We start from the raw sequence: 288,358 nt of genomic DNA, 5'->3' as shown, positions 1-288,358 counted from the left end.
ACAGTTCACTGCAGAGACATGTCCTGCTTTTCCACGACGTGAAACACTGTAGGTAATTGTTACAATCTTGATCATTTCTGGACTTAATGTACACTATATGATCTTTAAATACCCTCTAACGTGAAACGCGCTCTTATTGGCTTTGATTTGATTTTCTCCCCCTGCAGCCGCGAAGACAAATGCAGACGTCCCCTTGAATCATCTCTTGCGCGGCTGTGGCACAACAGAGACTCTGAGATTACCTCAACTACCCCCCCCCCCCCCCCCACCACCACCACCACCACCATCTGTCCCTTTCTTCCATTTCACGTGCCCAGGCAATATCCGTAGCCCTCTCATAGCAACAGCGCGCCGCTGCCCCCACCGTCTTGCTGTGAATGTTCCTTCCCCTGGATGTTCGCCTCGCACCATGCAGACGGTCCCTTGGCCCAGCCTGACGGTTCAGCGTTACCCCTCCCCCACCGCCGTGCTCCGTTTCACTCAAAGATGGCGTCGGCTCGAGAGCCTCTGGTCTCTGGCTGCATTTTTAGGCTTGTTGTTGTCTCCGTTTTGCGCGGTTTTGGCACCCTTCCCCCGTCGGATCGACACGGAATTCCGGTGAGTAATAGTAAAAGCGGGACGGAGGTGCTCCTTGCTCTTTTGTAAACAGCGTATCTCGATCGGAGCTTCGCCCCCCTCTCGCCACCCCCACCCCCCGCAAACCAGAACCGGAGCTCGGGCTTTTCTGGGGGACCTCAAGAGGAAGAAGGAGAGAGGGCTACAGAGAGCTGCTAAGCACTGAGAAGTGTAGTTGGGGGGGAGGAACAGAGAGTGGAGCCGAGGCCTAGCCGCTCGGCTCCAGCGGCCTTGTCTTCACCGCACCACAGGCTGGCGGAGTGTTACGTGGGAGGGAGGCTGGCGGCGGAGGGTGGACGTCACCGAGGTGGGTATCGCTCGGAGGGACTCGACTCGTCGAAGCGGTCAGTGGATCTTGTCCCGCGGCCAAGCTTGAGAACCGCGAGTGCCTCCACGTTGAATGGCGCACGATGTTTGGCTATGATACCTTAATTCCTGCACTTGCCCGCTAGCTGATATGGCCGTCAGCAAGTTGCATTGTGCCCAATACAAGGCCGCGATCTTTCGTTAATCAGAAAATGACATTCAAATTGAGACTATCGGCCGTGGTTGTTGCGATGCTGTTGTTGTGGCTGGAAATATAGGAGATGGTTTGTTTGAGGCAGGCGTTCTTGCTTGCCTCGTGTTTGTCACTGTTTACGTTTTGGCTTGACGACTAACGTTAGGAACACCGTCGTAACGTTAGCGCACGCTAGCAGTTCACATTAGCTTGCTAAACAAGAGCATTTAGCGGGAAGCCGTGTTGTCACACACTTGGCTGCTTATTGCAGCAGTGAGAGTAAACAAAACAACGGGAGACACTCGAGCAACGCGGGCCAACTGACCAAGCTTTGATTTTGAGTTTAGTCTCTCGGCTAATGTTTGCTAACAGAGTGTGTGTGTGTTTGACTGCATTGTATTTACGTTCCCCAACAAACCTGGGGCATTGTCATCTTTACACTGTACATTAAATGAGTAAATACTCTAACTTTTTATTCCTTGCCCCTAGAAGTTAAAAGAACGTGCATGTATTTGGTGTTTATCAATTGTTATTGAATGTGTTGGTTTTGTTAAATTTGGGAACATTTTGAATCATTGATGAAGGGTTTTTAGTGTTCTGAACCATCATCTGGGATTGGCCATGTTCCTCAAACAATAATGTCAGCAGTGCAAGCAAGCCTTTGTTCATATACCTGGTGCATTACTGTTGGTTTCGTTATTTTCATTCTGTGGGTTACCTGTAAATGTCATCTTAACTGATGCTCCATTGAGATGGATTTTTAACTGCACAATTTGTCTTTTTGGTTCTTTCATACAGGGTGGTGCTGCTTAAGTACAATAGACATGAGGATGATCAGCCCCATCTACTCCGTCCTGGTGTTGAGGATCACAGACTGTTGGAGTTGAAAAAGACGGTACAAGAAAAGAAAGGATAAGTGACGGCGTGGGACCGCGGAGGCATGGAAATTTAAAGATCGAGAATACATCTCAAACACCCATACAGACCTTCGTCACTCCTTTCTTGGAGAACATGGCCACCTTTTCCAACTCACATTGAGAATGTGCTTACTTTACCGGTGACTGTAAAGTGACTTGTTTGTTGTCTACACATCTTTATTATATTATTATTTTTCTAGTGTGACAGTTTATGTTGAAGAAAACGGTTCCTACATCAATACCAGCGTCTGCCCTGTGACTGAAGTGGGTGGGCCTGATTTTGCTGGGTGGAGCACTTGGTTTTGGGGGTTGTGCTATGGTCAGCTGCTTACTCCCGTGTTGTTCATACTCGGCTTCAGAAGGAATCTCTGTGCGGCCCCGAGACAAGGGATAGTAAGCGGAGGAGAAAATAGTACAACAAGAAGCAAAGGGGGGTGGCGGCGCTTCGGCGCAGGCCAGGTGTCTGTCCGTGGTCTGTAGTTCATAATTTTCTTTTGTTTGGTGATTGTGGGAAGGCCCCAGGGCCACCGCGCCCTGAGAGACTGCAGTTATGGTGAAATTGGCCAACCCCACATACACCCAGTGGCTCCTAGAAGCCATCAAGAAGGTCAAGAAACAGAAGCAGCGACCGTCTGAGGAGCGTATTTGCAATGCTGTCTCTATGTCACATGGCCTGGACCGCAAGACTATTCTGGAACAGTTAGAACTCAGCGTCAAAGATGGGACCATCCTTAAGGTTACCAACAAAGGTCTCAACTCTTACAAGGATCCTGACAACCCCGGGCGCTTGGCTCTTCCCAAGCCCAAAGGGAGCAGCAACTCTGGAGGCGGAGGCGGCAGCAGTGGTGGCAGCAGCAGCAGCAGTAGCGCTAGCTTCCAAAGCCATTTGGGGAAGAAACCTGGACTTGACTGGAACAAGTTGATCAAGCGGGCACTGGAGGGCCTCCACGAGCCAGGTGGCTCCTGCTTGAAAAACATTGAGCGCTTTCTTAAGTGTCAGGCCGACGTGGCAGCCTATCTGTCGGGCAGCGGCTCCATGGGGCCTGGCATCTTCCACCAGCAGCTACGGGTGGCCCTCAAAAGGGCGGTGGCCCATGGACGTGTGGCAAAGCAGGGTCCACTTTTTCAGTTCATCAGCCGCAGCAGCTCCCACCATGACGGCACTGGGATGGTATCCCTGGAATCACTGCCCCCTGTCCGCCTGCTGCCTCATGAGAAGGACAAGGTAAGAATGCAACTGTTGTGTACACCTGAAGCACACACTTAGAAAACAAAAACACTGTGACATTCATTGTACATATTACCTCCTCAGTACTGGGTACAGGGTTAAACACAATAAATCTGCATTTCTTCTTATGTTTGGCACTGCACTTTGTTACCTGGCAGTTGTTGCTGCAGTTCATTGAAACAATATCAATGCCAGCTAAATAAGCATGCGGTTTGTCATCTTGTTGGTTATGGTCCATGCACACGATTGAGGCATGCTGCTACTTTGTTAGACGTCTGGTGGGTCAGTTGTGAGCAGAGGTCAACAGGGGAAGGAAGTCACATGGCTCCCAGCCACTGTGGACCGTCTGCAGCTCTGTTCTCCCTCTGGACATGGAAGGAGCAAAGAGAACTGGAGGAACACAGTTGAGCAAACGAGAACAGAGGATTGCATAGTGGTGCCATATGAATCCGGATGATGCAAACCACAAAGCTCCGAAAGAGAGAGAGGGGCAGAGACATGGAGTGAGAAGAAAGCGAGAGAGGCAGAACGAGCTGTAGAGCGCGGGAGAGGCAGACATGCAGGCGACAGAGGAGAGCGGGAACACACCCACATTTGTAACCTGATCAGAGAGACAGAGGGAGCAGCCAGTTACTAACCTCTGCTTCCAAGGGCCAGAGGACATGTACACACATATGTCCGGACTAAGAAATACAAACTGTTAGAGCCTTCTGATATATGCGCTTAAACAAACTTTGGCAGAGTTTACACACTTCTTTTTTTCCAACTAAGTTTGTGGCCTGTCACCTGTTAACAAATTCAGACAGCAGATCTTGGATGACTTGGTCTGCTACTGTTTTGACCGGCTCCCGTCTTGATCTTTGTGGGTGTGTACATGCTTTTGCAAGTGCCCAGCTTCCTTGAAGGCTCCATGCAGGTGCAAGAAAAGATTAGCCAGGAAAGTAGGATGCGCTCACATGGGATCTGTATGACAGTAACCTGCTTATCTGTGAATGGTGCACCAATGAAGATGACCAGAGATCAACTTTCTTCTCTGACTCAGCTACTGAGTGCAATTGTGCCCCACTTAGTACCATTACAAAAACAAAACAAAAAACAACAACCTACTAAATCAACCTCTTCATGGCTTGAAAAAAATCCCATTGTTTATTCAGATATTGAGGTGTAGATGGTAATATCTGTGATCATCATGACACATGTTGGCAGGAATTGGGGATTCTTTTATGTTGTCTGGCTTTTTAAGTTTCTCTCTTCTCCCTATTCGTCTTGTTTTAAAGTTGCGCTGTTATTGATGCGTGATTGTGTGATGTATATGACGTTAGATTTGTTTGAACCTATTATGTTAGGCAGCATTAGCTGACTATGCTTTAGAGCAGTGTGTGCAACAGCCACAGGCCACTGCATGATCGCCCTCCAGTTTTCATAGCCTTCCAGTGGCGCATCATTGCCTCGCATGATCGCCTTCGCTTATGATTTCTCAAGGAGAAGAGGGGAGAGAGCCGCTCAGTGAAGTCGGGGCAGGGAGGAAAAAAATCAAAACAAATTGCTAAGAACCAGCTCTGACCCCATTTGTGAGATTTGCGTACTCAATTCTCTTATGTTTGTGTCAGAGTGCACCATTCAACGAGATCCCATACCCGTCTGTCTGCCCCACCCCCCCATCCTAATAGGGTGCCATTGCCAGGTCATGAAGGGGGGTTGAACGGGGATCGAAGTCAACCAGGGGTCATGGAAAAATAGACTCCAAACCTCATTGCCTCCCTGAGCACCCGTTAGCAGTATGAAGCTTTGGCCATTAGGTGGGATGGGCTTTGACGTGGAGCCTTTGTGCGTGGGGCTGTGTGATTACATAGTTGTGTGCATGATGTTCATCCCGTCATAATAGGCAAGAGCGATCTCCCTGCCCTGCGATTGCCCTCTTCCTAACAGCTGGAGTGGGGTGAACCAGAGTTCTCGATGTCGACGTGCAGTGTCACGGTGAGGACGTGTGAAAAAGCCACTTGCGCACACACACATGCAGTGACTTCCCTCCAAAATGTGCCACTGACCATGTAACCGGATTGTCGGTTTCATTGGCTCTGCAGCTTTTGCTTGCTTTTGGTTGTTGGTGGTGAGAAAGAAGCTTAAATGAGGCCACATTGTTAATGATGAACACTAATTGATAAATTGCATAATCAATTCTACTTATTAGACCCCCCCCCCCCCCCCATCTGTCTATCTGATGCCATGCATGCATGACACCCGCTTGCTGAAGGTTAAGACACCATTTGCCATGTTTGACTGAATGCACAGCACCCCTCAGACATTGATTATATGCCTTAAATGCCTACCGCCTCTTGGTTGTTTTTCTTCTCTCCTTTACTCATCCCAGCTACACAATGGCATTAGTCACTTGAGAGTAGTTAATGCATTTGCTGGGAGGACGGAACCATTTACCTGGTTGAATTCACAACACAGGATTGTTGGGAAGATGGCTTAGTTAGGTGCCCAGAAAATACCTTCATCAAGTGTATTATTGTTGTTTTTCTGTTAACCGTGCACTGGAGTAAATTAATTTTCCCAGGAGAAACTGAACCCGTGTGACAGTATTTTTGTCCAACTCCCATCATGCCAGACAGTGTTTTGGGAAACTGTTCTCATTTTGCACAAGATCAAATTGATTACCATAAAAGATGCTTTTTGGTGTTTGTTTACATCTTAGAGGCTGAAACTTAAACATTGCAAAACCGGCACGCATACACATAAAACAGTAATTTTTCTTTTTTTTTTTTTTTCATACAGATAACGGTGTTGTTAAATACCCCAATTAATACAGAGCTCCAAGAACACGACAAATAATTTGTCTACCATGTCAAAACAATTATACCCATACTCTCTTTCCTCAGATGTATACTTTTCAGTTGAGGTCAGAAATTTGCCACTTTTTGAACATACCTTTCACTTTTGGTTTGGTTCAAAGTTGGATGCAATTCCTCAACTTAGTGCTTTGGTTGATCAAGTTTGGTCGAGGTAACATCTGAACCCGGTGCACACCAAACAAGTACCGTATTTTCACGACCATTCGACGCACCGTATGGTTGGGCGCAGTCTCATTAATGGGTGCTATTTCTGTATTTTACACATAGACAAAACGCACTGTATTATTGGGCGCAATTTTAAAGTGGTAAAACATACGCCAGCTTAAACATACGGCATGCATGCGCGCACGCTAAAAACACGTTAGCTTGTAGCATACGGTAGCATGCCAAGACATACAGATACAAGCTAAAAACACGTTTTTAAAAAGGCAACGGAAAACTGAGTTCCGTTGTATTTTATTTAGCCATCGTACAATGTGCTCACGTTTTTCGATCAATCATCACCCAGAAATCCATCAAAGTCCTCATCCTCTGTGTCAGAATTGAACAATTGTGCAAGTACCGGTAATCCATCAAAAACGCCGTGTTCCCTCTCGTTGTCAGTCACTCTCATTGCCATGTGGCTCCACAGAAATGATGCCGGCTTTGCCAAAAAACTCGAACAACAGTGCAAGCAGACACGTTCGTCCAAGCAGCCACAATCCATTCGCAAATTGTGGCGTAACTCGCCACAATTTAAAGTTTAAAGTTGTGTTTGCCATCGATCATTCATTGTTCCCATGCCGTTCGCAACTTTACTTTGAACGCCCGGTTGATGCCGATGTCCAGCGGTTGGAGTTCTTTAGTCAAGCCTCCGGGAATAACGGCAAGCTCAGAGTTCATTTGCTTGACTTGGTTTTTCACCGCTGCTGTGAGATGGGCACGCATGCCAAAAGCATAACCGACGGCTTGAAGTTTGAACTGAGCTTCGTAGGCGTGTCTCTTTGTAGAATTTATTTTCGGGGGTTCTTAGAAACCAAAACCGAAGTTGTTTTGCAACAATGCACATAGCCACACTCTATACAGGTGTTGGTACCTGCTTGGGGCGTACCTTTAGCGTCCACTTACACGCCCACCCTTCACTCATTGGCGGACTTCTTCCCCGCATGCCTATCCTCACTCACATCTGCCTTTTCTCTCTCTCGCTCTCCATATGTGTATATATATACACGCCCACCCTTCACTGATTGGCCGACTTCTTTGCCGCATGCCTGTCCACAGTCACTTCCGCCTTTTCTCTATATAAACAGCGTGTCGGCTGTCAGTCAGGTTTTGGAACTCGGCGCATAGACAAGACGCTCCGCATCATAAGGCGTCCTGTCCATTTTGGAGAAAATTTTAGACTTTTAATGGCGCCTTATAGTCGTGAAAATACGGTACACAGATAATGCTGACCTCAGCAGGTGAATTGTATGCGAATATTGAACAAATTTTTGCGTTGATTGTTTTTCTTTTTTTTTTTATTAAACATTTTCATGGTTCCCATCAATTTACATTTCACTATATTCATCCATACATTTGCAAATGACAGTGTTGTCACAACACCAAAAATGTTGACTTTGATACGAAACCTGCATGAAGTCCCTTGATACCACCACTGAAACAATAACATGGCAAAAACATAAAACAATGCATAAGAATATTTGTAATTGCACATATACCCATGGTTGAAATAGATAAGCGGGCAGTCTTCTTCATCAAATGCACTTGAGCGGGTAAGTAGCGCGCTGTGCGTCAGTGAGAGCCGTTTTGACAAATGATCAATCAGTAATAGTCATTGTTTAATTTAAAATGGTCCCAATCCCCAGATTTCAACCTCGTAAAAGTAGACGTTTTCTGATTTCTGACATCAGATATTTGGGGGGATAGGGCCCAAAGCAGCAGCTTCCATCAAGAATGTTATCCCATTGGTCTTGTGTGATCTACTTCCTATTTTGCTCAATACATTGCTGGATCTGTAGAAATGTATGAAAATCATCCTTCTCCAATCTGAATTGTCCCCTTTAGATTTTGACAACTTTTCACTGACCTTTTTCTCAATGCAGAATGCTGGCAAGTTGTCAACACATGAAGTAACCGTCCTTTAAACCTGCATTGATGTTCTCAACATGAAATTTAGATGCTCCTCTCAGCTGTGGTGTATAAAAGAAAACATTCTAATAATCAGATAGCATTTGTCTATGTTGTCACACGCTAGTCGAAGCAGGTTCTTACTACATACAATAGTCACAAAATGTTAGGGATAATTAGTTTTTAGTTAGAAAATTCTGGAGTGGCGGCCCAGTGGTCGACAGGTTAGCGCGTTGTCACAGTGCAGAGGTGCAGGGCTACATTCCAGCTCCGGCCTTCCTGTGTGGAGTTTGCATGTTCTCCCTGTGCCCGCGTGGGGTTTCTCCGGGTATTCTGGTTTCCCCCACATTCTAAAAACATACAGTTCATGGCGGGTTAATGGAACACTCTAAATTGTCCCTAGGTGTGAGTATGCACGCGGATGGTTGTTTGTCTATATGTGTTCTGCTATTGGCTGGCAACCGGCTCAAGGTGTACGCAGCATACTGCTTAAAGATGGTTGAATAGGCTCCAACACGCCCTACGACTCTTGTGAGGATAAGTGGATCAGAAAATGGATGGATGACATTTCTGGAGGAACTTCAAATGCACAGTAGACGCTACAAGTGAACTCAATTTGACCTTTTCTAAACGAAGACAAAAATGACCATGTCCAACTGTTCAACATTTTTATTTTATTTTATTTTTTGCACAACTAGCTTTTCGCTGATGAGGAGCTGAATGATGACATTGACAGAAGGCATTTGATACATGAATGGACCAATAAATTTCCTGGTTCAATGAGAATTAGTATTTCAACCGTCCTCTTCATGTTGCTGTAAGGACTTTTCGCTTGTATGGTAAATGGGCGTTCACTTGTAGAGCACTTTCCTACCTTAGGTACTCAAAGCACTTTGAAAGTTTCCTTATTTACCTAATGATGATGCAGGATGAGTATCTATCTCAGGGTTCAGTATCTTGCTCAAGTACACTTTGAAGATCGAACCCACAATCTTTGAGACCAAGACGGCACGGAACAATTGATCAATAGATCCTTGCCATGTCAACCAGGATGTTCTGAGAGCCAAGTGGGCACTGAGCTTAGTGTCAGAGTGTCATTAGCGGGTTGCAGCAAAGATACAGTCACATAAAGGCCTGAATGTAGTGGGAAATGTATTGGTCCATTCGTGGAGCAAACAACTGTTGTGAATTTTGCCATTCAGCTCCTAGTTAGAGAACAGCAAGTTGTGCAAAAGGTTTTAACAGCTGGAGAGTTAAGTTTCTTCCTCACAAGGGTTGCGGAGCATGCTGGAGCATATCCCAGCTGTCTTCGGGCAGTAGGCGGGGGACACCCTGAACCAGTTGCCAGCCAATCGCAGGGCACACAGAGACAAACAACTATCTGCGTTTCACACTGGAACCAATGCAAACTTTGCTTTCATCGGAGAACATGACTATGGACCCCTCAGCAGCAATCCAGTCCTTTTTGTCTTCAGCCCAGGATTCTGACGCTGTTTGTTGTTCAAGAGTGGCTTGACACAAGAAAGAGACGAGGCACGGAGATTGTTGACATTGGTCCACAGCACCTTAGCCAATCAGGATGCAGAACACAATGCACTGTGAAAAAAAACCTGCACAAAAAAAAAAATCTGAAACAGCGAAGTCGTGAAAGGTCAACCGCATGATAGCAAGGGTTCACTGTACAGCGATTATATCTTGACAGGTGGTGCCAAAATCTTTTTGTGGCGGCCCGTCACACACCAAAAGTGTGTGTGGGAAACATTGTAGCTGTTACGTCTTTATGTACAGATCCAAACAATAACATGATTGAACGTTTCAGTGAATTAAGACAGTAAAGCCAATCACAAAATATGCATAAAATGCTAAGTATCGGCTGATCCGGTGTGTCCTTTCAGATCTGTGTTACAGTCGCACGCTCGCACCGTAATGTTAAGAAAATAGCATCCATTGATGTATCGAAAAAATTCAGCGAACTATTTGATGAACACCACGGGCCGTGTATAAACCACGTGAAAATAGCACAGTGTCAATGTGCCAACGGTGAATTCTATGACATTGATGATATGCATATGTCTGTGTTTCAAGTTTAAAATACTTGACCTGACCTAAGATCGATTAGATTTAGATGTATAGAAAAAACACAAGAAACAGTGGCAAAAACCGAAAGTGTAGACGTATTCGATGTCATGATGAAAGCAGTACGTTCAGAAAAGGAGAAAAACAAAGAATTTCAAAAGAGAACTCCAAGGTAGGTGGGTCTACAACGTGTAACTCGACAGGTTTTGAGTTCTGAAACAGTCCGAATGTTTGATGGTTTGTGTTTAATTTTTTGATGAAAAAAAATAAAAAGATTAAAAAAACCAAAAAACAAAACTTTGTCCTACCTACCGACCCTATGCTTAAATTTCATGTTAGCTGAAACACAAAATCTTTTTTGTTAAAAAAAAAAAAGCCTTGCGAAACCGTGAAGTGACAAACGTGCAGCCAAGTTTAACTATACTTGGCTGCCTTGGCGATCCTGTCAGACCTCACAGACAAAAGAACCAGAACCAGAGGCAGATGGCTTGAAGTCTAATGAACCAACATTATTTTGCGCCCAGGGGGAGCAGTTATCTCTCGCTCTATGACAAGTGTGACATGAATGACATTTGGCATGAGAAAGGCAACTCTGTGAGGCCTTTCATATGGGACTACTTCACTACCCCCCCAAAATGGAGTCAATGTGGTACACAGCTGTGGAAGTGATGCTGGAGAGTAGCCAGCCCGTTCCATTTAATGTGGTTATTTAGCTCTGTGTCTGCCTGGATTTTTGAGGAAATGAGTAGGGCTGGCAGTATCAATTGATTTTTTTAAAATTGATTACTCCATCGATTAATAGAATAATTAGATACCATTTTATTTTGATTTGAAACGTATTATAAACCCACGTTTTTGGCCAGATACTGTTTATTTACTAATTATTTTTATTTGGGAATGATTACTTCAGTGACTCCGAAGTGCAAATCAAAAAATGTATTTCAAAGCCGAAAAAAAAAAGAAAAAGAAAAAGATAAACCATAAAAAAGATCATACAAACACAAATCAATAACACAAAAACAAATCAGCAGCAAATCAAAAATCACAAGCCAATATGCCATATGAACAAAAAGGGTAATCGTAAACACAAATCAAAAAGACCCCAAAACAAAAAATGAAACGACGACTAATTTCCAAATTACAAAAACAAAGAACTAAGTTATTGGAAATTAAAAAAAAAAAAACAAAGACAAGAAGCAACAGAAAAATCACAAATACAACAAACTTTTTTCCCCCCTTTGCTGTTGTTTTTTTTGGTTTTTGGATGTTTTATTTATGATTGCAATGACGACTTTATTTGTTCTGTTATTTGTGTTTGTGATTCGCACTTCAGGGCCGTCGTAGCTTAGTGATTAAAAAGGCAACAACTCCTCAACAATTAAGCAATATGACACAAGAGGGATCGATGTGGTACATAACACCCTTTTTTGAAACCGATTCAGTTGATGCTTTGGTTATTGTTTTCCAAACTAATAAGCAATAACTATGCCCACACATGCTCAGAGCCTCTCACCATGTGCAGCTCCAGAGCGGATAAAGAGTGTAACCCCCTCTTGAGAGGACTGGTACCAGAGCCCAAGCCGTGCATCGGGGCAGCCCGACTTTTTCAAGTCTGTACCTCTCGACCTTGGCCTTCAGCTCGGGCTCCTTTCCGACCAGAGAGGCGACATTCCACATCCTTAGAAGCCAGCTTATGTAGCCGGGGATCGAATTGTCCCGCCTTCGTCTGCTCCCCAGCTCACCCTGCACCCGACGCCTATGGACCTTCCCACAGGTGTTGAGCCCATGTGAAGGGTATTCCACGTTGCCTTTTCGGGCTTTGCCCAGCCGGGTCCAATTGGGGCAAGTCCGGCCATCAGGCGTTTGCCATCGAGTGCCATCTCCACGCTTGGCTCCATGGGGGGCCCCGGTGACCCGATAAGGGCAAAGGAAAAGGTTGTCTATTATTTTTATTCATCATAAAGGATCTTTGAGCCATGCGTTGTCTGTTCCCCTAATCTGTCAGTTTATTGGTAAGAAATGTATTTGAAATTGATGGATTTTACGGTATCAAGGTCGCATATCATGAACCGGAAGGAGTCGGTATTCACAGTTTGAAATGCATTCAGACACAAAAGAAACCTCAGCAAGGTTGTTTTTTTTAAATTTCTGTGTGATATATGCAGTATTGGAAACAGTCAAATTTGGTGACTGTTTTTAAAGGGGAAAACATTTTGACTATCAAACTGGGTCACCATCTATAGCCTAGAGCGGACCACCGTTTCTAAGAACACCCCATACATATGTTTATATGTGAAGGTGTATGTTTTATAAATACAACGTACACATATATGTATGTGTATATGTATAATTGCTGACGGTTCTCTGCTCCACATTTCAGCCCATTTATCAGTTAAATGGTGAAAATTTCAGGTGCCAGTGTGCTCCTAGTAAAAAAGTTAGTCTGGAGCCTTCTTTTGGAAAAAGTATGGCACAAAAGCCAAAGAAGATGCAAAACACACACCCAGGGTTATGATGCATGAGATTCTTCCACCATATGAAGAGGTGTGGCATGATGCTTTGCATAAGGGTGGTTCAAACTCACCTCTTAATTCGACTGTAGAGGCAGATTTTTTTGGGTCATATTTCAAATTGTTTTTGACCTCAAATGCCATTCCAACCATTTGTATGGCAAAGGTTGTCTCACTTAAACCAACCATTCAACCATCAACTACAATTTTGAGCTATATTTGTCGTTTCTCCTTGCACATTGTGTCCGGTAACAGTGATCAATGAGCTTGTGTTCGGGATGCAGGCAGGAGAGAGGTGTGTGTTGGGGGGGGGGTTGCTGAGATTTGGTTCCCATTTTAATGAGATCCTTGACTTGAGACAAGACAAGGACAACAGCACTGCTTTCCTCTTGTTCTTGTTTGCCTCCATTGTTTCCACTCTTTCCTGTCTCAGTAGACTGCCCTCTCATTGGATAACAACCGCCAGTTGCATAAAAAGAAAACCAGGCCACCCCTGTTTTGTATTCTCTGCACATACAGACAGTATGACAATGTGAAGTGGAGCCTCAAGAAGCTATTGGTGAGCACTTGAAAGTATGTAGGTGATCCTAAACCAAGTGTTGGCAACTTAGCTTGGCCCTGGGCCAAATTTTTTCCTAACAATCCAATTATGGGCCTAAAGTACATTTTCATCGGGCAATCCCAGCTTTTCCATTGAATGTTTTTTTTCCATCAATAGGGAAATAACTAGGGCTGCCACAAACCTTTTTTTGGGGTGGAGGAGGGGGGACGCGAATCGACTAATCACCAGCAGTAGTTGCCATTTGTCGACTAATCGGATGTTATGTAAATCGCGGCATATCACACCAAGAAGCAGCTGCTCTTAGATAACTGATTAATTTACAGCTTAAATTATTTTAGGTTTGTACAAATTAATTTAAAAAACTATCACGGACAAATTAATTATATATTAAAAAAAACGATAACGGTTATAGTACATTCAACATGATTGAACATTGATTAAACATTGCTGCTTGTACCAGCATCTCTGACATGTTTATAAATGATGGAGCAACCTAATTTAGGGGCGATACTGTGGCCTTAATTTTATTTTATTTTTTTAACTCTAAATGTCTATTTTATTTAAAAATGAAACCAAAAACTAAACACTATACAGAGTTGCACTATCACCATGTAACTATAGGCCAGATATCACTGGCGGACAATTGCCGACCATTGTCTTAAAACAGCGGTGCCCAAACCTTTTGGATCGAAGATCTACTTTTCGATCAACTAACCTCCCGGGATCTACCCTTACCGGCACGAGCGCGCGCACCCACACACACACACGCACACGTACGCCATGATGAGAAACAGCCTGAAACTGAGGCATGCGACGCACTTTTGCAGCCTGTTAACTATCGTAGCTCACACGTACCCTTTTAAAGTGCTTCCCTGGGCCCTCCTAGATTCCTATTCTTTGCCCGTGCCCTCGGTGAATTGTACACGAAGCAAACTCTGAATGATAATAATGATGATAAAAGATAGAGCGCAACAGTTCTGATCACAAGCTGCAATTGCAGACTGCTGAGAGCTAACAACTTCCGGTGACGTAATCACGCGCCACCGTAAATTCAAGATTTACCTGCTTTATTTTATTTTTTAAATATTTTTTTGGGTGAAAATTAGACTCATAAGATGATTAGGGTGCAGTGTACATTAACACAAAAAATATCTTACTAACATGTACAAAGACACACAAATGGTTGTTTGTTTTTTTTCTCCTCGACACTCCTCGGATCTACTTGGGACCTGTCTTAGATCTACTGGTAGATCAGGATCGACCTAATGGGCACCCCTGTCTTAAAAGCTTGCATTGCTGGCTGCACAGACCCGATTGCCTGTTTGTGTTACTACATATGTGCTATACAGTACCTGCGGCAACACTGAGGTCGCATTTCAAGTCCAAGTCCACCATTTAAGATAACTCACTAACTGGTAACAGCTGTGAGGAGTACTTTTTTTGGGGGGGGGGGGGCGGGGGGTGTCACAGTTTGTTACTGTATATTGCTGAAATTGAATAAAGGACCACAGTGCCTCACACAAATTGACAGCTTAGAATAGACATGGAATGTGAAATGGCATCCAGGACATGATTCCAGTGGTCTGTTGTTTGTAGAAATGTGAAAGCAGGGCTATGTTGACTTATTAAATGCCGAACCAGAGAGCAAAATTGTTCCCAGGAGGAACTGAAGATTGCGTTTTCAATGATTCAAAATCCCTGTCACCGTGAGGGGATTAGCGTGTTTTTTTTTTTTTTTTTGGATCTGCTTGTGCTATACTTACACTTGCAACTGGTAGCTGAAAACAAGATGCAATGTGCTTCTCCACACAAAATGTCCGGAAAACTGTGTTGCTGGCTCAGTTTGTTTACTTCTGTGCAGTCGGCCCACTCAAAGGGTGAAATGTCAGGAATGACTGAGGCGTGGATCTCTCTTGCCACTTCCTTCCATGCTGAATGTATGATCCTTTTGTCTCATTCCGCCGTTTCCCATTGGACGCACATTGAAATTTGTTTAACGACTTTGATAAGCATCTGTCAGACTTTCTTTTTATGATAGCAAAATGACACTAATTTGTTTGCAAATGTATTTTTCATGCTGTCCAGTACTTGATCCACTCTGTTGTTTTCAACACATCTGTGTGAAACATCAATAAAAATGGAATACGATAATTTGCAGATCATGTTCAGCCTATATTTAATTGAATACACCACAATGTTCAAACATGACCCATCTTTTTTGCGATTTGTGACAAGCCATGAAATTCAAAGTCACAAATTAAAATGTTGCTCACAACAATAGTGTATCCGTTTCATCATTAATTAGCTTGTCTTTGTCATGCATTCAATTAAATATAAGTTTAACATGATTTGCAGGTCATTGTATTCTGTTTTTATTTATGATTAACACTTTGTCCCAACTTCATTGGAATTGGGTTTGTGCAGTACAGACATCGTATTATCACCTTGCGTGCCCAATTTCACCCCTCTTTTCGTTGCCTATTATTTACAACCCTCTTTTAATTGTTGACCTCGTTTTACGGACACCCACACGCAATGCCTCTTTCACCATGTGCTGGGGTGGCTGTGTTAGTAGAGGGTGAGGTTGGTGGAGGCAGCCAGAAGGTGGCTGAGTCTGAAGAAAATGAATCCAATAAATCAAGCTCCTGCATCTTGTCTCCTCCCTGCCAGGACCTGCCCGCTGCCCCTTGCTCTACTGCCATGCAAGTGCAGACATTTGTAAAGCAGCATTGGAAGAGCCAAACGTGTTTTCATCTTCATTTCAACCCTGAAAGTGTTATTTCGAATTGATGAGTTCATTATTTTGAATTCAAAATCCACATTTTATCTTCTCGTAACACATTTGTCAAGATTAGGGATGCTCCACTAGGCCTTTTTTTCAACCGCGTATCAGTACTTGAGCACTCGCTGATACAGAGTACTGATAATGTCCTTATGTTTTGCAATTGAAAATGGGTTGAATCAAGTATATTCCCCCCAAAACAAACCTTTCTTGAAAATAGTATAGTTTGCTCAAATATTACACTTTTTATAGCGTGTCCTTATTAGATGAACGTGCAATGATTAATCGATTATCAATTAATTGATAATCTTGTTAATTGAGAATTGATTCATCATTTCATTAAATACCTTTTTTTTTTTTTTGAAATGGCCCAAATCCTCAGAATTTCAGCTTTTCATCACTAAATCAGCTTCTCATCACAGATTTTTGTCATTCTCCATGAGACTCTCAACAAGTCGTGGGGAAGAGGAAGGACCTTTTGAAAGTTATTTATTTACTGATTTCTCCTAAACAAATTGATAACACTGAAAATGCAAGCTGAAACATTACTGATTTAAAAAATTTAAAAACACAAATTGCGCTTGTTAGTGAAAAATGGGCCATCATGGCCTGATGATCCCTTTAATATCTTAACTGCTTATATCAAGATACCTATGTGAGAACGATATACCACCCAGCCTCATATTAATCCCAATTGATCTCTTGGCATTTCCTTAAAAGGTACATTTTAATGTACAGTGGACCCCCGCGGACAGCCGGCTTGCGAATCGGGATGGTCTGCACATAATTGATGCACATTGAAGTGTTTTGGGGGAATGAATATATATATATATATATATATACACACACACACACACACACATATATATATATAGACACACACACACACACACCGTCAGCATGTTAGTGTAGAAGTTGTGGGCTTGAATCTGCCTCGGCCTTCCTGGGTCGACTTTTTGCATGTCCTCTCCATGTCCGCATGGGTTTTCTCCGGGTATTCCTGTTTCCTCCCACTTTCCAAAAACATGTATGATATATTGATTGATTGCTATCTATATCTATATTCTCCCTAGGTGTGACTTTAAGTGTGAGTGGTTGGTTGTCTCTGTGTGCCCTGCGATTGGCTGGCAACCAGTTCAGGGTGTGCCCCGCCTACTACCCAAAGGCAGATGGGCTCCAGCATGCCTCCTTAGGATAGGTAGATCAGATGATGGCTGGATGGACTACTTTTCAAAAATAGTTTAAATAATACGCTCAGCTGTTCACACAATCAGAATATATGAACGCTGTTCCATTGTGAATCACTTTAAAGGCATCATCATGTTATGTATCGGTCTATGGACGGGTGGATGGACGGATGGATAACTTCAAACTATCCGTTCTGGTATGTTTGACAGCAAGTGTATGACACATTGTTCTAAAAGTCACTAATGGCTGTCAGCTTGTAATCAAAACAACAAAGCTGCAGTTTTTGTTTCTGAAAGACCTTGACCCACTGTTGGATTGATTATTTTTAGTCATCATACATTCGCTTATGCCTGACATGATAAATTGATTATGCTTGCAAAGAAGAACGCTTATGCTTGCAATCATTAATTGACTATGCCTGCAATGAAGAATGCTTCTGCTTTTAATAGAGATACATTCTTTATTATGTACTCACATTTTATCCATTATATACTCACTTTTATAATCAAGAATGCTTGGTGCACTGTGTGGAAGTTTAGGGACGCAACCACCTTTCCGAGGACGTGGTTGGGAAGAGATAAGTGTTAAGACTAAACAGTGAGCAAGGGTGAACAGTGAATGGAGCCATCAACACCAGCTGCGGCGTGATGTTTTTGTGACAATTGCACACATGTACGTAATTTGCACTCACATACACACACATAGTCAAACAAGTTCAGTGTGTGTTCAACAGCCCCCACCCTTTAGGTTGGACACACCTATGTAGTAGCTTTCCCAATAAATGAGGAGGTGAAGGGGGAGATCGTTAGGGTTACGTGCCGAGAACTGAAACCGAATGCTTCTCCTCGTTCCCTCCTGGTACCAGAATCGAGTCTCCTGTCTCCTCCTTTTGTTTATTCCCGAGTGTCAAATTGGACAAACCTGACACCCACACTTGCAGCTTTTATCACATGGTTTTGTGTATATGCGAGTGGTGTGAAAGTTTGGAATAATAATCTGCGCATACAACATAAACAATGCAAAAATATTCACAGATTTAAAGTGTGAACAATTGGTCTGGTTATAATCTATTGACAAGGGGTTTTAAGATGGCAGTGCTGTCTGTCAAGTGTAAATGTGTGCATGTTTGTTGGTTATCATTGTTGGTACATTGTATCTTACCATTTTTTACCATATGCTGTCTTGACTATTGCTGGCAACATTTACCTCCCTCTATTGTATATTATTGTGATAAGTAATACTTCTGTGTTTCTTATGGCAACCCCACCATGCTTAGTCCATCATATTTTCTTTGCGATAATGTATTGTTCATTGCTCCCTGGGTACTTACTTGTCATCGAGCCTTAAGGTTGGAGTAGCAGAGTGTTTTGTATGTATAATTTGAATGGGAGATTTGGGTGGGATTAATTAAATGTTCTTCTTCACAACTCGCTTTCAGGCAAAATTGACCTTTGTTACCGATGTGCTCTTTTGCTTTTTGTTGGACTATGACACTGTTGCTTTTGCTGTGGCCCGAAACAAGAATAAAATTAAATAAAATGGGGCAGGGGTGTGGTGACAGGTCTTACAATACTTGGCAATCCGATTCAGATTGTTGACGTCATGATTATAATCCAAATCGATTTTTGATCCGAAATGATTTTCGAGCAAAAATTCTGGATCCCCGCTTTTTTTAATTCAATTTTAATTCCAAGTATTAATAAATAACTGCACGTCTCTGTGGGCAGACTAAGTCGAGGTCTTATCTCCTTCAGAATGTCCTCTTTCACTTGTGTACAAGGCTGAAATGGGTGTTCGGGTAAAGTTCTTTTTTGAAAATTTGTACTCTCTCAAAAGGTTTGCTGCATTTATTAAAATGGATGTTTCTCAACAGCGTTGAATTGATGCATCTCTTCGGTTATAAAGCAAGTAATGCTCACTGTCAGCAAATGGACTGCCCGACATGCCGTGTCTTTTTTTGTTGTTAGCAGCTGAAGCAAATGGGCGGGTTGGTCGAGTTTCAAATGGATTTATAGGTTTAGGTTCCTCGTGTTGCAGTGACTGGTTGATGTGAGCAGCCCGTTCCGCTTTCATCTGCCTTGAATCCAAAATGTTCCCACTGTGGCATTAGACGTGGAACTAATTATTTTTATGCCCCCCAACTTTCTGTAATTGCAAAACTACAGCTGCCGGAAAACTTTTTCTTCACATACGCCAATTCTTTCTTTCTCTCTGCATTGACACTGTTCATGCAGTCTGTGTGCGTGTGCGTGTGTGTGTGTGCGCGTGCGTGTGTGTGTGTGTGTGGGTGGGAGCATGTGCGTGTGTGTGTGTGTGTCCCTCCTCCCACAGCGGCAAGCTAGTTGAGAACAGTGGGAACGAATTAAGTGCAACTGAATGTTGATGACGTATGACAACAAACACACATGTAAATGACAATTTATCCAGTCCAGAAAAAAACTGTCCTATCCCATTGATTGATTGAGCGGTAAATTGATATAATAATTTTTGTGACTGGCTTTCAAACAAGCTCACATTCATTTTAGCAGTCACTGATGTTCCCAAACACATTCAGCCAACCCTCATCCATATAGGGCACACAAGATCCCTTTGTGACCCCATATTGACCCTGTAACATTGACCTCCTGTTTTTACTTTCTCCATCTTTCCTTCTAGCCGGTGGCAGAGCCCATCCCTATTTGTAGCTTCTGTTTGGGGACCAAGGAGCAGAATCGCGATAAGAAGCCTGAGGAGCTCATCTCCTGTGCAGACTGTGGCAACAGTGGTGAGTGTCCGTTTAAAAAGTGTGTATGTGTATGTGTGTGTGTGTGTGCGCGCGTGTGTATGTATGTATAAAATATGCCTTTGTTGCGCATAGAGCTGAACCAATGAGGGCTGGGCGATAATTCATTCTCAGTATGTATCGTGATAGACACGTGTTTGATATCAATAGAAAAGGCCTTTGATAAAATGCTCGATAGAAAACAATCTGAAAGCAAATGCCGACCGCTACATTGTGTGTGTTGTCGGCAGCGCGCAGCCGTGTCGAAACACAAAGTAGTAGTTAAACCGACGAAGAAGCTGCTAAAACAGCAAAGCAGCCTGCAAAGCAACATAGAAGCACCAGCTAAACTAATGACAAAAGTCCGTGCGCGCGTGCGAGTGTGTGCAGCATACTCACGCAGAATGAGAGTGGCGTAACTTCGTTGAAACAAGAGCTCAGTCAACTCTTGCAATAAGATTATATTGTATACATAGTGTACAAGTAAAGGAGTTTCCTGTATCGCACTCTCGGGCATGTTTGGAAATACTCTCTGGGGGCGCACATTCACTCCGAATGTTAGTTAACTCAAGCGCTGCTCAAAAATCTCTCTCTCTCACCCTCACCCCCCCCCCTCTCTCTCTCTCTCTCTCTTTCTCTCTCTCTTTCTCTCTCTCTCTCTCGATAAATTTATAGAGAGATAGACTGACTGATGTGACTGACTGTCGTATAGAGCAATAGGAAAGAAGGCCAGGTGGTAGTGAAAACTGAAGACGAAAAAACAAATTTGCTTTTCAATTTTAATGCTGTTTTATTTTTTTCTAATACTTACCACACAAAAAAGGAGCTGACTTAACAGCTTTCAAAACATTGATGTGGCTGTCTTTGAAAGGCATGATTGACATTCATTTCCTACCGTATTCGTGATGAAAGTGTTTAAAGATGAAGAGGCACAACATCCACAGATGACATTTCTCTGACAATTTCACTTCTTCCACGGTGTAACCAATGTGTAATCTGTCTGTGACTATTGTTGCTAAATGAGGTATTGTTAAATTGATGCAGGGAGATAGTGTACCTCCTTTCATCTGCAGCAGGTTTGTCACTGGCTGCTCATCAAGCAAAACCAAAGCAGACCTTTGTCTGACAGCATGTCATTTGTTTGACTATTTCGCGGGCACATTGGATTTAGTGAGCATTTGTGGAATGTTTCAACTCCCAAATGCTTTTCCCTCACTCCTTCGACAATGATTTAAGCGGGTCACCACTGTCAGTCAGCAACCACAAAACATTGACGTACGTGTTTGTGCATGCGTTTGTACCTGTCTGCAGGCCACCCGTCCTGTCTCAAGTTTTCCCCAGAACTCACGGTGAGAGTCAAGGCACTGTGGTGGCAGTGCATCGAATGCAAAACCTGCAGTAGCTGTCAGGATCAAGGAAAGAATGCGGTGAGTGGATGAGCGAAGATGGCAAAGTGACACATGAACAGTGCCAGTGTAGGCTCTGTTCTTTGCTTAGGAGCCAGATCGAGATGATGGTCGAAATACTATCTGTAGTTCTGAGATTGTGCTATTTTTGTCCGCTTGCCTTCATTGTTATTCAGATGTATGAAGTGAGATATCACTGCAATTCAAAGACACAACTAAATGCTTATTAGTTAAGGGGGGGGGGTTGTTTGTTTTTAATATCACACAATGTTTGATACATTAAGAAAAAAATGAAACATTTTAATGAGTAAATGACCTGAAACTGTCATATTTCAAATCAAAATATCCAGCGCAATTAAATAATGGACCGGGGTTGTTTCTATTTCCACTTATTTAATTTGTCTATCCTTGACATCATTACACCATGTATAATTAAAAGTATTCAGGTTGATTTCGGAGCTGAAAAATTTAAGGACAGTCTCACAAAAATCTTACAGTGGGAGGAAAAAGTATGTGAACCACTTGGTATTACTTAATTTTTTTGCATAGTCATTAGATGTAATCTTATCATCATCTAAATCAGTGGTCCCCAACCCCCGAGCAGCGGACCGGCACCGGTCCGTAGGTCATTTGATACCGGGCCGCACCGAAAGGATAAGTAACTTACCTTACTTCCGTTTTATTTATTTCGGAACCTGAAAGATGTTTAATTTTGAAAAATTACCAGATCCTCTGTTACATACGTCTGCAGCAGGGGTCGAGAACCTATGGCTCGTGAGCCATATGTGGCTCTTTTGATAATTGCATCTGGCTCGCAGATAAAACTAAATATACTCGCTTGTTTTAATCCATCCATCGATTTTTCACTGCTCACGTTCTGTTGCTGCAGTTGGCGGCAGGAGCAATTTTAATTGGATGATACTGGCCTACGTAGGCCATTGCTGGGGAAACAGGGAAACATCCCCTTTTGAATCAGCCCGCTCGGTCATTAGCTAAAAGCTAATCCTTCGATGAATAAGATGGCGACAAGAAAAAAGATGACGAGTATGGTATGGACTGAAGGATTCACCTTTGTGGAGAGAACAGGTTCTGCGGTGTGTCTAATTTGCAATGACAAAATACCATCGATGAAACAGTCGAATGTAAAGCGGCACTTTGACACGCACCCTGTTCCGTTCGCATCAAAATACGCTGCGGGAGACAGTAGTAAAGAAGCGTGCGAGCTACTGAGCAGGGTGCAAGCTTGCCAGCAGCAACTCCACATGTGGACCCGGCAAGCTGACTATAATTCCGGTAGTTTTGCTGGATCTTTAGCAATCGTGAGGAATGGAAAATAAATAACCTCACCCAATTTGTTTCTGGTGTTTACAAAACTGATACGCTTCATCAAAGTTCTTAGGATGTCCGGTGTGAATATCTCTCTCAAGGTCATGCCACAGCATTTCACTTGCATTGAGATTTGGACTTTATATATACATAGGGATGGGTATTGTTACGATTTTAAAGATAGTACTACACTTTGCGATACTGCCTATCGATCTGATGCCTTAACGTTATTCTTATTGGTACTTCTTTTTTTGTTTAGAAAAACACCAAAACAAAAATATTCCATCAAACACAACTTTTTTTTGGGTTTGTTTTCTTGATTAATGCACGTGTCTTGCATCTACAGTGACATTGATGTAGTCGTGGGCGATATGATGATCTTAGATCGTTCAGGACTTTAACAGGTTGATGATCTCATAAAGCTGAAACATCATTGAATAGTCTAGAGGGCACATTCTGTCCAGTTTAGCTTTATTGGGGCTCAGAGCCGCTGACGTGCAGCAACCAATCACATCATGCACAGGCCGCAGGGCAGTGGATGTCCTTCCTCCTAGTTTGTTGGTATATAGCGGGAAGCCATGGCTGTAAGCCAAAGCAAAACAGATTTGGTCCTGAACAAAAAAAACTCCACCTATATAGTGTGGGGAGGAAAAGGTGCAAGCCAAAGTTATATATAAAGTTTACAGAGACTCTGTCCTGACATCGGATGGCAACACGCTGAACCTATTTAATCACTTGTGGAGATCGCACACATGGCAGCCAGAGGCAGCCGCAAGATCCAAGCAAATACAGCCCACAGTAACACAGTCATTTAACAAGGGCACTCCACATGAAAAGAAACAAGCAAGCGTTGGAAAGACGTAACTGGGGCAGTGACCTATCTCGTTAAAGACATGATTGCCATCAAAAAGTTGAAAACAAGAAATTTAAAAGACTGCTCAAAGTAGTAGACCGGCGTAATAAATTGCCCGGCCGTAAGTATTTCTCCAGCACTGCCATTCCACGTCTCTACTCTGAATGCCGTGATAAGATCGAACGCCAAATTCAGACCGTTCCAGTTTTTCATGTAATGCTCGATAAATATATGAAAACATATCACTGTTTGTGTACTATTACTTTAAGTTGACTCTGTTTGACCTTGTGATCAGAAATTTGACATACTTTTTCCACCCACTGTAAATACTCAAATAATGATGATGTCATATTACCGTGAAATCTGGGCCTGAGGAGTTGAACACAAAGCTTCTTTTATTCTCTCGTATGAATGGAAACAGGTGGATGGTTTAATTGTTTTGCCTGGCACCTACTATGCATAGATAGACAAAGATAGATTCTATTGTTTAAAAAAAAAAATCAACATCTAAGTGAAATTTGATCATTTCTGACATAACGCTAATGTCCCATGGTTAGGAACCCCCCAAGTCCCATGGAAGAACCCCCCCCCCCCCCTCCACCCCCGAAAACTAATTTAATGTTGTTGATTTAATCAGACTCTTGCTTCCTCAATCAGATGTGCATTTGAATCCTCAATACGTGTTTGTGTCTCCGTGCTTAGGACAATATGTTATTTTGTGATTCATGTGACCGGGGCTTCCACATGGAGTGCTGTGATCCTCCCCTCATGCGGATGCCAAAAGGTAAATAAACAGAACTGCCTCTTTAACTTTGTACCTGTGGCTTTATTGCATCTTTACAGCCTCCCATAAAGTCAATCATTCATCTAATCTGCCTCAAAGAGTAGGTGAGACTTGCATTTCTAGATTACATACACATTAAATCTAGAACACAACAATAATGTTTTATGTGTTTCTCTGCATCATTCTGTTTCTCAATCCAAGTGTAAAAGTCAAATATATCTGCTTTCTTGTTTTTGACCCAGGCATGTGGATCTGTCAAATCTGCCAACCGAGGAAAAAGGGAAAGAATCTTTTACATGAGAAGGCAGCACAAATCAAACGGCGCTATAATGCACCACTTGGACGGCCCAGGAACAGGTACAGAATTACCTCAACTTTTGGAGAGCTAGCATGCCATCAGAGCAACATTTTTCTGTTACACCGTTTCATTCGCTGTATATACAGTCGAGCCCGAAATTATTCATACCCAAGGGTATGAATAGCATTGGGTGTGAATGTATCTCATCAATTTGCAATCGGGATGGATGAAAATGGGGTATGAATAATTTTGGACCTGATTGTCTCTCGTGTTTTTGGTTAAAACACAGACATTGGCCCTCATTGACTAACAAATGCGCAGTAATATTCGTACTCTGCGCACAAGTTGAGCATATGTGCAAAATTACAGCCAGATTCACGACACATGCGTACTGCACCATTTTCAAAGCACTTGTGTGCATTTATTGATGAATCTGCATTCATCCTAAATGACAGCGCCTGTTCGCATAAACCGCACCCATATTTCCCCCAAAAGGTATCCGTTTGACACATCTTATTTGTTTGCTTGTTTCTTTAGTTTTGTTTATTGAACATAGAAACAGGTAACAGAAATTTAATAGGAAATTAAACAGAAGTAAAAAAATAAAAATAAAAGCACAGTTTAGATGTTCAAAGAAAGTAGAAGTGAAAAACGTATTCAGCCCTACCTCTTGTCCTTTGTGTATTTTAACTTGTTTAATATTAATATAATAATAGGTCGTTCATGGAATATATCCCAAAACGGAAAGAAAAGGGAAAACGTAAACATATAGAGCTACTCAAGTATACAACTTATGCTACAACATATGCGTACTGTACATATGTCTATAACATGCGGTATGTACAGGCACAATGTAAGCACACACTCTGTCATGTTTATATATCACTATACTCTCATACTCACAATATATTCCATTATACTCAATCGAACACATTCCAAAAATTACGGCCATCTCAGCCAATGCGTACAAGGTTATTAAAGTTGCAAGATTAAAAAAAAAAAAAAGAACTGTTGCAGGAGAATGCTCTAACGCAGGGGTGTCAAACATATGGCCCGTGGGCCGGAACCGGCCCACAAGGAGGTTCAATCAGGCCCGCAGGATAATTTAAAAGTGAAAAAATGCATAAAAGACACAGAATTAATATTTTTAATAAGGTGCAATTCATTGAGTATCTGCTTGATCAGAGATGAAGACAACAGCAGCCTCAGTCCGTCACTGAGACAGACCCATGACAGCAGACGCTATCAATCGCACGATCACATTTAATAGCACTCTCCTTAGTTTGTAAGGTGTAGGCAGGGATTACATTTAGATTTTATATGCACGTGTAAATGGTTTAAAACGTCCTTTCTTTATAAATCTCCTTTAATCTTAAAGTGCATTACTATATTTTTCAAGACCAATTACTTGTTAAAGTTTGTACCATCAGTGGGATCAGTTGCAATGCATATATGTGAATGATAAAAGTAAATTGCACATTTGTCGAAGGAAATGTAAGGTGCTTCATGAAATGTTTTGTAAAAGAAATGTTCATTAAATTTCCAAATTTTCCTAATGTTCTTGTGCTTCTTTATACAAAAACAAAGGAAAGACATATTGTTTTGGTTATTTATAGCAAAGTATGGTATCATTTTAATGGTCCGGCCCATTTGACATCTACCGAGGCCGTATGTGGCCCACCATGTGAAATGAGTTTGACACCCCTGCTCCAAAGCGTTCATAATGTTCTCAGTCTTTATCCTTTTTTTTCCAAAAGTTTGTATCATTGGAAAGTTTGCTGAAACACAGAACCTGCACAACAAACTGAAGTACGAAAATATTGATGATTCACACATTGTTGGTTCCATCTCACTCACCTTGTGCCCACAAATTGGTGCAGACGCACAGTTACAGAAAGTAATTGTCGGTTCGTACACACAGTTAGTAAATGAAGGCCATTGATAGCGAATTTCACAGACAGGATCTTCTGACTACATGACAAAAATTGTAACTAGACCCAATCAATGTCTACCCAGGCCAGGGCGACCCTTCAAGAAACTGGGTGGCCGAGCTCGGCGGAAGCGCTCGGCCTCGGCCAATTCCTCGTCCAGCTCCTCTTGCGAAGGTTACCCTGGTGATGACCGACTACTTTTCTCGATGCGGGACGATGACGACCTGACACAAAGCAGCCTTCGCTTCAACAACAAGACCAAGGGATTAATCGATGCACTAACAAAATTTTTTACACCATCGCCTGAGGGTCGCAAGGCACGCCAGGAAGTGGTGGACTACTCGGAACAGTGTCGCATCAGAAAGAAAGCCAATCGGAAGGGAGATGGAGACGACAGGGCGGGTACGTTGAATATTTTCATCTTCAGCAATCTGTAATCTGTGTAATGTCTTCCATACATGATGTTTTCTTGAGTCTTAAAGGAAACCTCAAAGGTTTGTTAATGTGTCTCATATAGAGTTTTTAATTTTCCATATGGTTTTACTTTTTCCCTCCCCACCGTCAGACAATCAAGAAGGCAGCGACTGGCGCGATGAGGACGACAGACTACCTGGCCACGAAAATCTAACAGAAAAAGACATTGAGCTGTTCAGACACATTCAGGAGCTTGCGTTACAGGTATCCAATTGATGAGCTAATATATCAACTGTAGAATGATTGCCAGAGATGGGATAAGTGGAGACGAGATAAAGCATATGACGGGACCACCAGTAGAAGAACAGACTCATGTACAGTATATTCTGAAGTTACACCTGCTGTTAAGAGATACCTTAGGGTCGGGGCAGTTGGTGGGAAAAATAATCACAACTATTTTGATTGATATTGAAATCATGATTAATCATCACAATATTTCTTAGATTTAAATTTTTTTAAACTTAAAATGATCAAACAGAAAATAAATGAGTGACAAGATAAATTAAGAATATATTAATATAATCGCAATAAATATAAAAATATTTTGAATTTTATATATATATATATATATATATATATATATATATATATATATATATATATATATATATATATATATATATATATATATATATATGTATACACACACACACACACGCGGCGCTAAATAGGAAAGACAAACGTCATCATGATTGAACTTTATTAAGTTAGAAATGTCATGCAATGCCCTGTGATTGGCTGGCAACTGGTTCAGGGTGTCCCCCGCCTACTGCCCGAAGACGGCTGGGATAGGCTCCAGCACCCCCCGCGACCCTAGTGAGGATTAAGCGGTTCGGAAAATGGATGGATGGATGTCATGCAATGGCTTACATGCTGCACTCGGCCACACACACTAGCTGTTGGTTAAAACTGATCGAATAGCATGACAATCATAATGAAACACATAATGCGAACAAGTAGCGGCGACTCCTGGAAAAAAAAGTGGCTACCAGCCAAAATTAACCATTGTTTCAGGGATTGCAGGGTCACTCGACTTCCTGCTCTACTCAGACGGGCGCTTGATCAAGCGCTTCGCATGTTTTTTTTTTCGACCCTAGTTTTTGTAATTCGTACTTGTTGTATTAAATCAAGTATCAAGTACAACTTTATTGTCAAATAAAGTTTTTTTTTTTTTTTTAACTTAAATACTCAAAGACAAGTTCAGTGAATCACAATTTTATTTGGGGACAAGACCACCAACAAACAAAGAGAACCAAGAAGAAGGAATTACATGAGAATTTTTCCTTACGAGGTCACGGGGCAGATTCTGGGCCTTCCTTTACAAATATAACTTCTTGACAGATTAGGAAGAATATGCCTTTGAGTATTGTATTACTGATGAGTATGTGTTACCGCATCGTTTGTGTGTGAATATTCATTATTTGAAGGCATATCACATCTGGAAGTCAATGCTAATTTTCTGTCCATCAATAGGATTTAGCATCGGCCACTAGTGTTTTAGCACTAATAATGTTTGTAAAACAGAGTATTTCTTATATTCAAATATACAATGTGTGTAATAATTTTTGTTGCGTGTTTAGTGTTACATTTCACGCTAGCTGGGATTTCATTCAACAACTGTAAGCACACTCAGGGAGGGAAGAATAACATTCGTGACATGCTCAACATGGTGCCTTCAGAATGCTTTCACAAGATAGGAGTTTGTAAACATACCCTGTGTTGTTCGGCATATTATTCGTTTTTTTTCTTCCAATTTTAATGATTTTATGATAATGAAAATCCCAAATTGACATCATGATTACGTTACAATTCATTGCCCAGACCTAATTTGGGTTAGGGCTGGGTATGGACTGGTGGAGCAGATTTGTTTTTTTTGGGGGTGGGAGGCGGGGGGTGAAAAAATACAAAAAGGCACTGTCATCAGCAGCCAGCATACAGGGAATATGAAAAAATATATGCTGTAGATGTAGTAGTGTTGTTGGCATTGCCAAGATAAGTACTTAATACAGTTTGATGAGAGTCAGTCTTGTGTCCGGCACTGATAAAGGAATGTCTTCTCATTGGCTTCACATTCAGTTGCCAGGCTGTTCATTATTGCCCCCGTTTAATCTTTTTTCTATTTTGTGCACACACAGTATTGTGTTCATGCTACCTGCAGTGCAGGATGTAACCTTTGCCTTTTGTTCTCTTCTTTCCTTACCCTTGGTCACCCTTTATAGAAAGTTGGGGTTACAGGTCCACCAGATCCTCAGATGCGATGTCCATCAGTCATTGAATTTGGAAAGTTTGACATCCAGACGTGGTACTCTTCTCCCTACCCGCAGGAGTACAGCAGGTACGGAAAAGATACAAATGTATTTGCAATACCCATATTTAAGTCCCTTCTTTTTACACAGTGTTGTTCATATTGGTGTCCCTAGTTTTGTTTGAATGCTGAGCCATGAACTATGATTTCTTGGAATATGAGTATATTCTGCAAACTAACATGACTAAACACCGAAGCTCTGCCATTTTTTAATGCAGTATTTTTTTCAGTAGATTGCCAAAAAATGCTCATGTGATACTTGTAAAATATTGTGAGAATTAAAAAAAATACATTGACCCTTTTGATCATATTACACCTTAAATTTCTTTTTTAGACTACCCAAACTGTACTTGTGCGAATTCTGCTTGCGCTACATGAAGAGCCGTAGCATCCTCTACCAGCACTTGAAGAAATGCAACTGGTTCCATCCTCCAGCTAATGAGATTTACAGGAAAGATGACGTCTCTGTATTTGAGGTACACACTAATACTTGACAGTCAGCATTGCGAAGGATGACCCTGCTATAGACAGATGCACCGCTGTCATCGCTACTAGGTCTATTTCTTTTCTCTCCCTTCACATAATTAATTGTCTGCCAATGTCGATTGTAAATGACCAGCAATTAACTCTTGACCGATTAATCAATCTTTAGAACATTCCAGCTATATCACTTGCACCATGACAAAGGATTTCGTGCAACGGAAAATGTCATGGCTGTATTCATGGTTATGCAATTACAGTAATTTCCGGACTGCAAAACACACCTGATTAAAAGCCACAGCAGCTATTAGAAAGGCAAGGTCAATTCCTTTGTTTTTGTTGTGTACTGAAGACATGTGGGTTTCAGATGGAATGATGAATATGAATATGAAGACAAAAGTTCAGAAGAGCAGGCTTTTTTTCATGGTATCTACATTTTGATGTTGTAACGACTCAGGACAAAGGTTTGTTTGAAGCCATCCTCTTTTCAAGTGAGCAAAAGTACTGGGACATAATTATTAAATGAACTTGAAGTGAATAACATTTAACTCATTCAGTACCAGCCAATTCTGAACCAAGTCTGAAAAGACGTTTAAAAACGTCTTTGGGAGTGAATGAGTTAATATTTGGTGGCATAACCTTTGCTTGCAATAACTGCATCAAGCCTGCAACCCATTGACTCCACCAGACTGTTGCTTTTTTCTTTTGAAATGCTTTTCCAGGGTTTACTGAATCCTCTTACAGTTCTTGTTTATTCCTGGGGGTTTCTCCCTTCACTTTCATCTCCAGGAGATAAAACACTTGCTCTAACGGATTAAGGTCCACTGATAAACTTGGTCAGTCTAAGATCTGAACAGTGGATTGTGATACCTTCACTCCTACCCTGTTGAGGTTGGCAGTGATGTCACTGACTGTTATCTTTGGATCTTTCCTCACAGCTCTCACAAGGTTTCTGACATCAACTGCTGTTGATATCGTTGGCCAATCTGTTCAATGTCTGTTGCTCAGTACAGATGTGGTTTCTTTCTTTTTCAGGACAGTCCAAATTGTTATATTGGCTATGCCCAATGTTTGTGCAATATCCCTGATTGATTTTCCCTGTTCATCTCAACTTCAAAATGGTTTGCTTTTCTCCCATAGAGAGCGGTTTGGTCGTCATGATTGCTTAACAGCAAATACCGTTTTCACAAGTGTAACCCCAAGGCAAAAACAAGCCCTATCTAATGTTTAAGCAATCAATCTAAAAGGGAGGCACATATAACAATACTTTTGCTCAAACAAAAGGTGCTCTGTCCTGAGTCGTTTAACATATCTAAATGTAAATACCATGAAATAAAAGATGGGATTCTGAACTTTTGTCTGATGTTGATCTTTTGATTTGAAACCCAAATGAATTCAATACACAATCAAAAGGAAGGAAGTGACCTGGCCCTTCAAGTAATTTTGGAGGGGCTATGAATATATGTATGTAAGAGTATGTATATAACATAGAATTTATGATATACATTTACACCTATCAGTTTTAATTTTTTCATATTATGTTATGCTGTTTCCAAAAACCTTCTCTTTAGTTTCATTCACACGGAAGGATAAAACTTAAGTCACCCTGATCTGACAGCTTTTTTGTCATTCCTCCATCCCTTTGTATCGCACAATCTCTTCTGAGACTCAGTTGAGGTCATTTCCTGACCCTTCACTTGTTCCATACTATTGAAAACAGCACGTGACTTTTCCCTAGAATAGTGTTCAGTGGGTGAACAGGCATCATGAGGGAAATCTTCTGTTTTCTAACACTCACAACTGTTCTCTCGTTAATCCTTTTGAAAGGTCGATGGAAATGTGAGCACAATCTACTGCCAGAACCTGTGCCTGCTGGCCAAACTTTTCCTCGACCACAAGACCCTCTACTACGACGTGGAGCCCTTCCTTTTCTATGTCCTCACACAGAATGACAGTAAAGGTTGCCACCTTGTCGGCTATTTTTCTAAGGTAAAACTATCATTTCAAATAGGGGTGCACCGATTAAGATCGATATCGGTGCCAATTTCCCTCATGTTGTGGCACCGGTGATTGGCCGATCCCTGAAAATAAAACCGATCTTCTCCACCGATCTCATCTCCCTGCGGCTGTGAGATGACAAATAAGCTTTTCATTTTTATTTGAGAGAAGTAATTCATTCGCAGTTAAAATAACCCGTTTGTTTCATTTCACAGGTAAAGATCAATGTCTTACAATAAGACAAGATTAAAACATTGAAGCTGTATGCCCGTTAATTATGGGGGGAAAAAATTGGATCTGCAAAAATCGGTATCGGCAGCTCAGGCATTGTAAAGATTGGTGATCGGCCAGAAAATCGGGATCAGTGCACCCCTACTTTCAATACAACTTTTTTACATTGTTGTCATACAACTACCATATCTTATAACATACCAGTGATGCAAGTGTCCACCGTGGAGGCACAAATTTAATAATGCATGCATAATGTGTTCATTTCATACCAAACTCCCCAGGTGCTTGCGACTTGTTCCTTGCAAGTGCATCAATTAAAATGCCAGTATGCAATCAAAACAGAGCATTTAGTGATTTAACACGTGAACATTTTACACATTAACATCAAACTTAGCGGTCCCCACTGAGGCCTACTAACAAGTGACCGTTTTTTATTATCGTTCTCTAATGGTGGAATATGTCTGTGTCTTTCCAGGAGAAACACTGCCAGCAGAAATACAACGTATCATGCATCATGATTCTTCCTCAGTACCAGCGAAAGGGCTATGGGCGCTTTCTTATTGATTTCAGTAATAATCTCTCCTTGTTGCACATAAACACAAAGCAACTGTGATTGGCTATCTTGACACAAACATGTGACAGAGAAGCTGCTAGTTCCTCTATCTGAATTATGAAAGCAATACTTTTCTTTGAATTCACCATGTATTTTGCCATGTGCCTCCTTGCAGGCTACTTGCTATCTAAACGTGAGGGCCAGCCTGGATCACCAGAGAAGCCTCTCTCAGACCTCGGCCGGCTATCCTACATGGCCTATTGGCGCAGTGAGGTCCTCGAGTGCCTCCATAGGGTCCATGACCGGCAGATCACAATAAGACAGCTCAGCAAATTGACCGGGATTTGCCCCCAGGATATCACCACAACCCTGCACAGCCTCAACATGCTTGAGCAACGAGGAGACAGGTTAGAGCACGGAATCTTCAAACATACTGTACATCGGCACAATGTATGTGTTAGCTTCATGTCAGATATTGTCCTTAAAATTGTCAGGCAGTCTCAATTTCTTACGGTTCGCCCGTAAGAAATTGTTAATTGTAATAAACCTTGATATGTTATCATAAGATCATACATTGCCCTTTGACATGGCCCTAAAATGTCCCAGAAATAGTTGTTACTTACATGGGGATATTGCTCACAATGTAATTCACGAAGTTGCAGAAAGAGAATACAACACAATTTTCAGAATAATGAAACAGCGGGAAAAAGGTTGTGGGTTTACTACAGAGATTGCTTTGGAAGGTAATGAAGTGGAGGAGTATTGTACTGTCATTAACATGACAATGAATAAGAATGCAGGATTGTAATGACGTTTTCCTTGTCAGGACTGTCCTGGTGCGACGAGAGAAGCTGATAGATAACCATATAGCTCGTCTCAAGACCCGACCACGACAGCTAGAAGTTGACCCAGAGTGTCTCCGCTGGACTCCTGTGATTGTAACCAACACCGTGGTTTCGGATGCTGATGAGGATGAAGATGAAGAGGATGATCAAGAACAAACTGTGGATGACCGCAAAGAGGTAAGCACATGACAAGTTATTACACAATTACCATGCACTCTCAGAGAACCAGCCGTGACATCTGTTGCTTCTTGTTTTTAAATAGATCAAACCAAGTCACAAGCTACCATCAATGTCTTGGCACATTCGTCAAGCAAAGAAAAGGGAGGTAGAAGAAGAAGAAGATGAGGAGGAGGAGGAGGATGATGATGAGGAGGAAGAAGAAGAAGAGAGAAAAGGCTTCCTCGGTTTTCCTGTCAGCCAAAGTTCTCTAACATCCCCTCCACTTTGTTGTCCACCTGCCCCACAGCCACAACGTCCACCTCTGGCAGCAAATGGCGAACGCAGGCCCCGCGGTCGCCCACCCAAAAACTGGCCTTGGGGTAAAGCAGTTAAGGATAGCCAGCGAGTTGGGCGGCCACCTAAGGTGCGGCCAATGGAAGAAGAGGGTGAGGATGATGAAAGGACAGATGAAGGAAAAATTGGCTCCGCAACCAGCCCGCTCTCCCTATTCTCACCAGAGAGAAAAGTAGAGTCAACAAGCTTTCACACAGTAGACATGGCTCGGCACCCCACCATAACTCCCACCCGAAGAGGGCGTCCTCCGAGGAAAAAGAGAGGCCCCAAACCCAGACAGATGGAGGAACCGAGTGAGGGGCTGGCACAGCTTCCTGGGGTTTCCAGGCTGAATGATTCTCCTCTCATCAGGAAGAGTGGCTTCAGTGATAGTAGCGAAGAAGAAGAAGAAGACGACGACGAGGAGGATGACGATGATGAGGAAAGCAGGGCAAGCTCTCCACCCATACTCACAAAGCCAGCTATGGGGCTCAAGTGCAAGGTACAAAGAAAGTGCTCATATTTATTCTCAGTGACAAGTTTACAATAATAGAAATTTAGTTCGGAATATTTGAAGTAAAACTATAAATGAAGCATAAACTTGTAAACTCAATTTCCTTTCTGCTTTGCCCAGAAGCCGTTGAGAAAGCGTCGTTTTCGCAAGCGTAGCCACCCACACAGCAGCGTGGTGACAGAGACTATTTCTGAGACCACAGAGGTTTTGGACGAACCCTTTGTCGACTCTGACACAGAGAGGCCCATGCCTAGGCTGGAGGAGGAGACAAACCTGGGTCACCCCTTGCGCCGCTACCCACCTGCTCACTCAGTACTTAGGTTGTCAGACCCTGCTCCCAAAAGGGGTCGACACTGCAACCTCTCCGATTCAGAGGAAGATGGTGGGTTCTGGGGACCTTGTTGATTCTCTGATCATTTTGTATTTATACATGGATGTCTCTCATGCTGTATTTCACACCTGTTTATTTTTTGTCATTTTAGATCTTACTGCTATGCTGAACCCTAGGGCTGCATTGCCATCAGGTCCCTCGGCAAATCAAGCCGCCAATCCTGAGGTCCCAGTCAAGAAGAAGAAAGGCTGGCCTAAGGGAAAGAGCCGTAAACCACTGCACTGGAAGAAACGGGGACCTGGAAGACCACCTGGAAGTGGAGCCAACCAGCGAGCTGCTGCAGAAAGTCAAGCAAGTGGTGCTCCTATACCTCCCAAAATCAAGATGAAGCCTGGCCGGAAACCTCGGAGCTGGTATCTCCAGCGTGCCCAAGAGGAAGCAGAGAGGCAAGAGCAGGAGAGGCAAAGACTGCTGGAGCAGCAGTTAGACAAAGATCCTCAGCCGCTTTCAACAGATCGAAACAGCAAGCGTGTTTCAAGAGCCATCTTAGATAACAAAGAAAAATATTCTGACGAAGACGATTATCTCCCGATTCCTGTCGAGCAGAACTTACCAAAAAGGAGAGGAAGGCCACCCAGGAACCCTACCCTCCGTCAACCACCCCCACCTGCTCCAAGGCCACCTCTCAACTCTGAACCAGACGACGCAGAAGAGGATGATGATGAGGAGGAGGAGGATGATGATGATGATGATGAGGAGGAGGAGGAGGAAGCAGAGAGAAATTGGGAGGAGAACAAATCTATCCGTCCACTCTCCCGCCCCATTTTGGCCACTTCCTCCTCCTCATCCAACCTAGGGCCTAGGGCCCAACATTTCCGCCCTCAGGATGTTGATACTGGCGAAAGAGAAGAAATTGATGAGGAAGACGAAAGGGAAGAAGAGGAATTTGAGAGCCAGGGCCATGGTAATCTTGATTTGTCGAGGCGAGCAGCAGCTACCCCAGGTTCAGGAAGCCGGCGTAGTGAGGACCATGATGCAGATGATGAAGGCGATGGACACTTAGAGGAGAAAAGCAACAACAGTAAAAAACGTAAAAGTCAGGAGTCTGATGAGGAGGAGGATGAAGATGAGGAGGAAGAGCCTGCTTCCCATGCGAGCTCCCCTCCAGTGAAAGAAGAACCACAAGGCGGAGAGGCTTTTTTAGGCATGGAGAACAGCATGGCCCGGGACTATGTCAGCAAACAGGAGGAGGAAGAGGAGGAGGAGGAGGACCCTGAAGAGCAGGTGCAGGAGTCAACGTGTCGGTCCTCCTCCGCTGATCCACAGCAGGAGGACAGGCGGCGTAGAGAGCAGGAGGAGTCTGCTGCGGCTGCCGCGGCTGTGGAAACTGTTACGGCCATGTCTGTTCCGTCAGAGCCCATGGAGCTGCAGCCTTTGCAGACGGAGGACAAAAATGTAGCACTGTTGATTGAACCCCAACACACTCAATCCCACTCTCATCAGCACTCTGACTTCAAAGAGGAGCTGAGTCACCATCACTCACAACATCCACATCACCACTCCAATGAACTCGACTTGGAGACAGTCCAGGCAGTGCAGTCTCTGACACAAGGGGAAGCCCAAGATGAAGAGACTGAGCCTCACCATGGGGCTTACCAGGACTGTGAAGAGACACTTGCTGCCTGCCGGACACTACAGAGTTACAGCCACACGGGGGATGCCGAGGAGGAGACCCTGGCATTAGTGGAGGACTGTGGGGCCTCCCAACATAGCAGCCCCTTGCCTAATCCTGCAATGCCCCCACTGCCCAGTCAGTCAGTGCGTTCCGTGAACAGTCCCGGGTTGTCCTCGGCCATCATGGACACAACAGCAGTGGGCCAAAGGGGTGGGACTCCTGGCCCCACTGGAGCAGGTGGTGGAACCGGTGGTGGGTACACACAGATCACCCCAGAACATCCCAGTACTCTGTCTGCACCTTCCCAGCAAAACATGGAGACATCTCCTATGATGGATGTCCCATCTGTGTCAGACCACTCGCAGCAGGTGGTTGACAGTGGTTTCAGTGACTTGGGTAGTATCGAAAGCACTACAGAGAACTATGATAACCCCAGCAGCTATGACTCGACAATGGGTGGAGGTAGCAATGGAACGGGTAATGGGGGTAATGGAGGTGGAATGTCTGTGGCAGGTGCTTCTTCAGCTTCGTCATCTGCTACCTCTTCTTCTAGCTCGGCCACTCCATCCTCCTCGCAGTCCAACAGCTGCTCCTTCGTGCCAACCGCTAGTCTAGCATCTTCCACGGGGAATGGAGGAAATCAGCACGGATTAGGAAGCTGTGGCCTCATCCAGCAAACTGGACCGGGTCCCAACAGTGGTCCCGGAGCCAGTAATGTTGGCAATTCTGTCCCCCAACCCCCACCTCCTCCTCATCCATCTAACACCCCTAGCTGTGGCATTAAGTCTCCCCAGAGCTGTGGTGTCATTGAGAGGCCTCCCAGCACGAATCAGCAACAGCCACAGTCATCCCAAAAGAAGGTTCCGCAGCAGCCGCCTCAGCAGCAGCAAACCCCCAACTCTCAGCCTCCACCCTCAGCCCCACCTCCTCAGCAGCAACAACAGCAGTCCCTGTCCCAATGTAGCATGGGAAATGGCTTTGGCTCCACTCCCATGATTATGGAGATTCCTGAGAGTGGGGTCGGGGGAAGTGGTCGTACCTTGTATGAACGTATGGGTCAGGACTTTGGCACAGGGGTGTACCCCCAACCGTCTGCAACCTTCAGCCTGGCCAAACTCCAGCAGCTTACAAACACCATCATGGATCCACATGCCATGCCGTACTCTCACTCAGCCTCTGTCACCTCTTATGCCACCAGTGTTTCACTATCTAATCCTGGGCTGGCACCCTCTGCCCACGCGCCCCTCTCCCAGGGACAGCCCACAATGACCCCACCCCCTAACCTTAGCTCTGGTTCCATGAACTTGGGCTCCCTGCAGCTGCAATGCAACATGCCCACCACCAACATCAGTCTGGGCCCACCACCCCACACACAACGACTGCAGGGGCAAATGGCCACTGTCAAAGGCCATATATCCATTCGGTCCAAAGCCCCGCAGCAGTTGGCCCCAGCCCCGCACCAGCAGCAGCTCTATGGACGCAGTTCGGGGGCTGTGGCCATGCAAGGCACACCTCGCACCTTGGCTGTTCAACGAGGCATGATGCCAAACCTCATGCCAACGCCGGCACCATACAATTCCATGAACATGACACCACTCAATCCCATGTCAGCTGGATACCGAATGCCCCAACCAATGATGAACAGTGGTTACCATGGTAATCCTCCTTACATGAATCAGACAGCTCAGTATCCCATGCAAATGCAAATGGGAATGATGGGAGGGCAGGGTTACCCCCAGCAGCCTATGCAGCCAAACCACCATGGCAATATGATGTATACAGGCCCCTCCCATCATAGCTATGCCGGTGTCCCAAAACAGTCACCCTACATGAGCAGATGAAGACATAGGTCCAAGGCTGATTCTCGCCGTACTTTAAATGTGCATCAGTCGTGTTCACACTCTACAGTGCTGCGGAAGGCACCAAGAGTGCAAGTGAATGGAAATCGGGGGCCTCCTGTTTTTCTCTGTAATCATTTTGCCCATTTCTCATAAGATAGGCAAGGTGTGTACGTGGACCGCGCCAGGCCCACGCAGACCAGGAGAACTGGCCCAAATGTCTACTCTTCCTCTTTGAAGAGGGGAAAAGAGGATGGCGCGAGGAAGTTACACAGAAAAGGACAATACGGGATTGATTCTGATCTTGCTTTGAGGGATTGCAAATGCAAAAGACAGTTATCTGAATATATTCAACCATGCACACAATCTTTTGACATAGGAAGCCTTACCTTAAAAAAAAGAGACATAGTTGGTGGATTCTTGTTTTGTTAAACAATGTTGAACTTTATTTTTGTTGTTTTGTTTTGGAATATCTGTGTGCAGTCTGGCCTCTTATATGCTTCAGTCTTTATATTTGTGGCATTTTGAAATGGTGGCACACCCTCTTGGGTCCTCACAAAGACCCCAACATCTCCATGGCCAGCCTGGCCAGCGGGGCCCTCCTGTCTTCAAGGTGTTTCTTCATATTTCTTTCTTCCTGGATGGATGACATCATACCAAAAACACTGCATAGACACAGAGGAGACAACAATGTCTTTTTGTAATCCAATAGTAGCATTATGTTCCAGTTTTCTGCCACTTTGACAAGTTAAGATGTAAATATTGTGGCATCTCCCATTATCAAGCAACACAGGCATAGACACATACTGGCTAGCTCTTGCATAAGATGGCTAGCCCAGGAATGTACAACTTTCAGCTATTCTTGTCCACACTCCACTGACAGTTGGTGTGCAATGTCAATTTTTTTTTTTTTTTGTGGTTAAAGAATTCAGAACAAACAGTGAGATTTCCATTGAGCTGTTTTAAGGTGATTTGATTAACAATTAGCTGACTTTCCCTCAAGTGTTAAAGACCCAAAGAGGTTGAGGTATCTGCTTTTGAAATGTGTATTCTGTTAAACTTGTATTTTTTTATATATGCATTTTATTTTCTCTCAACTTCTGTGTTTGCTAGAGATACTGCGGTAGACAGTTAGCCCTTATAAAGGGTGTACGTATACCTAAAGGCCTGGTGTAGTGCATGGCTTGGCCCACACATAGAGGCACACTCGTATGAAAGCAGGGTCAGATCTTTGTTGGTTATGGTGTTTAAATGGCGCGGGTGGAACGGTTCACCTTGTTGCTCCATGTACCAGTATTCAAAGTCAAAAGAGGCGTTTTCGTTTTCTTAAAGACCTGACATTGCATACTTTTTGTGTCTATTGTTCTGTTCTGAACTTTGTTTTCTTTCTGAATTTTATCAGACTGGGCAGCTTTCTATTATGACCTAAGCTGACTCTTTTTCTATAATATAAAAAGAAATTCTGACATTGTTATTGGTACTGTCATTTTTTCTCTCTTCTGTTTCAGGACAAAAACACTGCATATTTTTAGCTCACCTCTTGGGTAATAATTAATATGAAATTCAAAATGATAAAAAAAAATCTACTCACTTTTAGTGACTATAAGATGCCTTTAACCTTTCCATTCCATCTCACCTCTAGAGTTTTTCTATCTTTGTGTAGTATATTGATGCTATTTTAAACAAAAGGACTACAAATATCTAAAGGTCACTTGGCATTTTTTTTTTACTTATGTGTGTATAGGATGACTTCCTTACATTAAAGAGGCATGTAAAAATAAGCTCCGTATATTTCTGTCTGTTTATATCGCTTCCCTTTTTGTATCCTTTGGAATTGTACATGTTTCGTTGTATGCTAAGAGAGTGCAAAATAAATAGAGTGTTTGGCTGAGTGCTGTGCTGTGCTCAGCGGTCTCAACTCTCTAATCTGTCCCTGTATGTATTTACATTTATCCACTCCCACCCCCTTTTCTTAGCAAGTACTTTCAAACAACTCTGTACATTTTAACATAAAATGAAAATAAATTATGTTGAGCCATTCATGTTTCTGTTGAAATTTTTTAGGTGATTTTGTTTATATTTATTTATTCTAATTACTCATAATTCTGAGTCCCGGGCTACTACTTTTAGAATCGCTACTAAGGGATGTTTGTTTCACACCATGCTGTCCTAAATTGTTTTATACTTATACTAATCAACCGCAGGGGCGTCTTGATACAGTACCTACAGTATATCCTCCTGACTACCAGGAAAAAAAATGTTGTCCAATCACATTTATTTTGATATTCCCCAATCTATGCGAAGTAATTGGACTACTCCAAAAGAATTTTTTTTAAATCCCACTACATTTTTTAAACAGGCTCAAATACACTTAAAACAACTCAAACAACACTTTAACGTGTTCATAAGAGTCTTATAATTAAAATGCCAACAGCATTTCAAGACAAAATGTGCTTGATAAAAAGTATTACTTTTCCTCTTCCCATAAAGTGCTTGCACTGAGGGAAGCCATTTTCTTACTTTTTCTAACCCCTACAAATTTGGTATCATTGGAAAGAATGTCCTCCTTAGAGTAACAAAAGGAGTTAATGCGATTGGAGGCACTGGGTGGGAGATATTTAGGTTCACAAATGTCCTCTACAGAGGACAAATTTGAACTACTGGTAGTCAGGAGGATATACTATATAAAGTGTAACACCAAATTTCAATCGTTGCCTAAAAATACACAGCCGCATACATGAAATGCATAAGGATAGAGACGTGTGAGGGATACAATTTGGGTAAGGGGAAAAGAAAACGTCATACACCACTTATTAAAGTTGTCTTTGCTGGTATTTCTTTTTACAACGTTCTTGGACATTTTTTCCTGGTGGTTGAATGAACGCCACAAAATGAAAACACAAGAAACAAAATGTCAGCCCTGCTTTAATTTGGGCCAATCCTCAAGCGTATTTACTGAAGCGCCGGTGACGCTGGTGCCCAATCACCACAGAGTGCCCGGAACACAATTTCCGTACTCTTGGCCAATGACTGCGGAGAAAAGGCGGGATTCGGGTAATTTGCTCAGGTTGTGGTTGGCTGTTTTTCTCAGCTTCCTGTCACCAGAGGATGATCCTTCTAACGGAAGCTTCATATTTCAATGAGAAAATAGTGAAATTCGAGACCGAGACGGAACATTTACTTTTGGTAAGTGTTTTGTGAATCTACAGCATGTCATCGATCTCCTACTTGCGGGGAAATTATGTTTTAATATATTTTTATTCTCGTTATGGGTGACGTTTTCCTAGTCATGAGACACTGACTAAGGAGGAGAAGGCGGGTTGAGTGATGACTAATAACAAAAAGCTGTCGGCATTTAAAGTATCTTACCGCTTTCATATTTGAAATCGGCATGTTTGTCGTAATTTCGTTTAACAATGAACCCCGTTTAATTATGCTTTTGAGTGGTTCGTTTTTTCTCCCGAGTTGTCGTCCTGCTCGAGATCCATAGCTCGTCCGCATGATGTGCATTCAATTCGGTTTCTATCGTCATCTTCACCGTGCTGATGTGCTGCCAGAGTAAAGTACCAATAGTTTTGCAGCCGAATATCCATTGCTATGAGCACACCTCTTGAACAAGAGTATCTTCTTTTGTAGCTCATTTTAATGTATGATGTGTAACTGGTGTTGGGGGTGTTGAATTCAAACCAGAAATTGAAATGAAAATTTCTCATGCGGTGAATATTGAGAACATGTTCTCTCCCCAAGATAAAGTGGGAAAGAAAAAAAACGGATGCCGCTTAATACATCACAGGATATAATGTCACATTTAATCTCCAGATAACATGGCAATATGACCTCCCACACCCGTGGTGACAAGTATAAGGCATGTGAGCTCAAAACCTTTACCAACTTTCTGCATATGTACACACAATTATGGATTTGTGGGACAATTCTCATCTCTGCCAACACAAATAGCAAGCTTGATTCCGTTTTTAGTAGATGGTCAAAATTGCTGAGCACTTTCTGCCACTTCTCGATTGTGGTGACACCCTAAAAACGGGTGTAGTGAACAACAAATGCCCTGCATTCTTTTAGTGAAGACTTTGTGGGTCCACAAAAGCAGGAATACAATAAAATGCGATGCATCTTTACTTTCACTCCAGCTGCAGCTCTCACAATGCTCTTTCCAGAAAATTGAACATAAAATACCAATAATACAATGGAACACATAGCATAAAAGATTGAGATTTGTGCAATCATAAACTGCCTTTATCCGCAAAGAATGTCATGTGAGTTGGTGGTTGGTGGGTGGAGGTTTATTTGTGGAAACTAGGAATGATCAGTATGTTAGTGAGGGTTTTTTTTTTTTTGTCTGTAGTGTCATTATTTTCATGATTTTCCCAAGTAGCTGGTGATGCAGAGTTGGCTGAATGTGGTGTTTTGTGTCACATGAAGGGTTTAGGACAAAACAATCATGATTCTTTTGTTCCGTCACTTCTTTCACATCCTTTTTCTAAGTAATTATACCTTCATATCATAATATTTTATGTTTGTGATCCTAACCAGTATGTTGTGGGACATCAGGGTAAAGGATCTTTTGTCCCAGTGCCTTCGGAGGCATGGGCACCTATTCAGCACATTACCGGTACTCATACATTCTTTTACTGATTTACTCACCCATCATGACAGAACAGTTTTCACAACTATTGTGTTGAAAGTATAAGCCCCCCTTAAACCTGTTGACCTTGCCACACTTCAGGTTTCAAACATATTTTTTTTGGGGTGGGGGGATAAGAATTCGGACCAAGTGAGACACAGTAATGAAGTGAAATGAATTTTATTAGACTTTTTTTTTTTTTTACAAACAAAAACCTGAAATGTAGGATATGGGAAATGATTCACCTCCTTTTATCTCCAAATTGACTCCAGAGGTTCCCTTATGATTTCTGAATGAACCAATGTTGACCTAAAAGAATGATGATGATAAATCAAGTCACAGTAATCCAGTCACAGTATAAAAGCACCTGCTCTGTGATGGTCTCACAGGTCTGTTAAAAAATATATTAGGGGATAGAAAGCATCACAAAGTCCAAGAAATACACGAGGCAGGTGCAGAATAAAGTTGTGGAGAAGTTTAAAGTAGGATTAGGATGCACATTTTTTGCAATCTCAGGGAACACAATTCAATCAATCATATTGAAATGGAGTGAGTATCACACCCAAAGTGCAAACCTACCAAGACCTGGCGTGCCACGGCCTAAAGCTAAACCTTTAACACCGATCAGAGATGCAGCCAAGGGTTCCATGACCACTCTGAGTGAACTGCAAAGGTCCACAGCTCAGGTGGGGGGAATGAAAAGTATATTTGGGGGTTTGAGGGGAAAAAAAAATCATGGGGTTCTCTTTTTTTTTTTCAATAAAGGTACACAAGTATCAAACTGCACATGCATTGCATAATTTTGAGGGTTCATCAGTCATCACCTTGATGTCATTATGTCAATTTTCATTTTCGTGTACATGTGTAAACACGCAAATTGATATGACAACACTTTCTCGTTTAACCTTCGCGATTTTTTTATCTTATATTTTGTAGCATTCAGTCAAGATGATCCACAGTCTCTTCCTGGTCAACTCCTCAGGAGACATTTTCCTGGAGAAGCACTGGAAGAGTGTGGTGAGCCGTTCTGTGTGCGACTACTTCTTTGAGGCCCAGGAACGTGCCAGTGAGCCAGAGAATGTCCCGCCTGTGATCCCCACTCCTCACCACTACCTTATCAATGTTCTAAGACATCGCATATATTTTGTGGCGGTCATACAGAGTGAGGTGCCGCCACTCTTTGTGATTGAGTTTCTGCACAGAGTCGTCGACACATTTCAGGTTCTCGTTGTGTCTTCTCTTTGCCTTTGATGAATTTCTCGTACTGAAGTTCTGTTGTTGTGTTTGACACTGCAAACGTTGTAACCATTAATGTGTGTTGTTTTTAACAGGACTACTTTGGTGTCTGCACAGAGGCTGCCATCAAGGACAATGTGGTCGTGGTCTATGAACTACTAGAGGAGATGTTGGACAACGGCTTTCCCCTGGCCACAGAGTCTAACATCCTCAAAGAGCTTATCAAGCCTCCCACCATTCTCCGCACAATGGTCAACACTATCACAGGTACAATGTGTAGGATTATCTCCAACAATTTTGGTTGGGTGCGGGTTTGGGGTATCTTGGGGAGAAAAGCTTAGTCGGAATTACAGTACTGTGCTTAAATCATTTTCAGTGTCATATTTGTGTCAAAGATGCTCTAAATCAACAGCAATGGTAACACCATCATGTTTTATGTTTTTGTAATAGTTAACACACACAAAGTTTCAAGGTCCCTCTTAAGTGACTCAAATTCATAGGATGAGAGTCCTTTCCTATTGAAGTTATAACATTTTGTAAGCTCACTGCAAGTTATAAAGTAGTCATGGTGCTCATAGATTTGCTCAACAATGTAGGTTTCATTTTGTTTCATTGTTTTTTAAGTTTTTAATGTCCATTCTGGAGCTGAAGAACTTTCCACTGGTCAATATTGTTTTGTGTAACCTGGTCCACTTTGATACAGGGCTCCAAACATTTATTTTTATTATTTTTATTTTTTTAACTGGGAACACAGTGACTGCTAACCTGAAACTTTAGGGGCGCGAGAAGCAAGTTTAGGCGTTCACGCTGATGAATGGACAGGAGCCTGGATGAGAATTTGGTCAACAGCAAAAAATACTGAAGTGAATTATAAGGGGAAAAAAATGAAATCTGCAAATTTCCTGGTTAGGCAGATGCGGGTCGATGAAAAATGTACATGTGCCGCCTCAAATTTTAGGAGCAAAAGGGCACCATTTTGGGGCAGTCTGGAGCCCTGATTTGATCAAATTAGTGTACGTAATTTCATTCATCAACAAATAATGCACATCAACGATCAACAATGACCCTTTATACATCGGTCTGAGTAACAAACTAATCTTGTTTGACCAATTCCCAGGCAGCACCAATGTGGGTGAACAGCTCCCTACTGGCCAGTTGTCAGTGGTACCATGGCGACGCACTGGCGTCAAATACACCAACAATGAAGCCTATTTCGATGTGGTGGAGGAGATAGACGCCATCATTGATAAATCAGGTAATGCTCTGAGGTCGCTCATGGCTCCTCTACGCAACCTGTTTGTCATGAAATATAATTGTTTTTCCCCCCCATCAGGTTCCACAATAACGGCGGAAATCCAGGGAGTCATCGATGCCTGCGTCAAACTGACTGGCATGCCTGACCTCACACTGTCATTTATGGTAAGTGGTGTAAAACTGACTCAATAAGTGAAATGGCTTGAGACAGATTTGATGGAAACATATACTAGCAGAATATAACGGTGCTATGTATACATTTAAGTTGGTGGTTTCCGATGATAATAATAATAATAATAATAATAATACATTACTGGCTTACAAGGTTCCAAACCGCACACAATTAACTAATTTGTGCACCGGCATAAAAAAATATGTTGTTAGGTCGCACAAGAGGGCACGCCTAGTTGCCGTCGTACAGTTTTACATTTATGGCGCAGTGTTAAGTGTTTTTATACAAAATTTTACTGTAATGATGACTTCATTACTAGAGATACACGACGGGGTGTTTAACTTGCGTACCTATTTGGCTTATTTTGCGGCCACAGGAACAGAACTATGTCATAAATACCGCGGAACTTCACTATATACAGAATACAAGTGGAGGAAGTACTGTAAATAACTTGAACCGGGTTGGAAACATGCTAGCCAGGTACAGCATTGTCTGACCTCTCCTCACAATGTCCACTTTAATATGAAAAATCCGCCTTGGAAATGAATTTTTTCTCATGTCCGACTAAAAAAAAAATTTTCAGGACAATATTTCTTGCCAGAAACTAGTATCGATAGTATAGTTAGTTTTTTTTTTTTAATGCCGCTGATGAATTAAAAATGTTCGGGCATCCGTTTTAAGAACAATTATCTGTCAGTTGTCAGGAGTATTGAACATTTGCATTCACACCCACATCCACACCGTCACTGAGCCAATCCCACGCTGCGGCGCAAACAAGTCAGGCGAGTGTACAAAGACACCATTAGCGACTCACTTTATTTAATGTATTTTATTTAATTAATTTACTTGGGATGTAAAAATAATTCATTTGGGATTTTCTGAAATTACTTCACACTTGACCTTCAAGTCGTAAATGTAGGTCATTGCTCGGCCTTCAAATAGGGTTTTACGGGCCCTGATGGCAGGCCACTGGGTTTATACGGGTCATGAGTCATATTAATGGCAAAACAAGTTTTGCAACAATCTTACTATCTATCTGAACAGAGTAGCCAATCAAATATGGTCTAAATATGCTTCATTAGAGGAATGTCAGTCATTGCATATGGTGACCAGCGGAGTCTTGTGGAGGTTTCCCTTATTTAAATCAATGGGAGTGAAGACTCAGCCCAAATCAGGCCAACTAATAATATTTAATATTAGTATTCTTTTGTACTTGTTTCCTTCTGTGCCACTTCCTTTTGGGGTTATTTGCATACATTCTGGGCATCTGCACATGGTTTCATGTGTTCTGTGAATCTAAACATAGCCTTCTGTATCACTTGAAATAAGATAAGATAAGAAAACCTTTATTAGTCTCACAATGGAGAAATTCCCGATTCACAGCAGCAAAGTTATGAAAGAAGTAGAACAACAAAATATAGGAGCTGCTGGAAAGGCAGCCACTCACGCGGCGCCATTTTGAAGTCAAAATAACAAAAATAACACAACACAATACATAGGACACAGACAGTCGTGCAATCTTCACCACTTTTCTGCAAATGTATATGGAAACAGATGGATGGATTGGATATTGGCATTAAATCCGAATTGGGCACTTGGACTTGCAGGCTATTAATCGCGCCTCAAAAGGGAGACGAGTGGAAGGAAACGTTTTCGACCGATGAGCTCGATGTTAGTTATTAGGTCTAAAAAGCCTCCAATAGACCATATCCCACTGAGAAGCGAACATTTGGGATTGCGAAGGTGGCAGATAGAATCTTTTGTAACGGTTTATTCACGTTCGCCAGCAGTTTTTCTTACGACAAGAAAAAAACATGAAAACGTTCCTTTCTTCTATGTTGTCTCAGAATCCTCGGCTGCTGGATGATGTCAGTTTTCATCCATGTGTTCGGTTCAAGCGCTGGGAGGCTGAGCGGATCCTCTCCTTCATCCCTCCCGATGGAAACTTCCGGCTACTTTCCTATCATGTCAGCTCTCAGAAGTTGGTGTTTTGATACTCTCTGTTCATATCACAAAGTAGTTGCGAGACCTCAAGTACGGTGGTCCTTGATTTATGGTCTTCCCATCATATAGCGTTTCACGGTTACGAATGGCACGTAGTGAACACGTTTGCCAGTGGAGTAAATAATAATAATAATAATAATAGATTTTGTTTATAAGCGCCTTTCAAGACACCCAAGGACACTTTACAATAACAAAAAACACAAAACAATACGGGTTGAGCAGCGGCAGCCAAAACGCGCCAGCGTTCACTCAACCCGAAAGTCAGAAAGAAACAAGGGAGGGAGAGGGGGAGAAAAAAAACCCCACGCTCAAACTACCGGTACCCTCAAATGTATGTTGTCACGGGGCACATGATGACATACTCAGTTACTGCCGTGCTTACTGGTTTTTATTTGGTTGTCTTATGTTTACGGCCTCAAAGAGTTTTCCAATCAAGTATTTCCTGTAATTATGACTTTGCGATTGCATTATGCTCCTTTCACATACAAATGTGGGTTACATACCAAACACATCAAATGAGTGGCTTCATGTTTTTGCCTTTTTAGCCTGGTGGCAATTCCAGTGTACGTCAAGCACAACATTACTTTCCGTGAAGGAAGCTCGCAGGGGCGATTCGACTTGACACTTGGCCCCAAGCAGACCATGGGCAAGGCTGTGGAGTCGGTCCTAGTCAGCAGTCAGCTTCCTCGGGGAGTTCTCAACGCCAATCTTAACCCCTCCCAGGGAACATACACCTTTGACCCAGTCACAAAGGTATGAACCGTAACTATCACTATGTAGTGTACTCTTGTATGGAAAGGGATAGCTGAGACCGTATATCAATGCTTACCATTCGTGTTGCTACATGGACATTCGGGTGTGTGTTTTGGTCAGTTGTTGACCTGGGATGTTGGCAAGATCAACCCCCAGAAGCTTCCCAGCTTGAAAGGGACCATGAGTCTGCAGGCGGGGGCCTCCAAGCCTGATGAGAACCCTACCATCAACATCCAGTTCAAAATCCAACAGATGGCCATCTCAGGTTCACTCACACAAACACACACATACAAATGCACACGCATGCCACACAACATGGACATATTCCCTCGGTGTGCAATGAACACAATTTCAGTTTACGCCTCCACTTAAGAATGCGGCCTTTTTGTCACAAAGCTTCCTCAGCTGACACCCTCCTGATTCGAAATGTTTGGACTGCTGCATAGCATCCACTGGGTGGCGCTAAAATAATTATTCATTTTAAATGATTTGTACATCATTACATCCATTTTAATACAAACGATTGCTCTGCAAACCCTGTTTATTAGATTTTATGTGTATTTAAACCTGACTGAAACTCATTAACATATTTTGTTTCGGTTTCTCCATTTGTAACTGCCATGAAAATGAGCCAGTTGACCACAGTGCCATGAAAAAGCATATATTGGTCGACAGCAATTTTTTTTACTTACTCTTAATTTTTCTCTAACACATCAGGTATCTGAGAGAATTTTCTTTATTTGTTTTTAAGTTTGACCTGCAATAGCTTGCGCAACCCAGATTTTTACCATGCGTTGTAATTTATAGCCATGACGTTTCCGAAAAATAATCCACCTATTGCGGAACCTAAGCCTTAATTCATAAATACAACAATATATAGTTTTTATTTATGTCATATGTTGTTGTTATTATTATTAAAAACCTCATTTGCTGGAGAAAAAAAATGGGGGCAGATTCAGGTTTAGAGCAAAAAAATGTCATCTGTCATTAAAATAAATAGTAAGTTTGACTCCTTCCCAAGTTCTTTCTTTTTTTCCCCTTTTTTCTTCTTTATTTCCCTCACAGTTTCCCCACTTTAAAGATGAACATCATCCAACAAATGTAAATATCACACAGAGAACCCGAGTAAAAATAAGATGCCGTTTTTAAATGGGGATTGTATTCATTAAATGGAAAAAAAACATTCAAAGCTACCTATGATCAAATAGTCCCCCACCCTTTTTAAATCATGAATTAATGAGTTCATTTTCACTGAGCACACCCAAGTCTGTCTACCGTCAAACAAGAAATCACTCAAATCAAACCTGTCTGCCATAATGAAGTTGGCCAAAGGTTCTCATAAATCTGTAACACAATGCCATGAGGCAGAGATATTCAACAACAGATGAAAATAAAGTACCGTATTGGCCCGAATATAAGACGATGTTTTTTTGCATTGAAATAAGACTGAAAAAGTGCGTCCCTCTGTCTTGGAACGACGCCCATTTTTGGGACTGGGACGGAAAGGGCAAGAATTTTTCTTTTAAAAAGGACGGACGAAGCAAGGACGGAAGTGGGTTTTTGTCTGTACTTTAATCGCCGCTAACTGGGTTAAGTGTGTGGTGTAGCGAGGCAAAATAGCAAGGCCAGAGTGTGACCAAATACTGTATTTTATTAATAGGTTATTAACAGCACAACCTTTTCCATCTCAACTGTATTTCTATCGCAACACTGCCACCTAGTGTACACTCAGAATTTAATTAAGTACCTACGGTCACCCATATCACTAACAATCAATCCAGCCGGTGAAAAAAGCTGGCTGTGTTACATGTCAATCACAGCAGCTCTTCAACCGAGTGTGGCGTGGTCAAAATCCGCACCTGAACCCAATTGAAATGCTGAGACGTGACTTAAAACGGATATTCATGCATGAAAACCCTCCAGTGTTACTGAATTTCAACAAATCTGCTGAGATGAGTCGGAATTTCTCGACAGAGGTGTGAAAGACTCATTGCCAATTATAGAAAATGCAGGCATTACTGCTGAGAGTGGCCCAACGAGTTATTTAATTTCAGCAGCAATTGTCTTTTTTTTTCTCTCTCTCACTCCCCCCCCCACACACACACACAAACAAATCACTATTTAAAACCTGCATTTCATGTTTACTGGAGTTATCTTTTGTCTGATTTTTCTGCTTATGGGAAGCCAAAAACGATGGACAGATTTTTGATGCTCCTATTTGTTTGATAATCTTGAATATTAAAGTGAGGAAACTGCAAAAATTAAAAAAAAGAATTTGAGAATGGGACGGTTACTGTCTCATGGCACTGTATGTCTTGCTAAGATTTTTGTACTATATCGACACGTCATGTTCATGAAAGTATATGCTTCTGTTTGAACAGGGCTGAAGGTGAACCGCTTGGACATGTACGGGGAGAAGTATAAACCTTTCAAAGGCATCAAGTACATGACCAAGGCTGGCAAATTCCAGGTCCGGACATAAGAACACCACTTCTGCTCTAAATGGACCAAACATCCTTGGAATGTGAGGAGGGTTATGATGTGATTTTTTTTTTTTTTTTTTTGTGGGGGGGGGGGGGGGTTCTTTTTGTGTGTGGAGGTGCACGTTTACGTACATTACAGGATTTAACCCCAAAATTTGAGGACTCATTGTAGCAACAATTTACCAAGAAGTCATCAAATGCTTGAACCCAGTGGAAACAACCTAAGCTTTTGTAAATATCCAAGCTGATCCAAATACTAATAATGTACTCCTATAACCGAATATTTCTTGATCATTTCAGTCATTCCAAGCTACCAGAGCAATGGTGGTTTAGGTGCTGTTAAATCCAGATGAAAGTAACTCAAATTTTATGATCCCTTACAATTTATAAATAATTACTGAATGCATCGTTTTATTTGTTTCCCTGGAATCCTGGCTGCTACTGTCTTGCTATACCGTTTTGTTTCCTGTATTTATATATCATCCTCCCCCGTTCAGCTTATGTGCTTTGCTTTGTAATTTTTATTTGTTTTCGCTAGAATATACACTGGCATAAGAGTATACAATAAGCTGTTCACAGTCAAGCACTTTCACTTCTGCTGGAGCAAAATTGAATGAAGTTGGTGCGATGTCACCGTCTCCTGTCTAGAACACTCTTTCCACCGTGGTGTTTCTGCAATATTATAAAGTATACATTCGCTTTTTTTATTCTCAGGTCCTGCAGAGATGCATGAGGGCACGTGCACACTGTTTCAATGTATCACTTTTAAATAATTTAAGTTAACCGGACGGTAGATACAATTGTTTGGTCATCTGTACAATATTTTCCTCCTCTCAAAAAAGAACAGGATGATTCAATAATTGACTTATTAAATATGTACTCGGTCCCCCTGAATATGCGCTCAAACACATTAGTTTAACAATTTGTGTTGTAGTACCTACCCATATTTATTTGTAATCTTCCTGAGAACAACACAGTGCTCAATATAAATGAGTCAATCCACATATTTGTTGAGTTTCTTGAGAAAATGTGTTTTCAGTGGCATGCGTTCTACAAAATACTCCCTCAAACTTGGGCTTATTTGTATATTAAAAAACGAAAAAGAGAGACAAAAAAGTCAGGGGGAGGGAGGTCACGGGTAAAAGTTCCCTATTGACAGGATTGTAAAAATGGGAACTAGTTGGAGATGCTCGTGTGCTTACTGGCCATCCAGAACCCCAGGTGAAGTGCAGCAGAACCATTTGCGTGCCTCTCACTCTATCATCTCTTTTTGCATGCCTCTATGTGTGTGATCTGCTTCTTTGTGTGGTTTGCATCACACAGTAACATTGGAATGCATGTTTATTTTCCCCGAGCAAAAATGTTTACTTACTGATTAAAGTTCAGAAAAGCGAAATGTTACATTTAAAAATATTATTCACAAAAATTAAACCGTAGGCGAGTCTAATCGTCTTCAGCATTGTATAAATTGTTCTTGGATTCAATTATAAATGGACACAAAATGGATTTTGAAAAGGGCCCGTTCATTTATATCGAGCACTGTCATCGCGCCTCATTGTCACCATGGTAACTGAGACGAAACCGGTTCACCATCAGTGATGGCGCTATACCGGCGCTAGGGGGTGCTGTACCCCGTCAGAAATCTGCGTGGCCCTAATTAAGTCCTTCAAGCATTTGATTTGATCGTCTAAAATAGACGCATTTTCGAAATTCTTTTCTCAGCCCCGTTATGTATTGGTCAAGCACCCCTTCAGCCCCGGGAGAGAAAAAATCCTGGAGCCGTGCCTGTCGACCATCATATTATGTTTCAGTGCTCGAAGCAGCTTGTGATTGCTGTTTGAATTGTGGAAAAAAAACAAAAGAAAAACGACCGGTATTCTGTGGTGGGTTGGACTACAAGAACAAATAGAAGGCTCACGTTTTTTGCCTGCCTTTTGTTTGTGTTCCAAAGTTGTGGTATTAAAGATTTGATCTGCAACTTTCCCTCTGGTATTTCTCGTCGTAAACTTTTGGAATCACTATGTCTGTCTCTCAAACCCCAAAACACATGGCTTTTAATAGTTTATGTAATTTAATGACATCAGTGGGCATGCACGTTACTTTTGAAAAATCACACATTTACTACACTTTTTTTCCACAAATAATACCATCATGAAACGACCATATTTTTTAAAGCCCTCTTTTCTATTTTAAGGGATGGCTAATTATCCTGACTCTCTTTTGTTTTTTAATAGATTGCAGTCGGGCTGCCTGAAATTTGTCAAACGCAGGAGCCGCTACTTCACCTCCGCTAGCAGCAGCAATAGTCCCGCAGAAATAACACTAATGGCGCAACAGGCAAAGTACAAATCAAAACTAAGTGGCATTCATGTGCAATCTCCTAACTTGATAATGTTACAGTGGCTTACAATTTTATGAATGTTTCATAATAGTGTACCTCTTAGGAATAAAACTAACATCTCATTTTTTTGAGAACACTTCACCCTATTACACTTCTGTATTTTAATGTTGGCCATTAAGATTTTACTTGGAGAGGTAAGCATTTTTGAGGGGTCTTTGCTTTATAAATGTTTGTGCACCTTGATAAATATAACACAAGCCAGTTACATATTGATTAATCTCATAATTACCTGAAGATTAAAAAAAGGCCGTTTTATAATCGGGAATATATTATATGGTTTAGCAGGGTCACGTTGAGAGGTTCCCCAATATTCCACCCCCCAACCTCCCTAAAAAAGCCAATCCTCTTACATATTTAAATATATATATACACTGCTGACTGACATGACAGCGATCACATCTCGTCCTCCCTCATCTGGATGAACTCCAGCCCATAATTTACTGATGACTTCAAGCCTGCTAAAGATGACCCCTCTCCCTCCCTGGACGTCCCCCCACGCCCTCCCAGTGGTTCACTTGGCGACTTATTTTTTTCCCCCTCGTTTGTCACCTCGGTGTCGACTATTTCCAAGTTTTTGACGAGCGTTTACACGCACGTTTTGACCCCGAAACCTACTTTAACTTCTCCTTGACTTACTTTTTTTGCTCGAGTTCTTGTATTTTTTCCTCATTCCGGAAAGCTGCAAGTGAAATTTCTACAAACACAATTACGCTGTTCTTCACGCCAGGTAATTATTATTTCATTTATGTAGTAAATGTGCTGTTGAGCATGTTTTTTATCCTCGGGCTACATCCACGTGAGTGACACGTGATATGGTATTTACGTTTTTTGTCATTTCCCATCCACAGAAATGTTGAAGGTTGTAAAGTAATGTTTAATCCTCTGTTTTTAAATTTACGTTATGACGAGTAATACGATGCAATGTCGAAGAATACCCTTAATTGATTTGGCCCATTTACCTTGGGCACGTGCGCGTTTTAGTATCTCAATGTGTGCGAATTCACACCCGCTGAAAGTGCCCATTTTGTCACAAAGAGCAATTAGCCCACACGTAACACTAATGGGTGTGTATTGCGAATGCTAATGCGAGGAGATAACAGGGACTATCTTAATGTAACTCGAAGGGCACTGTTATTGATATCTGATTGCTTTGATAGGGCACGTGTCACCCGGGGGTAAATTCTGCCACGTGAACACGACCTTGCTCCAAATTAATGTTTGGACACCTAACTGGCTGACTGGTGGTGCAGCGCCTTAAATTGAGTTTTAGGGTCTTTTTGTACTTGTTGGTTTAATATAACAAATGTTACCAGAATGGATGATGTTTCATCCTCCATCTCGAGCTGTCTTCACTAAGTCCCTATTTTCTTCATGTTGTTACATACTGTAGCTCCCATCTCACTTTTTTTTTTTTTTTTTTTTTTGTGAAAAAGGGTTTTGTTAAGTCAAAAAGAAAGTTTACGAGCTCATTCTCTAATGATGCCATATTACAGCATTGTTACTTTTCTGCCACAAACTACCTTCTCGGCTGGCTATGTCTGCAGAACCCCCCCCCCCCCCCCCCCGTGTTAAACGGGGGGTTTAACACGGGGGAATCATCGGTCCTGTTTTCACTCGCTCGCACACTTCTCCAAATAAGACCCAAAGTGTGCTTGCTTCAAGCTTCTTTTGCTCACTCTCACCTCAGGCTTGGTACAAAACCGACACATGAAACAAAACCATTTGTTTTGTCTCACTAAAATCTGCTACCTTATGGCCATCATATAATGCAAAAAACCCCAAACAAACCCCAAAACACTTTCGCCAGCTAGCAGCAATATAGCATACGTCACTGTAATTATGTACCTGTCATCAACTGCGACTGTAACACACATATGGAGCAGCAACACAGACAGACAGAGCATTAACCTACATTTTACAGCACATTGTGTTACTACACTGATGGCGCGCAACTCCAAATTAACACTTGCCAATATACTGTAAAAATAAAATATGTAAAATAAAATATGATATTTTTCCATAGGTGGTCATTAGGATGGGTTGCTGGAAAGATGCCACTTGGCTTCCCGTCCACTTAAATGTACCATTGAGCATGGCATCAACCACCCAATCACCAACTGCTTAAGTCAAAACAACAAGCAGCCCTCTTTGTAACTTAACGTTAAATATTAGTTACGTTGCATTCATGTAGCGTTTTAAAGAGCAAACAAGATAAAGACATCAATGGATCCCACTTAGCGCCAGTTTAGCCAGGCAAGACCTGAGCCAAGATTTGAACCCCAAACTTTGAAACTATGAGGGAAAAGTGCTATTCAGTTGGGGTTTGCATGTTCTCCCCGGGCTGGCGTGGGTTTTCTCCGGGTACTCCGGTTTCCTCCCACATTCCAAAAACATGCATGGCAGGCTGATTGAACACTCTAAATTGTCCCTAGGTGTGAGTGCGAGTGTTGATGGTTGTCCGTTTGTGTGTGCCCTGCGATTGGCTGGCAACCAGTTCAGGGTGTCCCCCGCCTACTGCCCGAAGACGTTTGGGATAGGCTCCAGCACCCTTATGTGGATAAAGCGGATTGGAAAATTGATGGATGCGGGGGATAGTTTTAGGTTTAAATTTTACATGTTAATTTTATATGTAAATTACAACGCTATCTGGGTCAGTATGTGAAAAATAGGCCCCAAATAGTTGAATAAACCTTTACCAGACACTTCATTAAATACATCTTGATAGTATGAGCTTGAGCCTCCTTGGACAACTTTGAACTGTCCTTGAGTCATATTGCACACGAGAATCATCAAATCAAAGATTTTGGTTCATATTGATACAAATGTGCCCTATGATTTGGATGGCAACCAGTCCAAATTGTACTCCGCTTCTCACTTGTCAGCTGGGATAGGCTCCAGCTCACCCGTGAGCCCCCAAGAATCGCCTGTTGCAATTGTATATATGCAGTCGGTGCGGATTTGAAGGCTGCATATCGATGATGCAAACATCTGGTTCCACATGGCCATTCAAGTAGATTGAACACTTCCTTAAATAAGTTGAAGGTGATCCGAGCTTGACCGCTTGTGCATTATCCTGCGTCATAAAGGGACGGACAAGGTCATCAATACAAATTTGAGGTTTTTACCTTCTACTCTAAATACTGGAACGTGTGACCGTGAGACAAAGAGGAGAGTGTGCAGCATCGGCACATCATCCCCCCCCCCTCCATTCTTTCAAGTGGGGGACTTAGGCTATTGTCCATGAGGGGTTTGTGGTTAAACATAGCAGCTTCCCAAAGAATATATGTAGAACCTCTAGAACAATTGGGCTAAGAAAGCAGTATGTCTGAATACACACTTTAAGGTAAGTTGTCTTTATTGTCATTTAATGTTGTAACTCGCTTGTGCTGTACTGAAGGAGATCGTTTCAGATATGCCCGAACTAGCTTGTCTTCCACTGAGTTCCACGTTGGTAGAAACTGATTATATTCGTGCAGTTATCCAGATTTATCAAAGTGTCGCTGAGTAACGCCAAGTGTTTGTGAAATGTCCGGTGTGCAAAAAAAGTGCAAAATAGTATTCTACAGCAATTTTTTAAAGTTTTCTTCACTGTTGTTTCCCTTATATCTTTTTCTAGGCTGGTCCAGGCATAAGCATGCATCCACAAGTTTTTCTGCCCAAACTCTGGTGGACCACCAACCATTCCTCCGGGTAGCAAGAAAACATTCCACAGGTTCATCTGGATGACCTGTAACCTTTATATGACAAACACACATATTTTAAAATGAAACCACGTGGAGCATTTTGAAATTGGCTGTTTTTGATCCATTTTTTTCCAAAGCGAAGCAGTGTTAAAATCCTACAAAATCCTGACACAGTGTCAGAAATAATGCCAAAGCCGAGGGCAGCATCCGATAGTCCACCTTCTCAGGATGTCAACGCTTTTTTCAGCAACGAAGTTCCTAACCATCCTGCTAATAGAAAATCATTAGCCAAGACGTCCCCGCTGAGCATCTACATCGAGAGTGAGCATCACCAAGCGGGCCTCTTCTCCCTGTCTCCCACTGACACCCAATTGGATGCCACTTTCGACCCCCAAAAGAAGAGGAGGAAGAAATGTGGCACCTGCGCTCCGTGCCTTCGCAAAGAGAACTGCGGTACCTGTGTTAACTGCCTGAACCGCAAGACGGGCAAGCAGATCTGCAAGCTGCGCAAATGTGAAGAGCTGAAAAAAAGACGGGACACTTGGGAGGTGAGTAGGCACCTAAAACACCGTTTCTTTTCCAAATAGCAGAACAGATTGGATGTTTGGTGCATTTGATGTTATGGCATGATTTATGAGTGTCAAAAGATGGGAGAATGGAGTGTTGAGGGATCCCTTCCGGATTCTCAGGCTACGTTCACCCTGCACAGCATGATGCTCATTTTGGATTGTTTGCTATATCCGATCTTTTAATTTTGTTCGCATCGTGGCTTCTTATATGAACAGAATGTGTCTGTGAAGTGACATTACAGTCACATGGCGGGACTATGGAAGTCAATATGGCCCCCCGCGTGGAGGTCTCAATGCCGGGGCACTTTGTGTTTGAATTGACCTGCGATTATGATCAACATCACAACTGAACATAGCCCCGCTACTCTTAATTACAAATGTCTTATTATGTCATCCTTTGAAAATCGGTGGCTCGCTACCCACACTTCCTTTTCCAGTACATATTATATTAGGCAGCTCCTTTCTGTCCGTCTAATTCACTCAACTGCGGGTTTAACTTTTCCATTCAATGCAAATCCACATGTCACTTCAAAAACTAGATCTAAAAAGTGTTTCTACCAATTTTAACTTCGATATGTGATTAAAAACCTGGGTTGACAGTATGTTTTCACAATGTATGTTATGCTGTAATAGTTCTAGCCACCTATTCTGAGTCCATTTTCTTAACAGCTCCAATTACCAGGGTCCTGTGAATAGAGAGTGTGTGTGTGTGTGTGTGTGTGTGTGTGTGTGTGTGTGTGTGTGTGTGTGTGTGTGTGTGTGTGTGTGTGTGTGTGTGTGTGTGTGTGTGCATGGTTGAGGAGCTGTGCAGGCAACCGCACAGGAGAATTCCTGTATTTGCCTCTGCTTTGTCCTTTGACCTCCTAGGCTTCAACTGAGGGTGGGGGTTAACCTTAGGCTATTTTGTGTTTGTATGTGTGTGTGTACGTGTGTGTGTGTGTGGGTGGGTGAAGAAAGAGTGCACATTTACAAGTGTGCAGTGCGCGCGCGTGGCTAAATGTGTTTGTATGTGCATCGGGGTTTGAAACGGCGGGGGATGGGTTTCCAAGTCAAGAGGGAGGAAGATGCAACCAACAGTCAGCAGTTGGGGAGAACAGGAAAAACTTGACCAGGCCACTCAACTCATGATATAAAAACGGATGCTGACAGCCAAACAAATGAGTCATATTTTTAATCAGTTTACATTGCAAGATCATCATAAGCTGTGATGAAACATTGAGAATGTTTTATTATTTACATTGCAATAAATAGAAGTTAAAGGTTGAGAGGTTGTGTGTCTAAAATACACGCATGAAGAATTGAGATCAATATTCAACACAAATTGATGTGGCAAGTTCATCTGGAAAAGTTTACTTCTCTGATTGAAAAAAAAAGAAGAAAAAAAAGCAAGATCACTATTTGCTGAAATAGTCATCAACATAATTAATTTGATCATCGATTAGTTGTCGATTAATCGTCGCAACTCTACAGAGTTTCACGACCCAGTTAAATGAATACTTGTGTGCATGCAATATTTTATGATGTAAAATGGATAATGATCAGAGACTGTTAATAGAGGTCATCGAGGCAGGGCGAACTTGTCATGGTTGAGGATCACTTCACGTTTCAAAGACAGGACGCGTGGTTTGTTGTGCCACAAACAGGAAATAAGGGATCTCATCAGCGCTGCTCAGACCTGCCCTGTCTTGTTTTGCTGCCTGGGTGTTTCACGCAACCCCCCCCCTCAAGGGTTTCCTGCAAAATGGTTGTTTGTTCACCGAAATTTGCTCGTCATACTTTCACCTTCCGAATATTAAATGTGAGAGGACTGAGTGGTTCTCAAAATGTGAGCATTTGTCCTGAGTCGCTCGGCCCTGGAGCACGAGAAGTAAAAAGGCATATTGAAAGGAGTGCTCCACATTGTGACCATTGTCTTTCCTGAGGTTCTCTTGTCGTTGGGTAATAGAAGTTTACTGCCTCCACATTTCTGAACCCCTGACCTCGAAAAGAACTTTAGCCCATTCCGGTTAGACATTTCTCACTCTTGATATTGCATCAGCCACTGATTCCTGCTGTGTGTACTCACTGTCAATAAGTGAATGAAAGCTCAATTAAGATTGTACGCATTACACATGCAGAAGATATCATCACCTTTCGACTCTTGACAAGTTTTTTTTTTTTAACATAACATTCATGACGTTCTCGCAACATTCGGCCATGCAATGGGTGCGTTTCTCTTGTTGTTGCGCGAATGATCTTGATCTATCAATACGAGTCCCCCACAGTCCCGCCCTCTCTTCCTTCTGACCTCCATATGGATGCAGTAAGCAAGCACTTATCGCCTAGCAACCACATCGTGCATCTGCTGCAGCTTTCCTCTCCAAACATCATTTGCATTGAACGTGCTAAACTGTGGCGCAGGTTACCACTCTCCCCCAGCATGTCGTCATTCCCTCTCATGGGTGCAAACCAATGAAATCATTTGAATAATTGAACCGGGGAGCTTTGTTTCAAGCAGCAGCGTCCTTTTTTCTCCCCCATTAAAGGCTGCATGTGGTAATACTGAAGGATACGGGGTCCATATTTTTCACCTCATGTTTATTGAACACCTTACAGCCAGTATAGGCCAAGATATACGACGCAGTTCAACAAATTATAGTCACAGAAATGAACAACCTCCACCTCCATTTTTTTTGTAATGCGGCAAATCAAAACATATTTGTTTCTGAACTTCTTCTTAGTGCGTCCCGCTTTCTTTACAATTTGGTTCCAAATCGGGGCGTGGTTAATTTTACATTTAGATTAAGATGAGGCCCACAGCAACAACAAAAAAGAGCTGCTCCCAAAGACCAGACGTATATATTGCATCGGTCAACCAAGTGGAATTAAAAAATGGTACTTTATATCCATCCATCCATCCATCCATTTTCCGAACCGCTTGATCCTCACTAGGGTCGCGGGGGGTGCTGGAGCCTATCCCAGCCGTCTCCGGGCAGTAGGCGGGGGACACCCTGAATCAGTTGCCAGCCAATCACAGGGCACACAGAGACGAACAACCATCCACGCCCACACTCACACCTAGGGACAATTTAGAGCATCCAATCAGCCTGCCACGCATGTTTTCGGAATGTGGGAGGAAACCGGAGCACCCGGAGAAAACCCACGCAGGCCCGGGGAGAACATGCAAACTCCACACAGGGAGGCCGGAGCTGGAATCGAACCCGGTACCTCTGCACTGTGAAGCCGACGTGCTAACCACTGGACTACCGGGCCGCCCTGGTACTTTATAATATACAATAATTGGTTGAGTTTGCTGTGTGGAATGAAACGTCGGTGCCGCAAGTCAAGTCACTTGTGCAACGAAATTCAATGATGTGCTACAGGTCTCAATGATGAAACCTGAACATAATGTCAGCACAATTATGGAAGACCCATAAAAGCAGAATTTTCCCTCAACTTTGGCATTGTTGTACTGATTCCGCAGCTACAATCCATCCTTAAAATATGTTTGCTACTCGGAGAACACCTTCGATTAGCTGACACATTTTAGCTCAAAACGGGCGGCCCGGTAGTCCAGTGGTTAGCACGTTGGCTTCACAGTGCAGAGGTACCGGGTTCGATTCCAGCTCCGGCCTCCCTGTGTGGAGTTTGCATGTTCTCCCCGGGCCAGCATGGGTTTTCTCCGGGTGCTCCGGTTTCCTCCCACATTCCAAAAACATGCATGTCAGGCTGATTGGACGCTCTAAATTGTCCCTAGGTGTGAGTGTGGGCGTGGATGGTTGTTCGTCTCTGTGTGCCCTGCGATTGGCTGGCAACTGATTCAGGGTGTCCCCCGCCTACTGCCCGGAGATGGCTGGGATAGGCTCCAGCACCCCCCGCGACCCTAGTGAGGATCAAGCGGTTCGGAAAATGGATGGATGGATTTTAGCTCAAAACATCCACAAATAAGTTTTGACAGGCCAAAATTACACGGTGTCCTCCAAGTGGACTACTTCAAAAAAATAAAATAAAATAAATCTCGACTTAAATCATGCAAATGATATCTTATTCATAAGAGCAGCGTAGGCAATACAATAGTAGTCATGTACTTTCGTCAGCAATTTGCAGCTTGAAGTGCAAATTGGGAGTATTCTGCTTTCGAGTGAAATTTCAGGATGAACCTACAGTGCACTATCACCGCTTAGGTAAACTTCATTTTGAATGCACATGTCCAATTGTTGTACTGGTAGTTGCTGTTCTCTAACAAGGAGCTGAAAAGCAGGAGTTTGTCCTGGTTCAATTCGAAGTGGAATTTAAACTGTCCTCTACAACATGCCGTTCATATTTTGACATCATGTAACCAAAAAAAAAAAAAAACAAAACTGCGCGGTCTCGAAAGGGTAGTGGCCACTTAGAGTGTCATCAGTAGGCTGCATCACGTGTGCAGACTGGAGACTGGAGGAGTCACAGAAAGACATCAAAGTGCACGTCCTTTGAAGTGTTTTGGTCCAATCACCCGTTGTCAATTTTGCCGTTAAGCTCCTTTTTTGAGAACAGAAACTTGGGCAAAAAGTATTGACAAACTGAACATTTGCACATGTGCACTTAAAAGTGAAGAGACGGTCAGATGAAGTTCACCTGCGAGGGTGCTGGTGCAATTTTGGTTCATCCAGAAATTTCACTCGAAAGTCCAATATCCCAAACTTTTTTGTGAGTAGTGTATGACTTTGTGTTGGATAAATGAAAAATCCTCATGGAAACGTTTCCGCATTTCTCACATTTGGTTTGCTTTAATATGAATTGCACATCTTAAGAGTTACAAATAGTTGAGTCCAGTAATTCTTGTTTCAATGGGAAGTTAGAACCAAGGTCAACCTGCAAGCGTATTTTCTGCCATAGCGGCGCTCTTGGACCGCTCTCCCCGACCGGCTCCGCTTCCCGCCAGCACGCCGCCGCACCCACGTAAACACACGCAGAATTGCACCCATTCCCGCACGTGACCCTTGTGACGTCGGCAGAGGGGATTTCCCGTAGCTTTCGAGCGCGTCAGACAGCCACTACAAATGCTGTGTCATTGTGGGGCTGCCTCACTTCACCTCGCCTCGCCGCTGTTCACATCCCGCTCTCTTTTTTCGCTCGTCTCCTCGCTCTTACCTCTCAATCGCTGTCTGTTGCACTTCCTTCCGATGTGTCGTCGCCGCTCGGACACTGACTTCATCTCACGGCGACATCCGCTGAAGCATTTGCATGTAAATGCCGCTCGACATGACGGAACGGTTCTGCAGCGATTTTAACCTGCATTCCCGTTTCAACAAAGTAGTCGAGGCACAATTTCGAGAGAAAAAGCCATCCAGTTTACCCGGTGACAGCAAAGCATTGTCTCATCGTGCGAAGGTCTTCGAGGAATACGCGACTTTACTTGAGTCTGGTTCGGGAAGTATCACCCAATGAGGTCGCAGGTTATGTAAATGCACAGTTGTACAACTGCCGACTTATCTTTTCTTTGCTCGTCTTCACTTGCTTTGAGTCAGCATGGAGGTCTTTGCTGAGTAACGTGCTTTTGGGCAGTTCGTGTTGTTGTTTGCATTCGTGTATTTGTCCGCGTTTGTGCGTGCGCGCGCACTGTGCAGTCCAGTCCAGTTATTGCAGGCAGCCCTGACACAGATGGTGCTTGATACCACATACCAGAGGTATTGTTTAGAGAAGGCAAGCTTGAAGAGATAATTGACAAGAGACATAGAGATAAACCCAACACACACACACACACACACACACCGCACCGCACCGCCCCCTCCCCCATTTCTCCCCACCCAAACGCACGTTCACGCTCAAACACATCCCGTCCACCTTTACTCCATGTCTTTCCGCCAGCCTCTCTTTTACGGTGTTGAATAACGCTCACCCAATGACCCTTTCCCGATTTTATTTTAATCTCATCTTTTTTCTTCTTTTTTTTTTTTTTTTGTTTAACTAGCGTCCATTCCTCCCTCTAGCTGCACTCCCTTGCGCTCCTTCAAATTCACCCTAGCAGCAGAGCCTAGACTGGCTTCTGATTGGTGGACAGGCTGCTTTTGTGCACTACGTCTAATGTGACATCATGTGTGTGTGTGTGTGTGTGTGTTGGGTGCATACATGTGTATTTGTTCAGTAATGTGCATGTTTGAAGCAAGAAAGAGGGGGAAGGGGCCGTTGAGATGACGTTGGAAACCTGTGTGCAGAAAAGGAGAAAAACCACAGAGCGTGCCTGTTTGTGTGCGTGTGCAGAGTAGACCTATTGGCATACTAGCACAAGGGATTTAGAGCAAGGGTGGGGGGTAAAGTGAGAGAGCGAGGGGAAGAGAGAAAGAGAGAGAGAGCATTTGTACGAGGTCTCCGGCAAAACCAGATTAAAAACACAAAATGGCTTCCTGAATGAGCTGGTGGAACCAAGAGAGAGAGAGAGAGAGAAGGAGGGAAAGAGACTGAAAGAGGAGTGTGTAGTAGAAAGAAAGAGACGAAAGGTCTCGAGAGATAGAGGTGAAGACGAGGGGGAGCTGGGGCTCCTTGTCTGATGGGGATTCTGCAAACGGATGAAGGAATACAAAGCAAGGCAGCTGTGAGACTTGGAGGGTAAATATTCATCACACTATTTCAGGATTGCTAGGTGGGTGGTGGAAAAGGAAAGGGGGACGGGGGGGGGGGGGCTGGGTAGCGGCACTGAGGAGCATCTTGAGACAAAACACATTTTGTTGCTATGTAGGGAAAGGGGACTCGCCTTTGCCACATGAGACGATCTTTTGTTTTAACTGCAACCGGCACCCACTGCGAAGACGGCCGATTTGTTTTATCCTATATTTGGTGACACTTGTACCTTGTGAAGAGTTGAGAACTGGGAAGCCTGCACTCGCTTCACATCTTCCAGAATTGTCGATTTTAAAATTTGATCAACACGCCGTTTTCTGTTCAAGCAGAGGAAGGAAATACCGGCTTGCCGTTAGAGCCCAGATCAGCGATATTCCATTTCGTGTGCTGCTTGATGTTCGCGGAAGATGACAGAAATTTCGGTTGACAGATTCAGATGTTTTCATCAGAAAAAAACACCGTGCTCATGGCAGGTGCTTTGGAAATGGCCCCTGTCGCATTATTCTATTGATTGTTATTCTCCCTCCCCTCCCCTCCCCTTCCCTCTCTCTCTATCCTTCCACCCTTCCCCCCCCCCCCGGTGTGTTAAATGGCTTGAAAGGTGCAATATTCGGAAGACAACAGTCCGGGCTTCTCGGGAAACCCTGAAGTGGCTGCTGAGGTAAGAGAGGACGCCGAGTTTTGCTGTCGAGCTCGTGTGTCGCTGACAGGTCAGCTGTTGCTTCGTTCGGTCGCGAAAGCACCACGGACGTGTAAATGTGCTCATTTGTGCGCCCGACGGCAACATGATCGTGTAGCTCTTTTGCGTCGATGGTCTGACCTTCCGGTGTATGTGCGTAGCCTAATGAATTGCAAATACAAACTTTAAAAGAGTACACGATTACTATTCAAGTGTGGATAGCACGTCGTTGTCGCTGTTCTGTTAAACGCCCCCAGCGAAAAGAGGATCTCACAATGCCGGCCCGAAGACGATCCGGGTGGAGAATAGACCTGTTGGTCACTGACTTTCCCGATCTAACTTCCGAGTGGCTCATATTACAAGTTGAGTTCCATCTCCAAGCCGCTGTGATCCTCAGCGATGTGGAGCGGCGTCCTCAGTTTAAAGCGTCCCACGCTGCCCGCTGATTGGTGCCGGCGGCAGGCATGTGTAGATGCAGGAGGCCGAGGAGAGAAGGAGGGAAGAGAAGGAGGAAGCCTCGATTCGGGCTCGGAAATCCAGGAGGGGGCGCGGCGTCCTTCCGAGTCAAATCAGGTAAAGGGAGTAAAAGTTAGTGGGTCACGCATGCGCACTGCTGGCTCTGTAAAGCTTCCCAAATTGCAGCGCGTTACGGCTGAGATCCGCCGTTCCGACTGCGCCGTTCCCGCTCGGCGCCGCCAACGGGTGTTTCTGCGGGGAGGCGGCTACGGCGGCGAGAGTTCAACAGATGATTGTGAGGGACATGCCGTAGCAAACAACCAGTCGGAGAAACGCTTTCTTGGAAAAAGAGACTGCCATCGTGTGGACAATAAGTTAACTCATTCAGTACCAGCCAATTCTGGACCAAGTCTGAAAAGACGTTTAAAAACGTCTTTGGGAGTGAATGAGTTCACTAAGTAGGTAAAATAAAAAAAAATGAAAATAAATCACACCTCTGTATGAAGCGGTGAACGTCTGCAGAAGAATGTGGTCAAATGTTTTCTTGCTTGAGCAAATTGATGTCCTCCTTTCAGTGTTTTTCCTAAGCTGAGCTTGTTTCTAGCAACAGTTGCCGTGCTTATCAACACTTCAATTGCGTTTATCTCGTGAAGATCTTGTTTCTCTGTCAGGTTTCCTATCTGATTACCAAAAGGTAAACACTAGTCCGAATACCACAATTCCAAAAAAAAAAAAACGGTCAGGATCGCCTTCGTCTTTTTTTTTTTTTTCTTTCTTTGATGCCGTTAAGGAAGTAAGTTCAACTAAAAGGTTACGAGTACAACGGCGGGTTACGAGACGAGCTCGGCTTGCTTTCTCACGCTCAGGATTTCCTTTCGGTGGCAAAAGAATTTTAAAATGGTGTCTGTGTTCAGACGTCAGATAGAATGTGTAATCATCTCGTTAGCAATTGCATGGAATCCCCAGCCAGCTATGCAAAGTGTTAACCTTGACCTAGTTTCTAGACAACATCGCCGCTTTCATGCTAGTTGAGGTACAGCAGCCAATGGTGGTCACGTACGTAACCCACGAACCATCACCCACGTGTGTGTGTTGTGTGTGGGTGTGTAGTAGAACAGGAAGTGGTTTGGTGTATTGCGCAGACTCTGGAAGTGGAAGGTTTGACAACTAGAGTGTAGCATTGACTCATGCGTTCAACACACTTTTTATGAAAAGTGTTAGGGGAAGTTAAGACAAAAGTTTTGGGACTCTTGGCTCGTTACTGCTACAGGAATTGTAAGACGCATGTAGTCGTAGTGGTCTTGACTCTTCTGGGAAGACTTTCAACACAAATCAGGAGTGCATATGTCTGGGAATTTCCTTCATTTGTCATACCAATATTTGGGAGACTTATTCCTGTTGAATGAGGGTCTCGCTCACAATTGATGGGGAAATTCGTCCCCGAGGTGTTTGATGGGTTAAGGTGAGGGCATTTCAAGTTCTTTCACATCAACCCAACGACACATTTTGCAGTCATGCTGGGATACCAAAGGCCACCAAACAATAAAAGTCCCCTTATTATGAATATTACGAATATTACATTTCCATAAGGCATAATAAATTGTTTCAAGTCATTACATAGTGCATGCCTGTCATATGCTGGGCTCACGTTTTGCCGTACTGCTTTGCCATGCTCTTGTTCAAAATAGTGAAAGCTAATGATTATGAGATTGGACAGAAAAAAATAGCAATCAATTGTGGGCAGATCTTGAACTTGGAAAATGGTGAGTAAGACGTCGACAACTGCTTTGTAAAGTCATAAGTAACCTCTTTTTTAAATATTAATACATCTCTGTTCCCATGAAGTTGGACACATGATTTGTGCAAAATGTGATTTCTTTATTTTTTTCAAGATGAACACAAGAAGCACTCAGACAGCGTGCCCAATTGATTTCGAAATCACAGGAGTCCAAAGCAGGGTTATAATAGCTTTGGATTTTTCATTCGAGTTAATCTTTCTTTCATTTGTAAAAGCCAGCTAGTTTTAATTAGTTTGTCGAATATGTTAGTTAGTTTTTATGCGTTTTATATTGTCAAAAATACTTAATTTAAGTTTGTTTTTATGGGGTTTGGTATTATTTTTTTTTAAAAAATTGCAGATACAATCGTAGATTAATACAGAAATAAATATTTGAAAAGAACCCTGAAAGCTCATGTGTGAAATTAAGACAAAAATGAAGGATATTGTCCCCATAACGCGATAACTCTATAATAATAATAATAATAATAGATTTTATTTATAAGCGCCTTTCAAGACACCCAAGGACACTTTACAATAACAAAAAACACAAAATAATACGGGTTGAGCAGCGGCAGCCAAAACGCGCCAGCGTTCACTCAACCCAAAAGTCAGAAACAAGGGAGGGACAGGGGGAGAAAAAAAAACCCACGCTCGAACTACCCTCATTTGAGGATAATTTGAGTGAGGCAAAAAACTCCTGCACAAGCATATGACAGTTACAACAGGTCACATGACATAAACAATGAAGACGGTGAAACAAGGGAATGTATGAGGGAGGGGGTGGTCAGTTAGTTATTTTTATTTGATCATAATCATAAAAAAAATACTTTAAAAACTATTTTCAAGCACTTTATTTTATTTTTTAATTTAAATGTTTTTTTTTTTTTCAAGTCTTGGTTATCGCTCAATTGCCCACTAGTTAGCACAGTGCAGAGGTGCGGGATTCAACTCGAGTTCCGGACTTCCTGTGTGGAGTTTACGTGTTCTCTCTGTGCCTGCGTGGGTTTTCTCCGGGTACTCCGGTTTCTTTCCACATTCCAAAAACATGCATGGCAGGTTAACTGAAAACTCTCAATTTTCCCTCGGTGTCATTGTGAGCAGGAATGGTAGTTTTTCTATGTGTGCCCTGTGATTGACTGGCAACCAGTTGAGGCTGTTCCCCGCCTACTACCCGAAGACAGCTGGGATAGGCTCCAGCACACCCTTGTGAGGATGAGCGGATCAGAAAATGGATGGATGGATGGATGGAGTTTTATTTATTTTGTTTGTTTTCATTAACTAAGATACCCTTGGCGCGAAGACATTCATCCAAATAATGTATGTTATGTAGCAATCATTTCCTCACTTACCCTACTGGCCCCATTACACACAACAAAACAAGTTTATCTCCTGTCACGTCCTATAATTGTGACCTTGTTTCAAGAATTTGAATTCTCAAAACACTGTCAATGAAAACATCTGTTCGATACGTTTGGAATTCCACATGACGGAAAACAAATTTTTACCCCAAAAATATTTTTTGTTAACATATACAGTATGTTGAATACATTTTTCAAGCTTCTAAAAGACATCGATATCATCAGTTACATTAGCTCAGTTCGTTGGCGGTTTAGCGATGTCATGTTGGCATTATTGGTGCTGTCTGTGTTTGATGGAAGGGAAGGGAATTTGTCAGCTGCATGATGCCGCAGTTAATAAAAAATGTATGGGAAGAAAAGTGGGCGGAGTTCTCAGATGTTGCTCCAACTCTTTAACTCTCACATGACTGCCGGCAGTGCAGCCGCTCCCACCGGGTGCAGCACCGCCAGATTTGATGTCGCACAGCTTCACAGCTGTTCGAGTTTCCATTTCACACACTGACACACACACACACACACACAAACACAAACCTATTAAAACGTCCACAATAACCAGTTGGTGAGGCAACAGAAGCGGTTTGAAGATATGGCGTTCAAATACAGGACGTTTTAAACTGCTTACAAATATATTTTGTTCGTCCTTTCCTAAAAGGAAGTCAGTATGTGGTTAATCTACATCAGTTCAGTTGAAAAACTTGAATGGCCTCTAACGGTAAGTCTGCATTTCTTGCACTTCCTGCTGTGCTCATACATGGAGTTACCATGGCGGAGCTCTGGCCCTTTAAAACCGGCTCCACCTGACGAGACATATGGAGAGCTAATCTTAACTCAAGCCTTGCGAGAGACAAGAATGGCAAGCTGCCACTATGCTGTGATGAAGTGAAGAGCTTTGTTTCTGTTGTTCCCTTTTGAGTCTGAGCCGTACCTAATTTAAGACCGTAGTGTAGTCTGTAGTCTCACGAAGCACAGAATATACATTTCCGTACTGTAAAAGAAAATTGCTTGAGTAAAACTATCCCATTCACTAAATGTCCACAAAATTCTCCTGACTTTGTACATATTGGCAGGATTACACGGTATCATTTTACCATTTTGCACCCTTAACGATTTTCTTGTTTTGAAGTTGTCCAGATCCTTTCGTTGCTGTCAGTAGCCTTTCATGACAGGTGTTCTTGTCTGTCGGACAGATATTGTGTATTTGATTAAATTCTTAGTATTATAAGAACACGCACAAAGGGACGTGCTTTCAATAAAATAGAGCCCTCCATGCTTCTTATGCTCCCTTCGAGCCCCCAACCACTGCCGCCTTTTTCATTTTTTTCCCCGCCTCCCTCCCAAACTCCTCCTCCTTTTTCTTTGTGTGGATTTCAGGGAGGGGTTAGGGGGCCTTCCCCAGCTGGGCTTCTCATGCTGACTTGCAAGTGCTGAATTTCGGGAGGTTTGGCTCAGTCTGGACAACCAACTCGAAGTGCGTTTATCCACAAACAATCCACAAAAACTAACAAACAAACAAACAAACAAAAAAGCCCCCGAAATTCTGAGAAACTCTGAAAAATAATATATAATAACACTGTATTAATGAAATTGCTGTACTTATTCCCCTCCCAAAAAAAGCCTCTAGATAATGTTGATGTCTTTGTATGTGTAGATGTGATGTACAGTTCAGCTCTTTATATACCCTGCTTAAATGAGGATTGAGGAAGTAGAGAGCAGCATCTTTCAAATTTCGGACATCAACAACTAACCAGAAGACCAAAGCTAGGAAAAAAAAGTTTTACATCATGCATAAATTATGAGAATATTAGTACATAGAATTTCACATTATCGCTGTCAGACGCAAAACCTCCTATATTCAAATTTGGTCCATTTTTTTCCCACAAATCTGTACAATTGGTAGTCCCTACATGGGTCTGTTATTTTTTTTTTCATCAAATTATCGACCAATCTAAAATACAAATAGACAAACCAATTAAAAATACAAAATACAATGTTATATGCTAAACAAATGCAAGGATTCAGTAGGGATGGAGGTTGCCAAACCACGCTGCCAAACTATGTCATTTTTGTATTAACCCTTACAGCTGTGGTTGGACGTTCACATACATTTGTCATGTGCAATTAAAAAAAACTGGGGCTTTTAATCATTTATTTGAATTACTGGTAGCATTGAAAATAGATTGAAGGCTGATTCGCTTGCAACTTTTTTTTTCCGGATGGAATAATTATACAGTAAAATAATTATATGCTATAAGACATATGTTTGCCCAAGGGAGTTTTCAAAGCAAGAATTGGGCCAAAAGTCTTCTGTATTCCACACAGTCGGCAATAAATTTAAAATCTGAAATTTAAATACACATTGCAATGTTTTTATAGTATTTCACTGGAACATTTGAATGCCTTTCAACATGATTTCAAACCATGCAAACGCATGTAAACACATAAAGTATTGAGAAAGTGCAAGATCAACGCAAATCACAAAAACGTATCAAGAGTTCGGAAAAAAAAATCTGTGATGCGGCTGCACTGTGAAAACTGAAACACGGTAAAACAGAGGTTTACTGTGTATCGGCATAGACGCACTACTGTCAAGCTCCCTTTGCTGAAGCGTGCAACATTCATGTAGTATTTGGGGAGGTGATGATGGCTTGCTATGAAGATTGGTCTCATCTCTTGGAAAAATATCCTTTCGAGGGATGAAGGGATAGTCCAAATTGGTGGGTCATAATGGAGTAGCAATGTCAAGTTGTCCAATTGACTTGTTGACTAGTCGATACAAGCCCTCATATATACAATGTAGACTTGTGCTTTTCTGTCAAAGCACTCACTGGATTGACCTATACTTAGACCGTTAGAGAGGTTTTTGGGATGCCACTTCTATTCGACTGTATATTCATCAGGTCAAACGATGTTAGGATGTGCTACTGTTTTGCCAAAATGTGGAAGCTGCCACTCTCACCGAGAGGGGAGATTGTTGAGGAAGTTCAGAAACTCCCAAGGCTCAAACCTGCCATGAATCAAGAACTGCCGGAAGTTTTACTTTACACAGTGAAGAAAGTTTAACCATAAACTAAGAAGCCGTCAACCAAGAAAGAAGTTCGTGACTCAGCTAATATTTGCAGCTGCCCACAAGAATGAATCTTCCGGCCTTCAAGGCAGGTTTTATGGTCCGGCAAGAACAAGAATGAGCTATTCGGCTGCATTGATCCATCCATTTTTCTAGATCCCTCCTCCTCATTAGCGTCGCAAGTAACTGGAGCCTACTGTATCTCAGCTCAGTTTACATGGGCACACATAGACAAACAAGCAATCCACTTAGAGTGTCCTATTAACCTCAGAAGCATTTTTTGGTTGATGTGGGAGGAAGCCAGAGATCCTAGAGAAAACACACGCAAGCATGGGGAGAACATACAAACGTTTCACAGAGATCCAAAAGAAATTCAAAGTCGGATCTCTTAACTGTGAGACTGACATGCGTACTGCAGTGTTCCCTCGAAGCTGCACGCTGAACAATTGTGAAACTTCTCTCACCCTATCGGCTCACACGGTAATGCTGGCATGCACCACGCACACATATTACATTTCTACACCACCCCAGTTTAATTTACAAACAGGACACCACACCATTCCCACTTCTCTTACAGTTTCGGCAGTGTGAACGAATGGGCACACTCAGCTATTCTGTAGTTTGACACATACATTGACACACATACAGGCACGCTCACCGCTGACAAGATGCTGCAGGCAACGCGCAGATTGCTCCATTCAGGAAGTCCAAACATGGGCCTTGTTTCTGGGCCCTTTAAATGAGGCTGTTCTGCGCGGCAAAACAGAAACTGAATTTTTTTTTACATGTTTTCCCTTATTTAGGAGTGCATATTGTGGGTATTTACACAGATTGTCTCGATACTTATGCTTAAAATGACATGTATGCTAAAATGAAAGTAACTAACTAGGCCTGATTTTATTTGTGGCACAAATCTGTTCTATTCTGATATATAAGTGGTTTGAATTCATTTGTTGACATACCTACGAGATGGCGACATTTTTCCCATTCTGACAACATGACGCAGATGAATCTTTGAGTAGCACTCGCAGATATACAGTACATTCCAATTATCCATTTTATCTGAACCGCTTTTATCCTCACAAGGGCATGCTGGAGCCGTTCCCTAACCCGGCCGTTTTCGGGCGGGCAGGCAGGCGGGCTACACCCTCAACGGGTTGCCAGCCAGTTGCAGGGCACACAGACCAATCACACTCACAGTCACACCTCGGGACAATTTAGAGTGTTCAATTAACCTACCATAGATGTTTTTTTGGAATTTTGGAGGCACGGGGAGACCATGAAAATGCCACACAGGAAGGCCACAGGCCTGGATCGACCCCATGACCTACACTGTGAAGAGGATGTACTAACCAGTGGGCCACCGTGCCACCCCAGATATACCAGATATAAAAATGCATAAAATGTGCACGTGGCGCTTCTTCCAGACTTGTTGGTACAACCATGACATACACAGCAGCATTTTTGCCAGAGAGACAGAAACACCTCGGAGAAATAGATTTATTGGAGCTTGGGGCGCTTAGCGAGTGGCAAGGTAGTGGCTTTGCTTCTCGCTACGGCAAATAAGCGGAATTGTGCGTCCATGCATATATATATACACACACACACATCTGTGAATGTTGCTCATCGTGGTTCAAGGAATGCTCTGGAAGTTTGTGTGAATGCTCAGACCCATGGACAATTTGAGGTAACGTTGGTGTACTGCCTATTTAGCCACAATGCCAATAATTATGCTTGGAGGATAATAATGGATCATTTTTGTCCCTGTGTGGATATCAAATACATTTGTACACCCAATACTAGTGTCAAAATTCATTGACGATATAGTATGTTGTATGGTCAAGCAAATCATTAAAAGCTTGAAATGACTATAACATCCTGGCAAATGAGGAGTGTAAACATCTGAGCACAATGGTATGTGCTGTGTGCAGCCCTGCTGCCTCTGGTCCCACCCTCCAATACACCCACTGACCCTCAGTGAACAAACCAATACTGTATGCATACTAGCATGCGTCTGTGCAGTCATGTGCATGTGAAACAAGAAAGGGTGGTGGGAAGGGGGGGGGGGGGGATCCTTAACTGGCCCTGTGTATGTTGTCTGCAGTGTCAATGTTTTGTTGCCAATTTAGCAGCATTTGCTACCGTGCATGTCTGTGCCTGTAATGAAAAACAGGCGTTGGAAGAGAAGCTAGAATGTAAAGAAACGGAGCATAAAAGCAAAAGCAGAGTGAGGGGGGTGGGGGAAGGAGGTAGATCAGATGACCTTGATGCCATTAGACTTCGGGGCAATGAGGCTTGTTTTGTGGGGGAGGGGCAATTGCGTATGGAGGTCAATGGAATCGGCGGTGGAGAGAAAAAGGATTCCGCTGACGCTATAAGATCGGAGGTGGAGCTTGGGACGTGCATGACGTGACCGCGACGCTCACGTGAGGTTTTATTAGCGACGAGGAAAGGGTACAAACAATTGAAACATGAGTGACGAAAGCCGCAACCAAACTTTACAATTCTCAGTGGCATACTGTATATAAAAGCTAAGGAACTAATAGCGAGGCTATTTCAGACTCAGACCTCCCACCGCTGTTTCACACAAGAACACAAACAACTCAGCTGTGGTGTTTTAGGGGGTTTATGCCAACAGTCATCTGGAAGAGCAGATGACTCAGGCTTAGTCATAAGTTAAACCAACTCACTGCTCAGAATTGACTCGCGTTGTCGATCATGCCACCTACCTTTCCTCCATGTGTGCTGCAGAGAAAAGGAACATGACAGAGACAAAGAAAAGACAATTGGAAAAAAACTGTGAAAGGAGAGCGGCTTGTACAAGTGCCGGTCGGACCAAATACTATGCTGGCATTCCTGCTAGATCACAATCGCTGCCAGGTTACAGAACCTTTACTGTAAGTCATTTTTATCGTCAGGCTAAATATAATGTATATCGGACATGATGGTTGTTTCCATAGTGACGTATGAATGTATGTAATTGTTGACGTAATTACGATGTAGATTTTTTTTTCTCAGCTCGGAATGAGACTGCTCTTGTTTTATTTTTTTTTTTTTAAGATGACATAACCTCATTCATTCCACAATGGGCACTTTTTCTGTGATTTTAAATAGTTTATGATTAATCGTTTTGCTGTATATTTTATTATATATATATATATATATACTGTATATTATATAAGTAATACTCTGCTAATACAAAGTAACATTTACTCAAGAGTCCCCCTTGTGAAATGTACTCAGAATTTCAGAGTAAAAAAAAAAAACGAACTTGAGGCTTTTTCAAGTAAACATAACTCAAGTTTTTTTTTTGTGTGTGGTTTCTACTGCTGTTCTTTTTTTATCAAGTACCGGTATGTTGAATGAGTTCAAAGTGCATTTTGCCCACGAGGTGATTTCAGGTGAGGTCATTGTAAACGTGTGCTGTTGCTTCCATCGAAGGGTTTCACGCCTCTGCATTTATGAAGTGAACATTTTGATACTTCAGTAACATTAATACTGGGCAGTGACAGCAGAGTTCTTTTTTTTTTTTTATGATTTGTGTCGATTGATAAGTATGGCACAACTTCATATTTAATTGGTATGCTTTTTAATTTGTATTTTATTTTATTATACTCAGTCAGAAATTCAATTTTCACTCTGTTGTGTAGCAGACCACACACACATGCTGACATGAGAGAGATGTCATGTCTTGTTACTTCATTTACAGTGTTTGCTCCCGTTAGTCAACGTTAGATAATGTTAGCCTTCAGCCAGAATGAAGTGTTGGCTTTAAAAAGAGGACCTTTGTGTGCCGGGCATGTGATCCAAGACGAGCGTTGAATCTGAACTGCTGCGTCACTTCAGCCGGGGGAGGGAGTGAGCCAGAAGAAGTTTTTGCGTGTGGGTGCCGTGGGTGATGCCCATCTCGTGGAGTCAAATGTCTTGGTCGATGGCAGATGCGGATGGTAATGGTGACACGATGACGCCGATGATGCAACCAGAATATGTCATTAACATTTGCTTCCTGCCCACTGCATGCACACTGCCTTCCCGCTCGCTCATTGGCCCTCTCCGGTCATGTGACCTATGCTCCACTTCTGTCCTTCCCTCGGAAGGCTGAGGCTGTGCCGTTTCGCTTTGGGGATGACGCTCATCTGTTCTGCGCGTATATATAAAAATACATGTGGCAGCAGAGAGGCAGACAATGTACAATGGTCAGGACCGGGGAAAGCTGCAGTCAGCTTGAACGAGAAAAGGCTCGGCGAAGTCGACGGAGAGGGAGGCAGACTGAGAAAGCTTGTAGAAAATGACAGAGCGGGGAGGCTAAGCGAGAACAAAATAGGGAAGGAAGTCACTTCCGTCAAAGAATGGCAAAGTCTCCAAATGGCCAATAACGTAAGAGAATTATACTACGCCGCAGCGGACAGCGGTCTGCTTTGGAGAAGGCAGCCATGTTTTTTCTTCTCCTTCACCTGGCTGCAGATGTGCGCCGAACCCCAGCGATTATTGAGAAGAGGAGCGACTCCGCAAGGCCAATCAGCCGGCAAGCAGGCGAAAGGAAGCGCTCGACAGCGATAACGACAGCGATGGTAGAACGATGGTGAGGAGCCAACAGCAGGCGGTGTGATCTTGGCCTGGCGGGCAAGACGATGAGGCTCGTGCGTTTGCAAATGCAATCACTGACAGTCACGAGAATAACAAAGCGACTCGTGCACGGGGTTCCGTCGTCCATCACAAAGCAAGAGGAACTTCTTCATGGAATTGCCGTTTTTGTGCTGACGCCCCGTCTCCCTGCCCTTATCCTGCTCCTCATCCTCGCTGAGCTCCAAGTGGCATCCGATTTTCCCTCGCCCCTTTTCCGCCACGTACTTCTGATCCCACATTGCCGTCTTTCGTCCGAATCTCCGTACCCATGTTGCAGAACGAAAAGATCGTATCAAAACTCCCTCTTCGCCACTTTCTCCGTTCATTCTTTGTGGAAAGCGCGAGCAAGTCCGACAACAACTTCACTCCCACTCGTGCGGCTTCGCTTCGGGATCGACTGCGAGGTTTCGTGCGAGGAGTGCGCGGAGATGGAGGAACCAGCCTTGGTCGCTCTGCGTCCATCGCCGTGGTCCGCGCTGAGAGAGGATGTAATCGGAAAGAAAACAACCATTGCAGGAGCCCTACTCCAGCAATGCAATTTTGCTTTTTCCTGTGGCTTCCACCGATTGGCAAAAAGCGATGCATGAAATCAGACAAAACCAGTCTCGTGCTGTGTTGAAATGGACAAACCCAAAGGTTCGGTCAAGCCCTCTGTGTGACCAACGAGAGTGTTTTGGGTGGAGCTGACGGCAGTCAGTGCTCTTGTTTCCTAGTGACTATAGCCCATAGCGCTTTCTGTTTCTGTTCACTGCACGCTCCTCCATTCCATCGTACGTGCCCGCTGTGGCTCAGATAATGGCCACTCGCTCTGCACACACTGGAGAGAGAGAGAGAGAGAGAGAGAGCGGTGGTTATGGATGTAAAGGCTGCATGAGAGGAAGGGGAGCAGAGTGAAGGGGGAGAGAAAGAGAGAGAGAAAGGAGAGGTGGGGGGGAGGGTGTTGACTGAGAAGCCGACTGCATGTGCAGCCGAGAGAAAGAAAGAAAGAGGATATTGAAAAAGGGAAGGGAGGAGCAGACAGAGATAATGAGAAAAGAAAAAGAAGAGAACGGAAAGTGGCAGCCATAAGGGGAAGCAAAGAGAATGACGAAGGCGCGGGCCGCGTTAGGGGGAGGTGTGTTATTTATGCGTGGCTGACCGTGTGTGAATGCACGCATGTGGATTTTGCTGCTCTCGCTGTCTGGCTGGATGAAATAAGGAGGAATTACAACGCAAGGCGCGTTCAGATTGCCGGTGTGCTGTTCTGACACTTGAACGTTGCTCATGCTCCTCTCTGCCGGCTCCTCTGCTTTCTGCCCTGCGACCGGTATCACTGTCTGGACGTCTAGCGAAATGTAAGTTGTGCTTGAGCTCTGTTCATATTGTCAAGATTTCTGCTTCCTGCTCCTCCTGGGCGAGGGGAGGTCGACGAGAAGGTGGACCGCGAGTGTCGTGAATCGAGGATTTAGCTTCCGCTGTCTCCCCATCAGCGGCCGAAGCCCCTTAGCAACATCAATCTTTCTATGCTTTGTCTCCTCCCTCTCTCATTTTCATTGTCAGTGTCAATTGACCTGACGAGCAGCGTTGGTTGGATTTAAAGGGATCCTGGGAAGCGTTTCTTCCCCCTCTCGATGCACTTTTGGATGTTTGCCAAGGAGTGTGTGTGTGTGTGTGTGTGTGTTTGTGTGTCAGTGAGCGAGAACGTTCGGCCATAGTGGAAATATTAGATGAAATATCACATTGTCTGTGCAGTGGGAGGCACTCTGATCGTGTCACTGAATTTCCAGTGGTGACAATCAGTCATGTTGAATAACAACTGAACTGTCACCGTGTATTGCGCCATGGTTGTCTAGATGGTACTCGAACAAAATTCGACCTTTGTGGTCCATCTCAATTTGCGTTTCCCACGTCACTTTTGCATGTTTAAACTGTGAGAAAAAGAGGAAAGGAGAGTGGTAGTGAACGGTCGTGTGTGTGTGTGTGTGTGTGTGCGCGTGTGTGTGTGTGATAGTGGGATGTTGCAGCCTGTTTCAACACACTGCAGTTCTCATAACAGCCGCACACGGCCCCCGCCCCCTTCCTCTTTCCCGTCTGATGCCGCCGATAGTGCAGACATGGGGCCTCTCACGTACTGCCCGCCGGCTGTTCGCCGCCACCCCCGCCAACCCCCTCTTTTCTAACCTCAAACCACCTCTTAGCACTACCATCACCACCCCCTGGGATCCTCAGCAGACACACAGCACAGAAGGTGATTTCAAAAGATTTCAAACGTACGGCCTGTCCGGTAGATAAACACTTGAAAGGTTCATGCTAATGGACTGATCGGGGAAGCTGGAAATTGGATGACATATCCCCATATCGAGCAAAAGAAGAAATCTTGAATTGGAGCGAGGTTTGGACGAAATAGAAATGAAATGATCATTTTTCGTAAATGTTATATTATGGGAATGTTTCGATGACATCACGTCATAATCACGAATAATGAATGGACCGTTTATGTGACCACAAATGTCCGCTTTATGTCTTGTGGGCTTACATTGCAAGTCAAGTCAAGTCAACTTGATTGTCAAATATGCTCAATGTGCAACATATAGCACAGATGTAATTTCTTTCCTCTCAACCACACTGCAACCACCAAACATCAACACTGTTACTCGTCACAACTTTGCAGATGCAAAGACAATCATGATTGGTCCATGCCAAGTCTGTCAAGGAGATAGGAATGTTGCAATTAAGAGACTTGATATGAACCCCCGGTCTCAATCCTGAAACACTTTGAAGGATTTTGTGCTTGTACCGAACGGTTCCACCATATACTCGTATTTATCAGTTCCAAAGCCTCTTCTTTTCATCATTGACTGTTATATGCTGCTCTGACTGCCATTGCTTTTTGCGCTTCTCTGTTTAGTCGAATAATTGAGAAGTTTGTTCCCCGTTGATGACATACAAGTTAGATGAACGCGACCTGAGCTTCCAGAGTGCTTTGGAAACACATCTGATTTATGCAAAACACAAAATCTGTATTTTACTGTTTGCATTGCATTAAAAAATATGCTACATGACACATTGGCCAATAATATTAGCATTGGCCCTGCAATATTTAACATAACTTTAGATAAAATTGGTAAAAGTGCAAAAAAAAAAAAAAAAAGATCAAACCAAAGGATTTCTTTTAGTTTGGTTTTTAAGATACTAGAATTTCATTCAGTGTTTCGGATTTCGTCCTCGGGTCCCACATTTTCAGTTTTTGATTTTGGCCAAAAATTGCCGCGCATAATTGACCCCCGTTATAAATGCATTGATTTTCTTTTTTAAACATAATTTTGGGGGAAGGGTAAACTACCCCCAAGCACATTCAATTAAAAAAAAAACGATCTATCTCTGTCTCTCTCTCGCTCTCTCTTTCTCTCTCTCTCTCCATATATATATACTGTATATATAAAAAAGAATATTTTTTAAAATATTCACAAAAATATACAAATGGGTGAATCCGCAGGTGCCGAACTTCACTGTATATTTACTGCATTAAATGTACTGTATATATTTTGTTGAACCACCTAAGCCATCCAATACAACCTGTATGACTTTATACTGGAAATATTTCTGTCAGTGAGGTACTGATGCCTAGTTTAGCTATATGGCTAATCGAATATCTTTTGTCAGTGATAGTCAATACTGAGCATGATTCTGTGTTGGAGGGAAGCATTTTTGATACAGCTCTTGTGTCGGAACATCCTAACACAAATTCAGTTCAACATATGTATTCAACCGAAGTGCGAAGGCTCAATATCAGTCTGCCATTGTTTTCTACATTCTGGAAAAGTCGGCCACCATTTGGACTCTGTTAATGATTTGTGTGTTTGCTCTTGAATGATCTCTGTTGAACATGCCTCTGTTGACTCTTATTTCCTATTTTATGAGTAAAGTTCGTGAGCTATTGTTTGCTGGTGAATTGGAGTTATAAATCGATGCACTGAAATCCCAGTTTAATAGTGAATCAGCAAATAACCATAAATTCCTAACAGTGGTCTACATTCGGCATTTCGTCCTGATTGATGTTAGTGTAATATATCATGTTGGAAAAGCTTGGTTTCATTTGTTATTCTCTTTTTTTGACAAGGACACAGCAGTTACACTTGCAGTCACTGATAGTGATACCGGTTTTGCACTTAACACGCATTTTGTTGTGATGAGTGCAATGTTTGCAGAAAGACAACTCTGAAATGACTAAAGGCGATACCTGTAACAGCAGAGTTCACTTGTCACTTCTCCCACCAAACTGAGACAGTAGGTCATCTGAGGTTGAAAGTTTGGGTAGATTTTGACCCATTGATTAGAAATATGTTCCGATCTTGAAAGGCTGTATAGAAAAGAACAATTCCTGTTCTGCATTCACTTCTCAGTGTGTGTACACGTCTCGCTGTACTGTACTATGGGTTAATTTCTAACAGACTGTTTTGCATGGTTTAACAATTCTGCCATGGATTGTCCCTTTATACACAACACTGGCATTGTCGATAGATTACGTGTGGTGTCATTTGTCAACGAAAGCAGCACTCCATGCCTTACATGTTAACCTATTTAATCTGCCTTTACAGCACTGGGTGTGTGCTTGTTTATGGGTAAAAGGCGGAGGGAAAAGAGGGAAAGGCAAGATGTTGTATCTCAGTGATGCATGAATGTGAAGTTTTAGTGTGTACTGTTTCTTTAGCAGCCACAAAGCACACTCTCTTATTGCTACTTTTTTTTTGTTTATGTTTGTCTTTCAGACTGTTCACGAAGTCACTTCATTGGATGGCCCCAGAGGTGGAGACCAGATGGAAATTGGGTCACATGACCGCCTCCAGGAAGGCGTGCTGAGCCTGGAACTGCCCAATGGGGTGAATTGCGATCCTAATGATGATGAGGCATCTATAGAAACAGAGCAGAAGAGGGCAACAGATGTACCTCAAAAGCAGTGCTGGGTGCCAACACTTGGCAAAGTTCAACAGCAAGCATTGGTGAAACATAACAGCAGTTATGCAAAACAAAGTAAACCGGTCCACCATGTGGATATGGAAGATGCTCACAATCTGGTCACTTTTTCTGCCCTTGCCGGCACCTTACCTCCCTCCACCACCTCTTCCTGCGTCCAAGTGCAGCCTGACATGATGCAGCTGTATGAGAAATTCACCCATGAAATGGGTGCTGATGGGGCACACGTTGAAAACTCTGCGGGGGCTCCTAACACAAGCCACCCATCTTCGGAAGACATGAAAACCCTGCAGGCAGCACTGAACCATGCAAAACATGGTCGCAAGCCTCCGAACTGCGACTGTGATGGGCCTGACTGTCCAGACTACCTTGAGTGGCTGAAGAAGAAGATTAAGTTGGCAGCCAGTGAGAATCAAGACACCAGCAAGAGGACTGATTTGCCACATTTACAGCCTAATAATATTCAGCACTTCCATCTGCAGAATCAGCCCTATCTCCAGGCCAACGGTGACCACCAACACCCGACTTCTTCATATCCCCAGCAACAACAACGAACAAACGCTGGCCAAGTAGCCTGCTCGAAACTTCCTCCAATTCCCTGCTCTCCCCAGGTGCTTTCAATAGCCAAAGAAAGGAACGTCAGTCTTCAAACTGCTATTGCCATAGAAGCCCTTACACAGTTATCTGGGACTGGGACTCAAGGTCCTGGTGCTCCAGACCAAGCCCTCCTTAACAATAACCTCCATCATCACCAACATACCCAAAACCTCGCATATTCACTTCTAAATTGCACTAAATTGATTCCATCCTCTGCAGTCACCTGTCCATCATCACGCTCTCAGTCCATCCCTGCAGGATTACACACTGACCAGCAGGCAGCAGTGTCCTGTGAGCACCACAGGCCCCAATCACAGGGCCATCCCCCCCATTCTTCTACCTCTCCCTTTCGAGGCCAGGGAAATCCACAGACTTTTGGCCGCAGTCCCAAGCAGTGGCTGCAGGACACACATGGAGCTTCTGAAGAGCGCCTGTACCACAATGCGGGTACACCTCGCACGAGGCCAGATCCAATGTCAGAGCTCAAAGACCTTCTGGGTGACACCAGTGGGAAGTTCGGAAATTCCTCTTTCAAGCTCCCATCCACGCAGCAGCTTATCGAGAATGAAGGCGTGCCGAGGATAAAGCAAGAGACAGACGTTGGTGATCATTCTGCTTCCAAGGGACATTACAACTTGGATAATGGTCAGTTGCAGGTTCGCCACTACCCTGGTACTCCCATGTCTCCTGGTCAAGCAGCCATTAGACACTCAACTCAGGCAGCTTTGCAACAGCACCTTCACTACAAGAGGAACCTCTTCTCTAGTCATTCCCCTGGCTTTGGTGCATCAGCTGCGCCGTTCCAAAACCTAAAAAAATGGTGGCCTCAGATGGAAGCCAATGCTTTCAATCATATGAGCATAAAACAGGAGCTCAAGGAACCCAAGAGGAAAAAAAACAGCCAAGTTTCCCCTGTCATGAAAGCTATGAGCGGGATGCTCCCAGGCCCTGTCCTTCCTAAACCCAAACAGATTATAATTAAGAAGAGCAAGCAAAAAGCCTCTGTGCCAACGTTCCTGCCTAAGAGTCAGATAACTGTGGAAAAAACATCAGTCCTGATGATGGGCCGAGCCAACACCCCGAATAACCTGCAACCAGATTCACTGCCCCTTTTATCCTCCCACAGTAACTCCACTCAGGTGATTGCTGCAGGTTTCCCTGCTCCAGCCCAATCTCAGGTATCAATTTCCAACCTCTCAATGGCTCCCTCCTCCACTCCTTCTGCTTTGTCAATGAACAATCCCACCCTCATGGGCTCCGTGCCCCCACAAACGGCCCATGGAACCGATGCTAAGTCAGAGGAAGTGGGTAGTAGTTTAGTTCATAGCGATGCGAGCACTGCCTCATCTCTGACCTCCACATCGATACCAAACACCTCACAGTTATCCGGTCTCATAAACATAGATCCTAAGTATGAAGAACTGATACTGCAGTTTGAAGCGGAATTTGGGGACTCGGCTGCAGACACACCTTCCAGTGAAGCCATGTCCGAGACAGTTATAGCTTCACAGATCATGAATCAGTCTCAGGCCAGTGCCCAGGATCTCACATCACCCACCACCCAGAATCAGTCATCTTCCAATCACACCCCTGATTCCAGCTACACCCCGCATTGGAACAAAAAGGAGACGGATGCCAACAAAGATGAGTCTGAAGTTCAAAGGGAACTTACCTCATATCAAACATCCACAGTGACCCCAGTGAAGGAGCAGCAGGATCCCCAGTCCGCCATCTCTCAAAATCAGGACTGCCCACTTGATAAGCATCCACAGCAAAGTCAGATACAGGAAACGTTCAGCATTCCATCTTCCCCCATAGCTAAACGGATGAAATTTGAAGCCTCTGGCGATGTAGCCGTTCTTTCCACTACCTGCTTCTCTGAGGAGGACACACCCACTAAGGATGGTTTGCCTTTTTCTCCATCTTTGAAAGGGTTCTTAGAGTCCCCCCTAAAATTTTTAGACACCCCAACCAGGAGCTTGTTGGATACGCCTTCTAAAGATCTGCAAGCAGATTCCCCCAACTGCACCTGTGTGGGTGAGTCACTGTGTCACATATGTGTGTGTGGTACATATTTTTTGCAGTCATTTCTGCGCACTAGTGCAAAAACTAATGTCATTCGACTGGGATTTTTACTTTGAATTTCAGCTTCACTGTTTTGTGCTGCACAAAGCTATGGTTGGGCCGATAAATCATTGACAGGCACAAATGGCAACTCTGTGGCAGACTTATATTTGAACTGTATATAGTAGCTTCCACTGTAATTAATTGCAAGGCTGTGTAGACCACTTGAAACAAAATACTCACCTCAAACCACAGATGCCTCTTTTTTTTCCTCAGGAAAACCTGCTTGAATTATAATGATGTATTATCATTTAGGCGGCCCGGTAGTCCAGTGGTTAGCACGTCGGCTTCACAGTGCAGAGGTACCGGGTTCGATTCCAACTCCGGCCTCCCTGTGTGGAGTTTGCATGTTCTCCCCGGGCCTGCGTGGGTTTTCTCCGGGTGCTCCGGTTTCCTCCCACATTCCAAAAACATGCATGGCAGGTTGATTGGACGCTCTAAATTGTCCCTAGGTGTGAGTGTGGGCGTGGATGGTTGTTTGTCTCTGTGTGCCCTGCGATTGGCTGGCAACTGATTCAGGGTGTCCCCCGCCTACTGCCCGAAGACGGCTGGGATAGGCTCCAGCACCCCCCGCGACCCTAGTGAGGATCAAGCGGTTCAGAAAATGGATGGATATTATCATTTATTACCTCATGGATGTCCATATTCACACACAAATAGCAACTGCATTGCTCACCTACCAGAGCATAGTCTCTTAAATAAATGTGAAAACCTGAAGTCTTCCACAAAAATGTTGCAAGCACAATAACTGCACTGTCGTGAAGTTGATCTTTTGCTATATGGAGACAACCTTGATTTTCCAGCAATTAGTGTTTCACTCACCTATGTGCTAATTCTGCTATTTTGTGATGCTCGTTTTAGTTTTTTTGTCCCCCCCCCCCCCCCCCCCCCATCTTCCGGGGCGCTACAGGATGAACATAGATTTTTTTTTTAATGTAATTTAAAATTTCACTTGCCATATGGTGATATATTTATTTTAACTGAGCAACATTATGAAAAAATGTCGAAATACTTGAATATGCACAACTTCAGGAGGCTAAGCCTGCCACGATAATTACAATCTACAATAATTACTGTGTACAGCAGTGGTTGTTCACCTCGTTAGAGGTACCGAACCCAACCAGTTCATATGAACATTCACCGAACCCTTCATTAATGAAAAACAAAAAGTTGACTTTTTCCAATTTCAAGACATAGAAAATGCATTTATTTAAAAACAGAAAAAAAGTAAATCTATTTTTTTCTTGTATTCCCCATCTCCTTTCAGTATCAATAAGCATTCCATCAGTTTTGCCTGTGTGAGACTAGAGTTGCTGAACAAGTCATGCAGATAGGACGCTGAGTCCCATCACATTCCGTGAAGCATGTGAAACCACGTTTGACATATTTGTCCGACCACTTTTTTTTTTTTTGCTCGACATAGCATGTATCACAACGTTTTTGTTTTGTTTTTTTAAATCACGTGACGTACTATCACGACAGTCACACGTTGATTACTGAGCGAACTAAATTTCCCACAGCACTGATTGGTCAAGCAATGTCATGTGATCATCTGCAGCCAGTGATGGCCAAGCGGGGCGTGTCATAACTAATTGACATCTTGAGTCGGCTGTGTCTTAACCCCCATGGCAGTGGCTCCAACTCAGGTTAAGAACCACTGGTGGTACAGTATTACTTAGTGCTTGATTAATAAAATGGACACAATATTTTTTTCCAGACTCAAGAAATGGTCAATTATATGCGTGTTTGTTTTCATATATAATAAGCAGTGAGCTGCACTGATCCGTTCCCTCTCCTGTAAGTCAACCCTGCTCGCATCCAAACAAAAGCACTGGGAGTGGAACAGCTTTTGAAAACCATTGACACCGTTTAGTTGGACTGTTTCACTTCGGTTTGCATGTGTCCCGTTGTTTCATAGACACGGCAACCCTTTATCTCAAGCGGAGCAGCAGGCAACAGTAGCGCTAAGGGTAGCCAAGTAGCGGTCATGCTAGCCGCCGCAACCATGCGCATCGGCTGTCAGCTGCCCTCTTTGGTGCTCTTTTTGTATTTGTAATGGGCACCAGATACTTGTTTTGAGTGCCACAATTGAGACCAGCGTACCAAGTCTGTATCTCTCTAATTTAAGATCTCTGATACCTAGAGATAAGTTGGTACCTCTTAAATCATAGCTGCTTTCTCGAATTTCGAAAAACTTCTGAATGTTTTGGCAGAGCAGGTTATTGTGTGCTTTGTACATTAATTGGGCGATTTTAAAGTCAACCAGGTCATAAAATTTCATCGTATTTAATTTGATAAATAGTGGATTTGTGGGTTCCGTATATTTTGATCTATTAATAATTCGAATTGCTTTTTTTTGTAGGTTGAGAATAGGGAGTGTGTTTGTTTTGCAGGCATTTCCCCATATTTCCACACAGTAGGTCATATATGGTAATAATAATGAGGTGTACAATGTGTACAAAGATCTCTTATTTAGCACTTCCTTGGTTTTGTAGAGGATCCCTACGGTTTTGGCTATTTTTCTTTTTACGTTATCGATATGTGGCTTCCAACATAGTTTTGAGTCTATTACTAATCCGAGAAACTTGGTTTCATACGCTCTTTCTATCTCAATTGAGTTTACCATAATTTTAGCTTGGTGTTTGATTGGTCTTGTGCCAAAAACAATTAACTTCGATTTTTTCAGGTTAAGTGACAATTTATTTCTGTCGAACCAGTTTTTTAATTTGTTTAATTCGTTTTCTACGGTTGTCAGGAGCTGTTTCAGATTTATTCCAGAACAGTAGAAAGTTGTATCATCAGCAAATAGGACACATTTAAATTGTTTTGAGACCTTGCAGATATCATTTATATATAAGATGAATAGTTTTGGACCAAGCACTGACCCCTGAGGAACTCCGTGAGTGATTTTTAGTTGATTAGTTTTTTTATTGTTGAGTTGCACGTACTGATATCTGTTTTCTAAATAACTTTTTATCCATTTATAAGCTACACCTCTAATGCCATATCTTTCTAGTTTTTTCAATAATATACTGTGATCTATTGTGTCAAAAGCTTTTTTTAGATCTAGGAAAACCCCAACAGTAAATTCTTTGTTGTCTATATTAGTGGCTATTGCTTCCACAAACTCCATAACTGCCATTGAGGTGGTCCGCTTTTCCCTGAAGCCATATTGATTCTCACTTAACAGCGCATGCTTTTGTATAAAGCTATCAAGTCTGCGAGAAAATAGTTTTTCTAATATTTTTGAAAATTGTGGTAGTAGTGATATTGGTCTATAATTTGTAAACCGATGTCTTTCTCCACTTTTATAGATTTGAATAACTTTAGCAATTTTCATTTTTGATGGAAAGATACCAGCTTTGAATGACAGGTTGCATATGTGCGTGAAAGGTCGCACTACATATTCTATAATCTGCTTTATTATTGTCATGTCAATATTAAAGCAATCAGTTGACTTTTTATTTTTAAAAGTTTTTATAATATTTGATACTTCTTCTTGTTTTACAGCAGTAAGGAACATCGTGGAGGAGTTTTTTTCTACATATCTATCTATTTCAAACAAGTTTGTTGGATCAGGAATTTGTTTTGCTAGGTTACTGCCGATGTTGACAAAATACTCATTAAATTCAGTTGCTATTTCTGCAGTTTTTTCCAAAATAGTATTTTTGCCTTTGATAAAATACTCTGGATAATCCATTTTTTTAGGACTATTTCTGATTACTTGGTTAAGTATCTTCCATATTTCTTGTGTGTTACTTTTATTCTGCTCTAATAGTGCATGATAATGATCTCTTTTACTGGTTCTTATAATATTTACTAGTTTATTTTTATATGTCTTATATTTTTTTTCTGCTTCTTCAGTTCTCAATTTTAAAAACAATTTATATAAATTGTTTTTCTTTTTACATGCGTTTTCTATGCCTTTCGTTATCCATGGCTTACTTGGGTCTTTATACTTTTTGGAGACTTTAGTTAATGGAAAATGTTTATCATATAAGGAGATTATGGTAGACTGAAATACTTCAAACGCTGTATTTGGGTCTTCGTTTGAATAGACCTCGGTCCAGTTTTGTTTTTCTAGGTCTTGTTTAAAGGCGTCGGTGGAGCGTTGGGTTCTTAGTCTTATTTCTGTTATGCGAGTTGTTGACTTAGCTTTTCTATCAAAATAATTATGAAAAACTGCAAAAACAGGTAGGTGGTCACTTATGTCATTAATGAGAAGTCCACTTTCCATTTTATGGTCAATCTTATTTATAAATATGTTATCTATTAATGTGGCCGTGTCAACTGTTATTCTGCTAGGTTTCAGGATTACTGGGAAAAAGCTGTTGCTGTACATAGTATTTATGAAGTCGGTTGTTTTTTTGTGTCCATTTGGGTTTAATAAGTCAATGTTAAAGTCACCACATATTATTCGTGTTTTCTTATCGTTGTTGTAACTGAGCATATCTGTTAGTTTTTTATTGAATGTGTCAATACATGATCCTGGTGTCCTATAGATGCAACTTATGATGATATTTGATGCCTTTTTATTATGTATTTCAATGGTTAGACATTCCATTAGGTTTTCTATTGTGTTTGTCAATCTCTCGATTTTACTGCATTTAAGTGCTTTGTCTACATATATTGCAACCCCCCCTCCTTTTTTGTTTTCCCTATTAGTTGCAAACATTTCATAACCTTCTATTTCCATTTCAGTTGTTTTATCTTCATCAAGCCAAGTTTCTGATATGGCAATTATTTTGAATTTATTGAATTTAGTCAGGTATTCTTTGATTTTTGTGAAGTTTTTATAGAGACTTCTACTGTTTAAGTGTATTACTGAAAGTGCATTTTCCAATTTTATATTAGTGTTGAATTGTTCATCCAGGTAATAGTCAGAGTTTGTTACCCTTTGTTTGTTCTGGAAGAAGTTGTTGTCTGGGTCCAAATTGTTCTCGGGATCGAATGGCTTATAGTCAATATCTTCAAAGGGTTGGAAGTCCATGTTTTTGGGATGTGAATTTCCCGCTCCCACGCGGTCGTCGCTGGCTCCCTCGCGGTCGTCGTTGGTTCTCTCGCTGTCGTCGCTCGCTCTCTCGCCGTCATCACTGGCTCCCTCGCGGTTGCTGGCTGGACGTCTCCTGGGTCCCTCGTGGTCGCTGGCTCCCTTGCGGTCGTCGCCGACTCCCTCACGCTCGCTGGCTGGCTGCCTCCTGGCTCTCTCACGCGCGCTGGCTGGTTGTCTCCCGGCTCCCTCAGGCTCGCTGTCTCCCGGCTCCCTCGCGGTCACTGGCTCCCCTGCTGTCGTCGCTGGTTTCCTCTCGGTCGTCTCTGGCTCCCTCGCGGTGGTCGCTGGCTGGTTGTCTCCCGGCTTCCTCGCGGTCGCTGGCTTCCCTGCAGTCGTCGCTGGCTTCCTCGCGGTCATCACTGGCCCCCTCACGGTCGGTCGTCGCTGGCTCCCTCGCGGTCGGTCGGTCTTGAAAAAGTTATTGTCCGGGTCCAAGTTGTTCTCAGGGTCAAATGTCTTGTGGTCAGTAGGGTTGGAAGTCATCAAAGGGTTGGAAGGGTCATCAAAGGGTTCGAAGTCCATGTTTTTGGTATGTGAATTTCCTGCTTCAGTAGGGTCAGAGTTTTTATCTTCGGGTGGTGAATAATTCTCAGTATGCTGCTTGATGGTGTTGAACTCGAGCCTGTTGTGTTGGAGTACTGGTGCGGGGGTGGACGATAAGTTTGTCATGTCTTAAGTAGGCAGTTTCCCCTCTGTCACGTGCAGCTTTTAATTTTGGGAGGAGCTCTTTTCTTTTTTGTCGTACGGCATCTGTAAAGTCTTCGTTGATGTAGATGTTGGAGCCTTTTAAGTATTTTGCTTTTTGTAGGATCCTTGATCTGTCCTTGTATTTGAGAAATTTCACCACAACTGGCCTCGGACGAGGTCTTCCAGGTTCTTGTCTTCCTGTGCGGTGAGCTCTCTCCACCTCAATTTGCCCCTGTATCAGCAGCTTCTCCTTGAGGATTTTTTGAACTTTTTCCTCTGTTTCAGTCCACGTTTCTCCCGGTTTTTCCTCAATTCCATCAATTACCAAGTTGTTTCTTCTTGACTGTCCTTCCAAGTAGTCCATCTTGTCTGTTAATACAAGCATGCCGTCACATATTTTGTAGAATTCTGTTTGCATGTCTTTGGAATGGCCAGTTTGACAGATTAGATTTTTTTTAATGTCGTCTACCTCTTTTTGGGTAAAGTTGATGCTGGTTTTTATTTCTTGGACTTCCCTGGTAAAAGTGTCAAGTCGTGAGTTTGTTGAGTCTATTATCATCTTGACAAATCCTTTGAAGTTTTCCTGTTGTTGTTGCAAGAGCGCCGTAAAAAGCTCTTTTTGTTGCTGGAGTAATTCGTTTACTTGAGTGAGGGTCAGGAAATCCTCATCCTGCTTTGTGTCTTGCTTCTGTTTGGGTGGCATTTTGTCGGGTCTCGTTGCTAGCCAGTTGTATGCTAGTTTGTGACGTGTCCAGTGGGCTTGCTGCTGGGTGTTTCTAACGTGGCAAGTGGGGTTGCCGGCTCCCTCACGCTCGCTGGCGTTCGGCTGGTTGGTCTCTGGTGGTGGGTTCCAGCTGCGTAGCGACTTTTCGCAATTAGCTTCCGTGCTAACGTCCGCGGTTAGCTTCCGTGCTAACGAGCTAGCGTTTCGTCCAACCCCCTCTTCACGTCGCCAATTTCTACACACGCGCTGCCACCATGTTTCGCTCTGTTCTTTACTTTCAAATGTAGGAAAGCTTCACACGAGAGAAATGTAAGAGCAGCTATTAGCTGAGATGTTGCAATGGAGGACATTACTGCCGCTTGAAATCACTATACAGTACGTTCACATCAACAGATCAGTCTAAGTGCATCATACAAGACTTATTTCATAACTTGACCTTAATTTAGGAGGGTAAATATCAGAGCAGTTGAAAAACAAGCTTCGTTGAGCCAAGTTACTTGTTTGACATCAGAAAACCCACCAAATAAAAATATAAAAAGGCTTTAATACTTGTTTCAACGCAGTTAAATGTGCTTACTCACTGTGAAATCTGGGCTTGTTTAATTGAACACAAAGCTGATATATTTTCAGGGAGCCATGACTTATTCTGTCGGATGAATGGCAACAGGTGGATACACAGGTTGATTGAAAAGGTACATTTTGCCATTCAATGGAAGAACATTTTCTGCCTGTCACTATACACCACTGGCATATATAGAAAAAAGATATTTCTGGTGAATAAAAATTATATACATAGATATAAAAATATGCAACCAGAAATAATAATTATAATGCTGTGAACATCCTTTCTGTGATCGTTCCATTCCATTTTTTACCTAACTGCAGACCAGATGGGCTGTACAAATTTCCTAAAATAAAAAAAAAAAAGTGAATTTTCCGAACAGCCATACCAGCGTTGTACAACCAAGTGCAAAAATGACATTCTGAAGGAGATAAGACATCTCATTTTACTCTGCCAATAGAGATAGTGTGTGGTTTTAAAATTTTTTGAAGTGTATGTTTTTTAACAGCGCCTGAGTCATTTTCATTTATGTTTTTGTCGATATTTTATTGTTCTACATTCCAATGTAAACGTTCAATATTCTTGAGATGTGAAGCATAATTGCACTTAACTCATTCAGTACCAGCCAATTCTGGACCAAGTCTGAAAAGACGTTTAAAAACGTCTTTGGGAGTGAATGAGTTAATAAAAAGGATATACTTGTGCTCTGACAACACTATTTCATTGCACTTTATCGGGGTAGTTTCTGGGGAATTATATAGTCTTGAAATATTTGTTATCATGACAGACCTATTCAGAACACTCCAGCTGCACTTAAAAAAAAGAAGCTGCCTCAATGTAACATCACTACAGGATATACTTGAGCTGTGATCTCAGTGTTTACACTGAGCCACGCCCTACTGTCTCTATGCTGACGACGTGATCTCTAATTACCTCTGAACCCGAGAGACACATGCACACTTTCAGTACTTACCTCATCAGCTGACTACAAAGCGTATTGTAATGAGCAAGCCAAAAAGCCTGTGAAAGGTTAACATACATTAAATTGTTCTTACTTTACAGGCTGATTTCATGCAGCTCATCAAGTATTAGATTTACTTGCAAAGTACACAACAGTGTTGCTGATTATATTACTTCCACGTGGTACAGAATGAAATATTTGTTCTAGGTTTACAGTTCAAAAAGTATTTGCAGTATTCCACAATGCCTTCCGGGTGTAGTTATGATTAAGTTTCTCTGTTTTTCTTAGAACAACCCCCGGACAAAGATGAAGGGCCCTACTACAATCACTTGGGATCTGGACCCACTGTGGCCTCCATACGAGACCTGATGGAGACACGGTTTGTCTTTTCTTTTGCTTCCTGCCACATGCTCTCGGGTCTCCTCTCCCTCGTATGCTCCTGCACCTCCTCACGACAGGGGTTACAGGAAATATCATCGGCGTCATCATCATCATCATCATCCTCATCCTCATCATCATAACACAGGCTAAGCAAGAAGCTGCAACAGATAGCTGAGAATGGGAGAAATAATGAAGGAAGAAGGATAGATATCAAAGTCCAGAGAAAGGGAGAGCAAGTGATGATCACAAAGGAATGAGGGAAGGAAGCGAAGAAGGTAAAGGTTTTCAATAAGCTCTACCTTTATCCCATTTTCACTCTCTATCTATAATCTGGGTTTGGGGGGGCTATAAATAGCATAATGACCAAATCCTGTTTCTCCTGTGCAACATCTTAATTGTTTTAGAAACTGGATTTCATCGTATGAATAACAGGAGACGTTTTATGTGCTGATTTTTATTGAGAGGCCCTTTGTGAATCGTGCTCGCTCAGGACTGACATTGTGGGGGATGTTAAGCTAAAAAACTCTCATTGTTGTTTGAGAAATGACATCACTCGGTAAGACCCCATAGTTCCTGGATGACCTTTGACCAACCTCTGACCCAAGCAGGCCCCCTGTGGTGACGGAGCTTAGACCTCATTTCAAACCCTGCGCCACCTTAGGGTGATTCCCATTCAGTACGCCACCATTGTCCTCACTGTCACGCCAATTCTAGTCAGGTTGAAGTTTTCACAATGGCAGGTATCAAGCTGTCAGGAGACTTGATATGAGCCATAAGCCAACATCTGAAAAGTTCTAATGACCTGGCCACACCCCCAGTTCAACCCTTGATCCCAGACTGTGTCCATAAACCCCCTCTAGCTCCAAATTGACCTTCACAAATGAGAAACACACATGAAAGCAACTTCAAGTAACTTCACCAGTCCATTTTTGGGCAGAAAACCATCATGGATTAAGTTCAATTTGATCACCAGCTATGGCAACAAGGTACTGTGCACAATTTAATAACAACCAATGGGTAACGATCGTCTTCACAAATATTGTTTTGATTTCTGTTTATTCTTATGCGTGTGGTAGGTCATTTAAAATTGGGCGGCAGAATTTTTATTTGAAGCCCTTGTATAGTACAGTTTATCATTACGTGCATGTGATCGCATCATTCCAGTGGGTGGATTTATCCACTCTTGTCTAATAGAATGGACTTCCCGCATAGCTGCAGTTCAATATTTGTGAATTCATCCTTTCGCAGATTGTTTTGGGAAGTTATCCTCGAGTATGATTGGAAAAATCTGCCTCTTCACTTTTTATTCTGAAATATCGCTGCAACAAAAGGGCGTCTGGGTGTGGAATCTCGCGTTAATTGGCTGGCTACACTCCATTGGTAGACAGCATCAGCATTTGATGACATACTGCATGCCTTGTCCTAATGAGGGTCACAGGGGTGCTGGAGCCTTTCCCAGCCGTCTTCGGGTAGTAGGCGGGGTACACCCCGAACTGGTAGCCAGCCAATCGCAGAGTGCCTTTAATATCATTTGATTTTGGAAAAAAAAAAAAGTACCCGAAGTGCACGCAGCAATGTCTATCTTGTAAATTCTGCTAACAACCCAGACTAAACTTGGCTTCTGCCCCACATACTAAGTTTGTCTCGCGATCGAACTTGATCACATAATCACAATGCTCAGTTCGAAAAACTCACCCATTTGAAGTTTTTGTGCACCTAGATTGGGGGGAGGGGTAGGCTCCACAGAAAAAAAAAAACATGACAAGTTGAATTTGTGAATGCTGATTCACACATATGTGAGGGATTACTGTACAATAAAACACAATAAAAACATAACTATTGATTTCAGTGGGGAAAGTGGAGGTAATCAACCATTTCGATGGGGAATATGAACCTCACAGGTGCAACAAGATGTGTCAGAAATCTTGCAGAACTGGTACTGTATCAGAAAAGCTCATTTACAAGATGTCACCAGCAGGCACGTTGTCATGGTGAAGCAGCCACGAGTTGTCCCGCCACAATTCTCGCTTCTGAAAAAAGGAAATGCTGGCAGATCTCATTGCAGATGCGCTTGTTGATTGTCTGGACCACGTTAAAGGGGACAACTCATACTTTGGGTTTGAATTATATATCTTATGTGACACTTGGTTTTGGAATTTTTTCATAGGTTGTATACGATACACTACACCGTAAAGTGTTTTAAGTGTGTAAGCCAGTATGGGAGTCAAAAGAAGCCAGTTTGGCAAAAATACAGTGTTGAGAAGTTTGATTCAAAATAAAATAACCCCTTATGTGTTACTCTGTCATGCGCAGGTATGGGGAGAAAGGAGAGGCCATCCGGATCGAGAAAGTGATGTACACAGGCCGAGAAGGCAAAAGCTCAAGAGGTTGCCCAATTGCCAAATGGGTAAGTCACCCACAACCTGTTGGGCACCTTGTGATGGAATGTTTCCAAACTACTTTCCCTCGTTTATTATTCTGGACTCGAAATACAGCCTGGGTTGTTTTTGATCTTCCTGTGCCAACAAACTGTCAAAACAAACATTTCAGAGGATGCACGCCAAGTGTGGTAATATGTTTGAATAGCCGAAAGAAAATGAGAGAAAAAGAGAACACATTTACACAACATTGTTTTACCTGGGGGCGCCGCACTGGACAACCCGGTTCATACGTCCGCTTTACAATCCGGAGGCCAAAGTTTCAAATTCAGGTTCCGGACTTGCTGTATGGAATTTGCAGCTTTTCGCTGTTCCTTTGTGGGTTTTCTTTGGCTACTCTGGTTTCCTCCATCATTTCAGAATGGTTATTTAAAGACTTCTCACGAGCTGTGAATGATTCTTTGTCGACTCTATTAATGCCCCGTGATTGGCTGGTGACCAATTCAGGGTGTACGTCACCTCTCGTCCAAAGTCAGCTGGGGTCCAGCACACCACATTTCACAGAATGCATTGTAATTGAGTCTTTGAATTCTCGATCTCTTAACCGTCTGTATTTATCTTGGATCTCTATTTGCATTAAAACCTGCATGTAATAGCCGTTAATGCATGTCTTGACATTTGGTGAGTGGCAAATGTAGGTTGTTTACAAAACATAGTTTAATAAAGTTTAAGTGACAGTTTCATGCTGCTTGTATAAATACTCAACTTACCGTCATTCTCTGTTTTACACAAGTTGGACAGATGTAAATGCAAGCTTTGATGCTAAGCAAGTAAATAAAGTATAACATTTTCTTTCCAACATGTTCTATGCACCCTATTAGTCTAAACACGGTATTCTGGTTCAGCTTGCCAACATTACATGACCAAACAAGTCAGCCATAATTAGTCTTTACCTGAGCCCTCATGCTGCATTCGAGGAAGGTGGGAAATCTGCAATATCCCACTGGGATGTCCCAGTCCCGACCTCCAAGCATTTGAGGCCAATTTAAACGACAAAGATGGATGATTCCGATAAATAGTTTATTGGTAAGTTCATCACAACACATTTTGACATTCAGCAAACTTCATAATTTCCTTTAATTATATAGATAAAGAAATATGTTACACACATTTCCTCAAATAACTTCATGCAGTAAGATAATGGCATATCTTCACACCATCAGTACAAATCACATTGCGCGACTTGGAAGTTATTTCAAATAACTACATTGATGTAATAATAAATAACGATCCATAAACATGTTCATTATCTTGTAAATTATATTTTGCCCTTCACGGTCTGTGTCTCCATGCGGCTCGCCATTGTCGAGTGACATCAGATTGAAGCCGGTCGGTGAAGTCAGGGTCCTGTATTTTTTTTCCCCCAACTTCACAACGCGGACCACACAGTTCAAGGGGCGTTCTCGTGTTGGAGGTCAGAGAACTCAGATTTCCCAATTTTTACGAATGCAGCATTAGGTCCTGTGATGTGGTTTCAGTCGACAGTAAGTTGCAAAAGGACAGATGGATAAAAACGGGTGGATTTTGCTGCTTCCTTCCAATTTCACAATATTTATAAGAATGCCGTGCTTAGATTAATGGTGCACCATAGAACATATTGTTGCAAGGAACATTTTTAACTTGACTGCCCCTTTAGAGAAACGGACAAAGTATCATGACAACAATTCCAAGTGTGTATCTGTGCAAGTCGAGACACTAACAATGGTCACCTCTGAATGCCATCAGGTGATTCGTCGTGGGAGCGAGAAAGAAAAGATCCTGTGTCTGGTGCGTCATCGTGCAGGCCACCATTGTGCAAATGCAGTCATCATCATCCTAATCATGGCATGGGAAGGTGTCCCAAGATCTATGGCTGACACACTGTACCGTGAGATCAGCGACACTCTCACCAAATTTGGCAATCCCACCACTAGACGCTGTGGCCTCAATGATGAGTAAGTAGGTGGGGGGGGTTATTTGACCAAGATGCAATAAGTTTATAGTGCAGAAAGCCATGTCTGTTTTTGTGTCAAGTATAACTTGAAGTAGAGCTGGACAATTAATCTTGATTTAGATTTTCTCTTCTCTCGATCCTTGAAACGTTGTAATCGACGAAAAATGATCAATGTGCAGAACGGTGCAGTGTGTTTACAAATTCCCGACATTGTGAAAGTTCCTTAAATGCACCATGTTGCTTGCAAGTGATTCTGTTGTCTCGTAGTGTGTTTTTAGCTGTTTAATGATACTAAGTTGGAGTTAATGAGTTAATGTAAAACTAAACACACAACAAAAAGAATTACATACAGTGCATATTTAAATCCAAAACATGCTTTGTTTTTAAAACATCGCTAGGGCTAATGCTAAAGTCAATGTACCGGTAATATCCCAATCAAATGCTAACAGCAAATTAGCATCAACTTCGGCAGTGGTATTCCTTCAAATAAGGAATATTCACACATAAACACATACACACAGGTATGATAACGCTACTCAAAGTCCAAAATTCTTGCCAATCTGTGAAAAACGATTTATATTAATAGATTTCAATCACAAATTCCTCTATTGCCGGGATAGGGAACTTCGATTACTCGCGAGTCATATCCTGCCTGTTTTAGAGCTCTCTACTTCAGCATACCCGATTCAATTGATCAGCTCATCAACAAGCTCTGTAGATGCCTGAAACAATCATGAGCAAATGAATCAAGTGTGTTGGAGCAGGGAGAGCTCTAAAACAGGCAGGATATGGCTTTCGAGGAATCGGAGTTCCCTACCCCTGCTCTATTCTCTAGTTTTGTACTCCATCCATGCACGACACCACACTGCCTCTTGGAGGTCAAAACGTGCAGGCACAACCGGGATTTGTTTTGACAGTTATTTGTTTGTTTGTTTTTGCTATTGTTTCAGTATATTCTTATTTTTCTTTCTTAGAAATTTTACTCATTGAGTTTTCAAGGAGTCAAGGAATTTTCCTTTCCTCAAAATTCAAAGAAACAAGGATCCACGGAACATTTTTGTCTTACCAACCCACATTTTCGCATTACATGGCATGAAATAAAGTCTGCGAGGTCCCAGGTTAACACAGTAGCTCCAAGGATTTGTGAAAAAAATAAAAATAAAAACCATACAATAGAATAAATATCATAAAATCATAAGGGTGATTCTTATTCAAGGCTTCAATGTGCGCAAAGATGTTACTCATGTGAATGCTACATTCACATGAAATTTACATGGTCATTTTGTACTTGACAAAAAGAATAGCGTATTCAAGACATCGCCATATAACTGTGTACAGCAAATGGTTTGTTCAGTTCTTCTTTTTAAATATAACTTTTAAATGATTCTATTCAATACGTTCAATCTCATGCTCTCACTTGTTAGTCATTTAACTTTTAGAAGTCAAAATATTTTTTTTTGGTATTATAATCAGATAAAAAAAACATACACAAAAATTCATGTCATTACTCTCACTCCAACACACTATATGTTGTAACTGAGAAAGATTATTAAGATTGTTATGATTTAGGACTTGCTTAACCCAAGTGATGCCTTGCTGGAAATACGACTCAAAAATATCAAAGCGCACATTTTACATGTAAAGACACAAGTTTTTTAAGGTATTTGCTCAATATCTCATAAGCGTACTGAACCAAAGTACAATGATACTAGTGGTATTCGGATACTGACTTTTCTTTATTCTTTGTGTTCGCTTGATATCTTGATCTTAGTTTGTGGCGTTTTGCTGTACCGGTAATCTTAATTCATTCTGAAAATGTGTTCACTGTCTCCCCCTGCAGTCGTACGTGTGCATGTCAAGGCAAGGACCCTGACACTTGTGGTGCTTCCTTTTCCTTTGGCTGTTCTTGGAGCATGTACTTTAATGGTTGTAAATACGCCCGAAGCAAAACACCACGCAAGTTCCGGCTACAAGGAGAGCGCCCTGAAGAGGTCCATCTGCTGATTCAAATCGTCAACATTTATGTAACAGAATTTTGAGTGTGGCATGCTATTTCCAACGTCTTCATTTTTTTTTTTTTCTGCTCAGGAGAACAAACTCAGGGATCAATTCCAGAATCTGGCCACCGAAGTGGCTCCATTGTACAAGAAGTTGGCTCCTCAGGCCTACAGTAACCAGGTTGGTGCGTCGATAAATATGTATCTGAATACTGAAATTAGAAAACATATACTCAAGATTATGCGCCACCTTTACCCGTCGCACTCCTTTCATGTTAACAATTAAGACAATTTGGAGAGAGGTCTCTAATATTCAAAAAGTTTTCATCGCAATGGAACCTATTGATTAGTGTAGCCTTTTAAGACCAGTTACAGAGAAAGGTGTCTGTACAGTTGCATTCTGGTTTAGGTTGGTGTTCTTGTAGTAACTGAAGTAATTCATATACTCAGCAGTAACATGAGGCACACATGTTCTGTCTGAGCTGTATTAATACAGGGCTCTGCACTAACTTGCTTCGGTAGCACTGGATTTGGTAGCATACGTTTTGGGGAGATACGGCATGACCATATTTCCTGATGTGTATTCGTCTCAATTGGCATCCGGTAGTTTTGGATGATGTCAAGGCCGACGCAATAGATTGATAATTCGAATTTCGTTTGCAACAAGCAGTGGCTAACAAAACAAGTCCATTTTATATGGGTTTTAAAAAAAAAAAAAAGGAAAAGGTACCACGGCAAAAACGTAAAATATCAGTAAAAAGCAGTGAAATAATAGCTAAAAGCAAAACAACAAATAAATTCAGTTCAACAAAATACAACAAGGACACTGATTAGAATCATTTTCATAACAATCAGAAATACCTTTTGAACATTTTTATACACTTTAGAACAATGGAACAGAAGAGCATTTAATATATTTTACGCACTGTTGATATTTGTATTTAGATCCAGGACTTTATAAAGGTCTTATGGGCCTGAGAAGATTTGTTGTTTATTATTTCAGCCCTCGGACAGTATAAAAATCTCAATGAATAGTTAACGTTTAACATCCCAACCACTAGAGTGAAGGATGGAAGCCTCGTGACGTGATTAGGTAGTGCAACATAAGTGGCTAGATGGACCACTGGTTGTAATTAAGTAAAACAGAAAAGTGATTTCACCCTCATCATTCTTCTTGTCATGTGTCAGCTTTTATAGATTGATTGAAAGCCTGCATTTTTTTCGATATTTCTCGCTATTAGTGTTTACTGCATCCAGGGACATTTTTCAGTTTGAGTTTGAAATGTCCGACCGTATTGGAATACACCACGCGTCTCGCCAAATGTGAGGGGTGTTAATGGTTATTGTCATGGTACCGTTATGACCTGTTTGAAACGCGAACGTTTCGTGGATACTTAACAGTATTTATAATTCAACATGGAACACTTGGATGACAAGCACGCAGACCTGGATGCCGAAATGCGGAGCGGGTCGTGAGCGCCTCAATTAATGGGAAGCTGTCATTTATAGAACACCTTGTGCTACTTAAGTAAGGTAGCCTTTAGTGGGGCAAGGTACATATCCAGACTTGGATATTTATTGATTGAATTCCAACCGGCGCGATTTAACATGACTTGCATCATACAGATGGCCTTTTGCGCGCACATTCGTGATTGACCAACAAAGTGGGAGGGAGCGCCTTTAGTGCCCCCTCCCTCCAAGGAGCATCAAAACATGCATTAGCGCTGTGTGACTAGATGAACCTTTTACCAGCACACACTGAAAAGTTGCATCTGTTAAACTAAAAGCTCACTTACAATATCCATGTTGAAATCGGACCATCAAACAACCTGCTCCCGTTCATTTTGATATGATGCTGGCTTGCATTGAAAATGCAAAGCCATGTCAACCCAACACCAGAGCTTTGACTTGGGCAGTTTGGCACAGTACAGGTGGTCATACCAGACACTGCTTCTGCTCATCTCAGATAACGTTATCAGGTGTTGTGCAGTGCATGCATGTGCAAACTTTGGCGCATCAAATGACATATCAGAATGTTGAGAGTAGTCGTTTTGTTACCGTTCAGCCCTTCCATTGATCAGCTTTCCGTTTGCTTCAAATTCTGGAGAATATACTTGGAAATGCTTCATCAGGTTCTTCTTGATGGCATTGTGATGTAATCGTAAAAATGTAAAGATCATTTCCTTTGCAATCGTCATGTGATGTCTGCTCTCCCTGCCAGTGTCAATCAGAGATGAAGGCTTCAGACTGCAGGCTTGGTTTGAAAGCAGGCAGACCGTTTGCTGGAGTCACTGCTTGCTTGGACTTCTGCGCCCATGCCCATAAGGACCAGCACAACCTTTACAATGGTTGCACAGTGGTATGGACTTTAGTATTCTGGGACTTGTTTATAACCCGACATTAGAGTGAAAAGTTGTAGTATTGAAGTTCCTTCCTTTCTTACTCGCTTTTAGGTGTGCACTTTGACCAAGGAGGACAACCGCAGGGTAGGGGAGATCCCTCCAGATGAACAGCTCCACGTCTTGCCTCTCTACAAACTCTCCACCACTGACGAATTTGGCAGCGAGGAAGGCCAGCACCTCAAGATGAAGACGGGAGCCATTCAGGTGCTTCAGGCTTTCCGCCGAGAAGTACGCAAGTTGCCCGAACCAGCCAAGTCCTGTCGACAGCGCCGCCTGGATGCCAAGAAAGCCGCGTCAGAGAAGAAGAAGACTAAACTCCAGCAGCAGGCAGCGGAAACACCAGAGAAGACAGTGGTGAGGGCTGAAGGGTGCTTCAGCGAGTCTCCTCAACCCCCAGGCAATAAAGGTTCGGCTTGTTTACTTCACATACAGTACCGTATTGGCCCGAATATAAGACGGTGTTTTTTGCATTGAAATAAGACTGAAAAAGCGGGGGTCGACTTATATTAGGGCCTAGACATTATACCCGTTCACGACGCTAGATGGCGCCAGATATCATTGAAGCGAATGCTGAACTTGACTTCGCAGGCCGAAGTCGTGAAGAATAAAAATAAAAATAGCGGTAACAAGGAAAAGAGAAGAAAACAATAGAGGAGATAACAGAAAATGGAGAAACGTAGTGACAATCTGGAGAAAAGTGGGTCGAAAATCGGCCAGGTTAACCGGCAGCTGAGGAGAAGTTATGATGTAATTTACATTTCAAAAACCAGAAGCCATTCATTTATGAATGTGATTGATCTTTAGATTTGAATGAGGCAAAATAACATGCTCTTTCTCTCAAATACATTGTTATAATCATTTGTTTCAGATGTACTGTACTTATTTTATGTATAAAAAGTAATTTGGTGCTCAAAAAGTCTTTTTTCAAACTTGAGTCATGAAAAATAGGAGGTCGTCTTATAATCAGGGCCGTCTTATATTCGGGCCAATACGGTAATTGAATTGCATTCAGAGTAATGTTGTGGTTTCATCGTTAGTTTTTAATGCTAGGCTAAAATGTGCTTCTCAAGTCCTCTTGGTATTTTTTTTCTTGAACAGATCCAGCAATTATAAAACAAGAGTTCAAGGCCAACATTAAAAAGGATGCTTTCAATGGATCGATGGACGGATACACTTTGCAAGCAGCAGATGCAATCAAGACCATGTGCCCAAATCCTGCCTACTATGCAAGGGGAGGCCTCCCCACAACTGGCCCGCCCTCAGCAGGAGACCCAATCAATGGCTCTAACCACAATCTGCCAGCATCGCACTATGGTTTCTTCAACTTCCCCTCCAATGGACTTTTCGCACCCAAGATGAGGACCTACGAGGGTCGCAATAGCTCTTTTCCCAAAGCAGGCAGGATGGCTTTCCAGGTAGACAAAAAGCCTGATATTCACAGCCTTCAGGCGAGACTAGCCCATTCCTATCCCGACCATATCGAGCAACCCAACCAAGTTAATAGCCAGCCTTCGGACAACAACCAGTCACGTCCTTCTTCTGTCTCCTCTGAGTCCTCCAATAGAGGCACTCCAGTCATCAAGCAGGAGCCAATGGATATGCCAGTCTGTGAAGTCACGGAGCCAAGTCAAGGTGCTACCAGCACGCCGAGCTCCACCCCCCAACCTAACACCTGGCCAGGAAACAGGTTCAATGGCAGCGTTGTTCCCACAAATTGGGACCATCGCAATCCAAAACAACGGCATGAAGACTTCTTTTCTCATGAAGAAAAGCAGATGTTGCACCCTCATCCCCAGCAGCAACCTTCTCCTTACCCCCAACCGTGGACCTCCCTCGCTAGCTCAGATACCTCACCAGTCCCCCACGTACCTCCCTCCTCCTCCCCTCATTTAGGCTCCCCGGGTAACATCCACCAAGGATCTCCGCGTCCACCCACCCCACGCCCGAGCACCCCTCATCCGGGGACACCGCAGCCAGGTCTCACTCAGCCGTTCTTACTTCCTCATCTTGGTAATTCTCAGTCCCCCTCACACATACCACAGCCTGTCACTCCCAGGCAATGGGCCAGCCCTGCCCCAAGTCCCGAGCCAAACTCTCGGGCTATGACACACGGTGCATACAGCCCTGGTTTGAAGCACAGCAGTCCCGCCGGCGCCTACCCAGACAAGATGTGGTCCAAAACCGGTGAAATTCGCTGTTCCACTCCCCTTGGGGTTCAAGAGAAAGCCTGGAAATCATGCGGCGGCTCAGCGGCGGGCAGTACACCATCCCCTGCCCCTGAGGGACGCCTCTTCCCCGATGCCCTGCAACAGTCGGATCAGGCTTTCTGGGACCCCGGTCGAGCTGAGAGCGATGGTGAGAGCACCAAGGGCCGCGAGGAAGACGACGATGAGGTGTGGTCTGATAGTGAGCACAATTTCCTCGATCCCAACATTGGGGGCGTAGCGGTAGCGCCCACCCACGGGTCCATACTAATTGAATGTGCCCGTCGGGAACTACATGCTACCACTCCGCTCAAAAAGCCAGATCGCTCCCACCCTTCTCGCATCTCTCTGGTCTTCTATCAGCACAAAAACCTCCAGCAGCCCATGCATGGCTTGGCACTGTGGGAGGCCAAAATGAAGATGCTGGCAGAGCGGGCGCTCCAGAGGCAGCAGGAAGCAGCTCTCCTGGGCCTGTCCCAGGATGAACTCAAGGCGCTCAGCAAGAAACGCAAATGGGGGGCCACGGCGGCAGGGGCCATGTCAGGTGTTGGACAATCGAAAGAAAAGAGGGAGGGGCCGGTGACACGGCTAGCTCCCACGTTCCACACCACCTCAATGGTTAACGTGTCTCCCTATGCCTTCACGCGCCTCACTGGGCCCTACAGCCGCTTTGTGTGACGTCGGCCACCGACAGACTGCGAGCTAACCGGTGGAGTAATGGTGCTTGCCCCAGACAAGAGAGATGAGCAAGATGAATGTCTCTCACATGTCACACGGTCTGCCATCTCTCCATCTTCCCCCTCTGCAGTCCCCACTCAGAAGTGGAGACACTTTTATTCTTGGTTTGTTTTTTTTTTACCTCATGTCAGGCAGTGGTTGGGCTTTCAACACGCTGCCTGTGGTGCTCTTCCTCTCTCTTCCCTAGGAGAGGAACATTGTGGTTTCTTGTTTATAGAATTTTAATGACTCTAAATATTGCTCTTATTATCAATATTATTATGGTTGCAATTGTTACTGTTAATGTTGTTATTGCAGGTATTATGATGAAGATTTGTTTTGTTTTTTTAATCATGGTTTTAAATGATGTTATTATTGATGATGTTGATTGTCCTTTTTGTTTGGTATATTTTAAGGCAATCTGAATCCCATTTTCCCATGTTTGGAAAATCTTTTCTTTTTTCTTTGTCAATCTTCCAGCTGTATTAAAAGGAGTCATAATTGGCTTGACAAGAGAGCAATCTCGTTAGGACGAGTTAGGGGAGTGGATAACTCAGATTATCATGAAAAAAAGTTTCAGCTTCACGCTGAGCTCCCTAAAAATGGCGACAAATACGTGTTCATGACTGGAACTGAAACACAATTTTGCAATTTGTGTCGGGCATTCAGGAATGCCCTTTATGTTTTGTTCAAACTGGATTTTGCCAGCAGTTCGTTCATACATGAGCAAGGCTAAAACAAATTCTTATTATTTTTTTTTTAAAACATGCCTCTCAGGTTGGCTATGTTTTGGAAGACTCAAGTGTCCGGTGAACTAAAATACTTTGGTTCTAAACAATCATCCTTTTGCAAAAAGAAGAAGGATCATGATCATGATTCAAAATGTGAGTCAAGTGCATTTTGCTTCTCTTGTCATTCCTCAATGTGCTCCTGCTCTTCTACACCCCAGCAGCTTTTGACTGGTGCTCAACTTCCACCTCTGATGGAGTTTCACTCCACTACTGTGTGTGGCGCTTAATGCTGTACTTCGGTGCTCCAACTGAAATCGAGGTCATGTAGTACGTGAGGGAAAATATTTTCCAAGCCAATCTACTACACCACAACAAGTGTGCTATTTTTGTGCTTATCTTGTTTGCTAAGTCCACCTGATCGCAGCTCTGTAATTGATGACATCGACAGGGGTCATGTTAACTTCCTGAGTCAGGAGTGAAAACTTTGAAGTGTCAACTCTAGAGGGCAGGCTTGACTGCCTTTTCAAAGCTGCACGTTCAGACACCTGCGAGCACTTAGGCTGAGTTCCATTCATCGCCTTTCCCTTGCTGCACGAGCCCTCCACGGCCAGACCAGTGGAGGGGTCTCTGAGCTCTGACAGGTCCACCAAAGGCAGTGCTGATCTTTGTCCTGTTGAAGCTCAAATGTGAAACGATTCCGGAGAAAACTTGGATCAGAACATAATAAGTGATAGGAGTACTTTCGGTGATCCATGCATCCACTTTGGTGCTCTCCTTCTACACTTGATTTACTGTGAAGGCCCATCCTCTCGTCCGCATGGTGCTGTCATCTTCGAGCGGGGCACGACGGGTCCTTCAGCAGGCACCTCGCGTACATCGATTGTTTGGTTCCCGTTAGTGGTGGAACATGCTTGGATAAGCGGCGCGGCTTCTGGGAGACGGTACCTGTTGCGTCGGAATTGTTCACTCTCTCACTGTGCATGCGTTATTTCTGCAAAAGAGCCAAACAGTGAGGCACGTGGATGGGGGTCTCTTGAATTGCGTGTTTTGATTTCATCCCCATCAGCCATGCATTCAAAAATTGGAGGGGGGCGGGGTGGGGGGGTGGTGGTGGGGGTAGGTCACAAAAAAGAGGGTGAAAGTCAAATTGAGTGACGATTTCTGATTGCATCAAGGCTGGCCGGTTGCCGGGCTGCCTTTTGTGGGGGGGGGGGGGGGGGGGGGTCACCGTACTTTGGAAAGACCTTATTCGTCTCCAGCTCTCTACCTCGTGCCGTTGAGACACTGGTTACAATCACAACTTGCTACTGAGGGCAGAGAATCAGCCATGTACCTTTGAGTGCTCAAGGTCTCCACAATCACTTGACGCTTTTTCTTTTATTTACTTTTATTTATTTGTGCTGATAATAATGATTGTCATCGGGTTATTTTTTCTTTCTTTCTTTCTTTTTTTTATATAGCTAATACAAATTGTACATAGAGAAGAACAGATTTATAAAAGCACTTTTAAACTTGATTTTAATGACAAAAAGAAAGACGATTATTGACAACTTGAAGGTTAGATTTTTTTGTTTTGTTTTGTTTTGGGGTTTTTTTTCTGAAGAGAGATACAAATGTAAATAGTAAAATATTTAGGTAAAACTATTTAACTGGTGAGGATAGTATGTGAATCCTAAAAGTGTAGGGGGTATTTTGGCAACAGTACACTTGTTCCCTGTGCTTTGTGTGTACATGTATGCTAAGTAACCTATTTGTTCTCCTCTCACAAGTACTGTAATTGTATCCTAAGTCAGCATGTAACTAGTAAAAAATATTGTTACTTGCGAAACACAAGTTAAAACGTCCAATTCTTAAGAATACAAAACCGGAGAATAGGAAAGCTTTTACTGCAAACCTGAAACCCGCAAAATAACAGTATGATCTCATGTCACTTAGTTTGCCACACAAATTGAACATTATTTTTTCGCCAAAAGAAACAAAACTCCCCTACTGCTAAAGCTGACTTGTATGCAAATGCTCCGTGTTATTATTGTCATTATTATTGACCGAATTCAAACTAAAACCATCTAATGTTGAAACTAGCAAACAAGACCTTGCCTTGAAATCGGGAGCTTTAGAGTTGCTGGTAGGTCAGGTTTGTGACCTTAAATCACACTGAGGCTGTTTTTGTTGTTGTTTCATTTTTCTTGCTCGGTTCAGTCTTGACATTGAAGCGCAGTAATGTTCAGTGACGGACAGAGGGACGAGGCTGTTATCAACCTCATGGCAAGGAACCATTTCCAAGAGCAGGGCTTTACGAAACACACTGGTATCTGCAAATGCAATTTGAAACTTGCGGGGCGTGTTCACTACTTGTTTAATTCCACCTGTTATTACGGTATTATTGAATACACTTGTCAACTTGAATATGCAGACTACAGAATATCTTTGTGGAAAAACATGGCTTTCTTTTCATAATTCCTTGTTTAGTATACACCGGGTCTGTGATTTATTTGTTTTGTATTGGGGGGGGGTTCCACGCAATCACCCGTGTTTGTTGTTTGGACCACTATGAATAGCCCTCATCACACGATTGCATAGAAATAGTGCATACGATGAACACTTTTGAGTACATTAAATGTTTGGTTACGCTCTGAGAGTTGGTGCTATCACACAAAACCTTCACGTCACTGTGCAAACTATTACTTTGTTCACCACAGCTATAAGCCCCCCCCCCCCCCCCGCCCCTCACCAACCCCCTGGAAAATGGCAAGAGAATTCTCCATTTGATTGGAGGGTTTTCCAAAATTCAAACTTAACTGGTGCTTAGTGTTGTATTTGAAATGCTGCACAGGTTCCTGTGTCCTAAACTCAGATGAGGACACGTGGTTTAGGAAATTAATAGAAATCCTGTTTTACAGCATGGGGGCACTCGAATTTTATTATTCATTCCATACAGAACTTGAACTTCTTTATCATTGAATTCATCTTGGATTATGTGGAGAGGCTTGATCTGCATTTTATGTTTGGTACGTCACATGGAAATGACCCTTTTTAAGGTTGTTATTGTAAATGTTCCTGTGAAGAATGCTAAAGATGTTGGACTTTGAACAAGAGGAATAGAAAATGTGTCCTGCCTCCTTTATCTCCTTAATTCTACTTGTTTGTGTATTCCGTCTTTTGTGGGCACACACACATAGTTAGACGTTTGCATCACCCTGTGCATGGCCTACTTTTACAAGTCCATTAAACACCTAATTCAATGATACTCAAATTTTGGGATCATACAAATTAAAAAAAAAAAATCTACCCACATAACTGGCAGCTACATTCCTTTTCGAGTTTTTCAATTGTTGTTTTATTTTCCATGTTAAGGATGCAGTATGTAAAAAGCGGTTTTGTTCTCTCTTTGTAGCTGTGTATGGTGTATTATGTGAAAACATAGTGTGTTTGGTAAAATACCACAATATTGTTTTATGTTGCGCTATAAATAAAAAATTGAAGTGAGAGATCTTTGGACTTTGGACATCTTTTTACCCTGTTTAAAGCTTTACTTGAGGCCATTAGATGGTCACAATGTTTGTCTGACGCAAAACCACACTTGGAGGGCTTTACATTTTTATCATGTAAACTGTGTGATATCACTACTTTGTTTATGTTCTTATTTCACCATACTATGATACACAAATCTACTTGGACATGAGAATACGTATTCCAATAATATATTATGTCATGGTTAAATCTGATTCACTGCGAAGACAGCTTCATGTGTCATCACAACATACAGTATATATACCCATGCGGTGGCCACCCCCACTGTTCAAAGAGGAAAGAGCAGACAGTAAATCGCAGCAGCTTACAAATCAGTCGAGAATTTCTTTCTGATTGGCACTGTCCAACTGTTGCTTTTAGGTTGTTTCCCCTCATTTGAAAGCTTCATTCCTTACCTTTTTTTCTCCTCGACCACCACCACCAAGGTAGGTACATTGACTTTTCACTAATTCCTGCCTGGAAAAAAAAATCTATATTTATATATGCTATTAGCTTTTGTCGAGTTTTTAAAACTCGTTGAGAGACGTGCTTTAACGATGTTTACGCATTGTAAGGTTTTAAAAGTTAAGTTTACATCCCGACTAGGGGAAGTGGGGAGAAAAGTGGCATTCGAGCTTGTTTTCTTTTTCCGACACTTGCACGTGTTGTTGAGTACTCTCTACACCAAATCGTCCGAGAAAATGTTTTGTTCCTACGTAATCTGTCCGTGCACCTTTGAAATCTGGTCAGAAACGGTATTTTGAATCCCACACGGAGTCAGCTCGGATAGGCTGCCGCAATTCCCCGCGACCCCCTTCAAGATAAGCGCCGTTGAAAGTGGACGGATAAATGATGTTTAAATTGAGATCAAATGTATTTCTTCAACAAAACAAAAACATTATTTCGAAACGTTACTGAATTAAGAGTGGATGGAGAGCAGGGGCTAAATCAGGGGTGGGCAAACATTTTGGCTCAGGGGCCACATTGACTTTTAAAATTTGATAGACGGGCCGGGTCAGCACAAGATAGATTTATTAACATATCAGAACATATTAAACATAAACAGAACAAAAGCATTAAAGTATTAACATCCTTTTTAATGGGAGCAGTGTTGTTGCTCACCCATTTTAGCCAGTGCATCAAAGTCTGGTTGACATTTGTGTTGTCACAATTCTCAGAACAGATCTCAGGTGTTTTTTCCCTTGGGGCTTCATATTCAGTTCGTTCATATGTGTCAGTGTGTCTACAGTAAAAGCAAAATCACAAAGCCAATCTGTGTCATTCAGCTCAGGAAACTTGCGTGCGATCAGCGTCAGCTTCTTCAAGGAATTGAATAAATTGACGATGGTGAAGTCCCCTCGCTCGAATAAAATTGACAAGTTTCACAACTGGCTTCACGACGTGGTCAAGCTGCAGCATGGATTTACACAGTGCTTCCTGGTGAATTATGCAGTGTAGGAAAATTACCTCCTGCTCAGGGTTGTCCTCTTTCACCCTGTCCTGAATTCTCTTCAGCATCCCGATATTTTCGGTGGTAGATTCTGTGATCCGTCTGTGGTAACGTTGGTGAGCGTTCTCCAAGGTAATTTGTGCCTCTGTATGACCGCTGACACGCTGTTAAATAAATCCTCTCCTCGTGTTTTTCCTTTCAGGGATTCCATATCCAAAAACTCCTCCGTAATCTCGAAATTCTTGTAAGCTTTTGTTAAATTGTTAATTATTATCATTTTATATTTAAGCATTATATTCTTTTATGTTAGTTACCTTAATTATACTCTGTTTAATACGTCCTGAAATATTCTTATGTTGCTTACATGTGATTGGGGAAGAAAAGCAGGAAGGTGGGTCGTTACCGGAAGGGGGAGTGTTCGTTGGGAAGTGAGGAGGCAGCGGTTAAAAAATAAAAATAAAAAAAAGAAAGAGCTGTGTTCAAACGAAGTCGTCCTCTCCTTTTTGCCCATTCTAAACGTAGAGCAATCCATCTAAAACCTACGAACCCCTCAACTTACATTGGTGGCAGCGGTGTTGGTATGTTTTGTGTGGCTTTTTGACTCTTTTTATGCTACGATTTTTTTCATGCTAATTGTCATATTGCTAGCCACATGGATTTTGCGCTCTACCGAATGGCTGCTGCTAATCGCTAATTTGGATGAGATTTTGAGGCTTCCTGCAGTTTGAATTTTTCCTACCTTCTTCTTGGCCATTGTTTCCATCATTATTCACAGTTTTTGAGCTCGCTATGTCCAATACTGAGACTTCCGTTAGTCAACCCCCTGAAGTGGCTCATTCCACTGCTGCTTCTATGGCTGCTGCGAATATTACTCAGCTAGGCCGCCTCAACATTGATTTACCACCAGCTTTTAAGGGAGATGGGACCGTGTCTTTTACTAGCTGGTCTCGGCGTTTTGAGGTGTCGATGCAAGCCATGTATGACCGACCAACCACTGAAATGTCATCTGTACTGGCTTCAGTTTTACCGACAAAATTAGCTGAGGCTGCATTTCTGTACTGGGATAGCCTTTCCCCCGCAGTCAAGGAGGACTACGGGGCTGTCAAGAAGAGGCTCCAGGATGTTTTTGGTCCTAACCTGTCCCTGCCATTTTTCCAAACCCATATAAATGCCCGCCCCCGCAAGCCTGGTGAGAGCTTAGAAGTGTACAGTGCTGACATCACCCGCCTCGTTATGGAAGCCTTCCCTGACTACGGCCGCGTAGCACAGGAAGGGGAGAAGTTTCGCCGCTTCGTGGCTGGTTTGGATCCTGCCCTGCAAGCAAAGATCCACGAGATGGGAGCAGGTGACCTTGACGAGGCCCTCGTTGTTGCTGGGCGCTGTGAAAGAGCACGTGCGGCACTGAACCTTCATGCTTCATACCCACCTATGCAGACTATGGACCAGGTGTCAGTGACATGTTCTGATACTGCTTCTGTTGAGCTTCTAGAAGCAATGGAACAACTGACAGTTAAAGTGAGTGGCCTACAGAGTGACGTCCACCAGCTACAGGAGAAGGACACCTACCGCAGCCAGCGCTTTGACCACTGGGCCAATCGATCTTCTGCATCTGGTGATCCCCTCGGTGGTGCACGCCGCCGTTCTCCATCCGACCATTGTGGTCCACACCAGTCCAGAAACTGCTACTCACCTGACAGATGCTACGGTCGAAGTCCAGAGTTCTATCGCAGGCACCGTCCAGACTCTCCTGAGTTCCGGCGCAGCAGACATGACTGGATCCCTGATGATGTCCAGCATCGCCGCCATTCTCCACGCAGACCTGACTGGGACTCCTCTGTGCATGAACGCCAGCGACGGCATTCCCCAAGCAGACGCAGCTGGGACTCTCAGGGGGATGCCCAGCGCTATCGTTCTGCAGATAGTACATCGCAAGGTGACTGCGGTGACTACCAGTCCAAGTCCGATCGGCCATACAGGAAACACTACAGCTCGCCGTCTCGGAGGGAGAGGGATGGGGACCTACCAGCCAGACGCAGTGTTCACTTCCAGTCTCCTGAGAGGCGAGTGCCATCCGGCACTTCCCGATCGACGCAACAGGGAAACGCCCACTAGCTGATGTTGAGGGGCAGACCTCAGCTTGTGAAATAGCGCCCCCTGCCGACAACCTGGAACCTGACAATCAAGACAATAACAAGTATATTCACTCGGAAACTGTGTCCCCCAACATCCTTTCCATTGTGGAAGGCATTGAAGTATCTGCTCTCCTCGACACTGGGTCCACCATTTCTATCATCAGTGAGGATTTCAGAGTATCACATCCAGCACTGAAGAAGCGCCCAATGAAGACATCCTTCACTTTGGCTCGCTCTGTCAATGGTCAATGCTTGGACACACTGGGGATTTTATCATTAGGCATCCGCTTAGGAAGAGAACTGTTGCAGCACGACTTCCAGGTCATCAGAGGAGCTCATCATTCTGTGATCTTAGGATGGGACTTCCTGAATCAGCACCATGCCCTGCTAGATGTCAGCAAAGGCCAGCTGATACTCTGGGACATGAATCTCCCTCTACTCCCTAAGAACCACGAAGTAGCTGCCTGCTGCAACGTCTCCGTGATGTCACCTGCCTGCATTCCTGCCCGGAGTGAAACCATCATCACCGCATGTGTCGCGGGTGCGACGGCCGCATCTCCAGTACCAACCGACTATGTTGGAGTCCTAATGCCCAACCCTTCATCTGAAGTTGTCGTGGCCCATACTCTCAGCGAAGTACAGAATGGAATGACTGTTGTTCGTGTTCTAAACACGACCGAAGAACACATCGAGCTGCATGTCGGTCAACACCTTGGTGAGTTTCATTCCATCTCATCTATTGACACTGTAGCTGTAGAAGAGTCACGCGGTGCTGCTTCGCATGTTTCTGATAAGACTGCTCCTCCTGTTGAGATAGATGAAACCTGTCTGACCCCAACCCAAGCTCAGTCACTGAAAGCCTTACTGTCTAAGTACTCCGTCGTGTTCAGCAAACACCAAGACGACCAAGGTAGAACAGGTATCATCAAGCATCGCATTCGCACAGGTGATGCATCACCAATCAAGCAGAGAGCGTACCGGGTGACACCAGACCAGCGACAGGAAATCCAGCGCCAAGTCGACAAGCTTCTGAAAGCAGACGTCATCGAAGAGAGCTACAGTCCTTGGGCCGCGCCTGTCGTTCTGGTCCGCAAGAAGAATGGATCTTGGCGTTTCTGTTTAGATTATAGAAAACTTAACGCTGTAACCATCAAAGATTCACATCCTCTGCCAAGAGTGGACGATGCCTTGGATGCGCTGTCAGGTTCCGCTTGGTTTTCCACCATGGACCTCCAGCACGGATACTGGCAGGTGGAAATGAAAGAGGAGGATCGCGAGAAGACCGCTTTCACGACAGGGAGTGGACTCTATCACTTTAAAGTGATGCCAATGGGATTGACCAACGCCCCAGCGACGTTTCAAAGGCTGATGGAGATGGTTCTCCGTGGCCTCCCATGGCAGACATGCCTCGTCTATTTGGATGATGTCTTGATCTTTAGCCAATCCTTTGAAGAACATCTCCAGCACTTGGAAGAGGTCTTCTGCAGATTCCAGTGTAGCGGCTTGAAGTTAAACCCTGCCAAATGCTACCTTGCCAAGGACAATGTACTCTTCCTTGGGCACATCGTCTCAAAGGACGGTGTAAAGCCGGACCCCAAGAACGTACAAAGTGTGAAAGATTGGCCCACTCCTCACACTCCAACTGAAGTGAGAGCCTTTCTCGGACTTTGTTCCTATTACAGAAAGTTCATTAAGAATTTTGCACATCATGCAGTACCCTTGCATGGACTGACAGAGAAGAATACACCATTCCGGTGGACACCAGCTTGTGAAGAAGCATTCGCTTATTTGAAACAAGCTCTATCACGTCCTCCTGTAATGGCCTTCCCAAACTTCGCCCAGCCGTTTCAACTATACACAGATGCCTCCTGCTCTGCCATTGGGGCAGTGTTAGCTCAGAAGCGTGATGAGAGGGAAGTGGTCGTTGCCTATGCCAGCCATGTCCTCACCAAAGCAGAGAGGAAATGGTCGACATATGACAGAGAGCTGTGGGCGATCGTCTGGTCTGTCAGACATTTTCGGCATTATCTCTACAAGCAACCTTTTGTCATCATTACAGATCACAAACCCCTCTTGGGCCTGAGAAGAATCCCCATCGACAGCGACAGGACTGGTCGGCGTGCACGTTGGGCCCTGGAATTAGATCCATTTGAGTGGACTGTGATCCACAGAGAAGGATATCGGCATCAGAATGCAGACTCATTGTCGAGGCGCCCAGAGGTAACAAGTCCACCTGCCACCACTGAAAACCCTTCTGTCGTCCCGCTGCCTTTTCATGTCGTCACAAAACCCAGCTATGTGTGCACCGCCGATCTTCAACTGGAACCAGAACCAATACCCCATCAGCCGGTTCCAAACCAGTCCGAAGGATGCCCCTCATCGACTTTCCAGCTTTCCACCAGTGGATTGGAGCTGCAGGAGAAGCAACAGCAGGACCCGATCCTGGCGGAGGTCATCAGATGGAAGACCAAAGGCTACAAACCCCCACTCTGGAGGATGAAAAACAGACCCGCTGCAGAGAAGTCACTCTGGCGTGAATACAGAAGGCTCACCTTTCACAATAAGCTGCTCTGTAGGAAAGTTCATAACCGAACATCCAAGTCAGCAGTCTATCAGGTTATCATACCTCAAGAGTTGCAGGAAGACGTCTTCAAGCTGCTCCATGGTAATCAGGTGGCAGGCCATTTGTCAGCGGAGAAGGTTCTGCAACGTGCTCAGGTATTGTGTTACTGGCCATTCATGTCCCGGGATATTTGTCAGTTGTGCAAGAAGTGTGTGCCGTGTGATGCTCGACGCAATCCTGTCCCACATCAGAGAGCACCCATGAAGACAGTGACTGCAACCTCACCATTCCAGAAAGTGGCAGCTGACATCTTGGAATTGCCAGTCACCAGCCGTGGCAACCGGTATGTGCTGGTGGTTCAAGATTACTTTTCTAAATATGTCAACCTCTACGCCATTCCAGATCAAAGGTCAACAACTGTGGCCAAATGCATTTTTGAGAACTTCATCAGAGAGCATGGAATCCCGGAGAGTCTTCACACGGACCAAGGACGGCAGTTCGAGTCGGACCTAGTCAAACATCTTTGTGGTCTACTAGGAGTGAAGAAGACAAGGACCAGCCCATATCATCCACAATGTGACGGTATGGTGGAACGATTTAACCGGACACTCATCGACCAATTAGCTAAGACTCTTCACCAGCAGTCTGGAGAGTGGGACGACTGCCTCAATCAGGTGGCCTTGGCCTATAACACCAGCCCTCACTCCTCTACGGGATACACCCCCTTTTTCCTGACCCATGGTCGAGAGGCGCGGATGCCTGTTAATGCCCTGTTCCCCGCTGATGTGCCGTTTCCAAACTCCACCCCCGGCACTTCAGCTGACTATGCAGTACAACTGACCCGAAAGCTGCAATCTGCCTTCAGGTCTGCTACTGTGAACAGGGATCAAGCTCACGTGCGACAGAAACATCACTATGACCAACTTGTCCATCACACTCCTTACACCCCAGGGGATTATGTGTGGTTGAGTGACCCTACAGCTTCACATCAAAAGCTGTCTCCACACTGGAAGGGACCTTTTGTGGTTCTGAAGTGTCTTGGATCGACTGAAGAGGAATCTGGCGTGACCTACAAGATCAAGTATCTGTTGGATCCACCTGATAAAGTCCAAACAGTCCACTACAACCGATTGCGTCCTTATTACCCTGATGTAAAGACCGTGCCTTTGGATGCTTCATCAGCACCTGTGGGTCACACACCTCATCCACCCCTGGCCCTATCAGCGTTATCAGGTGCTCTACCTTTCCAGCCCTCCAGATCTTCAGTGACCCTGAGGAGATGCCTGCCTGGCCCTTTATCACCTTGTCTGGCCCCATTGGAAAGGCCTCAGCCGACTGATACAGACTTGCCTGTTCCCTCATCTGTGGACCAGAGGCCTACCGTTCTGCCTGCAGCACTGGGTTCAAACACCGGTTCCTCTTCACGCCCAGGCCACCGCCAAGTTAAACTTCCTTCGCGTTTCAAAGACTTTGTTCTGATGTGATTGTATGTTTCTGATGCCTTTTTGTTTTACCCCCCCCCCCCCCCCCCCCTGTGCAATGTTAGTTTGTTGTAACCTGAATTCTACATTAAGTGATCAAAGTAGAAATGAGGGCATTTCTCTGGTGAGAGGGGGAAGAATGTAAGCTTTTGTTAAATTGTTAATTATTATCATTTTATATTTAAGCATTATATTCTTTTATGTTAGTTACCTTAATTATACTCTGTTTAATACGTCCTGAAATATTCTTATGTTGCTTACATGTGATTGGGGAAGAAAAGCAGGAAGGTGGGTCGTTACCGGAAGGGGGAGTGTTCGTTGGGAAGTGAGGAGGCAGCGGTTAAAAAAATAAAAATAAAAAAAAGAAAGAGCTGTGTTCAAACGAAGTCGTCCTCTCCTTTTTGCCCATTCTAAACGTAGAGCAATCCATCTAAAACCTACGAACCCCTCAACTTACATTCTCATTAATCCCTCTGATAAAAATTAAGATCTGAGCGGTGTCCTTAACATCGTTGCTTTCGTCCAGTGCCAAAGAATATAATGAAAATCTCTCCGCTTTTTTGTTTAGCTTGCTCGTTAAGTGTTCGTCAATTACTTCAATCCGGCGAGTCACTGACCTGCGTGATGAGCTGTTTTTTTCAAATTTGTTCTTGCTCTCAGGACATAAAATACTTGCTGTCTCTAACATGCACTCTTTAAGAAACTCCCCTTCGGAGAAAGGCTTGCTGGCTCTTGCTAGTTTGAATGCCAGTAAAAAACTTGTCATCCTGCTTGCTTCTCGGATGGAAGTTGATTGAGTAAAGGTGTTTTGTTGAGCCTGCAAACTTGCTAGCAACCTGTCAGCGGTAGCTGTACGTTCTTGTGTTGAAAGGTTGCTGGCGTAATTAGCATGCTTCGTGGAAAAGTGACGGCTGATGTTGTATTCTTTTAAAACCGCAACAGTTTCTTGGCATATAAGACATACAGCCTTGGATCGGACTTCGGTAAAAAAGTATTTAGGCCTTCCTTCTTAAACACCCGGAACTCACTGTCGACTTTTCTTTTCTTTGACATTGCTGCAGATGGCTTGCGATCTAACCAGTAGAAGTAGAGCGATTGCTGAATTGGAAATGGCTCGCTCTCTAGAGTGCTCTCTCTCTCTCTCTCTCTCATTCTTTCGGTGTACGGGAACTGCAAAATAAAGTCACCTGGTGTTGAACGCCCATCATTGCAAGTAAAAATGAAATCAATTGTAGAATTCACATCAAAACTTGTACTGTATTCTGAACCAAAAGCCCAACGGGCCGTAGTTTGCCCACCCCTGTGCTAAATTTCCAAACAGTTTATGAAGCTAGTTGAAATCAACTCAACACTACGCATTATATAACCACAATGTAAAAATTCAGTCGAGGCCCGTGTCGTGTTGAGTATTTCCTTTTCTTTATGGGCCATGTTTCAGGAATTCACCAGCATGTTTGGAAACAGCATCCATCCTCTGTTCCGTTTTTAGTTCTTTGGAGAACAGCGCCTGAAAATGTTGAAAGGCATTTTCTTTCTATATTTTACTGCATTTAAAAAAGCAGTGTTGTGAGAAATACTCACTGACCTGGCATACCTCTTGTTCTCTGGCTTGTCTGCATGCTTTACAAAGCCAGACAATGTCTGAAACAAGCAGAAACCCCTCTCCAAAATGCCCCCCACCCCCTAATAATAGTATTATTACTGTATCAATGAGCTGTATGGTGTCTTGTTAAATTCCAGATATTTTTCTGATCATAGTTGCCGTTTATCATAACTCACATGTTGAATTACACCATGGGTGCAACTGAGTTGACTTTATGCTGGTGGCTGTGTAGAAAGGTTCCATGTGGAACGTTCCACCCACACAATCTGAACCACAACAGTCAGTAAGTTTAAATCGTACATGGTACTGTCACAGTTACATCCAGTGTGTCCTCAATCATTTACCCATTCTGATTTCCTCCACATCCATTTCATTAAAGTCTGAGGACAGAACATCATTTTGTAAAAACAGAATGTGTGTGTGTGTGTGTGTGTGTGTGTGTGTGTGTGTGGCATGCAAAGTACTCACACACACACACACACACACACACACACACACACACACACACACACACACACACACACACACACACAGTGCTGTGAAATAGTATTTGCCCCCTGCCTGGTTTCTGTGTACTTGGCATATTTATCACACACAAAGATTTTCGCTGTTCGTGGGTCGCCCCCGGTCTCTATTTTGCCAAACCCTCTTACACTGGCTAATGTACTCTTGGACTGAGGGTGCCTCTCTGTCTACAACCTGGGAGGTCAAAAGGGGGGGTTGATAGCGCAAAGAAGCCTCAAAGGGAGAGGCGCCAGTGGCAGAGCTGGTAAGACTGTTGTAAGCATATTCCCCCCATGCCAAATGTGATGCCCAGGTAGAGGGGTCCTTCTCAGCCATGCAGCGGAGGGAGGTCTCCAACACCTGGTTAGCCCTCTCAGTCTGACCATTGGACTGAGGGTGATACCCAGAAGACAGACTGGCCCCCGACCCAATAGATTTACAAAAGGCCCTCCACACCCGTGATATGAACTGGGGGCCCCGGTCAGAGACTATGTCAAGGGGGAGGCCATGCACCCGGGATACTTGATCGACTAAGTGTTTGGCCGTTTCCAAAGCCGAGGGGAGTTTATCGAGAGGAACAAAATGAGCTGCTCTGGAAAAATGGTCTACAACCATCATAATAGTGGTTTTGCCTTGGGATGGTGGCAACCCAGGCAACAACAAACTCCCAGGTGTCTTTCTCCATGCCAGGCCACCAGAACTGTCTCTTGAGCAGGGTAATTGTGCGGTTGGCTCTGGGATGGCAGGCAAACTTAGACGTGTGAGCCCATAAGAGAACTTGGGAACGAACGGAGTCAGGTACAAAAAGCTTGTTCTCAGGGCCCGTACTAGGATCGGGTTGCTGACGCTGTGCCGTCCTCACCACTTCTATCTCCCATGTCAGGGAAGCAACAACACATCCTGGCTTAAGATAAGATAAGATATCCTTTATTTGTCCCACACTGGGGAAATTTACAGCCTCCAGCAGCAAGAATGTAGGCAGAAAGAAGAAGAAAAAACAAACAAACACCGTTCGATTAAGTGCAATATAAATACAAAATGGATAAATCGCAGTGCTATTTACAGTTGTTTTCCACATCATTTAATTATTATCAATATTATTGTTGCTATTTTTTATTCAGCAGCCTGACAGCAGTTGGTAGGAACGAGCGTCGGTATCTCTCCTTCTTGCAGCGCGGGTGTAACAGTCTCTGGCTGAAGGAGCTACCTAGTGCTGTCAGGGCGGGCCGGAGAGGGTGGGAGGGACTGTCCATCATAGCTTTTAGCTTAGTTAGCATCCTTCTGTTGCCCACCTCCTCCAGAGTGTCAAGGGAGGTCAAGGGTTAAGGATGGTCTTGGGGTGTTCAGTGGACCTCTCAGGGGTGAACTGGCGGGAGAGGGGGTCGGGCTTCGTGTTCCGTGTTCCTGGGCGGTATGTGAGCATGACATCGACAAACAATGCATCCTAACAGCTTTGGTCTTTTATTTGATCACACAGGGCTGAGATTGTTTTTCTCGATGTAAGTTTGAGTTACTCAGTTACACATTGTCAGAACGCTAAGCATTCAATGCCCCGCTGCGTCCTGCTCTGCTCTCCTGCTCTTCAAACTGTGTGCCACTTTAGAAGATGTGTATTTGCTCATACTACTGTACATTAAATAGCTGATCATTCTATTTTAAGATATCATATCCTTTATTAAAACCTCATCATAAACAATCAAATGACAGTACTTTGCTAAAAATAAACTGTGTCTTCACACTGACATCTTACTGTGACAAAAGCACAGCCAGAGAGAAAACTGAGTCAATAATGTTCATACCGTACCAGCTTTAGGAAATAATTGAGTCAAGAAACACTCCGAGGCTTAGTTCTGCTGTGTTCTTATGTAGCTGCAGTGTTGCTCTCCGGAGACATAATGTCTGATGTCAATCAGCCCCCCCCCCCCATGAGCGATTGAAAAGTATCCCCTGACACACCTTATAATTAGCTTTATAATGATCTGCATTGGACGCTGTCTCACCAAGGGAGGCCGTTCACAGTCACATTTGTATATCTGAAGACATTTTCTCATTTGTGGATGTGGTGGAAAATAATGTGTACTGGACCAAAAAAAAAAAAAAAAAAAAGTGTGAGCAATGCCATAGTGCGCTTCGAGCAACTGTGACAGCAACAGCAATATACACACATGACCTGAGCAGTCTTCCTGCGTAGCCTGCCATGGCAATTTTAGTGGCATGAATATTCCCAGCTTTATTTTGCCCTTCAATGACAGATAATACCGTACAACTCGTTTTCCATATTGATTCACTACAGTACATAACATCTAATAGCCAAATAAGGAAAGAGTCCGTATTTAACGGGATGGGTAGACAAGCAGACAGTGAACAGTGAAGCATGAAGTACAAAAAATCCACTTGCTTTCTTGATCTAACTCCCATTACTTGTTCATGTCAAGTTCGGCATACACAAAACTAATGTCGCAGTAAACACACAACACAAGAAAGAGGGGGGAAACAATTGCCAAGTTTACACAGGGTGCCAGAAAAAAAAGGACAATCAATTCCGTAAAAGATGATTGTCAACTACTGGAAACACAAACAAACTAGGTAGCTATATGAAATGCCCTTGCCTACAGCGATGCTGACATATGGGCAAAACATTGCTGTGTTCCATGTTTGTGGATGTCACAACCCCCCCCCCCCCCCCGCCCCCCAATCAAGGATGCATTTTCTGGATTGATAGCACACCCTCTGGTGTTGACAATTTAAAATAAAATTAAAAAAAAGAAGAAGAAGAAGAAGAAAAAAAAAGGGGGGGGGGACTTAATGAAAATTGGTTGTGAAATGAGCATGTTATGACTTATTTTCAATGCACGTGCGTTGCTTTTGATGGCCAGCACCATTTCAGCAACATTTTTCATTTTATGCATTACAGTTTTTTAATTAATCGTTCAACAATCAGTACCTTTTCCCAGCCGAAAATCGGCATTGGCCTAAAGACATCCATATCGGTCGGGCACTAGTATTGATAAAAGAAAAATAAAAGGATATTGTATATTCTCTGTAGGCTGTAGCTGTGCACCTGCCACCCTACAACTACAAACTCTATTTCTGTATCTCCAAATACTGAACTTAAGTTAAATCAACCCATCAGTCACAAGACTGACATAAGACAAATTCACACCTTTGGTCTAACTAATTCCTTGAGTGAACCTAACAAATGTTTTTCGCCTCTGGGAGGAAGCTCCAGTACCCAGAGAGAGACGCCAAAAGCAAAGAGAGAATGTCAAACACCATATGCAACCCACGATGAAAGATGCAGAAAATAATGTCAATCACTAGACCACTGGGCTGCCTCTAAAAGACAGTTTTCAGCTATTTATTGGTGACTTTTAAAGAGCTCTTTAGAAAACAACAACAACAAAAACAATCAACATATGCCTGAGCAAAATAAAAGCAGGTATGTCAGTAACTCAGATGGCTTTTTCCACTGTGTCGTTTTGACATTTTGTATTTCCTGGGAGACCGCTATAATTAGTTTATGCCTCATGCCTCCAGGTGAATTCTTGTTTTGGTTATTAATTATATATATTTCTGAAGACTAATCAGCACAGCCTGCATGGAGGTGGAATGACAATTTTCCTGGTTCGACGATATAGCCAGGTCGTCATTAAGTTCAACATCATGCTCTGAACCACTCTTTCCCTGGGATGGAGTTAATTTGACAAATTTGCACTTTTAGCTTTGTGGCAAACACACTCTCCTTGACAGACTACATTTTGTGGGTCGTACGGTGTACTGAGACTGATTGGAAAATACAATACAGGATACAATACAATATGTATAATATATTATGTATTAGGAGTCAGCAATTCAAAATGTGATATGTGTTACACTTCACATGCCACGTCTCTTAAATGCCTACAATGATTAAAATCTATTTTCGGAGCAGGAGAACAAGCGTGGTTAAGATGGGGGGGGGGGGGGGGAATAAATATGTATGGCTGAGCAACAAAGAACAGAAATGGACCTTAATCGCAGCATGCTTAAAGCATTTCTGGTGATGTGGTGAATGCTAAAGAACATGAACATTGGTCCCTATACCAAGAAAGAACATGATGTGCCCATCTAAGCTTTCAATTATGTAAAATATTCAGTCATTTTCTGAAGCCTACTCTATTTTGTGTGTGCGCGCGTGTGTGTGTGTGTGCATTTTTGCTGGGCAATGGTGATCTATAAATAATGGCTGCAATGACTCTGTCTGGCGTGACAGAAGAGGCATGGCTCTTTCTACGTTATTTTGATTACCGGTAATCTCTTCTTTTGTATTTACCTGTCTGTTTCCTGGCCTCACCTATGGCCATGAGCTGTGGGGGCGAGACTGAAAGAATAAGATCTGGGTTGCAAGCGGCCAAAATGGCATTCTTCCATGGGGTATCTGGTCTCTGACTTAGAGACAAGGTGAGAAGCTCAGTTATGGCGCCCGAGTAGGCAGCCGTCAGCAAGTGCTCTCATGAGCCTTGCTTTATTTTGTTGTTTTTGTGTTTGTTTTGTCACTTTGCGTTTGTTGTTACGTCGTGCGGACCTGATGTGGACTTTTTTCAGCATTTTTTGGCCACAACATTCATCAAGGAGGAGACTCTGTGCTTGGTGGTTGCGCCTTCTCGGCAGCACGGGTATACCAGCACTGTTTTTGACTGGGAGGAATGTCGGCGCCATTTGACTGTCGTTGCTGGACAGTCCCGGGGCGCTTGTGTCTTGCGCCTGTAATGGGCAGCATTTTTCACAGCCCCACTTTGTTCAGCGGAGAGATCGGTGCTGTTGAACGGTCTGCGGCTGGATGGATGTAAGTCTTTCATCTATAACCGCTTCAGACAACAAAGTGTATGCAGAAAATTGGTGAAGATTGCACGACTGTCTGTGTCCTATGTGTTGTGTTGTGTTATTTTTGTTATTTTGACTTCAAAATGGCGCCCCGAGAGTGGCTGCCTTTCCAGCAGCTCCTATATTTTGTTGTTCTACTTCTTCCTTTCATAACTTTGCTGCTGTGAATTGGGAATTTCTCCATTGTGAGACTAATAAAGGTTTTCTTATCTTATCTTATCTTATGTGGGAGGGACTCAGAGTCAAAGCTCTGCTTCTCTGCATTGAGAGGAGTCGGAATAGGTGAAATCCGTGAAGTAGTGAGCTTTCTTTTTTACAGTTATTATACAATACTGAACTATGTATACAATGAAACCAAAGACCAAAACCTGTTTTCAGGCCCAAGCACAAAAACCCCCAAACATTTTCAACAAATAACTATAATAGTTTTTGGAAATACTGGACTGTAAAATAATTTGCTAATAATAATAATAATGCTTGAGCGCGTCCTCAGGTGCCTTTGCCGGTGCAGAACGTTTCGTCGACATTGTGGGGTATGTATGTAGAAAGACGAGGTGCGAAGACTGTTCACGTTGGTCAGTGCCTTAGCCATTCAGGATGCAGAATGCAATTCAGTTTAAAAGCATTAGAAAAACTGCACTAAAAAAATCTGTGAAACAGCGAAGCCGCGGAAGGTGAACCGCGTTAGAGCGAGGGATCACTGTATATATATATATATAGATAGATATCTATATATATATATATACAGTATATATATATGTATATTACAGTGATCCCTCGCTATATATACACAGTGACCCCCAAACTAGATGAGTGGTTGCAACAGATCCCGGGAACAACATCGGACATCTCAGTCCAGAAATGTGCAGTGCTGGGAACAGCAAGGATACTGAACCCTCAAGCTTCCTGGCCTCTGGTAGAGGACCCGAGCTGAATGAGGGACGGACACCACCCGAGGGGTGAGACGAGTATTTTTAAAAAAAAAATATATATATATATATACCCTGTTTATATGTGCAGTGATCCCTCGCTCTAACATGATATATACCGGTATATATACACACACATATAGAGAGAGAGCTCAGATTTCCCTCTCCCAAGCCACTTCATCCACCTCCTACTGGGTATATTCAAGCAGTTATCTATGTCGATATTGGTTTGGAGAAGCAGGTTATCAGTCAGAATATGAAAATTGTTGTCATCATGTATCCCTTCATGTATCCCTAATTAGTAAAAGACTTCATATTCAGTACTTGCTGTAGCTGTACTTTTAATGATATTAACAGCAGTCATTCTTCATTTACACTTTTTGTTCAAACTATCGGAATGCTGTTTGCTTTCCTCCAAGTGAGGAAGGCATATTCAATTCATGCCATACAATTATTGCACCTTTCACTTGAGGTCAGGGTGGATCCAGATCAAATGAGTTCCTGGCCCCAATATAGACCGGGGTCTAAATCTGTCTATTTTAGTTTGTCTTATTCTCCTTATCTATTTCTACTCTCCAGGAAAGAATGGAACTGCTGGACAAGCTGCAAGCTGAAATGGTGGAGATGGGAGTCGCAGCAAATAACACAACCTCTCAATCCAGCCAAGAGTCCATGAAAATTACGTTTTTCCCCTATTATCAACATTCCTTTTATGTGGCTACAAGCTATATCCTGTCATACATCTTCATCTTCTTGCTGTGTATGGTGGGGAACATTCTGGTGTGCCTGATTGTCCTGGGAAGCCGTCATATGTGCACAGTCACTAACCTCTTCATCTTAAACCTGGCTATCAGTGACCTCCTGGTGGGTATCTTCTGCATCCCGACAACACTTGTGGACAACCTCATAACAGGTACAGTAACATCTGTGCAATACTGAGGCTGCTTAAACATGTTTTATGTGTCATTTTCAAAGACCGTTCAACAGTGGTCACGATGCACACTAGCATCTCTCCAGAAAGCTAATTCCAATTTCCATATTTTTGGTCTGTTGTGGGTGCAGTAGCTCCACTCTTAAGGACTTGGATACGGAACCGGATGGTTGGGAGTCGGAATCTTGCTAAAGAACAAGATATGGAAAGAGAGAACGGGTGCAGAGATGCTGGTCAATATCTTGAACGCTCCAGAGGTGTCCTTGGGCAAACACTTGGCAGGCATGTGTGGGCTGTGAACGCATGCACCATATAGAGCAGGGGTGTCAAACTCATTTCACATTGTGGGCCACATACGGCCTCGGTAGATGTCAAGTGGGCCGGACCATTAAAAATTATACCATACTCTGCTATAGATAACCAAAATAATATGTCTTGCCTTTGTTTTGGTCTAAAGAAGCACAAGAACACTAGGAAAATGTTGACATTTAATGAACATATCTTTGACAAAACATTTCATGAAGCACCAACTGACTGTACAAAGGCACAAAACCTTAACAAGTAATTGGTATTGAAAAATATAGTCATGCACTTTTAAGATTAAACGAGATTTATAAAGAGGAATTTTTAAACCATTTACACGAGCATATAAAATCTAAATGTAATCCCTGCCTACACCTTACAAACTAAGGAGAGTGCTACAATATGTGTAAAGAATAAAGTATTCACATGTCCTTGATAGCGTCTGCTGTGTTGGGTCTGTCTCAGTGACAGAGGCTGCTGTTGTCTTCTTCTCTGATCAAAACAATGTTGTCTTTTCGTCTGACAAAAACAGTGTATCCCCCTAGCGGATATTCAATGAATTGCACCTTATTAAAAATATTCATTCGGTGTCTTTTATGCATTTTTCACTTTCAAATTATCCGCGGGCCTGATCAAACCTCCTTGCGGGCCGATTACGGCCCGCGGGCCGTACGTTTGACACCTCCGATATAGAGGGTACAGTATACAAGGGTGCGCAGTGACCTTTGGAGGGGCAGTTGCCCAAAGTAACAAAAAGAATGTTAATAATTGATGGTGTTCATGCATCGTCCACCCACTTGTGGTTCAAGCCCGTGCCACCACCTCGTCATTAGCTGAGAAGCAGAGTGCCTGCACCATCGGAGAGCTGAGAGGAGTGAGTTTTACATATCGTCGGGCAGCTCTACACACTTGTTTAAGGCTAAAATGACAAAAACCTCTTATCTAGAACAAGCTTATATTCCCGATGAACGTGACCTAGCACCACAAGATCCCATGTCATTGTACTCACCTGATGTACAGGTATTTGGTAGGGAGCAGCGGAAAGTAAAAGTATGTTTTACCTGATGGGGTATGCTTCGGCTGATGGGGATTTGTGGAGAGATTGCTGCAGCTGGGCTCTTTCGGTCAGAGTGCAGAAGTTACCAAGAAAAATGGGAGAGTACGGTAGTTGCTGAAGCCAGTTGTACAACCAGTATGCATTGGAAATGGCTTACTTTGAATAACCCGCTGTACCACTGACAGTTTGGAGACTCCTTGTTGAGACAGACACTAATGCAGAATGAAATATACAAAACACACAGAGAGAGATTTCATTCCATTTATAGACTCCGATCATGAGTCGCTCAAATAAATAAATATATACTGTATATGCATTCAAAACACACAGTACTTCATTGAAAAAAATCCTCCAAGCAGAATTCCTACAAACATAGTATATTGTATATATTGTACCACAAAAACCATGTAAGAACAATAATGACACACTGAATCAATACAATATCAATGGAAGATGATAAACCTCATTCACAGTTGAAGAAAACGAGACTTGTGTGACTGCATTTCGATTCAGCTCGCCAACACAGTCCAACACAATCAGACTCTGTAATAATAATACATTTTTTTATTTATAAGCGCCTTTCAAGACACCCAAGGACACTTTGCAATAACAATAATAATAGGGGTGTTCACACGGCAAGATTTGGTCCGGTGCTACGCCGGGGCTGCCCCAGTAGAGCGTTCACACGTGCAAATTAGCTCCGGCGTAGCCCCGGAAAACAGCTTACACCGGACCAAATTTGATCCACCTCAGGCTCCAGAGCAAATGCTCGTTAGCGAAGCAGCACCGGTGTAAATTTGCACGTGTGAACGCAACTGGGTTAAATTTGCTCCAGAGCAAATGCTTGTGAAGAGTTTACGTACGGCGAGAATGCTTTGCTTTCGTGCTCTGTCGGACTTCCGTCATGTGTTTGTTTAATAACGACACAAGATTTGGCTGGTAACATCTTTCCTTTTGTAGGAGACTGGACTGTCTCGGAGTTGTTTGTGTAGTTTGTTTCTTTGTTGTGTGTTCACAACCCCCCGCCCCCCATATAATTTATTTTGTGATTTCCTCTCTTGATTTTCTGTTTGGCGCATTACGTGTTTGCTTTTCTGAGTGTCATTGAAGTCATCGTTGATTTACGTTTTCGGGGGCGGTCACTCTCGAGCAGAAGGCACGGAGACCGAGAAGGAGAAGGACGTGCCTGTCCAGTAGTCACTTGAGTTGTGTATACGTTTTAAAAACAACCAACACGACAGCTCATTTGTTTTCTGTCGTTTTGCTCCGCTGCAGAAACTGCCGTGTGAACGCAAGTGGGGCTGCACCGACGCTGTGCCGGTGCAGACACGCTTCAGCGGCTTTGTACGTGTGAACGCTCCACACAATTTGCTGCGGTGCAAAATATATCGCAACAAAATACATCGGTGCAGCGCCGGAGCAAATGTGTGCCGTGTGAACACCCCTAATATGTCTACAGGCTCTCTCTAATTACGAGACATGTTTTTCATGGGTTTTCTGCAAAAATCGCTACTACTGTATGTCGTAAGCTCTTTGTGTACTTTGAGACAACGTAATTAAACAATACAATAGGAGTGAGCAGCGACCAACTTACTGACAGCAGCTTAGCTTCGAAAGAGCCGCGCATCTGGTAGTATATGATGTCTTCTCCGAAGGTCTTATGACGAGGGTAGCATAATAATAATGATTACATTATATTTATTGAAATTATATTCTTGATATTTTTAAAGGCCAAGAATGCTTTTCACAGACACTTTATAAAAAGGGATAAAGGGTCACTTTGGCCAAAAAGGGTCTGTGCCAGGGCACCGAAGGCACACCCGCCCCCTACTCTGCACCGCACGTGCCTGACAGTACATAATATAAAACTAATCAAAGCAAAGACCTCAAGGATCAAACTGTTTCAACTACTGCATTTCTTTGATGGATGACCTCGAATGAAAAGTTATATCGGATTAACATTTCACAATGAATCAGTGACTGCAAAAAGAATCAAGTCTTGTTGAGAATGAGAGGGAAGAAATTTCATATGCACATACAGAGCACATTTGACAATGAACTTGTACATGAATTGAATTGAATTGAAGACTGCTCTGCATTTGTTGAAAATGTAAGAACAATAATGCATTAAGCATTATCATCACCTTTTGACAGATACTGAAAAAAAATTATTTGGCATTGAAAACAAGAAATTCCATCAGTGTACTGCCAATGCTGCTCGCTGAAGCAATGAAAATATGTATTTTATTGTGTTTTTTATTCCACTGCAATGAGAAGATCCAAACTCAATTGAATGGACTCAATCATTGTGGTCTGCATTCTTTGACACAAAAGCTGATGCCCAAGAAGAAAAAGAAATCTGCTTTTCAACATCAACACCATGAGACCTTCTTGAAGGGTAGGCAAGGGTATGGACTTACATGAAGTGGTTCACGGCGGAAGAAAAGTTGGTACCACTGTGTTTAACAATTAATTTTTTGGAAAACAACACAAGTGCTGTCTATTCTTCCTATCATACTGTTATTAATGTTAACTTCATCAACGGACATAATGGGAAAACATTTTACCCAAATTTTTTTATATACTATTTTAAGTCTTCTTCCTTTTGCAGGTTGGCCCTTTTCCAACATCGTCTGCAAGCTGAGTGGTTTTGTGCAGGGTGTGTCTGTTTCTGCGTCAGTCTTCACATTGGTGGCAATCGCTAGCGAAAGGTTTGTTTTGTCTATTATTTTTGTTCAAACATCCAAGCTTAAACATTTTTTATTTTCATTTCGATTAAAAAACATTTAAGCATCCCAGTTCTGAGAGATTTTTGTCTTTCTGTAAGTGATTCCAGCCTGAGAGTGCAGAGTAACCAAAAGCCTTTAGATCAGGTGTGCCCATTACGTCGATCGCGATCGACCAGTAGATCAAGGACTGGTGCCAAATCGATCCGAGGGTTGTAATAGAGGGGGGGGGGGGGGGACAAACAAACATTTGTGTCTCTGTGCATGTTAGTAATATATTTTTGTGTTAATGCACACTGCACCCTAATCATTCTATCAGTCTCACTTTCACAAAAAGTATTTAAAAAAGAAAATAAAATGAAGCAGGTCATCTTTAACCTGACATGTGACCGCGTCACCGGAAGTTGTTAGCGCTCAGCAGTCTACAATTGGAGCTTGTGATCCGGGATGTTGCGCTCTATCTTTTATCATTATCATTATTCTCATTCAGAGTTTGCTTTGTACAATTCACAGAGGGAACGGGCAAAGAATGGGAATCTGGAGGGCCGAGAGAAGCATTCTAAAATAGTACGCGTGAACTACGATCGTTACCAGGCTGCAAAAGTGCATCGTGTGCCTCAGTGTCAGGCTATTGCTCATCATGGCATGCGTGTGTACATGCGTGCGTGCGTATGCGCACGTGCGTGGTAACGGGTCGATCGCGCGAGATTGGTTGATCGAAAAGTAGATCTTCGATCAAAAAAGTTTGGGCATCCCTGCTTTCGATAGACGGTGTCAGGTTTCTGGAAAAGTTCCAGACAGAATGGGGATTTCACAAACAAGAGTTTTCACCAAAAATATGTATTTACAAAAAACAAAACAAAACACAAGTCCAACAAAGGACGCTGGTGAGAACGAACCAGGAAAAAGCAAAAACCAATCAAAAACGCTTTCTCATTCCTAAAAGGCAAGGAATGAGAAACACATCAATGGCTTGTCAACTCAAAGGACAAGAGAATACAATGCACGAGAAATACAAACTGGGAATACACGACAAGAAATACATGGAGAAAAAAACCCATTAGAAATGAACATGGTGAAAAGTTATGAGGCAAAATGAAGATTGTGTGATACTTTTTTGTAGGTCTTAAAAAGTGCCAGGACAAGGACAAGAAAAAATGAGAACTATGAGCGCCCAAAATATACAATGCAATTGTGAAGTGCATGACTCTAATTGAAACAGGATAATGTCTTCATGTGTTGTAGCAAAAAGAAAAAAAAAAGGAATAAAATCGCAACACCTTTATAACCTGTCATTCCCAAATGTGATGGAAAACAAAATTCACACAAAAAGCGCAAAAGCAAAGCGTTAATCGGACTTCTTTACCTGCCTTTTTGGATATGCCTTTCTGTCACAGCCACTAATTCCCCCTTCCCCCCACCAACAGGTGTCACTGCGTCGTGTACCTACACAACAAGACAACCATGGTGACGGCCAAGTTAGCTATTGTTTTTATTTGGCTACTCGCAATGGCGATCATGTGTCCAGCTGCAGTTGCATTGACTGTGCAGGAAATCCCTTTGCACTACATGGTCTACAATGATGATGCTGACTTCAACCACACACTACCCCTCTACACCTGCTATGAAAACTTTGCCAACCCAAAGATGACAAAGGTTTACACTGCATTTCTTTTTACTCATATCTACCTGGTTCCACTGACGGTGATCACACTTATGTATGGTACCATTGGTGCCAAACTCTGGTCATCCGTGGTTGCTACTGAAATGCCAAGGGAAGCCAACATCCATGGCAGCGATAGGAGACAGGGTAAGACGGTGTTCTCACAGAAAAAAATTCGCACGATAAAGATGCTGGTCCTTGTGACCTTGCTTTTCATGTTGTCATGGTTACCACTCTGGACTCTCATGATGATGACAGACTATGGAGGCTTGGAAATGGACCAACTGGATCTATTGAACAGCTACATCTTCCCCTTTGCTCACTGGCTGGCTTTTGCCAATTCTAGCATTAACCCCATAATCTATGGTTATTACAATGACAATTTTAAAAAAGGATTCCAGGCGGTGTGCAACTCCTCAGCCTTTTCAGGTCTAGTGCAGTGGCGAGTGTGGAGGAGGATGACCGCATGTCTTAGGAGTCGGAGGTCCGTGCAAGTAATTGTCGACGGTACCAACTGCAAAAATAACGGTGGCTACAACAACCAGCTGTTATATGGCATGAGAAATAGAGTCCACAATCAGTTCAACACCGACAAACATGAGCTGAACAGGAGTACTAGGGAGGACTGTGTGGGGGCCGTGACAGGGAGGGGTGCTTCGCATCAAGGAAATCCAGGGATAGAAATGGCGACAATCAAAAAGAAAGGCAGCTGCAGTAAGGCGTTGCCAAAGGACAGCCCACTGTCGGTTTCACTGCATCAGGCATGGGATAACTGAATTCACTGAAGATACACCTAACTAACCAAAATGAAACATTGACGCATTGAAAAAAAATGACGCAATCTGTCACACTTTACATTTGACTGTGTAAATAATTTATTTAATGCAATCTGATATTTATTTATTTGTTCATTTTACTTCTTCTCTTTGACTCTTTCATAGAGTCACGTAAACCAATGATTTCAAGGGGGCCGAAGTTAAAAATATTAAGTTGGCTCCAATACACAGTTTAACCAGAATATTTTTACTTAAACTTTTTTTGAATTTGTCTTTCATAAAAATGTAAAGCTGTCATAATTATTTTCTATATTTCTAGGTATTTTCTATGCCACTTATCCTCCTAACAACCATAATACAGGCAAACCTCGGTTTTCATACTTAATCCGTTCCAGAAGACTGTTCGAAAACCGAATTGTTCGAAAACCGAAACCATGTTTCCCATTGGAATCAATGTAAAAAAAAATTAATCCGTTCCAAGTCAAGAAAACAACTTTTTTTGATACCACTTTTTTTTTTTTTTACAATTTTACACCATAAACTGTACACATGTAATAAGAGATCAAGTAATATGTAAAATACTGCACAAACAAACTGTAATATGTTTTATTTTCACCAATTTTAACATTAACATTGTAACATAAAAATTGAAGGAACATCTCTCTCTCTCTTTCTGTCGTGGGGGTGTGCGCCTATCCCTATTTCGGCATCCCCAAATTTTCTCATAAAACTTGTCACCGTGAAGCAAATTGCGATCATTTGGCATTTGACCAGCGACATTGCTTAGCTGTAAACATGAACACTGCAGTGTATAATTACTGTTTGAACAAGTGTGTGGTCTTACAGTATTAATATTGTCACAATGTGTCTGAATGGATTCCCTTGTTCACTTGCCGTTGAAAATACATATGCTATTATGTTGTTTATCTTCTATATTTGTATTGTATCTGTGTTACAGAATTTCATTCAGTCATTACCAATGTTAGGAACAAAACCAAAAGATCCCCAGCAGAACAGACAACAGCAATCACAGAACCACGACATATGGCGTTAGTAGTGTATTTACTCCTGCATATTTGTTAAGTAAAAATTCTGAATGTATTGGATCAGATCAAATTCAAGTTTGCCACACAAAAGCTAATGTATTCATGGTGTAATAGTTGATGCACATGTACTCAATATGTTCTATATACTGTACATTGGCTTGCAAAAGTATTCTCACTCATTGAAGTTCAAAGAAAAATTATTCCGAAAATGAATGTAATCCATTGCATTTCATGTGAGTGTTTTAAAAATAAAATCCGAAGCAGAAAAGGCGTCTGTCGTTGATGCCGTGGGGGAGAGGCTAACGGCAGGAGTTTCATAATTCATCAACATTATTTAAAGCTCATTAGCTGGCAACATTCCGATTCACATCGATTTACCTTTCAGGCACCCACTTCTGGGTGAACAGTTCATCGACCCACATGCGCGTATGCGCACTTACCCCCAACGGTGCTATGGTATGTATTAGACCAGGGGTGCTCAATCAGTTGATTATTTAAAAAATAAAACATATACATCTCTCTCTCTCATATATATGTATGGATAAGAGAGAGGGATGTTCAGATTATCCAGTAGAATTATAGATATTCCCAATTAGACATGCACCATACTGAGATAGGAGCAGAACACAAGCAGTCAGATCTCATCTTTTGCAAAAGGGGAGATAGTCACTTTTAGCACGCCAAGGTCATCCAACACTCTGTTTCCCTTTTGTTCCTTTGATTAAGATAAGATAAGAAAACCTTTATTAGTCTCGCAATGGAGAAATTCCCAATTCACAGCAGCAAAGTTATGAAAGGAAAGAGGCAGTCTTAATATGAGGTGATATGTGGGCTACGTTGAATCACTCAGTGTCTGAGCCTGTGGGCGCAGCACAATTCAAAACAGTTTACAGGCAAGCAATGTGTTGTTACATGAGAACATACGTTTCATAATTTACAATTATTCTTTCGTGTCCTTCCTGTCTATTCAATAAAAATACATTACTTATCATACTGTCACATAACCTCAGGATTTTCATGACACTAATCATAGCATGTATTTTATCATTGATGGCCCTTAAACATTTGTGTCACAATCATCATCATAATTTTCTTCTTCTTTCAACTAGGTCATGTTTTCTTCTTCTGATGACAACATCAATCCCATTTCTTTTCTTTCTTCTGGACAAAAGCCATATCAAGGGAGGAATCATCAAGACTAAACACAACAGTACTATACATAATCTTGATTTTGGCGAGCAGTCAATGCATTGTCTTATACTGTTTTCAGTGGTTGGTTTCTTCTGGAGCCAGAAATCCAGCTTCCAATACAAACCATAAATAAATGGATGTAGGCTCCCTGGTGTCAGTGGTAATTTTATGCAAGAGTGTGGACTGTTTACAGCTGTTGAACCAAGATAGTTTTAGCAAAAGCCCACACCACCTGAATGTTCATGCAATTTTTTATTTTTTTTTTACATTGTCAGAAAAATTGTTGTGTTGATATGCTGCTCACCGCATTGGTGACATGTGACACCTGGGATGTTGGACCCTTCGCTTTTGGTCAAACTCTAATTGTCTTATCCACTTACCAATAACCACCTTGTCCTATTCTTTCGCAAACCACCACCAAATCCCCTGAGGGCCATGTCCCAACAGCGCGCATTGATGGAAAATTTGGTGCAGAATGGGTTGATGGAAACCATGGCACAGGAGTCGTTTCATGCATATCTAACCTAATATATATCAATGGATAATTCCTGAAATATCATGTCAATCCTGAAGATGACTGTCATTTCACTTTGGTGCTTTTGCAGAACACGAGAGAAGGTGGATAGCATCTGGAAGGGGGTGCCAACAGGAATCTGGGTGAGCGTCACCCCGAGGCGCTGATCACCTCTCAAGCGTCAGCAATCAGTCTTGCTGGTGAATTTGAGTTTGCTGGAGCGCCATGTCTCAAACGACATCTGCAATTATTCTCACGGTGAATTACTGAAGTGAGACGTCGCAACATTCTTATTATAAATGTCACGCCAGTACGGACGGTAAAAGATATGCCGCTTGGTGGAAATGACACTTGGATGTGGAAGAATGCCAAATAACTGATTTATATAACAAAGGCGACACTTGTGTGACCAGTCGGGCTCAATGGGTCACAGGGGGGCCAATTGGGGGTCGTGTAGTGCGTATGCATTCCGCGTCATCCTGACTATGTCGGTCGGGACCCCTGTATCTTTTCAAACCAGCCAGAGCCTGAGAATTCCAACTGGTTTCTCCTGCGACCCATTAATGAATATGGTGTGCGCCGATCCTATTTTGATCCAAGTTTTTCTTGGGTCTTGTAAGGATGAGTAGTTCGCATTTGTTGTGCTGTGCTCATAGAGCACAGCAACCGTTCTACATTACTACCCAGAATGCATTGCAATAATGGAGATGTGTATGCAAATATTTTAAACAAAATGTAGTAAACTGGAATTTATTTTCCAACATTTGATCTTACAGTTTTGTTACCAACAACCAAATAAATCATATGTGCTGACCAGAAAAAGGGGAGCCTATGGGGAAAACAATTAATTATACCACTATCTTTAGTGCAAAAAATAATCTTTGTAGACAATATTTGTCATTCTTGTTTTTTTATTTTTATTTTTTTTAATCAGTGTTAGCTTTTGTGTTTCAAAAAAGTAAGACATTTACAAACATCTGCTTTTGTTTGGAAGACAATGACCGAACCAGTGACTGAATCAGTTTCAAAAAGGTTATTGAGCCTAACATCAATGCCACAAATGTGATATTGCCTAATTGTTTTTTTCATCCCTAAACAATGCGAAATACATGACAATAATTGGTTGATAAACATTGTGATGCAAAATAAAATGTAATCAGATTAATCGATTATCAATGGGTTGATAAACATTGTGATGCAAGATAAAATGATTAATCGATTATCAATGGGTTGATAAACATTGTGATGCAAAATAAAATGTAATCAGATTAATCGATTATCAATGGAAAATATGATAGAATTATTGATTCTAAAAATATTTGACAGTGACACCCCTACAATGAAAATTAGTGCAGGTTATTGACCGGTGCATTGCTCCTGATTCTACAGGCCACTGCGGTTATTAGCGCTGCTCCTTTGCCACTTCCATCCTCAGACTTATGGAACGTCACCTTGCACTGTGGTGCCAAATCTTGCAATGTCTCTTGCATGACTCCTGCAAAACTTTGGATTGAGGGGAAAAGAGGGTTCAAACTGGTTAAAGGAGGTATATACTACGTTTGAAAGGCGAACCATTTTGCTTTAAAGTTTGGGACAAAAGTTACTTACTGTGGGTGCATCTTGTAAAGGGTGCCATCAACTCCAACTGTAACAGTGAGCTGTTGCAAGTTGCGGTTCTGTCTTATTTTATCAACCACAGCGGCTAAACCAGCACCGCACAGCTGTGCTGCCCGGCGGGAGACAACGCTGCAAACTTCCTTCACGAGGACACTGTCATCACAAGTTGAGCTGGTGAGACCAAGGTGCTGCAAGATGCAACGGATCTGACGCATGGCCAGGCGGTCACTTAGGGATCAGAGAAACGACATCAAGGTTACTGTTCTGTTCGCAATTTAAATTCAAAGTTGAAAAGTTAAAATATTAAGGTTCAGTAAAATGTTCATACAGTCATCCCTCGTTTTTCGCAGGTAATGGGGACCAGAAACCCCAGTGAGGTAGGATTTAAGATGAGATCAGAAAACCTTGATTAGTTTTGCAATGGAGAAATTCCCAATTGACAGCAGCAAAGTTATGAAAGGAAGAAGTAGAAGAACAAAATATAGGAGCTGCTGGAAAGGTAGCTACTCTCGCGGCGCCATCTTGATTTGACAACACACTACGAGGTGTCCTGATTTGCTTCAGGAAGGAAGCTGTTGCATTCACGGCAGACATCAAACGGATGTTCTATTCTTTTTTTGGTCAAACAAGATGACGGGAACATCTTGATATTCTTATGGCTTTGTCAAAATGAATTCTTTGGGAAGAGCCCCTGACCTGTGGTGGCTATTTATGGTCTACACCAGGGGTGTCAAACTCATTTCACATTGTGGGCCACGTACGGACTCTGTAGATGTCAAGTGGGCCGAACCATTAACATATACCCTATACACATATACCATACTGTGCTATGAATGACCAAAATATCATCTCTTTCCTTCGTTTTGGTCTCAAGAAGCATTGATTGGCGCTTTCATATCATTTGCTGCGTTGGGTCTATCTCGGTGACCGACTGAGACTGTTGTTTTCCTCCCCGATCAAAACAATGTTGTCTTCGACTGTAATCAAAACAGTGTTCCCCCTAGCGTACAATCCACGAATTGCATTTTATTTAAAATATTAATTCTGTGTCTTTAATGCATTTTTTTCACTTTTAAATGATCCCGCGGGCCGGATCGAACCTTCTTGGGGGCCGGTTCCGGCCCGCGGGCCGTATGTTTGACACCTCTGGTCTACACCTATCTGTTCAAAGCGGCAAGTTCCATATTGACCCTGACGGAAGGCACTTTCTAATGAAGGACTTCTACGTATATGATGGACTGAAGTCTCTGTTCTACAGCTGCAGCTGCTTCTGACTTACTAAAGATGCAAGATGTCCTCTCCACATCCAACCTGAGACTACACAAGAATGCAACAAACTGCAAAGAGGTCATGGGAGCCTTGAAAGACAACTTGAAACACCTCGACTTTAGCACAGACACAGTGTCAATGCGACAAACTCAGTTGAAATCTCCAAAAAGATTGCTTCTACAGATCTACAATTCACCTGGGGAATGGAGGAGTCGTGAATATCATGGAGAGCATCTTTAACACAATTGACAAATCCGGTTATTTCCTGCGTCTACATTGAATCTTCACCATGGGAATCGTGTCCTTTCTCTGATGCCTCAACAAAAGCAATTGCCGTGGTACCCTCTCTCAAAATTAGTGGCAGTGCTAAAATTATTACATTTGCCAGTTAGGGGAAAGGCCAAGCTGCCCCCTGTCCAGAAAACACAATTCTGAGGCTGGAATTTTGTGCAACAGTACATGCTATAGAGCAGGGGTCGGGAACCTATGGCTCGTGAGCCACATATGGCTCGTTTGATGATTGCATCTGGCTCGCAGATAAAAAAAAAATAGATGGTGAAAAGAAAAAAAGCTGACGAGTTTGGTAGACTTCAGGATGAATGGACCGAAGGATTCGCCTTTGTGGAGAGAACGGGTTCTGCGGTGTGTCTGATTTGCAATGTCAAAATACCATCGATGAAACGGTCGAATGTAGAGCGGCACTTTGACACGCCCCATGCTACGTTCGCATCAAAACACTGTGCGAGAGATAGCCGAAAGGAAGCGTGCAAGCTACTGAGCAGTGTGCAAGCGAGCCAGCAGTAACTTCGTGTATGGGCCCGGCAAGATGACTTTCATTCCGATAGTTTTGCTGGATTTTTAGCAATCGTGAGGAACGGAAAACCATTCACATTAATGGTGAGTATTATCACAAAATTATTTTAACAAATACATTCAGAGGCTTATGATACTGACATTTTGTTGAAATCACTTTTTAAAATAGTTTTATATATGGCTCCCACTGAAATACGTTTCCAAATATTTTGCTTTTATGACTCTCTTAGTCAAAAAGGTTCCCGACCCCTGCTATAGAGTTCCCAGAACTGGTCTCAGCAGAACTTGATCCCACAAAATTCTAGAGATAGCAAAGTCGTTTTCAGCTACATTTGCAATAAAACCAGAAATTCTATTTGTATATAAGTAACAAGAGTCTTAGGCATTCAAAAATCCTCTAGTCCAGTGGTTCTTAACCTTGTTAGAGGTTCCGAACCCAACCAGTTCATATGTACATTCACCGAACCCTTTAGTGAAAAATAAAAACATAATTTTTTTTAGAAATTCAAGACATAGAAAAAACATTTATTTTTAAAAAAGTAAATAAAATTACATGGCCTAATACATCATTTTTTTAAAAATTGTATGACGTACTATCACGACAGTCACACGTTGACTACTGAGCGAACTAAATTTCTAGCAGCACTGATTGGACAAGCAATGTAACGCGATCATCTGCGGCCAGTAATGTCCAAGTGGGAGTGTCATAACTAACTGACATGTTGAGTCAGATGGCAGAGGCTCCGTCGAACCCTTGAGACCAATTCACCGAACCCCTGGGGTTTGATTGAACCCAATTTAAGAACCACTGATCTAGTCCATCACAGTGGCACTACGTAGCTAGAAAACCAGAACCTTGCAGATCATGCAACACTCTTGGTTACTGGTGACTATTTAAATGACATAAACTGGTGGAGTGGGCCGAATTTCCAGAATGAGACATCTTTTAAGGCAGGGGTGCCCAAACTTTTTGGACTTTTCGATCAACTAACCTCACGGGATCTACCCTTACCGACACACACACGCACGCGTACATGTACACGCACACGTACACGCACACGCCATGATGAGAAACAGCCTGAAACTGAGGCATGCGATGCACTTTTGCAGCCTGTTAACTATCGTAGCTCACACGTACCGTTTTAAAGTGCTTCCCTGGGCCCTCCTAGATTCCTATTCTTTGCCCGTGCCCTCGGTGAATTGTACACAAAGCAAACTCTGAATGAGAATAATGTCGATAAAAGACAGCGCGCAACAGCTCTGATCACAAGCTGCAATTGCAGACTGCTGAGCGCTAACAACTTCCGCCACTATAAATTCAAGATTTATCTGCTTTATTTTATTTTTTAAATATTTATTTTGTGAAAAGGAGACTGATAGGATGATTATGGTGCCGCGTACATTAACACAAATAAATATATAACTAACATGTACAAAGACACACAAATGGTTGTTTGTTTTTTTTCTCCTCGACACTCTTCGGATCTACTTGGGACCTGTTTTAGATCTACCGGTAGATCAGGATCGACGTAACGGGCACCCCTGTTTTAAGGTGATGCTGTACAGTTGAGAATGTACAGCATCATTTGACTATGACATGAATAAAACAAACAAACATAACATTACACCTTACAAGAAACAAAAGAGGGAACAAATAAAATGATGCATGTACTAGTCTCTGGGGTAATGATGTATAGACTGAAGAAAGATGATCTGACTCTGAATAATCCTTACCTTTCAATCTGTGACAGGAATTTAGTCTCAAAGATGCCCCAGGTCTTGAGCCGCTCCGACACTTTCCCTCGAAACAGTAAACCCCTTGCAGTGAACTCCATTAGCACATGTCTCACGATCTCTCCAAGGTACATGCCACTGATCATCTTCTCGTACCTTGAAGGGGGAAAATTACATTGGCTTGGCCGCACGAGGAACATTTGCCTTTTTCTTGAATTGGGGTGGTATTGGTGAAAAAATTAAACAATCATGTTTTTGAATGTACTGTATTTTCCGGACTATAAGTTGCTCCTGAGTATAAGTTGCACCAGCCATAAAATGCATAATAAGGAACAAAAAAAACATACATAAGTCACACTGGAGTATAAGTCGCATTTTGGGGGGAAATTTATTTTAATAAAATCCGACACCAAGAACATACATGCCATCTTGAAAGGCAATCTAAATTTAAAATAAAATAGAAAACAACACGCTGAATAAGTGTACGACATGCTAACCTTTCATGACGCATAAACAACGAACTGAGAACGTGCCTGGTATGTTGGAGTAGCATATTAAGAGGTCTTCAGATAGCTATTACATAAAGAAGATGCTAACAAGTTCACCAAACCATCAATGTCACTCCAAATCACTAAATCCAATGAAATCTTCATCCTCTGTGTCACTTTAAAACAACTCAACCAACTCCGGAGGTAGAAGATGCAGCGCTTCCTCTTCTACGTCGCTTACAGTATGTCAGACTCATCGTGGTTTTATCAAAACAGGTCTAGGGCGGCCTTTTGTGGTTAAATGTGAAAATAACATGTGAAATGATATAATAATGTGTTAATAATTCATTCATTCATTTTCCGAACCGCTTCATCCTCACTCGGGTCGCGGGCGGTGCTGGAGCCTATTCCAGCTGTCTTTGGGCAGTAGGCGGGGAACCAGGGTTCCCACTCTTCCACTTGCTTTTTATTTATGGACCTTTTAAGGGCACACAGAGACGAACAACCATCTACGCCCACACTCACACCGAGGGACAAGTTAGAGTGTTCCATGAGCCTGCCACACATGTTTTTGGAATGTGGGAGGAAACCGGAGTACCTGGCGAAAACCCACGCAGGCCCGGGGAGAACAAGCAAACTCCACACAGGGAGGCCGGAGCTGGAATTGTGTTAATAATTTCACCCATAAATCGCTCCAGAGTATAAATTGCATCCCCAGCCAAACTATGAAAAACACTGCGACTTATAGTCTGGAAAATATGGTAATCAATCAGACTTTAACATTCATTTCGTGAATGAACAAAATCCATTTGATCCAAAATCATGGGACAATGAGCGAATCACCCTTTATGTAGATTACCTCTGTTTTCCAGGATTGTTTGAGGAGGAATCAACACTACGATCGAAGGTTGTGAGGAAATCATCCAGTTCGCCATTTTCACCAAATGCTCCCCATTCCAAGTTGACACACATGCGGCCGTCATCATCATCAACCATTTCTATATTCCGCATCTCCTCCATGTAGCAGGTATTTGTCCCTGTGCCTAAATTGTAGACAGGCAATGCACTTAACTACTCAAAAACAATACGAAAGGGGGAATACAGAAGATGCTCAACCAAATAATTTCCATACAAATTCTCTCTTTTTTTTTAATTCCAAAAAAGAAATCTTTCATAATGGTAGGAGATGACACTTACCAACAATGAGTCCCACTTCACACTTAGGGTCCTCATAACTACAAGTCATCATGGTTCCGACTGTATCATTCACTACTGCCACGAAGCTCAAGTCAAATTCCTGCAAGCAGTGAGAACACTAATAAAAGAGGGTTACTAACTGAAAGTAAATAACATTAATTGAATATGTTCTAGGCGGCACGGTGATCAACTGGTTAGCATGTCCGCCTCACAGTGCAGAGGTGCAGGGTCCTTTCTGTCTGGAGTTTGCATATACTCCCCGTGCCTGCGTGGGTTTTCTCTGGGAACTCCGGGTTCTGCCCATGTTCCAGTACCCTGAGAAAACCCACGCAGGCAAGGGGAGAAATGCAAATTCCACACAGGAAGGCCGGAGCCGAACCCTGCACCTCTGCACTGTGAGGCTGACGCGCTAAACAGTCGACCACCCAACCTCGCACAACAAGAAATAAAAAAATCTAATACATATTGCCATTTTTTTCAATTGATATTTTTACAAAAACTTCAACCAGATGGATGAACAAATAAGTGAAAGCAAAACGACCCAATAAAAAAAAACTACCATTGCGTGTTTGAAATTTTGTTTTTTCTTAATGAAAAATGACCCAGGCAATTACGCCGATGATATGCACAGCTCTACTCATGTCCTCTTCAACCTGTGAAAATACAAAAGCGATCGGCTACAAATTTACTTTGGGTGCACCTTTCCGTAGGCGTTTTTGGCAAAGTTGCCCTCGCAATAATCACCTCCATAGAATTTAAAATATTGCGCCAATCGTTATATTTGTACAGGCTGATGTGGATAAGAGTCGGAATGTGCTTTTTTGATGGCGATTGGTCAGTTTTCAGACGCTTAGCGACACTAAAGTTTTGTTAGACTCCATAGCTAGGCAGCCATTAGCCCCTCCGCAGCTAAGAGGCTGACACTAGTGAAGAAAGGGGAATGATATTTTGAAGACCATCACTTTTTTCAAAATGTCAAGACATATCACAATATGAAGAAATGCTTCGTGTACTGACCCCTCGGCATCGCACAGCATCCTTAAGTAACGTAACAACATCGTGTCCCTCACAATCGCTAGCTTTGAAGCCTTTTGTCCACTTCAGAAGAATACCCTGAAAACGATAGTGTACATTGCTTTAACATCAACAGAGAATATTAACAGCTGCATTCACATTTCTGTCAGTTTAATGGTTTATGTGGCAGACATGGAGCCACATACAAAAGTGTAGGTTTCAAGGAAAACATGAACCAAACAAGTCTGAACAACCTCACCTCATCCAGTTTGCTTTGGTGACAGGGGAAGGAGAATGTAAATCCCAATGGTAAGGATGCTCCTCTCATACCCATTCTTTCCAAAAAGTTGGCAATGCAGTCCACAATGTGGCTGAAAAGCTGCAGAGCAAAAAAATATGCACAGACATTTCCTGCATCAGCGTGTATATTCCAGGAAAATCACTATCATGTGGAGTAAGAAAAGTATTTACAATCAGTGGTTTTATGAAAAACATGAAAAGAAAACTCACAAATTACAGTTCTGTTGCAGTATCAGGATGAACAAATTATCTTTGTCACAGCTGGAGCTGCAGCTGTTGTGAAAGTGCTACATAAATAAAGAGGTGTTCTGTAGTGTACTGCATACTCCATACATGCAACCAATCAGTGTTTGTTTGTTTGTTTGTTTATTGAACATAAAACATATATACAGTAATAATTTGACAGAAAATAAGGTAGATAAAAAAAGAAAGAAATCAATCTTCATACAACACAGTTATTATGTTCAAGGGAGTAGGAAGAAGTAAAAAACTTATCTAGTCCTACCCCGTTATGTGATTGTATCTAATAAATCATTTTTATATCAATCAGAAAAGTAAGAAGAAAGAAGTCTCCATTAAGGCTCATACTTTACCCTTAACCGTGATATTTTTACAACTTTTGGTTTGTATCGGGATTATATACTTCCACACCCTGACACTCTTGTGTCAATTTTCTCTTGTATTCATAATGGATATTTATATACCTTTCTCTATTTATCAACTTAGTTCTGATTTATCATTATATTTAATGTTTTGAATTTATCATTTTAACTCTGATTGATGTAGGTTGTTTGTACTATTTTTTTGAATTTGTTTTTGAACTCAGCAAGCGATTTACTCATTTTCAGGTCCGTTTCGAGATTATTCCACAGATTAACACCTTTGATAGATACACTTCTTTGCTTGATGTTTGTTCTTGTTTTGAGTTTTTTGAATAAGTTGGTACCTCTTAAATCATAGCTGCTTTCTCGAATTTCGAAAAACTTCTGAATGTTTTGGCAGAGCAGGTTATTGTGTGCTTTGTACATTAATTGGGCGATTTTAAAGTCAACCAGGTCATAAGATTTCATCGTATTTAATTTGATAAATAGTGGATTTGTGGGTTCCACTATTTGTGGGATCTATTAATAATTCGAATTGCTTGTGATCTGACTGTGATCTGGCGTTTAATCAATAGCCATGTGGGTAATAGAAAGGTATTGGTTCGGGTTTCGTTAAGCGATGCTGTTATTGCTTTCACCAGGGCAGTTAGCTATTTTCAACAAGGTTGCTACTCCTTTTTTTCCTCTGCTTTGTATTTATTGTTGCTGGCTTCAGAGGTCAGTCAGTCAGTAGCCTTTTGTAACTGCAGACGACAGTCCTTTGCACGTATGTTATAAGAGACTTTTATTTGGATCTTCTGTGACAGGTGTGATGCACTTGAGTTGGACCATCTGTGTTTGTGATGAAAAGGAGGCTTTGAGTGGAATTAAAATACAGTCATACCTCGGTTTTCGACCATAATCCGTTCCAGAAGGCTGTTTGAAAACCGATTTGTTCGAAAACCGAAACCATGTTTCCCATTATAATCAATGTAATACATTTTGATCCGTTCCAAGTCTAGAAAACAACTTTTTAAAAGCTTGTTTTGACTATTTTACACCATAAACTGTATACACATGTAATAAGAGAGCATGTAATATGTAAAATACTGTACAAACAAACTATATACTCTTAAAAATAACTCCTAAGTGTCTTACTGTACCAAGGCATGACTTCATTAAATACTCCAAGTATCAAGAAATATTGGCATAAGATATTCGTTGCTAAAGTTAAATTGGCAAATTTTAGGGGTGTATCTGTCTCATGCTCTGATTGTGTATCATCCTGCCCACACACTAAATGGTAAATGGGCTGTTACAGAACGCTTTTCTACCTTGGGTGCTCAAAGCATTTGACACCTCATTTACCCACTGGTGACGCAGCATGTGGAGCAACTGGGGTGCCAGTATCTTGCTCAAAGGCACTTTGACAAGGCTGGGGATTGAACCCCCTCCCTTGTGCTGGGAGATGACCTTTCTACCACTAAAACCGTGATGCCCACTGCTGTGCCGATGGTAAGCCTGGCTTTGGTTTGAATGAGAACCAGTGGGCTGGATCTTACAGGTACGTTCCTAATGGCGTTTTGCCAGCTTCCCTTCCACGTAGCTTGGCAGTAGTGTGTGTACTGCGTTCGGCTGCCTGCTTCTGCTCGTGAAAGCGAAGCCCAGGGTGAGAAAAACATACGAGTGCTCCAAAAAAATAAGTAAATAAATAAATAAAAATCAAAGCCTTTCTGTGGCGCGTGGGCACGTCACAAAACACACATGCCCAGCCGCTGCATCGCCAACAACTTAACCAATCAAGAAACAAAGTGTCAAATATCAGAAGGAAATGCGATTCTCGCTTACTAACGCTAATCTGTGAACCTCCCCCAAAATCAATGCAGCTTTGCTTAAAATGCACAAAGCCACCATCTTGTCTGATGTAGTCTTGTGTTTAAATATTACCCCAGCCTCCCGTTGCATTTCTTGCGAAAATGTAACCATGGATTTGGTCAGCTGGTTTCTCGAGACAGTTAACAAGAATTTCTCCACGACAACAGCTGTTTAAAGGGGAGCTGACTTGCCCAGAGTGGATGACAGCAGCTGGAGACAGTAGGCAGTTACTGTTTCATCAAAGAAAGCTAGCTAGGGAGAGCAGCTCAATTGGAAGTGAACAAGCTGCTGGTCTTCATGAATGGTGTGAGAGGAGTGGTTAACATTTGGATTCAGGCAGTGGGTAAGCTCAGTCTTGAGACATTGTGCAAGTGTTATACAACGTGTTATACAACATTGGCGTTTTCTTGAAAAACTGATTGCCAATGAATGTCCTCTGAGAAGCATTGACAAGATTCAAGGTCGAGTGATATTGTCTGTGTGTTCCCAAAACAACCATTATGCTGCAGGACATTTATCCATGACCTCTCCCATTCTTCTGCGTTGAATATTTCTGTTCAGGCAGCCAAGGTTATTTCCTGAGCAAATAGACAATCTGTTTTGGAGTGGGGTGCATCACCAATGATTTTGCATTGAAACAACTCGCTTGTCCAAATAATGCATTCACATCCCTGAGAGTTCACTGCTTTCATTGGCTATCGCAAATTAAATTTGATGATGGCGTAAATTTGGATTCTTCAATGAGCAACTGCGTTCCAAATAATTTATCGCAATGGGATATTTTGTTTTGAAAGTTGAACAATTTTTGCCACAATCCATTCAATAATGCTGGGTGACTTTTGGGGTGCCGCTGTTCACTGACCAAAACTGCCTATAGGTTTGAAACAAATATGATGACGATGTTTCTTTCTGAGTGCAACCTGCTGAATACTTTACCTCTTTCCCTGTGCCCTGCATTATCTCCTGTGGAATACTGTAGTTCTTATGATGCATTTCAACATGTGTCTTGCCACATCGTACACGGACAAGCAGCACTCTAAAACTTGAGCCGCCAAGGTCCAAAGCCAAGAAGTCTCCATGCTCTGAAAGTACAGAATCATTATATGCAACACTAAGTAAGGTAAAGGGATTGTACAGTATGAATGCAAGCGCTACCTGAGCCATCTGGAGTGGAGCCGACAAATGTCGGAAGCATCTTGATGCTAGCCCGATTGTGTCCTTGCTTTGACAAGCCTCGGACCATATCTTCACTTATTACATTTTTCACTTGCATCAGCTGCTCACGATTCAAACGTAGGGTGTCAAGTATGTGTTTCCGCTCAGCAATTTGAGCAGCAAGACGTAAGGCGACAGCTGTTACCATGGCTGCACCTTTCCCACTTCCAACCTCAGACCTCAAAAAACGCACGTCACAGTCAGGTACTAGCCTCCGTACCATCTTGTGAAGTCTCCGAGAAAACCTAGGAATAGGTCATTAGTTTTGGTTAAAATGGGTGTGGTGTTCAGACACTTGCTTCTCAGACAACTTTTGGAAACCATCATTGCAATTATTATTATTATTTTTTTTTTACTGTATTACCGTACATTTGTAAAATAGGTAAAATCAGGCTTATGCTGGGAGCAGTACCAACATTTTTTTCAACTTGGGTGTGTCATCACCTACAACCCAGATAAGCTACGCTAACCCACTAACCGTTGGTTTCAGTGAGGCTTTTGTGAAGAATCACTGATTTTGACATTTCAGGTGTGCCCCTATTTGAGTCATCAATGAAAGATTTCTGGCTACTTCACTGTTCATATTTGCCCGCAATAAAATTAGTCTTCCTGTTTCTTTGTTTCTAATAGATTACATGTGCAATGGCATGGAAAGGGTAACTTACTCTTGATGATTTTTGTACACAGATCCATCCACTCCAATGGTAGTGCGCAGCTTCTCAGCTGCTTTGTTGTCCCTGATCTGCCGGAGCACTGCAACTAGAGTGGCAGCACACAAATGTGCAGCCCGTGTGGAAACAATTTGACACACTCTCTGAGTGGCTATGCAGTCTTCCAAGGTTGGGTTGAGGCCAAGGCCCCGCAGCACATTTTCAGCACTCACTAGACCTTCCTGTCTGCTGCAGATAAAAACAAATATAATAAATAGCAAATATTGTACAACAAGTTAAAACCAAATCAAATGATTGAGAAGTCTACCTAAAACCTTTGGTTCATCAACAAAACAGGCCAATAAGAGATATTCTGTGACTCGTGTGAATTACCGTAAATTCCGGATTACAAACCGCTACTAAAATAAGTAGTACACACGGGTCCAATGAAATTGTATGATTACCGGTAATCACAACTTCCTTATTTCAATCTTTCTTCTAACAACATGGAGAATACCAGACGAAAAGCATATGATGCAGATTTTAAACTAAAAGCGATCACTCTGGCAGTTAAAGAAGGAACTCAAGCTGCTGCCCGTAATCTTGGCATAGACGAGTCGATGGTGCGAAGGTGGAGGCTCCGGCAAGAAGAACTGAGCCAGTGTAAAAAGACAACCAAAGCTTTTAAACGTGGGCCGTCGTGGTGTTATAGATTCATGAAATGGAAGCCTGTCTATTAGGGCACGCACGACGTTATGTCAGCAGCTCCCTCCCAAGTACGAGGACAAACTTGCTTCGTTCCGCACATTCACACAAAGATAGCGGAGAATTCCATCAGCCCAGATGAAATAATAAATATGGATGAAGACCCTCTGACATTTGATTTCCCTAGCACTCGGACTGTAAATAAAAAAGGTGACTCCCCGTCATACTGAAAACAAGCGGCCACGAGAGAACACATTTTACCTGTGTTTTGAGCCGCGCAGCACCAGGCCTAAAGCTGCCAACGATGATCATTTTTAAGCGGCTGACTATAGAAATAATTTCATATATCTTTTCCCATTTATATGATTTGCATTATTCTATTTAAAGCCTAGTGGGCTGCAGCATTTCTCCTCGTAATTACGCAAATGCGCATCAAGATCTCTCTTTGTCTGGCCTCTTATTATGTGTTTCAGCGTAATTTTGTTGTGCAAATGCATTTATCATGCTCATAAAAATATGGAGATTATTTTCACCTTAAGAAATTTTGCGTTTTTTTTCTGCGGGGGTTCAGCGGGGGACCGCACCCGGAGACGCTCCACGGCGGCATGGACACAGAAGCAACCCCCCACCTACTCATTGGCCAGCGGTTTATAGTACGGTGCGGCGCATATATTTACAAAATTGATTTTTCTTCATAAATCTGAGCATGCGGCTCTTAATCAAGTGCAGTCTGTAGCCCGGAATTTACGGTACTTTTATAATACTACAACATTCCCTTGAAAAAAACTGCACTGTAAAAGCTTTTGGGGAACAAAACTGAGGGGATGGGTCTACTGCTAACCAAAAAGAAATACAAAGACAACATGAATGCAAACAAGCAAAATAATCAACTAACTTGTCAGTGTCTATGGAATAGATGTAGTTGGTGCTGAACTTTCCAGTCATAAGGAGCTGGGCTGTCGTCTTGCCCTGGAACAGAAGCTGGTCTTTGGTCATTTTCACAAGGATGAGCCGTACCAGTTCTCCCATGTACATTCCACTGATCATCTTCTCAAAACTAGAAATAAACAAATAAAAGAACAATCCCAGTTGTAAAAGGTCACAATAACATCTTTGTGTCTATGTGAAGAAGTGCGTGCATCACCACAAGATTAATAAAGTACCTACCGACCTACCATCCGAATGTATGTTTTCAGAAATTACCTCAACTTCAACAAGTCTTCTATGTGCTGCATTTGATGTGCACGTGTTCAAAATCATTCATGGAATTGGATAAGATAAGATAAGAAAACCTTTATTAGTCTCGCAATGGAGAAATTCCTGATTCACAGCAGCAAAGTTATGAAAGGAAGAAGTAGAACAACAAAATATAGGAGCTGCTGGAAAGGCAGCCACTCACGCTGCGCCATTTTGAAGTCAAAATAACAAAAACTATGGAGCATGTCTCACATCAGAAACAAGATGCCACAGTGTCTGGATCCATACAATGATCTGATGGTACTTGTAACATTTATCGCCAAGAAACTTTGCATGCTTGGATGTTGGCCATTTTGTCCTTCTTCCCCACCACTGTATCACTGGTTGATTGATTCTTTTAATGGAATACTCTTCATTTATTTTACTCCTTTATTCGAATTTTCTTACAGTAACTTAATCATTTGATCTTTTTGTAATTTAATTGTTGCAATAATTGTCATATGTTGATGATTATCAAATCAATATGCTCCATCTTATTTGATTGATGATTATTGTTTACATTATTGCATTGCAATTAAATCTTCTAAAACAGGTGTCAAAGTCAAGGGCCCGGGGCCAAAACTGGCCCACCACATCATTTTATGTGGCCCGCGAAAGCAAATCAAGCATGTCAAGTTCCATGATGCTTGCTAAAGTCTGAATCAAATTTTCTAATTGTCGTATGTAATCCGCAATAACAGTCATTATTCTTGACTTCTGATTTTAAAACTAGTTATCCATCCATTTGTTGTGCGCTGCATATATAATATGTGGAGGTGATTAAACATTTATAAGGGTTTCCCAAAATTCATAACGGCCCTCCAAGTCAAGCCGTAACTACAATGTGGCCCGCGACAAAAATGAGTTTGACACCCCTGTTCTAAAATGATGAATTACATTTATTCTTGTCACCCTTATTATTTTATGATACACTCCCACCTACGTCTTAACAAACACACCACATCTAAACAGGAAGAGCTACCGTTAACCCTTTGAACGGAGAGTCAGCCAGGACTTTCCCAATAGGCCTCTCGGTAAGCGGGATATCTCTCTTTATCTATTACCGGTATATACAAAAGCAACTGAATTAGCACCAAACAACAATATCTGGTGCTCACACCAAAATTGTGTCACAAAAGGTACATCCCTGTATAATATAGCATTGTTTCTATATTGTGCAGTTAGTAAATGTATTCAGTGTAGAAAAACAACACAAAAAGCAATGAGTTTTATCAAGTCATAACTTTGAGACGCTGTTACTCACAGCTGCTTGCCAGGGTTCAGAGAGCCAGCATCTATTTCCCTGTCAAAATGTGTGCGCAGGTCCTCCAAGGCACCGTCATCTCCAAAAGCCCCCCACTCTGTATTGACGCACATCCGCCCCTCATCACCATCCAGCAAGTCAAGGTTCCTCATTTGTTCCATGTAACAGGCATTCGTCCCTGTTCCTGTAAAAATTAAATGTGAATGATAAATGACAAGCAGCTTTTGATATTTGTCTTCATCTTTGTCAAAGTGCGCTTATAATCGAAAACGGGGGAAAAAAAGCACCCATATCACTAAAATCTGTCTGGAAAAACTTTAATAGTGAGAAATAATAAATCCTTTCCATTGTAACGGTTCTACCCCGAAATAGCCTGATTCCGCCATGTTTGGTCACTTTTCCAGTATACTTTTTCGAGGCTGGGCTGTAACAATGGAACCGTTGTTGATAACCTTGTTCAGGGCTGGACAAGGAGAGACATGACATCACTATCATTTGTTTGGCTGACAGATGTCTGCATTTCTTTCAGCGATGGAGCACAGAACAACAGTGTACTTTTTTTTTTTTTAAACACCCATTGCCAGTTCAAGTGAAGGGCCCTGGTGACGTGCGCATTGCTCACAGCAGTTTTTACCACAAGCTTTATTTGCTACTTTAGCCCCTCGTCGAATTGCTATCATGGATGGAAAAATTTATTTGGAAATTTATGCAGGAAAACTCAAGACCATCTATCAGGATGGGTGATGAACCAGTACCACAACCTAAAAGGAAAGGAAGAAATAAACAACAAAATGTCTACAACAGAAGAAAATCCACTCACCTACGATGAGACCAATTTCACAGTTGTGATCATCATAGCCACATGTCATCATAGTTCCAACTGTGTCGTTAATGACAGCCATTATGTCAACTTTAATGTCCTACAATAATAAGAGAGAAGACAACAATTGAGACCGCAGTGGAGAAATTCACTGATAACAGCCGAAATATTAGAAAATTTACAAAAAGTTGAACCATTGCCACTAACTATATATTGGATGTTTGACGCACATGAGCATTGTTACTTTGAATTAATGTAACTTGCATTTTAAGACACCATTTTGAGTCTTTTTTTTAAATATCAAGTACAGTGTACGGGTACTCTGAACTGCTGTTTGGTGCAAAGGCACAAACAACACTCGGAACCGTCTCCCCACCCCAAGGAGGAGGGAGGCTACTTTCTCGTCCAACAAGGTGAACCCTAATGTACAGGCATCAAGCCGGGGGCGCCAAGTATGCCCACACGTGCTCAGCGCCTCTCACCTTGGGCAACTCTACAATGCAAAGGTGTCCAACCCCTCTCAAAAGGACTGGTACCAGCGACGGTATCGAGTCAGAACTTATCTGCTTCACACACCAACTTGGGCTCCATCTCTGTCATTCCATGTCTCTAGAGTTAGATTCTGTGGCCGGGGATCAGACCGGCAAGGTTCCCGCCTTTTGCTGCCACTCAGCTCACAGGGCACCCGAACCCTTTGGTTCCTTCCACAGGTGGGGAGCCCTTGGGTAGGGGGACCCACGTTAACTTTTTGGGCTGAATCCAGCCAGCCCCATTGGGTGCACGCCCGGCCACCAGGCGCTCATCAGCGAGCCCCACCCCAGAGGAGGGCCCCCGTAACCCACGTCCGGGCAAGGGAGAACATGTTCCCAATTTGTCAATCATTATCAGGGGTCTCTGAACCATGTTTGTCCGGTCCCTCGTCTCAGACCTGTGTGCCATGGTTGATCCTGCCAGGAGCCTAAAGCCCCAGAAAACATAGCTCCTTGGATCATTGGGACACGCCACCACGGGAAGGTGACGGCTCATGGAGAAGATACTTTTTCTTGCAACTGTATATATTGTACTATACTTTAAAACTTATAGGCCCCTTCCTCTCGGCTGAAGTATGCGGTGGCATCCTAGTTTATTTACTGTTCCCGGTCCTCTTTATTGTCTATTACATTCTCTTCAGACACTTTAGTGGCCTGCTATTTTGCTGTTCAAGTTGGTTACTCTACCCTCTAACATGGTTCCGGCCAGACCTATATAACAAGTGTACTGTATCACCCAAGCAGTTATTTCAGTGTTTTGCAACCAAGTGTATGACAGCTTGGCAATTAGCATGGCTTAGACGTCTTTCTCCTGTTACTACTACTCCCGTCATGATAATGATACTTCTCGAATTGTCACTTTTTCACTGCCATGGAGGTTATGATGAGAGACTTGTGCGGTGTTGACCCCGGATCCAAAACAAACTTTACACATTAGGTAGCCAGCCTTTGTTCGTAACACAAATAAAAAATCCAGAATGCTGTTATTGTCAACATTTCTTCATGATCATCTAATGTGCAGTATTTGCTGCACACTTACCCCTCGTTTATTCACAGATCTCTGCAGGAGGTTCACAACATCTTTTCCTTCTACTCCGCTTGCCCTGAAGGCTTTGGTCCAAGAAATCAACACACTCTGAATAAGGGTGAAATGAAAGGCGGTAAAAGCAGAGACATTTTCTAAATCTGTACACCATTATTTAACACTTAATAACTCTAATGTTCACACCTATCCATTATCTGAGGACTGAAAGAAGAGGGAAAAAAAAATCAGCTAAAGCAACTAAGTTGACCAGAAAACTTGGTGAACATAAAAATGTATACCTCAAAATTACGCTTTATCATTTTAAAACCATATTTGCATATTCCCATGTTTCAAGGTTTGGGGTCACTTTAAACTAAAACAGGCCAAAAATATATGTTTATGTTATTACTGCAAAGCGGAGCTGGGATATCTTGGAAAGAAAACATTGGGACAGACATTCGTACGTGACTATGAGCCGGCACATACAACCGAAAGTCTCGTCACAATATATCCCATGACTGATCAACTGGAGCCTTGCATCCCTTCACTTTATCACCGTGTCCGGGTGCAAGTTGAAGCTTCTCCACCTAACATACAACACCAGTCATGGGCCGATACTAGGTTCTGATGGCATGATATGATCACTGTGAACAAAAATACTGCGGTATCACATTATTAAAATTACGGCACTAAAATGACGGCACTTTTTATCCTTCTCTTTTTTTAATATTTGGGGAAACAGAAGCATCTTCAAGAAATGTGTACCATGTTTGCAGGCCATTTGGAGCAACCATGAATGGCTGTGAGGGCACTTGTGAGGGCACTTGAGCCAGCAAGAGAATGCAACACCAGACCCTGGTTTATATGAAAATGACTGCGAAAATGATGACCTAGAAGTGAGTACTGTATATTGTTAATATACAGTACATCAACTTGGGTTTTATTTTCACGGTCAGACATTTTTCACAGGAAAAAAAAAAGTTAATTGGGGGATGTACGGGGCTCGGGGTGAATGACCTGATTAACTCATCCATCCATCTATCCATCCATCCATCCTTTGAACCGCTTGTGCAAACAAGAGTTGCGAGTATGATGGAGCCTACCCTAGCCGTGCTTGGGTGAAAGGCAGGTTACACCCTGAACTGGTCACCAGGCAATCGCAGTCGATGGAATAATCGGCTCTATAAAGATTTGTTAGCAACAGCCCTACAAATAATATGAAATCATTGTTGCAGATAACAACAACAAAAACTCATTGCAAATGGAAGATCAGGTTCATGGATCGAATTGCAACTGTGGTGTTAAAAAGAGGGTTGACAGTATTGGTCCATAATACGACAGTTGGACTAAAGCCCCTTGTTTGTTACGGTGAATTTAACCCCAAAACATTTCTTACCTCATCCAGCTTGCTCTGTTGACATGGAAAAGAGAAGGTAAAGCCCAGAGGAAGCCTTTTGTCCTTTATACCTAACTTCTCTAGGAAATTAGCCAGGCATTCAGCTATATGGTCAAATAACTGAAACAAAGTAAAATGAAACAGTTATTGGTGAATAATCATTTATGAGAAAAGGAAGTTCAACCTCTTAACACTCTCAAAGTCACAGTCTTACAATACTGCAAAGGAATCCATGTATCATTTGTTCATTTGCGTTTTCAAAACAAAACAGACACCAAAAAAAGACAAAAGAAAAAAATTAATTATGAATTATTTTCTCAATATTTGTTCCAAAAACCAAAATTAAAAAACAAATGTGATTCACTTTTCCAATTTCGGGCATGAATGGAAAAAAAGAATGGGAGATTTGGACGTTTCATTCGATTACAATGTTTTCATATGCCGCAAGTTACGGGAACATGAAGGAAACGTGAACCAGAAGGGAGTGTTCAACTAACTTGCAGGGATTCAATTTAGTTCTGGAAAGATTTAGCCATTAGCATTTTATTTTTTTTAAAAAAATCATAACTCACTAAATTTTTTTATCAATTTTCATGTGGTTTGATTTGTTTCAAAAGTCAAATGTGGCTACGATACAACAAACAAAACATGTCTTCCCTAAAAAAAACTGTTACTTTTAACCAAGTAGTAAGTTGAAAAAGAGTTTCCAGTTGATGTCAGAAAACTATAATACATTTTCACCAAAATGTATAGACCCCTCCAGTTTTCCTTTGTTTTCCTTTGTTTTTGTTGTATACTAAATACATTTCGGTATTCCAATATGAGATTAATATGAGACAAATGTTCAGAAATCCAGCTTGGTTTTCATGGGATTTACATCTAGACGTGATAAATAACTCAGGAGAGAGCACCTTTTGTTTGAAGCCCCCCCTTTCAAGTGAGCAAGCGTTTTGGAATGGACAGTATTAAAAAGACGAGAAAAAAAATAGAAAACAGTCACATGTATTGTGGAGTGCATCAAACCTCAGATCCACAGCCTCTCTTGAGATGATCCGGAATATCATAAATCTGATTTTCCATGTCCACTTTTTGCTCGCCATTCCCCATAACTGTAACCAGAAGCACTCTGAAGGTGGATCCACCTAGGTCAAGTGCCAGAAATTCTCCTTGTTCTGAACACAGAAGCAAACAAAGGATTTAAATATAACTACATTATTCACATTCTGGACAAAATGGGGTGGTACAGTGGGACAACTGGCTAGCATATCTGTCTGACAGATCTGAAGTTGGGGCCCAGGCCTTTCTGTGTGGCGTTTGCATCCCCCGCACTTGCATGGGTTTCCTCCTGGTGCTACTGCTTCCTCCCACAATCCCCAAAAACGCGTTTTAGGTCAATTCAAGACTCAAAACCAGGGGTGCCCAAGTCCGGTTCTCAAAAAACACACCTAATTGAAGATCAGCTCATCGGCAAGCTCTGACAAGTCTGATTATGATCCTGATCATTTGGATCAGGTGTGTTGGAAGAGGGAGACATCTAAAACAGGCTGGATAGGACCGAACTTTGGCACCCCTGCTCTAAATGGTCCATAGGTATGAATGTGAATGGTTGTTTGTCTGTATGCGCCATGCAAACTGTTTGGCTTGCAAACAGTGCAGGGGTGTACCACACGTCTCAGCAAGTCACTCACAACTCGAGTGAGGATAAGCGGGATAGAAAATGGATGGATGGACAGAATATATAAGCAGTGCACATAACTGGCATTTAAATGGCTCATAAATGGCCTCAGATCAAATACAGGGTGGACATCCCCTCCTTACTGCCGGTGCCATGGCAAAATGTAACACCAAACCGTGTACTTGTTGCCATTCATACAACAGAATAAGTCATGGTTCCTGGCAAATACACTCGCTAAAGGTATAGTGCAAAATAAATAAAACATAAACGTGCTAAATTTGAAAACATTCAAATACAGAAACACACATATGACCAGGATCCTTACAACTTCTTTAATTAAATCCATCGCACCAGGCAATGTACATTATTCTGGGAACCGAAAGAAAAGTATTTTTATTTATTTATTTATTTTAAATGGGGAATAAGGCCAATGAATTGTGAAACATGTGCACACTGCTGCTTCTGGCACATCCACAAATGTTGAACCACTCCATCATATTATGACACATACACAACAAATTAATGAATTACTAGTTCTGAAATAAAAATCAAGGATTGTCACAAGTCACTGTAAAAAGGGCAAAAAAAAAACATTGCAATTGTTGGGTATGAAAATGGCGAGTACCAAATTAGGTTTGTCTTCTTATCAGTTCAATTTAATGTGATATCGCTAATCTGAAAAATCTTATCACTTTGATCTTGTCAGGTCCTTTACCACAATAATACATTTAATTGGACTCATATAGCATAAAAAACAGGACAGCTATAGGGGTGTTCACACAGCACACATTTGCTCCGGTGCTGCACCGATGTTTTGTTGCGATATATCTTACACTGGAGCAAATTCTGTGGAGCGTTCACACGTACAAAGCCGCTGAGCGTGTTAACCCTGGTGCAGCCCCACTTGCGTTCACATGGCAGTTTCTGCAGCGGTGCAAAACGATAGAAAACAAAGAGCTGTCATGTTGGTTATTTTTAAAACATACACAACTCAAGCAACTACTGTACAGGCACGTCCTTCTCCTTTACGGTCTCCGTGCCTTCTGCTCGAGAGACGTTCAATGACCGCCCCCGAAAACGTAAATCAACGATGACCTCAATGACACTCAGAAAAGCAAACATATAATGCGCCAAACAGAAAATCAAGAGAGGAAATCACGAGGTTTAAGCTGTTTTCAGGGGCTACACCGGTGTAACTTTGCACGTGTGAACGCTCTACTGGGGCTGCCCCGGCGCAGCATCGGAGCAAATGTTGCCGTGTGAACACCCCTTATGTAACATGATGAGAGCATACCTGTTCCATCTGGAGTTGAGAGTACATAAGTTGGCAGCATCTTCACAGCAGCCGTGGGGTTAGTGTCTCTGCAAAGGCCTTTATCCATTTCTCGTCGAAATCTCATGGAAATATCCATCAGTTTTTCATCGGGCAACTGAAGATGGTGCAAGTACTTGTCCAACTAAAGAATTGGAGAAAAGAGACATGTTTCTTCATGTGTGTGTGTGTGTGTGTATATACATATCTATATATTTTGCTAGATAGATAGATAGATAGATAGATAGATAGATTTTTTTCAAAATGTTCAGTGTTCAAACACAATCGTATATTTGACATTTTGCTTGGATTTTCAATTCCCATTTAACCACAAGGACAAATCAGTTGCAGTATAACTGTGTTTTGAGCCACATCTTGTCATTAAAGACGTGCAGAATTATTGATTTTTCAAATACTGATAGACAGCAATCAAAACTCATACGAGTAGCATGAATGACAATACTCAGCATTAAAATGAGTGCCAGTTTATTCCCAACCAAGACCCTGTTTTGCCCACTCTTCAATGTATCGAGCACGCTCAAGTGTTGGGTGCAGTGGAAGGGTGAAAAACTATAAACAAAGGCGACGTCTACCTCAGCCTTGACTATCACTTGTTTTATTTTAGAAAATATGATGGCGGCTCTCCGTCGAATGTCCCGCTATGCTATTTCTACACTGGGGCGGATCCAACTACCTTCGTCCCACATTGAAATGTTGAACTGTAAGACTTGAAAAATCCCAGTAACATTTTCAGGTCGGAAATGAGCAAATTTACACAAATACAACTCAGACGTTTCTTTGAACACTGTGACATTTGGCCGACAATGCTTAACATGACAACGAAACTCATACTTACATTCAAACATACTGTGACTTGGAAGTTTGAAAGTAAATTAATAAAATAAAACTTGTTTTCCTCACGGGCGAGTAGCATCCAGTTTCAAGATTTCCCTCTTAACAGGTGACAACGACGTTATTTGAGTACAGTAGACGTACGACAAGCGTGTAAGTCGTGTTACTCGTTTGACCAGTCTTCACGGAGACAAACTTTATGGGGCATTCAGTAAATGTCTTCAAAATCCTTTTCGTTATTATTTGTACAACTATTTCCAGTGGCGTTACTCACTTTACGTTCTTGATCATCATGAAGTTCGGCGCAGTAGTTTGTCAACAGACCCGAAGACATGGTTGTTGGTGATTTAGTCGGTCTTTCTTCGAATGGACAACAGCATATAATAGTTTCTCAATGAATGCATTAAGCTGTTTACACAAACACCACCCAGTTTCTTGTGTTTGCGTTTGAAAATTACTCAGTTAAAAAAAATTCACAGCTTCCGGGAGTTTTTTTTGGTGATGTCACGGAAATTCACAACTTTGATTGGCTGCGAAGAAGACACAGCTCGTCTGAGGACTTCCTCACATAGCTGCCATCTGTAACAGGGACTTTCCGGCCATCTCGCTGTCATTTCTCGCATTCACTTGTAGCAACGGTTGGCTCCAATAAATTAATCATAACTCATTTTGATTTTGACACGGATTGGTTAATTATAAACAGCCATGTAGTTCTTTAATGTTTGTAGACATGCACCTCTGAGGTATGAAAAAGGCATACTATTGTGCGTCTTTAGTCACCCATGGACACATTTTTGAGAAAACATTTTTAATACATGTATAAAAGTTCAATTATTCTAACCCAGTGTTTCTCAATACTTTTCTGTCATGCACACCCCTATGAACTCAACTCAACTCAATTGTATTTATAGAGCACTTTCAAACAGCCATCACTGCACACTAAGTGCTGTACATGGAGCAACTAACATATACAACAGTAAAGCAAAAAATCAGTAACAGTGACAAAATGAAGAAGAAAACATCTCACCCCCGCCCCAGCGTGACTATAAATAGTATCATCTGTCCATAAAATGGTTATCAGTACACCTCTGCATAAGCATGTATCCTTATTAACGTATAAAAGAATAAAAAAGAAAGAAATATGGACCAACTTACAACAAAGAATAGCTTTAGGGTTAAGTGTAACAGAAAAGATTTAAAGTGCATCTGAAATTCAACAATAAAATTAAATCCTTAATTAAACTATGAACATTTTTGACTGACCGTGTCAATAAATAATGCATTCAAACTGATCACCAACATTAACTCAGAACACAATATTTAAAAAAACTTTAACCTGCAAAACAAAAATATCTAAAATTATTTGTGCTGATTTTTTTTTAATCAAAGACGATGGATTAATGGCTACAATACGGAAGAGGATTAGGGCCAATGAAGAAAAAAACGTTGCAAGATTCTCACTCTTATCTCAGAATTCTGACTTTAAAGTGAGAATTCTGAGAATAAAGTCAGAATTCTCACTTTAAGAATTCTGAGAATAAAGTCAGTATTCTCACTTTAATAAAGTCAGACTTCTGACTTTATTCTCAGAATTCAGATTTTAGTCAGACATTACAGTGAGAATCTTGCCAACATGTTTTTTTTGTTCCTTCATTGGCGCTAATCCTCTTCCGTACTACAATGAGCACGTTTTGCAATGCATAGCTTTTCGAAGCGAGGTTTGAAGGGCACAGCAAGTTAAAAAAAAGATAGGCTGCCTCAACAAGAAAGCTGTCTTGCAAAAAAAAAAAAGCAACTCTCAGCTCAATGCTCAATGTGTAGCCGGAACCTGAATTTTAGTTAGCAGTCACAAAGCGGGATGATTGTTGGCAATATTCGGCACGTTTTCGCTGAAAAAAACTCAAGCGGCTTATCAGCGTGATTGGGGTGTAATGTTTTCAAGTGACGCCTTAATTTGGCTTCATGCTGTCCACTTCCAACATTTTTAGACACAGTAAGCACACCAATGGGCGGCCCGGTAGTCCGGTGGTTAGCACGTCGGCTTCACAGTGCAGAGGTACCGGGTTCGATTCCAGCTCCGGCCTCCCTGTGTGGAGTTTGCATGTTCTCCCCGGGCCTGCGTGGGTTTTCTCCGGGTGCTCCGGTTTCCTCCCACTTTCCAAAAACATGCGTGGCAGGCTGATTGAACACTCTAAATTGTCCCTAGGTGTGAGTGTGAGCATGGATGGTTATTCGTCTCTGTGTGCCCTGCGATTGGCTGGCACCCGATTCAGGGTGTCCCCCGCCTACTGCCCGGAGACAGCTGGGATTGGCTCCAGCACCGCCCGCGACCCTAGTGAGGATCAAGCGGTTCGGAAGATGTATGAATGAAGCACACCAATGTTTCCTCGTCTGCCACCGTAGTCACAGTGAAGCCAAGCCCTGAGAGCGCCACTGCCCCCTAATGTAGTGGAGGCGCAACTGCACTTTATTCTAGGAAAAATATACCCCCCAAAAAATCCAAATAAAAAAATTAAAAAGCATGTTCCCCAAGGGGAACACGCGCCCCACTACTGTATTTGAGAAACACTGCGTTAAGGGAAGAACTACTCTTGTCAAAATAGCTTCATCTTCAGAAATCACACCTACCCATCAGCTGCGCGTTTAGCTACAGTATACGTTTGGTCAATTTGTTTCGATTACTTTGTGTTTACTGCTTCTCCTTTCATTTATTGGCGGATTCTGCTTATTTCAACTTGCAAACTGATGTTAGAAGGGGGAGTCCGACTGGCTAGGGCCGCGCACATTTCCGCCACGTCTGATGGAGTCAATTTGCCCACAGCTCGCAGGTTTATCTTTGTGCGGCCCGGCCTCAAATGGGCCGTGGCCAGTACCTGTGGTCTGCGGACCGGTAAGACAACCAAATGCAATGTGGAGAAATCATTTACAAAAAAGACGACGTACATCTGCGATTGTTAGTTTGGGCACGCCTATAAATAGCGCGTGACGAGTGTTGATAAAAAAAAAAAAATTCCAAACCGGAAATTACCGATCCGTATGTTGGCAACGCGGGAGATTCCGTGCCAAGAAGGACAACGTTCAGGTCGGTACTGCGCAGGTGTGTATAGCTGCCTGATTACTCCTGTCCTGGACTCCTGTTGCTCTCCCTCCTGCCTCGGCCCGAGGCCGTCACAGTTCATGAACGACCACCGGGATTTTCACATGAGAGTAATTAGACCATACTCGATAAAATGAAGGTTCCCGAAAAGGAATTGATGAGTGACATTTTGAGGCGACTGACAGGCGAATCTGCTCTACCGGTTTACAGCAACATCGAGAAATTCAAACGACTCAACGACGACTACTATGTAGTTGCAGAGGACTTCCGCGAAAGTGTGAGAAAAAGAGAACAGGTCAATGCTAAGGAGCGGCTTCGGGTGAGTGAGCGAATGCGTAGAATAACCTCGATTTTGATTGCGAAGAGCGGCTATCCGATATTAATTCACCACTCTACAGGAACGAATTTAAGGGAAAACACGATCGCCAACATTAGCTGGAACTCCTATCAAGTGTTTATCTCTGCGTAATGTCGCCGTTTAAAATTAGGGTCGCTACCTTTCCGATCTGTAAGTAAGGCACTCATGGCGTAGCGGCAAAACCAATCGGACGAAACAAATGTGGTTCCCCAAAACCCTGAAATGGAGCGTGGTCGACTGGGTAGCCCGTCGGCTTCACAGTGCAGAGGTGCAGGGTTCGATTCCGGCTCTGGCCTTATGGTGTGGAATTTGCCTATTCATCCTGTTCCTGCGTGGGTTTTCTCGAGGTACTCCGCTTTACTCCCACATTTCCAAACCATGCGTGGCAGGTTAATGAAACGGTCTATATCACAGGTGTCAACGTCAAGTCCTGAGTGCAAGATCTGCCCCGCCATATCATTTTATGTGGCCGCGAAAGCAACTCAAGCATGTCAACTTCCATGATGTTTGCTAAAATCTGAACCAAAATTTCAAATTGTCATATCTAATCCATAACAACAATACTTGAACGAGCCGTTGTTCTTGACTTCTCATTTCAAAACAAATTATCCACCAATTTGTTGTTCACTGTGTATATAATATCTGGAAGTGGTGAAACATTTATATGGTTTTACAAAATTCACAGTGATAACGGACCTCCGATGTGGCCCATGACAAAAAAAAAAAAAGAGTTTGACACCCCTGCTCTTAATTGTCCCTCGATGTGAGTGTGAGCGCAGATGATTGTTCGTCTCTGTGTGCCCTGCAATTGGCTGGGAACCAGTTCAGGGTGTCCCCTGCCAACTGCCAGAAGACAACTGGGATAGGCAAACTTGTGCGTGCGCATGCATACATGTTCAAGGCTGAATATACTGAGCTAGGCTAAACTTGAACATACTGTTTATCATTTATATACTGTAGAATGCTGTAACAACTGTACAATCATGACTGGCAGCGTAAAGGCGCCAGGCTGCCTGCATGCAGGCAGACAGAGGATTTGGCACAGACCAGAGGAGAACGCATCAGATATAGGTTACGCTCGCGCAATCCCACGTTGCTGTCTTTAATATTTCCTGTCTTTATTTTGTTCATTATTGTTAAATCCGTTGTTCACCTGTGTTTGTGTGTGAGACGGATGCATGGGACAATTAGTAAAGCATGGAACATATCACGTCCCGCATTGCTTTAATGCAGGACACAAAATTTTATTCCCAATTAAAGGACAATTCTGTATTTTACGGGACGGGCGGCAACCTTATTTAAAATTGACTTATTGGAGTTCATTTTGGTTCCACTTATATTTGAGTCAAATCCCATAATTAGAGGATAGGTATTATTTTTGTTGTTGTTGACACGATTATTTCTGCACACCGATAATTAGTTGAGATCAAGGCCTTTGAATGATTTCTTGTGGTTGCTCCCAAAAGATGGCCCCTGACATTCAGATCATGTTCATTGTGTTTTTAACTTTGCAGATACGGAACCTTAACACCATGTTCTCACGCTTGAAGCGAATGGTACCTCTGATGCGACCAGACCGCAAGCCCAGCAAAGTAGACACTCTTAAAGCTGCAACAGAGTACATTCGATTACTAGTTGCAGTTTTGCAAGACACTGAAACTGTATGGCACCTATCATTTTTCCTGTAACTGAATGCAGTAATAGTTATTTTTAAGTTGATCTATTCTTGTTGCTTTGTGCTCATTAGACTGAGGGCAGTGAGACAGACTTCCTAAAGAATGCAATCGCCTATGGTCAGCCAGAAGGCTTTGACAGTGATCTTTGGAGGGTGGATGATGTAAGTCTCTATCTTGGTGTTCTCTATTGAAGATTTTTTTTGAAAGTTCACAATTTAGTAGAAATAAAATTAATAATCAGACTGTGTGTGTGTGTGTGTGTGTGTCCGTCCTCTGTCATAGTAAATGTTCTCTGATCACGATGTTAAATATTGTTTGTCTTCACACATTGACTCACGGGTGTCAGCCTTTCAACTAGATTTAAAAATCACAGATCCAATCCAAAATTGTACCAGTCTATATAAACAACTTGTTTATTTACTGTACAGTTGACCCTCACCAATTTGTAGAGAATTGGGACTGGCCCAACTCACGAATGGTCAACATTTGCTAATAAATGACATCCACTGAAATGCATTGGGCAAAAAAAAAAAAAGCCTAAAACTTCTGCCCAAAATGACAACGTTCAATATATGGAAACATGGGGGGGGAAATCTGACAACTTTATGTCCCACACCAAAAATCTCCTTAATCCTTAAAAAAAAAAAAAAAATTGGGGGAAAAAAACTCTGACTGTATGCTGAGAAATCTTGGATTTAACAATAGCAGCACGGAATGTCCCTGCAGTAAAAATCCTTTGCTGTATTGTCTTACATTGCAGAGCCAATCAAAATGATGTCATCATTTATCACCAAATTTTGACATTGATCGCCAATTTTTGCATAATGTGCAAAATATCTACCGATCAGATCAATGTAAACTCTCTGAACATATTTAAGTGGTGCTGTCTTTCAATGTTTCAGTGACAAGGGGAGGAAGGGTAACTGTTTTTGAACAAAACCAATGTATCCCATGATCACTGATGATGGCACTTGAGCTGCTTGCTTGCTATCAACGGTTTGAATGGGATTTATAGCTCAAAATGTAGCAAGTTGAGCAAGGTGTCTTTGCGGTGGGTATTGGACAAAAGAGAAGAAATGTTTAGAACCAACACCAAATGTATGAGTCTGCATAAACAAAGAATTGATGGGGGGGTTTTTTTGTACGTGGTCTACATTACAGTTTCTGAATCTGTCAGAGGACCACACAGAAGACTGCTTCATCATGCCCTCTGAATCAGGAACAGAAGATGGAGATTTGACCAGATTGGTGTTCCAACATTGTGCGATGCCTGCATACCAGTTCATCATTCAAGGAGCACCCAACCAATCTTCGGTAACGCATGTTGCGCATATTTTGGCGTCTTGACACAGAATAAGTTGTATGGAAAAGTATTGACAGGTATAAATGCTGTCAACAGGGGTTCAAATAGTGGGGCACCATGCAGGTGAGGTGCATGACAGGAACATTTGCAAGAAATTCTGCTTCAGTGGCAATGTACAAACATGTGTCGCGAATCGGCACAGCATTGTACTTTGTACTCTCCTGGCAAAAAATATGCAATCACGGTCGAGGGCTGGGTGATCATTCACAGTCTGTATCTCACTAGACACATTATCAATATAAAATGCCGTAGATACGTTTGAAATCTCAGGAAGCAAACCGTGGAATTGTGCATGTTGTAGGCATAGACGATGGTATCGTGTTCGATTTGTACCCCAATTAAAGCATATAAGACATTTAAAGCCCAAAAAAGTATAGTGAGCGCATCAGAGCCGCTCATCTGCAGACACAAAGGAGAAGCTCAACCAACAAAGAAGTGTGTGCATGTGGCGCTGTGCATGTATCCTGGCAGAATTTTGTTGAAATGAATAAGCAGTCGACTCCATGCAACACTTGTAATAAGATTATATTGTGCATACCAGCCTAACGCCTCCGGATGGATGCGTAGCATTGCGCTCAAGTAAAAGCATGGATGGACTGACAAAGAGCTCGTTCAAGGATAAAGTAGACAGTGAGCAAACTGTGATGCCTTCACTCCAATAGAATATTAGGTAGCCACACTTGGGTTGCATGAACCCTGAATAAAAGTTAATGTAACTGACGACACTACTGGTTTAGGGTAGCGTCTTCAGAAAATAAGCGATTAAAGTGCACTGTTGGCGCAGCAACTTTGGACATTACACATGTCAACATACAGTACATAAATGAGGTTTTCCCCACCAAAGATTATAAATTGTATTTTTCCTCTTCATAGTTCTGCTCTATTTAATTTGATACTTAATTACTTGACATATTTTATATTTAATCAAAATTTGTTCGTGTTCTTATTGTAAGTAGTTTAAAAAAGGCAATCACTATTGCACTATTGACTGATATGAAATACTTGTGGTGTGAAAAATGTTTCGGCCATATCACCCTTCCCTCTGAAGCACATTGTTTAAAAAGGTATTTGATTACTTATTGACCCGTTTGACACGGATCAATGTGAAATACTTATGTCGTGATCGACTTTTGAGCCGTATCACCCAACCAAAGAATCTCCATTCTCGGAGGATGTTCATCCAGTAGTTTGTACTTGTAGAAACAAATTCAATCCCAGACATGACATAAAACAAAAGTCTTTTCAAATGGCAACTTCCTGATTTCAAGAAATCAAGAAAGAAAATGTGGTAGTGAGTATCGGTTGCATTTTTAAACCAAGCACAGGGAAAAAATGTGCAATCACTCAATTCTGAGGGGAAAAAAAAGGGGGATATCCCCCTGTAAATTTCAATTATAAACTCTAACGTGCATCCGATTAGATCTGCTCATTCGTCCGCCGTGACATAAACGGGATTGATCGACTGATTTGAATCATGGCTCCAACGCGGGCTGTGTCAACTGAAACAAAGGAGAGATTATCAAACTCCTTAAAGAATGTAAATCGGCACGTAATGTCGCACAAGATGTTGGTTGTTCAGTCAGGTGTGTATAAATCTGGAAGAAGTAAAAATAACATTGGAAGGTTGTTAAAAGCAAGCATGCAAGTAGACCAAGGAAAGACAGAAATAAGAAACTAACAAACCCAGCTATAAGAAACTGCCTAAAGTAAATGGGATTTGTACACAGAAAAGTAAAACAAAAGCAATCATTAACACAACTAGAAAAAAAAAAAGATGTTGCCACGCGCTAAAGAAAAGCACTCGTGGAGTATGGATGACTGGATGACAGTCAAGTTGTTGACAATTTGGACACTTTTTGTATCCCGCCAATTGATTTGGGGATGATGAAATAAGTTTGTCATGATGGTTGCACCTAGTCATAGAACAAAAACGGTGAAAGGTTTCCTTGGAGAAAGACAGTCGGTCAATGTCACGGCCTGCAAATAGTGCAGATCTCAATGCAACAGAAAATCATTGCAAGTTGAATAAAAGGTTCCAAGATGGGGCTCCACCTTGAAAGGCTGATCTGGCAAACGCACTCGGTGTAAGCTGCAGCCAGATTGATGAAGAGTATTGCTTGTCACTCATTTAGCCCAGGCCTCCGAGACAGTGGTGTGTTGAAGTGATTTTGGGTCATAGTTCCATTTTTTTTTTTTTGTGTGTGTGTGGGTTTTGTTTTGTTTTTCTTTTCAGGAAAAATGACTTTCTTTTTTTTTAACTCTCCTGCCTGATCTAAATGAGATGTGGTGCCAGACCTCATCACTTCTTCCACTGTGTCTCTTCAGCTCGTGACAGTTGCTGTAGAACGTAAAAATACAAAGTAACGACGGATATATGACAGTCGTCATGCAGCGTTGCTTATACTTCCAATTCAAAATAAAGGAACACAGCAATTTGTCAGATCCTGGTAACAAGCGTATTGCTACTTCCTTTGTCTCAATGAAACAAGGAATTGTTTGCTACAATATCAATATTGTTATCGAGCTCCATGAGTCATGACCATGTCTGGTACTCTGGGTGTTTTTCTCCACGGTTGCATGATATTTTAATCACATGAAACTGAGTGGCACGTAAAGGTTTTGCAAGTACATCTTTTGAGCAACCCGGGGAAAGAATGCGTTCGAGGATGTGTATACAGTAAACCCCTGTCTATTGGGGCTTCGCTATTCACCTATCAGTTATTTTCGAACAAACTCTTCTGTTTGCAGGTAGAGGGGCCTTTATATAATACTTCAGATGCCACGATATGGTGGTGCCAAAGCCCGGTCTTAAATAGGATTTGTTCTTCAGGCGGTATATTGAGGTGGTCCCGACCGAGAGACGAGCTTTGTATGTCAAGGCGATTGGTTTTGTGGAAGTTGAGTCTTTGCCGCATGAACACACAAACTTCAGTTGCTTCCGCCTCAACCCCCCCGTCCCAAAATGAAATATGAAAGGCATATTTATTTTTCAGGGTGATTTGAAGTTTTGAGACTGTTTGCCGGAATGGTTTGTGGTGTATTTACAGTTGAAACTATGAATGTAGTAAAGGCAATTGTAAACATGTTTTGATTGGTTTTTTTTTTTTTTTTTTTTTTAATGTGATTTCATCAAGTACTTGGAGTTTTTGCTCTTCATGGTATTCTCCTCCGCACACACATACCCGCGATAGTGGTGATTTTAACAAACGAGTTGGCACCCTCCTCCCTCTCAGCCTTAGGGAGGCTGCTTTCAACACAGTTGTGAGATCTGGGCCGAGTATTTTAACTCCCACCTTTTGTACAACTTTAATCGTTGGCAACGTTACTTGGAAGTGGATATCTGTGGAAAGTGGGGGAGAAATGCTCTGACGTGCATTTATTTTTCAATTATTGTCCCTCACACCCCCACACGCACACATAGAAATAATCACTCTGACATACTGGTGGCAAATGCTAACCCTCAATCTGCTTTCAAAGAGGCACCTTTCAGCAATAGTCAAGATGGAGCACTCAAACTCTGCAATCAAATACATTTTTAAGATGTGCCATTCGTGAATGGTGGACACAAAGCATTTGATTGTGTTGACTCGTGTGTGTGATACACTATACATTCAAACTATCTACTTCTTTGTCTAGTGTGTTTTGTTGATTTTGAAGGTGAAGAGGTTCTGATTGAGACGGCTCCCACTCAGCAATTTGCCATACTTCACCGTTTTAATGAGCTACTGCTCTGACAAAAGCTGACCTTGTACGTCCTGCTAGATTAGAAACAAATAATTGATTGTAGCGATGTTCCAATCAGGGTTTTAAAATGTATACTGTATAGCCCCAAAAGGTACAGCTTGAGTCATAGTAGAAGCCTGAACCTTTCAGGTCTGTATGTGATACCGACAGCAATATTTTAGCTCTGGATGCCGTTAGCTGGGGACCGCAGCTCTACTGATTTTGCGATAAACACATCGCACCAACTAAAGTAGTTGTGCGGGAGCTAAAGGCAAGGCAGATTTAGTCATATGCATTTCATACATGAGCTAATTCAGTTTGCTGCACAATATTTAAAAGCATTCACAAACACAATAACTAAAGACAAACACACATGAAAGTATAAAAGGTAGCCCAATAAAATGGCATACAGCACGTCAACCTCACGGTGCAGAGGTCATGGGTTCGATCCCAGCCTCCCTATGTGGAGTTTGCATGTTCTCCCCTGGCCTGCGTGGGTTTTCTCCGGGTACTCCAGTTTCCTCCCACATTCCAAAAACATGCATGGCAGTCTGATTGAACGCTCTAAATCAGTGTTTCTTAACCTGGGTTCGATGAGTTGGTCTCAGGGGTTCGATGGAGCCTCTGCCATGGAGGGTAAGACACACGTGACTCAACATGTTAGTTAGTTATGGCCCGCCCGCTTGGCCATCACTGGCTGCAGAAAAAAAAAAGATACTGTATACAGTACTTATCTCTTGACATTTTATTTACTTATTCTGGTTTTATTAAATGCGTTTTTTTTTTTCCCAAGTACTGGATCTTGAATTTGTAAAAAAAAAAACAAATTTTCACTCATGAAGGGTTCGGTGAATGTGCATATTAACTGGATGGGTTCGGTACCTCTCAAAAGGTGAAGAACCACTGCTCTAAATTGTCCCTAGGTGTGAGCGTGAGCGCAAGTGGTTGTGCCTCTCTGCGTGAATGGCTGGCAACTGGTTCAGGGTGTCCCCCGCCTACTGATGACAGCTGGGATAGGCTCCAGCACAGCACTGTGAGGATAAAGCGGATCGGAAAATGAAGGAATGAATGAATAATTCTGTTGTCAGCTTATTCCATTTGCCAAAGCACAAACTCTTCAACGTTGTCGGACGTCATACATTCCACAAATGATTAATGAGATTTAGGCTGCCATAATGCAGTAAGAAACATAAGATTATTGTACGGTTTATTGCCATTATCCATCCATTATGATCATGATTGTTAGTGTCGTGTTTTATTAGTATTTCAGCCCAAAAAGAGCAGAAAGAGAAAAGATTCCTGCAGTAATACAGTGCCCTCTCGTGGTAAAGTATTTCACTACAATTTAATTAAAAAATTATGGATTGGGCATCACTCTTATCAATATACAGTTGCACTCGATGATTCAAACCACATTTCGAATTATATTTGCAAAGACTTCAAACCTGTACAACACTATCAATCAACAAAACAAGAGTAACTGAAATATCTCAGTCCGTGTTTGTCAGTCAGACTTTCTAAAATGTCATTTGTGATGTGGATCGCACCATTGTAAATGCAATTGTACATGGATAATGTGTTCAATCAGAAGTACATTGAATGTACCGGTAATTGTTTTGTTAGAAACATTGGCAAATTAATTCTCCTCCGCCAGGGATCTTTCCTATGAAGAACAACCTTCAGCAGCTTCAGCAACCTTCAGCAAGATGCTAGAAGGTGCCCTTTATTTTTTTATTTAACTTTTGCAAGTTGTATTAGTTTGTTAGATTGGAAAATTTATTTCACTAAATATGGTCTTGTTAACATTTACAATGGACAACATATTTGGATTTGACATGATTGTAAGTCTTAGTTTTGTACTTGCTGTACCATGTGCAAGATAATTGTGGGAAAAAATGTTTGCTTTATTTACTGTAATGGGAGATTTGTTTATTTAAAATAAATTAAAATGACAGCATTTTTTTCCCCAACTGTTGTCAAGTCTTCTGAATGTACAATTTTTTTTCCCCATTCCAAATCGTATAGGACATAAACGTTATGGATCAAAGTTAAATTTAAAGTTTGAAGGTTAATTTCTTTTTCTTGTATGAATGGAGACTAAGGCGGCCTGGTTAGCACGTTGACCTCACTGTGCAGAAATGCAGGGTTCCATTCACTCCGGCGTCCCTGTGTGGAGTTTGCATGTTCTCCCCGTGCCTGCGTGGGTTTACTTCGGGCACTCCGATTTTCTCCTACATTCCAAAAACATGCTTGGCAGGTTAATGGAACACTATAAATTGTCCCTCGGTGTGAGTGTGAGCACGGATGGTTGTTCGTCTCGGTGTACCACACCTACGGCCCGAAGACAGCCGGGATAGGCCCCGGCACCCCCCGCGACCCTTGTGAGGAAAACGGATGGATGGGTGGAGTGGAGACTAAACAAATTCCACCCAAACCATGGTGTATCCAAAAATACCTGGCACTCTGTTTTTGTCAAATTTCTTTCTTTGCCTCGACACAGTGAGGAGTGTCCTTGATTTCCTGATCTGAAAGGAGGCAACCCTCGTCACGTCACAGTCCATAGAGTCAAATAGCTCGAGAGTACTCAGCTTTCCGCGCACCATGGATGGTCCCAAATTTTTTTTTCTCTCCTAGTACGAAAGAGGGGCTTGACCTATACATAGGGGCGCAGAAAAAAATAATGTATAAATATATTTTACGATGTCAACTAAAATGCGAGAGGGGCTTAACTGGGGCTGTATACATTTGTGACGGTACGATTTGGACTCAAATTTACACCAAAGTGCATTTCCAGAGGTGGATGGTACAAAATCTTCTGAATATGAGCAGCCCAATAACACAATTGGAAATTTGTCAACGACAACCCTTCTTCGACCTTACACCTTTGCGGCAGAGCTTTAACAATCCCAGGTACTTTATCCTTGCATAAACATCATTACATTGTTTGGTCTATCGTTTTCAAGATACTTTTATCAAAAACGAAAGACAGTGAAGAAAGAGCAACAAAAATTTAGGCAAGCTGTTCATCTTCTAATCAGCGACAAGGCTAGATTTTCCCATTTCTGAAGGTCACATCTAAGGTGAGTCATTACCGCCCTCCACCGTCTCTGGCTCCGGACCAGGGCCTGACCTACTAAGTGTGGCTGTTGTGGATTCTTATACCACACTTTGACACTTATTATGCTGAATAAACACATTCACCAGCAACCTGTAGCTTTTGAGGAAAATGAGGTTTTTTTTTCTGGGTCCAAAGGTATGAAAGACTTGGAAGTGTTGAAGGAGAGAGTAGGTTGCTGCTTGTTCTGAAAACAGTAAAGACATGACTTGCCTTCTTCCCCTCTGCTTATCATTTACTGCACCTCCACAAGGCGATATTTCTGATCACATTCACCTTCAAATATTTGAAGCCAGACTGAGACAATTTCAAAGGGATATCCACTTCATCTAATTGAAGTCCCCATTTATTACAGATAGATAAGATAATGACTAGATTTGGTCTCCCACAGGAGAAATGCTGCTACATACAGTGGACAATACAGTGTAGACCAAATACAGTGCAGACTAACACAACACTCATCTGAAATCCATAACACTTTACAGGCATATGCACACACCACACTGCCCTCATGTCCTTCAGCTTGTCTGTCTGCATCCCTCTAATTGTTTGTGAATTCGGCTGATAGCATGTGGATAAATTAGATTTTATAGTGCTTTAGTTGTGCACAGAAAGGGCTCCTATACCGCCTTCCTGAGTTGAGGAGCTTATTACGGTAACTGGGCGGCCCGGCGATCCAGTGGTTAACGTGTCAACTTCACAGTGCAGAGGTACCGGGTTCGATTCCAGTTCTGGCCTTCCTGTGTGAAGTTGGCATGTTCTCCCCATGCCTGCGTGGGTTTTCTCCGGGTACTCCCGTTTCCTCCCACATTCCAAAAACATACATGACAGGCTGATTGAACACTCTAAATATTCCATAGGTGTGAGCACGGTTGGTTGTTCGTCTGTGTTTGCCCTGCGATTGGCTGGCAACCGGTTCAGGGTGTCCCCCGCCTCCTGCCTGAAGACAGCTGGGATAGGTTCCAGCACCCCTCGCAACCCTTGTGAGGATAAAGCAGATCAGGAAATGGATGGATGAAATGGATTACAGTAACTGATATAGTTGTAGTTGTAGTAGGCTTACAAACATAACAGTCATCAGCACAAAGCAAATATAATTTCTATTCCCAATATTATCACAAACTATGTAGGATTTAGAATAAATTGACAACGGTTCCATCATTCTTGCAAATAGTGGAAAGAAGCGACACCCCTTTTGATCACCCCATTATTTCGGAAAGAAATGTGACTGACTAGCATTCGTAGACTGATATGCAGTAAACTAGTACAGGAAGCCTATCCAGGAAATACATTTTTCACCTAAACCAAATATCCACAACACCTCAAATAAATGGCTTAACTCCACTCTGTCAAACCCCTTTTCAGTGTCAAACTAAATCACTTATTAGTTTAGAACAATTGACGCTCTTGTGAATCCAATTTGGTCACCGGTGATAATTATGAGACTTATCTGAAGACATAGAGTGAAAGCTTTTAATAAAATGTCTGCATTCACATTTATCAGTGACATAGGTCCATAAGAAGTGCATAAATCTGGATTCTTCTCCTTTTTAAATCAGACATTAATGGAGGCCTAAGACAAGGTGGGCGAGAAAGATCCAGAATGCAGTGACTCAAAATGAAGAGACTTGCAGAAGCAGGATCAATTGTTTTTCTGTACCGTTTCCTCTTTCTCCTCACAAAACGTATTCCGTAAGGCGTTTTCAATAAATATCACAATACAACCCCCCCCCCCCAAAAAAAACAACTGAACAATAACAGGAACAAAAGAAATCTTTTTAGCGCGTTTGTGAAACATCCTGAGGTCCGCCAGACTGTCACTAACAAAAATTAAACGTATTCGGCTCACATTCAAAATGTATTCATATCCATTACAAAGACTGCAAATCAGCATTAATGTTGAGGTAAGAGTATAAAACGCAGGACTATACTAATTGGCTTTTTGTATAGAGTTGCGCTTATTGTAAAATATTCACATTTTTGATCAATGATACTTTGCAATGCACTGCACCCACTTCGAAATGTGACCTCTTCTTCATTCCGATTCCAAACAGAAGGTGGCGTCTGACCGTTTCGACTTACTCGGACCTTAATATGTTATCGGGCAACCTTTTTATACACGGCGCTGGAAATCCAAATGGGCGTCACGGGAGTAATCCTTGCATGTTGTCCTGAAACTGGGTGTTGCTGTGTAACGGTGTGAGACGGAACAGGCGTGGCAGTGGGCTGGTCCACGGCGCAGACGGCAATGAAAAGCATCATGGTCCACTGACTTGCCATCGTACGCTCTGACAAAGAAACGGAGCTGTCGCAAACACATTTGCAGCTGACCACATCTGCCTGCTTTGACGTCGTCATTTGGTGTTCTGCAGCCACACAGTGGATGCGTCGTGGGAAAACACTGAGGTCAGTCCACTATCTCCAAATCGTTTTATTTGCATTCGACATCTCAGTGATGTGTAGATTTGGGCGTTGCACTGCATGCACCCTTATCCGTGCACGAGATGGCGTGTGTGCGTTTCGCTGCTGATTAGAAGCTCCAACAAAAATGACAATCCCACTCTTGAAAAGCATCGACCCCCCCCAACCCCCCCCCCCCCCCCTCTGTGCATTTTATGCACTTTTGTTTTTTCACATCAAATATTCTATTTATGTCAGGCGCAAAATCGTTTAGTTGTATACGAGCAATCGCATTTGAACACCTCGCACGCCCGTGCATGCCTTGTATTTGTCACGCATTTGATTTTCCTGACGATACAAGGCGAACAGCGCACACCAGCAGTCGCTGTGTCGTGGCTGTCGGCCTTCACATCCAGACAGTGCAAGAAAGAGTCCATTAGCCTCATCATTGGCTCGGCTGGTGCTGATGCTGCGTTGCGTTGCGTGTGAGTGTTGCTAGGCAGCCAAGCAACGTGCAGCCCACAAGGGAATGTTTGACGATGAGGGTGTTTTATCGATATTGTTTACTCCCTGACCGGTGAAATGTTGTTGATACATAGAGCTGCGTTCACGTGACTATCGAACCAATGCCTGTCGGATTGCATGTGTAGCACAGGCCTATATACAGTCCAACTGGAGAAGTTCATCAAACATCGATTCTACAATATATAGCATGTTACAACAATTTTAAAAATATCTGTCTGATAGGCAACGGAATCGAAAGGTTTGCACATCCTCCTCAGAGGATGAGGGTTCAAATTTGGACTCCAGTCTTTCTGCGTGGAATTTGCATGTTCTCCTCATGCTTGTGTGGGTTTTCTTCAGGTACTATGGTTTCCTCCCACATTCCAAAAGCATACATGTTAGGTTCAACAAAGATGTTTAACTGTTCTTAGGTGTGAATGTGGGGGTGAATGGTTTGCGTGCCCTGCAATTGGCACAAAACCAGTCCAATGTGTTTGCTTGTTTGTGTATTTGTCATTTACAAACAGTGCAAGGAATGAATGAAGCCTCAATGGCTTCTTCAAGGTTCCACTCCCATTCAAAAATGATATCAAACATTTATGGAAGAAGAGTACAAGTGAAAAGACACAGTATAATAAGATGTAAATAAAACAGACATTATAACAAGGATATAACTGCAGAATTGAGGTTTCATTGCCATGTCAGTGAATTGGAATATACAATATTCCAATACACTCTACAGTATATATACAGTGTAAGTGAAAACAGGATACGATCAGCTGTAGTTTCAGTGACTTTTTAAATATCCAAGTCATTTCAAATGTTTACAAGTGCCCATTTCATAGCCGTGATCTGCGATCATCCACCCATGGAAGTCTGCTTGCAGTTCCTTATAAAAATAATTTGCCCGCTTCGATTTTTTGCACTGACTCCAGTGAATCTATTTTTGCTCCCGCAATGTCAAAGACCGTGCGCCTCGATTGCGCTCAATTTAAAAGGAATGAGGAGAACCACTTCCATTGGATGGAAAACAAATCGGCTGTGTTCACTCCCACGATGCTGCAAATGCCCCTGTGCCCATCTATGAAAATACCAAAAGAAAGAAAACTCCACCCATGCGCACAGTTAGATTGCACTTTGCGCTTCAGCTGGACCTACTGCTGCTGAGCGGGGTCTACCCTAGACAAGTCAACAGCCAGTTGTATTATCATTACTATATATATAAAATTCCTCGTCTCACCCCTCGGGTGGTGCCCGTCCTCCATTTAGCTCGGGTCCTCTACCAGAGGCCAGGAAGCTTGAGGGTTCTGCGCAGTATCCTTGCTGTTCCCAGCACTGCGCTTTTCTGGACTGAGATGTCCGATGTTGTTCCCGGGATCTGTTGCAACCACTCATCTAGTTTGGGGGTCACTGCCCCGAGTGCTCCGACCACCAAAGGCACGACTGTCACCTTTACCTTCCAGGGTCTATCCAGCTCCTCTCTGAGCCCTTGGTATTTCTCGAGTTTATATATATATATATATATATATAGGTGGTCTTTTTGACTTTCTACCCAATGATCAATCCAGATGTAAATATGTTTTTTTTCCAGACAATGTTTAATATAATGTTAAAAATGCTTTGTTTCCTTGCTTTGATGATTATTGAGTTATTATATGAAGTACAATGTGAGAATCACAATACAATATTCACGTCCATTCTGGTTCGAGCATAATGAAAGTGGAGCCAGAGAAAATCAATATAGAAGTACTTTAGGTAATTATTCCAATGGATGTCGGTGCTCCCAAAACCACTCTGGGTAGACCCATTTACAGTCCAGTTGCAACATGCATGTGCATGTCAAGCAAAGCATCATAATACATTCCTGCCAAATGTGATGGTCCCATTAATAACAAGTGCAGTGTTATTACTAGAGCAATGTCAGACTCTCCTCACCCAATAATGTGTAAGCTTTGGTTTTCAAAGAAAATTTTCTATGGATACACAGTCTACTCTTATTGTATGTACCAGTACTGATATGCTGCGAGTACTGTTATTAAGTCAACGTGGGTGTGGGGTGTTTTGGGACCTTATCTGCTCCCTGCAGCAATGCGTGCAAAAATGTGAGTATGTGTGTGAATACACAATTGAGAAGAGGCCCCAGTTTTCTAAAGATCGTGAAGGTAATTCTTTTCTCTTTTTACCATTATCAAGCTCAGCTGCAGTTTTACTTTGAGTTAATGCTTCTGATGGCGCTGCCTGCATATGAACTCATTCCACTTGTGCTCAATGCTTCCTTCTGCCAGTGATATACGGTCTCATTTTGGTTTGGTAACATAAATCAGCTTGCAATGTCTGAAGTGGGGAACAGTGTAAATTCCGAAAAGTGTAAACAATTTGTTTTTGTATCAAATGGGTTAGCACTTATCTGTGTGGAGATTTCATGACACTCAGGGGGTACTCTGGCTTCCTGCCACAATTCAAAACCGTGTATAGTATGTTAGATCAGCTGAACACTTTAAATTGCCTGTCGGTGTGAGTATGAGTGTCAACAGTTGCTCGGTTTTAGCCCTGTGATTGACTGATGATCATTAACCCTTGTCAGTTGGGACACACTGCAACTCGGGAAATGGACGGATGTATTGAACTCCCTGCACTCTGGCGTGTAATGTATGAATGTCGTTATTTTTCCGATGATATGCTTGTCAGTTGTCCTCGACCAAGCCGTGGTTGTGACACAGCAAGTGGGGAAGATGAGCAAGTCTCCGACCCCAGTTGAAACCCCAGTGCAGCGGAGCCCCAGCAATGGGGTCCCCGAAGGCCTCCAATCACCTCAGCATTCAACTCCTGGCTCTGGGTCGCATCTTAAGAAACACATCTCCAGCCTTCTTCAGAGTCCGGTGAGTTCGGTCTGCTCGACAGAACTCCAATCAAATAAAAAAATGGCAAGAGTGGGATAAAATGATGAGGTTGTAACTCTGTCCGAAAATCAATTTGATCTCAAGTATCACTTTTGTGCCGATGCAGTACAAATGCTACACTCTATTTCATCCTCACTGAGCTGTATCTATTGCGGCGCTTCTGCATGTAGAATATCAAAGTAAAAGAACCGATGTTGCATCGTTTGTAATACTCAGACATTTTGAAATTCGATCGTAAAACTGCAGAGCATTGTATTTACAGTATTTCCCATGAACATGTTCTTGCATGTGCGCAGTCATTCAAGGAGGAGCTGGATGCGCTTATCCAGGAGCAGATGAAGAAGGGTGGCAGCTCATCAAACCTTTGGGCACTCAGGCAATTGGCTGACTACATGGCCTTGCATGGCTCCCCTGCAACCCTACCAGTCTCCCCATCTAGTATGTATAAATTATGATGGAGTGCGTAGTGCAAATTCCAGAATTTTCCAAACTGTTGTTGTCCTGGATCGATTGTTTTGTGTCCTCTTACCTTTAATATGGGCGAATTGATTTCAAAATAGTTATTGTCAGGCACTCAATACGCAAAATGATCGCTTTTTATTCAAGGATGTATGTAAGTAAAATATAGCTTTTACAATGTTAACTCATTCAGTACCAGCGTATTCTGGACCAAGTCTGAAAAGACGTTTAAAAACGTCTTTGGGAGTGAATGAGTTAAAGATCATTTTACCAGAGCCACTGCATTGCAGGAATTGTACTCTTTGTCTGGCTCCGTCCCATTGCTATCGCAGCCTATCTGACATAATCACAAATTAAACATGTATATATAAACAGGATAGCTTGTTTTGCTTCTCCAAAAATATTACACCACATTTCTTATGGAGCTGGTTCTTCATCTTTGTGTGACATACAGGAACATACAGAAAAGGATGAAAAACTGGAAACCCTTCAAACAAGAAAACAAATTATGATAAAAACAGAATGATGTGTGTGGCACTCGTGTTGTATTGAGCCATCATTACATCCTGGATAAAAGAGAGATGTCAGCAGCTTTCCAATCGATGTAACGGAAGATTATTGGAAAATCACACAAAATAGCTGTGTCATGAGGAAAAGCCTCTCCGAAATTCTGGAAGAAGTTCAGATAAAAATGTAGAGCTGGGTAATTATTTTCGGTTTCAACGAGTTATGTCACAATGTAGTCATTCTTTTGTCTGGTTCATCTGTTCCTAATGTCATTCTTCATGAATCAGATAGTAGCTCGCTACATGGCATGCCGACAGAAAAACAAGCAAAAAATACAGTGCTTTTAAATTTTTGGTTTAAAGATTTTTAATTTTTTAGTCACAATGGCATCAATCCTCCGAGCCCCTGATTCAAATCTGGTATGGTCCCGTTATCTCATAATATCTCAGGACAAGACCTACAGTCACAATATATCCTCGTGTGGCCTTGTGTTTGAGAGCATCTCCTTGTCTGAATGTGTATGTTTTTGTCCACCTTCCAGACATGATGATGGTCACCCCCATTAATGACCTCCAAGGCTGGGATTCTGGCAGCATGGTGAAAGGGGAACGACTGATGCGCTGCAAGCTTGCCAGTGTCCATCGTCTTTTTGATCTCTATGGCTGGGCCCAGATCAGTCACACCTGTCTCACTGTTTGTTTGATTTTTGTTGCGTTGAAACACTTCTAATCGCGGTGGTTTGTCATGACTCCGTTTTTCAGTGATATTGTCATTCATGATGTGTCTTATCTTTTTTGACAGCTGCGAGTTAGCAAAGAACAGGAACACTTCTTGGTGCTACAAGATGGTCTGGCCTACAGCGAGGTTACTGGATCAAGCCTGGTTAGTAGCAGGCTATTCCAAGAACCATGCATACTTCTCATAATGTAGTTCAGATACGATCCTTTTAGTTGCCCTTACAGGACCCTCATTGAAATATTCTAAAATTCAAAACTTATGCTGCAAAAAAAACTTCATTTCTTTTCAATTACTTTTAAATGCTAATATTTATTGCAATGTATTGATAAATGATCAATGACAACTGTTTACTGTCCTTAGATTTATTTTTAATTTCAACTCCTACCTTTTTATTATTATTAATCTTTCTTTGCCGATTAACCAGGAAATAACACATGGTTCAAGTTTAAAAGAGATGCGCAAAGTTTTTCACAAATTAAAGTAGCTCGCTGAAATCAGCTTGTTTTGGGGGATGGCCAGAGGTCCTACCTCATGCAAATAAGCCATTGCTCACTCCACCCTTTTCTACGGTGGGGTCAGTGCAGAATACAAGTTTTATTTCCAGGACAACCGGGTGAAGGCTGAGGGTGTTGCGAGAAGGTGAGCGGCTTCTTATTCTCAAGCGGCACGATGTCGGAGGAGAAAAGTCGGCTCCCATATCGACAATGTAAAATCTTAATTTGCATATTCACTTGTAGAAGCATGACTTCATTCCCAAGACAGCAAATCAAGTGTGCGGATGCAGCAGACACATTGGCAAACTGAAATATTCTCCACTGCCACGTCAGCAACTTTGCCGAACATTCGAATGTGGCAGTGATCTTAAGCAAATGCTGATAACATGATTTGCCACAGCTACTCTGAGCCAACACCCCAGTTCTACTTGCCTTTTGGGTTTGACATGATTGTGCTTCTGTGTAGACTCCAGAAGTTGTTCAGAAATGCTGGATCGCCACTCAGTCTTGGGACTGAAACACTTTGTGTGGGTGACACTGCGTAAATTACCTGAAATTGGCAAAATTCAGATTGGCTCACTTTCATTTTTTCGGGCATAGGCAGTTAATAAAAGATTGACTTTGTTCAGTTATACACTTGATAGATAGGCAGGCATTCCAGCGACTCGGCTAAGTGTACAAAGAAATGAAAAAGTAGTATTTCCTCTTTAAGACTGAAAGGGCATGTATTTTAGAAATTAAGTTACCGTAACTTAAAGTTCCCAAAAATGGTTCTTTGCTTTATAAAGGGACAACATATTGGTTGCAAACATATAAAATACTACACCTTCTATCCAAACAACCAAGTGTTGTGTGGTAAGCTAAAAGGTTGTGTTCAAATTTTAATAATGTCTGAATAATACACTAAAACTATGATGAATGCATTTTAAAGATTAAGAGGGTGTCTTACTAGTTGTGTCATAGTTGTGTACCGATATCCCGAGTGGATGTTGTCACCTGTGAAGCGCATACTACCCGTGGGATAATTTTCAGGTAAAGGTGAATATCTTGGGTGAAATGGTGGAGAAGGGCAATGCAAACCTTGGTGTGGACACGGACAAGTTTAGCCTGCACTCAGCCATCTATTCAGCCCGACCGGATGCCCGATGCCTACTTCACCTCCACACACCGGCCACAGCAGCAGTAAGTCACCTTGGAAGTGGTGATTAATGGCTTCTTGTAATTGTCCTCAATCAAATTTAAACCAATGTTTTGTTTCATGAGGTTGCATGTGTGTGTGGGTCGGTGAGTGTGTGTGTAAGTGTGTATCTATCTATCTATCTATCTATCTATCTATCTATCTATCTATCTATCTATCTATCTATCTATCTATCTATCTATCTATCTATCTATCTATCTATATGGAGTTGGCAGTAAAGGGCGAGAGGGTGACCTAAGAGAAGCTTAATAGTTGTATTCAGGGAAGACACAAGGGCTGTTGATTTTAGAGAAAGAATATGGAGAAGAGAGACTTCAATAGAAAAGGATGACTCGCTGTGGCGACCCCAGGAAAAAAAAAAACATATTTTCAAGTTCGGAAGTAAGAATAAACAACTCAGATAATGTGTAGGCACACATGTGATGTGGCTGTGTTCAAGGTTGGTAAACTGTCACACTCAAACTCACCTTGAATGCGAGTCAACCCACCTGCCCCCATTTCAAGTGCCTCTGATTAATCCCAAATGAAGTTCATATTTTCTTTCCTAATAATGGAAAACTGATATGGTTTTGCATTTAAAAGGATTAATATTGGTCTAATTTTTTGCATCTCGAAAGTCTTCCATTGCTGCATAGACCTTTTATATCCACTGTAGCTTCTTTCACTTCCTTGGCTAATATTTGTATTATTCTTGATTATGTTAACACATTAATACCCAAATCCAATACATACGACAGTTCTTTTTCCTTAATCGTTGTAATATTTTGATAAGGGGTGCTTTTTTTTGCTTTAGGACCTGCCCTCAAAAACGTCTTTGCTGTCTAACATAGAGTATGTTGATGTCAATACTTCTTTATGAGTTTTCACTACCATTGTCTGCCTTTAGGTGTCAGCTATGAAATGCGGCCTACTGCCATTGTCCAATGAAGCCCTCCTGGTTGGGGATGTGGCCTATTATGAATACAACGGAGTAATGGAGGTCGAGGAAGACCGTGTGGAGCTTCAGAAGAGGCTTGGGCCCACCTGTAAGGTTAGGAAACTACAAAAGGTTGATCACCCCTATATGATAGTGGTTTGTTCAGCAGCGGTGTTGTGCTTTCCTCATGGGTGCAAAGAATGAATACTTAATTAGTGAATGTAGCACTGCTCCGAGAGGAGCGCTTTTAGGAAAGCCCTCTGGATGCACTTGGATGGCCATCTAATTCTTCATCATTTAATCCGATTATATCATGGATTTCAATTATGTGAAGGTACTGGTGCTTAGAAATCACGGCATAGTGGCCCTGGGGGAATCTGTGGAGGAGGCCTTCTACGCAATCTACCACATTCAGGCTGCCTGTCAAATCCAGGTACATGCACACAAACACCTTATTGAAACGTACTCTTTTACATGGCCGCATTTTCAAATTATTCAGTTTGATAATTCACTTGATGTATGCCAGGTATCGGCATTGTGCAGTGCCGGTGGTGAACAGAACCTGATTTTACTTGACCGGACCACCCATAAACCCAATCATGCTGGCACTGTGGGCTGGGCCGGGTCGACCTTTGGCCCAATGCAAAAGAGCCGCATTGGAGAACATGAGTTTGAAGCCTTAATGAGGACTCTAGATAATTTGGTGAGTCACTAAAAAAAAAAAAAGTTGTCTGGTTTCGTCTGCAATTAATTACATTTTGCAATAAATTTACCATAGTACAGAAAATGAGACTACAGACATCCCTTATAATTTGTCGTTCTGTTAATTATCCTCCATAAACCAAACTAATGAACAGGAGGGAAAACAAATGCGGTACCGTATACCGTCATATTGATGTGACCTTTCTCTTACTTGGCTTTCTTATTTATTCTGTGGCACACATATCTATTTACATCCAGTAAAGTCCACCGACTCACATATTGTCACATGAGCTAGGCAGAGCCGCCCTCCTCTGTGGTGGCGGCCAAGACAGTAGAACAATAGGAACCATTTTGGACACATTAAACCTGTCTCATCTGGTAGAAAAACGTTGGCCGTATGTCAATCTTTCTGGCATCCATTAATTAGCTCAACTCATGATATACAGTCTTGAGGTAGTTACTGTTAATGTAGCGGGCTTTAAAAATAGCACAGGATAGAATCTGACGACCAGTAGAGGTTCGGTTAAACTTTTCACAAGAAATACCACATTGTATGGTGGCTTAAAACTGGAAGCTTGTCCACCTCCGAATCTTCCCACCAGAAATATGCAACAAGCTGCCGTGCATAGAGTCCATTTTCATCAAAAAATACTATCCACAGCCTATAATTTATTGAATTGTAGCCTCTATTTACTTAAGAGGCAATGTTTAATGTCGGTGGAATCACGTCAAAATAGTCGTGTTGTCGCGATGTGGAATTCCACTTATGTAGAATACATTCACCCAATCACAGATGCCAGAAGCTGCTGTGTCCACTCCAAGGAAGTGCTGCCTTCTGTAGACAGAAAACGCTCGCTTGTGATAGCATCAGCAAGGCAAAAAGAAAAAGAAAACTCAGTAAAAAAAAAAAAAAGCAATGTGTAGCAAAAATGGGGTCCCACCTGGTGATTATTTGGCAACAGAAACAGCCAAGTTTACCTGATCGGTATGCCAAAATCAACCAATAAATTTGAAAAGAACCAGACAAAAACAATATATAGTTTCACCGGAGGAGCTGTAGTTTTCCTCCTCTCCTTAGTTAAAGTTTACAAGCAATAAATAGGTGAATACTAGTTTGTGTTTCAATTCTTTTTTAGTAGTGTGTTTCAACTTATTTCTATTTTGCATTACATTTATTTTCAACTGGCCACTGTTTAAAAAAAAGTATAACTTTGTTTTGGGGCTTGAACGGATTAATTGCGCTTACATTCATTTCAATGAGAAACATGACTTTTATTTATGGACATTTCAAGTTATGGAACTCATTAATTTTGTAACTTCAGCCTCCACTGTATTAACGTTTACCACTTGGTCTCTTCCAGGGTTACCGTACAGGTTATGCTTACCGTTTCCCTTTGCTGCTGGAACGATCACGGTCACAAACACGAAAGGATATAGAGGTTCCTGCAACCACCACAGCCTTTCACCAGTTCAATGATGATGGAGTTCCTCTGGGTCTCAAGCAGCACCATTTTACCCATCGCCAACAGCAGGAGAGAACTCGATGGCTCAACACTCCCAATACCTACCAGAAAGTCAACCAGGAGCTAACCAGTCCTGGACACCAACGCTCCACTGTAAGGATGTAGTGTTGAAAATGGGATTAGTTTGGGGAATGCTACCATATATTTGAACCAGTGGTCTTTTGCTGGACATAAACTATCCAAATAAGGCTTTTATTGGATTATTGCTGTGTCAGGTTGTTGGTCAGCTGTGACAAAGATCTGATCTTGCACAGTTGAAGCAGAATCCTGACTCAGTGCCTCTCAAAATCACTCAACCTTTGCATCATGCTTTGACAAATTGCAGTCGATGGGCCGTCATGCGCCAAAATGTAGTCTGTGACCAGGTGAGGCAGTAACATGCCCAAAAACAATCGGTGACTGGGGGAAGGGGTCTGGCCATGATGGCCAGGACCGACCCATGAATACATTGGCCTTTTGGGAAAATGAACATCTTTTCCACATATTCCTGATGGCCACCCCGCCCATGCCCTGGACCGAGCGCAACCCAATCGCAATCATTGTACAGTAGGTGTCCACAATATCTTAGCACAATAGAAATAAGAAGCATTGGTATTCTTATTACCGCTCATCCAAAGTCAGCTAATGCTTAATATCATAATTTCAACAAGTCTAGTAAAAGCATTTCAAAGGTCTGGAATGTATTTCTTATTGTTGTCAGAGCAACCATCGCCGGGGCTATTTTTGTTTCCTGAAAACAAATGAAAATGGGTGAAGCTACACTGATTGGTACAATTGAGGTTTTTATAGTTGACTTTATATCCATCTATTTTCCTTGTCACTGATTTATTATTGATGAGTTCAGGTTTTATCCTGCCTCTATGTTTTGGTCAGCTCATGGGATGCACTCCAGCAGGGGTGTAGTGGGCGTGGTACGCGGGGGTACGCCGGCCACCCACTTCTCCCGATGCCACATTCAATTTTTATTTAAATGTTTGTTGATCATTGTTCTAATGCGAGTTATGCTTAATAACTTTGGCCTGTGATTATTTTGGAGTAGTAAAACATTAAATTTAACGTTAGTTCAACTGGTGTTGTAGCCCATGATTGATGTTCTGTATGTATATATAGAACATCCCAGAATCGCGTACACCCACTTAAAAAATCCCCACTACACCACTGCACTCCAGTTTCCACACAGCCGACAGGACTAAGTGATGTTGAAAATGGATAGTTGAATTGATGGAAAAAGGAAATTGGACATCCGTTTCATGCCATTGGGAGGAGCTAGTTCTCCCACACTGTTTACTTCCTCCATCCCACCTCAATAAATCCCTGCAATGCAGAGAAGACGGCCTCAACTCGATTTTTGAGTTTGCTGCATAGTCTGCCCTCTGGTGGCAGAAAAAATAAGCATCTTCAAGAGGAAGATGGAATACTGTACACTTTGGAAGCCCGTCATCTCATTAAATAGCAAAGAGGGTTTGGTGTTTTGTCAACCAACTGTTGTCTCTCTCCCTCAGTGGATGAAGACAGAAGAAGGGACACAAGGCGCCAGTACCGCAATCAAAATAGAAAACCCAAACCAGTTTGTGCCTCTTTTTACTAACCCTCGGGAAGTCATCGAGACACGAAACAAGGTAACCTACCTGACTGTGAACACTGGTGTTCAAGTACAGTACACTTGTTTCGCTTTATTTTTCCACCTTAGATCCGTGAGCAGAATCGTCAAGACATGAAGACAGCAGGGCCTCAGTCTCAGGTCCTCGCCAGTGTGGTAACGGATGACAGTCCTCCGGTAAAACGCAGTGTCTTTATACATACTATACCGTTATGTTCAAAGTAATAGCAGTGGGCTTTAAGATGTGTGTAAAGCTCAAAATCATTTAAATGCTTTTATTTCATTGCATAGCAAAGCATGTAGGAAAATAATTACTGATAAACTTGACATCCTCATTACTAGAGGTGCTAAACACACACACACACACACACACACACACATACATACTGTACATACATCCAAAGTCAGCTGTGCATAAATAGGTCAAATTGCCAACCACGCAGAGAGAACTGCTTTACATCTGAGTTGCATGAGGTTGACCAGCTTCTTGCAACTGTGAGCTACTAGTATTCCAGCCCAGGTTGACAACATTCCACTGGCTTCCGAAACCACAAGACAGAGTGAGGTGGAAAGTGTAACTGCCAGTAAGCAGTTGTAACGTTTGGGTAATACAGGGACATTGAGGTGATGGAGGTAGCGTTAGCTGGCTTCCTTTAGATACTTTCTGCAATGGTGATTGATTAATAATGCTAAATAATTGTGGTACGAATCAACTACCATTGCTCAAGAGCCGTCACGTGCATACTTGCAAATACTTGCCAAAACCTTGCAATCACTTGTTGTAATGAAATGGCAGATTTCCAAGGCTGAGATGTTGTGGATGAGCAGCAATTAATTATTCGTATTAGGCCACATCGTAACATTTTAGATATTGTCATGAAAGGTGTGTTGAAAGGGCTGACTATTTGTTTGCATTAGTAGTCTTGCTCTATGCTATAGTTGAACATGTTTAATAAATGATCATTGAAAGCTTTGCAACTTTAACATGAGGGCGGCCCGGTGGGCAAGTGGTTAGCGCGTCGACCTGACAGTGCAGAGGTACCGGGTTCAATTCCAGCTCCCTGTGTGGAGTTTGCATGTTCTCCCCGGACCTGCGTGGATTTTCTCCGGGTACTCCGGTTTCCTCCCACATTCCAAAAACATGCATGGCAGGCGGATTGAGCACTCGAAATTGTCCCTAGTTGTGAGTGTGAGTGCGGATGGTTGTTCGTCTGTGTGCGCCCTGCAATTGGCTGGCAACCGGTCCTGGGTGTCCCCAGGGTTCCCACGGGTCTTTTAAGTTCATTAAAATCCATTAAAAAAAGAAGTTGTAAAATTATGTTCTTAATTGTCCTTAATATTCAGGGAAAGCTCCTAAAATAAAATTTAAAAATCCTTAAAATTTTATTTTTATTCGAAAATAAATTGAAGTTTTATATTTTCTATATTAAAACATTTCTTAGTGTACTTTATTTGAGAATGAATTCGTTTTTTTCATTTTCCTACCTGACAAGTAGGAAAATGAAAATTTGACATACAGTATATCAAATAAAGGGTTAGCTGATTGCCCCTAAAAATAAAGATGTGCCCTTCTTTTGGCAGCAATGATTTGAACACCAGCTCAGTGATATGTGGCTTTCTCTTCATTAAATCAAACGTGAATCCCCTGCTGAATGGAGAAAAGGTCCTTAAAAATGGCTAAATTAGCCCTCAAAAGTCCTTAAAAGGTCCATAGATAAAAAGCAAGTGGAAGAGTGGGAACCCTGGTTCCCCGCCTACTGCCCAAAGACAGCTGGGATAGGCTCCAGCACCCCTCGCGACCCTTGTGAGGATAAAGCAGATCGGAAAATGAATGAACGAATGAATGAAGTTTAATATGCTTAAAGTAACTGCAAAAACAAGTACACATGTACTGTATTATTAGCAAAAGGCAACTCCTCACTAAGTGTAAGACAGTGTCAAATGCTTTCTGCTTCCTCCCTGGTTTATTTTATTTATCTATTTATTTAGTTTTGAGTTGTTACAACTTGCTTCTTATTGCTTTTGTAAAAGAAGGCAACACTTTTTCGGATGAAGCCTGTGCAAAACTGACAGATTTCAATAAAACAATCAACTGAATTAAGTACAGCATACAACAGTGTTGGTGTTAAGAAATGACACTAAGGTGATGGAATTAAGGATGATGATGATGAAACATTACGCTTCAAATAAACCTAAGGGAGTATAACTGTACATGTTGAGTAAATCTACGTATTTGCTTCCAAGCCTTTTTCCTTTCAATGGTTATTTGAAAGACTTTTGTATGATGCCGCGATTATTTGTTTGGTTAATAAACACATCCCGCCCTTACTTTTTGGTTATCGTGGTTGATGTATGAAAATACTGAATGGAAAGAACTGCTATTATCGTGAACACAACTGTTTCTCCTTGCAAATCCTCTCTATAGGTAGGAGCTGTGATTTTCTTTTTGTCCTTTCCATCAGTCGCCGGTCATTCCGCCCCAAGAACCACCAGAGCCCGAAACCCCCAACCCCTTTAATCAGCTGACAGACCAGGAACTAGAGGACTATCGCATGGAAGTGCAGAAGAAACGAGACATTGGGGCCAATGGTAGGTTTCATCCAGCCAGTCTTGACCAAAGTTTTATGCGTTGTCTCGTTTGAAGACAAGACATTTGTTCTCCATTCAGCTCTAGAGCTAAAATTGTCATTTACAGCCGAATTAACTTTCTCACAATGCATAACGATGCCCAAACCAGCAAGGTATATTTGCAAACATTGCAACATTTTAGTAGTTGAACTGTCAGCTCACTCTATCTCATCTGATTTAGTCTATCATTCAGAGGGACAACATGTCAGTAGTATTCAAACAACCATTCACACTGACATTTACACTTTACAGGTAAGTTAAGACTTCAACGAATCAAACATACTGAACTTATTTTTGGACGCAAACCACAGAGAAAACATGCACTGTACTGGACTTTCCAAAATTTAAAGCTCATCTTGCTTTGGTCTGGGCACTGTGAGATGTTTTGCCTTATGTCAAACTTTGTGTTTTGTGTCTTTGTTGCCTGACATCTGTTCTATACAGTGTTCTTTATATCCAACAAGTCATCATCAAAGTCGGTACACAAGGGATGGGCGCTATCCTATTTTTTGGATTCTGAACTGGTTGCCAGGCAATCGCAGAGCACACATAAACAAACAGTCAGTCACACCTAGGGACAATATAGAGTGTTTCATACACCTACCATGTATGTTTTTGGAATGTGGGAGGAAACAGGAGTACCCAGAAAAACCCACACAGGCACGTGGTGAACATGCAAACTCCACACAGGAATGAATCAAACCATGGACCTCTGCACTTTGAAGTAGATGCGCTAACCAGTCAACCACCATGCCGCCACGATAGCTTCTATTATTGATCATTCGAAGCACACTGAGACAAGATTTTCCACCCTTCTTCTTGACTTAACGACATTTACACATGCGCACACAGACACATTCGTAGGCAGCACGGGTGACGATTAGTTAGCACTTCCTCTTCTGTGCAGAGGTCCTGGATTTGAATCTGGGCTCCTGCCTTCCTGTGTGGAGGGTTTATGTTGTCCCCATGCCTGTGGGGGTTTTCATTGGGTACTCTTATTTCCTCCTACATTATATGCATGGAAAGTTGATTGAGCACTTTAATTCTCCATTGGTTGTATGCGAATGTAAATGGTTGTTCGTCTATGTGTGCCCTGCGATTGGCTGGCGACCAGTTCAGGGGGTACTTACCTACCCTCCGAAGACAGCTGGGATAGGCTCCAGCACAACCGCGACCGTCGTGAAGATAAGCAGATCAGATGATGGACGGATGGAAATAAGAAGATAAAGTGACGTAGAGATTGTATTGTATCGTCAACATAATTTTAGCAGCATTATTCCACTAATTACAAACTTGTCGTATTGTGGAGATCTTGAGAAAGAGTGTGGTGTGGTGGGTGGTGGTGGTTGCAGTCTGAGTCCATATATTGTTATTGAAAAGTCTTATGGCCAGGAGAAAGAAACTTGCCCTGAATCTAGACGTCTGGGTGTTGCTCCAGATTTCCACTGCCTAAAACGTTGCTCATACCTCTCGGTCATCTTTGTCATTGGCCCTTGGTGTGATGATCATGTTGCCAGAAATATCCTCTGCGCTGTTCTCTGCGCGTCCACTAGTTAAAAAAAATGGCATTCTGATTGATATTGTCTTTGCGGAATATTAGTTAAGCATTAAAATCCACCCATTTTTATGCATCTCAGGGGCGGCCATTATGCCATTTTCTGTTGGGTGAAAATGACATCACAGTTGCTCAGGGCTCGGGTAACAACCAATCACGGCTCACCTGTTTTCTGACGCCGAGCCACCGAAATGACAATGAAGGACTGACAATCACAGTTTTGCTTGTGCTTGAAAAAATATCGGGTGCCCAGGCCACTGACAAATGACGGACTGGAAAAATGTTAATTTCTATGATGATTACCATTGGGAATTAACTGTAAAAACGTTTGTGTTGTGGTAAAATCAGATTGTGATTATGAACTATGAATTAAGGATTAACGCAACACAACGCAAGGTGCTGTGTAACTGCATACACTTAGCCTTTTTGCAAGCTTTCTATTTGGGTCAAGCTTGGTGCAGCTTGTCTTTTCAAGATCATTGTGGCTGTGGGGTGTGGCCTTCAGATGTTTGAACATATTGTGAAACTCTATTATCTTACACCACGACAACTTCATTGAGTGGTGTAAGATAATAGCATATCACGCTTTGGTTTCGCCATTCCCCGAGCTCACTCTGTGCTGGCTCTGTCAGAGTCGTACATTTGACGGCATGTCTCAACTTTCCTTGTCAACATGACACGGGCTAGAACCATACACACTATGTGTGGCAGTGTAACTGAACAGTTGAAAGTGAACCATTCACCCCCAATTCAAATTCATAAGTAAATATTGAGGAAAACTATGCCCAACACATCTGAGTATCAATATATCGAAACCACAGTATTGATATGCCCATCCTTGCACAACAATCATCATGGGCGTCTGCTTTTCTTTGCCTCACAGCTACAATTTCTGCGCAGCTGAGGAATTGTCTCAGTCTGTCAGTATGTTGTTCTGTGCTTTGTGTAAGTAGGGGAGGAGGTGGCAAATGACTCTTCCCCTGCTAGCTCCCCCACAAAGGGCCCTCTGCCCAATCACCCCACCCTTTCAGGTGAGGCTTTTGAGGTGCACTCACTGCCTGCCCTGCATGCCATGCACTTTGGCTATGTGACCCAGCTGCCTGCTGCAGTCTCCCATGAACAATTCTGATCGACTCTGCTCTTCTGCTTTTACCCTGTCTTGCTTCAAATGGTCCCTGATGGCCATGTTACTCCTCATAGTAGTCACCACCACCTCTGTAGAATTTGATCTAACTACCTACAAGTTGATATCCAAGTATAACATAAGCATTTGCAGTACACATTGAATTGGCTGTCAAGATACATATGCAATAAGATAAGATAAGATATCCTTTATTTGTCCCACACTGGGGAAATTTACAGCCTCCAGCAGCAAGAATGTAGGTAGAAAGAGGAAGGAAGAAAAAACAAAAACAGGGACCACTATTCTAAATGTGACGATGTAGACAATTCATAAATAATTCATTCTCAAATACAGTATTGGTGACCTTGTGATGTGATGGTGGCCACATGCATAACATGTTCGACATTTTTTCCCCCCTAATAATATGTAATACTAAAAAAGTATCATCTACAGTACAGGGGGCAGCTACTGCCTTGACTCAAAAAGGTGACTACACCCAACAGAACATATGATAAACCTCAGTCTAGATTAGTGGTGTCAAACATATGGCCTGCGGGCCGGAAACGGCCCCCAGGAGGTTCAATCAGGCCCGCAGGATCATTAAAGTGAAAAAAATACATAAAAGACACGGAATGAATATTCTTAATAAGGTGCAATTCGTGGAGTATCCGCTAGGGGGACATACTGTTTTGATCAGAGTAGAAGACAACATTGTTTTGATCAGAGAAGAAGACAACAGCAGTCTCAGTCTGTCACTGAGACAGACCCAACACAGCAGACGCTATCAAGGACATGTGAATACTTTATTCATTACACATTTAATAGCACTCTCCTTAGTTTTTAAGGTGTGGGCAGGGATTAAATTTAGATTTTATATGCACATGTGTAAATGGTTTAAAATTCCTTTCTTTATAAATCTCATTTAATCTTAAAATGCATTACTATATTTTTCAATACCATATTACTTGTTAAGGTTTTGTGCCTTTCTACAATCAGTGGGATGAGTTGCAATGCATATATGTGAATGATAAAAGTAAATTGCACATTTGTCTAAGGAAATCTAAGGTGCTTCATGAAATGTTTTGAAAAAAAATTGTTCATTAAATTTAAGCATTTTCCAAATATTCGTGTGCTTCTTTAGGCCAAAACAAAGGAAAGACATGTTACTTTGGTTATGAATAGCACAGTATGGAAATTTTTAATGGTCTAGCCCACTTGACATTTACCGAGGCTGTGTGTGACTCACAATGTGAAATGAGTTTGACACCCCTGGTCTAGATTCAAAATAAGCGACTAAAATATAGAGCTTTTTTAAAATACTTACTCAACTCAACTCAACTCAACTGTATTTATAGAGCACTTTCAAACAGCCATTGCTGCAACAGTTACAGTTACAACAGTGCTTCCCCGTAACCATGTTGTAAACATTTTATTTTCTTCAATCGATCGTTACTGCTGTGACAATTGTTACATCTGTGGCTGTCCCACATACAGTATCTTCCACAGCTGAAGGGGGTCACATTGGGTGTCAAGTTTTAGCTGTTGTCTGTTTTGTCTAAAAGAACATTTTGGCTAGCTTTAAACAAGCCTACATGGCATCTGAAGCCAATCAACGGTGGCTTGCAGGTTTACATGTGTCTCAAGTCAAAATGTTTTGTTACCTCAGTCATCAGTGTTGATACAGATCCATTTGTCCCTGTACCCACCGTATCTCCTGTACCTGTGTCCCTTTGTGTCTGTCTGTCCTTTTCTGTGTTACTCCGCAATTGATTCATAGGGCACACCTCTGGTGCTTTGGTCTTGTCTCACTAGTAAGTACAGAAACCACACACATCTCACGAAGTGCGCATGCCCATCTGCACTGATAAGATGTACGGTACTTGGATGCCATTTGGCTTTGCGGCTCCAAAAACATTCGAGACTTTGTGCCTGACTACTAAAATGTTGTGCCATTCTGTTTGCATTTTATGACAATTCCCGGCGCAGGAGACGCAAAGACGGCTTCAGCAGTCATACAGAACGAAGGTGAAGAGGAGAAGCAGGCTGAAGAGCTCGAGAAAGGGATAAAGGCTCTTTCAACTAACGACACCTCCACACCTGCTGCTCTGCCTGCCAAACCACAGGGTGGCACACCAGAAGGTTCGCCATCCAAGTCCCCGTCCAAAAAGAAGAAGAAGTTCAAGCCGCCTTCATTCCTGAAAAAGAGCAAGAAACAGAAAGAAAAAGTAGAAACTTGAGTGGATTAGCGCCAAACCTTAATGAAATATTGCTGTGAAATATATCTTTGCGTAGAATACAGAAACAGTTGGGTGGTGTTCACTGCAGGTCTTTTCAAAACCAGTCAGTAACAAAGCCATTTTCCAACCCAGTAAAGACAGATTTATTAATTGTGGGTCACTTCCAACCCACCGCTACTTCTATTCATCACGCAGGCGTTGTATTTCTCATGTATTTTATTCACCTACATTTGTTCAAACCAATTTTAATGTGACACATACGAATCCCATTTTGCGTATTGCCTAAATCATTTGTATTCACCACTCCGAATCGGTCCCTTAACATCACGAGAAAAGCACTTGATTGATCACAGCATCTTGTATTTGTTTAGTTATAAACATCACATTGAGATTGCTGGTGCATATGTGAGCGAGCACATGTGCATTACGTCTAGAAACATGTACTAATAGCTACTGATTGTGCTCTGAAAGCTGTTAATTGTAAATCTGTCAGACTGTAGATGTTATTATAGCAGGAATACAACAAAGATGAACGGCAGGCAAAAATCATACTGTCTTGCAAGAAAACAAAAGTGGCTATAAAATATGCTTGTAATTGCAGCTTAAAGACTCGTAAATACACTGAAGGCACTAAAACATTCCACTTTGTCCATATTCCTCTTTATGCGTATGCAAAATACCTCCAAACCATCACATATACTTTCTGTTTTAAGTCTGTTGGTGAAAAACAAATACTGATGCGATGTTTAATCATGATTTTGATTATTTTATATTACAATGTGTATGTGAATGTTGCAAGTCCACCCTATATGCATACAGTATACATATAAAGTATATATACCTGTCATTAAAGTTTTATTTCAAAATCAACTGAAAAAGACACTCTCAGTCCTTCATTTTCCCTTTTGTTCATGATAGTCATATGCGTTGTACAGAGCTTTTCTTTACACTCAAAGATGCTTCAACCATTACAATGTTGACGTGTTTGTGTATATTCAAAAGAAAAATAGCAACATTCGCAGCACATTACGTATGGAGAATTGTTTTTAGAATTTATTCCAGCTATCCATCCATTTTGTAATCCGCTTTATCCTCATGAGGATCGTGGCCATGCTGGAGCCTACCCTAGCTGTCTTTGAGCAGTCAGCGGGGTACACCCTGAACTGGTTGCCAGCCAATCGCAGGGCACACAGAGATACACAACCATTCCTGTCCACAGTCACACCAAGGGACAATTTCGAGTGCCCAGTCAACCTGCCATATTTGTTTTTGGCATGTGGGAGGAAACCGGAGTAATCAGAGAAAACCCAAGCAGGCACGTGGACAACATGCACTCTCCACAGAGGAAGACTGCGGCCGGAATCGAACTCATGACCTCTGCACCTGTGAGGCGGACATGCTAAACAGTCAACTACCGTCTCACCCAAATATATTCTATATCCCTTATATTTAGCTTAAGGTTCATTTACTAATTTGTTCTGTGCACGAGTTGACATTTGTGCACTAAAAGTACAACTGGTTAAGTACAATACATTCACATGTAGCTGAATTTTACACAGTTGTCAATTTGTGCACAGTTTTGCCTCACCAAGGTAACATGTCGTTGTCCTGCTCGTATGCCAAATTTGTCCTACTAGTGAGGCCAAACAGCGCACTAGCAAACGGACCTAAATCTGGAATTTTCCTTTGTTGAAAGAATGCTTCGACGGCCTTCGATACTCTGTCATTGTCTGTCGCGCAACAAGGTGGACATCCGACTCGATAGGGGGCGCGGTAGAAATAAAAGCTAAACGGAAGTTGTCATTCGACATAGCGGAAGCTCCTCTTTTAAGGTGGCGAACAGGGAAAGATACAACAGAAATTTGTTCAATCTCTTCGTCCTACGCTTCGTCGTGTGGGATTCATTCTACTTTTTCGCTCAATATTTGACTAGTTGAAATGGGAAGGAGCCGGAGTCGAACTCCTCCAAGGCGTGGTAAGAAACTACATGATTCTGTGCCCGTTTTGTATGGGTCGAATAAAGAAGGTTCTTAAATATACATTGCTAGATTATATTCGGTGTTTATTCAGCCTCGTCCTCGAAAGTATTGTATTGTTTGTGGAGTACAGACGTGCTTTTTGACATTAGGTTCCTGTAGTGAGAAAGTAAACGTTTGTATACTAGCAGTCGTAAGAGGCAACAACATAAAAATCGAAAGTTATCGTAGTTAAGTCGTATTTTTGCCTGTCGTTAATTAACGTGGGCATTTACTTTTCCCATAACCTTTGATTTTAGTTTCTTGCGTTTCCTGAACATCGCCATCTCACTTTCAACTCATTACTTTGTCGAAAATAGGCTCGTTACTTTCTTTAATTCCCGCGAGTGATATCACGACAAAAGACAACATAGAACCAACTTTGTTCCATTAATCAGAAATGAAGAAACTGTAATCGGTGAATGTAGCAATAAACTAATGTTTCGTATGCAGCTGTCTACCAATTAAAGCTACTACAAAAGTCGGAATGAAAAAAATGGATTTCCTGTATGGTGATTCGTGTCGCATATGTTTCATCTGCAAACAGTCCTTGAAACCACAATATCTGTCAGAAAAAATGCAATTCTATGTTTTTTCTAAAATTGTTTAGCCCAAAACCAGATGTTTTTGTAGGCTTGCAAACCACTCTCCCAGCGATAAGTGTGTTAAGTGGCCAGTTATTGAAGCTCGTTTTATCACGATCGATGCCATGTCTATTTAATGTGAGCTCAATGCACATTGACGTCTGGCCTCATTCTGCAATAATGAGCTCTTCATTTCACTGATAAGTTCAACATGACTCGCGCTGTTTTATAATGAGAGACTGAGCGAGTTTAGAGGAAAGTCTACAACAGGCCTACAAAGGAGAGCACCAACCAACACAGCAGAGTTCTTCATTGGGTTTCCATCTCAGTGTTTGATTTTAATTTATTATTTTTTTAAATCGGAGGGGTTTTTTTTAATGCAATAAAATGAAGTGATGTAACATTATAATTCCAAATATCGCCCGATAATGAGCAACTCGATAATTGTGCATCTCTATTTTTTACTGCGATGTTAAGTTCTGTTCATTTTTCCAACCATTATTTAAGTACTGTATAGGAATTGAATCAGTACTTTCCACATTTACCATACAAGTATGTGTTCTCCACCTTTAATTTTAGAGCGTGAGTACTCTTGCCACCTCTGTCTTTTGGTGACTGTAAGGCAGAAAAGCAGAACTTGTAATGACATTTATCTAAATACGATATTGCAGTGCTATCATAATGGGTTCAACTCTTGTATCCCTATGTTAACTCTTATCCTGATTGCCTGCAGAGAGGAGGCGTTCCCGTTCAACTTCACGAGAACGTGATCGAAGGAGAAGGGAAAGGGATCGGTCACGAGATCGTGACAGAGAAAGGAGAAGAAGTCGTTCCCGATCTCCCCACAGGAGACGTTCAAGGTGAGGGAATCTTTTTTTTTTCAAGGCAATTGTAAATTTCAATACATTTTGTGTTGAAAAGAAATTTGACTTGAAATAATGTGACACATTACAAAACTGTACAGTAAAGCCCTGATATATTGCTGTTCATCTTTTACTCCCCCAGCAACCACTGTCAAAGCTCGTAGTAGTCAATGTTGCCACAGAACATAAAGAATACATGAAGAATATCTGAGTTAGTGATTATAATCGGCCGATTTCCTTGGGAAAGTATGTATTTGGCATATGTCGATCAATGCCTTTGATTGCCACAAAACCCAATCACCCGCAGCTCAGAGACCAGCCCGTGTGCAGTCTTGTGTCCTCTCTTCCCTTCCTTCACAGAACATGAAACCTTATGGAGCTTTTGTGATTTGAGAGTGACTTTTTTTCTCAGTTTGCGTCCTGTACCACCTGCCATAAAAAGTTACCTTGCGGTCAGAGTACGTTAAAAAGCTTCAAAGGGGGAAAATGACATACGGCATTCGAAGAACAAACACTGAATGGAAGATGGTGGTGTTTTTAAGGAAAACAGAGTTGCTGCAGTCAAAAAGCAGCTAATGCAGCGCACGCTGGGCAACATGAGCGTGATAGTCAGAAGGATGAACAGAAAACTCGAAATATAGTATTTATTGGACTTAATGACCAGGTTTTCTCAGTGGCCTGTCTGCTCTCTCACTTGGAGCCCCATGCGCTACATGCGACCTGCTTGCAAGGATTTCACAGATGTATCCCTGTCAGAACTCCATCAGACGATATCCTCTCACATCAAAAGTCTCATTTAAACAAGGTGTCAGAGGATCAAGGTGTCATGCTCTGCAAGTTTGCTCCTCATTACAAAGAATCTTAAACAACTCTCAATAGTACCATCCATCCATCCATCTTCTACCGCTTAGCCGGGGCCGGGTCGCGGAGGCAGCAGCTTTAGCAGGGAAGCCCAGACTTCCCTCTCCCTAGCTACTTCTTCCAGCTCTCCCCGGGGGGATCCCGAGGCGTTCCCAGGCCAGCTGGGTGACATAGTCTCTCCAGCGTGTCCTGGGTCATCCTCGGGGTCTCCTCCCCGTGGGACATGCCCGGAACACCTCACCAGGGAGGCGTTCAGGAGGCATCCAAATCAGATGCCCAAGCCACCTCATCTGGCTCCTCTCGATCCACCTTTATTTGTCTCACAATGGAGAAATATCCCCCACCCCTAGTCCCTCTACACCGCAGATTTTCACACATTGCAGGTGGGTCTGGAACATACACTCATAGTCAAGAAGTGGGGGTTCACTGACTGCACTTAATTAACAGTCATTATTTACGGCTATTTGTACACTTAGTAGTTGTGATAACTCGTCCTGCAGCTGTCTATGTCTCCCTCTGCAGGTCTCCTCGACGCCATCGCTCCTCCTCTCTCTCACCCATGAGGCAAAAAGACCGACGTGACGATGACCGTAAAGAGAAGTCATCAAAACCCATTCAAATATCAGGTACAACAGATATAACGGGCCACTTCCAAAGTGGAAGTTTGACTTCCAAAACAAATGTTCTCATCGGAAATAACATTTCGTGAATTGTCACTTAGAACAGTGGTCCTCAACCTTTTTTCGGCCACAGGCCAACTCATGGTCTGAGTGACATTTTGCTGATTGGCAACCAACCGTTCCGTTGATGGTGGAGATTGCTAGGCGGGTGTCGGGCGCGAGGGTGGGGTTGGAGTGGGTTATGACTAAGATTCCTTCCCGCGTGATAACATACTTTGGAAATATTTTTTTATTTTATTTTATTTATTGTATTTCTGTCTTTGGGACAGTGCACATTAATCAACACGAGAATAAACAGTGTAATTGCGCCGGACCTAGCATAAATTCTAGTTTTCAGCCATAGCAAGTGGGGGCTGCTGTGTGGTGTTTGGAGAGCACTGACTTTAACTTTCAACAAAACCTTTATTTCCTGTGTAATGTTTAAAGTAACACCATAACACAGACTCTAACCACTAAGTAATTAACAAAATAAAGCATAACTACTCACGTCTTTTAAGATATTTGACACACACGAGGGACGAATAGTTCAAATGTGCTGCATGTTGACTAGCTTAGCCATTACGTTTTCGGCTACATGTGTTGCATGTTAGTATCAGCTTGGAGGGATGAATTTCTCTCAGGAATGTTTAATGTACTGACTTGCACTAGCCCCATCCCTAAGATGCAGGGTTAGTGTTATTTCCTCAACTTAACTTCCCTGGTAACGGAATTCACACACTTATTTTTTTTTTTCAATTTTTTTTTACAGCTGAAGACATGCAAGGCAAAACTGAGGAAGAAATTGAGATGATGAAACTAATGGGATTTTCAACATTTGACTCTACTAAGGTAAGTGTGTATGATGTGCAAGCACCATAAGGGGCAAATTTGTGGTTTTAAAGAAAGTTAAGATAAGATTGAAAAAAAAAAACCTTTATTCGTCTCACAATGGAAAAATTCCCAATTCACAGCAGCAAAAATCATGAAAGGGAGAAGTAGAAGAACAAAAAGTATATAAGTAAAAATAAATTATAAAATATATATACAGGACAAGCATATTCAGAATGGGTGAGTACCCGGTAGTTCAACAAATGAATAAAAATTAAAGGGGTATATTTTCATTCATGAAGTTGACCTCTCCCCCATTTAACTGACAAGTGATCTTTTATTTGTTTAATGATATAAATCATCTCCAATCAGTCACTTGGGTTTTTTATTTCTTATATGTCACCACAATACCGGATATTTTTGGGAGTAGAATAGAATTTGTCACTGGCACAGCCTCACAGGAACAATGAAAATCAGATTGTCTCCAAAAAATAAAAAGTCTGAGCAGTGTTCTCATTGCCATCACACACACGTGGAGAGCACTTTTTTTTTAAACAATACTATATTGATTTATACTGTATATGGCAGTGGTTCTCAAACATTAACATCAAGTTCCAAAAAAAAATAATCCGTAGCACTCCAAGTACCATCATTGTGACCAACATTGAGAAAGGTTGCATCTTTAAAATACAGTCTTCTTGGCGCTGTCTTGCTGAAATAAGCAGGAACGTCCCTGAAAAAGATATTGCTTGAATGTCGGCTCCAAAACCTGGATATGTACCTTTCAGCTTGTTACACCCGACCCCATGCATTTTCTGCTCGATTCAGATAAGATGATTTGGGGGAATGTTTGATAGGCATGTTCTGTTTTCAATCAGGGGAAGAAAAGTGAAGGAGCCACGAATGCATATGCTATCAACACCACCATGAAAAGAAAATACAGGTATGACAAGTGTGAAAGAAAAGACGTCCTTTATTGTTCTCCACAAGCGGAAATGATAAAAATGGAATATTACTGTTTGAGTAGAGCTAGTTGTGCTGTGCTGTCGGGTCTTATTGCCTTGTCACTCGGATGTCATGTTCGTCATCTGTTGTTGATCATATTGCTGGTTTAAAATGTCAAGTTTTAAGTCCCCTCACAGCAAGCATCATTACTGCTCTTGTCAATACAGCCAATCACCTCTGCAGGTGTTTCTGTGCAGAGATTCTAGCTCCCCTATTGGTGTTTGATGATGTCATCTGCAAGTGTTGCGAGGGTAACAGTGATGTAATGTTTTTTTTCTTTTATTTTCTAGGCAGTACATGAACAGAAAGGGTGGATTCAACAGACCGCTGGACTTTATCGCATGAAACTCTTTTGCCGCTACACTCTTGAAACATTTTGACAAAATGAGGATGTTTTGTGCTGTTTGCTTTTATTTTTGTGACCTTTTGTTTTGTGGGATGCAGGACTTTCTGTCGACATTTTTGATTAATAGAGACATCAATATTCCTCTCTTTGATTCTGCTACACCATATTTTAGTATTGATGCATAGTTACACAAAGCCTCATGCGGTTCTACTGTAGTTGTGTAAAACAATTGAAATAAAAAGCATTTCAACTCAGTGCAGGCAGTGTTTTTAACGTGCCTTTTTTAACTGAAACATTAGGACGCAGTGGTTTATCAACTATTTAAATTGATAAGGCACTAGCTCTACAGTACTGAATCAATGCAGCAAATGATCAATTCACTGATTTTATGATAATGTATATATACACTCCTCCCCAAAAATAAATGGAACACCAAAACAACCCAGTGTTAACTTCAAGTCCGTTACGGTACTCTTCTGTGAAATCAGCAATGCAGATTGTAAATCCGTTTTTGACCTGCTGTTGTGCGAAAGGACCACGGGCACTGGTCGTGAGTGCCCGCGGAAGTGAGAGGCTATTACCAAGACAACCCCAATCAAGGTGTAGTTATGGAGGTGGCACGCTCATCCTTTTTGGTCACATTTGTATTTTGTCACTATCCCACCTCTGGAGGTACCATGTGACGATGTCTACCGCTCACTGAATTCGCCCAGGTAGTGCTGCTCATCCAAGATGGCACATCAATGCGAGCTGTGGCAAGAAGGTTTGCCGTGACTCCTAGCAGTGTCATGGAGGAGATAACAGGAGGCATGCCAGTACCCCAGGAAACGGAGAGAAAGCCGCAGGAGAGGAACAACCTAACAGCAGGACCGACCTGACAGAGTCCGAAGACATGGAGAACTTTATGCTGCCTGCAACATCATCAAGTATGCCCGGTTTGGTGGTGGGTCAGTAATGGTTTGGGGTGATGTTTCTTTAGAAAGCCCCACAGCTCTCCCTGTGATAGCCAGAGGCACCTTGACTGCTGTTAAGTACCTCGGGGAGATCTGAGACCCATTGTGAGACCATAGGTTGGTGCATGACAATGCCAGTCCTCGTGGCTGAAGAGTGTCGGCTGTTTCTGCATGATGATGGGGTTGATGCTATGGGCTGACCTGAGTATTCCCCAGACCTGATTCCAATTGAGAAAATCACGTTATGACATCATGTTATGTTCCATACGTCCGTGCCATGTTGCATCAAAGACTGTCCAGGAGATAACTGAAGCTTTAATCCAGGCCTGGGAGAGGATTCCTCAGGAGACATTTCGCCGTCTCATCAGGAGCATGCACAGGCGGTGTAGGAGATCATACAAGGCACATGATCAAATGAGGCCACGCACCTCATTTTGACATTTCCTGAGGAATTTCTCCTGAATTTGGATCAGCCTACAACACCAAGTTGATAAATGTAGCTAAGCTTTTTAAAAATGTATTTATTTTTCTTCCAGTCATAGCCTAGTTTCAGGGCACTACGGTTAAATGCTGGATGCAGTGGACACTGCACGATATTTCAGGTCATTTTTATCTGTCCTGACCCTAAGATCCCTGATATGCGCCTGCGCTGACGCAGGAACAAATCAAAATAAGGCATATACATTTAACAAATCTCGGACCACAACACAAGACAAGCAACACTCCTCGATCCAATCATAGTCCTACACCGCAATACAGCACGTGAAAGAGGTGTGTTCGCTTTCAGAATGGGACGTCACGACTTCAACTCGTGGCCAATGATTGGCGGGTTTATCACAATTCAACCAATCGGTGCGGACAAATGTATTCGGATGCACAGCCTCCATTGTGGCTCCTAGCAGGAGCTATTTTGGCCGGTAACATGAACCAAAATGGCTGATCTCTGACTTCAGGTTCGTCTGACGTCATACCATTATAATGATTGACAGATCCAATGCTCAATAGAAGTATATTGTTACTATTGCCAATAACCAACCACATCTACGCGAATCTATTCCATAGAATACAACAACAGACTGTCATCCAAATCCTGTATACACACAAGCCACTGTAAAACAGTATTCAGAAGGAAGATAGGGTTGCGGTGTCCGATATTAGTGGCCAATTTAGCATAGCGCGCTGCGCGTGATCACTGAAGTGACGAACTAGCACAACTAGCTATCAACATATCTTATGGTTGGTTGGAAGGTTGGATGACATCGGCGAGCGAACTTTTAGAAAGACCTAGTTCGTTTTTGTTCCCTGCAAACGCACTCAACGACGCCAATATTTCGTTGTTTTGGACCAGGGATAGAGTGGCTCAAAGAGTGGAACTCGTGATTAACTTTCATCGCTCATTTCGACAATTTTTGTCTGACTGACTCAAACCTTGCCCGATCTCGTTTTCCTGACAGAACATTGTTCGACTTATTTTTCAGCGCCAGCCGAAACTTGAATCTGTCTCTGACTTGGTTTACATGTTAACAATTGTCTGGAAGGAGAGTCATTAAGCATCCATTGCTGTTGAAAGTGTTAGCCAGAGCGGCTAAAAGCTAGTCTCTACCTGAACCACATCAGCTGACATTTACGGAACAGCATCAGGGGAGATAGCAACTGCCTTGCTTTGTCTTGTGGCACATTTAAAGTTTTCTCAAACCCGTTGATACTTCGTCGCAGAGACAAACACTTGACTTAAAATAACCGCTGGCAAAGCGGTTTGAGAAAGCCGGTGTGTGGACGAAGAGCAGGTTGTGTACAGCCACGGATCACCCATTGGATTGTTTTAATATCAGTGATTATTATTACTGAACATGACGGCTATCGGAATGGTGCAAATGCTGATCGAAGCAGCCGAATATCTTGATCGCAGGGAACGCGGTAAAGTATATTTTATTCTTGTTTGTTATGGATTTTATGCTTTGGAAATATGCAGCGACACCCCTCCCCCTTTATGTGGCTTGTTTGTGCTTCTATCATGTTAAAACAACGACGTGTTTTGACATAAAGCGCTCGTGCATTTAATCGCTTTGTGTATTTTGCAAAGAATTGCAGTATGTATCGCTCACCCTCAAAATATGTTCATATCAATTTCATGCATGTTTATGCGATTACTGTAAACTGAAGGCAAATGGGGAAAGCCCCTCTTGGTTTTACGATTATTTCTATTTTGAAAAATTCAATGCGACGTGACCAAATACATTGGTTTTTTTGTTGTTGTTATTATAGCCCCTCCTTTCCTGCTGTTGTGGTTTGCTAGTGGGGTTTATTCCAGTTCAAGATGACATCATTGTCCAGGCTGAGGGGAGAAAATACAGTGTAACGAAGATGGGGCTTGTAATGTTTAATTGCGCTTTACCTACGTTTCAAATACGTCAACTGAATGCTAAAAGATTAACAAAGAAACTGTGCTCTTCCTATTTCTTTATTTGGCTATTTAACACCGCTTGACCCAATGGCTCCATTGTTTATGTGCTTGCAGAAGCCGAGCATGGCTATGCTTCCATGCCACCCTTCATCAGCAGTCGAGAGAGGGAAAGTTTGAAAAGGAAAAGCAAAAGCAAGAAAAACCTAAGTAGCAGGTAAAAACGAATCACCTCAGATTTTTTTTAAAACTCTGCAACAAGCATCCCATCATAACCTCCCCCTGTACAGCGCATCTCACTCCCCAGTATTTTTCAATTACCACTTGTGATGCCATACTGGACATATATTCGTAATATTGGCTCTCTTCCCACATTCAAAACCCAGCTCAAAACCCACCTATTCAGACTTGCATATTCACCTTAAATCTTTCTCTTCTTTTATTTATAATTTTATCTGTGGTTTTATTATTTGCTCTTGGTTGTAAAGTGTCCTTGAGCGCTGTGAAAGGCGCTTGCAAATAAAATGTATTATTATTATTATTATGATTATATTTTGACAGCTCTGTAAATTTACAGCAATTACATTCGAACAGAAGCATCTTGGTTGTTGTAGTAGTTAGGATGACTGCCTAGATGACAGACTAGAACAGGGTCGGACAACATAACTGATGGGGGGTGTGGGGGGGCAAATTTTCATCAGGTCTATAAGGAGGGGGGCATATAGGACGACATACTTATGTATTACAAAATAATGCATGTTTTTTAGCTAATGTTCATCACACTTATGTATTTCATTCTCAAAGCGTGCATAAAATATCCAGCCTTCAACAGCAGAGAGGGTTTGGACAGTCAAAACATAACCACATACTGCATCATGCAAAGGGCTTGGGTGTATAAAAAATACCTTTCAAGGACAGCATAAAACTGCTGACCAGCAAAAAAACCCCAAACATTAAGTACAAGGACTGTTTGTCCTGCATACAGGTGCAACTAAGTGATGTCTGTCATCTAGTGGTGAATGGCAATATTACAACTCAAAACAATACAGTTGACCCCCGCTATTCACGGTCAGGGCCACCTTTACCTACTCAGAGGCCCTGGTGTTAACCATCAAATATAAAACGCATCTCCATGCCTAACCGAGATGCTCAACTCATTTTTCAATACTAACAAAAAGATCAGCACACATTTATGCTTTTCATCAATTTTAACAAATGGAATAGCCAACAAATCAAAAGGTTCATACACTATACTTTTTATAATCCAATATGCATTTTTTTCAATCACTTCTATATACAGTATTTTAATGGTATTGTAATGATGTATAAATGACACTTAACTAAATTAGGACACGTAGTGCACTCTTGCACCTACAATAGTTGCTCAGATCAAAATAGTATTTAAAAAGTAATAAATGTACAAAAACAAACGCCCCGGACATTCATTGGCATCACGCATCCCTCCACCAAATGCAAAAAAGGCAATTTTGGCAGTGTTGAAAACTTGTCACTGATTTGAGGAAATGCCACACTTTGACAACGTACACAGTTGTTTTGTGAAGCAGGGTGCCACAACAAGGGGGGCAAAAGAATGCATGAGCATTCTAAAGGCTGCCAAAAGAAAAAACAATTAAGCCGTAGCACCAGCGTTCGGGGTGAAGGCTCCTCCGGCCAGTGGGTTGCTTTCCAGCACCGGGGATGCTGTGAGTGCAATCCGGTGCACCCGTTCTACAGCAAGGCTGTGGCGCCCCGCATCGGCATCACCTCCTCATCTGCCCGTGGTGACAGAGACGGGATGCCCGACGAGCCTGTGGCAGGCATCCCGGCGAGCGCCGCGTTGCTCACGCCCCTCTGAGCGAGGCCGGCCAACCCCAGCCGGTCTCTGCTCACCTGCTCTGGTGGCAGCTACCGTAGCGGGGGCCTCAGGCGTGAGAAGATGTCTGGCTTGCCGCCGACACAACCGTCCGTCCGCCAGCCAGCCCAACTCTGGCTCCGAGGCAACCTGGTTGCAACCGAGTGCACCCATAACAAAAACTTTTCACCCTCCGAGCCTTTGTATGATTGTGAAGACTCATCAGTTGTTATAGTTCTCCCCATCTTCTGTCATAATACTTGAAAAATCCCCCATGGCGCTTGATAGGATCTGTGATGTCCAAACTATCCAGCTTGCACATCATGTACCTCATTATGTCCCTTTCATGAAAGGGAGATGTGAATTCACTTGGACAGAATATTGACTGATCAGCTGCTGCCACTACAGTCCTGTCAGCTTGGCTCCATAAACAAATGCACGCGGCGATCAATCACGTGATGTCCGGAGTATATCGTACGGGTGTGTGATTGCTCTGCGTATGCCACAATGATATGATTGACTGATAAACAAACACCAGAATAATGTGCAATTTAATGCCGTCCCATAGCCCTTTTGGCATGAAGCTAGAGCTTCTTTGTCAACTTTTGCAGTGGCGAGGTGACTCGGTCACTCAAAAGCTCCACAAGTGGCAGAATAATGAAATGATTAAGACTTTTACAACGCTATAAATACAGCCACGGCGCTGCACAGACTCGCCTGTGAGTTGGTCAACTCCTGCCAAAAATGTTAGTGATTGAAAAGAAAATCAACAAATTGGGATTAAAAGGTTTTTTTTCCTTTTTTAAAAAAAAATCTGAATACCGTCGGTCCTTGAGCTCTAACCCAGATAAGTCTGTAGGTAAAGTCCAGTTATAGTTGACGATCATTGAAATACATTAGGAAAGAAAAATATTTATTTTTGGGAGGTAAACCCTACAAAAAACCCCAACAACAAACAAACAACAAACCCCTTATAAAGTTCCAATATGAATTTTCCACAAAAAATACAGGGGTTGGCTCTGGAAAAAAAAAGTGTCCGTGTCCGTGTGCGTGCGCGTGCGTGGTTGCGTGTGTATTGAATTGATCGAGGGGCCACTAACAAGTTGAGCCAAATGATTTCGTATTCTTTTACATATCACAAGGAGCCCATCGGAAGGCAATCCTTGAGTCGATCGTGCTGAGCGTTTTCGAAGACATTATGCCCATTTATTTGTTGCAAAAGGAGCCATTTATCCACATGAGGGATTGAACCGATTAGTCGACTTTACCATGTGTCAAGGAAGTTGACAAACTACTAATCACTACTTTATACATTGACCACACCAACACTTCACAAAAAGCAATAGGTGATGTGTCCGTGCAGCAAACTCACAGCGATACCTCAGATGCTGTGGAAATACTTGACTAAAAATGTGTTTTGTTGGTATATTGATATTTTATATGTTCTGGAAAGCACTTTGTTACAGCTGTTGTAAAAGTGCTACATCAATAAAGATGTACAGTATTGTAAAAATGAGACTGGTAACAAGCATGGTCTATCCTCAAATACGGAGGCAAGGCCAGGCAGGGAATAAAGGATTTTATTTCAAGGCCATAGATTCTGGCCTTAATTAATACAGAACAATGCAACAAATTTTGTCCAGTGGTGTGGCCGGATGCATATATAGTGGATATAAAAAGTCTGCACACGCCTGTTTAACTTCCTCAACAGCTCGATGGATTTACTTTTCAATCATTTGGCAGGAGAAAGTAAAAATAACAAAATGAGATAATGTGATTACACAACTGTACACGCCTTTTTATAACTGGGATGTGGCTGTGGTTAGAATTAATCAATTCACATTCAAACTCATTTTAAATGGGAGTCAGTACACACCTGCCACCAGTTAAATGGATTCTGGCTAAGCCTAAACTGAGAACATAAACGGCTCCAAAGCATGGTGCTCCCACAACCATGCAATACTTTAAATAGGGTGTTCTTTGGTGGTGATTGATGAAACCAAAGTTGAAATTTTGGTTGTATTTCCAAAAGATGTTTGGCTCAAGCCTCAGAGTGAAGCCCGATGAGAGCATTATCAAAAGCAGTCAAACCTATAAGCTTCTTGAGAAGCCCTGCCACCCTAAAATCAGGAAAAGCCTACTAGAAGATCTAAACTATTTCAGGGCTGGAATGTGTAGGCTGACTCTCATTTAACAATTTATATGTGATTTGTTAATTCTGACCTAGCCACATCCCCAGTGATAGGAGGGTGTGCACACTTGTGCAACCACATGTTTTCAGTTGTTTATTTTTACAGGTTGAGGGCACATTAATGGTGAAAAATGTTTTGACTTGTCTTGGCCTTCTTTTTTTCAACACCACAGAAACTTTTGAAAAGGGGTGTGTAGACTTTCTATATCAATGGGATGTGACTCCTTCGTTGGTGAAGAGCTATGTCTTGTCTCTTTATTGTGCTTGATGGAATTACGCAGTGGCAGCTGCAAACAAGTGTCTGGCTGAGGGCCACTGACCACTTGTTCAGGCAAAGTGGGTCAGTCAAGGTGACTGCGGGAGACATTTCAGTGACGGGCAGTCCCTCGATCACCTCAGACTGCTCGAACACAATGTACAGTTCAGTCATTGTGTGGTCTGTATTGCAGTAGTCAATTCAGTTGTGTGTGTGTGTGTGTGTGTGTGTATGTATATATGTGTGTGTGTATGTGTGTGTATATATATATTAGAGCTGTCAGTTTTGCGCGTTTTTTTGGCATTCATTTAAATAAATTTTAACAGGATTAAATTTTTTCTCGCGAGATTAATGCAGCACACGTCACAACGGATGTTACGTTGCTCTATAAATAAACGAGAAATAAAACAACAAGCGCGCTGCAGAGGTCCACGCCCATGTCTGTTTTGCCAGCCACGGCAGCGCGAGACACCGAAAACGGATACTTAAAGAGTTTATGAATGGAAAGTTTACTTTTAAAAAGTTGCCAGATAGTTCCACTGACAAGACCAAAGTTACCTGTATGTTTTGCAGTCGTAAACTGAGCTATCATCATAGCACGTCGAGTCTGAAATACCACATAATGGCCAAGCACAGGCGGCCCGGTAGTCCAGTGGTTAGCACGTCGACTTCACAGTGCAGAGGTACCGGGTTCGATTCCAGCTCCGGCCTCCCTGTGTGGAGTTTGCATGTTCTCCCCGGGCCTGCGTGGGTTTTCTCCGGGGACTCCGGTTTCCTCCCACATTCCAAAAACATGCATGGCAGGCTGATTGAACGCTCTAAATTGTCCCTAGGTGTGAATGTGAGCGTGGATGGTTGTTCGTCTCTGTGTGCCCTGCGATTGGCTGGCAACCGATTCAGGGTGTCCCCCGCCTACTGCCCGAAGACAGCTGGGATAGGCTCCAGCACCCCCCGCGACCCTAGTGAGGATCAAGCGGTTTGGAAGATGGATGGATGGATGGATGGCCAAGCACACAGCTGATGTGAGTACTCCGCCCCCTCGTCTAAGACAGACAGCTGTGGATCATTTCAAAGTGAAGAAAATGGATAACACGACGAAGAACAAATTTGCTGAAGCCATAGCTAAATGTATGGATACTGCATGCAAGCCTGTCAACATTGTCCACAGCTCGACTCAAGCCGAAATCATTCGCATTGCATCGAACGACTCTACTACGGATTGCCAGCGAGAGCCTCCATTACAAGCTGTGTACAGAGATTGTACGTAGCGGAGAAGACACTGTTTCGGGAGAGAAATAAGAGACTAGATTGATGAGCCTCTGGTGAATAAAGAGCAGGTAGCCTGTCGAATACGATGTATGCCACTGACGCGATTGTTACTTGTTTGGAACTATTTTGTGTGGAAGGTTAGGTTACAGTGTTCCGTGGCCATATAAATAACGTGGGTGGAGCTTCTCTGTGTTCGTCTGACAGCGACTGTGCGCCGCTGAGGCACGTCAAGAGTTCAGCGGTGCAGTGGTAGCGACCTAGCTGAAAATAAAACGTCTCCAGTGTTGTCATCTAACCAAGTGTAGTCATCCGAAATGATGTCTACCCAAAACCGTAGAGAGACTTCCGAGCAAGAAGGACCAACAGAATCAACATAGCCTGTCTGCTGTGTTCAAAGCAAACTTGAGAAAAGCGAAGTATGCAACCATGGCTTAAATCCACTATAGGCTTACTAGTTTACCTTAGATGTGCACTTTATAATGTTATATTGCTCTGTTTTGATTCCATAAAAAGCTGTTAAAGCAGCTGTTGTGTGACAAAATATTTTTTTCACTGTTGTTGATGGGCAGTAATATTATGTGTGAATAACTGCTCCAAGTGAAAAATGTTCATGTAAAATTGAAAATCGAAATTGTTATTTCAGAAAATATTTGCATTTTGCACATAGAAAACGGATTCATGATTCCATGTTGATGAGAGCATTAAAATGGGGAAAAATAGGACAAAGAAATATAAAAGGAAATTCAGAAACGATAAAAAATGCGTGAGTAATCACGATTAATTTTTAGTTCATTTGAGTTAATTATGACAGTTGCGTTTTTAATTAGATTAAATATTTTAATCGTTTGACAGCTCTAATATATGTGTGTGTGTGTGTGTGTGTGTATGTATGTAGAGGTGTGTGTGTGTGTGTGTGTGAATGATTACATGTACAGCAGATTAAGATAAGATAAGAAGATAAGAAAACCTTTATTAGTCTCGCAATGGAGAAATTCCCAATTCACAGCAGCAAAGTTATGAAAGGAAGAAGTGAAAAAGAGTGAGTTCATAAAGTATTTCTCAGTGTGAATCAAGGCTCATCCATTGCATGTTGTTTTTCTGTGGAGTAGATGTGTGAGTGGTGGGGGATGGGAGTGTATATGTGCATGTGTCAGTGGTAATGCCTTTCCCCTTCCTCGTCATGGCTTTTTTTTTCGCTTTCTATGTCTGTTAACCTTTCCCCTCACCTCCCCCAGCTCTCTGTGTCCTCCCTGCTAGGTTCCCACTCTTGACAGGGAGAGCATCAGCTCCTTTATTACATACATGGAGGGAGATATTCCTCCCCCACCTCCCTCATGTACATACAGTACACTCTGTACTCTATGTAACTGCATCGCAATATGCAAATTGCATCTTTGTGGAGCAGTATATGGAGTCCTTTGCATGCTAGTTAGCCACCCTGTGAAGTTCTTCATCTTATCTTTAATTATTTTAGCCAGCAGGCCATTTCAATGTGATGCAATGTTTTTCTTTAAATAAAAACACACAAAAAAGCCACCAAAAAACACCAATAGCAAAGAAAAAAAAGTACGAAGGCACATGTGCATTCATAGGCTGTCAAGTGCACATAAAATAAGAATCGTCACAACCTCGCCTCACAATTTTGAGCAATGCATGGGTGTGCCTCAACTAAATCTTCAACTGTGTTGAGCAAAACACGTCTTGGATAACAATCATAATGACAACAATAACAGTAAATAACAGAGCGAGATATGCTGCACAAATTTTATGTATCGTGACTTAAGTCCTCACATTTTTTTCCCTGGTTCGCTTGTATAAAATATGCATTTTTAAAATATACCTCGGCGGCCCGGTAGTCCAGTGGTTAGCACGTCGACTTCACAGTGCAGAGGTACCGGGTTCAATTCCAGCTCCGGCCTCCCTGTGTGGAGTTTGCATGTTCTCCCCGGGCCTGCGTGGGTTTTCTCCGGGTACTCCGGTTTCCTCCCACATTCCAAAAACATGCATGGCAGGCTGATTGAACGCTCTAAATTGTCCCTAGGTGTGAATGTGAGCGTGGATGGTTGTTTGTCTCTGTGTGCCCTGCGATTGGCTGGCAACCGATTCAGGGTGTCCCCCGCCTACTGCCCGAAGACAGCTGGGATAGGCTCCAGCACCCCCCGCGACCCTAGTGAGGATCAAGCGGTTCGGAAAATGGATGGATGGATGGATAAAATATACCTCATGAACCATTCATCGGTTTTTAGTGTGAAGAATATTCATTGTATTGTGTGGCAGTCTCAAGATGGGATTCAGTGTTGCCTTGTTTGGTCAGAATTCAAACGAGCAGAATCATGAAAAATCTCAGGTTAAAGAGCAGATGCGTTATTCTTTTATACCTTACCTGCTCATGTTCTAATTGTCAAAATAATAATGGTCTTTATTCCTGTCTGTGGCGGCCCGGTAGTCCAGTGGTTAGCACGTCGGCTTCACAGTGCAGAGGTACCGGGTTCGATTCCAGCTCCGGCCTCCCTGTGTGGAGTTTGCATGTTCTCCCCGGGCCTGTGTGGGTTTTCTCCGGGTGCTCCGGTTTCCTCCCACATTCCAAAAACATGTATGGCAGGCTGATTGGGCGCTCTGAATTGTCCCTGAGTGTGGGCGTGGATGGTTGTTCGTCTCTGTGTGCCCTGCGATTGGCTGGCAACTGATTCAGGGTGTCCCCCGCCTACTGCCCGAAGACGGCTGGGATAGGCTCCAGCACCCCCCGCGACCCTAGTGAGGATCAAGCGGTTCGGAAAATGGATGGATGGATTCCTGTCTGTGTAGTAAAAAGAAGAAATGTAGGTGGGGAAAGGTGTGGTCAGCGGCTCTCTTCCTCTCACACAAACACGCAGAATTAAACAATAAACACTCAAAAGCCTCGTTATACGAGACAAATGGTATTTAGTTCTAAAAAATGACGATGTTAGGTCTATTCGTAAACATTCTGTTTAATCAACACAAAATGTACGGTATGTGTTCTCGGCTTACATTGTGCGCCATTTACTAAGAATTTGTTGACCAGTGTAATTTTGTATATTTCCTTCCTTCAGACCGTATAAAATCTCACTGAATATTTCATGTTTCACATCCCACCTATGAGAATAGAGGATGGAAGTCTAGCAATATGATTTTGCATTGTTAGAGGTTGGAGGGAGTAAGTCACACATTTGCCAGACACAAGTAAGTCTTAAGTCGTTACCTTCACGTGTCAAGGAAGTCCCAAGATACTGTGGGGTAAAAAAAAAAAAATCTGCCAAGTTGTGTCACCACCAAATTTCAAGCAAAGTCAAGTCATTACTTGGTTCAAGCAAGTTGTAAATCAAATCGTAGCACTGATTATAAGTGCAGTATCTCTAAAATTATCTCTACAAATTAAATGAGCATTTACATCTCGGGCAGCACATTTGTCGTCTCGTTAGCACATCCGTTTCACACTGGAGAGGTGCATTGTCCGATTCCAGCTGCGGCTTCCCTGCATGGAGATTGCATGTTCTCCCCATCTGCGTGGGTTTTCCCCGGGTTCTCCGGTTTCCTCCCACATTCCAATTACATGCATGGTAGGTTAATTGATCACTTAAATTGTCCCGAGCTGTGACTGTGAGTGTGAATGATTGTTCGTCTGTGTTTTCCCTGCGATTGGCTGGCGACCAGTTCAGGGTGTACCCCGCCTACTACCCAAAGTTAGTTAGGATACGCTCCAGCATGCGCGCTACCCTCGTGAGGATAAGCCGATTAGAAAATGGATGGATGGATGACATTATGATTGTCAATGGTGCGATAAACAACGGCTTCTTGGCCATGTTGTTTGTTTGCTATGGCATAAAAGTAATGAACTTAATTGATACTGAGTGTAAGAATCGAATATTCTTTACTAGAATAACCCTAGTGAGGACAAGAGGTACCTTTTTTCTCTCCATGATTGATTGCTAGCAGCATGCTGCTTCTCTTCTCTTGCATTCAGTGCTAGGAGTCGGTGTACAGTATCGGTGCAGAGGAACTCTTGAAGTGCGCATTACTTCACCACGTTATTAAATAGAGGGCGGGGCAGGGTGCTTTGCATGACTATGCAAACCGAAACACAACAGTCAAAAGGAATGGTTCGGCCAGTATTCGCAAAACATCCCACCCATGGTTACGTTACTTAGCTACAGTTACAGTCACATATTTTTTTTTATTGGTCCCAACCAGTGTTCGTATCACTAGCTAAACTGTGATGTCAGCTTACCTGGCTTTGTGGTTTGTGAAATGACGAATGAAGTTGACGTTGTCGTTGCATTTTAAACGAATGATCCTCTGAGTTGCTCCCATCACCGCTGGTGGTGTTTAAGTCGCCACTTGAAACCAACTAGTGATACCGATTGGGTTGCCAGGTTGGCATGAATGAAACAAAAAACCTTCAATTTTTTTCTTTTTCTTGCTTTCCTTCCTTAAAAAGCAAACTGTTTTCAAATGCATATTTCAAATTATAAACAAGATGACATGTCAAGTTATGTAGTTCGAGTCTAAGCCAAATCGAGTCGCTTAGATACCAGGTCTCAAGTCAAGTCATTCCCAAGTTTTTGGCAAGTAAGTCACAACTCCTAAAAATAGCAACTCGGGTCAAGTCATATGACCGGATTGCCTAATAGCGAGGGAGAATAGATTTTCTTGAACCACAATTTGAACGCAAAATCTGATTTATTTTTTTGAATTGGTTGATTTTCAATAATCGTTTATTAATTTTGTCAGTTTTAAGTTGTTTATGTGATCACATTATTTGTCTTTCTTTCAATAACTAGGGGCACCAACAATTTTGTGTGTGTGTGTTTGTGTATGACTTGGCTGCCAGTTTGAATTTGTGCGTAATTCGAGTTGGACTTTACAGGTAAATTATTCACTGAGGTAAATTTTGGAAGAAGCAGACAATTGCCCTCCTGGATAAAACGTCAGTCTTGAAAGTGTATTCGGCCATTTGAAAAGAAACGCTAGAAAAGAGTTCCTGGAACAGGAGATGGGTCAGTAACTGATATGACGTCTGAATGAGTGGTTTGACACTCCTGCCAGCACTGTTATGTCACAAGCGGCTGTCTGCACTCGTCGGAATTCATATTCAGTTTCCGGGGGGGGGGGGGGGGGGCAGTGCAGTGAGTGCACCTAAAGATGATACCCCGAGTGCAGCATGCATACATGCAATGAACAATCAGTTACACTTCAAAGGCCCCCTTCATTTGATCTCAGGTGGCAGGAGGAAAGACCTCCCTCAGACTAAGGTGAGTGTACATATTCAAGGTGACAATGTGCCAGTGCAAGTTAGTCCCCTGAGATAAGGGAACAGAGGCTAATTTTGGACATTGGGTCAAAGGATTAGGGGGTCTACTCGAGCTAGTTGCGTGAATTGAGAATGCCATCTTCCCCGAGATACCACCAACACTCCCTTTTTGCATTGGTCAAGCAAATTCTCACCAATAATATTGACTGACCCACGATACACATCCGCTGATTTGAATATGCTCAATTTTGTAACCCGCCCCAAAGGCCAGAATTCCATCTTGTTATTGACTTCAGTTTCGGCACTTGTTTATTCCGACTACCCGCCCCCGCACTCCGTGTTGCACGCGGAGTGGCTGATCAGGAAACACAAAGGGGCATCGTCTAGCTTGATGTTTCTGTTTACATTTACTATGTGTAGCATTTGCCCACCTCCTCACATGTTCTCGTACGGTCTATAAAAAGTCTGCATTTCCTCCACAGAATGAACTGCAGACTTTAGAAAATTCCTTTTGTGCATTTTCCTTGAAACTCACACCAGCTCACTCTGACTGCCACAACCTCCCACGCAGCCTTTTCTCACTCGCTTTCTTTCTCACACCTCCACAGCATGCCGTTAGACTGCAGTAATTCCACACAAAGAGGGGTACCCGCTTATGTTTGGCTGCTCACGTTTTCCTTTCTCTCCACAGGTCTACTCACAATGAAATGGAGAAGAACAGGTATGTCAATAAAAAATCCATTTCAATTGCCTCGTGTAATCCTAAAATGAACATCATCAATGTGCTCTTCCTCAACACACAAGAACATCCCATTTCTTCATCCATATCTGTCCAATGCAATCTCTTCAAAGTTGTGTAGAAACCATCCACTGTCAATCAGTGTTTAGCGATTTCTCTCTCCGTATTCTTATTACTGGACAAGGAATCCAGAGCCCCCAAATTCAATTCAGAGTAACTAGTCATAAATGCAGTCATGAAAGTTCACATATTGTATCATTTTCATGTACACTGAACTTTCTTTAAAGGTAGTCTTAGCTGACATCAAATTCTTCTGATGACTTGGCATCTTGTTGGTTTTTAAAAATGAAAAAAAAAGTTCATACAGTATGTTAAACTTTATTTATTAGTCATCTAAAATAAAGTCATCGACTCTGATGATGAATGAAAACATCGGATGGCATTTTCCCTTGCCGGGACGCGGGACACCGCGGCCCCGCTCTGGAGCAAAGCCTGAAGGTGGGGCTCGCTGGCGAGCGCTTGGTGGCCGGGCCTATGCCCACAGGGCCCGGCTGGCAAAGTGGGTCCCCGTTCCCATGGGCTCACCGCCTGTGGGTGGGGCCAAAGGGGTCGGGTGCAAAGTGAACTGGGCGGCGGCCAAAGGCGGGGGACCTTGGCGGTCCGATCTCCAGCTGCAGAAGCTCACTTTAGGGAAATGGAATATCACTTATTTTGCTGGGAAGGAGCCCAAGCTGGTGTTTGAGGCAGAGAGGTTCCCACTTGACATAGTAAGACTTGCCTCCACACACAGCCTCAGCTCTGGTACTAGTTCTCTCGAGGGGGGTTGGAGTCTCTTCCACTCTGGAGTTGCCCACGGTGAGAGGCGCAGAGCAGGTGTGGGCAGACTCATTGACCCCCAGCTCAGTGCCTGTACATTGGGGTTCATGCTGGTGAATGAGAGGGTAGCCTTGTCCTGACTGTTGTTTGTGTCTATGCACCAAACAGCAGTTCAGAGTACGCGCCCGTTTTGCTTTTTGGAGTCCTTGGAGGGTGTGCTGGAGAGCGCTCCCTCTGGGGAATCCCTCGTTCTGCTGGGGTACTTGAATACATACGTGGGCAATGACAGTGATACCTGGAAGGGCGTGATTGGGAGGCATGCCGTCCCCATCAGAACTCGAGTGGTGTTACGTTGTTGGACTTCTGTGCTCATCACAGATTGTGCATAGTGAAGACCTTGTTCAAACATAAGGGTGTCCATATGTGGAATTGGCACCAGGACGCCCTTGGCTGCAGTTCAATGATTGACTTTGTGGTCGTGTCATCGGATTTACGGCCTCATGTTTGGGACACTCGGGAGAAGAGAGGGTCGGAGCTGTCAATTGTTCACCACCCGGTGGGGGAAGTTGCCGTTCCGTCCTGGCAGACGCAAATGTATTGTGAGGCCTTGTTGGGAGCGTCTGGCAGAATCCCCTGTCAGAATGAGTTTCAACGCCCACCTACGGCAGAGCTTTTCCCACGTCCCGGGGGAGGCCGGGGAACATTGAGTCCAAGTGGAACATGCTCTAGGTCGAGCCACTTTTTCTCCATGTCGAGAGGAGCCAGATGAGGTGGCTCGGGCATCTGGTTAGGATGCTTCCTAGACGCCTCCCAGGGACGACCCAAGACGTGCTGGAGAAACTGTCGACCCGACCCCACATATGTGGTAGAAAATGGATGGATTATTAGTTATTATTAGTAATAGTAGTAGTAACATACGGCCCTGCATGCTTGGGTGCATTACTGTATGTCTAAATAGTTGAACCACCAACTCCGACCACAACCACTTTTTTTTTTGTTGTTGTTACATGTGAGATGCGAGTTGCGCCCAAGTATTCATGATAGTTACTGCGAGGTGTCAGAGGGTGAAAGCGAAGACAGAAGGATGATTTATTTACTGGCGTGCTGACCTAGTTGTCGTGTTTAGTCAGTCTGGGGCTAATAAAAGACACATACATTTGGGTAGCAAGGAACATTTCTGTTGTCACAGATCAATAGCTTTCGTCTGTCTATTTTTATAGTCACCTATTGACACAGTGCCCTTTTGGCACTTGAACCAGAATAACCTGCCACTGAACCATCCACTTCCCTATCTTCTTTTTTTCAGTAACTTGGACAAAGTGTTGGCCACACTATGTTATGTCACAAGGCAGGCTAACATTTGCGTTATGTCTTGACCTTTGCACTTTGGAAGTCAGATGTGAAACAGACTGCCGGTTTCATTCATAGAATACTGTCTTCTTATTTATATACTCGTCACTTAGCTACTTTGTATGTGCTCAATTAATCTTAGTTTATCGTGTCTAACCAGTTAAGCCATGACCAGACTCTGATTGTGCAATTGCACCAAATCTAACTTTAACGACACTCAAATTGCCTTTTGCCGTTACATGAACAGCTCATCCAGGCTTGAGGTGCAGAAACAAACATCTCCACTGTCAAGTAAACTATTTGAAGAGCTCTGACGTACACACTCCCACCCACTCAGGCTCACACATGCACACTAGTACGCACACACTGTTTGTGAAGCTGCAGACGGAGGTGTGTGTTGCATAACAGCGGGGTCAGTCAGTCTCAAACACCCACCAGACCTTAGCAACTGGCAGAACTGAGAGTTGAGAGCAATACAGGAAGCAGAGATTGATGGAATTGTTTGAAAAAGATGTCATAGGACGAATGGGCAGATTAATCAACTGCCTTCTGTATATATTCTATTTCTGATAGTTTGTTATTGTTGGGTTTGAAATGTTAACAGTCATTTAAACCCTTTGAAAAGCTCTAGTCGGCATAATTTTGCACTTTATTTGCAGTATGTTTTTGGAGACCAAAGTAAGGGTCCAATCTTTGCCTTGGTGAATTATTGAGCTTGCTTTCTGCTTTCCACCAGAACTGTATGGGTAATGACCTATTTTACAAATACAGTATAGCCTAAAACATCGGAACTATAAAGTGAAAAACGATTTTCTGCCAGTTCCTTGACATGCAAAAGTCAGATCCTGTGTAACTCTGCCTTTTGTTTTTTTTCCCCCCTTCTGCCTTTAGACGGGCACACCTACGACTGTGTTTAGAGCGACTGAAATCTCTGGTTCCTTTGGGTCCAGACGCCAACAGGCACACTACCCTGAGCCTCCTGATGAAGGCCAAAGATCACATCAAGGTGCGTGCGGTCATATTTTGCTCATCTAAACGTTGCTCTTCAAGTGGTTTAGATCATAAAGCGGCATCATTACATCAGGTTCATGGAAAGGAAAGACTATAGCCATATTTGCACCAAGTGGTACAGTCCAGTTTGGTCCAGTATAGCTCTGATGAGTAAATCCAGAAGTGCACTATACCATGTCGTGTCATATAGTACTGCTCGGAGCGTGGATAATATTTTCTTATTTCCTCTTGTTCACTATGCAGAGGTTGGAGGAGAGTGACAGAAGAGCCCAGCACACCTTAGAACAATTACAGAGAGAACAGAGGCATCTGAGAAGGCGTCTGGAGCAGCTCGGTGTGGAGAGAATCCGCATGGACAGCACTGGCTCTGCCGTGTCCTCTGACAAATCCGACTCTGACCAAGGTTGGTCATGCATGCGATTCATTCATTTCTTCCTTTCTTTCTTTCTTTCTTGCTTCCTTTATTTCTTTCTTTCTTTCTTCTGGAAAGTGTGTAAAATGTTTGCTTGGCGGATTACCTGTCCTTGTTTTGGCATCGCATCTTTTGCTCCAAGTCAGAGGTGGGCAAACTACGGCACGCAGGCCGAATCCGGCCCGTTGGTCTTTTTAATCCGGCCCGCCAAAGGTTGGTCCACAATTAAGGTTCGATGTGATGATTCGATGATTGCATTCATTTCAATTGGACTTGTAATGACAGGCATTTCACCGCCAGGTGGCGCATTGACTTGAAGTTGCAGAACACGGGGAGGGGGGGGCGGGATCTTTTCGACCACCTAGGACCTCTGTATCGCTCTACTTATACTGGTCTGATCACAATCCATCTGCAGAAATGCACAGGCTAAGATAGGTCATCAACAACACTGTCGTCATTTTAAAAAAGTATATTGATACAGTACTTTCATGCTTTTGTTCTGTTGATGTTTGATATGGACTGTCAACAAATGCAGTTTTTTTTTTAATGTACCATAGCTCGTGCTGACCTGGCCCTTCTGTCAAATTTTAAAAGTCAATGCGGCCCCCGAGCCAAAAAGTTTGCCCACCCCTGCTCCAAGTGCTCAATTGCGAATAAATACCTGCAGAACACATCAATCAACCTACATGCACAGATGCTGAAACTCAACGGTAGTAAATAAATGATACAAATGAGAACCGTTGCATACAGTTGACTTGGCCTGCACTGACTCACACCCCCACTGGTTTGAATTAGGGCAGAGGTGTCAAAGTCAAGGCCCGGGGTCCAGATCTGGTCTGCCACATCATTTTATGTGGCCCGTGAAAGCAAAACCAGCATGTCAACTTCCATGATGCTTGCTGGAGTCTGAATCAAAATTTCAAATTGTCATATCTAGTCCAAAACAACCATATTTGAACAAACCATTATTCTTGACTTCTGATTTCAAAACAAGTCATCCATCAATGTGTTGTTCGCAGTGTATGTACCGGTAATATTTGGAGGTTGTTCAACATTTGGTTTTACAAAATTCACAGTCATAACGGCCCTCCAAGGGAAACCGTAACGACAATGTGGGCCGCGACAAAAAATAATTTGACACCCCTGAATTAGGGTAACCTCCACTTCTGGACACCTTCTGCAATGAGTTTCCTTATTTAATGATGGGCACATATCCAATGAACCGTATTTGTTCCATATTTAATGGTCTGTTCTTTCACTGTAGCCAAGATGAGCGATAGGGCACCGTTCTGTGCAGAGGGAAATTATCCTGTTTCCCTTAATTTGTCAGAAAATTATTATTCATTAATTACAAATATATCTTTGGTCATCTGTCTATCCCAGCGATGTATAGTGACAGGCAGAGCCATGAAATAATCTTCCATCAGATGGCAGAAGATCCAGTACAATAAATCAACCCGTTATTATTCAAACAAGACAATAAGTCATGGATTCCTGTGAGTCTATCATCTTTTTGTTTATAAAACAACATCACCGATACTGTCAGTTTTCGACACACAGTTTTTCCAGCCATGGGGGACCTGGTCGCTCATTCCAACACTTCATAACATTCTCAAGACCTCCACTCCGCTTAAAAACAAACTTCTTTCTTTCGCCCTTCCTGCCCCTTGGATCTCCGTCTCATGATTGCCAAAGCTCGTCAACTTGAATGTCTTTACAGAAACACTGGACTATCCACAAAGAAATTTAGACGAACCATATTTTACGTTATAAAGACTCCATTGCCAGCACTAAAATCCACCCCTATTCCATTATAATCACTGCCAATAATGGAAACCCCAAGTCACTTTTTGCCATACTTATCCTATCACCCAGCCCAGGACTCCCTCCACCCTCACTTTATACGCAACCTCCTTCTCCTTCTCTATTTTGTTCATTTCTCAATGAAAAAATAAGCATTCACCAGAACCTTGGATCATGCCCTCAACTTAGCACTCAATTTTCACCCATCCACACACTCATTTTCCCCCTTCCAGCTCCCAGTCTCTCAGCAATCACAGAACTCAACCAGAAATTCAAACTTTTTCAGGAATCCCACACTTCTTCAAAACCTTTGAATTCAATTGAGCGAATTTTCTAAAGGTCCCATGCCACATTTCATGTCTTTTCATCGGGTTTGCCAGATAATTTGGGTTGGGACGTCCAGGTCGGGTCTTTCTCTTAACGTGAAGCAGAATTCACCAAGCCTTGGTGACTCCCACCTTCACATTGAGCGATTTGATATATGGACACCTTGAACGGCGAGCCAGTATAGGATTTTAGCGTTCATTCTCATGACTCCCAATTTCTTCCCTCTTGCCCACAGAGGACCTGGATGTGGATGTGGAGGGAACGGATTACCTGCTGGGTGATCTAGAGTGGAGCACCAGCAGCGTGAGTGACTCAGGGGACGAACGGGGAAGTCTGCGGAGCAGCTGCAGTGATGAGGGCTACGCCAGTGCCAGCTTGCGTCGCCTGCAGGACACTCAGGAGAGGGCCAAGCAGCCGGCCTGCAGCCTATAAACATCACTGGTCACTGGTTCATCTCCCGCCTCCACTGATCCCGTTCCAAGAATGTGTCGCCACACCCTGGTCGTATACCCACCTCAGCAACCCCCCCACTCCTGTCTCCCTACTAGGACAAACCCAATTGTGAGGTCTGTCATCCACCCAGGCGTCTGCAGATCTTGTGCCACATAGCGACGAGAGGCTTGGAGAAACCCGCCCACAGCCAGCTCATCATTATCTCACGGTCGTTAGGTGGAATACACACCAGTCAAATGAGTCGGTTCTCCCTTACTTGTCCCTCCGTCCATCACAAATGCAACTTTCAGCCAGAGAATGTTACCGTACAATATCCCACTGCCTCTTTTTTTATGTCTCAAGAGGTATGGGAAGCACTTATGAGAGTTCACAGACAGGCAGACACACTCACACACAAACACACACGTTCCATCATTGCTTCTTGATGCCCAGTGAGACGGTGCTCCAACAAGGTGCGCCACACAATCGGGCCTTTTTATCCGCCCAGCTCACCGCAGTCAGTCATCCGATTTTTCTAAACATAAACACGTCAACCTTTTCCACACATCGGTTAAAGAAAATAGAACTCCTTTTCCCTTTCGTACGTCAGAAGTCATCTAAAAGGTGTTTTACAAACTTTTCAAAGGGCAGACAATGGAACAGCAATATGAGTGTTACTAGCAAGGCATTTTCACCCTGACCTATTTGGTCCCCACCTGGACAGTGGAGGGTTTGGGATCGATGCTTTCTGCCGCTCTCTGACGACTGTGGGTTTTTTCATATATACGTGTGTATGTCGATGTGTCCATGAATCTGGCAATGACAGTGGTCTCCTGTCAGTTTCTATCAACAGCCACTTGACCTGTTTATGGAAAGATTTGGCAGGTGCTGGTGCACTATTATCCACTATTGCTTGACCAGGTCTTACCTGGGATGGAATAGATAAGGGGTTGGAAACTCCGCTTCCTCGAGAGCCACATCCTGCCTGTTTTAGAGCTCTCCCTATTCCAACACACTTGATTCAATTAACCATCATTTCAGGCTTCTACATAGCTTGCTGATGAGCTGATCGTTTGAATCAGTTGTGCTGGAGTAGGGAGGGATCTAAAACAGGCAGGATATGGCTTTTGAGGAACCGGAGTTCCCTACCGCTGGAGTAGATAGTCTACCTACTGAGAGCAGTCGATAGGCTGAAGAACATTCCACTACGCAGAGAGATTGGCAAGTGGAGGCAAAGCGCATTAATTTTCTTTTGTTAGATTTTCCTGCCAGGCTTTCGAAAAGGAAAGTCACCCTAAAATACAACGTCTGCTTTACGTTTTGCGGTGAAAGAACCAGCCAACAGAGGACTTATTTCTGTGTTCATGTCTAAAAGACCCTCTCTTGACAGCTATTTATTGTTTTGGAAGAAATGTAAGCCTAGCGGTAATGTAAATAGTTTACAGATGTCTAGCAGAAGTATTTATTAGATCTGATCAAGCTAGAGATGAATATAAATATATATTTAATTAGTTCTACATAGCCTTTGTTCTTCTCGTGAAGTTTTCTTGAGAGTTTCACATGTGTAGTTTGGTCGCACAGCCTAGTCAATCCATAGAATATTTAGAAATGTCTCTTGTGCCTCAAGGCTTTGTGTCTGTTGGGAAGTTTGGCGCCGGTCTCTTAGAAGATGAAATGGTAGCCTGTGGTTGGTGGTGCTTCGCTGTTCTCCAATACAAGATGGAAAAAGTCAATAGAACAATTATAAAACAGCAAAGGTGGTGGCGGCGGCGATGTCGTGTGGCAATAGTAGTCGTGTGGCCTTCCTCAAGGTGCAACAAAAAAAAAAAAGTCCTGTGATATTTCATCTCTTTGTTTGGTCAGGAAGACATGTGCATGGTGAGGATTGCAGTTTGTTTTGAATGTAGATGTCCTTCATCCTGCAGCCAGCGTGTCCGCTTGGTGCCAAAGGCGACCCCCCACCCCCCATCCCCCAATGATAGCCAGCGCTTACAAATCTCAAGCATGAAAATGTTACGCAAAAATGATTCTATAGGGGGGGGAAAAAATAAAATCACAAAAATAGATATTCGTTTTCTGAGTGTGGAATGCTTTTTTTCCCTCTTCAACCAGAGAACTGTGTAGCAACATGATGAAGAGGATGTGGAAGGACGTGTTCAAAAGTAGGAATTCTCTGATGCGTGCATGTATTTGTGTCTCGACCCTGGACAATTGATTGTGTGCATCTCGATAAAGTCAAGACAGAGCCCTCCAAATCTGCACTTGGAATGGTTATCGCAAAGACTTTATTTCATGTGAAATTTAGTTATCGAGACCTTAATCACAAAAGAGTCTCAAAAGGCTCAAAACTGCAGCCCACAAACAGGCCTTTACAGGACTGTAGTTACAGTACGGTGATGACAGGACATAAATGTTATTGAGATGAAAGTAATCAATTAGCCAAGTGTCTTACTTCGTCACTGTCTTCAGGGCGAGTTATTGAAGGGGAAAGAGTAGCGGCAGTTTTAAGCGCCAGAAAAACAATTGTCTTATTTCGTTGTATAATGCAAAAAAGGAAAAGGCGTGTCGGCTTGAAGAAAGATTTACGTGCTAACCTTAGCATTTAAGTTCTCCGTTTCGCCATCCGCGGCCTCGTCTTCCGCCGATCTGCCCGTGTGAGTCTGACCCCCCCCCCCCCCCCATACACTCCCATATCCTACACTTGCGTGTGTGGTTCAGATATGTGGTGGATGGAGAATTTCAGACCCTGGTGCTTTCAACATCTGCCTCAAGAGGCAGCTGTTGAGTCTCAAGGAAACAACCAGTTATTTAAGCTACAGGTTTAAGCATTGATGGATCTTGTGTTCATGTTTGTAAGTTATTTGATTTGTGCATACTTTGTGGCTGGTATCGCCTTAAATTGACCCTAAAATGTAAAAAAAAAAAAAAAAACCTCAACAAAAATGTACTACATGTTTGAATATGATCTGTTGAAATGTAAGCCGAATTGTTTTGAGGTGTGCTGTCATGCATTGACAGAACACAGACACACACATAAACAACATTGTTCCGCCATAAATATCACTGTCACCTGATGATGCCTTTCTTCGAAGGCGGCTCATTTCTTCTGGATGTTCCAAATCGGCCTAAAAGTGGCCATTTCGTGCACTTCATTTTTAAGAATTGGACAAGTGAAACAACATACGATGTGCAGCTGCAATTTGTATTTGCCAGTGCAAGTAATAAATAATTTTGAAAGCCTTAGTTATCTACTTAGCACCTTTACACTGTTTTTCTTTTTCCGTGCTCATTACACTCATAATCAAGCAAGAACAAGTTTTAAAGTTGTCAGGTTTTGCGTGATGGTAGGTGGAGACAAAAAGGATACATGAGGGAACAAAACCAAATCTAATCTAAACAAATACAAAGCAGTACACCTCCCTCAAGGATCCCAGACATCCCAAAGTCACCCAATGGCTTGGCGAGACAATAATCAACTGGACGTGGCTTGTCAGAAACAACCGGGGCCGTAACACTTGTACCGCTGGAAACGGGCACAGAGGGCGGCTGCAACACTTGCGCCGCCGAGTCAGGTGTGGCAGCCGCATCACTTGCGCTGCCGGGGCAGTGGGACCAGGCCTCTGGTCTTGCGCGGTCCAGTCTCAGTTGGATCATTCTGTCGCGTTTTGTGTGATGGTAGGTGGAGACAAAAAGGGCACCTAAGGGAACAAAACCAAATGTAATCTAAACAAATACATAACAAAAAGCAATGTTTCGCTGAACTTAAATTTGCTAGAAAATTTAAGTTCTCAGTCTTTGCTGTTCTCATAGTCTACCAGATAGAGATAGACTGTACCTCGATCTCATGCACTGATTTGCTAGTTAATAGCCAATCATATCTAAAAAGCACAATGACACCAACATTTCTTAATTCACCACAATTCTAAGGCAGGGGCATTGCTAGGCATAAAGCTCAACAGGGGCACGGGCCCCAACTACATTGGACTACCACGACTAGTATGGATGTATGAATGCATAGAATTTTTTCAATACTGTGTGTGTGTCTCTCTCTCTCTCTCTCTCTCTCTCTCTCTCTCTCTCTCTCTCTCTCTCTCTCTCTCTCTCTCTCTCTCTCTCTCTCTCTCTCTCTCTCTCTCTCTCACATTCTGAGAACCCCAACAACATGAATACTAAATACACTGCTGGTTTCCTTTTGTAAACAACCATCAAGTCAGTTTACTTTGACATTGAGCGTGTTCGTCTGTGTATTTTCGACATCGATTATCTGTATGCGGGAGGGGCGTTGCTGTCCGCCATTTTTCGGAAAGCCCTGACAACGCCAAGAGTGTCTGCTGGAAGGACAGCACCATCTTCTTGTTTGTGACTGAATAACACCTCTGACAACTGGGTCTGCGTGTCAAAATAGTCCACGGACTTTCTTATTTGTGTACCCCTCGGTTTCTGAAATAATAATAATAATACAATTATCCAATGGAAATCAGACATTGCTTTTGAATTGTTCAGGAGAATTATTTAAAAAAAAAAATGAAACAGGCCGAACAAAAATTATGGTTATAATTCACTGAGCACACCCCACCTCCCACAACCTTTTGAAAAAGCTACTACAAATGATTTTTATAATGCTAAATCTGACTTCTATATCTCTCAGCGGGTATTTTTGCCCACTCTTCATGAGCAAACTGATGAAGTTGTCGAAGATTTGAAGGGTGGTTTCTCCAGGCGGCATGTTTCACCTCAATTCAAGATGTTCAATAGGATTTTGATCAGCGCTCATGAAAGGCACTCTGGTTTCCTCCCATAATTCCAAAAACATGCGTGGCAGGTTAATGAAAGACTCTAAATCAGGGGTGTCCAAAGTCGGTCCTCAAGGGCCGCTGTCCTGTCTGTTTTCCAGCTCTCCCAGGAGCAACACACCTGATTCAAATAATGAGGAATGTTCTAATGCTGCTTCAGAGCTGGATGATGAGCTGATCATCTGAATCAGGTGTGTTGCAGCCGAGAGAGATGGAAAGCAGGCCCGGAGCTGGACATGCCTGCTCTAAATGGTCCCTAGGTGTGAGTGTGAGCGCTGATAGTTGTTCGTCTACGTGTGTCCTGCGGTTGGCTTGCAACCAGTTCAGGGTTTATGACACCTACTACTATGACAGCTCGGATAGGCTCCGGCACACCGGCGACCCTTTTGAGGATAAGCGGATTAGAAAATGGATGGATGGATGGTTATTATTAATTCGAGTTTTTCTTTCATTAGATGGGAAGTCAGATTTTAAAAAATAAAGTAATACTTTATATCCTATGCACACCCACTAGTCCAAACACAGTATTCCGATTAATATTGTGTTTGTGGAATATGAATTAAGCAGAAAAATCCACCTTTTTAAAATCTATTTAAGGGGCTTTCATTTTGCCTTGTACTGCCACACTTACTGTCAACTGAAAATGATATCATAGTCAGTGCCTGAGTGCTTTGTTTGCTAATGTCACAGCTGTATTTTGGCTTTGGTGATTTGATCATATTTGTTTGTTTATATGTTAACTGAACGAATCCAATAACTGTGGTATCTCTTGACCATGTCTATCAGTAACTGCATAGAGAGTACGGTGGGTGTGCTTGTGAGTGGATGATAGTACCAGCAAGCAGTGACTTTTCCCATCCTGCTGAGTCACTGTCAGCCCACGCGCCGCCCCACCTCTTCAGCTGGCGCTTGTGTCACCACCACTCCCTGCAAAGCGGCTCGGTGCAACACTGCATACTGTCTCTGATTGTTACTCCCTTTGCTTTCGTTGGCCAACCGATCTATTATAGACCCAATGCCTTCCAACCAACAAAGGTGATGAACTAAATGCACATTATATTGTGTCTACCTTATATGAATGGCCACATGGGTGGATGCATAAGAATAATCAAACGTGAAGTAGGAATACTCCAACATGATGATTGCATTAAAAGTGTCCAAGTGTGAAGATTATTCGGGTATGTGGGGAAACAATGATGGACCGATGAGTGTTTGGTTCCTCCTATTGGATAAATTGCATAGAATCATAAATAAAACTTATGGAGACAAGTACGGTTGGTCATTTTAAGGTACTGTACATTGGAAATACTGTTTAAAAGTTATTTCCAATGACTTTGCATTGGCTCATCCTCATTGTATCGAGGTGGCAAGGCTGCAGGCTGTGTGTGAGTGCATGGGTGTGGTCTCATCTCAAAACCGGCCTGGACAAGGACCAAGGCCAGAAACACATCTAGACATCACTTCAATGTCATCGGATGACTGAATATTATTGATGCCGTGACCTTGGGGTTACAATCAAGAATGAATTGTTTTGTGACACTTTGTGTAGACACTCGCTGCACTTAAATGGTATAATCCTGCGAGAAAGAAATGTTAGTTGGCGTTCATTAATAACCATCATTTTCCAAACCGCTTATCTTCACAACGGTGCTGGAGCCTATCCCGGCTGTCATCGGGTGGTAGGCAGGATATACTCCAATTGCAGTAATTAATAATCAAATAACAATCAAATGCATTCCCTCTTAAGCAGAAACACATATGCAAGTTTTCACGTTCCAGGGGAGTGTGAGAGCATATCATAAAAATGTTTGTCTCAATGCAGAGGTGGGGATAGGAAGGGGTGGGGGCAGACTGCAGTATAACAAAACGCACCCCGACGCACAGCTGTGGGCCCCGCATCGATCCCATTTCTGCAATGACAGCGGATAAAAGAACCACAAGCACACCAGGGATGTCAAGTCTCCTGGTGGCAATGAGAAAATCCTTTATTTGAGTTTTTTTTTTTTTTGTCATCACCTGCTTGCAATGACATATCGTCACGTTGAGGGTGAATTTTAGATGGACACACGTGTCCCAAGTGTTTTGGTTTGGCGAGTTGCATGTCGATACTTGGGTGACACGACAGCAAAGAGGCGCTGAATGAGTGAATTCTTGTCTCCCAAGAGGGTGGGGGAATCTGCATGGGATAGCAGGTCCCCTCCCAAATCGCTGCCCCCGCATCCATCCATCCCCTCTACCGTTGTTTCTGCGTCAGATGATGCGCAGGCGCCCCTCCCTATAAAAGTACCTGCGTGGAACTCGATCACTGCACGCACACCGCGCTTGAACTCACTTTGTGTCTCACACTCGCTCCACTTTTACGGCTCGGCACGCACCAGCAAGTGGCTAAGAAAACATGAGCTACTCAAGTGAAATGTATAGCAGCAGTTCCTATCGGAAGATATTCGGCGATTCCCCGCGTGCCGGGCGTGCGGGGATGATCAGTAGCATCAGCAGCAGCCCGTCCCGTGTGCACTCCTCGGGGTACCGCAGTCGCACCTATGGCTCCCCCGCGGTCATCTCGTCCAGCAGCTACCGCAGGAGCGCCGCGCCCGGTCGCGTCTTCTCCTCGTCCATGCAGGACTCCCTGGTGGACCTGAGCCAGTCCACGGCGGTCACCAACGAATTCAAAATCATCCGAACCAACGAGAAGGAACAACTGCAGGGGCTCAACGACCGCTTCGTGTCCTTCATCGAGAAAGTGCACAACCTGGAGCAGCAGAACAAAGTTCTCGAGGCGGAGGTGACGTTGCTGCGGCAACGCAACAGCGAGCCGTCGCGCCTTCACGAGCTCTACGAGCAGGAGATCCGCGAGCTCCGCGCGCGCGTCGAGGAGCTGACCCACGAGAAGAACCAGATGCACCTGGACTGCGTCCAGATGAACGAGGCTCTGGAGCGCCTGCGGGAGAAACTCGACGAGGAGACCAGGTTGCGGGAGGAGGCGGAGAACACCTTGAAGGGCTACCGCAAGGACGTGGACGACGCCACCTTGGCGCGCCTGGAGCTCGAGAAGAAAGTCGAGTCGCTGCTGGACGAGATCGCTTTCCTGAGGAAAGTTCACGAGGAGGAGCTGCAAGAGATGCAGTCGTCCCTCCAGGCCACGCAGGTAGGCGTCGCCTTACGCCTTACAGTTTGCAAACTTTACGAGCTCGATATAAAGCGCAATATTGTGCTACACAGCAGTAGTGTCCCATAATGGCACTGCAGCTCTGCTGCGCATTGCATTTTAATATTGTACAGATGCTACATTAGCCAATATGTACCGTGTTGGAATGTAAATAAACCACCCAGACGTTTTTTTTTAATCGCGATTTGACGCATTCTGCCTTATTGAATTAATGCGCACTCAAGCCATATGGTAGGCTATGGCAGTTCACTATGTTTCAGATCCGTGGTCCCACCCTTTTTACAACAAGCTCTTATGACCGGTGACAACCTTTAGATGTAGAACCTCATCTATCTATCTATCTATCTATCTATCTATCTATCTATCTATCTATCTATCTATCTATCTATCTATCTGTCTGTCTGTCTGTCTGTCTATCTATCTATCTATCTATCTATCTATCTATCTATCTATCTATCTATCTATCTATCTATCTATCTATCTATCTATCTATCTATCTATCTATCTATCCCGTACATATTATCCAATACAAAAACAGTCACAGCCCTGGCAGAGTTGTATTCATTTAAAAAATGGTGTACTGTATATCATACGGAGAAGTGAATCCTACATTACAGAGCAATACAGAAAGACATTTTAATTTGTGATTGTATTGATAGTTCTAAGGCAGGGATTTCAAACTCATTTTGTCACGGGCCAGATTTTAGGGTCTTTATGACTGAAACCAGGGGGTTGGTAACAAGAAAATGCTTACAGTATCACTCGTACTTATTACAAATGAGAATTTGAAATGTTGGTAAAGATCATGAAAGTTACCATCTTTGATTTGGTTTTGCGGGCCACATAAAATGATGTGGCGGGCCAGATCTGGCCCCAGGGCCTTGGATTTGACACCTGTGTTCTAAGGGAACAAATCGGTTACATTTGAGAAGAGGGGAGTGATAAAGGTGAGGGAGGGTTGAAAAATGCGCAGAAATAACGCATCATTGAAGGGTGTGGTCTCCCCGAGGCGCAGTAGTCAGGACAGGCCCCCTGACTTGCTCTTCACACAACTTCTGAAAAAGGACCTATTTTACTAGCAGCACAGTAATAAACATAAAAAAAGGGTTCACAGCAACAATATATTCAAAATATATAATTTACTCCCACTTCTAATCTGGTATTCATCTGGTATTGTACAATCAGGTTTAAAGCAAGGAAAATTCAAGACCTCTGTGAGTAAATGTAACTTATAGTGAAGTCAATATAGTGAAAGATGGTTGTTGCAGGTTGATTTCTCCAGGGTATTGCCAATTTTTTGCCATATAAACGTGTGACTGCACAGCAGAAGCTCGAGTCAGCAGTTAAGCATTCAATTCAGTCCTCCAACAATCAATCAACAACAATTCACCTCATAAGCATAGATCAAATGCACATTCACTGGCCAGTTAGGCGCATCTTGATGATCTTGATGAAGCAATGCAACACAAGCACCATCAACTCGACGATACTTACTGCCTCCAAAATTGCAATTATAACATCTGAATCTAAAATGCCTTTGAAAACTGTCCAGGTATCAGTGGAGATGGACATGAGCAAACCGGACCTGGCTGCAGCCCTGAAGGACATCAGGGCTCAGTATGAGAACCTGTCATGTAGGAACCAGGCCCAGGCAGAGGAATGGTATCGTTCCAAGTTTGCAACGGTGACCGAGGCCGCTGCTCGCAACCAGGATGCCATCAAGCACTCCAAGGAGGAGCTGACCGAGTACCGCAGGCAGGTGCAAGCCCGCACCCTGGAGATTGAGGCCCTCAGGGGCCATAATGAGGCCCTCGAGCGGCAGATTGCTGAGATGGAGGATCGTCACAACAATGAAATTGGAGACATGCAGGTAGGGGGGAAGACAGGAAGTATTTAACGATTCAGACTACAAGTCACAAAATACGAACACTGCACAGCCCTGCTGAATGCAGGTCTTAGCTGCTATATGGATGATCACCTCCTTCGATGTTTCGCTTGACCATATGCCAATGCATGTGATTATAGGATACCATTCAGCAGCTGGAGGCTGCACTGCACAGCACCAAAGGAGAAATGTCCCGACACCTGCGCGAATACCAGGATCTGCTCAATGTCAAAATGGCGCTTGACATTGAAATAGCCGCTTACAGGTTTGAAACATTCTGAACAATACCGCCATTGTTAGTAGCAGTGTCCATACCTGTCAACTTTTCGGAGCGCCAACCTGTATAAACTACCAAAAAAATCCTTATAAAGAGCAAAAAATCCTTATAACATACCAAAGGATTTTATATGTCAAAATAACGGCAGAAAAAAAAGACCCATGAAATTTTCAATGATATTTATTGTAGATCTCCATAATACAATGTCTGGTTAATGTCTAATCATCATTCTACTTAGTGGCATTACTGTGTTCAGAGTTGTATTCCTGCGTTACTTTTTTCACCAAATTTTCAGAATCCGTATGATTTATGCGATACGGCCATATACGTAAGATTCACCGCAAAATCCGTATGAACTATGGCTAAAGCGTATGAGTTGACAGGTATGAGTGTCGCCCATCGTGAAACAATCAATTCAGTTTGTAGCAAAGCGGAGTCAGGAGGCTTGATAGTCAACTCATCTAGATGTAGAGTTCACTGTAAGTAAATAAGTAAATTAATTAATTAATTTCGGGGGGCCTGAAATATTTAATTTAAGTTGCAAAAACTTTAAAATATAAATTACTGACATTTATGGCAGCAAGGTGTTGTGACTTATATCTTTCAATTGGCGTTCAATAAAAGTTCTGTAAACTCTTCTCTCTTTGTTGTATAAAAGCCAATTTTCAGAAACGCATTCAGTTGAATTGCCCAACTGAAAATGTTACCAAAGTTTGCTGCCTTAAAATTTGGAGTTAACCCAACATTATCATGATTATTATTATTATTTTACAGTGTATGTGCATATTCACAATCTAAATATGTCAGGCCACTTTTATCTCCACAGGGACAGTTCACAGTTGAAATGATTTCAAGTAACTTTACACATTGAAGAAACCTCAAACAAAAGCTCGGCACTATGACGTTACCGTCTGCCTTGGCCAGCTGGGTTGAGCGGGGCAGAATGTCGGGGAGGGAGGGGCAGGGGGGGGGGGCAAAGATTAGCTAGAGGGAGAAAACAGGATGAAGAAGTGGGAGAACAATGGGCACAACAACAGCTATATCAACAACAGTAATAGTCCCATTCTGACAGCTATAAGGCAAGTATGTGGAATCTTGCAATACAAAAATTTCAGATCATCAAATTGTGTCACCCTACATTTAAGGTTCCCCTTTTTGTCATAATAGTTGCAACAAAGGTGGCGATGTAATCTATTGCACTGGTCCTTGGGTGTGTAGGAAACTGCTGGAAGGCGAGGAGTGCCGCCTCAGCTCCTTCGGTGGTGCCATGGTGCAGTCCGGTTACCCCGGCTTCTCCTACATGTCGTCCCGCCCGTACTCCCTGGGAGCCTACAGGAAGTCCAAACCAGAGGAAGAGGAGGCAGAAGATGAGGATAAGGAGGACGAGGATGAGGAGAATGAGGAGGAGGGAGAGGATGACGACGAGGGAGCCGACCAGGAGGGAGGTGATGCTGAGGAGGACGAGGAGGAGGAAGAGGAGGAGAAGCCAAAAGGGAAGGATGAGAAGGAGAAGAAGAAGGAGAGCCCCACTGAGAAGACCAGCAAGAACTAAACTGCTTGTGTAGTTTCTTCTTCATCATCATCATCATCATTTCTCATTGTTCCTGCTTGTAAGCTATAGTGACGAATGACACGCACGCACGCACGCGCACTCGCGCACACACACCCACCCACCCACACACACACACACACACACACGCACACGCACACACACACGCACACACACAGCATTCTATTTTTCTGTCGGTTTCGTCTCTTTGCAAGGTGTTCCTGTAAAAGATGATGAATTTAGATGGGGGTAACTGAATCAGCACCTGAATGAGATGCATCTACACTTGATCAGATCGTATGATGCCGTAAAGAGATCATTTTCTCTACGAAAGCAATTGATGTGCCAATCACGACCATTAAGAAAAACCCTCAAAATAAAAACTGCACATACTATAGCACACACGCTTAAAGACAAATGCACAAAGCATGACACGAAAAGCCAGTCCAACTTTTACGGTGCTACTAGATTTTGACAGTTAAAAGTTGACGGCCTGGCCTTTTCTTTTTTTTTGGGGGGGGGGGGGGGGCAATAATAACAGTACCAGCTCACTACGTAACATCAGCTTGTCATTCTGGATTGTAAAGCAGAATGAATTGCTTCCATTTGGGTCCAAACTTGTGTGTCCCACAATTAAAAAACGATCTTCCTCCCTGGCATCAGTGTCCCGTCCTCATCACGTTATACAATGTGAAAATAAAAGTCAGCATTCACCGTCGACCATCCGTAGCCATTTACCTTTTTGTCTTTGCATCCCAATGCCAAAATGCAGCAATGATTGCAACTCATATAGTATACATACATACGTGCTGGTGTGTTTATTTGCTTGAATGAACAACTTGGTCATACCAAACTGTCTCTGTGTGCATATTCAAAAACGAAACAGAGCGAAACACAAACGGCGTGTCCAGTCTATCGTTACATGTCATTTTTCAAGTATCTTCCCTCGATTCATTTACCCGCTTCCTTTCTGTTCTTTCTTTCTTCGTGAGAACCAACCGAGTTGAAGTGTGTTTGTCAAAAAATCATGGCCGTATTTTTGTTGAACGTAGCGTTGTGAGCATGGCTGAGTGGCAGGCAGCTGAGAGTGACACTGACAGCCCTCCACTCAGACTGCAAGTGGCAGATGGTTCGTGATTCGATGGGACGTCCAAGGGCTATTTTCACCTCAACCTTTTATTGTTGTTCTTGTTTTCGTTTTACTCCAATCTGAAGTGTCAGTCACGGCACCGTTCATCACGTCCCACTTGCTTGCGCTACCTTCTCCTTGACAAATGAATGAAACGATGCATGGCCTGATTCTCAGAGCTTGAATACTGCACCCGTGGTTGCTAATCATTATTTGCTTGTTGTGTGTTCAATTTAAACTTGCCTTAACCATAACTGAAACTATAAACTACAACACGGCCTCATCCGCTGTCGTACCTAACGCTGAGGTAGAAGAGGAATACCGACACTTTAACAAGGTTGATCTGCTTTGTAAATAACTGTGACTGTACATGCTGCTAGCGAATGCGCAGTGATATTTCTCTCAAAGCCAAATAAAGCCATTTATGATCCAAACATGTCCTGCGACTTTTTTCTCTTCTGGTACGAGCCTCTCTAGAAACACGTACAAAGATGTGTGCCGCGTCTTTGCATAAATTTTAGGCGTCATTTTCATTTTTTTGCTCCCCCCAAACATATTCCTAAAAAATTTGCATTGTAATCAGATAGCGCAGACCTGACCTGTCTTTTCTCACCATCTGAACTGCAAAAGAATCGCCCTCAGAACTTGGAACTTTTTGATGACCACCATATTCTCACCATGCAAACTTAAATTTGGTTTCAGGGAAGTGGCAAGAAGTAACAAAACACATATACCAGGGGTGCCCATTACGTCGATCGCGATCGACTGGTAGATCGTGGACTGGCCAAGTCGATCCCGAGTAGTGTAGAGGAGAAAAAAACCCCAACCATTTGTGTGGCTTTGTGCTTGTTAGTAATATATTTTTTGTGTTAATGTACACTGCATCCGAATCATTTTATCAGTCTCATTTTCACAAAAAGTATAAAAATAAATAAAAATAAAATAAAGCACATAAATCTTTAACTTACGGTGGTGCGTGACCTCTGTCACTGGAAGTTGTTAGCGCTCAGCAGTCTGCAATTGCAGCTTGTGATCAGAGCTGTAGCACTATATCTTTTATCGTTCTCATTATTCTCATTCAGAGTTTGTTTCGTGTACCATTCACATACCTGTCAACTCATACGGTTTAGCCATAGTTCATACGGATTTTGTGGTGAATCTTACATATATGGCCGTATCGCACAAATCATACGGATTCTGAACATTTGCGGGGGGTTTTTCACCAACTCCAAATGATTTGGAGTTGGTGAAATCTTCCTGTGTCAATGCATGTGACACCTGGAGATCAATGACGCAGTTATGGGCCTGCAAAGTGAGGATATTGATGTGAAAGTGAGCAGATTCATTGAAAATTCAGAGGTTGGATCAATGCCATGTCGTAGGCATCTCGTGTGTTGCTTGCTGAAGCAATGCCCTTGATCTGGTGGTGGCGCTTCGTGTGCTTCACTCAGCAGATTTAGTGTTGTGGGGATGCGTTTGCAATCCTCCTCCTCACTGACACTTTGCAATATGATTTTAGGTGATTGAAACTTACTGCCTTACTTACTGACCAGTGTCCCAAGTGACCTTATGTACTATGTGCTGACTTACAAATGGACACTTGGGCACCTGTCTCTAGAACATCCTTCTAGAACACCGGTGTCAAAGTCAAGGCCCGGGGCCAGATCTGGCCCGCCACATCATTTTATGTGGCCCGCGAAAGCAAATCAATCACGTCAACTTCCATGATTGATGCTTGCTAATATCTTGCAAAATTTCAAATTCTCATTTGTAATAAATAACACACATTTTAAGCATTTTCTTGTGACCAGAGTCCTAATCAGAGTCACTTCAACGATCATTTAATAAACCATTATTCTTGACTTCTTGATATGGTTTGACAGTCATAGTGGTCCTCCAAGGGAAATGGTGACTCCAATGTGGCCCGCAACAAAAATGACTTTGACACCCCTGTTCTAGAAAGTTTTACAGCATTCAGATGTTCTTGGGGGAAAAAAATCTCTCTCTCTCTCTCTCTCTCTCTCTATATATATATATATACATACATATATAGTTAATGTAGACATGACTCTTATTTTGTTTAAGTGTCATCTTCTCTCCACCAACACCCCTCCATCCTTCTGTCTGTCTGCCTCTCTCGCTCTCGCCCTCTACCTCCACTGCTATATTTAGACTTCTGCATTGCAGATGTCCCATAGCCCTGCAGAACTGGAGGAGCTACGAAAGAGCCCCAGCCAAAAAAAACTGCTGTTTTTGTCATCCATTGTGCAGAAGTAGGATATCACTAGTCTTGAGCCCACAGCAGAGTGTGAGATTGACTATTCAGTCTGTACACTGCACAATGTCCACCACGTCACACTGCAGTGAGGATGAGGAGCCACAGTTATACTCAGTGCAGTCCGAATCATGCGTGTGTGTGTGCGTGTGTGTGTATATGTGTGTGTGTGTGTGGCTGGGTGCGCGTGCGTGTGTGTGTGTGTGTGCGTGTGTGTGTGCGTATCCAACAATGGCTATCAACACACAGACTGCAAACCAAGTTAACACCCTGCTTTGCGATTTCAGATAATATTGAATGGATCTGCAGCGTCCGACCCATTCGTGCTCATTTCTGTTTTAACGAGCAATTAAGTATTTATAACTAACTGCTGACACGCAGGGGCGGTTCTGGATCAATTTCACTGAGGGGGCCGGGCTGGGGCCAGGGGTTTTGATGGGGGGGGGGGGGCACATTCAACCCAGGGCTAAAAAGACAGATTCGAAATCTTATTTGACTTTTTATTTCTTTAGACTTTGAAATTGTAGTCATAACATTACAGTGATGAGAAGAAAACAGTATTAGGAGGGCTAAAATGTCTGCAAGCGTAACAATACGCCGTGTCCATCTGTTGAGAATATTCAAGCCAGGGGATGATATGGTACCAGCCTGCCGGGGACAAAAATTGCAAATACACTGAAGCTAGATGTTTTACATGCATATAATTATCCAAATTTTAAAAGGCAATGTCTTATTTAATGATCCTGTTAAATAAAAATTAAAATAAAAAGGGAGACTAAAAAAGTTACACACAGACACACACGCACACACACACACACACACACACACAAACACACGCACACACACAAACACGCGCACACACACAAACACACACGCAAATAGCACTCGTGTCGTGGTAATTTCCTTCTCTGCGGACTGCTTCTCATTTTCCCGCTCATTTTTAAATGGCGCAGCGCATTAAAGGGTCCGACTAGAATGTTAAATCCCGCACTTTCGTTCCACCTTTCGCGTCGGCGACTCGGCACGACTGCGTAATCTGCGCTCGGAGGGGGGGGGGGGGGGGGGGCCACAGGGGCGGCCAGAATCGGTGCTACAGGGGCACTGGTCCCCGCTGCCCCCCCCCCCCCCCCCCCCCAGAACAGCCACTGCTGACACGCCTGCAAACAAGCCAAGGCAAACGCTCCTTTGCAGCACTCAACAAACTCTTGCTGCCACTTGGTGGTAAAAATGAAAACTACAGTGGAATGCATTTTTTTCTTTCCAATTAATTATCAAAACCCTTTCGGAAAAAAATGCAAAATCTATCTATCTATCTATCTATCTATCTATCTATCTATCTATCTATCTATCTATCTATCTATCTATCTATCTATCTATCTATCTATCTATCTATCTATCTATCTATCTGTATGTGACAGATCGTGCTTCAAGGTCTCAAAGGCATTTTGACACTTGGTGGGCCAGTTCCCTGGCCTGAAACGAGCTTGAAAAAGGGCTTACTTAGCCTTGATGGAGCAATCCTCAATAAAGTGCTGATACTGTAGCACCATCCCCGAGAAAGACCTTGTCTTCTGCAAGGGAGTGAGGCCATCACTGTCCATCAAGTCGGACACCTGCACCCTGTTTATAGCTTCCACAATTCTTGGGTCCATCTGTACCCCTGACTCTGACATGGCAGAAGGAACTTCACAGATCTCCGAAGAAAGTGACACTTCTTTGGCGCTCGCCCGAGGTTATGGTTCTTCAAGCGGGAGAAAACCATTTCCAATCGCTCAAGCGCAATATGTTCTGTCGGACCAAAGACCATGAGATCGTCAAGATAGAACAAAAGGCGAGTGAAGTTCTTGTTCCAGAAAATGGAAAGCATCATCTGCATGAATGGAGCCGGGCTGTTGGATAAACCCTGTGGCATCCAGTTATATTCGTGCAGGCCAAAAGGAGTCAAAAAAGCAGTGTACTTCTTGTGATGCTCAAACAGGGGCACGTTATAGAATCCTGAGGTGAGGTCCATGGTGGAGAAGAAGATCCAAGACATTTCCCCCAAGTGCAGCAAGAGCATCAGCCTGATGGGGGAGTGGGTGAGCATCCCGCTGTGTCCTCGTATTAAGCCACCTGAAATCCGTGCAGATGTGCAAATCCCCATTCTTCTTCCACACTAGAACCAATATTCACTAGTGGATTTCCAAATTATGCCCTTTTCTTCCATCTCATCTTTTGTTCCAGCCATTCTCAGCTTCTCATATTGACTTGGCAGCACTCTCCGATAAGGCAGGCAGAATGGCCTCTCATCCACCAGGTGTATCTTGTGGACAAAGTCAAAGGCCTCCCCACATTCCATCCTTTTCCGTGAAAAGACTGATTCATATCTCTCAATGTTTTGGAAAAGTTTGTCCCTCCACATGTCAGACACAGCACACGCATCCAATTCCAGATCATGTAGTCCAAGTTGGACCTTGGCCTCGCAGCATGCATAACAGATTGGGAGAAAATTTGGATGTTGTCTGGCTCAGACAAGTCCTCAGCAGCAATGCAGGGAAACACATCTGCCAGCTTTGTGTACCTTTTTAACACCACTTGTTCACTAGAGGGGTTGATGACCCTCGACTGGGAGCCATCCATTGCCCCAAATCGGTGCAATAACCCTGCCAACCAGGATCTTTCTGGATCTGCACCATCATTGAGTTGTTTCAATTATGATCGTGCTGCCAACAGACATCGGTTCGGAGGTGGGAAGCTTAGCCCAAACAAAATGTTCACTCTTTGGTTGTAACATCACACACTGCTGTAACTTCAGCCTGCCAACTTTATCAGGTACAGATCGAGTATCTCTCCATTACATATCGATCTCCATCCGTTTTCTGTTTGAATTGTCTCCCAGCCCACACCATTTTAGCATTGGTTCATCGTGTAAGTCTTTACATTTAAAATAGCTGAACAATTGGTCAAAATATGTCAAGCCCATTTCTATACATGTCCATTCGACTTTTTTTCCCAAGGTGAATGTTGACTTTTTTCTAATGAAGGGAAATGCGTGAAGCATTAGATCAAACACGTTTCTGAAATAGCTCATTGAAAGTGAAAAGAATTATTATGATGTGGATTTACAATTTTCCCGAAGCACTAAGGAGATTTTTCCATGCTCAAATTTCTATGCTTTTCTTGTCTTTGTGCTAATAAAATTATTGCATCAATAACAAACTTGCAGAATTATACACTAGTAGGACAGCAAGTCCAGTTTTTAAGTCATCTGCAGACAAAAAAAACCCCGTTCAAATAATTTTAGTTGCTGGCGAGTACAGTAGTCAGGAAGCCGTTGCGGATCATTCAATGAAACGTTTATTTTGAAAAGCGGAAGTAACGTTCCATTTCACTCCCACTTAACTCGGCGGGATTTTAATGTAAACTAAAACCGTGCCGAATCTTAGCCAGAGGCTATCTAAGTGGAACGGAACCTTCGCTGTTTTCTTTGGGCCGTAGTTTGCGAAGATGACAGAACTGAGGCACCGTGGAACCACCGACACCGAGGCGACGTTACAAAACCAGCCGTCCGAGGACAAGGTAACGTTAGCTTGGACCCGCTCCTGCCCTTTCAATGTGATGCTAGTTAGCCGCCTAGCTAATTCATTTAGGACGATGATCGCATTAATATAGAAAGTCCTGCGTAAATTGGGGAACCCTTTTAACATATGAGGGGGGTTGTGTGAAAAGTATATCTATCTTTTAAACCCCGTTTCCTTTTATTTTAATAACAATGTGATCCTGGGTATACTCCACTTTCGCCATCGAACAACAAACAGCAAATTCTAAAGTCAAACCTAATGTAAAATACATTATATACCATTTTCTGAGATGGAGCGCACGGTCTATTCTACATGTCAGCTCTTCACCAGCGAGCCATACACTTAAGGTCGAGATCGAAATTATCTTTTTTTGATTGTGTTTTAAATTCTGCGTCCACGGTTACTAGTTACTTGAGAGGAGGCTGACAGGGGTTGTCTTCCAACCTTCATTTGGCTGCTGCGACACACAACGTTGAAATTTCACTTCAGTGTTCATGTGCAAAGGACTGAGATGGGTTTTGCTGTTGTCACATTGCGGGTGGATGCTGGAGGGGGCGTGGTGGAATGGCGGATGCGGCGCTGTCAAAAGCTTTTGCAAACATTTCTAATGCATCAGGAACTCATCACGAGTTACGACCTGTTTAAAAACAAATGGCCATTTGTGAACATAAGATGGGCTGTCAAGTATTTATGTGAAAGCTAAGCCAAGGGCACGATTTTCCATGGGACTCCCCAGGCCTACAATATTGAACTGTTGTATTTCCCCAACAAAAATGATGTCAGTTTGAAGAGAGATCCGGTTTGGTGAGTCTGTTGCTGAAGTACAAGAGTGCAGTTATTAAAAGCGCTGATCACCGCCAAGAGCTTCTCAGATATTCGCATTCTTTGCATTATTATAAATTTACTACAGCAGCCAGGATAATCAGCTCCTTCCTTGGCAATCGCTGTTTGTGTTTGAATTCAGTTGAAATAATTCAGTCGTACTGTCACACCTAAGCATATTTTAGCAAGTTGGCCATGTCAGCGGGGGTTCATCGCTTGTTCTGCTGTTCAGTTGTGTTCTGTCCCGTTGCTTGGTGTATGGCGGGCCTTATTCTTATCCTTACGGTCTCAAGCAGGGCTGAACAATCAAATTCAGCTCGATATTGCAGTGCAGTAGAATGCAATTTTTAAATTGCAAAGGCTGCAATCATCATGAAACATGAAATGTTAAAGCCACAGATTAGTTTACATTTTTGTTGTAATCTGACTTTTGACTTGCTCGCTTATGTGTATGCCTCACTTGTTTGGGAGAATGTTTAATTTTCCGTGATATTTGGATGGAATTCAGAATTTTATTACTAATGGACATTCACCAGCTCCAGAGTTCAATCCATTACAGCAGGGGTCCCCACCCTTTTTTGCCCCACGGACCGGTTTATGTCAGACAATATTTTCAGGGACCGGCATTTAAGGTGTGGCAGAAATAATACAACAAAATAATATGGTATGAACTGCATGAAAACTGTGGTGTATGAACTGCATGAAAACTGTGGTGTTTTCGAAATATAATAATAAACACAAGGAGCGTCTAATCTGGCCGCAACACTCTGATCGCTATGGTAATGTTTAATGCCTTCAAAATACGATACAACGCAAGTTCAAAGTGCATAAAAATGACGACTCACCACAGCCCCGAGCTTGATTTTCTGCAACCAGACGGTCCCATCTCGGGGTAATAGGAGACAATGACATCTCAAGTGTGTGGTTTATGTCCAGTCTACTTTGTAATTTTGTTTTAGTCGCCGTTGCTGCAGAAAACCCCCGCCTCACACAGGTAAGATGTCGGAAATAGCAACAGTGCTATTGTGGCGATCTCAGAGTATTCAGCCATAACTTTAATCCAGTTGTCTCGAACGTACTTTTAAGGCCGCCGTCATTTGCGATTTCCAGCAGTTTTTTTTACTCATTTTGCGTGCTCCGGCGTTTTGTTTTTAGCGTAATCGGTCACGTGACGGAGAAGCGTGGCTTGACGTGTGTCAAGCGTGACACAGACGGATGTAACGGAGAGTCCGGTAATTTTTCAAAATAAAACATTTTCGTATTCCAAAATAAATAAAACGGAATTAAGATAAATTCTTTCTGTGCGACCCGGTACCAAATGCCTTGTGGACCGGTACCGGTCCGCAGACCGGCGGTTGGGGACCCCTCCAATACAGTATTGCCCTAATGTAATCAGTGATACTACTTGTCGTGTATCCGGAAAGTATTCACTTTTTCCAAATCGAATTATTTTACAGCTGAAAATGCTTCTACTTAACTTGTACTTTGCTCAATACTTTGTTGATAAGATAAGATAACCTTTATTTGTCCCACACTGGGGACATTTGCAGTCAACAGCGGCAATAAATAAACAAATAAATAAATAAAAATGCACCTTTGGCAATACTTACAGCCTCAATTCTTTTTTTAATATGATGCTACAAGCTTGGAATACCTGTCTTTGGACAGTTTCACACATTCCTCTTTGCACCACCTCTCAAGCTCCATCAGGTTGGATGTTGAGCGTCGGTGGACAGACACTTTCAGATCTCTCCAAAGATGTTTAATTGAATTCAAGTCTAGGGTATGGCTGGCCCACTCAAGGCCATTCACAGAGCTTTCTTGAAGCTACTCCTTTGCTGTCTTGCCTGTGTCCTTAAGGGGATTTTGAGACACTGAACATAGTATGATAAATATGACGTGTCCTCGTAAGTATTTAGTAACTTATTTCCATATGGGTAAACTGTGTTTTGTTCTCTCTCTCCCTGTCAGAATCAGTGGTTGTCATCGTAAAGTAAATTATACTGTGACTGCAGGTAGGGTAGCGTTTCCCGAGAATGACTTCAGGTCTCAATAAAATGTCTGGCTGACCAAAAACGATCTTTTCTCAATCATGGATTGTCTAATTTGATTGATTTTGAAGTATGTGGTCGACATAATTTCTTTTCCAAACGTTACATACACGCTCATTTGAAAACAAAATCATAATCATTTGTTTTATTGAAGAAGGGCCTACAGTATGTGTGTGCATCACATCTAAGATGTTGCACTAGTCAAGAATGTCATATTCTTTTCTTCTATAAATCTTGGGGAAGAAATATGACATTTGCACAACAGGAGCTCCAAGTTCCTTGTGGCCTAGCAAGACCGGGGGGGGGGGGGGGGGTATGTGAGACTGTGGGCTATTTTTAACTCAAGCATTCTCAAAGAAAAATACTGTCTCCATGGGAACCGCCAGATGTACAATGGTTGCTCGGTTGATATTAATCAAATTCTATGAATGTTCAAATTGAGCCCTTATTCTCAAAGAATGTCATGTAAAAAGTATGTCATGTGAATGGGTGTAGGATTCGCTAGCTGATTCTTGCCTTTTATGTTGCTAGCTGCGCAGCATACTGTCAGTCGACCATCTGTGGTGTGGGGACGACTCCAAGCCTAATTTGGTCACTGCAGCTCAGGGGTCAGTTGGGGTGTGAACAGTTTGCATTTTCTGTGTTTCTGTGTGTGAAGCGCGAAGATCAGTGACTTAAGACGGCATTCTTCCAGTGTGCAGCTTGCTAAAGATCATTGATGCAGGTCCTAGACGGAGTTTTCTTTTCCAAAGACAAAAGAAAATATACAGTACTTATAATGACACAGACAACACCAATCATTTGTAATTCCCTATGTACCAAGAGACTCCAGCACACAGGTGTCAAACTCGAGGTCCGCTGGCCAGCTCGGGGCCGCCAAATTATCTTATATGGCCCAGGAAAGCAAATAAAGTGTGTTTACTTTGTTCTCTTCATATTGGCTTCAGCTCACTCGCAAAATTGTTAAATTTTTTATTTTCCATCCATCTTTCCTGACCATCCAATTGTCATATGTTGCACTTCAATATTTGGTTGCCTAATTTAGAATTCAGTGTGTTATTCAAAAATGCACAATAAACAATAACAATCAACAACATTATTCTGATTCTTTTTCATAGCCACTTATTGCTAAGCAGAATATATGGAACACACTGACTTGTCTCCCAAAGCCCAAGTGAAAAATGCCAGATTCCAGCCCATTGGGCTGTTTGAATGGCAAGTTTTCGACTGAGCCACGTGCCCCTGCACAGAGAGCCTCTAGGCACAGCAAGTCAAGGATTGGTTTTTTTTAGTCAATGTCGCCAAAATTTGGCTATATTGACTAAGCAATATAACAATGAAACATGATTGTATTTTATTTCAAATATTACTGTATTCATAATTTTAGAGCTGCATAGCAGTTATATTGGGGCAGTGCTGCTACCCTCCCTGCAGTCAACTCACAACTTAGTGAAACGGTAATCAGAATTTTAAGGTACGGCAGGCACATATGTCACCATTTGTATTTCATTGCTTATACGTGTGTTTGCATTTTAGGGTTCCGACAGTGAGCTGAGATCAGAGAAAGATGGCGTAACAGACAGCGACCCCAAACTGGACAAAGTGGACTCGGGTGTCCCTGAGGTGCCAGTGCCACCTGATGACACACCAGAGGTGTTAAACAAAGCCTTGTCCGGACTCTCCTCAAGGTGAATTAATGGTGGTGGTTTTGAATTCAGGATGCTCTTTTTCCCTCCCACATTCTACAACAGAACCCAACAAAAAGCAGACCAGACAAGTATATATTATTGATGTTCATTTTAAAATCTTTTTTTACATTTGGCATTTGAGTAATCGAAAAGTAATTAAAAGTGATCCAGTGAAATTAATATCATGGTGATTGGGGACCCTTGTGAGGATAAGCGGATGACATAATGGATGGATGGATGGATTACTTGCAGTTTTCATCTCTTCCATCCTTACTTCAGGAAGCAAAATGTTCATTTTTTTTCATCTCTTCTAGATGGAAGAACTGGTGGGTCCGAGGGATCCTTACACTTGCCATGATTTCCTTCTTCTTCATCATCATCTACCTAGGCCCCATGGTGCTTATGATGATTGTGAGTACGGCCGGCATCATTTGGCATGGCAATAACATCATGGAAGCTAAATGGTATCATGCAGTACATTCATCTGGCACTCCCTGTCTTCTATACAGTAATCTGTTAGAAAATCGCTGACTCCCCCCAAAAAATCAAATGCTCCAGATTTTTATTTATTTTTTAATGAACATCTTTGTAAACAGTTCAACCTTCGTGGAAGTCATACCCAAAGCATGTTGCTTGATACTGCACATATCAACAGCTGTAAAGTATTGACATGTATGTGATTAGACATTAGACAGGTGACTAGCTGGATTTTCACTGTCTTTTTAGTTCCCCATTCCGTTTTAATGGCTGTATCCAAATTTCTGCTTCAAATCAAACCGTTTTGAATGCTTCATTAATTTGGCGTGCCTTGTTCCTCCTTTGTAATTGCGGATTTGCTTGCATAGGTCCTGTGTGTTCAGATCAAATGCTTCCTCGAAATCATCACCATTGGTTACAGCGTTTACCACTCGTATCATCTGCCATGGTTCAGGACACTGAGTTGGTGAGGACCTACACATGCAGAATGAAACGTTTTGCGTCATGAAAATGAAACTTTTATTTGAATCATATTGTCTCATCTTCTGTCTATTTTGTGGCAGATTTACTGAGGTTTGTTGTCTCAACTGAAATATTTAGAGTAGGTATCGACAGGTGCAGTGGTATACTACAGTACTTCAGATTTTCATTCCCTGTGATCTTCATCCTTAGCGTAATCGAAGATGTGACATTAGTCCTTGTTTATGTCGTGACCAATGGCAACTATTTATGGTGCCCTGAAAAAAAAGTATTCATATTCAATTTGACGTCATTCATATTTTGTGACGAATGTAATTTGTTTTCATTTCATGAGATAGATCGACAAAATAGCACTTAACTGTGAAGTGGATTGAAAATAACATATGATTTTCAAAATTTGAAGCAAATATGAATCTGAAAAATATGGCGTGCATTTGTATTCATACCCCTGTACTCTGATCCCCATTCAATAGAATCCAGTGCAATCAATTGAAGTCACCTACTGTAATTGGTCAAATACCGTCCTCCCCTATGAATACACCTTTTCTGTGTCAGAGAAGTAGCCAAGAGGCCCACGGTCACACTGGAAAAGCTGCGAGATCTGCAGCTCATGTGGGACAATCTGTCCACAGGACATCTACAATAGCTGCAGGATCTAGCCAAGATGGCGGACGGTGTACCACGTGTATGTGGCGACCATCCTGCTGCTTCAGCGGTATTTTCTATTCACAGTGCTTGGTTCTATTCCGACCGAGTCTCTGTCTGTTTGATTGGTAATCTGTTTGGGACTTTCAAAACAACGTCACAGGTTCGAGTGTTTTCGAGCATGGTGGTGGGAGGACGATTCCCTCCGTTGCCGGCTGACATACTGGCTGATCTCTTCTGAGTTCACGCGCTTCCTTCACGGAATCTAAAATGGCCAAGACTTTCGATCCAACTATATTCATGTTCGAATTGCCCACTCAAAAGTCTAGACTTAAGTCCGATTGAGCTTCGGTGGCAATCCTAAATTTTTGTACAGAGACACTCTCCATCCAATCTGGCTAAGCATTTGCCAAGAAATGTAAGTGCGAGATGTGCAAGGCTGGTAGAGACGTACCCCAAAAGACTTGCAGCTGTAATTCAAAGGTTGTACAGAACTGCAATGTATGAACAAGGGATGCCTGAGCACAGATACACATCGTATTTTTCTTATTTTTATTTGCTTAAAAAAACTATACATCATTTCCATTTCAATTTACAGTTATGTGCTACTTTGCGTTGGATAATCTAATAACATCTCAATTTTTAAAAAACACTGAGGTTGGAGGTTATAAATTGGCAAACTGTGAAACAGTTCATAAGCCATGAATGCTTTTTCAAGGCACTATACTTGCAGAGGAATTAGTCTGTATCAAATTGGTGAAGATTATCTGATGAACCTAAAGTCTTTCCATCCGGCATAATGTTTTGCTGGACATACTGAACGCACGTTGCTCTCATAAAGCACGTGAGGTTAGCGTGTCAACCCTCTTCCCGACAGGTACTTCCTGCTCTGCGTTAATTACTTCTTCTACGGTGAGACCGTCACAGATTACTTCTTCACACTGGTGCAAAGGGAAGAGCCACTTCGCATCCTCAGCAAATACCACCGCTTTATCTCCTTTGCCCTCTACCTCACGGGTAAAATCACACTTAACACACAGCATCGACAGTACCGTACTTTTTAAAGCTATTTCACTCGCCCATTTCACTGTCATGCGAGTGGACCACAACCACGAATGTTTATCAGCCATACAGATCTGATATCAGTTTTGTATGTAGTTCCTGCAAGCAGACACGTGTCGATTTTGTACACTAATTTTCCATAATTTTTCTTAGAAAGTGCCTTATTTGTAGTTGTAAAGGACAGAGTCTGACAGGAACACGTATGGATTTGCATTTTAAAGAATGTGCAAAATAGAAACCTGTCTTGGATAAACTGAAAAGTCTTGGTTTCATTTCTCTGCAGTCAAAGGCTTTGGGGTAAGAAAAAAAAAACCCATAGAAGCGAGCCAAGAGCTTATAAGAGGCAACTGATTTGTATTTCCAATTTATTACTGATCTGCAAGGACACAGTCTCCTCAGTCGCCAGACTCTTCATAGAATGCAGCAATCTTGAGACACTCTGCTGCATAACAATTTTGGCTTTTAGCGAAGGTCAGACTAGAATTGGCCAGTTTGTCAAAAGGACCTGGATTCTGACTTAATTGATCTCTCTCTAATGGGCAGTGCATTGACGACCGTGTTCACACTTTCAGGTTTCTGCATGTTTGTACTGAGTTTGGTGAAGAAGCACTACCGCCTTCAGTTCTACATGGTAAGTAACATCCGGGCTCTTCTTAGCCACCACCCTGGGGGGCGCTGGGTTATTAATGAGGCCTGCAAGAGGGAATGACTTTCTGGAGGCGTAGGGAAACGGTTGCCCTAGAAATCGTTTGGTAGGTTGTCATCTGAATGGAAAACAAACCAGACACGGCACCTATCCTCACTGTTCAGTCATTTCCAAAAATTGAGAGATTTGGAACGTCACTTTTATTCTCTCTTGCGATTTGCTTAGGTGTTGTCCTCATGTTTTTGTTTATTGCTAATTATTTTATTCAAGAGTTTTGCAATTTACTGCAGGTTCAGAATGATCGTTTCATCCTCTTGCTTGTCTGTAGCTCGTTTAGAATTTGTTTTTGTGAGACTGAATGAGACATTCTAAGATCAAATGTTGAAAAACGAGAATCTGGCAGAATCGGTGGACCAAGCAACTACTGTCACAGCTATTGATATCTATTTATTTAAATGTAACTGTACACAAGTTTTGTTTTTTGTGCGCCTTGCTGAAAGCCTTGTGTGTACAACGCTGAGTTGAGCATACGCCCCTTGTTTGTGTCAAAGGATTTGTCCACTGGTTCTCAAAATTTGTGTACCAAATACCACCCAAAAAACAAAACAAAACAAAACAAATAACAGGCCTCCAAGTACCACGATCATGCCCAACATTTTGATACGGTAGCATAGTGGCCCAAGTGTTCATCACAAAGAAGCAGAGGTTTTATTTATAATAAATATTGTAACAAATACAAGACACTAATATTGTGCAGTTTGCGTTCTACTCAAACAATAGTTATTTTCTTTCTAAAATGAAACAGCTGTTCAAAGTATTGAACTAGTATTGCATCCCCCACCAACGTTCACTCTCCTCTCTGCCCCCTTTTAACTCCACCCTTTGACTGCCTTGTCCAATTTCACCAACTCACACACTGTTGCCTTCAGGGGCTCGCAGACATTTGGAAATGACAGAATTCATGAACAATCTGCTCAACGCAACTGCAGGCTTGCAAAAATACTCAATGATTATTTTGCATACCACCAGAGTGGTGCACGCACCACACGTTTCGAGAGCTGAAACAGAAGCAGGTTGATTTCTTATAGACAACTCAATGCAGAAATTACTCCAAAAATGAACAATAATAATAATAATAATAACACCTCTCTCCTGTTGGCAATACATCCATTCGATCAAACTATCTGTCGTGTTGTAAAGTGCAGTGTTTTAATTGTGATTTAGTTCATGTTATTGAACCTGGTAGAATGTCACAACAATATAATATATTACTCGTATATTTGTTGTTGTGCACATTCTGTCTGGCTAGGATGCATTCGCGCAAAGCAATCTGTGTCATAACCGTCTTCCTTTTTTCTCTTTTCATCAGTTTGGGTGGACTCACGTGACTCTGCTGATTGTGGTGACACAGTCTCACCTCATCATTCACAACCTGTTTGAAGGGATGATCTGGTATGTAAAAAGTCTGCCCGCACCGTGCAAGTTCTAGGCACACGAGCAGAAAATGTAATGCTTGGAGATGTCCGTTTTTCATGTGCAGAATAGCTTGTACAGATGAGGAGCAAAGGTGTTTACTTTTAACCCCGACAGCACTTTGACCAATTTTAATAAGCAACTTTTATTGTCATTGTTTTGTTTTCCCTTTCAATAGGTTTATTGTGCCAATTTCCTGTGTGATCTGTAATGATATTATGGCCTACATGTTTGGTTTCTTCTTCGGACGTACCCCTCTCATTAAGGTTGGTCGACATAAGCACACTGCAAGTAATTTTTTGCATGTGTGATGATTAAATGAGCAATGTTAACAAGCGGTACTACATACTGTATCTGTACTGCGTCCTCTACAGCTGTCGCCAAAGAAGACGTGGGAGGGATTCATTGGTGGATTCTTCGCTACCATTTTGTTTGGCATCATGGTGACTTTTCTTTTTATATTGTCTTTCGGACGAATGGAAGTGATTGTCGAATTCTCTTGTGTGTCTCTGTGCGAAGATAAACAAGTAGCATTCATTATTACCGGTAATTCCTTTCGAGAAAGACCTTTTTTTTTTCACAGAAAACCGGCCAGTTAGGTTCAGAAGACCAAAATGGCAAATCAAGCAATTTTGGGCACTTTTTATCTCGGACCTCAACAATAGTGAGTGGTATTGGATCTTACGGTGGCGTCATTAGCACCCCCGTGTGCGTGTGTGCGATTTTTAGGCGAGGTTATTTGGGTGTCAAGCTCCAGCTGCAAATGTTGTGTCAGAAGCTTAATTTGTTCTCTTTTTTCCCCATTTCACACATTTTTACAGCAACAACTTTGTTGAATTGATGAGTGGGTTACACATTGTGCTGAGTTGCGCTGCCGCACTCTTTGCTAAGTACAGTAGCTGGCGTCGTCATCACTCGCACTGGCCCATTCACTCTGACCGTCCAAGCAGGCATTTTCACAGCTTTTTCACAACTTTCTGTTTTATAAATGACCCAATTGGGATCGGTGTCAACCAGGTAATCCGCCGGCTTCTTTCGTAGTTTAAAAGAGGGCGCAAACTAACCAGAATGTGAAGTTTAAAACCTGAGCTTTAGCGTTGAAAGTAATCATCACTCACACGCTGACATCATCACACATCAGAATTTCGAATGGGTCAGTATGACAATGACTGCTTTCAAATGATCCAAACCATAGCTATGTGTGGCTTTTCATTTTTGCTATAAGTCAAGCCACAGCACTGTAAGAAAGTAACCGGCACCCTTGATTTTCCTCACAGCTCTCCTACGTGATGGCAGGCTACCGCTACTTCGTATGTCCAGTCGAGTTCAACAACGATTCTAACAGTTTCCAGGTGGACTGTGAGCCGCCTGAACTTTTCCAGCTTCAGGACTACACCCTTCCCAGCATCCTAGAGTCTGTCACTGGATGGGTAAGTCAACAACATATCCTAAGGGAAAATAAACACGGTTGGAAATTGCAGGCACCAAACCCTCAGACTTTTGGGTGAGCAAGTTTTGCCACAAAGGTAGAGCAGTACTGTGACTTGAATTGAATTTTCACATTATTTTCTGCCTCAACGGCGAAAATGAATCGACGTAACAAAAATGCTGGTGGATTATCAGAGGCTGTAAAGGAGTATGGGCATTTCAATCAATCTCAATGAGGAAAATGGCTTTGCTATACGAGTACATTGAGTTGGTCACAAAACTGTCTTTTTTAGTCACTGACTGTTTTCATCTAATCTTGTCCCGCTTGTTTCCGCAGACCACAGTTCGTCTCTATCCATTCCAGATCCACAGCATCGCTCTGTCCACATTTGCCTCCATCGTTGGACCCTTTGGTGGCTTTTTTGCCAGTGGCTTTAAGAGGGCCTTTAAGATAAAGGTACGCGACTACTTTTGTATGGCCTGGGCTTGGCTCTTCATATCTTTGTCAAATATTCTGCTGGCATTTGGGTTGAACATGCAATTTGTGTACACTACTGTACAAATGCAAAGCGCAACATGAAATGCCTCCTCTTCCAGGATTTTGCCAACACTATTCCAGGACACGGTGGCATAATGGACCGATTCGACTGCCAGTACCTCATGGCCACATTTGTAAATGTCTACATTGCTAGTTTCATCAGGTAAACACAATGAAATATTTGTTCAAAACTGTGGTTGTGACGAACTTGACGATTTGCCGTGTCCTTTGACGATTGGCATGATTGTACTATCTCTCAGGGGTCCGAACCCAAGCAAAGTTATCCAGCAGCTCCTGGCCCTTCGCGCCGACCAGCAGCTCTTCATCTTCAATTCTCTGAAGGCTCACCTAACAGAGAGGGGCTTGCTGCCTGCGTTGGAGGAGGCGGCCGCCTAGAGCGGTCCATGGCCAGAGTCGGCGCGTTGTGAAAGCAGGCGTCTGGAGACTCTGTGCGTTCCTGCTGTGAGAGACTCGCCGCGCCTTTCTGTCAGCATAAAAAGGAATTTAGGTATGAGTTATGTGTTGTTCCACGCTACATGTGAATCATATGTTACACAAATATTTCTAGGTTCAATTACTGTACACCTTTACATCCAAGCCTTTCAGTCTATTCGCACTGTGTGTTAAACAATTTTGTTCTGTTCTACTTTTACACTTGTACACAATATTCTCTATTTACCTTAACTGTGTGTTGATGTTTTATTTTGCATCTTTTATTTTTTTAATGCACTGCTCTCTAATGTGCCACTCACTGTATTGTTACCCTCCCCATTGAGTTGTTTTGTCGTGATGGTTAATATTTATACCTTTTTTTTGTTTTTAAATATACCAGCTATTGTTTAACTACAAACCCCAATTCCGATGAAGTTGGGACGTTGTGCAAAATGTAAATACAAACAGAATGCAATGATTTGCACGTCATTTCAACCTATATTCAATTGAATACACTACAATGTTCACCTGATGAACTATTAAAAAAAAAAATCATGAATTTGATGCCTGAAATGTTCCAAAAAAAAGCTGTGACCACTGTGTTACATCACCATTACTTCTAACAACACTCGACGAGCATTTGGGAACTGAGAACAGTCATTGTTTGAAGCTTTGGAGGTGGAATTCTTTCCCATTCTTGCTTGATGTACAACTTCAGTTGCTCAAGAGTCCAATGTCTCTGTTGTAATATTTTGCGCTTCATAATTAATACATGTCATATTTTCAATGAGAGACAGGTCTGGACTGCTGGCAGGCCATTTTTTGTACTTTTACTTACTCTCTTATTTGAAGCCATGCAGAATATCGCTTGGTGGTTTCTTGCTGAAATAAGCAAGAACGTCCCTGAAAAAGACGTTGCTCGTTTGGCAGCCTAAATTGCTTCCTTGCTTGTGAGCAACCGAGCCTTTTATACGCGGTCATGACACTCGTTTCCAATTAACCTGTTGACCTGTGGTATATTCCAAACACGTTTTTTTTTTTTGGGATAATTCCTTGACTTTCCCAGTCTTTTGATGTCCCATCCCATCTTTTTTTTGAGGGGGGGGGGGATATGTTGTAGGCATCAAATTCAATGTGAGAAAATCTTTGCCAAAAAAAGAACAATGTTCATCAGTTTGAACATTAAATATCCTGTCTTTATAGTGCATTCAATAGAATCTAGGTTGAACATGATTTGCAAATCATTGTCCTCTGTTTTTATTTGCGTTTGGCACAACGTCTTAACTTCAGTGAAACTAGAGTTCGTGTGTCTGGGAATTTATTTTATTTAGACAGATGATGGCAACGGTCCGTCATGTCTATATGTAATGGGCTCTGCACTGCCATTTATCATTTCACGACCTTACCCACATCATGCGTTATGTATTGTATAGTGGATAAAATGAAAGTAAAATCTGAATAATTTCACACGATCAGGTTGTGCTAGCTAAATCCAATCGTTGAGTGTGTGGAGGACCTTTTTGGATCAGTGCAGAGGCACCTCGCACTAGTTTTGTTTCTGACAAAGTCTATTAACCAGATGAACCCAAATATATTGTTTTCGTTACAAACTTAGATTTTGTTGTGCTGATATTTGTATCTGTGAAGTCAGGTGTATTCAAGATTTGTAGATTTTGTTATACGGTATTGACTGCCAGGTGTGATTCCACACAATGCTGAAAGGGAACATTTTGAATTTCTTGCATTACTGCCATAGGCTGCTTCTGCCTGTTCGAGCCCTTGCCGAGACCACAAGTCCAGAGCAGATAGTGAGAACTTGACAGTCGTGACGGTTTTCTGAAACGGTTAATTGGTGCATTACATAGCAGTCAGGGTTCATTACGATTCAGTCAATTCTGCCAATGTTTTGTTGAATGGTTAAATGGAGTATTATTTTTGCAGTTTTCAGTATTCTCCCCCAGTTATAGATGTTGGGGTCCCGACTGCCACGCCGATTATTTTTTGTATTTTGTTATTGGAGAAAATGTCAAATTATTTTGATACCAGCTATCTTTCTGAGACTTGACCAATGATAAAGCATTGTTTCGAATAACTCAAAAATCTGATCGCTGTTATTGGACATGTTTACACTCATCGTTCACAGCTGCAAATCTAGTACCGTATATGGTATTCATGTAAATCAATTCTGCCAGCCAAAAATCGAATTTCTTAGAAAGTACTACAAATGTGTTTATGCTCGTTTGTTTTTGATATTTACAAAAGTGCAGCATATCTGGTGTGGATTAAGGCCCACACCTGGAGTTGAAATGTTTACATTGGTCATATGGATTCAGTGGTAAAATGTGTTTTGGCTTAAATGACAACCTTCCAGTTCATAGATGAATTGATGACGGTGCAGCAATTGACAGGCAATGTTCACCATGGTCATATCCATCTGTGAAACTGAAGATGAACCTTTTTAACTCTTATTCACGTCACACCGACTCCGTTATGTTTGTGCACATCCAGTTGGTCTCGACATGCTGTTATAAGAAACATTTACGTCATCATCCAATTCCAGGAAGACTGGCTGAGGTAGACTTATGATGAATCTGTACAATGGTGTAGTCAGTTCAAACCAGATAGAAATGTAGCAGGGACATCCAGGTCATATTGTGGTCCCGTTGTTCTCTTTCTGTTGGTTAATTACCAGCTCATAAAAGTGCAGTCAAACGTTTTAGAACATGACCCAGAAAAAAAATCACTCACATCCTGAATGTGATGTCCGCCAAATGTTTTCTTTTTCTTCTTTTGATACGCTGAAACAGGGCAGGATATTTGTTCTTGGTTCTTCAAATGGAAGCCAATAACGGTGCATGCCTTTCATATTTTCCATTGGACAACCACATCGTCGTAAGTGTAAGTTTCTCCATCAAATATTTATTTGGTCGAATCATTTCACCTCAGTTATCTTATATGTTTAAGATTTTAGAGCTATTTTTGGTGTGCTTTAATATTTTGTATAGTTTAAGAGACTATTTAAAGATACGCTGTCATTTAGAAAAGGATATTGCAATAGCAGAGAAGTGCTGGCTTTCTTGCAATGAGCTGTTTGTTGACTTGGCTCTTTTGTGCTCTTGTTGTTGCTCCCGCTCATGTGTCCTTTCGTCAGGACTTTTGATTTTATTTTTATTCTTAGCTCAAACAGCATATTTGTCCCTGTGATGGCTTCCACCCCCCCCCCCCAAGCCCGTCTTTGTTAGAGGTGGCCACAAGAGGGAAGAAGCGCACCCATTTGCTGATCGAAATATTTGACCCAACAATGACGATACAAAAAGATGTACTGTAATTTCCCACTCATAGGTCATAGAAGCAGACTAAAGACCAAAATACTAAATACCAGTTTAACTTGATTCAAAAAGAATAAATCATTCGTGCGGTAACAAGAAGGCCATTGTTGACCGTATTACAATTTTGCAGGACCTTTTAAAGAATGTATTGAAGTGGTGCAACCTTTCTTAACCACATTGTTTGCTCGCCTCCAAGAAATTTTTATTTTGTGGTTTCCCTATAAATCAGTATAAGTTATTTTATTCTTAGGCAGTGGAGTGCTTTGTGATGTATATTTGTCTATAGAAAGAAATGTACTCTTGAAGCTAAAATGTACTTTGCCTTGTTGGAAAATAAAATGTTATTGCTCATGTGTTTTCTCTTCCCTTGTGTAACTTCTTTGCCAGCCCCGGTCTACATGTTTCTTTGATCATTGAGACTGCATTGCATCATATTTGTAAGTCACAGACATACCTGACGCGCGCAGATCATTGGAGGAGTCGGACCAAAAGATGACGAGCGTGTTTACAGAATGAATTATATGAACCATTTTAAATGTTTGTGTCATTTGTCATTTAAAAACTTCAGAGCGTTTTCGTGAATCACCTCGAGGGAAATTTATACAAAACAAGTCTGAACATGGAAACAGTCTGAGGAAACATGAGTGTTTGAAATTGTGAAGAAAAAAAAATGAATGCACAGGAAGCAGGAAGTGTGATTTGCGATATCTTCCTTGTGCGTGCGTGCGTGTGAATGTGTAAAATTCAACACTGACCTGTGCTACAAATTGAGGACAACAGCATGTCTTTGAAACTACCTCGCAACTGGGATTTCAGCACCTTCAAAGTTGAGACAGCTCGTATTGGTAAGCGAGTGGCCGTGCTACATTCAATGACAGCAGGACAGATCAATTTTTATAGCATTTGAAAGTTCGGACATGCTAAAACCAACAACTAATTGTCCTCCTCTTCAATCAAGACGGGATGTAAACAGTATATAATAGTTATTTTGTTATGTTAGCCCGAACGTTCCCCAGGTGGCTCGAATGCATTAAAGATGGGACCGCATTTTTGGTCATAGATCCAAATGTTGGATTGTGATGGTTCTAACTTTTACCGTATTATTATTTCTTTTTCACGTGTGTAATTATGAGTTTATGTCATTTGATAATAAGAGTTAGGCTGGCTAAAAACTGGGCTCACTTGTGTCTGCGTTTGTGGGATCACAGTAATAATACACCTTTTTCCCTGAAGCGTATTGAATTGCGACCTTGTGATAAAGGAGGTTTGCAACACATGCTTGGTGCTGACTTGGACTGACTGGGAATGGGATTCTACCACAATCACAGGAAATGGCATCACGTTGAACTCTTTTGCCTTTTGCAAAATGTGAGGGTCTTATTTGGAATTCGATCAGGATTATTTAAGATTCTGATGAATTTCTATTTGGGATTTTTTTTTCAAGATTTTTGTCCACCCATTTCTCTTGGAAAAATAAATATCGATAATATAAGCGAGTGTAATAAATAAGTACATCCAGATTTGAAAAAATGCCTATTAGAAATGTGGTTGTTGACTTCAACATGAACGTCAATTTGTGGTATGACTGTGCGTGTGGTCTCGAATCAAAGAAAAATGATACTTTTGGAAAGGAAACCAAAGAATATTTGAGCTTGCAGGTGGAGACCGGTGGGCAGTGGTGCCGTAACTTCCCGTTTACCTCAGCGATGCCTGACTTCTGCTCTTCTCTATTTTTGCGCCACAAGACAGAGTGACACACATTATGTCTGCTGTCCGAGTACACCTGCACCTCACTTTAAAAAAAAAAAAAAAATCTCTCTCTATATATATATATATATTTCCTTGTAATGAGCTTTTTGTTGACTTGGCTCTTTTGTGCTCTTGTTGTTGCAATGCGGTTAGAAGATATATATATATATATATATATATATATATATAATTTATATATATATTTTTCACGCCAAGAACAGTTGAAACTATGACAAAACATCCAGAATAGTGTTCACAGTGTGCCCCTTTTTGCTCCCGGACAGTACTACATTGCTCACCGATTCTTCTGCATTGTCCAAATGCAATAACATTGCTGCAAAACCATAACAGTTCTGTGCAGACAGCCCAACAGGAACTTGGTCGGCACAAAGAAGCAGTTTCTATTTACCCTGAAAGTATAAGCATAGAAACTATCCTCTCCACCCTTTCAGGCTGGTGCACATTCACCGCAAAGAAAAGGAACAGCCAGTGCAGCAGTCGACGAGTGCAGAAGTTTCCGATATTTTTCTGTTATGTGAGAATTGTTCATCTTGCCATTCTTCATCTGCTTCCTGTATTTCAGCTCGCTCTAAGAGCATATTATCTGGTGAGGGAAGCTCAGGTCTGAGTCTGAGCTCAAGACGATCCCTCAAGTCCATGGAGAGGCCTTTGAAGGCTGGCTGGCTCAAGAAACAGCAAAGGTCTCTTGTGAAGAACTGGCAACAGCGCTACTTTGTGCTGAGGGGAAGCACTCTAACCTACCACAAAGATGACCGTGAAACGGCTGTCCTGGTAAGAAATGCTTTTTTTTTTTTTTTTTTTTTGTGGCGCATAAACCATGCATTGTATGTCAACAAAGGTGTCTGGACACTCAATCTTGAAATCATCAAATAGAGTAAAACCAGCCAGTTAGAGATACTTTCTGGACAAAAGTTATAGGCCACATCAATGCTTCTAACCATGTGTAAACAGCTAGGGGAAGGGCCACAAAATGTATTGAGTTAAGTGTGTCTCAATAAATTTGAATATCATGCATACTGTACTTAAAACTGCTGGGTTAAAAGTAACCTAATTTTGTTCAAAAAAATGGATTTGAGTCAATTTGACCCAACTTTCTGGGGCATTTTTTTGTACACTGACACTTCCCCCAAAAAATGGGCTGTTTTGGTACAACATTTTTGACCATAACTCTTGTTACATAGAGTGGTCTTCACACATTTAAATAGTTCATGATTTAAAAAAAAATCATTTTGATGATCATTGCTAAGCGCCAACAAACACGCAAAACTCACCCATCTCAAGAAATTGTAACATTTATAGAAAACCCAATAATTATGTTTCATGAATTTTGCGTAGTACAGTACAGTATATGAATTTCAGCACAGCGGATGACTGGTTAGCATGTCACAGTGCAGAGGTTGTGGATTTGAATCCAGGCTCTGGTTTCCTGTGTGGAGTTTGCATGCTCTCCCCGTGCCTGTGTGGTTTTTCTCCGGGTACTCCAATTTCCTCTCACATTCCAAAGACATGCTTAGCAGGTTAATTGAACACTCTAAATTGTCCATAGGTGATAATGTGAATGGCTGGAAACCAGTTCAGGGTGTACACGGTCGCCTCCACCCGAAGACAGCGAAGGACAGGCCGGGGCACACCCTGTTTGAAAAACGAATTGTAATTTTTGAACAGAGATACTGAAATAAATTGAACTATACTGCAATATCATAATTCTCCTTTTGTTTGGCTCATGTCCTGAGTCGGTATAGTCACTGAGTGTTTGTCCATGCCTCTGTTTTTACAATATTTTGTTTTTTAGGGCTTTATCCAGCTTCAGTTCAGCAAGGTCAATGAACTCCCCTCAAACTCAGATGAGCCTGGGAAGTACATCTTTGAAATCATACCAGGTAGGATTGATATTGTGAGGCAAGCCAAACCCCCTCTCTGCCCATCTTTAAAACTCATTTTTATTCTTTTGACTCAGCATCAGCCTGTTTTGTTTTTGTGATTTGTGATGTGTTCCTGTTGTTTTTATTAATTTAACTGTTTTCACTGTCTTTGTTGTTGTATGACTCTTTTTTTAATGGAGGGCAAATGTGTTCACGGGTGATGATTGTTTTAAAGTGCTCTACGAATAAAGTCGAGATGCATATTAAAGTAACTTAGCCCTAAGTCACACAACACATTTCCAATAGGTGACCTATCACTTCCGATTTTGCATCAAAGCATAACGTAATACTCTAGCGAATAAAAGGGTTGTACCTTTACTATCGACATCTACATCAATTATTTTACCTTGTTCTTGTTGTTAATATTCAGTCTTTTTTTTTTTTTTTTTTTTTTTTACGGCAGGTACAAGTGCGGATAAAGAGCGCTGCCCTCATGTGTTCATGGCCAACTCCCAAACCGATATGAATGAGTGGGTCCGAACCCTGCGCAGGGTCATCGGTGTTCCGAGTGGAGGTTCAGTATCATCAAATTACTTAAACAGTCCAGTTAAAAAAAAAAAGGAATGTAAATCCATAACACCCTAATAGCTCCTGAAGATAATGCTTTCCTTCGGCAATAGCGAAATGAAGGAAGTCACTGTGATTTTATTTCACTTTTTTTACAGTTGTAATTCATAGTTGTTGTTTTTATTTTGCAAATTGAATCTTTAAAATATTTGTATTTGTTTTCATGTAAATAACCAGACCATTCTTTAGTTTGAACAGTGCAATTCATAAATGTACCAAATATGTCACAATACTGAGAGAGAGAGAGAGAGAGAGAGAGAGAGAGAGAGAGAGAGAGAGAGAGAGAGAGAGAGAGAGAGAGAGAGAGAGAGATGGATGATCAGTGCAAAATGTCTTCTGTGTCCCTCTAGTGTTTGGAAAAAGTCTTAAGGACACAGTGATGTATGAGCAACGTTTTGGACCCCAGATGGTGCCCATCCTGGTCCAGAAGTGTGCGGAGTATATCAGAGAACATGGTCTAAATGAGGAGGGCATCTTCCGCCTCCCTGGGCAAGACAACGCTGTCAAACAATTCAGAGATGCCTTCGACGCAGGAGAGAGGCCGTCTTTCCCCAGGTCATTCACTCCCTCTCTGTTACTCCAATATCAGCATTCATTTTCCATACCAGTCGGGTGAGCAGGAGCCCGTCGCAGCTGACTTTGGGAGAGAAGCGGGCTGCACCCTGGACTGGTTAGCGGCCAGCCCAAGGGCACATCTAGTCAAATAAGCATTCACATTAATGTTTTAGAGTCTTGACTAAACCTGCTATTAAGATTTTTGGAATGTGGGCCAAAGTACACAGAGAAAATCCACACAAGCGTGGCGAAAACATGCAAAATCCTCACAGAATTATAGATTTCTGCCATTTTTTTGTAAGTGGTTTAACTGGAGCATCTGAATTATTTTGATTTGTGAAGCTTTGAGAAGGAAGCTGGTTTGCTAAGCGGTTTGCTAATCACACAAAGCAAAAGCTCGAAGATTCCTTAGAGAAGTTGAAAAAGAAAGCTGGGAGATATGAGCAACCCGCAGAGAAACTGGAGGGGCAGATGACACCACATCCTGTTCATGCTCAGTATGCAAGAGGATGCGTGCATGTGTTACACAATATGATAAGCTTTGTTTTTCCACGACGCTACCATCGGTGAAACATTCTGGCTGTCTGTGTGCGGTTAAGTGTAGCACAGCGAGTGGTCAAATGTGCAATCATCATTGGGTACTTCTCCACAATCACACAAGATTTATGGCTGATACGGTAAATCAGTCACATTACTGGTATGTATTCTCCCCACACACACTTTTTTAAAAACACTTCACGGGGCTTAATAATGACATTGTCTGTCATACGCTTTCATCAAAAGAGGAGTCAGCCCTAAAAAGTTGTCGGGGGTGGGGGGGGGGGGGGGGTAAAATATAGGACAATGCTCAGAATGATGTGCAGTGCAGTTCTACAGGAATAAACATGATTAGATGAATACTTATTTGACGGTATAAACCATGCAATGCATTATTGAGCTGTGCGATTTAATCCCACCTTTCAAACGTGCATATTGTTGTCAACAGTGAGCGTGTGGAGTGAAGTTGTCATTTTCCTCACAGTGACACAGACGTCCACACGGTGGCGTCGCTGCTCAAGCTGTACTTGCGAGAGTTGCCAGAACCTGTGGTGCCATGGTCTCAGTACCAAGACTTTTTGGACTGCACCGACACGCTGGACTCTGACAATGAAGAAGTATGTTTCACCTCTGGAGTAGCTCACGTCTGGACATCCATAGATGCGCTTACATTTTGTGTACGTGTGTGTATGAAATACCCAGCATGTATGACAAAATCCTTGTGCGTCCTTTCAGGGGGAAGAAAAGTTAGAGAAACAGATCGCCCTCCTCCCAAGAATCAACTACAATCTCCTAAGCTATGTATGCCGGTGAGCTGAAGCATTGTGGGATACGATGTAAAAAGTGTCTATGTGTACGCCTAATCACGGTACAAATGCTTTGAACTCCAACCAGATTGAAATCAGTCAAAACAAGAACCGCCACCATGTCCCCGATTGTTCCACAGGTTCTTATTTGAGGTTCAGCTGCATTCCCGAGTCAACAAGATGAACGTGGAGAACCTGGCCACGGTGATGGGGATCAACCTGCTCAAGCCACAGTTAGAAGACCCCATCTCAGTGATGAAGGGTACCAACGTTTCCAACCATCCTCGTTTGTTACCAGTCATTGTGTACAGGCTCCTGACTCCTCAGTGAACTTCATATATTGCACGGCACATGTTTTAGAATTTGTCCAGCAAAGCATTTGCACAGCATTCAGATATTAAAAGATGCAAACATATATGCAGAAAAAAACCAAGATGGCATTCAAACCCCAAACCATATTTGACATTCTGAAGGTTGCGGCAGGCATTAACCCTCCAAAAAATTAATTATAATGGCAGAACGATTATGCAGTTAACTCATTCAGTACCAGCCAATTCTAGACCAAGTCTGAAAAGACGTTTAAAAACGTCTTTGGGAGTGAATGAGTTAATAACAAACACAGGTCGGGCCATAAGTCGGCTTACAATGGCAGCTTCCAGGGCCATAACATTTTATTACGTTGATACCAATATGTATTTGATAATTTTCACATTTTGGCAGATTTGAACCCTTTCTGGGACCGCAGTTACTTCAGTGGACAGCTTATCATGTTATCAGGTTACAGGGTGCATGAAAGGGTTCATCTCTTAAGTATTTAATTTGTCCTTCGTAAAAGAACATTGCGACATTCCTCAAACCTCTCCAGAAACACGACAAATGCAAACACAGCCTGTCAGCCTATTTTTGGCCCACCCAATATACATACAGCCATCCATCCATTTTGAAGCGTGTTTTTACTCATTAGGATCGCCGGCGGGCTGGAGACTATCCCAGCTGATTTGGGGAGAGAGAAAGAGAGAGTACATGGTCACTCAAGCTCAGTGACAATATGCAAGCTAGACTAAAGCTCATAGTCTTGCAATGGTGTGATGTTAAAAGTGTGTCCTAGGGCATGTCAAGCATGTTCTACCAATTTTATGGCGATTACAAAGACTCAAAACCAGAACATGAAGTAGAGCTGCACAGTCAAGTGCATTCAAGACAAGAGCTTGATCAAAACAGGCTCTTGCTATCATTTTGATGAGCTACATTAATACATGAGTGGGACAAGCTTGTCCTAGTTTCTAAACTCTTAAACTTAAGAGAACTCTGAACTTCAATGGAAAATAGCATCAGCCGCAATCTGTGAAATTGTCATTGTTTCCAACTCCGGTGGTTATGAAACGGTAGTTGCACAACTACCGTGACAATACATTACAATACATCTTTGTTTCAATTTAACATCAAAATAACAATGACATCCTTGAAATGAATTAAGAAACATCTGGACACGTAAACATATTAATTTCACTCAATGAGAAAGATGAGGCCCGAATGATCTGGCTTTGTTTTCTTCTCAGCAACTCCTCACATCCAGAAGTTGATGACGGTGATGATCCGACGACACGAGACTTTGTTTCCTCTATGCAACGACGTGCCTCTCTCTCCTCCCTCCAACAAGGCCGAGAACCAGAAGAACTCTCCTCGCAACCTTGTGGGCTGGGGCTCTACTGAGGTAGCGCAACATCTAAACATTTATTCCCCCCCCCCCCCCCCCCCTTCAATAAATGCCGTGTTTGAATGCAGGTAACGGCCTGAGCTGTGATTCAAGCGAAATCAAATACTTGACCAATACAGAGGACAGAAACAAAAGCCAACATTTCCAGAAATACTCAGCAGTTTATGGCACAGTTCAACACTACCGACACTTAATACATATTTGTAAGCTCTTTCTATTTGGGTGAAATACACATTGGGTCAAAAAGTAAATACGAAGTCGGTAAATAACAATATAAAGACTGTATCGAATATTCTGCCTTTACGACGGCATTGATCGTTGTGTGATGCAAGAAAGACGACGACGACCACAACAATGAACATCAGACGCAATCGTTAAAAAGGAGCATTATTTTCATTTTCCTTCTTTGGCATACGCTTTCTTGTTTCGGATCTCAGTACACTGTGCAGGTTGAGTCATAAGACAGTTTTTTTTTTAAACGATATATTTGGTTGGTTATTTATAAAAAAGGACTCCATTAAAATTCATCAGTCACTCAAATATTAAATTGAGCTATCACACACAGGAACGCCGCTCCCGATACGCAGAGAATTCACAGTGCATAGGTCATATTTTTGTGCATGTCATGTGTCAACCCTCCGCCATGCACTTGACATGTCGTTCAAATATCTGCCAGTCCCCAACCACAACCAAAGCCCCCCCCCCCCTATCTGTCATGGGAAGCCATGACACACCTACTACTTTTACAACCCTCATCTATTTTCAAAGCAGCTCGCTTACTTATCCAGTTCAGGGTCGCAGTCCGTCACAGGGAACGTAGAGAGACAATGAACCACTCCACAGCACTGTCACTGAGTGAGAACTGAAGCCATGCTGCTTGCACTCAAGTCCTGCAAATATGCTCCTACACGCATGAGTGCCTTAATGGTAATGCAGTGTTCCTTCTGTAGAATTATATTCATTAATTCCTAAGAGTCGCAGACTTTTCTCTTTGCTGCAGTGTTTCCAGACCGTGCGCATTTTGTAGATATCGGACCCGATGTGCTGCCTTGTCAATCTAAACCGCCCAAGGCCGTCAGATTCTGTAGTGCCGGCCGATATCATTGAAACCATTTTAGTATGTAGCCCCAGCTGCCCAGGGCAGGATGACAGAAGCGCGACTGCCAGTGGGCAAAACCTTCACGCCCAGCCGTACACCATTGCGAGTGGCACTGGAGCTAAGGTGGGTGAAGTGTCTTGCTCAAGGACACAACAGCACATGACTCGGAACAGAGCGGGAAACGTACAGTGTACCCCCCGTTTATTGGATGGCCCGCTCTACCTCTGAGCCACAGCCGCCCCAAATGCTCCAGGAACTGTCCAGTTTTAAAGAACACACACAAACGTTACATTTGATAATATTTCTGTTCCAGATGAGTGACAGTTCTTTCTCTGAGTCTACCGAGGAGGAAAAAAATGACAGTCCAGGTCCCCTGAGAGGAAATTGCATCTCTCCAGATGTCCTGCAAGATTCGATGCCATCTTCTGACAACTGGGCCGGGAGCCCCCGCAAACGTACCCAAACTCTGCCCACCTTCAATTGCCCCCTCACGGGGATGGCGGCAAAAGCTGGTGCCATCCACCGCTGGAGTCGCAGCCAGGATCTCGTGGAAGACAAGAGTGCGACGTTGTCAGAGGACATCTTTAAGATCCTGGATCTCCGCTGTTCAGGATCTTTTTCAAAAGGCACGCTGAAAGGCATCAAGGAGGGAGACGTGAAGGTCAGAGCGCAAGATGAAACCAATCACAAGGCTCCCACTACTTCTTGCTCCCCAAAATCTGACAGTGGCTCGCAGTCTGCTCCGGCCCAAAAGAGTGTTGAGCCCTTGGTAGAGAGCGGTTTATATCAGGAAGTCAACAACAGGACTGAGCGGAAGAGAGACAACCAGCAGTCTCCTGACAGGTAAGAATGAGAGCGTAAATGGGTGTTGGTCGACAATCCATAGTACACTACACACAAAAAGGAGAGGGATATTCGTCTTTTGGGTGACATTTCAGGATAAACCAAAATCCCGCTCTAACCTGCAACTGTAATTTGACCTCCTTTCAACTTTTGAATGTCCATCTGTTCAGTGTTTCAGTACTTTTTGCGCAAGCTGCTGTGAATGCGAATGGACGATTACATTTCCTGGATTCACTTCCTATTGGTCTTGAACAATCGTCTTCATCCTGCCGTTCGCATTTTTGACATCTTGAGATCAAGAAGGCACCGAACAGTATCAACAGGACCGCGCCTTTGCAAGGCTTAACGCAGGATCTTCTGACGGCAAAGTGGCCACTGAGCAGAGAGTGTCGCAGACTGTCATCAGTAGGTTATGACAGAGAGACTGGAAGAGTCACAGAAAGGCATCGAAGTTTTCATGCACTTGTTATAAATGTTGACTTTCATCTTCTTGAAAGAGATCATTAAAATTTTGCTAAGACTACTTCATCTTTTCACAGTTGGACACGCATTGAAAAGTTTAGGGAAGCTCAAACGAAGGCATATTTTAGATTCATCCCAAAATGTCACTCGAAAGCCAAATATCCCAAACTTTTTTCCGATTAGTGTGTGTGCCTTGCAATTGGCTGCCGACCGGTCCAGGGCGTACCTCACACCTTGCCCAAAGTCAAGCTGGAAAAGTTACAGTCACGCGTGACCCCGGTGAGGACAAGTGCTATAAGAAAACAGATGAAAGAATGGGTACTTTATCCGACAGAAATCTATTTCGGAACTTTCAACCTCCAAAAGTGATTTGTATGCCATTGTTATAGATGCTTTGGGACATACAGTAAATTTGCGTTAACATTTGTGTCTCGCAGTGTGCAGCAGGAGCTGAAGGAGCTTAGGGCCACTGTGAGTGAACTTCAGTCTACTTTGGAGGCAGAGCGCCGCCGTGTGGCAGCTTTGGAAATATGCCTCAGAAATGCAGAGCGCAGTCGGGATGAAGCTGAGAGAAGGAATGAAGAACTGCAACGGGACATTCAGCAGTTTCTCAGTCGAAAGCCCCAATCTCCCACTTAACGGTTGGGAAATTATTGTTCGTGTTGGCGGACTTTGGAGTGTTTCTTCTTGGCTGCTGAGTCCAGATGAGAAGTTTTTGGTGGCTCCTATGGGAACAATCTGTTCAGTCGATAGATATTTTCAAATGTGAACAAAGACTTCACCGGCTGTTAGTTTCTTCTCTTGGAAAAGAACTATCATATTTCCTCTCATCTAGATCCCTCCCACTCACTTCCATTAATCGTCTACTCGGATAAATAAGTACACAAAAGGATGCCTCGTTTCTTCCAACATAATCATCGATACATTTGCATTTTACTGTGACCGATTGCACCATGTGGTGTCTCGGTACCACTCCTCAGAAAGTAGCCGTGGCATCTGCAACGGGAACATTTACAGTAGACGTTAAAGTCGACGTGCTCCGTTTTGCCTTGTGGCGTAGCGTGGAGCAAAAGCTGCTGAACCTTTCAGGAGGAAATAATTCCAGATTAGAAACCCAAATAAAGAAAGTAAGAATGCCAGGGCGTTTGAGATGTGCCTCACGATTAAATCGTTTCCATTAAAATGGTGAGAAAGAAAGTGGCTGAACTACTCTTTAGTGAACCACATGACCTGTAATGCAATATAGACTAGATGACTGTAATTATATGTTGCAATATGGGACGTGCATGTGTTATTATAATGCATATTCTGTGTTGCATTCATTTCTGTACCACTGGTCCTCATTAGGCGGCCCGGTAGTCCAGTGGTTAGCACGTCGACTTCACAGTGCAGAGGTACCGGGTTCGATTCCAGCTCCGGCCTCCCTGTGTGGAGTTTGCATGTTCTCCCCGGGCCTGCGTGGGTTTTCTCCGGGTACTCCGGTTTCCTCCCACATTCCAAAAACATGCGTGGCAGGCTGATTGAACGCTCTAAATTGTCCCTAGGTGTGAATGTGAGCGTGGATGGGTGTTCGTCTCTGTGTGCCCTGCGATTGGCTGGCAACCGATTCAGGGTGTCCCCCGCCTATTGCCCGAAGACAGCTGGGATAGGCTCCAGCACCCCCCGCGACCCTAGTGAGGATCAAGCGGTTCGGAAAATGGATGGATGGATGGTCCTCATTAGGGCTGCGGCTGAGCTGGAGTTGATCACAGCTGCCTTTGGACAACAGGCTTTGTGCACACTGCAATGGTCACCAGCCTACTGCCTGAAGTCAGCTCGGATGGGCCCCGGCACGCCCGCGACCCACGTGAGAATAAACAGCTCGGGTATTGGATGGATGGATGTTACTCCAACAGAATGTCAATATTTATTTGTGGAAAACTAGACGATATAGGTACACATGTCTTCTTACTCTTTATTTACTTCTTACTCGAGTAAATAAAGGCCTGTGTCCATTCTATGAGGAAATGAGTTAATGAATTAAATTAAATTGAGTTACACAACACGGTTTGTGACAAAATCTTGAAATAAGACATTTTGAATTCCCACTGATATTTATGGTAGGTTTGTAACTCAAGAGGAATCCTCAAATACAGACAGACAGTACAACAGACATCTCATTTAGGGAATGACACTCAAATTACCGGTAGTTGTTTAAAGATATTCAAAATCGATATGAGCGTGTACTCCAGCAGTTTAATTGTAGCTATTCGATGGGCTGTATCAAAGATTCCATATGGGGAGAACATGATTTGTTTGACACAGGCATATATAGCATTTTAGTTAACAATTTGAGAGCGTTTTGTGAAAATGAGCTTGATTTCGGTTGTGTGCTCCGAATGTTTAATTCGGTGCTTGCACTGGTGCTGATTGTCGTCTGTTTTCTAGCTATATACAATCTTTGAATTGAGGATGTGGCCGGGCTAAGAATGAACCAATGACATTCAATCCCATGTTACAAACCCTAATTTCAGTGAAGCGGAACGCTGTGTAAAATGTAGATAAAAAACAAAATACAATGATTTGTAAATTTCTTTTCAACTCTTGATTCGGTTAAATATACTGTACTACAAATATCAAAGACAAGATATTTAATTTTCAACCTTTTTTGTTAGTTCTTTTTTTTTTTTCAACTATTCTCTCATTTGGAATTTGATGGCTGCAACAAGTTCCCCCCAAAAATCTGGGACAGAGCATGTTTACCGAACGGACGGACAATATCTTGAAAGATATATAGACAGCTAGCTAGCTAGCTAGCTAGCTAGATAATGCAGTATTTGATGTGTATTTTAGCCTCTGCCCATCAGAAAAAAAAAGATCAGACACCAAATGGTCTGACCAAGTGTAAGATTTTTAAAGAAAAGCTAAACAATGAGGCAATATCCTGCCAGGGACAAAACACAAGATAAAGTCCTGAGAAGATAAATTCAACAAAATGCAGCAGGCCAAAGTCAATAGCAATCCTAGCCAGCAAGCAGACATGTCAATGTAAATTACACCGTGGTCATTATTATACTATGGTGGGGGTTACAGTTACATTATATCCTCCAGATATGGTTACATTTATGATCATAATCATGCCATGAGGGTCAAACTAGAGAACAAATGGTCATTGTAAAGTAGGGTTGCAAATTTGGGGGAATTTCCTAGGAAATTCACTGGCATTAACGGGACTATTTTACATTTATGGGAATGTCCATGAAGTTCAAAACAAGAACATAATCGGACTCAAAAAGGGTAATGCACGTATCCATTCATACAGCGATGGGTGACTGTCTGGGCATAACAATCAGACATGATGCAAATGAAGCTGAAGGTCTAACCTGCTCTGTGCATCCATCACTCTCAGACATGGATAATCCTTAGATCACAATGTCCATTCACTTCACGTTTTGGTGATATTTCTGGGGTCAATTATGCAAAAATATTTGATTGATATTCGAGTTAGTAAAAAACAAAAAACAAACATTGGGTCTGATTTTGAAGAAATGGACATCCAATTGAGGAATCCATTGTGACGTGATGGGATTGGGGGTGTGCATTATAAGGAATATGTAGTAATCATTTTTCTCTTGGTGGTCAAATTTCCATTTTAATTTCCGAAATAGTTTTTGTTGTACCACACAATTCTTTTTGCTATACCTCACAATCTTAGGAGTGTGTGTGTGTGTGTGTGTGTGTGTGTGTGTGTGTGTGTGTGTGTGCGTGTGCGCGCGCTCGCGCGCAGCAGTCCACTAACAAATCTTCAACGGGTCATCAGGAAGGTACGATGTCAGTTGCGACGGCAGTTTCACAGCGCAGCAGATAAGCGCACTTCTGTCAAGTGTCACCCTGGCAGACAAGTGGCAGGTGCGGGAAAAGCTCATTGCTTCCCATCTGAGTGACGCATCGAGTGTATCGCCGGGTCACGCAAAGAAGCTCTGGAATGAGAGCAACAGTCGTGGGTTCAGGTGGTGAGCAGGAATGTTCTTCCTAGTGGCAGGGAGGCCATTTTGTTATCACAGCAGGAAGCAGCTCGGTGACGGCACAGCGAGCTGTACCGTGTACGTTGAATCACTGTGTCTCACTCAGTTGGACATACAGTAGTTTACTCCATTTAGGTGCAACATTAAAGAACTGCCGCACGTGAAACCCTGGCATTAAGTTTATCTCCTATTTATATTCCGAGAGTCTTCACTGACCGTACACTGGGCAATGCACACTTCTATTGTACTCGCCACGAAATGCGAAAAGAGTTAAAACATCTTTCAGTCTTCTTGGTCAATGGGCCTCACAGCTCATTACATTTCAATTTCACTTGGACAAGTATTTTAATATGGAATGGCATCAGCAGACTGCCGTACTTTGTCAAAGAGAAATGGTCTATGGCGCATCAACAACGGCGTGCAGAACTTTGCCATTTACAAACCAAATAAACAAATGAAAAACAAAAATCAACTCTGGTGCACCCACCCAAACAAAATAGCGCTTCCACAAGGAAGAGGCTACAGGACAGTGTTTACAAAATCCTCATTAAGGAAGTTGTGAGATAACACACGCTCAACATCACACAAAGTGGAGGGCACGCACGCACACACACACACACACACACACACACACACACACACACACACACACACACACACACACACACACACACACACACACACACACACACACACACACACACACACACACAGCAAAGCAGAGCCCACCATATTGTAGATAAGGGACTGAGAGAAAAAGCTGGGAAGGGAGCGTAAAGCACAGAAAGAGAACAACACTACAGAGATGACAAGGTGGACCATACCGGGCCTCCGTCACGCTGCCACTGGACGTATAGGCCACAGCTGTGCATGAGACTAAATGCTGTGTCAACGGCGACGCTGCATAAGGTTTACTGCAGGCACCGTAGAAGATCCCACTTGTCACAGAAAAGGTCACCAACGCTTTTTATCGACCGTGACAGCATAAAACTAATTGCTAATTTTTTTTTCTCCATGGCGAGTGTTTGGGTTTCTCTTCCGGGAACCATTTGCAGCACCGAGACTTTACTCTTCCTATTTTCTATATTGTTGCTCCGGGGTCCTCTTTGCGGTGAGGGCAGCCCAATCTCGAACGCCGACCAGAGGCTTCGACCCACTCCGGGGCTGAAAGACGGACTGGGCAGGGCGGCGGACGCGTCTCAGGCGGAGCAGGACAACAATCTGATCATGCAGGGTGTGCTGGAGAGCCTGAAAGAGCAGTTCCTGCAGACATTCAACCTGTCCGGCTTCGGTCCACCTCCGCTGCCACCGGGAAGCGTACGAGAGGAGCCGCCTGAGTACATGATGGAGCTCTACAACCGCTTCGCCAATGACCGCACCTCAGCGCCCAGTGCCAGCATCATTCGCAGCTTCAAGAATGAGGGTACAGGAAGCTTTGTTTACGACTTTCAAATTGCAGTGAATTCATATATTTCCACATAATCGCGATTGTGGGACGAATAAAGGTTATCTTAGCGTATTTTATTTGAACATTCAGTTCAGTTTAGCATCCAATGTCAATCACGTGTAGGGGTACTAGCCCTCAAAATTCATTTAAATGCTGAAATGTTCATTGAAACTATTTCGTGAGGGCTGTACAAAACAGCATTTCCACATTCTTGTTGGGTCATTTTTTTTAGCCCTGGAGAACCCACGAGGTCATATTTGGCCCCTATAAATTCTGCTACTCAAATGCTACCCTTAGATCCCAAAGGGTCAAATTTGGCCCTAATCCTAAATTAGGATTAAAGCATTGAATATTTGAAAAAAACATATTTTGGTGTTCAGTGAACATATAGCAGTCATTCACTCCCAAAGACGTTTTTAAACGTCTTTTCAGACTTGGTCTAGAATTGGCTGGCACTGAATGAGTTAATATACAGTATAATTCATAATTTCCAAAGAAGAAAAGGGTTCTTGGGTTCTCCAGGGTTAATATAATATTGTATCCCATCACCAATTTCTCCACTTGCATCTTTTTCGTTTTCTCCTTAATAACTTTTTAGAACTCATCCAAGTAACTAAATGCAGTTCCATACTCTACAGGTGATTTGATGCGCTTTTAAAGTAAACCCTTCGTAAGCAGGTTCAATGGGTGGCAGTTGTAGGAAATCGGTAGAATTGAGATGACATTTGCATGAGCGTACAAGAGGTTGAGGGAGAGCAAAAATTGGAAAAAAAATGGACTATGCCGTGTACACGATCTTAAAACCCTGAGGATCAGAGCAATAAAGACTAAAATATTCAATAATGTGACTCTCCCCCCTCCCCCCGCATACATTTTTGTTAGCTTTAAAAACCCTTAATTCAAATGATGCAGAATTGATGTCCAATGTACATTCAAATATTGTACACTTTTTCCAGTGTGATGTGTCTCGTTAACTCTAACATGTAAAGATAAACATATCCGACCAATATTTCATTCCTTCCTCATGTTTTTGGTCTATTCCCCAGATTCCTCTTCAAGCACTGTTGGTGTCGGGGGAGTAAGGCGCCACCCGCTCCTCTTCAACGTGTCAGTCCCCCATCACGAACACGTCACTGCAGCCGAGCTGCGTCTCTACACGCTCGTCCAGACTGACCGCCACCTGTTTGCCGGCGTCGACCGCAAAGTCACTATCTACGAACTGGTACGTCATGACGAAGAGGACAACAGCACAGACGAGAATTTTGCGCGAGGAGACGACCTTGGGGGTCAAAAGGCGCATACGGAGCTGGTGGAGTTGGCGTCGAGACAGGTGTACGGCACCGACAATGGCTGGGAAGCGTTCAACCTCACCGCTTCTGTCCAGCGGTGGCGTAAATCTGAGCATGGAACCACACATCGTCTGGAGGTGCACATTGACAGCGTGGCCGGCGAAGACACGCAACGTGTCGCAGACCATGGCAGAAATGAGAATACCGAAGCGGACATGAAGATTGACACCAACGTGAAGGAAAAACACAAGCCCCTGTTGATCGTTTTCTCGAATGATGAAAGCAGCGATCGTCGAGATGACAAGCATGACCTGGAAGAGATGATCGACCACGAAACCTCCAACGTAATGCTCCGAAACGACTTGGGGAATGACTTGTGGGGCGAGCTGGAGACGAAGGGCCACGACAGCAATGACGAGTCCGAACCGGATGAAGCCGACTTGCTCCAGATGCGCTCGAATCTGATCTACGACACGAGCTCGCGCATCCGTCGCAACGCCAAGGGAAACCACTGCAGGAGGCAACCTCTGCACGTGGATTTCAAGGATATCGGATGGGACAGTTGGATCCTGGCACCCGGCAGTTACGACGCCTACGAGTGCGCTGGGATTTGCTCATTCCCGCTCACAAAGCACGTCACACCCACCAAACACGCCATCGTCCAAACGCTGGTCAACATCAACAGTCCTCAGAAAACAGCGCGAGCGTGTTGCGTGCCCACCAAGCTGGATCCCATCTCACTCCTGTACCTGGACGAAACAGGCGTGGTCACGTATAAGCATAAGTATGAAGGGATGGCGGTGGCCGAGTGCGGCTGTCGATAGCCGGACTCAGGAGGAGTGACGTGAAGTCAACAAAAAGCTAAACGAGTCCAAGAGTGGCATTGGACTCTCAATCAGTAGGACTGGAAGTGCATGTAATCACTTTTTATTAAGTCCTTGTGTGGCTGGACTTTGTCCATCGAGACAGAAAAGACGATATCTTCTTCGTCGTGAATGGCGGCCGCCAACGCGGTGAGCTCAGAGGCAGCGGTGGTCAGGACCGCCGCCGCAAGAGTGACGCTCACGTGTCTTTTTGCCAGCGCGACTCAAAGTTACAAGAAGTTCCGAAAGAGGATCTAACCCAGCACATTCTGCTGCGTATGCAATTGTCTGTGGGAACTCGTGGGCCAGAGGTTCCCCCTCCTGCTCCGTCCCCCTGACATGTGTTTTCCTCTCCACTTATCTCCGCCCTCCCCACTTGATGCAAGCACTAATCAGCTCTTCATGCTCCCTGCCACAATGAAATGACCTCCTGGAGGCAACCTGACAAGACTTGAACTCTCCAGGCTCGCCTCCTGCAGGCCCCTGATATGTGGGCACCACCACTGGCGGGGTTATCTATCCCAACCCAGTTTCCCACTTCACATGACTCTTTTCCACTACCGAACCAAACACACACACACACACTCACACGCACACACTCACACGCACACACACACACACGCACACACACACACACACACACACACAAAAACGCTGCAGTGATAGCATGGTGTTTGAGGTTGGGAAGTATGTACTGATCAAACTTGGACGTCATTCCAGAGGATGTTTGAGGTGTCCGTATGAGGGATTGAGACAAAACAAAGGGCCAGGGGTTGACCGCATTCCGAGGCAACTCATTATGTTAACCGTCTCACCTTGCTGACCTTGCATGTCCTTCTCCTCATCCATCACTTTGATGCTAAATGGCCTTTCAGGGGGGGGGGGGGGTTATATTTATCATATGTGAACCAAAGTCAGGGACGTAAAAAGAAGCAAAGTTGTCTCGATAAAACCCAAAAGAAAAATATGTTTTCTTTTGTTATAAGGCTTTTGATACCTCTGCTGCTTGTAATAAACACACTACTATTTATTGTTCTAATTTATTCTTCCTTTTTTTTTAAGTGAAACAAATATTGATTTTCTGGGTAGGTGTCTTTTAGCTAAAAATTATGCAGGAAAGTGGCAAAGGTCCAAAGACAAAAGCACTGTTTGAATTATTACCATCGCCCCATCTAAAAAATAAAAAATAAAAATAATTACATGTCCTGGCAGTTTCTCAAGAGATTCAAAACGTAAATTTCTAATTGCTCGACATTAAGGGGGTCACACTCATTTTTTGTCACGGGCCACATCGTAGTTCTGGTTTTCCTCGGAGGGCCATTATGACTGTGAACCAATTTAAATTCATGTCTCACATCATCACATATACACAACAATTTGGTGGAGAACCAATTTTTTAAATCCACTAATTTTCAAAGGGTGATGAGTCACAAAATATGCTTGCGATATCTCAATGTGATTAAAAGTGAAGGTAATTTGCAATTTGGGTATTTTAGCAGGCAAATATGAAGGTGACGCACAAGCTTTACATTTGTGGGCCACATAAAATGAGGTGGCGGGCCGAATCTGGCCTTGGGGTCTTGAATTTCGCATCTGTGCTCTAGATGATTCAAAAAGGCATTTGGACCCCAGAACAAAATGAATGACAAATTCATTCAAAACATTGAATGCTTCTTTAAGTTTAAGTTCGTATGAATTCCTCATGATCTTCATATGTCGTGGTGTCGTTTGGCTATTTACAATTAAGATGAGGCTTGACATTTTGAGCTAAAGAGCGCACTGGATGGTTAAGAATCATTTGGCCTGCTTCTTCTCCATTGGTTTCTACATCCATTGGTATCAGCGCATAGGTCAGAGTTCACCCCATGGCTTCCAAACAAAGAAGCATGGGAAAGTGATTAGCGGGACTGTTAATGACGAAAATGGATCGTGTGTGTGTGTGCTGCTCACACTGACACTGTGATGGAAAACCTGTGCGTGAGGTTGAGCACTGATAAATTGTTTTGAATGATGATGACTCCTGCGATTGGCTGGCAACCGGTTCAGGATGTACCCCGCCCAACGGGATAGGCTCCAGCGCGCCCTCGACCCTTGTGAGGTTAAGCGAATTAGAAAATGGATGGATGCGGTGAATGGATGATGACTCTGTTGTCAAATTGTAAAATCCTGATTGCAATATTGTCTCGCTCTTTTCGTGTACCAACGCACAATGAGGTTGTAAATAAAGGATGTGATCCAATTTATTCTCTGAAATGCATCATGTCATCTTTTTGTGGGAGTAATGAATATTTGGCAGATATGGGCATGGGTCAATTGATGAATAGTATTTATATTCAGAGATAGAAAGTGGCGGCAACATGCTGGTGTACTGGATAGCGTGTCTGGATCAAATTTCCAAAATTTGTAGTCCAAATCTTGTACAGAGTTCTCTTACTCTGCGCTGCAGTCAAAGGTAAATTGTTTGGCACAATAAGGAAACATAATCGTTGTGGAAAGATACTCCTATACATCAAGTATGCCTTGCTGGATGGAAAGCTGCCTCACTGAACGGAGTAAGTGTCGAGAGAGCGACAGATAGCTTAGCAATTGTGTAAAGCCACTTCAAAAACAAGTTTAACAAGTTTGATTTATTTAGTAACCGGTGAGCTTTTTCCTCACTAGTTGCATTTAATGAGGTCATAAACCAATAGAGTCATTTGTAGGTGAGGGACGTCACGCTGCATGAACAACAAAGCTGTGCAGATTTGTCATTTTAGCCTGCACAGGCCAATAGATAACCCATCCATCCATCCATTTCCGAACCGCTTGATCCTCACTAGGGTCGCGGGGGGTGCTGGAGCCTATCCCAGCCGTCTCCGGGCAGTAGGCGGTGGACACCCTGAATCAGTTGCCAGCCAATCGCAGGGCACACAGAGACGAACCAATAGATAACCATGTACATGTATTAATTACCATTAGATGAATTAAATGCACTCAAACAGAGTAATCCCTCATTCAATATTAATGCTAATCCATATCGGTCATTCCAAAAATCGGTGCCACTTGCATCCCCGGGAAATAACACGGATAAGTGTACCATACAATGACAAGAAATACATAGTATGGGGTTTTTAGCCGAAAAAAAACGACCATGTATAGTAAGGTGTTTTTCGCCCGAAAATAACGACATAGTATAGTATGGCGTTTTTAGCCGAAAAAAACGACATAGTATAGTATGCCGTTTTTCGCCGAAAAAACCCCCCAAGTATAGTAAGGCGTTTTTAGCCCGAAAAAAACGACATAGTATAGTATGGCGTTTTTCGCCGAAAAAAACTACCATGTATAGTAAGGTGTTTTTCGCCCGAAAAAAAACGACATAGTATAGTACGGCGTTTTTAGCCGAAAAAAACGACCAAGTATAGTGAGGCGTTTTTAGCCCGAAAAAAACGACATAGTATAGTATGCCGTTTTTCGCCGAAAAAAACGACCAAGTATAGTGAGGCGTTTTTAGCCCGAAAAAAACGACATAGTATAGTATGGCGTTTTTAGCCGAAAAAAACGACCATGTATAGTAAGCCGTTTTTAGCGCGAAAAAAATGACATAGTATAGTAAGGCGTTTTTAGCCCGAATAAAACGACCATGTATAGTAAGCCGTTTTTAGCCTGAAAAAAACGACATAGTATAGTAAGGCGTTTTTCGCCCGAAAAAAACGACATAGTATAGTAAGGCGTTTTTAGCCCGAAAAAAAAAACGACCATGTATAGTAAGGCATTTTTAGCCCGAAAAAAACGACATAGTATTTATTGTATGGCGTTTTTAGCCGAAAAAAACGACCATGTATAGGAAGGCATTTTTAGCCCGAAAAAAACGAACAGGTAAAGTAAGGCGTTTTTAGCCCAAAAAAACGACATAGTATAGAATGGCGTTTTTAGCCGAAAAAAACGACCATGTATAGTAAGGCGTTTTACGCCCGAAAAAAACGACCATGTACAGTAATCCGTTTTTAGCCCGAAAAAAACGACATAGTATATATTATGGCGTTTTTAGCCCAAAAAAAAAGACCATGTATAGTAAGCCGTTTTTAGCCCAAAAAAAAAAGACATAGTATAGTATGGCGTTTTCAGCCGAAAAAAACGACCATGTATAGTAAGGCATTTTTAGCCCGAATAAAACGACATAGTATAGTACGGCGTTTTTAGCCGAAAAAAACCGACCATGTATAGTAAGGCGTTTTTCGCCCGAAAAAAACGACATTGTATAGTATGGCGTTTTTAGCCGAAAAAAACGACCATGTATAGTAAGCCGTTTTTAGCCCGAAAAAACCGACATAGTATAGTAAGGCGTTTTTAGCCCGAATAAAATGACCATGTATATATAGTAAGGCATTTTTAGCCCGAAAAAAATGACATGGTTATAGTAAGGCGTTTTTAGCCCGAAAAAACGACCATGTATAGTAAGTAGTAAGCAGTAAGGCGTTTTTAGCCAGAAAAAAACGACCATGTATATATAGTAAGGCGTTTTTAGCCCGAAAAAAACGACATAGTATAGAATGGCGTTTTTAGCCGAAAAAAAAAACGACCAAGTATAGTTGGGCGTTTTTAGCCCGAAAAAAACGACCATAGTATAGTAAGGTGTTTTTAGCCCAAAAAAAAAAACGACATAGTATGCCGTTTTTAGCCCGAAAAAAATGACATAGTATAGTATGGCGTTTTTAGCCGAAAAGACACCGACCATGTATCGTAAGGCGTTTTTAGCCCGAAAAAAATGACCATGTATAGTAAGGCGTTTTTAGCCCGAAAAAAAACGACATAGTATAGTATGGCGTTTTTAGCCGGAAAAAAAACGACCATGTATAGTCAGGCGTTTTTAGCCCGAAAAAAACGACCATGTATAGTAAGGTGTTTTTAGCCCGAAAAAAAACGACATAGTATAGTATGGCGCTTTTAGCCCAAAAAAAACGACCATGTATGGTAAGGCGTTTTTAGCCCGAAAAAACGACATAGTATAGTAAGGCGTTTTTCGCCCCAAAAAAACGACCATGTATAGTAAGGCGTTTTTAGCCCGAAAAAAACGACATAGTATGGCGTTTTTAGCCCGAAAAAAACGACATAGTATATAGTATGGCATTTTTAGCCGAAAAAAACCCGACCATGTATTGTCAGGTGTTTTTAGCCCGAAAAAAAACGACATAGTATAGTAAGGCGTTTTTAGCCCGAAAAAAACGACCATGTATAGTAAGGCATTTTTAGCCCGAAAAAAACGACATAGTATAGCAAGGCGTTTTTAGCCCTAAAAACGACATGGTTATAGTAAGGCGTTTTTAGCCCGAAAAAAACGACATAGTATAGTAAGGCGTTTTTAGCCCGAAAAAAACGACCATGTATAGTAAGGCATTTTTAGCCCGAAAAAAACGACATAGTATAGCAAGGCGTTTTTAGCCCTAAAAACGACATGGTTATAGTAAAGCGTTTTTAGCCCGAAAAAAACGACCATGTATAGTAAGGCATTTTTCGCCCAAAAAAAACGACATAGTATAGTAAGGCGTTTTTAGCCCGAAAAAAACGACAAAGTGTAGTCTGGCATTTTTGGCCGAAAAAAACGACCATGTATAGTCGTACAAATGTATTGTGGGCAGCACGTGGGAGACTAGTTAGCACGTTGGCATCACAGTGCAGAGATTGTGGGTTCAAATCCGGGCTCCGGCCTCCTTATGTGGAGTTTGCATGTTCTGGGTTTTCTCCGGGTACTCCGGTTTCCTCCCACATTCTGAAAACATGCATGGCAGGTTTATGGAACACTCGAAATTGTCCCTAAGTGTGATTGTGAGTGCAAATGGTTGTTTTTCTGTATGTGCCCTGCGATTGGCTGGCAACCAGTTCAGCGTCTACCCCGCCTCCTGCCCGAAGACCGATCCTGGATGGATGGCTGTATGCGTTGATGTACCGTATACACATGGATATGTACATTTTTATATTCATTTGAGACATTTTGCATGCAAATTCTTTTTTTTTTTCATGTCGGTATCGGCAGATCCTTAAAACCAAAGACTCGGACTCCGACTCAAGTGGCCAAAAAGTGTGATTGGGACATTTATAGTGTGAATGGTTTTTTGTTTATAAGTTGCACCACATTAAAGTCAGCTTGGAAAGGCTCACACTCATCCATGACTCTACAAAAGACGAGTGGTACAAAAGATGAATTTGTGAATTCACCTCAAAGCAAAAGCAATCCGTTCTTGCAGGGATGCAGGTCAACCTTGGATTTGCTGCTATTTAGAATCTCTTTTCTCAGAGCAAATAATGTAAACTTAAGTAATGCGCTGCCATGCCAGCATCAAAAGACCGTGATTCATGCATAAAAATGAACATGCGGTGAAACAATTACTGTGCGTGCCTGAGAGGTGAGTCACTTCACATTTAATCATTATTTTCCAATATGCATTCTTTTATTATCATTCATTCCAAATTAACGTCTATTGAGGAAGTAACAATGGCCTCTCATCATTTCGTGAGACGAGTGTACTAATATCATAAAGTGCACCAATTCCCCTTTCGGGCTTTATGGTCATCATAACACTTTTTTCCCCCTTATTTGCTGTCACTTGTGGCCTTTTTTGGTGGCATCGCTAAACAAAATGCAGAACATTTTATGTTGCATTTTAGAGGTGTTTTTTGGTCAACGTCTGACCATTTTGTCTTTCAACTTCAACTCTACCTTCTCGATGATCCTGATTCATGCCATCTGTAAGTATTTATGGGCCATAAACATTCTGTCTTGAAGTTGAACCTTCAGAAGAGTGCTACTGATCATCTCAAGGAATTGCGCTAAAGTGAGACCTGCACAATAAGGAGGTGTTGCAGCTGCAACAAAAAAAAATTGACTATAAAAATTCCTCTGTAATGTAAAACAGAACACACTGATTTCAAAACACCTTTTGACCCATAACCAACGAAAAGCAATTCAAAGATGATTGATGTTCAAAGTCTTCTGAGTGGACCTTCCATTCTGATTAGAAATCAAATCATGTTCAAGAGAGCCAAAAAACGTGCCCTTAACTTACCAGATTACTGTTTCCAAAGTTAAAAAAAAAAAGGCAGCTGTCTCTCCCGGTAACTGAACCGAAATTTACAGTTACTGTCGATGTTCTTCACATATTGGAAACGTATGTTTCATTTTTATAGCGCAGCAAATGAACGGGGTAAAGACGGACTTGCCTGCGGTCCACACCTGGCGCTCATTGAAAACATATGATGAGCTATCAAGTCAAACTTCTAACAGCACACACTGCAAGCGCTCCAACTAGTGCAAGTAAGAATGGGAAATTCTCCTTTGAAATAAAATCCCTCGTCATAGACCTTCTTGACTTCGGTATCCTTGACAAAACAAACTTAGTTTTATTGGGATGCGTTATATCGTCACGATACGCACTCGCCAATCAAATCCAAGATCTTAATCAAGCAAGTTTGCTTGTACAAAGAAGGCATTCATTTGATGTGCTTTGGATTGTACTTTTCGTTGTTCTTGCTCACATTCTTGTAGAAATCCACTGCAATCACATTAAGAGTGAGACAAGGTGTTTTGCTCTCTAGTGGTTAAAAAACACATTGTTAGAGAATGAGTTCTATTCGCGCAAGGGTTTTTTTGTATTCATCTGGGAATTGTATCACCATCACAGACTCAAAACAACATGCTGAATGGTAACTTAGCTGTCAAATGCGCTTTTCTACCGCAGGTACTCAAAGCGCTTCACACACTGTTCACCTCATTCACGCTGCACCAGGAGCAACTGGGACGTCAGTACCTTGCTCAAGGACACTTCGGCACGGTTGCCATGCTGGATGCATGAGCTATTGTCTTTCCCTAGACATAACACATCTTGATGGCCAGTTCTCAGTCATGTGATGACTCGGCGGGTAATCAATTTTGATCCCATGTGATCACAAGATTTACGTTTTCAGCCCAATTGCGCTGATGTCATCCGCAGCCACTGGGACAACGGCGCAGTGCCAACAGCACATAAAAATCCCAGAAAGCAAAAAATTGTGCCTGACCGCTCAGTACAATGACAGTGCGGAAGGATCGAAGTAAATATAGTAGCAGAGCAGAAGGGCAAGAACTTTTAACAAGGCAGTCTGAGCTATGTAAAGCTCACTAATTGAATATTTACAGAATGAGGGCGAAATAGAATCTGGCCTTTGTCAGCGAAGCGCCGGGTCTCAGGAAATATGATGAAATGGGAAGTGTTTCGTATTTACTCAAATGATAACAAATCCTGGCTAGCGCTGTGCGCCTTTTCTCCTTCTTGTTTGACATATCTGCCGAAACAGTTTCAGCCGGCACTGCATGCTCTCTCCGTGCGGGCTTTCGTGGAGGATTTCAGCCTACGTGATCCATCTAGGTGTGTACCTTACAGCGAGTAAACAAAGGGAGGAGTTCACAATGTACAGACGGTGCCCGGCCTCCCATAATGCTACACTGACATCATAAAGTGGGTGGCAGGCTGTCGACGTGTATCTCGCCTTGAATTTGCGGTGCCGAGCGACACGACTCGCCCTGACTCTGACGTTGGGCCTGTAATGATCGTTTCCGCTTTGGGTCACGTTTTTATCAAGCCATCTCCCGCTAACACCACCACCCAAGCACTCTTCTCTTGCTTTCTCCTCCTTTCCCAAAGCAAACATTGGCTTGCTGGCTGAGCGCGTGGGTCCGTACGACACGTTCAGACATCTTTGAACAATTTATGTTGTGAAATGTTGGAAAGCCTCCTGAACAAGTCAGAAATGGAACACAGATGTTTGACGCTGTTATGCAACTTGTGAAACCTGACTCACTTTTTTATTTTCATTTTTTTGCATACAGCTATTATTGTCAAAAGGTCACATTAAAGTTGTGGAAAATCCGCCCCCGCCCAAAAAAAAAAAAAAAAAAAAAGCATGATTCCATTAACAACCGTGAGAAAACAAGACAATTGTTTTGTGTTGAAAGTATGTGGGTGACGGAGTTTGTGTTGGAAACAAAATAGAAGAATAATAAAATGAACAAAATAAGAAAAAGGAAAAAAAAGCTGTGACATGTCAGGTGATTTCTCATCTCTTGCACATATGCTTTTGGTTTCTGAATCTGGTCCCTGCGGGTCCATCTCAAAGCGAACAGAAGACCGTCGGGGCACAGATGACTCAAACTGTGGCAGAAAACTGGAAATGTGAGCTGGAGTCTATGTTCTGCTCCGATGACTTCAAGGGCTTATCAAGTGCATCGGAAAGTGGACACAGCTGTGGCGGGGGTGTGTGAAAAAAAAAAAAAAGAAAAAAAGGAAGGCTTACTTGAAATATTTAGAGTTTATATCATAAAATGTTCACAGAATTTGGATATTTACATTGCACAATAAACACTCAAAATCAACATTTTACATTTTGGACGATACAAGAGCATCCTGCTCTTACATGAACGTGTGGATACTTTTATATTACAATCACATTTCTGCATTTGATTTTGAACCATGATCCAAGCTGCCAGCGAAGATTGGGCGCGTTGTCAGGACTGATCGGTCAAATGACAGATTCCCCAATGTGTAATTCATTGCATCTGGTGGATGCGTAGCTGGACATTTGGAAATCTCACGCCCTAAAAGTGAATGATGAAAGTTGAACACACCCTCAGTCCCTCCTGTATGTGCCAAAGAGGTGGTCCCAATGGGTGAAATAGGGCGCAAAGTTAACGTTGTGCCGCCGATGATGAATGTGGTGGTGAGGGGCTCCGCCGTAAAAAGGCAGCAGTCTGTGCAGAGCCCAGGGCAGGTTGTAGCCACAGTGGTCGTCCACCGCCAGCCAGGTGTTGAAAATGTGGAAGAAGACCTCACTCAGGGGGTGACAGTTCACCAAGCAGGCACTGATCTGTGCTAGCAGCAGCAGGGAGAGCAACTCGGAGGTGCTGGCGTCCTGGGCCTGCAGGGCGAAGGGTGCCTGGTGCTGGTGGTGCTCTTGGTGGACGTTGCGATAGAGCCATGGGATCCTGAAAAGAGGCAAACAAGCAACTGTCTGTCAGAAATCACAATTGACTTACGTGTGTGTGTTTTCATGCAAAGTGGCTAATGTGCTAATGACTTGTTTGACTTCACTTATACCTTGCTTAACCCACGTAATGATTTGACTTGCTTGAAATTTAGTGGACACTGGACTTGACCCCCCCCCCGAGCAACATGGAACTTGCACTAAACTTGAAAGTTAAGACAAGAGTCTTACGAACAGCACATATGTGTCTTCCTCCCACCCATGGCTTATCTTCATTAGGGTCATGGCTAACCAGGAGCTGATCCTAGCTGGCTTTGGGCAAAAGGTTGGGATATATTCTGGACTGTTGGTCAGCCAATCGCAATTCACATTCACACCGATTTTTCACGACCAATTTAGAGTCTTCCATGAAGCCTAAACTGCATGTTTTCGGAATGTGGGAGCAGGATGGAGTACCCGGGAAAAAAACGATTCAAGTAAGGCAGAAAAGACAAACTCCACCCAGGTAGGCCGGAGCCAAGGCGGAAACCCAAAACTCACAACTGCAAAGTGTACGTGCTAACCTGACTTGTAAACCATGCTGCTGTTTCATAGTATTAACATTTCAAAATACATGAAAACGAACTAGCGTTGAATCATATGATTTTTGGGAGGGGAAAAAAAAAATCCGGCAATGATTTTTTTCTGGCTTAAGCATTGTGACAGATGGCTTTCCGCTTTATACATTGGATTTTTCCCAGATTACAGTATGTGGCGTCAAGTCAACTCATTCCATCATAGAGACGTACTGTACACACGAGGAAAGTAAACAAAGATGAGAAATAACTGTTCCATCAGAAATGGCATGTGAACCTACACTGTATTTACTTTTAATGGATTGTATCATAGAGTACTGATCACCTTCTCTTTTCTTTGTTGGTCTTATACTCATTTTACAGTCGTGAAACCACTGGGGGGTGTATTACAATAAAAAAGTTGGACAATAAGCCGTTTGCTTCTCATCCCTGCAGTCCGTTATTTATTTTTAGTAAATTTTTACTGCTTAGTTGAGTCAGTAAAAAAAATAGCTGTAGACTATTGGCTCCACCGCCTCTTCTGTTCTGCTCTGGTGCTTTTTGTATCTCTATTTCGGTTGCGTAAAAAAAAAAAAAAATCAGGGAAAGAAAAGAAAAAGGCAAAGCCAAAACAATAAAATAAAGTCACGAATCGAATTCCAGAACCTTGATCAATGAATCACAGGACGCAATAGCTTTGAGTAACAACAGAAAGACTCAGGGACTTTCCATTTTTCTTCGCCATTTGCACTGTGTAATTACAGATCAAGGATGGGAAACTACTGGCGGCTTACACCCACACTTGGAGTGCCCAACGATTTTGAAAATAAAAATGTTGACCGGAGCTGAGCAGTTAAAAGTTGTAATAACAGTTCTCAACACTAGATGGCAAAGATTCTGCTCAAAAGCAGCTGCAACACGAAAAGACTGTACTTCGTCATCAGAGAAGAGGAGCAAGCAGGCCCTGGACAGAAGCCAGGAGCAAATTAAGTCAAGAAAACGGTGTAATTTATGCAAAATAGGAAGCAGATTATATGTTCACAAGATGTCAACACAAACAAATCTGCCTAGTTTGCTTCGGGACACGACAAACTGCGAAAGATTGCAATGTGAGTCACCACGACACAGCGATCGCAAAACTTCACAAACAGCTTTTTTTTAAATATTTTTTTTTTTACAAGAACCGTTCAAAGTTAAGCGGAATTACATGAGAAGTTTTCTTTCGAGGTTCCAGAAAGGCGTGCCTCCTGTTGCATTTTAAAAGGCTCCAAAGGGCTTGGGTGGGATCAATTGAACTGTGTGAGCCTCCACTGCATACTTGCTGTGTGCAGGGTTCTGCCACAAGATTTCATAAGTGGCATCAGCCACAACTTTTGCGGCAATCCAAAATATAAGTCACAGTTGCACGATGTGGTGACATTGCAAATTGTAACACATACCCCCCCCCCCCCCCCCCCCACACACCCACAAAAAACGGTTGTTTTACAACAATACTTAACCACATTCACATGTACCAATGGATTAAATAGTGAAGTTTGTGGTAAGAATTTTAGCGTGCGGCACGCAGCTCGGCATGTCCACTCAAAAGAGATGAATTTGAATAAAGAGCTTGCTCTCATTCACTTGGCTGCCTCTGAATTGCTGGCGGCTCCTTGGCGTCACCCTTCCGGTATCTGAAGCCCTCCGGCGGCCGCACCAAGCTGACATCTCTGACCATTGAGGCTGTGGCTGGAGGTCGTCATCATCGGAGGGGAGGCCGCCATAAGGTTTCGCGGGAAACTCCTCGCCCTCCTTTTGGAGGCTTGGAAACCTCTCATTCAAGTGACTGGACCGGGCGTGCGGTGTGCTTCGCTCACAAAAATGTTTACCACAACCGTCACTATTTAATCCACAGGTACATATGAAATTGTATATATGGCAAAGTATGGTAAATAAAAAGTTAGGAATATTTGGCTTTTAGGTAAAATTTCAGGATGAGCCCAAAATGCATTCAAGCCTTTCCTGGTGACCTTCTCAACAAGGCTTTTGTATGCTTGTGTCCAACTGAGAAATGTTCCAGGACTTTTTGCGCAGGTTGCTGCTCTCAAACGAGGAGCTTAACGGCAAAATTCACAAGAGGTGTTTGATCCTTGAATCGACCGATAAATGTCCTGGTTCAATCGGAGCTGGTGTATTAAACAGTCGTCCTCATCAGGCTGTTCACATCTTGAAACCAAGACGACACCTCACAATGGATCAACAGCACCTTGCCAATGTGATGCTTCAAACAGGACGTTCTCAGACGGACGTGGCCACTGAGCTTAGTGCGTCACAGGATGTCATCAGTAGGTTGCAACAGAGGTACAGAGAGACTGGAAGAGTCACAGAAAGATGTCGAAGTGGACAGTCTTTGGTCACATCCCATGCTGATGACTGCTACTTTGTGAACAATGCCCTGAGAAACCGGATGATGAATGCCACTCAACTCCAGGCACGTTTGTGTCACGTCACATCATTCGAAACCGTTTACATCAGCGTGGTCAGCGTGCTAGATGACCTGCAAGGGTACTTGACCACAGTGTCATCGTTTTACATGGGCCAGGGAGCATTTATGCTGGACGAGGGAGCAGTGGGCCTCGGCGCTGTTCTCTGATGAAAGTTGATTCACCTTGAGCAGAAATTATGGCCACCACCAAGGTGTAGTCCAGTCGGTACAGAACTGCCCGACACTTTGTGAATGGTACAGTGACAAGCCCATGCTACCGGAATAACATTATAAATCCAGCTGATTGTGCCCCAACCTGAACAACATGGGCCTAATTTCATCTTGATGGATGACAATGTTCCAGCTCATTGAGGTTGCACCATCAGGGAACGTCTGTTGCACACTGGCGTACCTCAAATGGAATGGCCTGCAATTTCTCCAGACATGAATCCTATTGAAAACCTCTGGGATCAGCTGAGTTGCCGTGCAGAGGCTCAAAATTCTGCACTCCAGGACCTTTAATGACCCGAGGGCTGCCCTTCAAGAAGAATGGGATGCCATACCTCATCAGACAAAAAGTCTCCAATTGAATAGCATGAGACGTCTTCATCAAGATGTAATTGAAGCTCAAGGGCACATGACATGTTGTTGAGACCTTTGCAGTTTTTTTTTTGTTTTGGTGTACCCACTAATGTTAACTTTTGTTCCAATTGTTTGAGATGAGGAATGCATCATTCTACTTAAATCTCCTACTTTCATGATACATCACTGTAGTGTGAACCTTTTACATTTTCCATTATTTCACCTGAAAGCCAAATATCCCAACCTTTTTGTTAGCGAGAGAGAGTGTGTGTGTGTGTATATATATATATATGTGTGTGTGTGTGTGTGAGAGAGAGAAGACACGTGCACAGATTAAAAATTAAATGAGTAACTAGCAAACATTTAAAATGAAAAATAGCTGTTGTCAACTGTGCAAAACATTCATTCATTCATCTTCCGAACCGCTTGATCCTCACTAGGGTCGCGGGGGGTGCTGGAGCCTATCCCAGCCGTCTCCGGGCAGTAGGCGGGGGACACCCTGAATCGGTTGCCATCCAATCGCAGGGCACACAGAGACGAACAACCATCCACGCTCACACTCACACCTAGGGACAATTTAGAGTGTTCAATCAGCCTGCCACGCATGTTTTTGGAATGTGGGAGGAAACCGGAGTACCCGGAGAAAACCCACGCAGGCCCGGGGAGAACCTGTGCAAAACAGTTACTCAAAATTCCTCATCAGTTTTTAATCACTGACGCTAAATATGCCGAAAACGTAGCCGTTATTTTCCGCATGGGCTGCTTTACAAACCGCATCCCATATGCAACAAATCCTGCATTTCACATTTCAGTTACAGATATGCAGATGCTAACAACAACATTACGTCTGTTTATATCCATAAATCCTGCACTCATCTGTGGCAGGATGGATGTGAGGACGAACAGACGGTCGGGAGTGATTTTTGCTCACCTGTGCAAGCAGAGGTGCCAAAAGAAAAAGAGCGCGTCGAAAAGCAGAAAGCAGACAAAAACGTCGGTAAAAAGCTGCCAGCTGCTTGGAGACATTTCGGGGAGTTGAGAGGGTCTCCTCGATAGCTGGAGGAGTGCGCTGGCGGGCAGCAAGACGGTCAGGTATCGGACCGCGATTTTCCCCAGACACTTCAACCAAGCGCGCAGAGGCGGCGGCGGCGGCTGCTTCGCGGAGATCTTCCACGCGCGGACCCGCTGACTGACTGGGGCCAGGAGGTCCAGCAGAAGGAAAGGTGCGCAAAAGGTGACGTGGGTCAGGAAAGCGCACAAGACGGGCAGGTAAGGGGAGAGTAGAACAGTGTCGTGTTCACTCCTCACGTAGTTCCACAGGCTTTGGAGCATCGGCCCAGATGACTCTCCACGCTGCGTGAAAGGTGCGCTCATCACGGGCTGGCGTTGTGTATCTACATCCTTGCCCGTGATCTCCTAATAAGTACTCCGAGTGACTTTCACTTCGAGGTGAACGCATTTGCTTTGTCACAGTAGTCAGCCCATACCACGCCTTCTTCAGTCAAGATCCAGGATGAGTATCCCTTTCGGCAGTACATTGTGTTTCCCGTTTCCCAACATCACTTTCCACCGAAAGGAGGGGGGGGGGGGGGGGGGGGGATGCTGCGCCCCTTCCTAACGTATGTTCCAGCCCGCGTCGTTGGAGGAGGGGCACCACGTTGCCACATTCTAAAAAGACCCATGACAATACAACTCGGACAGATGGTTCGAATGTTGTGACTCAAGAAACACATTTGAGAACAGTTTGAGCATGCCGATTTTCTTTATGGAGGTACTAGACCTACTTCAAAGATTTCATGCAGTGAAAACCTGATTATTTAAAATTATTCTCATGATGAGAATAAACGGTGTCCCTAATAATTGAGCCTTTAAAGGGTGAAGTCAAATCAGAAAATATTATGGACAATAGTTTGTACTATGCGGCCATGCTAGTCGAAACAAGGTATATATTCTCAATAATTGCGTTTGTGGAATATGAATTAAGCCGTAAAATCCACTCGCTTTTACCCATCTCAGGGGTTGGCCACTTTGCCACTTGCTGTCAACTGACAATGACACCACAGTTGCTCGGGTCACGATCAATCACGACTCAGGGTACATACGTCAGGTGACCAAACTCAGGAAACCGGTGAGCTGAGATGATTCAATACCCGAGCCCAGCGCAACTGTGATGTTTTCAGTCTACATCATGGGTGTCAAACATACGGCCCGCGGGCCGGAACCGGCCCCCAAGGGGGTTCGATCAGGCCCGCGGGATAATTTAAAAATGGAAAAAAGCATAAAAGACACAAAATGAATATTTTTATTAAGATGCAATTCATGTATTAACCGCTAGTCATTGTTTTCTCTTTCGTTTGTAAAGTGTAGGTGGGGGTTACATTTAGATTTCATATGCACATGTGTAAATGGTTTAAAAAATCCTTTCTTTATAAATCTTGTTTAATCTTAAAATGCATGACTATATTTTTAAATACTAATTGTTCAAGTTTTGTGCCTTTGTACAATCAGTGGGATCAGTTGCACTGCATATATGTGAATGATAAAATTAAATTACACATTTGTCGAAGGAAATCCAAGGTGTTTTATGAAATGTTAGGTAAATGAAATGTAGGTACATTTCAACATTTTCCTCATGTACTTGTGCGTCGCTATATCAAAACAAAGGAAAGACATATT

The 288,358-nt window shown here is 42.6% G+C and overlaps 14 protein-coding genes across 25 annotated transcripts; 12 read left to right on the top strand and 2 right to left on the bottom strand.

Annotated features, from left to right (window-relative positions):
• The first annotated feature begins 464 nt into the window (after positions 1-464).
• kat6a (K(lysine) acetyltransferase 6A) lies at positions 465-40,477 on the top strand. Of its 4 annotated transcripts, none has more exons than XM_086110578.1 (17): positions 465-597; positions 1,913-3,256; positions 20,000-20,108; positions 21,417-21,532; positions 24,393-24,474; positions 24,717-24,831; positions 26,789-27,105; positions 27,269-27,381; positions 29,397-29,512; positions 29,817-29,958; positions 31,790-31,951; positions 32,667-32,760; positions 32,920-33,151; positions 33,571-33,766; positions 33,852-34,583; positions 34,719-34,977; positions 35,078-40,477. In XM_086110578.1, exons 2-17 carry the CDS (start codon positions 2,582-2,584, stop codon positions 38,440-38,442), a joined length of 6,825 nt encoding a protein of 2,274 aa, XP_085966704.1. In that variant the 5' UTR covers positions 465-597; positions 1,913-2,581; the 3' UTR covers positions 38,443-40,477. The 4 variants fall into 4 exon arrangements, with proteins under 4 accessions (XP_085966704.1, XP_085966702.1, XP_085966703.1 ...); XM_086110576.1 differs by having other exon boundaries at positions 34,716-34,977; XM_086110577.1 differs by lacking the exon at positions 465-597 and adding an exon at positions 614-922 and having other exon boundaries at positions 34,716-34,977.
• A 1,064-nt stretch (positions 40,478-41,541) lies between these two features.
• ap3m2 (adaptor related protein complex 3 subunit mu 2) lies at positions 41,542-52,962 on the top strand. Of its 2 annotated transcripts, none has more exons than XM_086111940.1 (9): positions 41,542-41,625; positions 44,015-44,095; positions 44,410-44,581; positions 45,432-45,569; positions 45,648-45,733; positions 47,588-47,721; positions 48,290-48,497; positions 48,618-48,762; positions 50,879-52,962. In XM_086111940.1, exons 1-9 carry the CDS (start codon positions 41,548-41,550, stop codon positions 50,977-50,979), a joined length of 1,143 nt encoding a protein of 380 aa, XP_085968066.1. In that variant the 5' UTR covers positions 41,542-41,547; the 3' UTR covers positions 50,980-52,962. The 2 variants fall into 2 exon arrangements, with proteins under 2 accessions (XP_085968066.1, XP_085968065.1); XM_086111939.1 differs by having other exon boundaries at positions 44,015-44,299.
• Positions 52,963-63,560: 10,598 nt separating this feature from the next.
• Positions 63,561-105,725, top strand: tet3 (tet methylcytosine dioxygenase 3). Of its 5 annotated transcripts, none has more exons than XM_086112342.1 (12): positions 63,561-64,200; positions 64,814-64,873; positions 65,289-65,464; positions 80,924-83,762; positions 92,125-92,215; positions 94,531-94,624; positions 96,381-96,589; positions 98,429-98,579; positions 98,677-98,766; positions 100,807-100,944; positions 101,039-101,393; positions 102,086-105,725. In XM_086112342.1, the coding sequence occupies exons 3-12, from the start codon at positions 65,291-65,293 to the stop codon at positions 103,867-103,869; spliced, it is 5,925 nt and encodes a 1,974-aa protein (XP_085968468.1). In that variant the 5' UTR covers positions 63,561-64,200; positions 64,814-64,873; positions 65,289-65,290; the 3' UTR covers positions 103,870-105,725. The 5 variants fall into 5 exon arrangements, with proteins under 5 accessions (XP_085968468.1, XP_085968467.1, XP_085968470.1 ...); XM_086112341.1 differs by having other exon boundaries at positions 65,273-65,464; XM_086112344.1 differs by lacking the exon at positions 65,289-65,464.
• An 18,534-nt stretch (positions 105,726-124,259) lies between these two features.
• Positions 124,260-131,130, top strand: npffr1l2 (neuropeptide FF receptor 1 like 2). Its single transcript, XM_086111398.1, has 3 exons — positions 124,260-124,587; positions 128,577-128,676; positions 130,119-131,130. Exons 1-3 carry the CDS (start codon positions 124,260-124,262, stop codon positions 131,128-131,130), a joined length of 1,440 nt encoding a protein of 479 aa, XP_085967524.1.
• Positions 131,131-134,774: 3,644 nt separating this feature from the next.
• On the bottom strand, positions 134,775-157,915 carry hk2 (hexokinase 2). The gene is made up of 18 exons (XM_086110580.1): positions 157,723-157,915; positions 156,579-156,741; positions 154,633-154,781; positions 153,610-153,729; positions 152,229-152,324; positions 150,660-150,759; positions 149,840-150,023; positions 148,235-148,396; positions 146,650-146,883; positions 145,925-146,229; positions 145,706-145,851; positions 142,273-142,392; positions 142,017-142,112; positions 141,000-141,099; positions 140,662-140,845; positions 139,315-139,470; positions 135,490-135,726; positions 134,775-135,384 (listed from the first exon to the last, which is right to left on the bottom strand). The coding sequence occupies exons 1-18, from the start codon at positions 157,780-157,782 to the stop codon at positions 135,228-135,230; spliced, it is 2,769 nt and encodes a 922-aa protein (XP_085966706.1). The 5' UTR covers positions 157,783-157,915; the 3' UTR covers positions 134,775-135,227.
• Positions 157,916-160,563: 2,648 nt separating this feature from the next.
• On the top strand, positions 160,564-169,635 carry figla (folliculogenesis specific bHLH transcription factor). Of its 2 annotated transcripts, XM_086112257.1 has the most exons (5): positions 160,564-160,864; positions 162,418-162,564; positions 162,651-162,740; positions 163,741-163,893; positions 169,320-169,635. In XM_086112257.1, the coding sequence occupies exons 1-5, from the start codon at positions 160,679-160,681 to the stop codon at positions 169,332-169,334; spliced, it is 591 nt and encodes a 196-aa protein (XP_085968383.1). In that variant the 5' UTR covers positions 160,564-160,678; the 3' UTR covers positions 169,335-169,635. The 2 variants fall into 2 exon arrangements, with proteins under 2 accessions (XP_085968383.1, XP_085968382.1); XM_086112256.1 differs by having other exon boundaries at positions 163,741-169,635.
• Positions 169,636-173,019: 3,384 nt separating this feature from the next.
• Positions 173,020-193,134, top strand: add2 (adducin 2 (beta)). 3 transcript variants are annotated; one of them, XM_086111354.1, is made up of 15 exons: positions 173,020-173,186; positions 176,373-176,563; positions 176,881-177,022; positions 178,092-178,243; positions 178,352-178,432; positions 179,815-179,964; positions 180,867-181,010; positions 181,231-181,329; positions 181,423-181,599; positions 182,960-183,214; positions 184,624-184,740; positions 184,812-184,898; positions 187,184-187,310; positions 189,858-189,935; positions 192,014-193,134. In XM_086111354.1, exons 2-15 carry the CDS (start codon positions 176,417-176,419, stop codon positions 192,262-192,264), a joined length of 2,007 nt encoding a protein of 668 aa, XP_085967480.1. In that variant the 5' UTR covers positions 173,020-173,186; positions 176,373-176,416; the 3' UTR covers positions 192,265-193,134. The 3 variants fall into 3 exon arrangements, with proteins under 3 accessions (XP_085967480.1, XP_085967476.1, XP_085967479.1); XM_086111350.1 differs by lacking the exon at positions 173,020-173,186 and adding an exon at positions 175,251-175,846; XM_086111353.1 differs by lacking the exons at positions 173,020-173,186; positions 189,858-189,935 and adding an exon at positions 175,273-175,846.
• A 942-nt stretch (positions 193,135-194,076) lies between these two features.
• snrnp27 (small nuclear ribonucleoprotein 27 (U4/U6.U5)) lies at positions 194,077-199,679 on the top strand. The gene is made up of 6 exons (XM_086112493.1): positions 194,077-194,239; positions 195,597-195,723; positions 197,110-197,213; positions 198,016-198,095; positions 198,953-199,017; positions 199,370-199,679. The coding sequence occupies exons 1-6, from the start codon at positions 194,203-194,205 to the stop codon at positions 199,422-199,424; spliced, it is 468 nt and encodes a 155-aa protein (XP_085968619.1). The 5' UTR covers positions 194,077-194,202; the 3' UTR covers positions 199,425-199,679.
• Positions 199,680-201,496: 1,817 nt separating this feature from the next.
• On the top strand, positions 201,497-223,757 carry mxd1 (MAX dimerization protein 1). The gene is made up of 6 exons (XM_086111617.1): positions 201,497-202,295; positions 202,897-202,996; positions 214,308-214,337; positions 217,413-217,527; positions 217,776-217,935; positions 220,310-223,757. The coding sequence occupies exons 1-6, from the start codon at positions 202,229-202,231 to the stop codon at positions 220,504-220,506; spliced, it is 669 nt and encodes a 222-aa protein (XP_085967743.1). The 5' UTR covers positions 201,497-202,228; the 3' UTR covers positions 220,507-223,757.
• A 3,835-nt stretch (positions 223,758-227,592) lies between these two features.
• Positions 227,593-233,739, top strand: neff1 (neuronal intermediate filament family member 1). Its single transcript, XM_086112397.1, has 4 exons — positions 227,593-228,444; positions 230,018-230,335; positions 230,491-230,615; positions 231,846-233,739. Exons 1-4 carry the CDS (start codon positions 227,695-227,697, stop codon positions 232,177-232,179), a joined length of 1,527 nt encoding a protein of 508 aa, XP_085968523.1. The 5' UTR covers positions 227,593-227,694; the 3' UTR covers positions 232,180-233,739.
• A 5,212-nt stretch (positions 233,740-238,951) lies between these two features.
• cds2 (CDP-diacylglycerol synthase (phosphatidate cytidylyltransferase) 2) lies at positions 238,952-254,566 on the top strand. The gene is made up of 13 exons (XM_086111749.1): positions 238,952-239,138; positions 243,550-243,701; positions 244,016-244,112; positions 244,547-244,644; positions 246,181-246,320; positions 246,938-246,996; positions 248,381-248,463; positions 248,663-248,750; positions 248,859-248,927; positions 249,762-249,914; positions 250,250-250,369; positions 250,510-250,613; positions 250,711-254,566. Exons 1-13 carry the CDS (start codon positions 239,067-239,069, stop codon positions 250,844-250,846), a joined length of 1,371 nt encoding a protein of 456 aa, XP_085967875.1. The 5' UTR covers positions 238,952-239,066; the 3' UTR covers positions 250,847-254,566.
• A 366-nt stretch (positions 254,567-254,932) lies between these two features.
• arhgap25 (Rho GTPase activating protein 25) lies at positions 254,933-267,062 on the top strand. Its single transcript, XM_086111962.1, has 11 exons — positions 254,933-255,056; positions 256,544-256,752; positions 257,774-257,861; positions 258,307-258,417; positions 258,821-259,025; positions 260,047-260,179; positions 260,298-260,371; positions 260,509-260,630; positions 261,928-262,082; positions 263,498-264,027; positions 264,927-267,062. The coding sequence occupies exons 1-11, from the start codon at positions 254,993-254,995 to the stop codon at positions 265,126-265,128; spliced, it is 1,893 nt and encodes a 630-aa protein (XP_085968088.1). The 5' UTR covers positions 254,933-254,992; the 3' UTR covers positions 265,129-267,062.
• A 1,592-nt stretch (positions 267,063-268,654) lies between these two features.
• Positions 268,655-274,345, top strand: bmp10 (bone morphogenetic protein 10). Its single transcript, XM_086112408.1, has 2 exons — positions 268,655-269,916; positions 270,987-274,345. The coding sequence occupies exons 1-2, from the start codon at positions 269,364-269,366 to the stop codon at positions 272,051-272,053; spliced, it is 1,620 nt and encodes a 539-aa protein (XP_085968534.1). The 5' UTR covers positions 268,655-269,363; the 3' UTR covers positions 272,054-274,345.
• A 6,531-nt stretch (positions 274,346-280,876) lies between these two features.
• LOC147204688 (cholesterol 25-hydroxylase-like) lies at positions 280,877-287,207 on the bottom strand. The gene is made up of 2 exons (XM_086112451.1): positions 286,614-287,207; positions 280,877-282,083 (listed from the first exon to the last, which is right to left on the bottom strand). The coding sequence occupies exons 1-2, from the start codon at positions 287,054-287,056 to the stop codon at positions 281,729-281,731; spliced, it is 798 nt and encodes a 265-aa protein (XP_085968577.1). The 5' UTR covers positions 287,057-287,207; the 3' UTR covers positions 280,877-281,728.
• Between the last annotated feature and the right edge of the window lie 1,151 nt (positions 287,208-288,358).

Source organism: Hippocampus guttulatus, chromosome 5, assembly GCF_054856545.1.
Source record: "Hippocampus guttulatus isolate MCC_2025c chromosome 5, RoL_Hgut_1.0, whole genome shotgun sequence".
Lineage (NCBI taxonomy): Eukaryota > Metazoa > Chordata > Actinopteri > Syngnathiformes > Syngnathidae > Hippocampus > Hippocampus guttulatus.
Note: the sequence above shows the minus strand (reverse complement) of the source record. Positions and strands in the feature narration are given on the sequence as shown.

What these genes read in the sequence shown, in the direction of transcription:
- kat6a (XM_086110576.1), top strand. Translation starts at nt 2,582, where the DNA reads ATGGTGAAATTGGCCAACCCCACATACACCCAGTGGCTCCTAGAAGCC. An exon ending in AGGATCAAGGAAAGAATGCG is followed by an intron (nt 21,533 to 24,392) that starts GTGAGTGGATGA and finishes CTCCGTGCTTAG; the next exon opens with GACAATATGTTATTTTGTGA. An exon ending in TTCAGGAGCTTGCGTTACAG is followed by an intron (nt 27,382 to 29,396) that starts GTATCCAATTGA and finishes CACCCTTTATAG; the next exon opens with AAAGTTGGGGTTACAGGTCC.
- ap3m2 (XM_086111939.1), top strand. Translation starts at nt 41,548, where the DNA reads ATGATCCTTCTAACGGAAGCTTCATATTTCAATGAGAAAATAGTGAAA. An exon ending in ACCTCACACTGTCATTTATG is followed by an intron (nt 45,734 to 47,587) that starts GTAAGTGGTGTA and finishes ATGTTGTCTCAG; the next exon opens with AATCCTCGGCTGCTGGATGA. An exon ending in CCAACAGATGGCCATCTCAG is followed by an intron (nt 48,763 to 50,878) that starts GTTCACTCACAC and finishes CTGTTTGAACAG; the next exon opens with GGCTGAAGGTGAACCGCTTG.
- tet3 (XM_086112342.1), top strand. Translation starts at nt 65,291, where the DNA reads ATGTGGAGCGGCGTCCTCAGTTTAAAGCGTCCCACGCTGCCCGCTGAT. An exon ending in AAGGAGAGCGCCCTGAAGAG is followed by an intron (nt 98,580 to 98,676) that starts GTCCATCTGCTG and finishes TTTTCTGCTCAG; the next exon opens with GAGAACAAACTCAGGGATCA. An exon ending in TCAACCCCCAGGCAATAAAG is followed by an intron (nt 101,394 to 102,085) that starts GTTCGGCTTGTT and finishes TTTCTTGAACAG; the next exon opens with ATCCAGCAATTATAAAACAA.
- npffr1l2 (XM_086111398.1), top strand. Translation starts at nt 124,260, where the DNA reads ATGGAACTGCTGGACAAGCTGCAAGCTGAAATGGTGGAGATGGGAGTC. An exon ending in TGTGGACAACCTCATAACAG is followed by an intron (nt 124,588 to 128,576) that starts GTACAGTAACAT and finishes TTCCTTTTGCAG; the next exon opens with GTTGGCCCTTTTCCAACATC. An exon ending in GTGGCAATCGCTAGCGAAAG is followed by an intron (nt 128,677 to 130,118) that starts GTTTGTTTTGTC and finishes CCCCACCAACAG; the next exon opens with GTGTCACTGCGTCGTGTACC.
- hk2 (XM_086110580.1), bottom strand. Translation starts at nt 157,782, where the DNA reads ATGTCTTCGGGTCTGTTGACAAACTACTGCGCCGAACTTCATGATGAT. An exon ending in AGAGAGGCTGTGGATCTGAG is followed by an intron (nt 153,730 to 154,632) that starts GTTTGATGCACT and finishes ACTTTGTTTCAG; the next exon opens with TTATTTGACCATATAGCTGA. An exon ending in CTCCACTCCAGATGGCTCAG is followed by an intron (nt 145,852 to 145,924) that starts GTAGCGCTTGCA and finishes CTGTACTTTCAG; the next exon opens with AGCATGGAGACTTCTTGGCT.
- figla (XM_086112256.1), top strand. Translation starts at nt 160,679, where the DNA reads ATGAAGGTTCCCGAAAAGGAATTGATGAGTGACATTTTGAGGCGACTG. An exon ending in TTTTGCAAGACACTGAAACT is followed by an intron (nt 162,565 to 162,650) that starts GTATGGCACCTA and finishes TGTGCTCATTAG; the next exon opens with ACTGAGGGCAGTGAGACAGA. An exon ending in ATCTTTGGAGGGTGGATGAT is followed by an intron (nt 162,741 to 163,740) that starts GTAAGTCTCTAT and finishes TCTACATTACAG; the next exon opens with TTTCTGAATCTGTCAGAGGA.
- add2 (XM_086111350.1), top strand. Translation starts at nt 175,660, where the DNA reads ATGGATACACAGTCTACTCTTATTGTATGTACCAGTACTGATATGCTG. An exon ending in AGGCTGCCTGTCAAATCCAG is followed by an intron (nt 181,330 to 181,422) that starts GTACATGCACAC and finishes GATGTATGCCAG; the next exon opens with GTATCGGCATTGTGCAGTGC. An exon ending in TCATCGAGACACGAAACAAG is followed by an intron (nt 184,741 to 184,811) that starts GTAACCTACCTG and finishes TTTCCACCTTAG; the next exon opens with ATCCGTGAGCAGAATCGTCA.
- snrnp27 (XM_086112493.1), top strand. Translation starts at nt 194,203, where the DNA reads ATGGGAAGGAGCCGGAGTCGAACTCCTCCAAGGCGTG. An exon ending in TCGAACTCCTCCAAGGCGTG is followed by an intron (nt 194,240 to 195,596) that starts GTAAGAAACTAC and finishes GATTGCCTGCAG; the next exon opens with AGAGGAGGCGTTCCCGTTCA. An exon ending in AAAACCCATTCAAATATCAG is followed by an intron (nt 197,214 to 198,015) that starts GTACAACAGATA and finishes TTTTTTTTACAG; the next exon opens with CTGAAGACATGCAAGGCAAA.
- mxd1 (XM_086111617.1), top strand. Translation starts at nt 202,229, where the DNA reads ATGACGGCTATCGGAATGGTGCAAATGCTGATCGAAGCAGCCGAATAT. An exon ending in AGGCCAAAGATCACATCAAG is followed by an intron (nt 217,528 to 217,775) that starts GTGCGTGCGGTC and finishes TTCACTATGCAG; the next exon opens with AGGTTGGAGGAGAGTGACAG. An exon ending in CAAATCCGACTCTGACCAAG is followed by an intron (nt 217,936 to 220,309) that starts GTTGGTCATGCA and finishes TCTTGCCCACAG; the next exon opens with AGGACCTGGATGTGGATGTG.
- neff1 (XM_086112397.1), top strand. Translation starts at nt 227,695, where the DNA reads ATGAGCTACTCAAGTGAAATGTATAGCAGCAGTTCCTATCGGAAGATA. An exon ending in CGTCCCTCCAGGCCACGCAG is followed by an intron (nt 228,445 to 230,017) that starts GTAGGCGTCGCC and finishes AAAACTGTCCAG; the next exon opens with GTATCAGTGGAGATGGACAT. An exon ending in ATGAAATTGGAGACATGCAG is followed by an intron (nt 230,336 to 230,490) that starts GTAGGGGGGAAG and finishes ATGTGATTATAG; the next exon opens with GATACCATTCAGCAGCTGGA.
- cds2 (XM_086111749.1), top strand. Translation starts at nt 239,067, where the DNA reads ATGACAGAACTGAGGCACCGTGGAACCACCGACACCGAGGCGACGTTA. An exon ending in TTGTCCGGACTCTCCTCAAG is followed by an intron (nt 243,702 to 244,015) that starts GTGAATTAATGG and finishes CATCTCTTCTAG; the next exon opens with ATGGAAGAACTGGTGGGTCC. An exon ending in CCATGGTGCTTATGATGATT is followed by an intron (nt 244,113 to 244,546) that starts GTGAGTACGGCC and finishes TTGCTTGCATAG; the next exon opens with GTCCTGTGTGTTCAGATCAA.
- arhgap25 (XM_086111962.1), top strand. Translation starts at nt 254,993, where the DNA reads ATGTCTTTGAAACTACCTCGCAACTGGGATTTCAGCACCTTCAAAGTT. An exon ending in CTCCTAAGCTATGTATGCCG is followed by an intron (nt 260,372 to 260,508) that starts GTGAGCTGAAGC and finishes ATTGTTCCACAG; the next exon opens with GTTCTTATTTGAGGTTCAGC. An exon ending in CCCCATCTCAGTGATGAAGG is followed by an intron (nt 260,631 to 261,927) that starts GTACCAACGTTT and finishes TTTTCTTCTCAG; the next exon opens with CAACTCCTCACATCCAGAAG.
- bmp10 (XM_086112408.1), top strand. Translation starts at nt 269,364, where the DNA reads ATGAGACTAAATGCTGTGTCAACGGCGACGCTGCATAAGGTTTACTGC. An exon ending in TCGCAGCTTCAAGAATGAGG is followed by an intron (nt 269,917 to 270,986) that starts GTACAGGAAGCT and finishes TCTATTCCCCAG; the next exon opens with ATTCCTCTTCAAGCACTGTT.
- LOC147204688 (XM_086112451.1), bottom strand. Translation starts at nt 287,056, where the DNA reads ATGAGCGCACCTTTCACGCAGCGTGGAGAGTCATCTGGGCCGATGCTC. An exon ending in TGGCACCTCTGCTTGCACAG is followed by an intron (nt 282,084 to 286,613) that starts GTGAGCAAAAAT and finishes GCCTCTTTTCAG; the next exon opens with GATCCCATGGCTCTATCGCA.